This window comes from Biomphalaria glabrata, chromosome 3 (assembly GCF_947242115.1).
Source record: "Biomphalaria glabrata chromosome 3, xgBioGlab47.1, whole genome shotgun sequence".
NCBI lineage: Eukaryota > Metazoa > Mollusca > Gastropoda > Planorbidae > Biomphalaria > Biomphalaria glabrata.
This window is the reverse complement of record NC_074713.1, coordinates 22919575-23153613: the sequence shown is the minus strand read 5'-3', so window position 1 is coordinate 23153613 and position 234039 is coordinate 22919575. Positions and strand designations below refer to the sequence as shown.

General features: G+C 36.0%; 9 protein-coding genes across 26 annotated transcripts in view; 5 read left to right on the top strand and 4 right to left on the bottom strand.

Annotated features, from left to right (window-relative positions):
* Nucleotides 1-5317: 5317 nt before the first annotated feature.
* Nucleotides 5318-23017, top strand: LOC106062557 (aftiphilin-like). Of its 7 annotated transcripts, none has more exons than XM_056024059.1 (9): nucleotides 5318-5463; nucleotides 8110-9912; nucleotides 11185-11423; nucleotides 12277-12409; nucleotides 13038-13205; nucleotides 13959-14016; nucleotides 15827-15889; nucleotides 16773-16787; nucleotides 19745-23017. In XM_056024059.1, the coding sequence occupies exons 2-9, from the start codon at nucleotides 8143-8145 to the stop codon at nucleotides 19936-19938; spliced, it is 2640 nt and encodes an 879-aa protein (XP_055880034.1). In that variant the 5' UTR covers nucleotides 5318-5463; nucleotides 8110-8142; the 3' UTR covers nucleotides 19939-23017. The 7 variants fall into 7 exon arrangements, with proteins under 7 accessions (XP_055880034.1, XP_055880040.1, XP_055880037.1 ...); XM_056024065.1 differs by lacking the exon at nucleotides 15827-15889 and adding an exon at nucleotides 14347-14363 and having other exon boundaries at nucleotides 19745-19944; XM_056024060.1 differs by having other exon boundaries at nucleotides 5347-5493.
* A 6825-nt stretch (nucleotides 23018-29842) lies between these two features.
* On the bottom strand, nucleotides 29843-37981 carry LOC106062562 (insulin-like growth factor-binding protein complex acid labile subunit). The gene is made up of 3 exons (XM_056022788.1): nucleotides 37719-37981; nucleotides 35061-35287; nucleotides 29843-33227 (listed from the first exon to the last, which is right to left on the bottom strand). The coding sequence occupies exons 2-3, from the start codon at nucleotides 35264-35266 to the stop codon at nucleotides 30890-30892; spliced, it is 2544 nt and encodes an 847-aa protein (XP_055878763.1). The 5' UTR covers nucleotides 35267-35287; nucleotides 37719-37981; the 3' UTR covers nucleotides 29843-30889.
* Nucleotides 37982-53650: 15669 nt separating this feature from the next.
* LOC106070916 (protein dispatched homolog 3-like) lies at nucleotides 53651-124420 on the top strand. 2 transcript variants are annotated; one of them, XM_056024278.1, is made up of 22 exons: nucleotides 53651-53952; nucleotides 75152-75525; nucleotides 83653-83978; nucleotides 84982-85073; nucleotides 86194-86264; nucleotides 92817-93044; nucleotides 93452-93597; nucleotides 96013-96125; nucleotides 96894-96974; nucleotides 98381-98568; nucleotides 102033-102164; nucleotides 103277-103466; nucleotides 104568-104810; nucleotides 104954-105046; nucleotides 108813-108944; nucleotides 109145-109264; nucleotides 110992-111135; nucleotides 113298-113424; nucleotides 118396-118523; nucleotides 119263-119352; nucleotides 121668-121838; nucleotides 122808-124420. In XM_056024278.1, the coding sequence occupies exons 2-22, from the start codon at nucleotides 75473-75475 to the stop codon at nucleotides 123237-123239; spliced, it is 3300 nt and encodes a 1099-aa protein (XP_055880253.1). In that variant the 5' UTR covers nucleotides 53651-53952; nucleotides 75152-75472; the 3' UTR covers nucleotides 123240-124420. The 2 variants fall into 2 exon arrangements, with proteins under 2 accessions (XP_055880253.1, XP_055880254.1); XM_056024279.1 differs by lacking the exons at nucleotides 53651-53952; nucleotides 75152-75525 and adding an exon at nucleotides 77963-78262.
* A 6363-nt stretch (nucleotides 124421-130783) lies between these two features.
* Nucleotides 130784-150465, bottom strand: LOC106070084 (angiopoietin-related protein 6-like). Of its 3 annotated transcripts, none has more exons than XM_056024052.1 (7): nucleotides 150441-150465; nucleotides 143731-143858; nucleotides 140677-140753; nucleotides 139019-139184; nucleotides 135011-135133; nucleotides 133181-133252; nucleotides 130784-132318 (listed from the first exon to the last, which is right to left on the bottom strand). In XM_056024052.1, exons 2-7 carry the CDS (start codon nucleotides 143849-143851, stop codon nucleotides 132134-132136), a joined length of 744 nt encoding a protein of 247 aa, XP_055880027.1. In that variant the 5' UTR covers nucleotides 143852-143858; nucleotides 150441-150465; the 3' UTR covers nucleotides 130784-132133. The 3 variants fall into 3 exon arrangements, with proteins under 3 accessions (XP_055880027.1, XP_055880024.1, XP_055880026.1); XM_056024049.1 differs by lacking the exon at nucleotides 150441-150465 and adding an exon at nucleotides 144752-144911; XM_056024051.1 differs by lacking the exon at nucleotides 150441-150465 and adding an exon at nucleotides 143998-144137.
* LOC106056877 (acid phosphatase type 7-like) lies at nucleotides 150103-166273 on the top strand. Of its 3 annotated transcripts, none has more exons than XM_013213790.2 (13): nucleotides 150103-150298; nucleotides 153839-153958; nucleotides 154156-154353; nucleotides 154782-154964; nucleotides 155471-155496; nucleotides 155671-155768; nucleotides 156662-156724; nucleotides 159123-159237; nucleotides 162102-162215; nucleotides 164277-164405; nucleotides 164770-164841; nucleotides 164949-165086; nucleotides 165207-166273. In XM_013213790.2, exons 2-13 carry the CDS (start codon nucleotides 153844-153846, stop codon nucleotides 165348-165350), a joined length of 1395 nt encoding a protein of 464 aa, XP_013069244.2. In that variant the 5' UTR covers nucleotides 150103-150298; nucleotides 153839-153843; the 3' UTR covers nucleotides 165351-166273. The 3 variants fall into 3 exon arrangements, with proteins under 3 accessions (XP_013069244.2, XP_013069241.2, XP_013069242.2); XM_013213787.2 differs by lacking the exon at nucleotides 162102-162215 and adding an exon at nucleotides 161909-162022 and having other exon boundaries at nucleotides 150107-150298; XM_013213788.2 differs by lacking the exons at nucleotides 150103-150298; nucleotides 162102-162215 and adding exons at nucleotides 150511-150593; nucleotides 161909-162022.
* A 721-nt stretch (nucleotides 166274-166994) lies between these two features.
* On the bottom strand, nucleotides 166995-173267 carry LOC106056878 (acid phosphatase type 7-like). Its single transcript, XM_013213791.2, has 12 exons — nucleotides 173070-173267; nucleotides 171898-172095; nucleotides 170989-171171; nucleotides 170727-170752; nucleotides 170503-170600; nucleotides 170296-170358; nucleotides 169375-169489; nucleotides 169091-169204; nucleotides 168428-168556; nucleotides 168242-168313; nucleotides 167989-168126; nucleotides 166995-167334 (listed from the first exon to the last, which is right to left on the bottom strand). Exons 1-12 carry the CDS (start codon nucleotides 173170-173172, stop codon nucleotides 167260-167262), a joined length of 1314 nt encoding a protein of 437 aa, XP_013069245.2. The 5' UTR covers nucleotides 173173-173267; the 3' UTR covers nucleotides 166995-167259.
* A 491-nt stretch (nucleotides 173268-173758) lies between these two features.
* Nucleotides 173759-197290, top strand: LOC106056828 (PHD finger protein 7-like). Of its 5 annotated transcripts, none has more exons than XM_056024047.1 (12): nucleotides 173759-173896; nucleotides 184191-184331; nucleotides 185120-185192; nucleotides 185486-185577; nucleotides 187629-187736; nucleotides 189921-190045; nucleotides 191117-191291; nucleotides 191711-191817; nucleotides 192632-192748; nucleotides 193884-194005; nucleotides 195334-195497; nucleotides 195970-197290. In XM_056024047.1, exons 2-12 carry the CDS (start codon nucleotides 184311-184313, stop codon nucleotides 196330-196332), a joined length of 1467 nt encoding a protein of 488 aa, XP_055880022.1. In that variant the 5' UTR covers nucleotides 173759-173896; nucleotides 184191-184310; the 3' UTR covers nucleotides 196333-197290. The 5 variants fall into 5 exon arrangements, with proteins under 5 accessions (XP_055880022.1, XP_055880020.1, XP_055880021.1 ...); XM_056024045.1 differs by lacking the exon at nucleotides 173759-173896 and adding an exon at nucleotides 180627-180667; XM_056024046.1 differs by lacking the exon at nucleotides 173759-173896 and adding an exon at nucleotides 180651-180693.
* An 8683-nt stretch (nucleotides 197291-205973) lies between these two features.
* Nucleotides 205974-212061, bottom strand: LOC106056875 (malate dehydrogenase, cytoplasmic). Its single transcript, XM_013213786.2, has 8 exons — nucleotides 211904-212061; nucleotides 208678-208776; nucleotides 207949-208045; nucleotides 207665-207840; nucleotides 207438-207560; nucleotides 207035-207211; nucleotides 206636-206749; nucleotides 205974-206505 (listed from the first exon to the last, which is right to left on the bottom strand). The coding sequence occupies exons 1-8, from the start codon at nucleotides 211904-211906 to the stop codon at nucleotides 206296-206298; spliced, it is 999 nt and encodes a 332-aa protein (XP_013069240.1). The 5' UTR covers nucleotides 211907-212061; the 3' UTR covers nucleotides 205974-206295.
* Nucleotides 212062-212295: 234 nt separating this feature from the next.
* The window catches only part of LOC106056887 (dynein regulatory complex protein 8-like), a 27660-nt gene continuing 5916 nt past the window's right edge, over nucleotides 212296-234039 (top strand). The window contains exons 1-6 of one of the 3 annotated variants that reach the window (XM_056024053.1): nucleotides 212296-212523; nucleotides 215580-215888; nucleotides 218104-218191; nucleotides 226260-226332; nucleotides 230500-230579; nucleotides 231695-231804. In XM_056024053.1, coding sequence (XP_055880028.1) covers nucleotides 215705-215888; nucleotides 218104-218191; nucleotides 226260-226332; nucleotides 230500-230579; nucleotides 231695-231804 — 535 coding nt within the window. In that variant the 5' untranslated portion in view covers nucleotides 212296-212523; nucleotides 215580-215704. Of the gene's footprint in view, nucleotides 212524-214054; nucleotides 214340-214387; nucleotides 214729-215579; nucleotides 215889-218103; nucleotides 218192-226259; nucleotides 226333-230499; nucleotides 230580-231694; nucleotides 231805-234039 lie in introns of those variants that run through there. The other 2 variants (XM_013213799.2, XM_056024054.1) reach the window with 2 other exon arrangements.

Below are 234039 nucleotides of genomic sequence, written 5' to 3'. Positions count from 1 at the left end.
TTTAATGGTATGAATGAAAGCCTAGGTCAGGGCTGGCGAACCTATGGCACGCGTGCCCAAGGTGGCACGCGAAACGATTTTGTGTGGCACGCGACGACGATGATATTAAGAAATGTGTTTTTTTGGAAAAATCACGGATATCTCAAATTACCATAATTAATAACGTTCAATTATCTCCGAGAACTGTAAATATGGAAGAAGCGCTAGTGGATCATATTCCATATAATTTTTTCATATGACTGTGGTTCATTTGGGGAGCATAGGGCATAATATTTTTTTTTTTCAAGACAGTTCTTGTATTTGAACGAGATCTCCTTAGCTTCCGCCATTTTGTTGATACTGAAAACGTGTCGGTCTTACATCGATTGCTAGCGTTGCCATCAATAAATTTTTATCAGAATAATTACCATAACATGTCGTTCTCAAAAAAAAAGAAAAAAAAAAAAAGAAAACTAAATGAAGAAGAAGGAAGTGGCAGACCTTTTCAAGAGTGGTGGACTGATTCACAGAGAAAACAAGGCCTTATGTGCCATGTGTTTGGAAAGTGTTGTTTGTCGGACATCATCAGTAAAACGTCATTATGAATCCAATCGCAGCTGGCTTTTAGGCAAAAGCGAGGATGAGCAGAAAGAACATATATCGCGTGAGTTTAAAAAAGCGATTTCACAATCCAGTTCTTTTGTAAACTTTGTTAAAAGTTCTTCTAGCTTAGTGGCTGCAAGTTTTGAAGTTTCAAAAATTAGAGCTAAGCATGGAAAACCTTTCAGTGACGGTGATTATATCAAGGAAGCAATGTTAGAATGTGCGTCTTATTTGTTTGAAGACTTTCATAACAAGGATAAAGTCATTCAGAGAATAAAGGATTTGCCAATAAGCCGAAACACGGTTAAAGCGAGAGTTATGAAATTGCACGTTAATATTCAAGAACAAGTAAAGAAGGATATTAATGCATGTCAAGCCTATTTTATTTGCCTTGATGAAAGTACTGATGTGACATCGTCCGCTAGACTGGCCATCATTGCCAAATATAGCAAAGGAAACGAAATACACGATGAATTAATAAAATTAGCAACTTTACCAACGACAACAACAGGTGCAGATATATGTCAAACTGTTGTGACTGAACTCAGAAATGCAGGTGTAGATCTAAAAAAATAAAGTTTCTGTTACAACTGATGGTGCTCCAAGTATGACTGGAAAAGATGCAGGTTTTGTTACTTTGTTTACAGGAAATGTTGGACACCCACTAATAAATTTTCACTGCATTGTGCACCAACAAGCCCTATGTTCAAAAAACGGCTTAAAGGAACTTGAAGACATTATGAAATGTGTAACAAAAACCGTAAACTTCATTTATGCCAGTGTTTTCAATAAGAGAAAATTTGAACAGCTGCTAAATGAAGTTCAGTCCAGTTACTCTGGCTTATTAATGTACAACAACGTACGTTGACTAAGTCTAGGTCACGTTCTGGAACGGTTTGTGGAATGCCTTGGTGAAATTCGAATCTTTATGGATGATAACAAACAAAATTGCTCAGAATTGACAAATGTTGACTGGCTTATCAGACTAATGTTTTTTACCGATTTTTCATCTCATTTCAATGAACTAAATAAGAAGTTGCAAGGTTTCGGAAACTCTGTCGATCAGGCATTTGACATCTTGACAGCATTTGAGAAAAAGTTGAAGATTTACAAACGTAACATAGAGAAGGAAGAATTAAAATAGTTTAACAAACTGAAGAAATTTTATGATGAAAGTTCATGATACTACCGGCAAAGATTATCAGAAAAGATTGCTTTTAAGAGATCATTGACACAACTGCTGAACAATTTCCACTGCGTTTTGAACTATTTCGAAAATTCGAGTACACCTCCAAATTTATAAAATATCCAGATACAGTAGATTTTGAAACTCTGGATTTGACCATGTTTTCTCGGATGGGATTACACGACTTTGAAATGCAACTTGTTGAGTTTTAGTCCAGCGCAATTTGGAGACAGAAATTTATTGACTTACGAATACGACTTGAATTAATTGAACGTGAACGGTTAAATGGATAATTAGAACCTCAGATATTAGCAGAAAATGAGATTCTTCAAGTTTGGAATGACCTGCCTAAAACTTTCAATTCTCTGATAAAAGTAGCAACATCCATTCTGTCAATTTTCTCGTCTACTTACTCATGCGAATCTTTATTTTCTTCAATGAATTATATTAAATCAGATGCCAGAAGTTGCTTGACCGATGAACTAAGTGCGGCGTGTGTAACTTTGAAGAATACACGGTATACACCAGATATTAAACTGTTATCGTCTACCACACAACAGCAGAAGTCGCACTGATTGACCTGCCCTAAGACTTCAAATCTGTAGGTCAGGATAATAAAATTGAATAAACAAGTAATATTGTTACTAAGCTGTTTTTATACATGCAGTTGACTTACTGGCTGTAGCACTTCTTTTATATAGAAGACCTACTGGGCACGCAACAATCTTCATTGTTTTTAAATTGAAATTAATTGGCACTCGGACTGAAAAAGGTTCGCCAGCCCTGGCCTAGGTGAAAGATTATAAGTAACTCTAAAAATATAAGTTTTATGAATGGTATGAATCAAAGTCCAGGTGAAAGATAAACTATAAAAATATAACTTGAAAGTACCTATGTACTTTAATATTGCTGCTTTGTATCTGAAAATGCAATGTGGTACTTGCAAACCATGGGACAGATGATGTTTAAAGCTATCTGGATGATGGTTTAAAAAGCATGTCGTGTGGCCTGCACTACTATCAACTTTACTTAACTAATGGAAGGTACAGGTACCTATTAGAATTTGCTGGACTCAAGGAAGTCCTAAAAAAAATCTCAGCAGGATTATGACTTGACAACTCAACCACCATGCCTGTGAGTAGGACTACTAAACAAATATACAGTGCCTTAAGACAATCTGCCTCTTTTTTTTTTTTTTTTTTTTTCGAGCTGCTATAGCCCACCAATGACGTGTAAGCTCCAAAAGTTTTATTAGTAAGGTTTCTACCTAATGTACAGATGCTTCTTCAACAAACATGACATCTCCCAATGTAATAGTAATGGACAGATACTATTAGAAACTGATTAACTCCTTAAAAGTTCTTATATTAGCTTCCATATCAGAGCACAGGGATGGTCGCATTAGTAAACAAAAAAAGACTTTTTAACCTTGCCCCCTTTCCATGACAAAGAATCCTGTTTGAGTGAATGTATAGATATAGATCTAGTACTAAATTCTTTTTTGTCACAAAAGTCTAGCATACAGAACTAGCAGATCTCTAGACCATAAGTGTCAAATTGAAATCATCATTGTCAGTCAGACAAAAGAGAATTCCCCTAGGGATATGTGTACAAACTGATGAACTGAAATTCTCTTAAGTAAAGCTTTTATATAGCGCTACTTTCATGCTTATAGCATGCTCAGAGCGCTATGGTCCAATCTCATTTGTGGGGAGGAGGGGTATCTGGGAGAACGTTTTCTGTGCTGCATTTAGGCGCTCAGTAAACACAGCTCTGCTCGAGTCGGGTGTCAAACCTCGAGGCCCCTTCACAGGTAGCAAAGACGAGCCAAATCCTAGCGTACTTAGCCTTTCGACCACGCTTCCCACAAATGTAGTAAATTTGATACAACCAGCTTACATTCAATTTAAGAAAAAACATAGCAGGAGATGAACAAAGAAGCAAAATAATATATTTTTTTAACATTTCAAATACAGTAGTTTGTGTTTTTTCATTTAGTAGTTTATTTATTTCGGACATTACATGAATTCGGACATTCGCTGTTTTTTGTGGTCATTAAATAATTATTTTAATATGTATTATAAAACTAGCGCGCTGTATAATGTGCTTGTCCATTTTCCAATGATTCTAACCCAATTTCCTTCCATTTAGCTGTCTTTTTATGTAAGAAAAACGAATTTCAAATTTGTTAGTCAGGTTGTTGTTTTTTCCTATGTTACCCGGATGACTTTACCTCTTCCTAGAGTTAAGACTATATTTTTTGATTGGCTAAGTCTATACTAATGAGCCTGGCAATATTTATTCTGTTTTTGGAGCTAATTTATTTGATTTATAAGCCAAGTTTTCTAATTCCATACCAAAAAAAAATTAATACGGTGTCCGAATTAAATTACGATTTTCTTACCAAAATTTATTTCGGACAGCTAGTTTTGGACATCAATAAAAATGATCTTATATTATATTTGTTCGTTTGTTGTTTTTTTTTTAAATAAAGAATAAATGGGCAAATGTTTGGAGTGAGCTTGGTACATTGAATGAAGTTAAATGCTTAGATCTAGACCTACTAGATAGATCTAGATTTATATAGAGAGAATATAGAGGATTCAGTTAGGCAAGAATGGCTATCGTAACCTGTAGGGGCCTACTAACTACAAAAGATCATCTGTATTAGAAATTTATTAAATTAATAAACAAAAAAAACACAAACATTCAATACACATCTAATCATGCAAACCCCAAACATTCAACACACATAAAATCAACAAACATAAAATAAGTCTAAAAGTCAGTGCAGAAATCACTATTCCAGTGACCTAATTTTGGTAGAATAAGTGTGTTCATATTTTAATTTTTTGTGTTCGTATTTATGCATGGTTTGAAAACATCGTAATGATTTCATGTGAGGGGCTATGCCTGGGGATCTTAAAATTTAGTTAATGTTAATATAGAATTAAAATCTGAGTTTATTGATGCCTAAATATAGAGACTGTCCGAAATAAATTATGGTGTCCGGAATCAAATAATGTGGGTCAAATGTGTCCGATTTAAATGAAAACACACAGCCTCTTTGACCTTAAATATAATAACAAATATAGGTTTGGGGAACAAATATAAGTAGTCATCCTTATTCTCCTTTAACTAAAGAAGATTTTGATACGTCATTTTCTTTTCTATGTCAAACCATTGTAAAATAATGCGCTGTCAAAGTCAAACTTTCAAATTTGGGCCTATAGGTGTCCGAATAGCATAAACTACTCTATGTATAATGTGTTGTTTTAACTGAGAAAGTTTATCCTTAGTTTGATGCCCCGCACCACTTGATGCCCAGTGCCGCGAGTGCGGCCAGCACCACCCGCACATTGCTAGCTACGCCACTTTAGCGTTCCTCCTGATATATAGATCTAACATCTTTCTTCTCCAATGAGGTCTATATCATCTGCAAACCTGAGATTGGTAAAAGCCCCCAATTTATGGTCAAGCCTTTTCTAAATTTCGTTTTTCACCAATCTAATTTTTATTCCAACACTACTGTTTACCATTGAGGGCGTCACCGTATAAAACAGGAAATGGTCACCACTGACATCAAAACATGAAGATCTACACTCTCCTCTACATGTCGAGTTAAATCTAGTCACTTCTAAGTACTAGATCTAGATCTCAAATGTAGATCTTATCTACATTAGCACTTGTTTAGTGTAAGTTGAAACTAAATTCTAAATTTATTGGTAATATAATATATAGATCTACTAGATTTTGATTTAGATTAGAATATATTTAGAATTATGATTATCTAAATTATTCTAAATAAATAAAAAAAAAAAAAGAATTGATTAGATTATTTAGATTTAGTCAATTTAATGAATTTAGATAATTTATTAATTATAATATAATAGATTTGATTAGATTATATTATTTTTTATATAGACACAATCAGTAACAATCATTATAAATTATTATTATATTTAATTTATCATTTATTAAATATAAATTTATATAAAAATATATCTAATTCTAGATCTAAATATCAAATAGAAATTCTGAAATTAGTGAAATAATCTAGATTCTAGATCTATAGAAGAGTATAGACTAGATCTAGTCTAGTTATCATAGATTAGATTAAGTATACTATAAAGTATAATAAAGTAATGTTTCAATGTATCATAATCATATATTGATATATGTCAGACAATGTGATTAAAATTAATGTCACAGTATGTGAATGTCACCTGTGGAAATAGTGGAATTATAATTATAATGAATGGTTTAATCTTATGAAATGGTGGAAATAAATCAAGTCAGTCTGTAGATATAAATTTAATTTATATAGTTCATATAGTCTAGATTCTATCTATGAATATGTACTGTAATGTAACATTAGACACAAGCCAAGGCAGGCTAAAAGTGTTAAAAGCTAAACTCCTATTACTATTGACAAGTATTGAATGATAATTGAATATATTCATATAGACTATAGTCTCTAAGTCTATACTCTCTATAGTATAGTGACTGAAATTTGTGATACACCTTTTCTTTAAAATATGCCATAAAGTAGAAAAAGCCTTTGGTCTAATTTTTACACTTACACCAAGATATGTTGGATTTTCTTCTGAATTTTATTTATTGGCTGTGAGTCTATTTTTAAGTTGTAGAGTCCCTGGATCATTTGATTTGATATTTATTCAGGTCCAGGAAATTTTCTTGCCGTAAGATTTTTCAGGGCAGTATTGAGTTCATATTGAGTGAAGGGGGTGTCAAAGATCTGACAGATGGAGCTAAAGGCCTGGTCAAGTTGTTTTCTTGGTTGTGACTTAGTGATGCTAGCAAAGTATTTATTGAAGACTTCAGACTTTTAAAGTTTTTTTGTTATTAGGTCTTCAGTGCCCATTAAAGGTTGGGGGTTTGTTATTTGTTTCTTTCCTGCTAGCAGAACGATCCAGGCCTGTCGACCATCCTGGTTTAGATCTAATTCCTCACATGTTATGATCCACTTTTTGTTTTTTTTTTAGTTTTAATTTAGTATTTAATAAGCCCAGTCAATTTATTGTAGTTTGTCTTGCTCTCTCTAGTAGGGTTTTTTCTTTAGTCTTCCTGGCCGCATTTCTTTCTTTTACTAATTTATCTAATTCTGGTGTCCGAAAGGGTTTGTATTTCTTAACTTGACCTCGAAGAATGTGTTTTTTCACTGCTTCTAAGATGTTAGAGACTTTGTCTGCATCATGCTTGATAATCTTGTGTCTGTTTCTTGTGCAAAGTCTGCCCAGTTAGCTTTTTTATAATTCCATCTAGTTGTTTTGCTGGGTAGGTATCTACCTGGTGTTCCTATATTAAGGAGTATAGGCCTGTGGTCACTACCTATGTCTTCAAGAACTGTGATTTTAGGAAAGTCGATAACGTCTGTTGATATAAAAGTTTGGTCAGATCTGCTGGTTGTTTTGTGTGCTCTTTGGAGGAATGTTGGAGGTGAGGCTTTGTTTTGCAGAAGTTGTAAGCTAGAGGCATTAGCTACATCCTCTATTTCTTTGCCATGCATATTATATATATTTAATGTTCATACAACCTGTTGCCCTGAAATTTCAATTCAGTTTCAATTTTCACATAATGTTAACTTTTAATGGCAAACATGAAGTATGTTTTTGACTCTTCATAAGAAATATTAGAAACTGAAGTCATGTCAATGTCCTTCATTTCAAGTAACATAACAATTTCTTCCTTGAGAACCCACACTTTTCTATATATACCTTGCCTGATGCTAATCCAGTGCATACAGCTGTAGTATAGAACTGTTCAGCTTGCCAATCTTCAAGCAGTCCTTAACTGCTTAATATATGGTTAAGACCCCTAGTTCTGATATAAGTTCAATAACATGCTTGATGTTCACTACAGCTTTGCTCAAACTGTCCTTATAGATGACACATTGGAGAGGCAAGATTGTGTGTTTAGGATATTGGTCTGTAACAATTCATTTATTTTCATTGATTTCTACAAGCATATGTTTTTCCCAGTCAAATTTCTGAAAACACCTATATCAGTGTCTGCAGACCGCATTTAAAGCTTTCTGAGATGGCTATGACATTTGGCCTGTTGGCCATAATTCACCCACACATAGCCTAATCTATAGTTATAGTCCAGGCATTAAATTAACAAAATTTATTGGCATCTTAGATGTCATTTACTATTAGTATTAGATCTTTAGCCTGGTTCTAGATGAGACTAGTAGTGTCTAAACTTTTTTAACCAGAGGGACATATCTATAAATTTTGTTCATGTTTTTATTATTAAACTCTGTATATTTTGAAATCTTCTATGCACATTAATAATTTAATAATGAATTTTTTTCCCAGTTCATTGGATGACTGCACTCTGTTCAAAAAAGAATGTCGCATGTGATCCCAATTGTCTCATCTTCACCTCCACCATTAGATGATGATGATGCAGGACTTGAGTGGAATGATGAAGATGATGATTTTGGCCATTTCACAAGCGCTGGACATATTGAGACTGATCCTGCATTCCACATAGATGTTGACTCTTCAAGATCTGATGTATCATTACCGGGTGATAACTTAACAATCATCAAAGTGGAAACTATAAGTAGTCTCAATGTGAACACTAATTCTAGTGACTCAGTTTCTAGTGTTGAAGATGGCTCTGGGAATAGTACAAATATAACTAAAAGCTGTTTAGAGACAAATACTTTTATTGTCGAGAATATTGCTCAATGTCCAGAAAAAAAAGTAGATACTTTGACATCTGAAAATTTAGCACCTGTCAATGAGAATTTTCAATATTGTGATGGCCCTAGTACAGAAAATGATAGTCAGGGTTCCATTGCAAGTGAGTTTGCAGAGAAACCAACAATAGAATATGACTCATCATCAGTGATGACCAACAATGAGTCAGTGTACAGTAATACATCTACCATAGACTCTGGTGTGTTCAGTACTGATCTTTCTCCTTCCACCCATCCCGTGTCCACACTTTGCCACAGCTCTGAGTATTTGGACAAGCCAGGTGCTCTGGTGCAGTCTTTGGAAGAATTCAATACTGCAGACCCTAGCTCAGATCAGATAAATGGTTCATTGCAAGGTGGCTGTTCAGTGAATGCTGACAGTGAGGACTGGAGTGATTTCAATGCAGCTTTTGATAATGATTCTCTTATCGCTGACAGTTTCAATGAGGATACACAAAGTACAGTTACAGGTGAGCAGAACTTGGAGACTGGTAAAGTTTATTATGAAATGATTCAAAGTATGCAATCTGTGCCTTTGGTTAATGGTGTGGAGCCTCAAGAAATTAAACCCATTAGCATAGAAGTATTAAAAGAAGCTTCTTCTACTGTTGCGGGAGTACAAGAAAGTGGTCCGAATTCACCAGAAAGTGAGTTACACACTAAAAGTGATCCACAAAAGGATGATAGTGAATGGGGAGATTTTGACTGCAAGGTTAGTGACACATTTAATGAAATCGACCCAAAGAGGAACAAGGACTCACCGAACAACCACTTCTTACAGAACTCAATGAGTGTTGAAGACAATGAGGGGATATCTCAGGATAATTTAGATCTGCATAATGTTTTAAAAACTGAAGATAGTTTGTTGAGTGCTAACATTCTCCAAACAACTGTTGGCATGGCAGAAACAAATGGTGAAAATTCTATAGAGTATAAAGTGTCAGACTCCGTTAAAGAAGCACATTTAGTGGAAAATGCAGACGAAGATGAGTTTGGTACATTTAGAACAGCTTTTGATAAAAAAGACAGCGATTCACAAGAAGTTGATCCTGTTACATTCCGCACCAGTGTATTTGAGACAGAGGAAGAGAATACATCCAACTACATTGTAGTTCCTAGGCAAACTGAAATCAAAGACTCCACTTTTCAAGATCAGGCAGAGGAAGAGGATTTTGGAAATTTCAATGTAGCTGGTCATGTGGAGGAGCCAGAGCCTGTAGAATTTGCTGATTTTGGCACTGCTGATAAATCCTCAGATAGAAATGTTCTTAAAGACAATGAGAGTGATGACATGAAAAAAATAGAGGATGATAATGACTGGGCTGATTTTGATGAAGCCAGTCCTGTGCAGCCAACAGAACCATCTTATCTTTCTACAGAAAACAACTTCTCAAGACCACTTGAAGCTGATGAGGTAAATAACATTTACATTAAAATGATAAGTCAGAGCATGTCAAGTGAAACTTTTACAACTGTTTCTCTTATAAAATTAAAAAAAATATATTATTTTAATTTGTCTGAAAAAAAATCAAATAAAATTTTTTTTACCTGTTTATCATTTTTTGAATACATGAAAAAAATGTTGCATTCTAAAAATAACCAACCAGTCATTATTAAATCATGTACATGTTTAAACATTGCAAATATCTGCTGCTCCATCTATCAACAATATAAACTATATATATTCATTTTGACATTCTGCCTCTATCAGCACATGCTGTCTCATTCTGCACTCTACTGATCACTCACCCACTTCTGAACACTGGTACACACTTTTTTAGCATTTCAATCATCTAAATAATAACAATAGTTTGTCCATACACAGTCACACACACTAGCACTACTAGTCACTCCAAACCAACACACTTACTATTACACCTTCCTTGACCCATTACAATTAGGTTTCTCCAAAATATTTTAAAATCTTAAGCAAAATTTTAGCATAGCATGTATAAGTACAGAGCTAGACCCCAAATATGGTAAAGTTTTCTCATTACACAGATTTACTTTTCAGAAACAATTACGCATAAAAAAATATAATTCAATGCCTGCCCATATCAAAAAATTTCATCTTTCTATTTTAACATGGAATTGGTTTTCTATTTTAATTGTGTTTTTTCTGGCCTTTTGGGTAGCAAGTCAGAAACAATTGCATCTTTGTGTAAAACTTAGCTGCTTTTCACTTAATGGAGAGAACTATGATTTAAGTACACTTTGGGATGCCTAACAAAAGAGTGTTAAAAAGTTATTGGATTTAAACTCCTATTGTCAAAATATTTTTTTTTTCGACTTATTTTTCTTTTCAAGGGTACCTGTAGGCCCCTATTGGTCATGGGCCCAGGCACAATGAGCCCCTTCATGCCGTGGATGTTAAGCTACTGATCATAAATATGTTGTTCTTTTTCTAAAGAGTACTTGGTTGCCATTTTTTAAAATTATAAATTTATTAAGACCTAGATAATTGTGATGGCTGTATCCTAAAACATTTTCCTATATTTTATCCAGCTAGACTTTCTTTCATGATTATATATATTTTTAAAATGGAAATACTTTATTTATTTGATTAAGTAAACTACAGTAAAATTAAAAATCAATTAAATATTTTTTTTAAATGTCCATATAAGTTCTTCTATTACTGCGCCCATAATGCAAAGATTATAATTTAAGCAATATAATTTGTTTCCAGAGTAAAGTTCACAAATTAGAGAAGGCTATCGTCAGCTGTTTTCCTGTACCTTCAGACCCTGGAGATAGTGCCTCACTTGACAACCTAAGAGACAGTTCTGAGGGTCTTGAACACAAGACCTCACCAAGTTCTGCTGAAGAGATGACCCTTACAACCCTGGACACTGTTGTAGAGCTTGGACTGTCCAACCCCTTAGAAGCTAAGCAACAATCTTGGACTGTTGTACAACACCCTTCCAAGTGAGTAGAAACATTTGGGGATTTCCAATCACTGGGTAGATGCGGTAGAATGAAAGGAATGATAAAAACATGTTACATGTTGACAATATTGTAATGTTTGCATGTAAGCATTTGGAAGAATTTTGATTAGAAATAAGTGGCTAGATTGACCAGAGAAGTAGAAATAGGTGTAGATTGAACATAGAAGTAGAAATGGGTGTAGATAGAACAGAGAAGTAGAAATGGGTGTAGATAGAACATAGAAGTAGAAATGGGTGTAGATAGAACAGAGAAGTAGAAATCGGTGTAGATTGAACAGAGAAGTAGAAATAGGTGTAGATTGAACAGAGAAGTAGAAATGGGTGTAGATAGAACAGAGAAGTAGAAATAGGTGTAGATTGAACAGAGAAGTAGAAATAGGTGTAGATTGAACATAGAAGTAGAAATAGGTGTAGATAGAACAGAGAAGTAGAAATAGGTGTAGATTGAACAGAGAAGTAGAAATAGGTGTAGATTGAACAGAGAAGTAGAAATAGGTGTAGATTGAACAGAGAAGTAGAAATAGGTGTGGTGTCTCTGAATAGTAGAGCATTAATAAAACATTTAGTTCATTTTTTTTTAGAAACCAAAATTTTGATTCTTGAGAATGTTGAAGGTTTCAGCAAGCTTTTATATTGCTATGGTTACTTCCCATGACATGCTAAAAATATACTTTTGTATTTTTGTACAAGCCTTTTATTTCTGAAGCAGTAGCTGGCCAAAGAAATAGTCTGGTGGTGTAGGATTGCATGAAAAGTTATTTTTTTTTAAGCCATAGTGCTACAAAACAGGGTTTGAGATCAAAGTTTAACCTCAAACTCATGTATGTTAACAGAAGAGATCCAAAAGTCAGACTGTGGAGCCACCTGAAAGATGTGGATTCTAGTCATGCCCTCCAATATGGCTGGTCTACCTCTCACTGCAGCCAAGAAGTCTTTATCACTCTACACATTGACACACAGAATGTGGTGAGTTGTCTTCTCTTGTCCACTAGCTTCTTCTGGTGTACTTAGATATTGAGTTTAACCTTTAGGCACTAGTATTAATAAGCTTCAATGGTATAGGAAATTTTATGTCCATTCTGGTGCAGAGTGTACATTGAGCAGTTCAGTAGAGGGGTGGTAGGTGACCAATTTTGTTGCTGAGACCTATGTTTCAACTTAACAGGTTGATGCCAATGACTTGCTTAGATTGGTAGTAAATATGTTAGTAATAAACCAAAAATGGACAAGCTGTCAACCAAGAATGTTAAGAAGGATGATATCTATTATAAGCTGTCTCAACATAACCAAAGTAGAATTGTTCATTTTGCCTCAGAACCCACCATGTCCTTCAAAGCTGCATTTTCCACATAGGCCTGAACAAAGTCACTGGCCCCCAAAACACCTGTATTATATAAAAACAACTATTTGGAGAGCTGCCTGACCTGGAAACTACAAACTACATCAAGATATGGGACTAGTGATCTGACCAACATAATAATGAGAACAAAGTAGAAGAAGACAAAAACTGGGAGTTGTAGCGATCAATCCAACAGCCAACATGTTACTGTCATATAGAATTGTCTTTATATACAAGTTTCTGTTTATTTTTCAGCTTTTCACTCAGAAGAAACAAGCTGTGCCCTATTTTGCTTCTGGTTTGAGTATATTAGAACCTATTCGTGGTGGAGCAGACAGCAAAAATAGCAGACACACAATGGCACCTGCAACACTGCTTGGCACTAGCAGACTTGACCAGTCTCAGAATATCACATCTGTTCAGGTTACTGAAGATATTATTTCTATTTCTAGATCTAGTATTTGAAAATGAAATTAGTGGTATTGTTTCCAATTCCTAATTATTATTTATGAGTACAATTTGCAAATAAATGAAACAATTTTGATCCAAATAGAACTTTCTCTGTTTATTTGATATATTTTTAAGAAATAAATATTCTTTCTTGTTTGAGATTTTTTTTTTTTTTTATTTTAATTTTTTGTCTTCTTTTTTTTTTTTTTTTTTGTCTTTTTTTTTTTGTGTGTGTTTTCACTTTAAAATAGTAAAAGTCTGTACTCTATGAATTGGACCAAAAGACATTAAAGAAAGAGCAGTTACATATACACAAAAAGAAAGAGATGAGAAATACTAAGATACCAGTTATTTTTTATTCTTTGAAGTATAATAAATATTTGTGGAATTTTGAACAATTAAAAAATTTAACTTTTTTTTAAGCATGTTTGTTTCCCTATGTGTCTAGGCACAGTAAATCAAAGGAAATCATATATGTGTTGTATACAAAACAACTCATATAAAACCAATCACTGTAAATAAAAGACTAAAAATTAGTATTTTGAACCTTTTTTTTTTTTTTTTTTTTTAAATTGGTTCAATAGAAAAATTGACACTAAAATTTAAAAAAAAAAAATGTTACCACTATTTTTGGTAAAAATGATTGAACGGGTGTTGAATGTGATTATTTTGTTGGTTATATTTATTTATTCATTCAATCTTTGGCACTTGCTTTTTTTTTTTTAGGACATTCCTCCGGTTGACTTTGATTGGAGCAGCAGTGGGTTGACCAACCCATTAACAGGTAAATATGAGCTTGATGTTTCTGACATGTACAACTGCAAAACTGAATTGTTTTCTTATTGCCTCTGTTATGGCTTGGTTTATATCAGACAGGGCTCAGGACTTCATGAAAAGTTGTCAGAAACACAAAATGTAATTATTCATGAATGTATTGGTTAGCTTGACAAGAAATGTTTAGATATGTTTAGAATTATCAACAATATATAAAAGATTGTTTATTGATATATTTTTTTTTTAATTTTTTTTTTTTTTTGGTACCATTTTGATAATTCTGTTGATGAGAAAAACAGATTTAAAACACAATTTGGGTCATACGTTTTTCATTTAAAAGCACTAGCAGATGTCACTGTAGGTTCATTTACTTGTCATTTATCTCCAACTACACATCCATTTAGATGTTTTACTTTTCAGTCAGTGTGTCCTTTTTTTTCTGCTTTGACTTGTTAAATATATACACCATTCATATTTTTAAAAAATGAGCGATTATAAAAAAAATGGCTTTATTTTTATATATATATATATTTATTTTATTTTTATTTAGTTTCTAGCACTAGCTTTGAGCTTACTATTCTCTGCTTAATACAATATAAATGTATTTTTATTTTCATTGAACATCCCTCCAAAACAAACACCATATTTATTTCTCAATACTGCTTTGTTTGTTGTCACTTTCATGCAAATATAGTCATGAAATATATTTGATAAATTTAAAAAAAAAATTTTTTTTGTGTGGCATCAGAAAATAATGAAAATAAAAAGGAAATATTTAATTTTTATGAACTTACAGCTTACAGAACTACTTCCTATCTGCTCCTGTGGCTTTTAATCTCTTTTATTGCTGGTGTCAGGGATGGTTTTTTATTTTTTACAAAGCTTATATGAATTCACTCTGTCTGTATGGTAAAAAGTTTGTACATGTTGTTTCTCCCACACCTAATCTTGGATTAAGCTGAAAATTTTGCACAATTATTTCTTTTACCTGACAACACAAGGATCAATACAAAAAATTAATCAATTAGTTAATTTACTATTGGTAATTAATTATTCTGTTTGGTATTTTGAGCAAGGGAAATAAATCGTACTTGACAGATGTGGTGGTATAAATTGCATTAGTCCCCTTAAGGACTCTTGAGCCTTGAGTGAACTTTCTTTTATGCATTTAAAAAACAATCACGTAAACATTCATCAAGAAATCCCCTTCTTCCTTCACCCTTTCCCAACTGGTCAATACAAGTGATAGGATGCTAGCACATTAGGAAAGCTTAACAAAAGCAATTGGTAATAATATTTCTAATTGCACAGATTTATTATGTCTAGGTCAGTAGTTCGTATAATTACATGACTGATCCAAACTAATTGATACAATTACACTTAATATAAGCTCTGTTTTTTTTAAGTATTTTTTTTTTTTATGTTTTTTTTTTTATTTTATGTGATGTCAGTGATCACATGTACCTTTCCTACTAAATTTAACATAAAGCAGAAATATTCCTTTGATAAGTTTTTATGCAGGGGAAGCTTGTATGATGTAAACATTATAGGCTGCTTATTTAAGGTGTTTTTATTTTGTTTTGTTTTGGTATTTAAAAAGGTCAGCATTTTCAAAAGTCACAAATTTTTTTGTGCCATTTCAGTTGTTGTTTTTTTGTTGGTACTTTAAAAAAAAAACTAAATGACATGACAAATTTTGCACTTCCTAAATGGATACTAATGATGCTGCCTCACCAACAATAATCACTCATCAGCTTCATTGGGTTCTTGTGTTCCACAACTTAGACTTAGTCTGTTTTCTTCTCCAATTATGTCACCAGCCAACACACTAGACTTAGATTTTCTTGTCGTTCAGGGAGGTGACTCTTATGAGAAGACGTCAGGTGAGTTGTTCCCCATGGCTATTGTATTTTTTAAAGAATGTTATTTAAAACAAAACAAAAAAATTTGATAATGTGTTTGTTCTGCCCCCCAGCTATGCGATTGATACAATCAATGTGTTTATTATTATGTGTGTGAATTTATTTTTTTTATGTATCAAGTCGCTTGTAATGAGAACACGTTTTTTGTCTTAGCCGTTAGTGATCACAAACTGAAGTGTACAGGAATACAACCTGTATAAGTATGAGCATTAAACTCCGCAGTCCTCATGTCTTATGTTGCCACTTCACTTGATGTTCATTCTTTAACACTGGCATAGCAGTCTTAATGCTTTCATTTGAAACTTTTTTAGAATCAAGATAATTATTATACAGCCTTTAATAATAAAATTATTAATGATATTTTCTGAATTTTGAAATTAAAAAAAAAAGTATCTTTTGATTAGTTTTATTGAATTATTCTGTTTGGTGAAAGTAACTCTTTTCTTACATCTTGCAGCAGTTATCTTTCTTCATCTTTTCTATTTGTGCATCAATCACTACCTTGGTATTTTAAATAAAAATTGTTACTTATTTGTAATTCAGTAAATATAAACTTTTTATAAACTTTAAAACAATCCTTTGAGACATTATAAATAGTTCCATTAGTTGTTTTTTTTAAATAGCTACCAAATAAAGTTTTATAAGATATATGTTGTTATGTTTGTTTTACTTGAGAAAAATGTTTTTGCTTCTCCCAAACTAGCAGTGCTTTCTTTTTTTTCTGCATACTTAGCTTGATTTCTGTATTAATTTTAAGTTTACACCCTTAGATCTGTAGACTCTAACACACTAACATGATTAACCAATCATTTTCTTTCTTTAAAAACATGGCCACCATCTCTAGACGAGTGGGACTGGGGTAAGACATTCCTAATGACTTGGTTGTTTCTTTGGTTGGCATTTTGGCAAATTGTTTTTTGTATTGACATTTTAAATTACATTTTAAGAGTTCAATTTTCTTTTGATTTTATAGTATCTTTTTAGGTTTTGGATTACTTATCCTTTTTTTTTAAACTAGCTATTTATCTAAAATGTAGGTTCTGTTTCAATTAGTAGTTATGCTAATGACCAATGACAGTAAAACAAACTTGAAACCTTTGGGAAAAAAATTGCAGCAATTAGTCTGTTTAGTTAATTGGTGGTGTCAGAATAGTTTCTAATCTCTAGTCAATTTTCATTTGATTGTTACCAACCCATTCAAAGTCAAGAGAATTTGTTTTATTACAATGGTCACATAAGTACAATGTATGTAATGATGATATTGAAACTTGATCAGATTTATCATTACATTTGAAACAAAAGAACTGATTCAAGTTTTCTGGTTTTAAAAATCTTTTTCTTTAGCTGTACCTTTTTTCTTATACTTTGTTTTGGAATGTTGGCGTTTTTTTTTTAAATTATTATTATTATTTTAATCTTTTGTTTTATATTTAGTTTCTGCATGGATTTTGTTTAGAATTTTTTTTTTTTTTAATTTGTTTTGTTTTATATGCTACAATTAAGATGGAAACATTATTTATCATAATTGTTTTTATTTGAAATAGTTTTCTAAATTTATTCTGTTGATATTAGTGCCAATAATGATATTGACATCAAGATATATATATATATATATATATATATATATATATATATATATATATATATATACTATAAAGTAGAATGTGAGGTGTATGTATGTATGTTACTTATAGACATCAAAACCGCTTGACCAATCTTGATAAAACTTGGCAGGAATGTTTCTTGGGTACCAACTTAGACCTTAGTGTATGTATCGTATCCCTAAAACAAACTTAAGACCCTAAAAAAATAAAGTTGTCAGACTCTATTACAGCTATAGTATTTTATGGATCTAGGCCATGTCTACAATGTTGACATGAGAAAAGATTGAAAGGATTTAGACCTAGATATAATTTTAAGAAATACACTTTGCGCAGATAGTTTTTTACTTTGACACATGAAAATACAAAAGAAGATCCATTGATTTCATTATATAATAAAATTAACCTTCAATTTTGTGTTTCAAAAGCATTTTTTGCATTAATTAGTTCCTTATATCTGTGACTACAGATTTCCTGGCGAACATTCTTTCATTAGACAATACCGTAATGAATCGCGTACTAAAAATTAATTCGTTTAATTGTTTACTTTATAATCCCATCCCTAGATCTAAAACTCTAATTCAACTCTAAGAGGATAAAACTTCTCTTCTCACAGATAGTTTTACACTTTAACACATGAACATACTAATTATAGTCCATTCATTTCATATTTTGATCAAATAAACATTCAAATTTGGTTTTCTACAGCATTTTTAAGAGACTACATTCGTTTACAAAAGCTGCGAAGCCGAGTTGAGATAGGCCTAGATCTATATTCATTCATGAATCGCGTACTAAAAATTATTTCGTTTAATTGTTCACTTTATAATCCCATTCATTTAGCAAAGCTATCGCTCTTTTCGTTTTTAATAGATATGAATGTATCGGCTTCGGGTAAACCCATTTTCGGAAACCTAATTTTATTTTCGTAGCGAAAGAGAAAAAACTTGAAAGGATCATTAGCTAAGTTTAACATACATCTAAATCCAATCCACTAGATTAGTAAACACAAACTTAGATCCGCAGGCCGCGGGTAATGTCAGGCTAGTATATATATATATATATTGTCTTATAGTTTAGTTTAGTGGGACAGTGTCAGTATAATAGAGGAGCTGCTTTCTGAAATTCATTCAGCTTCACTTCAATACACAATAACGCTTGTGTTTCACAGACACATAGATTATTTTGTTTAATATAAAGCAATAATATGTTTATCAGTACGTCATGATGAATTAGAATAGAAATGAATTTATTTGAATGGTTCAATCAACATCTGAATTAAAGACTTGTCAGCTGAAACTTGGGCTCAATTGAGACCAATTGGTATTATAGTAGGCCTAAACACTGACCTGTGATGTTGCAACCTGTGGGCAATTTAGACCAATAGTTTATCGCCACGTAACATGACATCTGTTCAATATGAGTGTAATCACAGCACAATCTATTATCCAGAAATTATAGCTCAAACAACTTTTTGTCAAATTCAATTATAAACTGATTAATCAAATCACTTAAACTGTTTGGTTGTGTGGTTTGCACACTGAACTGTTGTTCAGATGGTCTCAAAGGTCCCAGGCCTTCCCTCGTTGTCCTGTGGGAGGTTTGGAATGGGATGAATATATCTTCCAATCTGAAGGAACATCCCAAACATGTAAAAAATTTTATTAGCATCTTGATTATCAGACTTGCCACTCATGTGGCCTACATTCCTCTTCTGGTTACATGTACATGGTTGACCAAATAATTCACTAATTTTTTAAAATGAAAAATATGTATCTAAAATATAAAGAAATTGTTTACATTGTGATACTATGACAATAAGTAATTAAACTATTTTTTTAAAAGCTCCATCTGTTTGTGCTCTAAATGAATGTGATGCTAAGGCATCATGCTAACCCTACATTTCTCTTATTTCTAAAACTTCTTGATCATACATTTGGCATGGGAAACTTATCCTTTTTTTTTTTCAGACTATCTTGATTTTGTTGTTTACAAACAAAGTTATTCGCTTATGTTGGAGGACTCATTTCATTTATTTTTAGTATCAAATCAATGCTATAGTCAGAATCTTGCTAGATATTAAGAGAAGGGAGGACACTGGTGTTATATCTTTCTTCAGTGCCGTGCAATTCTTTAGTTGGAAATACCTCCTCCTCTTCTTGTTGCTGGATTAATTAAAAAAAAAATCAACCCAGCATTTTTTTTTGTTTTACAGTTTTCAAGACAGACTGCCAGGAGTCAACACGTCCATCACTACAACCATTGGAGGACATTTTGAAGAAAAGCACTCCTACTGCCAAACTGGCCACTTATGAGGCCCTTTCACCAGAGGCTCTACGCATTTTGGACAGGATGCCAGATTTAAGTTTTATGCATTCCAGAGTTTTAATGTTTCCAGTCAAACAGTGATTCAAGCATTTGTGAGCCATTTGATTGCAACTCTTGCTACTGCCATCAGGTCTTGTGATTAATTTAAATTAATATTTTTTTGTATTTCTGACCTAGCCACTACCATCACTACACTCATGATAAAAGTGATATAAAAATGAAGAAGGTTGGTTGCTGATGTGACCACTGCCATCTTGTATTGGACTTTTTCAGCATTGTGAACGCAGGTCACAAACTTAAAATGGCAGCCAACATACTACATATTCATGTAAAAGTCATCGTTTATCTTCAGATTTCATATAGTGTAATGCTTGTTTCTATTGGGTTTTTTATTTAGCCAATGGTTTTCAACTGGTCAATGAAATGTTCTCATGAACTTTGTCCTTGTTATTTTTTTTTTTATGTGTGTGTTATTGTTCTTTTTAAATAAAGACAAATGTTCTTTGTTGTCACTATTGATGTGAATATTTTCTCAAATAAGTTTTTGCTGATGATTTTTTTCTTCCCCATTTGTCTTTCTCAAATGGTTGGGTTTATCTGGGTTTTAGTGGATTAGATATTTGGTGCATTGTTTTTTCTAGCTCAGTATAGTTCATTTATAGCATTTAAAAATGATTTTTGCAATATTTCTTTTCTATGTTTAAATAATTGGTTGTCTACATCTCAGAGGAAGATGAATAGGAAGTTAAGGATTTTTTGTTTTCAACTTTTTACACTTTTTTTTTAAATCAGCCGATTTTTATTTTACAACAGTATAAACAGTATTTTGAAAACAAAGAAAATGTTTGCTTTAAACAAATATCTTTTATTATGTCCTTACATTCCTTTTACAATATCATATAGCAAATTATTTGTTCTAGTGATGTGACAGAGGATTCCAATCACCAGAAAATTATAATTTCAACTTCACTAGACTAAAGTATATTTAACTTCCAGTATTGACTGTCTGTATTCAAACTTGATTCTATCCCTAAACTTTGCAAAAGTATGTATACTTTAATATGTATATATATAATGCACATTAGAAAAAATGTGTTTCAAGGGGAAAAAATGCATGACTACCATTTATATTTACCGGGAAAGATATGCATAAAATGTGAAGTGGTTGATTCAAACTAAGATCATAGAAGATTTAGGGAGAGGTTGATTAACCTGTTGATGCTCTATATATCTGTCAAGTGCAATATTAAATAGGATTCCTTCTGCTGTAATATAAATATATATAAAAATATATATAACAAATGGCTATTGTGTTGTTTTGAAAATGGTTTGGTATATATTGTTATATATTTAAACACAAGTAATTTTCACTTGGAATTAAAATTTTTGCATCAAATATTATTTATATCTTTGTGATGCTTGATGAGGAATGGTCAGGAGCAGGGTAACTGGTGGTTAAAGATGTCATTTGTAGTGTCAGGTGAGATCTTGACGTCAAATCTTGGGGGACTGACATTTTTATCCTGAACTAAAGCTCCCAGTTCACTGATCTCAAATTGTTGGCATTAGCCATGAATGGTTGTGCTTGCCATATATCACCATTGTCAACAAGTGAACTTTATTTTACCTTCGCTATGACCTTTATTGGCTTGAACTAAAATGCTTCCCTTTGGGAGTAGCTTGCCCTGAGGAACTGTTTCTTTATATTTAGCCTCTATTCAGTATGAATGTCATTCAAACTGCATTCTGGTCACTTGGTACAGTCACTAGTTCTTCAAACCCACCTTTTCCCATTTTTTCCACTCATCAGCTAATTTAATCCTTTTTGTTTCTTTTGTATCATGCCAGCATCATCTTCATTTATAATGCTGTTAATGACTCTTTGTATGTAGTGTACTTTAAACTTTGGGCTTAGCTGGGAAATATGGATTTCATTTTTTATTGAAATTTGTTTTACCATTTATTGCTTCCCAATTGTTATCTCACTAAACAATAAAAGGCATGCTCATTTAACTACAGTATATGATTTAGTGTTATTTTCACAAAGCTTCAAGCTATTTATCTTATTGGTGTTTTTTTTTATAGTCCTAATTTGGTGAACCTTGCTGTTGTAATATTTACTCTGTTAAACTTAAAGCTCCAAGCCCTGGATTTGTGAACATAATACATAAAAAAAAAGAAGTTTATGCAGCAATCATACTTTTTTTTTTGTAGGCAGCACTAGCCTAAGGATTTAAATCTAGAGATGGCAAACCTTTTAAGGTCAGGATGCCATATACATGTCTGATCCAGTACATTTTTGTCCCTTTCAATAATATGCAAATATACTGCAGTCTGGAATGAAGATATGTGTGTCGGGATACCATAGCGATAATAAATGAACTTTGGTTAGAAATTGACATCTTCTGCTTAGCCACTAATGCTTGTCCATCATTAACATTGAAACTATCACATAGCTAATTCTTATTGAAATTATAAATTACCATTCTCTTACCCATTGAACTTGTATCTGTGTTTGCCTTCAAACTAATCATGTATATTCTTGTAAACTTTATCTCAATTGTAACGGGCCCATTCCATTAGCCATGTACATTTCTGATGTTATTTCTCATTGTGGGCTAGCCAAGTAGTAAGTACTTGTGAATTAAATGGTCATAGAGAACAAGAAACAATTCTTTTTAGTCTGTGCATTATGTTTGAACTCTTAGACACATAGATGGCTGACTGGTCGTGCGGTTTGCGTGCTGGACTGTCGTTTGGATTTATCGATAGTTCTGGGTTCAAACCCTGCCCGCACCCATCCCCCGTCATCCTGCGGGAGGTTTGGACTAGAAAGTAAACTTTCTTCAGCTCTGAAGGAACATCTAAAACATGTGAAACATTTAACAAACAAACATACAACACAATGCTTCAAAGTATGTACTAGACTGTAATACTGCTTCAGTACTTTTATGTTTTGGTTGTGTAGTGGAGATATGCTTCATTCCTGTGTTTTCATTTCATGTGTACACTGGACTTAGTCATACCATTTTGTTTCATTGTTTTACCTGTAGTGTTGAACAGTCATGTAAGAAGTTATGTTTTACCTGTAGTGTTGAACAGTCATGTATGTTAGAAGTTATGAAATATAGAAGTTAAGAAATAAAAATGAACAATGTTTTGCTTTTACTGTTTTTCAAAAAGTGAATTGAAATAATATTGAGCATCAATATAATTAAAGTTCATCTTGAACAGACTAAACCTTTAAAAGTACATTTTGAATAGACTTGACATTTTATTGTACAATTAATAGACTTTGTATTTAATACAAATTGAATACAATTTAAATGGAATACACTTGGCATCTAAAAGCAGAACTTCAAAGGGGAACATTTGCAATGCCATACAAAGAATGTTGCAGACAGGAGCCCCTTACAGAAAATTATTTCCAGGAAACTATAGACTGGAATGTATAACATTGATAACATATTGTAACATACCAGCTACTTGAACAAATAATATGTAGCAACATAACCACTTATTTAAACAAATAGTCCTTACCCCATACCAACATGGCTGTAGGAAATATAGGTCATGTGAAAATTAATAGGCCTAATTAGTGATTTTTCAAAGATCTTAGATAATAATGAGCAAATAAGTGTTATTTTAGTAGACTTTTCTTAGGTATTTGACAAAGTTCACCACCATAGCTTGCTTAAAAAATTAAACTATTTTGACATTACTGGTACATTACATCTATGGACATTATTTTCTGATAGGGAAAGAACAAACTTTAATAATTTAAAAAAAAATGGCTCTAGATCAACAGCAAGAAACAGTCATTGCTGCTCTTCTAAGTTACCGTAGTTCAATGAACTACCAAAGTGCACTAGTTCAGGAAGTGAACGTTAGATTATTTGCAGACGATTGACTAATATAGAGAATTATTAAAATAAACATGATACTGAAATTGTACAGAAATGGGAATCAAAATGGAGCATGTCTATAGTCTTTTCACCCAGAATAAAAAAGCCAAAAGAAAAACTAAAGCCAAATAAAAACTACTTATTTTATTCATGGTAAACCAGTTACACAGACTAAAAATTCAAAATATCTAGGTGAAATGAAAAGTTATTATAGAATTATGAAAGTAACAAAATTATTTCGACAATCAAAACATAAGGGTTTATTAAAAGAAGTTTTTACAAATCAAACAAGAACATTAAACTAAAATGCTATTAACCTTGGTTAGGCCAATAATAGATTATGAATTCTCTGTTTGGGACCCCTGAACTCAAGTAAACATAAATAAACTAAATGGACGCTAATAAGAGCCGTGAGATTCAAAACAAATGAATATTCACATAGAGTAACACCAAAAGTAAAATTTGGAGAAGTTTCAAGGACAGATAACTAAAGAGCACAATAGCAATAATACTGACAAAACCTAATAAAATACTCAGACACAAAAATTAAGGCTTATTTCATATTTCGTATGCTAGGATAAATTCGTAAAAAAAAAATACTTTCCCTTCCCAAGTGCCATTAGAGAATGGAATGGGTTGCCTGAATCAGCCAGGAAAACCAACGACTTAGCAAAGTTTAAGTCACTATTAATATATATGACTAGATTGAAAATTATCGAAAGCACCATCGCTCTTGAAGTAACGACTGTAATTTATAAGATAAGATTCTTGTATGCAGCTCAACTTAACCAACCAATCCATTAATTTGTGCGTAATTGGGCTGTCCATTCATATTTGTATTATGTGTTAGTACATCTCATTGGGCAATATGTTATGGAGTGTGTGTGTTTCTATGGTGAGGGTGGGAGAGGTTAGCTTGGCAGTGGGAATGATGCAAGATAAGCGGCATTAGCGGTCTTAGGTGGGACAGACGACTCCAGAACGCCACACTGAAAAGATGTATTTTTGTAGAGAGTTATCTTATCTTATATAATACAGACGTTAGTTCAAAAAAAAAAAGATTACGTCCTACGCGTCATGCATTTAGTTATGCACAGTGCCGGTACTCAGTGATGAATTGTCTAACTTTTAACTACTAATAAATTAATAATAAAAGTTAAAATACAAGAAAAGTAATATTTTCCCCCACATTGAAAAAGGTACCGCTACGCTGTACCGGTGCGTACCGTCACCAAAAAAAAAAAAAAAGCCATGGTTATGCATATTAAATATTAACCAATGACCTAAATTCTGCTAAGTCACTGGTTTTCCTGGCTAGCTCAGGCAACCCAATCCATGCTCTAATGGCACTAGGGAAGCGTTTGTACAAATTTGTCCTAGCATATGGGACGAGGAATGTGCCTTTATCTTTGTGTCTTTCTGAGTATTTTATTAGATTTTGTTTTTGTATTTGAAGATTATGGTTCAGTGTTTTATGTATTATTGCTACTTTACTTTTGAGTCTTCTATCCTGAAGGCTTTCTAAATTTAGTGATTTTACTTAAGGTGTTACTGTAGTCAAATGTGAATATTCGTTTGTTATGAATCTTACTGTTCTATTTTGTGTCTGTTCCACTTAATGTTTTCTTGAGTTGAGGTGTCCCATTTCCATTATTGGCCTAACCAAGGTTAAATAACATTTTAGTTTTATGTTCTTATTTGATTTATAGAAATTTGTTATAATAAACCCTAATGCTTTGTTGTTGTTTTTTTATACTTTCATCAATATGGGGATTCCATGACAGTTTTTCATTTATTATAGCACCTAAGTATTTTGCTTTTTTTAGCGGCCCCCGAAAGGGGAAAAGACGCTATTAGTTTTGTGCGAAATGTCTGTCCGTCTGTCCGTCTGACCATCTGTCCGTCTGTCCGTCTGTCCGTCCGTCCCGTTTAGATCTCGTAATCTAGAAAAGATATTGAAAATCCGACATCACAATATTTTAGACCATTCAAAGTTCTGATGCAACGGCTACTTTTTTTTTTCTGAAAGCGAAAAATCTAATTTTTAAAATCAGTTATGCAAGCAGTTTTTTAAAGAGAAAAAGCTAATTAGTATGCATTATAAGTTAGACCTAATTTAAAATGAATAGTAATCTTATAAACTTCATTTTTCTGAACATTTGTTTAGTGCGGAAATTTATTTATTTTTTTTTTTTTGAGGATTCGAATAAGAGATTGAGCCTTTTTAAAACAATTAGATCAATTATAAGACATCAGTTAGGCCAGGGGAAGCGCGGTGGCTGAGCGGTAAAGCGCTTGGCTTCCGAACCGGGGGTCCCGGGTTCGAATCCTGGTGAAGACTGGAATTTTCAACTTTGGAATCTTTGGGCGCCTCTGAGTCCACTCAGGTCTGATGGGTACCTGACATTAGTTGGGGAAAAGGCGGTTGGTCGTTGTGCTGGCTACATGACACCCTCGCTAACCGTAGGTAGGCCACAAAAAACAGATGAACTTTACATCATCTGCCCTTTAGACCGCAAGGTCTAAAAGGGGAACTAGTTAGGCCAGGTTCACATCTAGCTTTACATTCACTTACACCTATCCCTTGATCTGCGGGACCGTTGGGGCACTACACAAGATCTGTTAACCTTCTTTCTCCATTCTTATCTCTCATTTGTCTTTGATATAATTTCATTTGGATGTTCTTTCTGAAAATATTGAAGCCTGCCTGGATGGACCTCTTCGGGGGCCGATTTTGAGTTTGTGTTTCCACACAAACTGTCTTTTGTAACCTTGTTAGTCTGTGTTACTGGTTTACCATGAATAAGATAAGTGGAATTAATTTGTTTTAGTTTTGTTTTTTGGTTCAGAATACCATATTATATTATTACTAAAGTCTGCTACATTGATTTCATTTGATCTCAAGTTGAATGAGTCTGTATTGTAATAACAGTTATATATATAGTATTGTTCACAAAGCGGTTATTTCAAGGTTTGGCCTTGATACGCCTACAGCGGTTTACTTGTCTACCAGCAGTTTACTTGTCTACCAGCAGTTTACTTGTCTACCAGCAGTTTACTTGTCTACCAGCAGTTTACTTGTCTACCAGCAGTTTACTTGTCTACCAGAAGTTTACTTGTCTACCAGCAGTTTACTTGTCTACCAGCAGTTTACTTGTCTACCAGCAGTTTACTTGTCTACCAGCAGTTTACTTGTCTACCAGCAGTTTGGTGCTTCACGTAAACGACTTCATTGCATGGCCCGCCGTGGAGGGCTGACTCCAGCTACCGTAAAGTTTTCAAGCTCTAGCAAAACATGACAGAACGGAAAGCGGGGCTTGACAAGTTCCTAAGGGCCCACGGAGGCAGGAGGCAGATAGATGTATATGTATTCTTATGGAGATTTACATACATGGTGGACAAAATAGAATTGGTCAACATTTTGTGTACAAAATACAAGAATGTTACATCGCTACAGAAGACGCTACATAGGATGGTATATATTTACTGAACTGCTGAATTTAGTGTATTCAAGTAAGCTCTTCTTCAAGCTCTTCTTCAAGCTCAAGCTCTTCTCTTTGTAACTTTTATTTAGTTGGCAATTTTGAAGTTTAATTTAGCGTCCTTGACATTATCTAGTTTCTATGAAATCTTCTGGTCAGTTCTATCAAATGTTCTGGTCAGTTCTATCAAATGGTCAGTTCTATCAAATGTTCTGGTCAGTTCTATCAAATGTTCTGGTCAGTACTATCAAATGTTCTGGCCAGTTCTATCAAATGTTCTTATCAGTTAGGCCTATGTCAAATGTTCTGATCAGTTAGGCCTATGTCAAATGTTCTGATCAGTTATTTCAAATGTTCTGGTCAGTTATGTCAAAGGATAAGTCTAGTTGAAAGACTATTATGTTGAAATTAAAATGTTATAATCTAGAATTTTAATCTTTAAACTAAAAAAAAAACTTTCTTGTATCCTGAATGTTCTTTGACTTAAGACACAATGACACAAAAAGTAAATTGCATTTCCTGTTTTCTGAGTGTTCTTTGACTTAAGACTTAATGACACAAACAGAAAATAGCAATGAACATGTAAGACTGGCAGCCTGGTCGTGCGGTATATCGTTCGGAATTCTCGATGGTCAAGGGTTCATACCTTGCCCGCTGCCAACCCCGTAATGCTGCGGGAGGTTTCGACTAGGAAGTAAATTATCCACAACTCTGAAGGAACATCCGAAACATGTAAGGCATTTTACAAAGAAGACAAAATTTCTACTTGTTTTTAAATATTTTGTTTTATTCCATACACTAGGTCAACTTTTATTTTTGTTTCAAAACCATACATCCATTTTTGTTTTTCAAATAGAAAAATACCATTAACTAGATATAATGCATTTGTTTCCGACATCGCACGAAATCTGACATTTGACAGAATGCATAGAATGCCTAACGTTTTCTTTATAATGTCTAGACAGAGTGAGAAAAAAGGTGGTATTATTGAAATGTCTTTTTCACATGTACCTGATAATTCAATTTTAAAAAAATCTAACTTTTGTTTCGTTTTTTGTTGTTTTTTTTTTTTTAGCTGAAAGGACCGACATCGTATTCTTGAACCAGGCCTGCTGGGACTTTGTTACGCCACTAAGATATCTCTTTTTTTTCCCTTTGCTTTTAGACCTACTCTCAAGCTGAAATGATTCTCTCACATAAAAAATGTTGGAAACACATTTTGAAACAATTCTGAAATATTACAACTACTTTTTAAAAAACTCGCCCGAACACTGGCCAGTTAGGGACAGTTAAGAAGTAATGCTATTCGTAGGACAACTGTGCTAGTTCGGGAAAAGGGATGGAGGATAACAGGGATACCAAGAATATTTTGTTGAATTATCAAGATGGATAAAGTCGTTTTAGTGTTCAGTTGAAATCTATTAGTGTTCAGGTAGAGAATAGTTAGAAGTATTAGGTCTTCTAAGAAGGAAGTCCACTTCAATAGGCGATGACTTAATCTGCATGTTAACACTTTTAAAAAGAATGTCTAAACATCAAAACATCTTAAACTCAAAGATACAAGTTTTAGACTAGGTTTTTTTTTAATGTATCGAATGACTGCCTGCACGTGCGCGCTGTCGTCCAGTCGTCTCCATGGTCCAGGTTTCACACCCTGCCCACTGGCCGTCGTCCTGCGGGAGGTTTGGACTAGGAAGTAGATTCTCTTCAACTATAACGAACATCCGAAACATGTGAAACATTTTACAAAAACAAACAATTTTACAAACAACGTTTGGAGCCGAGACCAATCGTAGGTCTACAGACCTGTGACGTGGCAACGAATATTGGCCCACAGGATGCGACGTAACAGGTCAGTGTGAAGGCTTTCTATAACGCATGGTCTCGGTGGATCACGTCTATATAGTAGCCCCCCCCCTTTCTAGAGTGCTGGAGATGGTGCTGCTGTGTTAGTAGGGTTGAATAAGGGTTTAGCCCAGATGTAGATCTACTAGTGCTATGAAAGAAACATTCACATTCAACATTTCTAGTAGCATTTCAGTAATAAAGAAAGTAGAGAGTAACATCTTAGCTATACTTAAGGTGGTCCGACCACATACCATTTCAGTAATAAAGAAAGTAGAGAGTAACATCTTAGCTATACTTAAGGTGGTCCGACCACATACCATTTCAGTAATAAAGAAAGTAGAGAGTAACATCTTAGCTATACTTAAGGTGGTCCGACCACATACCATTTCAGTAATAAAGAAAGTAGAGAGTAACATCTTAGCTATACTTAAGGTGGTCCGACCACATACCATTTCAGTAATAAAGAAAGTAGAGAGTAACATCTTAGCTATACTTAAGGTGGTCCGACCACATACCATTTCAGTAATAAAGAAAGTAGAGAGTAACATCTTAGCTATACTTAAGGTGGTCCGACCACATACCATTTCAGTAATAAAGAAAGTAGAGAGTAACATCTTAGCTATACTTAAGGTGGTCCGACCACATACCATTTCAGTAATAAAGAAAGTAGAGAGTAACATCTTAGCTATACTTAAGGTGGTCCGACCACATACCATTTCAGTAATAAAGAAAGTAGAGAGTAACATCTTAGCTATACTTTAGGTGGTCTGACCACATACCAGACACAGAAATCTTAAAGCTGTCCAACATGAACAGTATCAATGCGATAACATCGTCAGTTAAACGTAATAATGAAATACAAAGTAAGGCAATAGTTTTAAAAAATGTCACTCCTCGTAATGACGGCTTAATGATCATTTACTGACATCGCTCGTTCATATTTATAACAGAAAAAAAAGTAAATAGACAATTTAACAATAAGAATTTAGATTTGATTTTTTAAATCCGTCTATAAAATACACTGATGTAACTGAAGACGTAGCCGAGGGAAAGCTTTAAATTGCCAATCATTTGTTTTTAGATTCTGTCTTTCCAACGGCGTCTTTGTGTGAATGTGTGTGAATTGAGTGAATGAATGTAGCCTACGTGTGTAGGAGTAATTGCCCATGTATCAGTGTGCTGCTATAGTCAATGAACAAAGATGAAAATTGAGATTTGTTTTTCACTTGTATTTTGGGATATTTGGTTTCAGTAATACTTGTCTCCCTAAACTTCTATAGAATCGTTTCAAAGTAGAAATGTAGTCTGCTAATTAATGGTTACTTCCCTTTATTTGCAAGGCTTAGGGCCTATGTGGTGGGAAAATAGTTAATATAATAATGCTATTTTAATTTTTAAAAAAAAGATAACCATGCATAATTGGTTTATGATTGGTCATTGTTAAGTAATAGGATGATAAACACGCAGTTCATTGATAGTAGTATTAGACTACTGAAAGACGGCGGTACCATATACGAGTTTATTTATTTATTTTTATTACCGTGTAATATTGAAAGAGAGAGTGAGAGACAGACAGATAAAAAATGATATGGAAATCATTTAGCATAGTTTGCATAAATGGCAAGTTTTAACAGAGGACTCATTTCCAGTAAAATATCATTTTTTTTTTACCGATTGATGATCTGCATTATCTCGTGACTTGCCAGTAGCCGATGATTAAGAAGAGCAGATAACTTTCATTTCCTGCATCGTCACTCGGTGCAAGCCAAAAGTCAAAGTGATTTTTGAAGTCCATGTTCAAAAGTGAAAGTAGAACTCGTCATTGATTTCCGCTCTTCCAGCCAGCAGTTCATTGGAAGACGGCTTTGATACGAAGGAATTCAAGTTGGTGCATTCGTACGGACACAGGTGGAGCACGGACGGGACGGACAGGCTCCTGGAGTTGCGCCGACTGAGTTGATTGTTGGAGTAGTCTCGCATTGATGACGGAGGCAGGCGTCTGCCACTCGCAGTGCCCCTGCTGCTGATCAATGTGCTATGGGTGTGGAAGTCTCTGTGCTCGGGTGACCCTAGCTCCTCGAACAAGAACAAATGTGGGTCGTGGCTGATCGGAAGGCTGGACGTAGAGGAGCGTTGGTCCACCCACGCAGGATAGCCCGAGAAAAAAGGGTCTTTTGTAGGCTCGGGTTTGCTGAGGTTTTTCCGCACGCACAAGACGAGACAAGCGATGATGAAGGCCAGCGCCAAGCTTCCAGAGATGTAGATTAGCAGCAAGGGAACAAAAGAATTATGGACTACCGTGTACATGTGCTGTTCTTTCGACTTGCCGTCACGTATGTTGATAACCGGAGAGGACACTCCTTCGCACTTGGTCTCTAAGTGGGACAGGTCCTCGGCCAGCAACACCACGCAGAGCTCCTGCTGGACGTTGCGATCGAAAGGGTAGAATGTGTAATGCGTGGTGTCCGGCGACACTGTGACCGCTTCCACCACGGACGAATCATTGCAGCGGGTAAGCATAACCTTAAAACCTCCAATCAGCCCGTTGACCCGAGTGGCCCACTTAACATGGAGGGACGAAGGGTTTGGCTGTGTGATGTTAAAATACATTATCTTGTCCGTGGAATACGGTGGTGTAATGGAGACGTGAGCAATAGGCTTCGTGGTCGCGTTCTCCATTGCCCATGGTAAGTACTCCAACAAACAACGGGCCTCCTCTGAAGATGAATTCAAACAGTTCAGATCAGAGAACTCTAGGTCGGAAAACATTCTTCTCGGCAAACTGTTGATAGGCGAGCACTGCCAGTTGCTGGACCACGCTCTGGAACTGGACTGCGTTATTTGCCTCCATCTAAACAGCCAGGAAGAACTACAATTGCAGGCCAGTGGGTTGTTATCCAGTTTTACGTCTGTGAGCTCCTTTAGCAGAAAGAATACGCAATCTGGGATGACCTCAATATGGTTATTAGAAATGTCCAGCGCTTTCAGAGATGAGTTTACATTGGACAGCGGTCCTGTAAGAAACTCTGAGATGTTATTGTGAGAAAAGTTGGCAAACTTCAGGTGACGCCACGCAGAAATAACCTGGAAGTCAACTCGACCAATCTTGTTTAGGCTTAGATCCAGTTCGGTCAAATGGTGTAAGGTAGACAGAGAGGCGACTTGTGTGGAAGTGACCCCCGAGTAACTCGCGTGTAGATGTTTGAGCGTCTTCTTGGCGCCATTAAATGTGTCATGCCTTAGTGCGCTACCGACTAGCGTTTTGTTAAAGTTTAAACTTTCTAACCTGCTGAATTCAGCAAATACACCACCTTCAATAGTTTCCAAAGGGTTCCCGCTTAAATCCAAACTGACCAGAGAAGATGCGACCCCGATTAGGCTCCTCTTCTCTAGGAATTTTATATCATTGTCAGCAAGATTAAGTGACGTTAGATATCTTAAAGCCATAAAGTCTTCTTCCTGAATTCTTGAAATGTTATTGGAACTAAGATCAAGAACTCGTATAGACTTCATATAGCGCAAAGATTTCAGCGCGTCTTCCTTCAGAAAATTGTCTTGCAGGTTGAGCTCTTCCAGTGTAAAATCTAAATTATAAAACGCCCCTCCCGCTGCTTGCGTCATTTTATTGTTGGCCAAATTTAAATAGCGAAGTTTGGAGAGCTTAGAGAATGCCTGATTGTCCAGCATTTGAATATTGTTGTTGGAAAGATCTAACTCTGTCAGATGATGAAGAACATTCAGCTCTTGTAAATCTTCAAATCGAAGCGCGTTGCTTGAAAGAACGAGGCTCTTCAGCTTCGGAAGTGACGTAAAAGCACCTGACTTGATTGCGGTGGTTCTACAGCCAATCAAATGAAGAGTTTCGAGGTTGACCAGATTTTTGAAAAGCGCACTGTCCAATTCTAGTTGCTTGCAGCCTATGACTTGCAGACTTTTCAAGTGAGTTAATTTGGACAAAGCCTTAGTTGGCAGACCGTCATATGCGTAAAGCTGCAAGGACAAAGCTTTCAGTGAGTTTTCTAGCCCCATGAAAGCATCGTCGTTGATCGTTGTCACAGCATTATCCAGTAGATCGAGTCTCTCAATGTGAAGTCCTTGGAAACCATTGGGTGGAATAGTTCTGATATTGTTAAACCTGTTTTAAAAAAACAACTCCTGATACAATTTGTCAAGATATTTGAATAAGTAAATACAAATTTAACCAGATTGAAAAAGAACATTATTTTGTCTTTTTTTTTTTTAAAGAATTCGTAATAACCAATCATTTCTAACAGAGTATATCATATCAAAGCTTAAAACAGAAATACAATCAGATTGGTACACTCATAGTTGTCTCCCTCATTACTAATTAAAAGAAAATAAGTAAAGTACCCTTTCAGACCTTGTAACATATAGGACAGATAAGTAAGTTCCCCTTTTAGACTTTGTGGTCTACAGGACAGATAAGTAAGTTCCCCTTTTAGACTTTGTGGTCTACAGGACAGATAAGTAAGTTCCCCTTTTAGACTTTGTGGTCTACAGGACAGATAAGTAAAATCCCCTTTTAGACTTTGTGGTCTACAGGACAGATAAGTAAAATCCCCTTTTAGACTTTGTGGTCTACAGGACAGATAAGTAAGTTCCCCTTTCAGACTTTGTGGTCTACAGGACAGATAAGTAAGTTCCCCTTTGAGACCTAGTGGTCTATAGAGCAGATAAGTAAGTTCCCCTTGAAGACCTAGTGGTCTATAGAGCAGATAAGTAAGTTCCCCTTTCAGACCTAGTGGTCTATAGAGCAGATAAATAAGTTCCCCTTGAAGACCTAGTGGTCTATAGAGCAGATAAGTAAGTTCCCCTTGAAGACCTAGTGGTCTATAGAGCAGATAAGTAAGTTCCCCTTGAAGACCTAGTGGTCTATAGAGCAGATAAGTAAGTTCCCCTTGCAGACCTTGTGGTCTATAGAGCAGATAAGTAAGTTCCCCTTGCAGACCTAGTGGTCTATAGGGCAGATAAGTAAGTTCCCCTTGCAGACCTTGTGGTCTATAGAGCAGATAAGTAAGTTCCCCTTGCAGACCTAGTGGTCTATAGAGCAGATAAGTAAGTTCCCCTTTCAGACCTAGTGGTCTATAGAGCAGATAAGTAAGTTCCCCTTTCAGACCTAGTGGTCTATAGAGCAGATAAGTAAGTTCCCCTTGCAGACCTTGTGGTCTATAGAGCAGATAAGTAAGTTCCCCTTGCAGACCTAGTGGTCTATAGGACAGATAAGTAAGTTCCCCTTTCAGACCTGGTCTATAGAGCAGATAAGTAAGTTCCCCTTTCAGACCTAGTGGTCTATAGAGCAGATAAGTAAGTTCCCCTTTCAGACCTAGTGGTCTATAGAGCAGATAAGTAAGTTCCCCTTTCAGACCTAGTGGTCTATAGAGCAGATAAGTAAGTTCCCCTTGAAGACCTTGTGGTCTATAGAGCAGATAAGTAAGTTCCCCTTGCAGACCTAGTGGTCTATAGGACAGATAAGTAAGTTCCCCTTGCAGACCTTGTGGTCTATAGGGCAGATAAGTAAGTTCCCCTTGCAGACCTTGTGGTCTATAGGGCAGAGGATGTAAAGGTCATCTGTTTCTGATTCGAACCCGGGACTCCCGGTTCAGAAGCCAAGCGCTTTACCACTCAGCCATCGCGCCTCCCTATAGGACAGATGCTGTAAAGATAATCTGTTTCTATGGTCAAGAGTTAACGAGGGTGGCCAGCACAATGACCAACCGCCTTTACTTTCTTTAATTAAAGTGGACTCAGATTTCCGAATCCCGAACACGGTTCTGTCGGAAGCCAAGCTCAGTCAGAAGGTAAAAATTGAACTGAAAATAGATCTAATTACTTTCAAACTGAAATGTTTGAAACTAGAACTGATCCTGACTGAGTGAATTACCTTACTGACAACTCCTTGATACGTCCGTCAAACGACAATAGAACTGATCCTGACTGAGTGAATTACCTTAATGACAACTCCTTGATACGTCCGTCAAACGACAAAAATTTGGGCAAAGCAGAGAGGTACAGGCTCATACAGTTTATGATCAGGGCGCCGTCTCTTGACTCGCAGGAGCAGGGGTACGCTGGGCAGTAGACGAATCCTCGTTCCACTGACTTGGACAGACAAAGCTGAGCAAACAGCACAATCAAACTGTACGCTTGGGCCATTGGACGTATTTTGTTGAAATACTAAAATCAAAAGCGACAAATTATGTTTTAAGAATTACATATCTATCTATCTATCTATCTATCTATCTATCTATCTATCTATCTATCTATCTATCTATCTATCTATCTATCTATCTATCTATCTATCTATCTATCTATCTATTTATCTATTTATCTATCTAATCTATCTATCTATCTATCTATTTATCTATTTATCTATTTATCTATTTATCTATTTATCTATTTATCTATCTAATCTATCTATCTATCTATCTATATCTATCTATCTATCTATCTATATCTATCTATATCTATCTATATCTATCTATATCTATCTATTTATCTATTTATCTATCTATATATATATCTTTCTATCTATCTATCTATCTATCTATCTATCTATCTATCTATCTATCTATCTATCTATCTACCTATATCTATCTATCTATCTATATCTATCTATTTATCTATCTATCTATCTATCTATCTATCTATCTATCTATCTATCTATCTACCTATCTATCTATCTATCTATCTATCTATCTATCTATCTATCTATCTATCTATCTATCTACCTATATCTATCTATCTAACTATCTAACTATCTATATCTATCTATCTATCTATCTATCTATCTATCTATCTATCTATCTATCTATCTATCTATCTATCTACCTATATCTATCTATCTATCTATATCTATCTATCTATCTATCTATCTATCTATCTATCTATCTATCTATCTATCTATCTATATCTATATCTATCTATTTATCTATCTATCTATCTCTGTCTATCTTCCTGTTTGCCTGCCTGTCTGTCTGGATTTATCTTTCTATCAATCTCTTCTCCTTTCTCTCTCTCTCTCTCTTTTTGTTTATATATTTATATTTACACACACATACACACACCTATACTGGTAATATCTGGCTAGCTGGTATATATATAATATATATATATAGGCAAAGAGTTGATCTATATTAAAAAAAAAAACAAGTCGACTTAGCTGTTGAGTTTCCTTTCGAGAGACCCATAGCTCATCTGTCATTTGTAACAATTAACTTTCGCGTTTAAAGCCTGACACTCTCCTCCAATCAAATCTTGTTGCTCAGTTGAGCTACTCGAACTTGAAAAAGCTCCTCAAAATCATCTTACACTGTCTTATGAATGACATAAATAACTGACATATCCAAAAGAGAAGTTCATTACGCCCTACGCCTATTCATGTGTTCATCTAGTCGTGCATGTTAGAGACCAAAACTCTGGAAAGTCGTTGGATTGTCTTGTTTATTCATGCAACCAGTTCCATGCTTAATACCATTAGGGAAGAAGGAGCACTTGTACGAATTTGTCCTAACATAGATCTTTTTTTTTTTATATTTGTGTTAGACTATGTTTTTGTATTTGTTTATTATTGCTTATTTATTGATTATTGCCACTTTACTTTTTAGTCTTCTGCCCAGAAGTAATTCAAAATTGAATCACGTTACTACAGGTCAAACGTGAATATTCGTTTGTTATAAATCATAAGACTGCATTTTGAATCTGTTTTCTTGAGTTGAAGGGTTCCTCCCCCCGCCCCCTCCTCATGAGTGTTTAGAAAATAAGATTAAAGAACAAGCAAAATATTTTTAAAAACCCTTAAAACAAAAAGCTTATCTAGGGGAAAGAACTACGCACTTATAACTATATCTTTCAATGATGTAGAAGTTATTTTCCTTATTTGATATCAAACAAAAAAAGTTAATTACCAATAAGTAATTTATTAATTGGTAATTTTTTAAAATTAATTCATGTTTTTAAGATACAATAAATAATTATTTAAAGTTTCAACTTGATCCTACATATTTAACTCTATTTGTGAATACTGAAGGATTAATTGTCATTTTTTTTTTTGGTATCAAACAAAGTTATTAATTACCAGTAATTAATTGTCTACTTGGTTAATTGTTTTGAATGGATTCATGTCTTGTCTATGCAAATAAATATGTGTGCCAAGTTTTAAATTGGGTATGTGAGAAATAATAAGGTGTACACATTTTTACCAGACAGACACAGTGAGTTTATAAAAATATACTGAGCCTGTGCTAATATGTTGTGAATTTGTTGTGAGAAAGTACTTGAAAGGATGTGACGAAATAAAATGATAATCTTCTATGTCTACTTGTATAAACACAAAGTCTCTGTTATTATTATTGTTATTATTAATTAATGTTTACTGTATTTTATTTACTTATCTGTTACAACAGGACATGGTGTCAAAAGTGGTGTCAGATTAGGTGTCAGATCTAGTGTCAGATTGGTTTAAATTGCTAAAAGTATATTTTATTTGTATCAAGTGGTGTCGTTAGTTCATTTTGTTTTAGATCTAGACATACATACACACGTACATCTATAATGTCGTTATTACACAAAGATAGAATAGATTAATAGAATGTGTTATAAAATTTACCTTAACTTAAAAGTGTGACCAAATCTTGTTCAAAGGAAAACTCTGTCGCCACTAACGTCTACTGCTACTCTTCTATTTGTTGTTATTTGTTCAAAAAATAATAAGTGGTAACAATGTCCGAGCTGGTTTTCGTATTGAAATGATGTACAAATCCAAACAAAATTGAAACTTGCGAAAGTCCACAAACACTGTTTCATTCACTAGTGTTAAAACTCTTCGCCATTTTTCAACCTGCCTGGCGTACTGGTCATTCCATACTAGCAGACGATTCTGATCTGTCAAGAACTTCACGTCTTTAGTCCACTTTTTTTTTTCTTGTCGATGTTTATTCCTGTATTTGTGATTTTTATCCCCCCCCCCCCACACACACTTTTCTTTTGAATATAACATCTTTTCCACCCCCCTCCCCCATGTTCCCCCTTTTTTTCTTTCTATCTCGCAGACATCCGCTCCAGGTGATTGTATCAATATGCATGTCTTTATTTGTCACGGAAGAAACAATCGCCGTGCGCGAGAACAACGGTGAGAGTTGTCTGCCCCTCTCCTAAAACAGGGTTATGGACCTTGAATGCCTCAATATTTGGCGAATCCCGAAATTGTTTCTGCTGTATTCATTAGGGCCGCTTCAGTTTATCTTCCGGGCGCGATACGATTAGTCCGGAGTTGTCAACCCAATGCTGAGTACACTCCATTGGCTGCATTTCATACCAAATTAGGTATCTCGTCTGCTGGGACAAAGACTCCCAGAATACAACGCTGCTAGTCTAATTCTATAGACTTTGAAAATAATTCGCCTTCAATGTTTGTAATTTTCAATTGATTCAAAGTATCAAACAACGCTTTCGTTAAATCTGTCACCTTTTAAAATGATTCGTTTCATTTTTTAGTTAGCAAACAATACCACACACATACACACAAAACGAAATATTAAAGCTAAATCTTTTGTTTTTTTCCGAATTGAAATTTATGCATAAAATATATAAATTTATGTTAATGCTAGCTTTGTTAGTTTAGTTTTATTTAAATCTACACAGTTGAAACAGCAGGCGGCTTAAAGCTGGCGTCTAAGATTTGAACATCTGGAGCGATGAAACTATCAAGATATATGGAGATGTTATAGTTGTAACGTCCGAGTCAGTCTTCGTGTGGCGTTTATTTGTATTTTTTTTTTTTTACAAACCTTAGCCTATATGAACTCACTCTGTCTGTCTGGTAAAAAGTTTGTACACGTTATTTTTTCCCTGTCTCAATCTCGGATTAAGATGAAATTATTTCTTTTACCTGACAACACAAGAATAAATAAAAAAATAAACAATTAGTTAATTAACTATTGGTATTTTTTGGTATCTTGAGCAAAGGAAAGAAAATGTACCTGACTGATGCGGTGATATACGTTGAATTAGTCCCCTTTATACTTTGTAGAGAGAAAATGTTTGAAACTAACAATAGATAACAATAGATAGCTATGAAACTTCTATTTTCACAAACAATTCCCTGGCAAAGTGCTTCTTGTCTTAAGGAGGCGGATGAGGCTTTAACCCTCGAGTTCGAGTTCAGGTCGTTCACATTATTTGTTTTATAAATGGCTTTCACCAGGTTCCCCTTTCTTTTTACCCCCCCCCCTTCCCAACTGGTCCAGACGAGTGATACGATCATAGAGTAGTGAGGAAGTTAAAAGCATGAAATTGCGGTAAACAAAAACAATTGGTAAAAACATTTGTAATGGCACAGATTGATTATTGTTAGTCTAGACCCTCTAGATCTCTTATAAATAGAATGACATGACTGATCCAAACGATCTACTCTTATTCAGCAGACGACAAACTTCTGGCATGGATGTTGTCTTCATGTGAAATGGATTTCTTATCCATTCAATATTTTGTTTAAATCTGGGAAATAGTTTTTAAAGACCATTTGCACATTCTAAAAATAGTGTTAAGCATTTCAGGGTATCAGCCTCAATTTTAGTAGCCGAACTTGTTTTCAACTAATAACTAGAAAGAAGCAGGTCAACTTCTCCATTACCAACTTTCTTTGGCCATACATTTTAGTTTTGCGATAGCAGCGTTCACTTCATCTTGAACGTGAAACTTGTTTGGATTGTAACGATAAGTTGAGGCACTTTCAAAACAAACTAGATTCTACTTAGTAGGCTGGTTGACAAAGTCATTTTCTGTCTTGTTAACATTTTCTCAACCCCAATCTATCATGGAGACAACACTGATGTCTAAGTTTATAAAATCTACTACTTAGAATGTGTTCTCGAGATAGCTAACTGTGACGAACCGTTTTAGCTCACTCAAGATATCACTCAGGTCTAAGCATTTAATTAATTTATTTACTCGCTATTAATCATCAATTTTATTAATTTAGCCAATCAAGCGCTAAAAACACAGCTACCACCCCTCCAATCCAACCCCACCCCTTTGGCATCGATGTCACATTTTACTATCCCCGCTTTGACACGTGTCACACTAGACTCTTGACAAGAGTACACTCCCTCCATCTATCGTGGCAAACATCCGTTGACCCCCTCCCCCCCTTCCGGGAGCGGCTGGTCACTTCAAAGTGCCCATTCAACTCAACGCCTCGGGCAACGCTGTTCGTCTAGCACTAGCCATTATCATAATATAATCTCCCTTGATGTGCCGAGCTCTGATAATCTCCCCTTCATAATCCACCTGACCACCTGGGATGATTTCCTGGACTTTCAACTCGCGCCTTCGCGCAATGTCTATCTCCCGGAAACGCCGTCACGGTCAAGCGAGGATCTCTTTGTCAAAGACGCCAGATAGTCTAGACCACCTTTGCACTTATCTCCCGCCACTCACCCCCCCCCCCCTTTCTATCCACGTGTATATGGACAAACTTCATCGTCCGATCTCATTCACGCTGGAGAGCCCACAGGGAGCACATCTATCTCTTGCTTGAGCTCTAGACTATTTTCATTCCCTTATTTCACTTGGATTGGTGGTATGTAACTTAGTAAAGTGCTTGAGAACCATTTTACTTAGTAATGTATATATGTATATTTGTGCATTTATTACTACATTACTTGTGTATATATTTGTGCATTCTTATCATGGATGATGTAAGTAGATTACTGTATACTTATATTTTATATCATGACCTTTATGGCTAAATGTTCAAGCCATCTGGACTAGATTCTATTAACAATTCTTACCAGATGTATTTAGCTCTTTAACTATTATTAATTTAACTGGAATATATTAGCGCTCGGCACGAGCCCTCAATATATTATCATTGATTAATTCCTTGGCAGGGAGTTATCAAGACACTTATGTAAACATGTCTTATTACTGAGTATGTATCTACTTATGCTCTATGTTTACTTATGTGGGAACATGGGTGGATATCAGACGTTGATCTCCCCTTCCCCTTTCATCTCATTTATCTTAGTGATGTATGTACTTGCTATTCACCGTGATTGGTGAGCGTCACTTATATTACTTATCATATATCATTTATTGATGTGTGTTATTTCCCTTTAAGGGAGTCCCCATTATTATTGTTATCCCCCTTGATGGGACACTATATTCATTTGTTAGTTCCCTTTGATGTTTATGAAACTAGCTTATAGTTTCTCTACATAAATCTGAAGGTGTCCTTCACGGAAAGGCATCTACCTCCCAGTGTTATCATTATGGCTAAACCGACGTATACATCATATCGTTGCAGCTTTTATCTATAGGCTACATCCGCCTGAAATCTTAGCAACCTAAAGCTGATAGCAGATTTGCTGGCACCAGATCTGTAGACATCAGACCTACTCATCCTTCAAGAGTCCAAGTAACAACGCTAGCCACAGACTCGTCACTGGCTTAACTGATTGGTAGACGCAGATTAGCTCTGCAACCATACAAGTTGGACTGCACACGGAGCCTGGATCCACTTCGCCAGCCCACCAGCAGACAGCATCAGTACCAGCCACACCAGTCTCACCAGTGCAGCACAGGACCAAAAGCTAAGCAACCAGCCTAATGACACTCAGACCACTTGGTTCTAATATCTGATGATGATAGTCCTATATATGTAAATACGCTAGATTCCATACTAGCAACTGTACAGCATTTCAACTTTCATTATCTTATTTTGTATAATAAACTGTACATAAGTTTACATCTAAATATAGTATTTGTTGCCTGCATTATAACGCTGTGCTTGTAGTTTATATGTGCAAGTAAGGATTCTCAAACTATAAAATCCCCTAGACACCCAAAACGGCCAAATCTTAATCCGACTTGTCACACTAACATCGGTATGAAATAGAAGTGGGCTATTTCTTCTTACTGTTTCTTAACTTAGTTGTACAAAATGCCCTGCATTCAAAGGATGTTTTAAAAAGTAGTTACTCGATGTTTACGCTTTCATCCAGAATTTTCTATAGATAAGCGGACATCTTGCGTTTTGCCAAAGCAGCGCGTATCCCCTTCAAATTGAGCCCACACTTCCTGGGGGTAAGCGTGCTCAACGTATGAAAACAATGCAAAGGAAGGTTGTTCTGTTTATATATATATATATAATATCTATATTATAAAGTAGAATGTGAGGGGTATGTATGTATGTATGTTACTTATAGACATCAAAACCGCTTGACCAATCTTGATAAAACTAGGCAGGAATGTTCCTTGGGTACCAACTTAGACCTTAGTGAATGTATTGTAGCCCTAAAACAAATGTAAGACCCTCAAAAAAAAAATAAAGTTGTCCGACTCTATTACAGCTATAGTATTTTATGGATCTAGGCCATGTCTACAATGTTGACATGAGAAAAGATAGAAAGGATTTAGACCTAGATCTAATTTTAAGAAATACACTTTGCGCAGATAGTTTTTTACTTTGACACATGAAAAGACAAAAGAAGATCCATTGATTTCATTATATAATAAAATTAACCTTCAATTTTGTGTTTCAAAAGCATTTTTTACATTAATTAGTTCCTTATATCTGTGATTACAGATTTCCTGACGAACATTCTTTCATTAGACAATTCAGTAATGAATCGCGTACTAAATATTAATTCGTTTAATTGTTTACTTTATAATCCCATCCCTAGATCTAAAACTCTAATTCAACTCTAAGATGATAAAACTTCTCTTCGCACAGATAGTTTTATACTTTAACACATAAACATATTAATTAAAGTCCATTCATTTCATATTTTGATCAAATAAACATTCAAATTTGGTTTTCTAAAGCTACATTCGTTTACGAAAGCTGCGAAGCCGAGTTAAAGGCCTAGATCTATATTCATTCATGAATCGCGTACTAAAAATTATTTCGTTTTATTGTTACTTTATAATCCCATCCCTAGATCTAAAACTCTAATTCAACACTAAGATGATAAAACTTCTCTTCGCACAGATAGTTTTATACTTTAACACATAAACATATTAATTAAAGTCCATTCACTTCATATTTTGATCAAATAAACATTCAAATTTGGTTTTCTAAAGCTACATTCATTTACGAAAGCTGCGAAGCCGAGTTGAGATAGGCCTAGATCTATATTCATTCATGAATCGCGTACTAAAAATTATATCGTTTAATTGTTCACTTTATAATCCCATTCATTTAGCAAAGCTATCGCTCTTTTTGTTTTTTAATAGATATGAATGTATCGGCTTCGGGTAAACCCATTTTCGCAAACCTAATTTTATTTTCGTAGCGAAAGAGAAAAAACTAGGATCATTACGTTTAACATACATATAAATCCAATCCACTAGATTATTCAAAAGCATTTTTTACATAAATTAGTTCCTGATATCTGTGACTACAGATTTCCTGGCGAACATTATTTTATTAGACATTACCAATGGTTACACATTAACACATCTCTCTACTGAGTCTATTCCTAGGCCTAGGTCTAAAACTCTTATTGAACTCTAAGATGATAAAACTTCTTTTCGCAAAGATAGTTTTGTGCTTTAACACATAAATATACTAATTATTGTCCATTCATTTCATATTTTAATCAAATTAACATTCAACTTTGTTTTTCTAAAGCATTTTAATACATTCGTTCGCTGCCTAAAGCTGCGTAGCCGTGTTGAGATAGGCCTATATTCATTCATGAAAAAAGGTCACGCATGCACAGCACAGAATGAACTCTATAAAAGCCAATGTTTAACTCTAGATTAGTGTAGATTTAGATCTATGTCTACCTCAATATATACTTTATACTTTATACACATGAACATACAAAATTTAGTCTATTCATCTCAAATTTTAATCAAATATATGCAGGCCTACAATTAAATGTTTTAATTTGAAAAAAAAAAAGATTTAAGCCTATTAGCTATTCTGATTTCATAGCTTCATTCACACTATTTTTATATTGACACATTTGCTTTACTTATTACATTATTATTTCGTTTAATTGTTTACAAAACACTTTCAGTGACTATATCGACAGTAATGCGCAAATAAAGACCCGCGGGTCGCGGGTAACATATGTCTAGTATATATATATATATATATATATCAGGGGCGGACTGGGTATCAAAATCGGTCTGGGCATTAACATATAAACCGGCCCACAAATTTTTCTTCTTCTTCATCGTTCTCATTGTTATGTTGGAGTGTTCATATGACTAGACCAATACATGAGATGAACTGCGCAGTGGTTTCCAAATCAGGGAGCTCTCCATATAGTTTTCTTTCTATTGGGGTGATTTGGGGCCAATGTCTTATACGGGCGGCCCACAAATGATTTGTCATATATTTTCGGTGTGGGGGGATTTTTATATATATGTTAGTGTGTGTGAATATGTAATTAATCTTCACTACATTCTGATCTTTTCATTCTTTCCAACTTTATTTCTAGCCTAGAATACTCACTGCCTATAATTAGTGGAAAGACAGTACACACCGCCAACGGACATGCAGGGAGTGGGGGGGGGGGCGCTGTGAGCTCACCCAGTGAGCCCGGAACCAAGCATCATTTCCGTTATTTTAAGCTTTAAAAAATGCATATTCTGAGGTATATACAGTGCAATTAGTCTGCTACTCTTCGCTAAAAAAAAATTCAAAAAATAATTTGCTATTCTCTGGAGTTCAGCGACTGGTAGAAAATGGTAAAATGCTTTAGTTTTTGTTTTGTGCGAAAGCAAAAGGATTAGATGGAAATAAAAAGGGAGTTTCTATTGAATGGAGGAAAGATGAATAGAGGGGTAATAACTCGAGTGTGAAGTTTTATTCTGAAATTATAGACGCCAAACCCGAATAATGGACTATTTTAGCATTGTTAAGAATAACTTTTAGATCTGTTATACTCGATTCTGTAAATTTTGCTTCAAGGTTAATTAGTGTAGCCATAAAATACTCGCCATTTAGATCTATTATTAGTAAAGGTAACAAGATACCTGGATTTCGCTGTATATTATGCAGTTTTATTCGTGGCAACAAAGTTTAAAATGTAAGATTAACTTTATAAAAAACTTTGATCTCTGCGGGAAAAAATATTTTTTTAAATGTCAACAAAGTCAACGTACTGATAGACCTAGATCTAGGATTAGTCTTTGTGATAAATTTAATCCATAAATGTTGATCAATCAAATATATTAATTTATGTATTTACAAATTTATTTCGGACACCCATTTGCCCCCCCCCCCCTAGCTACGCTCATGAAATTTGGTGACTGTAGTTTGCTTAAGTTGGCTGCACTGGGGCAGTAAGTAAAGTTTCCCTTTCAGACAATCTGAGGCCAGTGATGGTTTGAACCCCTCCCCTCCAGACTACGCCCATGTGTTATATTATAGGTGTAAGCCTAATTCTCTACAAAATATATAAAGTTTGATAACGCATTGAAAACTGGATGGATGCATTCGTAGGATTACATAATGTATTCTATTTTTACATGTATGTAGTCTGAAAACTATAAACACTACAATAGCAGCCTCAATGAGTTTGAAGCTTTTTGGTACTACTTATAGATTACAGACGTTTCTTAAAAAATAAGGTAGTTACATCCTACGCATTTCATGTGTCAATCTAGTCATGCATATTGATCTGTGACTTAAAATATGCTAAAACTTTTGTTTCCTGGCTGACTCAGGCAACCCATTCCATTAAAAAATAAGAGAAAGCAGAACGGTTAAAGAGGTACTTACTTAATGTGAAAAGCTCTTGCTTCGTCCTAGTACATTCTCAAAAACGCAATTTGTATATATATGAAAATACCATGACCCATTATTTAAAATATAAATTAAATCTCCTTTCATTAAATATCGGTTGTGACAGCGCTATATACATTATTGTAATAATTTTCATCAATAATGACTTCATACTAAGCATAAGTTTGCCATTAATTATAATAGTATAAAAATGTATTTATATCTAGATTTATTGTTTAATTAAATAAAAAAAAATTGTAAGCCTTAAGAGTAGTATTTTTAGATCTATGTTACTAAAAATAAACAAAAAGAAACTTACTATTTCTTTTCAAATCGCAGAAAGTAGCACTTTATACCCATATTGAGCTGTGAATAAGTTGGCCGGTTTGCGATTTCGCGGCTGTGTGTATGTGTTCAAGTTAATTTCTATTAACTATTGTTTGGCTGCGTTAAATAAATGTTTTCTAACTTAACCTCTCTCGTCCCTCTTTTTCGTTAATTGACAATGGAACCATCAGAAGATGGGGGAGGGCAGGAGCACAAAAAATGGGAGCGCTATCAAAGGTCCATGCCGACAAGCAAAATGATTAGGCCAAACACAGCCTCGAAGACATCAAAGCAGTCTATGCCGCTCGTGCATAGCAGAAAATACAGTCCAACGTTTTGCAAATGATAATACGTACAGTGTATAGTGTATTTTTCTTGATATTCTTGTTGAATTTCAAACAAAATTAATTGTAATAATAATTTAAAAAAAAAAAAACAAAAAAAAAACAAGAAAACGTGTTCGGGCCTTTGTGTCTTGCTGCTTCTTTTTTTTTTTTAATTTGTTTGTATTGAAATGGGTTTTTTTCTCTTTGGTCGCGACCAGACCAGCCCATTCGGTACCGGCCCACCGGTCATTTGCCCGTTTGCCCATATAGCCAGTCCGCCCCTGATATATATATATATATATATGCCTCACATCTGATACCATACAATCAGTGGCGTAACTAAGGGGAGGGGATTGGGGGAGAATTTAAAAAAAAACCGGGCCCCCACCTAGGGGGGGGGGGGCCAAATGGGTGTCCGAAATAAATTTGTAAATACATAAATTAATATATTTGATTGACAAATAGTGTCAACGGGTGTCTTTTTTTTTAACATTTATGGATTAAATTTATCACAAAGACTAAACCTAGATCTAGGTCTATTAGTACGTTGACTTTGTTGACATTTAAAAAATATTTTTTCCCGCAGAGATCAAAGTTTTTTATAAAGTTAATCTTACATTTTAAACTTTGTTGCCACGAATAAAACTGCATAATATACAGCGAAATCCAGGTATCTTGTTACCTTTACTAATAATAGATCTAAATGGCGAGTATTTTATGGCTAAACTAATTAATCTTGAAGCAAAATTTACAGAATCGAGTATAACAGATCTAAAAGTTATTCTTAACAATGCTAAAATAGTCCATTATTCGGGTTTGGCGTCTATAATTTCAGAATAAAACTTCACACTCGAGTTATTACCCCTCTATTCATCTTTCCTCCATTCAATAGAAACTCCCTTTTTATTTCCATCTAATCCTTTTGCTTTCGCACAAAACATAAACAAAAAACAATGACGTAATATCATATAATATTATCACATCCTTCCTTTTAAAGTTCTTAAGAGTGATATCTACTAGCAGGGCCGGCCCTAGCATTTGCGGGGCCCTATGCGAAACGGATCGCGCGGGGCCTAGTCTGGGTAAGGATAAGCATAATGTCAAAATTATTTTTTTTTAATTAGAAAATAGGCCTACTTTCGTCTTTGCAATAAATTTTATCAAATGAAAGCTCGCAATGCCACTTTTTATTTATTGGCACCCCAAAATGTCAATTTGGTCTATTCTTCAGGAGATCTGAATAAATTCAAAAAAAGTTCATGACTTTATCGCATATTTTGCCTTTTCATGAGATTTCCTGGAGGCCCTAGAAAATCAAGAGGTCGCGAAAACCCTGTTAATTTATTTACGTTATAATGGTTTAATTTAATACTTAGAATTAGCTCGGGCCTATGAAAGAGCGGGGCCCACTGCGACCGCATAGGCTGCAGAGGCCCAAGGCCGGCCCTGTCTACTAGGAACTTTAACAATTCGTCCACTTCTGGTTGTCTTGACTGGCACAACAAGTTCTCTAGACATTGGTCTATAACTGTCTGTTTCGTTTGTTCCAACAGTTTGCAGTTCATTGTCTTCATCGGTATCATAGTACCCAGAGATGTCTTCATTGAAACTCTTATTCAGAAAGCGTTGATTTCTTCTGTATGTTTTTCCATCGTTTGTCTTTATGATGTAAGATCTGGGTGCTGAATGTTTTTTTTATGACAACTGCTTTCTGCCATGTTTGGCCTAGACGAACTCTCCGACAGAATAATCTTTAGGTAGTCTAGCTTTTGCATCGTATTTCACTTTGCTTTTCATCTGTCGTTCGTTGAGTAATGTCTCTGCATTTTCAGCTACCGATGGTTTCAATAGTTTGGGATCAGTTGGAATGACTCCTTGAGTCTTCTACTCGTCAGCAGTTGTGATGGTGAATACGGCAGTATTTCTATACTCGAGCATAACGAGATATGGATCTTTCCCACTTTTGTATGCTCTGAATCCTTTTGCTTTCGCTCAAAACATAAACAACCAACAATGACGTAATACCATTATAATATTAGCACAGAATCTTCTTCATGCAGTGGAAAATTAAGAATTTTTTGCCTATCTTGAATTCTGGTCAAAGCTCCTGCGCCCAATTAATATAGTTCAGAAGAAACTATAAAAGTCTGGACTGCATATACGGGAAGCTGCTAAAGAAATTAGTACCCTTTCATGCTTTCTGCAAAATGATGAGAAACTGACAAAAACCCAATCCATCGAAAAAGCAAAAGAAGGTAGTGAATACTATGGATTCCCTGTAATCAAAACAACCAGAAGAAAGAAAAGACTTGATGGGAAGTTGAGTTCTAATTTAGGACTGTCAATAGAACTGCAATTCAAACGTGTTGCGACAGAAGTGCTGGACAGATTTCATATGGAGATGAAGGGCAGATTCCAAAGGCTGGAAAGAAAATAGATACCTTTGGGTTTCTTCTTGAACCAAGACACCTGTTAGATGAAGACACGCTTGTGACAAAATATGTTACTTTTCCTGTTTGTATGATGAAATAAATGGAAAATCGCTTTTTCAATGATGTCATTGATGCACGAGCACTTTTCATCAACAAACCAGTAATACAATCACCAATAGACATATTTAGGTAAAAAGGCTTCATATGGTAATTACGTGTGCTCAAACTTTGCAACCTCCTCCGAATACCGCTAACTCAGGCCACTTCCATTACGTCATGTGAGAGATCATTCTCAAAGCTCAAGTTCATCAAAAACTATCTCAGGAGCACAATGACGCAAGAAAGGCTTATCATGGCTTTAATGAATGTCAGTGAAGTCACAAATACTAGAAAGTATCGATGTAGTTGATGTTATAGATGTCTTTGCTGCACAGAATGCACGACGTGAAGCGATATCAATTGAGAGTTGTCACTTGTGCATTATTTAACTAATAAACAACGGCATTATTCATTAAAAGAGTCTTCATGATTATTTTTTTTTTGTTAAGTTTACTGATATACTGAACCAATTTGATTTTGAGCTTATATATATTTGCGTACATTATCTCATGTCATATGTCGAATGTCAAAATGCAAGGCCCGCCATAGAGTTCAATCCCCCCGGGCCCCCAAATCCCTAGTTACGCCCCTGCATACAACTTCATTTACTTATTGAAAAAATGAAAGCGTTGAAGATTAGTCCATATATAATACTATGGGTTAATGAATTTTTGACCCAAAGACCTCAGAGGGTTAGGGTAAACAATGTTATATCAAATGCACGCATAGTTAACACAGGGGCGCACCAGAGGCTGTGACATCGCCATTGTGGTTCATTTTGTACACCAATGATTTTCAATCCAATAGTCTTTTTTGCTTCTTCACAAAATTCGCTGACGATGCGGCTCTTCTTGCCCTGCTCTCAGAGAGCTCAGACGTAAATGAGTATTTCAGAGAAATAGAACACATTGAAAAATACTGTAAAGATAATTTTTTATTATTAAATATTAAAAAAAAAAAAAAAAAAGAAATGATAATCGATTTTCGTAGGGAAAAGAAGGAAAATGATCTTTTTTCTGTAGCTGGAGAGACTATTGAAATAGTGCAAACTTTGTACTATCCTAGACAATAAACTAAATTTTACTGCAAATACTGATTATATCAGCAAAAAAGGCAGCAAAGATTACGATTACTGAGAAAACTGTCCTCGTTTAATGTTAGTGAAAAGGCCTTGGCTATGTTTTATCACGCTAACATCAGCAATATTTTTAGTTTTAATATGACTTCCTGGTATGGCAATCTGAGCATTAAAAATAAAATAAGCTCCATAGAAACCTAAATGCTGCTGGTAAAGTCATTGGCAAAAAACAAATCACATTTGGGCAGCTGTTTGAGAAAAACATCCATAAAAAAGCTAAACAGATTCAAGAAATAATAAATCACCCTTTGGGTCAGGATTTTGTGATTTTACCATCACAAAAGATATACAAGACACCGATAGCAAAGACCAACAGACACAAACACTCTTTTGTTCCCCTGGCAATCAAATCATTAAATAGAAACAATTTGGTATCAACTTTTCACATGTAAATTATGAGTGAGTCTGGTATGAATGTACATTTTTAGCGGCCCCCGAAAGGGGAAAAGACGCTATTAGTTTCGTGCGAAATGTCTGTCCGTCTGTCCGTCTGACCGTCTGTCCGTCTGTCCGTCCGTCCCGTTTAGATCTCGTAAACTAGAAAAGATATTGAAAATCCGACATCACAATATTTTTAGACCATTCAAAGTTCTGATGCAACGGCTACTTTTTTTTTCTGAAAGCAAAAAATCTAATTTTTAAAATCAGTTATGCAAGCAGTTTTTTAAAGAGAAAAAGCTAATTAGTATGCATTATAAGTTAGACCTAATTTAAAATGAATAATAATGTTATAAACTTCATTTTTTTGAACATTTTTTTTATTGCGGAAATTATTTTTTTTTTTTTAAATTTTATTTGAGGATTCGAATAATAGATTGAGCTTTTTCAAAACAATTAGATCAATTATAAGACATCAGTTAGGCCAGGGGAGGCGCGGTGGCTGAGCTGTAAAGCGCTTGGCTTCCGAACCGGGGGTCCCGGATTCGAATCCTAGTGAAGACTGGGATTTTTAACTTTGGAATCTTTGGGCGCCTCTGAGTCCACTCATCTCTAATGGGTACCTGACATTAGTTGGGGAAAAGTATAGGCGGTTGGTCGTTGTGCTGGCTACATGACACCCTCGCTAATCGTAGGCCACAAAAACAGATGAACTTTACATCATCTGCCCTATAGACCACAAGGTCTAAAAGGGGAACTAGTTAGGCCAGGTTCACATCTAACTTTACATTCACTTACACCTATCCTTTGATCTGCGGGACCGCTGGGGCACTACACAAGATCTGTTAACCTTCTTTCTCCATTCTTATCTCTCATTTGTCTTTGATATAATTTCGTTTGGATGTTCTTTCTGAAAATATTGAAGCCTGCCTGGGTGGACCTCTTCGGGGGCCGATTTTGAGTTTGTGTTTCCACACAAACTGTCTTTTGTAACCTTGTTTTTTCTAGTTACAATGTTTTGTTTGGTGTAATGCACAAATTGTAAGACTAATTTCCATACGGACAATAAAGATTATTATTATTATATGATCATCTTATTTAAACAACAACTATACATTATTCTTCATCTGAAATCAATCTATTTACATCCTAATATAAAAAATATATAAAATACTATTTCTAGATTTACTATTTTACCAACGCATTCATACAGATTTTAATATGTAGATTTAATTATGCTAATAAAGAGATGTAATTTAGATCTATACGGTGTTAGCGAATAGCGTTACACAAAAAAGTAACTTGGGTTTTTCTCAAATCTGATACTTAGTTTGTAATAGTAAAACAGCACCTACCTAAATAAATCGTAAATAGAGAGCAAATACATATATTTATTGTAGTATATATAGGTCTGTGGTTGTATATTACATAACTTTTGTAACTTCATCTATAGAGAAATGACTTTTGTAATCTCTTTAACTGAAAATTTGGGCTATTCGTGTCTGACACATATAAAATTGGTATGTGCAGCAACAAAGCCCATTTATTCAATTATGTTTGTTACAAGTTTCTAAAACAAAATCTGACATAAAATATTCATTACAAAATTAATGATATTGTTTGATTGCTTCCTTTTCTCCTATTTGATAAAATAGAAGAAAAAAGAAAAGTATACTTTTACACAGCCCTATTTCTCTGGTAAAAAAACAAAACCTATTGGGGGAGGGGGAGGTTACGGGTTCGAATCTCTGTAAAGACTGGGATTTTACATTTCGGGATATTCAGGACACTACTAAGTCCACCTAACTATAATGTTTACCAGACATTAATAAGATAGGGGAATGTAAAGGCGATTGTAGTTATTTGTACTGGCTACATGACACCCTCGCTAACCGTTGGCTATAAAAACCTGACCTTTAAGCTGTCTGCCATATAGATCGCAAAGTCTTAAAGGAGCACCTTATAGTATGGTAACTAGGAGAGATGTAACATTTTTTTTATTCTACTCTTTTATACATGGTAAAATATTGCATTGCAGACATTACTATCAATGCCACAATACTTGTAAAACTATGTCCATCAGTTCACTGTGACTATTCCACTAGGCTACTTGTTTCATAGTTTTTTTACTTGATCAAACCTGCACAAAGTTTCCCCAGTATAAGCCCAAACTCAGCAGCCTAATCCTTCTAGTCCTAAATTGGTCTGTTTGTATTTACAACCCTTTAATATTTGTCATATTTGTCCGGACGGAGCATTATTCATGATATTTTATTGGCACGGGAAGGCTGCAGACGACAATGGACGGACGATTAGAGCGGCCATCAATGCAGACGATGCATTATGGGATATTTTTCCACATTTCTATCTATCTATCTATCTATCTATCTATCTATCTATCTATCTATCTATCTATCTATCTATCTATCTATCTATCTATCTATCAATCTGTCTGTCTGTCTGTCTATCTATCTATCTATATGTCTATCTATCTGTCTATCTATCTATCTATCTATCTATCTATCTATCTATCTATCTATCTATCTATCTATCTATCTATCTATCAATCTGTCTATCTGTCTATCTATCTATCTATCTATCTATCTATCTATCTATCTATCTATCTATCTATCTATCTATCTGTCTATCTGTCTATCTATCTATCTATCTATCTATCAATCTGTCTATCTGTCTATCTATCTATCTATCTATCTATCTATCTATCTATCTATCTATCTATCTATCTATCTATCTATCTATCTGTCTGTCTGTCTATATATCTATCAATCAATCTATCTATCTATCTTTTATTCTATAATGTTTGGCATGTTCTCAGTAATTTTTATTCATTCGTACCACCCTTCTGCACCCGCCTCCTCTTTTTTTTTTCAATTATCAGTTTATTTCATTATCAGAAAGAAAGACTATTGGAGGGGTGGGGGATTAGGCAAACATGATTAGTCTTTTATAGTATGACGTCACATACAAAGATAATGATTCCCCCCCCCCTTTGCAACACACAGGACAGTGTTGAGTCACTAAAGCGTCATGATTGATTAGTGATTTTTTAAGTCTCCTTAACCTCTTTTAGTCCAACTGTCCTCAGCCTAGAGATGAATAACAAAAGGATTTTTGTAGCCAGGATTGGGTTTTATGTTATAAACTACACTTGGCACTTCTTATCCATTACAATTGCAATGCCCTCTTGTCTTGTATTGGACATAGGACTTGGTGTATAAGATAATACGATAGTTCTGGACTTTGTGTGTAACTATTCGGTATGGATGTAGGCCTATAAACCTGCACATCTGGACTTACTGTATCGCTTATTACAAATCATATTGAAGTTTCTTTAAAACCTCCATGGAACAATTCTAAACTGGATTATAAACATCATAGTAAGTTATTAGTTATAACATAACGTACTTACTTCAATAGAGTTTGGCGGGGGTTAGCAGAATATAGGAGCGAAAAGGAGGCTGTAGGGCGCACAGGAGGGGAGTGGGGGTGGGCGGGGGGTTCTTGGGAAGAATCTAATAATATTTAAATCAAGCACTTTAGACAAGTGCCGTCCAAAGACTGGCATTGACACATATACGCTATTTTGTGAGGACTAATTGGTCAGGTAAACGATAAAAAGACATAGAAATATATGCATATAACTTGTAACGGATATAGAAATATATGCATATAACTTATAACAGACATAGAAATATATGCATATAACTTATAACAGACATGTTTTCTTTTGGGTCAGGAGTGAATTCGCAGAAACCTTAAAATTCATTGTGTTTGTTTACAACGCTTATATCGACTCTCTATCTATCTGGTCAAAATTGGTGGGAACACGTTATTTCTCCCACACCTATTCACGGATCAAGTTGAAGCTTTGCATAATTATTCATTGGCGAAGACAATACATGAATCAATAATATATGTTTTTTTAAATCTAACCAATCGGTCAATTAATGACTGGTAATTAACTTTTCATTTTGGTTCATACTAACTTCATACTGACAAAGTAAATTTATCCTTTATAATTTAGAGATATGACTAAATGTGTGGGGTTTTGTCCCTTTCCGTTAACCAATTATTTATATCTAACAAAAGATGAATCAATTAAAAAATTATTGGTAATCATCTGTATGTTGATATAGAAAAAAGGAAATAAATTATACATCTGTGGCGAGGTTTTAATATTTTGAAATGATTTTGGTTCGTTACTCTAGGGGAAGTAATTTTGAGTTTCCACACTCACATAAGTAAATTTTGAACATGCACACTACTGTGACGAGATGTTAATTAGATAATATTTGGCTTGTTTATTTATGTCTAGGGGAAATTTTATTAATTTTATCCCGCTCACACATAAGATTTTGTACAGGCACACCGCAACTAACAGTAAGAACAGACCAATATTATAAGTTCATAAATAAGAATAATTTAATGAATGAAAGTTTACAAAGGAAAGTGATCAAATAAAATTATAATTAAGAAAATAAAAGAAGTAAAGATGCTAATATCTAAAATAACTGCTCATCATGGATTGCTAATTATTGAGTGATTGGAGGAGAAGAATGTTCCTATGTCTGCTACTTATTTTTCTTAGCTGCTAGCTCCTGGGTCGTCTTCTGGCGGTCGTAGGACTGGCACTCAGAAGGATGAGTCATCCGGCTCTGTCTTAGGACGTCGGCTCGGGATATCCCTATGCTGTAGGCAAACTGGCTCTATAGGTGAGGCCGCTGCCTGTTTAGCAATAGAGATGGTTGGTGCTGCAAACTAAGTTGTAGTGGGACGATCTCTCAGCTATGATCTCTAGCTCGTAGAGAGCCGCGCTAACTCAACACCAGTTTATCTTCTGCTGCGAAGGGTGCTCTAGTCTGTCGGCATTAGGCACTAACTATTGGGCAGTGGACAGTTTGGGCCGGGTACTGGGCAGATGATACTGGGCAGTATAGGGCACTGTGGACACTGGGCAATATGTTAGGGCCAAGGACAGTAGGCAATGCCTTCTTGCTAACAGGTATGTAATTGGGGGGGGGGGTATCTGGTGTGGTCTGCCTCGGTTACAGCTTTCTATGGAGATCTGGTAGTTGTAGCAATCGTATGTAGTAACCAGGGGTAGCAATCAGGGATAGCAACCAGGGGTAGCAATCAGGGATAGCAACCAGGGGTAGCAACCAGGCCGTTTGTCCCTAATGAAATCTCACAACTAAACTTCCTAACAGAGGAGACTGCATGAATCCTAGCGGGCCTAATTTGGAATGCTTTGGTCTCTCTCAATATATAGATGGGACTTTTCGTTTACCGGGTGGGGAAGAAAGCTAACTGATTTTCTCACGTGTATCGATGCACCGGAGATGTCAGGCGTCAGGTCAGATTTATGGTCAATATTCGTTGCCTACCGTGGGAGTAAAGTCTTAAGCGAATATGTATCTGTCCAGCCCGAGTGCAATACTATTCTTAGAGCGATGTGTATCCTGCGGGGGGGGGGGGGGGTAGGGGGGGGGTTAGGTGTGAAAAGTTATTAGGCCGCGGCGTGTAGCGCGGGTGCAGCGCTGTCCAGCGGTCAATAATTAAAAGTTAGCCCTCGAGAGGCTAGTTAATGTTTTACGTCTAGATTCGTCCCGTGAGAAACGTGCAAGGGGGGATAAATCCTACAAGAAATTAGTTATGGGTGGACAAGAAAATAATTGTTTTATGTTAAAAATTAAAGTTTCTCACGGTTTGCTGGGAAAAACTCAAATGAACTTTTGCATGCAAGTTTCGTATCGTCACATACCCACCCACTTAAAAAGTATTCGCAGAATACTAATACTGCTTGCATACAAGTTTCATTTGAGCTTTGTTGTTGCCTAATCTAATTGTTTAAGTTTACTGAGGGGTGGTACCCATTGAGGCCTGTGGTCTCAAGAACGCAGTGCCGACTGAGGAAATCAGGCGCTGCATTTTCATTTCCAGGAACATGTTCAACCTGGAAGGAGTATGGTTGCAATAGCAAAGACCATCTCATAAGTCTGGCATTTAGGTGCTTGCTGGAGGATAAGTAAGATAACGGCTTATGGTCAGTTTGCAGAGTGAAGTGCTTTCCATATAAGAATGCCTGGAATTTCTCTATCGCCCACACCAGTGCCAGGCATTCTAGCTCTATTGTGGCGTAGTTGGATTCTGCCTGGTTCAGCTTACGGCTTGCATAAGCTACTGGAAAAAGTGTGTCACCGGATCCTTCGGCAGTTTGCATCAGAACTGCGCCCAGGCCAGAGCCACTGGCGTCTGTCCTCAACACGAAAGTGCGGGATAGGTCAGGTAGCTTGAGCACTGGTGATGAAGTAAGGCATTCCTTGAGTCGTTGGAATGCGAGTTCACATTCCTCATCCCATGTCACCTTGTCTGGTCGATCCTTTTTTGTTAGATCTGACAGTGGGGCAGCGATAGAGTTGAAGTGTGGGATGAATTTTTGATAGTAACCACACATCCCGAGGAATGATCTCACTCCGGTTTTTGTGATCGGCCTGGGAGCCTCGAGTAATTGAGCAACCTTTTCTTCGTCTGGCATGAGCTGGTTTTCTTGAATGACATGGCCTAAGAACTTGAGTCTTGTGAAACCGATGAGACATTTGGAGGGCCGAGCAGTTAGACCCGTCTCGCGGAGCCTTAGCAAGAGGGAGGAGATGAGAGCTATGTGTTCGGACCAGGTCTCCGTGGCGATCAGAATATCATCTATGAAATTTTGGATGCCTGGACTTTCGATGGGAGCTAATAGTTTTCTCATCATACGCGTGAACACGCTAGACGAGTTATTCAGACCAAAGGGGACCGTTTGAAATTCATAGTGCCCTTGTGGGGTGCTAAAAGCTAGCAAAGGTCTGCATTCTGGCTCAACTTCTATTTGATAGTACCCTCGGCTTAAGTCAAATTTGCTAAAATACCTAGCGTGACTTAAGTTGGCAAAAATTGTGGCTGGGTCTGGAAGAGGCTCCGCTTGGAATTCAGCCACTGCATTGAGGCGTCGAAAATCAATGCACGTGCGATGGCCTCCATCTGGCTTCCGAACTAGCACCACTGGAGCGTTGTATGGAGAGACCGAAGGCGCTATAATTCCAGCTTTTAGAAGCTCTTCCACCTCTTGTTTGATTACCTCAGCTTTTGCGTGAGGTAAAGGGTAGGCCTTTACTTTTATGGGCTCAGCACTTAACAGCTTCATCGAAAACCGCTCAAGCGATGTTCTGCCAGGCTTATCCGACAAGACGTCATGGAACTCCCCCAGCATAGATTTGACCTCGGCTGTTTGCTCGGCGTCTAGCTGTGGGCTAATGGTGACGTTCTCGTGTGTCTCCACTGCATGGAGGGGGTACTCCACTAGGTCCTTGGGTTCTTTCACATCCTCTGCCACTGCTATAGCCATCAAGTCTCGGGGAGGGTCAGTTTGTGAAGGCCTCTCTAAGTAGTGTTTGAGGAGGTTTACGTGATAAGACTTCTCCTTGCGACCGACTTTAATGACGTAGTTAGTGGGCGATACCTTTCTCAGCACCTCGAATGGGCCTTGCCAACAAATCTGTAACTTGTTTGTGTTCTTGGGCAGTAACAAGAGAACCTTATCTCCGACGTTGAGTGACCGTTCTTTAGCCCTCCTGTTGTAGTATTTCTCTTGTCTCTTACGTGCCTTGATGAGGTTACTTCTAGCCAGGGACCGTATGTCTTGTAGCCTTTCTTGGAGGTCCTTCACATATTTGGACACCGTTTTGACTTCATCGTTGAGTTGATCTTTGGTCCAAGTTTGTTTTAGGATTTCTAGTGGGCCTCGGGGATGAGATCCAAAGATGATCTGGTATGGCGAATACCCTAGACTGGCGTGAGGTACCTCTCGGTAAGCGAATAAAGCAGCAGGTAGGTAAGTGTCCCACTCTTCTGGTTTATCATCGATGAGGCGTTTAAGCATCGTTACCAAAGTGTGATTGAACCGTTCTACAAGACCATTTGCTTGGGGGTGGTATACCGAAGACCGGAGATGTTTTGCATTAAAGAGAGCATACACCTCCTTCATTATCTTCCCTGTGAACTGAGAACCATTGTCTGTTAATATCTCTTCGGGAAAGCCTATCCGAGTGAACATATTGAACAGAGCTTCAGCCACATGTTTAGAGTCTATGCTTGACAAAGGAGCGGCCTCTGGCCATCTTGATGCTTGACATATGACACAAAGAATGTAGGCGTTTCTTTTCTTCGTGCGGGGTAGAGGACCAAGTATGTCCACAGATACTCGTTTAAACGGAGTTTCGATCAAAGGGGTTTTTCCCAGAGGAACGGGCGGAATGCGATTCTTTGGTGACAACTTTTGGCACTGTGGACATGAGGCGACATATCGTTTGATGTTTTCGGTCATGCCAGGCCAGAAGTAATGGAATCGGATCCTGTTGAGGGTCGAGCTCTGACCTTGATGGGCACTTAAAGAGGAGGCATGACCTGTTTGCATAACCTGCTCCCTGTATGGTTTGGGCACAACCAGCTGGTTGCAGGCATCTGGTTCTTTACCTCGTCGATATAGTAGCCCTGTTTTAAAGAAGAATTGTACCTTGCCAAGGGCGGGTTCACCTTCTTGGGCGAACCTAAGATATTTTTGAAGCGAGGGGTCTTGCTTCTGAGCTTCCCTAATCTCAGTGGGAATGGTATTGACTTTGAGGGAGTCAGATTCTTCCACTTGTACCTGTGATCTGGTGAGAACATGTGCAGAGACGCTGGGGTATGGTGGTGTTCCTAGAAACACGTATCGGCAGCCTAATATGAGATCATAGGCTGGGGATTTCATCACAATCGCTTTGATGCGACCGCGGACATATTTTGACTCTACATTTATGAGAGCCATAGGTAGAGTCTTGGGCGGACTCTCCAAATCAACTGTTTGGATTTGTGTAGTCTCCTCGATGTAGTCGCTTGGGCTTACCAATGACTCCCGAACTACAGCTTCCACCAAGCAACCTGTGTCGTTGAGACAAGTCACAGCTCTCCCGTTGACCAGCGCCTTTTCGACACTTGGGGGATGAGGAGACTCACCTGACTGAGCGCTTACTGCGGCCAAGACGAGGGCTTCAGCATCACTCGGTGCAGGATTGCGTATACTATTTAGAGTATGGGTGGGCTTACCTCTGCTCCGACAGTCTTTAGTGTCGTGCGAGTTAATTTTATGGAAATTACACCATTGTTTAGGGGGCGGGTGAGAAGATCTATAATTAGCAGTGTTCGGGGTATTGGGGCGAGGATGAACGGCCTGGTTGGTTTTGTGGTTGGGTGGGTTGTTTTTCCCTTGGTGGGAGATAGCTCTATTTGTGCTTGCTTGGGGCTTTGAGTCTTCCGTCTTTGTCTTAGTGTCACGTCTGGCAGCTAAGTATCGGTCTGCAGCAATTGCAATGTCAGAAGGGTCAATCACCTGTTGCTCATTGACATATATACGAGTTTCCTGCGTTAAGCAGTCTCGAAGCTGCTCAGCTAGAATAAGGTTTCTAAGACCTTCAAACGTTTCTGGCATTTTGCTGAGGGCTAGCCATTTTCCGAGGTATTTGTCCAGCCTGTCGCAAAGATTGACATAAGTTTCTTTGCGCTCAAGGCGGGACCCTCGAAACTTCTTATGGTATGAATCAGAGGTTAGCTCAAATTGAACCAATAGTGCCTCTTTTAGGGCTTCAAAGTCCTCCCTTTGGTATGAGGGGAGCTTCGTGTAAGCCTCGTAAGCCTTGCCTCTAAGGCATTGAGCTAGCCTGAAACACCACCTATCCTTGGGCAAGCTATAATAGCGTGCCACCTCTTCGAATCGTGTTAAATAAACTTCAACACTTTCGCTCTTCTCATCGAAGGGCTCGAAGGGGATGTTAGGTGAGCTACTTGAGGACCCTTGGCTGGAAGCTGGGCTAGCAGGCTGAGAATCAGCGACTGTGCGAGCCGTCTCATTCTCTTGAGCTATTTTAGCTCTCTCAGTTGCCTGTCTCTCCCGCTCCATGGCTAACTCATGCTCATTTTTAAGTTTCTCGTGCTCGAGTTGTAGTTTTTCTTTTTCTTTGGCTAACTCGTGCTCGTGTTTCTCTTTCTCCATTGCTAACTCGAATTCTCGTTCTCGAGCTAACTTCTCCTCTAATTCCCATTCATCCAACTTTTGTCGGATGTAATCAGAGCGGCTAGGCCCCTCTAACTCTAACAATGCCGCTGTCTCTGTCAGCTCTTGTATTTTCAGTTTTTTGTCAGAGTCGGTCTTGGACCTTGTATTGCTGGCCATTATTTATGTATGAGAGAAATAAAATGGGAGACTAATAAGACTAAAAGGAGGGATATTATTGAAGTGAGAGCGTTATATGAAGCCCGTATGAAACAACCACGTTGCCCGTAATAATAATATAATATTAAGCACAGTAATGCTACTTAAAATAACCACAAATAATAATATTATACTAAGTTAATATGTGATAACATCTAAAGTAAGATAGATATAAAATAGAGACTCTAGCAACACTCTTCACTCCGTTTGCAATCCGTTACTTTAAGATAATGAAAGTATATTAGATATAGGAAAGTTCTACTGCTGTATGCCTGTGCCTGTCTAATAAAGGATTCTAGTTACAGATCCCGGACAGGCCCCCACTAATATGTGACGAGATGTTAATTAGATAATATTTGGCTTGTTTATTTATGTCTAGGGGAAATTTTATTAATTTTATCCCGCTCACACATAAGATTTTGTACAGGCACACCGCAACTAACAGTAAGAACAGACCAATATTATAAGTTCATAAATAAGAATAATTTAATGAATGAAAGTTTACAAAGGAAAGTGATCAAATAAAATTATAATTAAGAAAATAAAAGAAGTAAAGATGCTAATATCTAAAATAACTGCTCATCATGGATTGCTAATTATTGAGTGATTGGAGGAGAAGAATGTTCCTATGTCTGCTACTTATTTTTCTTAGCTGCTAGCTCCTGGGTCGTCTTCTGGCGGTCGTAGGACTGGCACTCAGAAGGATGAGTCATCCGGCTCTGTCTTAGGACGTCGGCTCGGGATATCCCTATGCTGTAGGCAAACTGGCTCTATAGGTGAGGCCGCTGCCTGTTTAGCAATAGAGATGGTTGGTGCTGCAAACTAAGTTGTAGTGGGACGATCTCTCAGCTATGATCTCTAGCTCGTAGAGAGCCGCGCTAACTCAACACCAGTTTATCTTCTGCTGCGAAGGGTGCTCTAGTCTGTCGGCATTAGGCACTAACTATTGGGCAGTGGACAGTTTGGGCCGGGTACTGGGCAGATGATACTGGGCAGTATAGGGCACTGTGGACACTGGGCAATATGTTAGGGCCAAGGACAGTAGGCAATGCCTTCTTGCTAACAGGTATGTAATTGGGGGGGGGGGGGGTATCTGGTGTGGTCTGCCTCGGTTACAGCTTTCTATGGAGATCTGGTAGTTGTAGCAATCGTATGTAGTAACCAGGGGTAGCAATCAGGGATAGCAACCAGGGGTAGCAATCAGGGATAGCAACCAGGGGTAGCAACCAGGCCGTTTGTCCCTAATGAAATCTCACAACTAAACTTCCTAACAGAGGAGACTGCATGAATCCTAGCGGGCCTAATTTGGAATGCTTTGGTCTCTCTCAATATATAGATGGGACTTTTCGTTTACCGGGTGGGGAAGAAAGCTAACTGATTTTCTCACGTGTATCGATGCACCGGAGATGTCAGGCGTCAGGTCAGATTTATGGTCAATATTCGTTGCCTACCGTGGGAGTAAAGTCTTAAGCGAATATGTATCTGTCCAGCCCGAGTGCAATACTATTCTTAGAGCGATGTGTATCCTGCGGGGGGGGGGGGGGGTAGGGGGGGGGTTAGGTGTGAAAAGTTATTAGGCCGCGGCGTGTAGCGCGGGTGCAGCGCTGTCCAGCGGTCAATAATTAAAAGTTAGCCCTCGAGAGGCTAGTTAATGTTTTACGTCTAGATTCGTCCCGTGAGAAACGTGCAAGGGGGGATAAATCCTACAAGAAATTAGTTATGGGTGGACAAGAAAATAATTGTTTTATGTTAAAAATTAAAGTTTCTCACGGTTTGCTGGGAAAAACTCAAATGAACTTTTGCATGCAAGTTTCGTATCGTCACAACTACGAGCAACAATTAGAACAAATGAATTGACTATATGTTGAATAAAAGAAAACAATGTAATTTTACAACAATATCACTACTATCTTGGGTAGTGTGTTAAAAGTGATTCTGGTGGATTAATTTCATCATTGATTGCATATGGAGGAGTGGATAAGTGTTTCTATTTTTGGTTCTTATCATTCTTTGCTGGTCGGTTGACCGCTGGACTCGTCTGGTAGATGCAGGAGGACTCGGAATTGAATCTTCTTGTAGAGGGATGAGGCTTGAGTTGTAAAGGGGTATGTCTGTAGCGAAAGGTGGGAAGGGTATTCTCAGGACCGTAGGTAATGGGCAGTAGATATTGGGCAGAGGACAGCTGGAGCCTGGACTGGGCAGTTTAAGCTGGGCAGTAGGCGCTGAACACTGGGCAAGTATCTGGCACTGGACCGTAGGCGATTGGTAGTGGGCACTGGGCTTTAGAGCCGTTTGTAGTGGGCACTACTGAGATTCCTTCTCGCTGACAGAAAAGGGGGTGGGGGGTTCAGACGTTGTAGGCTCAGGTTTGGTGACGCTGCCGATCCAGTCGATGCTGATGATCTAACAGGTGTAGACAGTGCAGATCTAGTGGTGAAAAGACTGCGAGTCTAGTGTGCGTGATATTGCACCACCAATAACAACCAGGCATGGTTGTTTAAATTATAGGCGGCTTTATGAGAGAAACTAAGTTCCAGCCTTGCCTATTAAATAGGCTATAGAAAGCTGTCTGGCGGGTGTGAGCGTGGGTTAGAGCCCGCGTCCCCTCTTATATAGATTGGGACTCGAACTCATTAGCATGGCCAGAGGTGCCGGGCCAATGGATTTGGGGTATTTTGAATTTTAAAATAACATTCGTGCTTGATCCAATGGGATTAAAGTTACTAAATTTCTAAATTACCCGCCGTCACAAACCGCTGTGAGCCGGCGCCTTCGACATACATATAACACCACACATTAGTTTTCATGTTGTGTTATTTCTGTTGTGATGCTTGTTATCATTAGTGTGTACATTAAGTTGTAAAGCAGCTTATCAATTTTATATTCTAATAACATATGTAGGTGTAATACTGTTTATAGAAAAGTCATAACATACATGACTACACGTTAATGAGTTACAGACTATATGACTTAGCCTAAGCACTAATGCAAACATTTAGCCAGGTGTGCTACAGTTAAGTTTACAACACACACAGTCATGACTACACGTTAATGAGTTACAGACTATACCACTTAGCCTAAGCACTAATGCACACATTCAGCCAGGTGTTCTACAGTTCAGTTTACAAAACACTACAGTTTACAACACACACAAAGCAGTCTTCAATCACTTAGTGTGTATATTAAGTAAATACATAAAGTCTAGATCTAGTAATTTGTCTACTTTAATAATTCGTCTGTTTATAGTTATGAGGACAACAACTACGCGTTGGTTGTGTTACATTTTACAACACTTCGCCTAAGCGCTAATGCTAACACACAGTCAGGCTGTGGTTACGATCAGAAACAATGGTCGCTGACCTACTACGTCACGAACCAGTCTTACGGCCTGGGGTCACGGAGGTCACGTGTGAACCCACACATGTTTTTGTGTGTGTGTAGCAGAACGACTGCAGTCCACTACGGCCTGGCCGAGGAATGATGACCTACTGACCCTTAACCCGCCACCATGGTATTAGTCATTGTGGAAAGTTTTTATCTATTCCATTATCACGTGACCGGGTGACTCAGCCCATACCAAGGGCGGGGTGACCTGGGGGGGGGAATTTTCGGACTGGCCTCCCGCCTCCTACGGTTTTCACCATACTATTCTATTTTAATAAAGCGAGACACTACATGTTGTAACTATTATCTGGTGTTGAGTTTATTATGTCAATTGGATCCAACTTTCTCTCGAACGTTTAAGCACAAATGAAACTTTTATATGCAAGCGTTTACGTATCGTCACATACCCACCCACTTGCTCGCAGAGTAGCTTTAGTGATTGCATATAAGTTTCATTTGAACTTTGTCGTCGTCCACAAATAAAACTTTTATATTGTTACGAATGAACAGTGACAAGTAGAGGTCAACGTGTGACCCCAGCGAGATGACACAGCAGCCAGTGTTCTCTGGAATCTTCGCGTATAAACAAAGACAGGATGTGACGTGTCCTCACGTGTTATTCCAAAGGACGAACAGATCTAAGAAGGGGCAGTGTTACGAATTAACAGTGATAGATAAAGGTCACTACGTGTTACCCCAGCGAGATGACACTGCAGCGGGTGTTCTCTGGAATCTACATGTAAAAACAAAGACAGGATGTGATGTTTCCTGACATGTTGTTCCAGAAGATACTAACAGTGTTTGTGCAACTTTGGATGAGCAACTAGGGACTCTATATAAGCCAGAGAGTTAATGTGAAAGACTGTCGTGAGTGAGCCGTGACAGTCGATACAGACAATGTAAGACGTGTGCGGCTCTAGTGGAAGAGAAATGTGTACGACTCGATGCAAGTTAACTAGGGTAGAGTTAACTGGAGTGGACTACTGTCGTTAAAGTCTATACAGCGAACTGCAGTGGACTTGAGCCGTTACAGTCGATACAGTCGATGTAAGACGTGTTCGGCTCTGATTCGGTAGGCTTGAGTACGACTTGGTTCAGCTTTGGGAGACCTGGAGCGACACTGGGAAGTGTGTCGTTGGTCTGTTCTGTTGATTACGGCTCGATGCAAGTTGAGAAAAGATGAATTGCAACGAAGTATAGCTAACTGTAAACTGACAGATATTGTACAGTCTTCTACGCTACATGTTACAGTGACGAATTGTTAGAGTTAATAGTCATTAAAGTTATATGAAACTGAAAGTTGAGTCGTCAAGTTCTTTGCAGTGTTTTTATTTGTGTGCCTACTAATACATTTAGCCAGAAGATTCAGAAATACGTAACAATTGATCTCAGAAGTGGGATCTTTCTGGCTAGAATGTGTTCCATCAAACTTCTATTTGAACTTGACATGAAAGAACTTAGACAAGAGCTTCGAGAAAGAGGTCTACAGCTTAACGGAAATAAGGAAACGCTAACAGCACGTCTCAGACAAGCCCTGTTGAAGAAAGTTGAGAATCCGGACACTTGCCAATTTGAAATCAAACCTAATATGACGGAGCTCCTGAGAACTTTGCAATACAAAATTAACTCGGTGAAAGAGAGCAGTAAGAAGATAGGATCAGAAATGATATACTGTATGACTTTGCTAAATGCAAGGCTCGAAAAGTAATTCTGTACATAGTAAAGAATGAATAAAATGCATAGACGAATTTATTTTCTAATACAAACTCTTAAATTTCACTTATTATCCACTTCCCTACCCAAACTTGGCCCATTTCGAATAGGGCCCCACAATGCTTAAGTCCGGCCTTGCTATTTAGTGTTTGTAAAATGTTTTACATGTTTCGGATGTTCCTTCAGAGTTGACGATAGTTTACTTCCTAGTCCAAACCTCCCGCAAGACGAAGGGGGATGGGAGCGGGCAGGGTTTGACAGTCCAGCGCGCAGCCATCCGTAGCGAGGTGTGAAAACGTGTTCTCCCCCCTTCCTCTCTTGTTTTTTTTCGTTGGATGACTATCCGCAGAAATAAGAGAGTGATCTTTCCTTTACTTCTTCTTCTCGTTTAAACTGTATAACTGTATATATAGATTTTTGGTCAGCCTAGATCAGTGATGCCCAAAATAGGGCCGGCGGACCACATCCGGCCCGAGACGTAATTCCGTCCGGCCCACCGAAACGTCGGCATAAAGTGTAGAGAATCCCCTCTCCACAGAAAAAAGTTTTTAAAAATTCTTTCTTTACGTTGAGGTAAATGGACTGGTGCCGAAGATAAGCCAACATATTGGTTTTAGAAAGAAAGAGCGGCTCTTTAAAAAACAACAACAACATTCATTCAACAGCTTTATGAAACCTAACACAAAAATAAATAAGGCGTCATTCTTGGTTTGAGATGCGATTAAAAATTAAAATTAAATTATGGCTTTTATATAGCGATACTTTCATGCTTAGAGCATGCTCAGAGCGCTATGGTCCAATCTCATTTGTGGACCAGTGGGAGGAGGAGGTATATAGGAGAAGGTTTTTTTTTTCCGTGCTGCCTTTAGGCGCTCAGTAAACACAACTCTGCCCGAGTCGGGTGTCGAACCTCGAGCCCCTTTCATAGGTAGCCAAGCCAAGATTGTTAGATTTCACCTAGAGTGGAGGATTGATGAGAATATTTATTAAAAAGAGACCAGAAAATGAGTCAGCTGTGTTACTGAGTTACTCACATTGTAAATAGAGACATGAAAAAGCCATTTTCCGACGGCGAATGCATCAAAATATGGTTGCTAGCAATGCTGGAAGAAATGTGTCTTACAAAGAAAACTGCTGTTGAAGCTGCCAACTCTTCTCATGACAATTACAAGGCAGGCGAAAGATGTGAGAAAATATCTCCACACAAAACTAACAGACAAAGCAGATTTCAAAATGATCTATTGCGGCTGACGAGTCTACCAATATATCTGATACCGATCAAAATCTTGATATTTAGTCGCGGTACTAACAGCAGTTTTCAATACAGAGACGTTAGTAGCTGTCACGTGTTTATTATGTTTATTTGACTTGAAGATCTTGATGCTATAAACTTGTGACATATGTGGGTGCCTTGATTATAGTTCAAACACTTTAATAATCAATGAAGTAACAAAGTGCTGATATGTTTTCTTGAGTTTTAATTATTTAAAAATTGAACTTGAAACAATAAATGTATGTACAAAGATATATAAAACAGATACAGGATTCAGTGAAAATAATCAATACAAGATTACAAAGAGAGTTTGTGTTACACAAACTCAGAGGCGGCCCCCGTCGAAGTCGGATCCCTGTCGGATCTGCATATTCGCAAATAATATTCAAGAGGTGATTTAATTTTGATGTAAAATGTTTTACACGTTTCGGATGTTCCTTCAGAGTTGAAGATAATTACTTCCTAGTCCAAACCTCCCGCAGGACGACGGGGGATGGGAGCGGGCAGGGTTTGAACCCTGGGCCATCCATAAATCTGAACGACAGTCCAGCGCGCAAACCACACGACCAGGCAGCCATCCGATGGTCAAAAGTAATAATGTTTCAAAGATTCATTTGCCGTAAATTTAAATTTAAATTTAATAAAAAAAATAGTAGATTAGTTTTAGTATATTAAAACATTACAATATTGATCAAAACGTTTGGAAATGAAAATCTACACTTTTTTTTTACACTTTAAGTTTAGAAATTGAAATTCTACATCTTAATCTAGTCTATTTTAGTCTAAACTAGATCTAGAAATTCTAGATCTAGACTCTAAAATAATTTTAATTAGAATATAAATCCAGATCTAGATATACTGTAATAAAAATCTAGATCTAGTTTAAAAAATCTAGATTAGATCTAAATCAAGATATCATTCCTTTTTTAAACGCGAGTCACATAACGAGGCTTAATAAACATTACTATACCGAGTTCTTTTTTCATTTCATTTGAAGAATTAATTCCATATAACGTCAGAGGGAAAAAAAAAACACTACGTCACACGGCCTAGCTAGACTAAAAATCGCCTTCATCTATAAGAGCCATTTATCGAGTGTTCATAGACTTTGGTGCACCGAGTGCGTTCTTTAAGCATTTCATTTAAAGAATTAATTCCATATGACGTCAAAGGAAAAAAAACACTACGTCACACGGCCTAGCTAGAATAAAAATCGCCTTCATCATTACGAGCCTTTTATCGAGTGTTCATAGACATTGGTGCACCGAGTGCGTTCTTTTGGCATTTCATTTAAAGAATTCATTCCATGTGACGTCAAAGGAAAAAAAAAACACTACGTCACACGGCTTAGTTAGACTAAAATATGTTTTCATTAATACAAGCAATTTTTTCGAGGGTTAATAGACATTGGTGCACCGAGTGCGTTCTTTTAACATTACATTTAAAGAGTCCATTCATATGACGTCAAAGAAAAAAAATTCCAATACCTCACAATAGGCTAGTACCGGTACCATAAAAAAAAAATGTCTTTATTTACACGAGATATTTAACGAGGGTTCATAGACATTGGTGCACTGAGTTCTAATAGATATTATTTAAAAAGGATCAAAGCCACATTGTTTTTGCGTTTTGTCTGTCAGTCGGTCTGTCCGTTATATTGATATAAAAAAAACAACTAAAAGTTATTAAAAATTGATTAACCTTTATTTTACGTTTCAAAACATCGCAATAATTTTTAGGTATGAACACAATTGAAAAGTTTATATAATAGATTGCTCCGGATGTTTGTATAAATAGTAAAAGAAAAAGAGAATTTCAGATAAATGTAATACCGTTAATTAAATTTTTTGGATGGTCTCGTATAAAAATTAGATGTACTACAGCCACGTGGAGAGATTTTCATACCTTACTTTGGTGTTTGGATTCTGTTTTCCTTAAAAATCGGAACATAATATTAACGATAATTAGATTTTTTAATGTTTTAGGTAGAAAGTTAAATGTACTGTAAGAGAGTAGTGAGTTAAAATATTTTTCATAAAAATCCGTAAAAACATTATTTCGTAAATGAGAAGATTATTTGTTTATTAATTAGAAGAGGGAGTTCAAACAATTATTTGGCGTTAGTAGATTTTTAAATAAATTCGGAAATTTCTGGCGACGATTTGTAAGAAACAAAATCCGGAACTTTCTTTATCGATTACAAAACTTCTATGTTATGTTTTACAAGAAAATTAAATGTCTAAAAAGTAATTTTCAGTAATCAATTCTAGTAAATTACTTTTTTTAAAAGCCTTATGCGATTTCAAACAATCATTAGGCATAATTCATGTTTTATAAAACAATATCCGGAACATTTTTACACTTAATGAAATATAAGTCAGTATAGAGATTATGATTTAGCATTAATATGCTATTTACATAAAAAACGGAACAACATATTATTGATAATGTGTTTTTGTAACGTTTAAGCATGGAAATTGAATGTAATATAAGTTAGAAGAGCAAACAAACATTTGTTGGCGTTGATTAGTTTTGCACAAAAAAATCCGGAACAATCAATTTTAGATACTTAAAACTATTGAGATGTTATGGGAGGAACATTAAAGGGTAAATCAGATTTTCAATAGCTTTTAGAGTTCTAGTTTTTTAAATCTAATCGTGACGGACAGACCGACCAACAGACAAAACGCACAAAAATAAGCTTCTTTTATTCGGATGGGGGCACTAAACAAAAAATAAATAAAATCTGATTTTTAAAAAAGTTTAAGGAATTGGTTTAGCACCTGATCATGTTGCGACGTTACGCTACTGCACGAAAATCGATGCATAAAAAGTCCATTTAAAAAAATGTGCGTGATATTTACATACAAAATGCATTATTAGCCTTTATAAACAAACAGAAATGTTTTCTTTTAATTTTAGCAGTTAGTTGACCAGAAAAAACGTCTTTAACTATTATTTGTATTTGTTGTAAACATTTCCTGTACATTTTAAAAATATATTTGACTTAGTGATACTGAAAATACACAAAAATTGTCCATCTTTGTTAGCATATTGTAACATTGCCTCCCTTACATTTACGTAATTGTTTTAGAATTGGTGTATTTTTATGAAAAAATCGCTTGCATAATTAATTTTATAAATTAAACGGTTTGCTTTTAGAAAACCAAAAGTAGCCGTTGCACCTAAACTTTTCAAGCCGGATTTAATGATGAAATAATATTTTTCATATCTCTTCTAGTTTTCGAGATCTGAGTGTGACAGACGGACAGACGGACAGACGGACATTTTGCACAAACCTAATAGCGGCTTTTTCCCCTTACGGGGGCCGCTAAAAATGAGTAAATATTTACTTTAAAAACTAGCGACTTCTAAGTAGTTCTAAGTCTAACTTTCTAGCTCTCCCCCTCGTCTCAAGCAAACACTCCGCCTTTTATATCTTTCTTTAGGATAAAGAACAGTGACAATTCAATACCCATCCTTGACTCCTTGACCCGTTTACATTTAATTTTCCTTTTAATTGTTTTTGTAATTTAACCTAGGTTAATTATGTTTCCCTGCTATAGCCTTGAACTAAACTTTAATAGGCGTCTTTCTGGCATTAAAGCGTGAGTGCGCTGACCTGATTTGAGATAGGTACAATGTCCTCATTTTATGAACAATGATGTGTCACTAGGAACTGTTTTTGTAATTTAAGCTATGTTAATTTTGTTTCCCTGCTGTAGTCTTGAGCTAAGTTTTAATCGGCGTCTTCTTGGCATTTAAGCGTGAGTACGCTGACCTGATTTGAGATAGGTACAATGTCCTCATTTTGTAAACAATGAGGTGTCACTAGGGACGTGACAGTAGCTATTATGAGCAGGCAAGGAACCACCATTTGGCGAATTCTTGTCAAAGAAGTTTCAGCCATCACTGATGATCTTTCTCTTCTTTGGCAGAAATTAGAAGGAGAGACAACTGACAGTTCCACAAGTATAGTTGACAGCAAGAATTATTAGAAAAAGTTGTCATGTCAAAAAGGAACCAAACCTCTGTGGCTTCACTGAATTATTCACATACAAAATCTATGATGCAAGGTGTCAAGTCTGGACCATGTAGCAAGTTGTCAAGTCTGGACCATGTGCAAGTTGTCAAGTCTGGACCATGTGCAAGTTGTCAAGTCTGGACCATGTGCAAGTTGTCAAGTCTGGACCATGTGCAAGTTGTCAAGTCTGGACCATGTGCAAGTTGTCAAGTCTGGACCATGTGCAAGTTGTCAAGTCTGGACCATGTGCAAGTTGTCAAGTCTGGACCATGTGCAAGTTGTCAAGTCTGGACCATGTGCAAGTTGTCAAGTCTGGACCATGTGCAAGTTGTCAAGTCTGGACCATGTGCAAGTTGTCAAGTCTGGACCATGTGCAAGTTGTCAAGTCTGGACCATGTGCAAGTTGTCAAGTCTGGACCATGTGCAAGTTGTCAAGTCTGGACCATGTGCAAGTTGTCAAGTCTGGACCATGTGCAAGTTGTCAAGTCTGGACCATGTGCAAGTTGTCAAGTCTGGACCATGTAGCAAGTTGTCAAGTCTGGACCATGTGCAAGTTGTCAAGGCTGGACCATGTAGCAAGTTGTCAAGTCTGGACCATGTGCAAGTTGTCAAGTCTGGACCATGTGCAAGTTGTCAAGTCTGGACCATGTGCAAGTTGTCAAGTCTGGACCATGTAGCAAGTTGTCAAGTCTGGACCATGTGCAAGTTGTCAAGTCTGGACCATGTAGCAAGTTGTCAAGTCTGGACCATGTGCAAGTTGTCAAGTCTGGACCATGTGCAAGTTGTCAAGTCTGGACCATGTAGCAAGTTGTCAAGTCTGGACCATGTGCAAGTTGTCAAGTCTGGACCATGTGCAAGTTGTCAAGTCTGGACCATGTGCAAGTTGTCAAGTCTGGACCATGTGCAAGTTGTCAAATCTGGACCATGTAGCAAGTTGTCAAGTCTGGACCATGTGCAAGTTGTCAAGTCTGGACCATGTGCAAGTTGTCAAGTCTGGACCATGTGCAAGTTGTCAAGTCTGGACCATGTAGCAAGTTGTCAAGTCTGGACCATGTGCAAGTTGTCAAGTCTGGACCATGTAGCAAGTTTTCAAGTCTGGACCATGTGCAAGTTGTCAAGTCTGGACCATGTGCAAGTTGTCAAGTCTGGACCATGTAGCAAGTTGTCAAGTCTGGACCATGTAGCAAGTTGTCAAGTCTGGACCATGTGCAAGTTGTCAAGTCTGGACCATGTGCAAGTTGTCAAATCTGGACCATGTAGCAAGTTGTCAAGTCTGGACCATGTGCAAGTTGTTAAGTCTGTACCATGTGCAAGTTGTCAAGTCTGGACCATGTGCAAGTTGTCAAGTCTGGACCATGTGCAAGTCTGGATCTTGTTCAGATCGATCAATGTTCGTCATCTCAAAAATCCAGCTGTGGCCAATGTGTCAAGTGCTCAAACTGAATCTGTAGCTGGAAATAATTGACTTACAAAGCCAGACATCCCTGTTTGACTAATTATTAATGTAAGTACTAGATTTAAGGGTTTCTAATAAAAAGGGTCTATTGTCTAATTCCTTTTTTTTTAACCTTTTGTGGATGTGACCCGTGACACGAGTGTCGGAAATAAAAATGAGCCTACGGCAGAATGAGGTTGAGCATCACTGGTATAGATCAATATATTTCTATGTTATGCTCTTTTTTAATTGACTATCTTTTATTTACCCACCATCTATTATGTTCAACCTGTCACCTAATAAACAATTCAACACGTCATATGTGAGGGATAGCATCCTCCGACTTCTTTATTTTATACACTACAAGATGTAATTGTTTTCAGGCGTGCTGCCCCTGATCCATCTCGCTCCATGGTGCATGGTGTACACTAGCCGCGTCTTCCCCTACTTCGTTATCAGGCAGAGATCAAAGATGAGGTAACTCCCCGACCGTGCTAATGTTTGTGCTAACACGGAAATAAGGTCAGATATGAGTTACGTGCCTTAGAACACCTTCCTCCATATTAATTTATTTCTACAGGGTCAAAGTCCAGAACAAGAAAAATCGTCTGGCAACAAGAATTTTCGTTTATTCAAAGATCTAATTCATGACGTCATCATTGGGCGTAAACATGTACGCAAGCACTCACACATATACACAGAAATAGAAACTCTAATCAAAACTGAATTCAACCAACCCAAGGTTTAGCGTTGTAATAGATCGAGGTATATTACATTAAAAATATCCTTTATTATATACTAGTCGACCGGCGGCGTCGCATACGCAGCTATTTTGCAGGGCCGGCCTTAGGCCACTACAACCTATGCGACCGCAGTGGGCCCCGCACTTTCATAGGACTCGCACTTTCATAGGACCTGCGCTAATTCTTAAAAGAGATTTCCCGCACCCTCCTGTAGATTTACAAGGAGCTTCTGGAATCTCCCGAAATTGCAAAATAAACGAAAAAGTCCTTAAAATTTACGGAAATATATAGACAAAAAATTGTCATTTTGGGGTGTCATTCAATATGGAAAACGCCAATCCTACGCGCGATATATAAAAACGGCATTATGCATTAGCCGTAATTGTGTAATCTGATAAAAGAAGCTTCTCGCACCTTAAACTAATGAAGAATTACTTGAGTTCAACAATTCTCAAAGATAGCTTGAAACACTTGGTAATTCTTGCTATTGAGCGTGATCTATGTAGGAAACAGAATTATCATGATATACTGTATGACTTTGCTACACACAAGGCTCGTAAAGTAATTCTGTACGCAGTAAAGAGTAACTAAAATGCATAGACGAATTTATTTTCTAATACAAACTCTTAAATTTCACTTATTATCCGCTTTGCTACCCAAACTTGGCCCCGCGAAATCCGTTTCGCATAGGGACCCACAATGGTTAAGCTCGGCCCTGCTATTTAGTGACGGGTGAATATACATAGTAGATTACTTGTTCTCTTTCCACGACTTCTTGGTCACAACGGTTAAGTCCGGCGCTGCTATTTAGTTTTTGTAAAATGTTTGTCTGTAAAATGTTGTACATGTTTCGGATGTTCCTTCAGAGTTGAAGATAGTTTTCTTTCTAGTCCAAACCTCCAGCAGGACGAAGGGGGATGGGAGCGGGCAGGGTTTGATAAATCCAAACGACAGTCCAGCGCGTAGTGACGGGTGAATACTACTTGTTCTCCCCCCCCCCCCCCCGTTTTCTTGTTTTTTCGTAGGATAACTCTATCCGCAGAAATAAAAGAGTGATCTTTCCTTTACTTCTTCTTCTTCTCGTCTAAACTCGTGAGCCATGAAGAGAATTATATATAGAGATGTTCATTTTTTTCCACCCTTCAATGCAAGCACACATAAGGTGTAATAATTTAAATTGTATTTATAACTTCACATCCAATGTAATCAATAGGTCACTAATCAGGTTCTACCTACCTCGCCATTAGCTCTAATCAGAGATGGAGAAATGTCTAGTTCAAATAGATATGTTCTATTACAAATTGAAGACAAAGATGCACAAATTTTAATTGTCAATATTTTGTTTTTTAACCTGATATTACTTACCGTGTGCCTAAAAAACTAAGTACATTTCACGATTGAAACCGTAGCGGTTAATTGTGGTCAAAACGATTATAAATTCGCTGTTTCGTCCCAAAAAGTTTGTATATAGCTAACATACTATTGCTTAAAATAGCACAACAGTGTACTTCCTTTAATGAAGCATTGACACTAGAATGTAATTTTCTTTCGCTTCATTAATGTTATAAGGCGAGCATAGTGTCAACTCGTATTCTCTGCTTATTAATTTTGTTTTAATTCATATAGTCTTCATTTTAATATGGTATTACTAAATGTATGCATTGAACAAATAAGCATCTTTCACCATGGAAATATTTTAAAAATCTGATTTTGTTTTCACAGACTACACCCTAATATCACACCATCCAAGCCAGTAATGTTTTGTCTTCACAGCATTGCTTTCCAGTCAACAAACATGACTAGAGTAAATACCAAAGATTTGAAAATGAACATATGTTGAAGGAAACCGTGCTTAATCGCACCATCACATTGAAGAAAGAGGAAAGGAATTAGCTGGACATCTCCACTAACTATATGATACTGGATCAGCTGTTTGGATTGCAGTGATGTTTAGTTAAGTGAAAAAAAACAAAAGAAATCAATAAGCCAGCATTATCTGTTGAAGAACTGATGCGTGCAAATAAAATTTCAGAATTTTAATTTATGCAGAGAAGCGACAAGTATCAAGTCCAGCAAATGGGTCTTGCTTCTAACAGGTTAGTTGTACTATACGGTGTATCAAGTCCAGCAAATGGGTCTTGCTTCTAACAGGTTAGTTGTACTGTACGGTGTATCAAGTCCAGCAAATGGGTCTTGCTTCTAATAGGTTAGTTGTACTATACGGTGTATCAAGTCCAGCAAATGGGTCTTGCTTCTAACAGGTTAGTTGTACTGTACGGTGTATCAAGTCCAGCAAATGGGTCTTGCTTCTTACAGGTTAGTTGTACTGTATGGTGTATCAAGTCCAGCAAATGGGTCTTGCTTCTAACAGGTTAGTTGTACTGTATGGTGTATCTGACATCATACCAACTACCAGATACATTTAATTGAGTCATTTGGTTAACATGCGTGACTAGATGCATGACGCGGAGGACGAAGTAACGTCTTTGTATTTTATCAAATAAGATAAGAAACATCGCAGGAAGTGTTTAGTTCATTACTTTATTTTAACACTAATGTTTATTGTAAAACGTAAAACAACAAGGTGGAAACACAAATTCAAAATCGGCCCCCGAAGTGTTCCACTCAGGCAGATGTTCAATATTTTACGGAAAGAACATCAGAATTAAATTCGATCAAAGGCTAATGACAGAGAAGAATGGAGAAAGAAGGTTGACAGATCTTGTGTGGCGCCCCAGCGGTTCAGCAAACCAAAGGATAGGTGAAAGTGAATGTGAAGTTAAATGTGAACCTGGTCTAACAAATGTCTTATAAGGAATATCTAATTGATCTAATTGCTTTGTAAATGGTCAACCTCTAATTCCTCGTAAAAAAAATAATAAAAAATTATTTTTTTTTCCTTTAGTTTAGTGTTTTATGGTTATCGAGTAGCACTGCAGTTCACGCGATAATATGAAAAATTACTCATTAATTATTGTTTTAAATTATGTCCAACTTATATGCATACTAAATAGATTTTTTCTCTTTAAAAAAAAGTAAACATTTTTTTTTTCATGTAATTGTAGTAGTTAGTATGACAGAACATATTTTAACTTAGCAATACAAATGTAAAAAAAAATTTTGACAAAAAAATCAAAAACCGTTAGTATAAATGTGTGAAAAATATGGCAAATTGTCTTCTCCCCTACTAAGGCGCCTCCAGTGTTTGTTACTATTAATAGTGAATATTTGTAAGAGTGGTGTATTTTTATGATAAAACTGCTTGCATAGAACAAAAGAAAAAAGTAGCCGTTGCATCAGAACTTTGAATGAACTAAAATATTATGATGTCGGAATTTCACTATCTTTTCTAGTTTACGAGATCTAAACGGAACGGACGGACAGACGGACAGACATTTCACACAAAACTAATAGCGTCTTTTCCCCTTTCGGGGTTCGCTAAAAATTTGAATACTAATTCTTTTATGTTTTGCTAACTTCGTAACTACTTCTGTGCATTTAATAATTTTTGCAAAGCTTATATCAATTCACTCTGTATGGTAAAATGTTTGTACACGTTATTTCTCCGACACCCAATCTCGGATCAAGCTGCAATCTTGCACAATTATTTATCCAATTAGTAAATTAACTATTGGTAATTAATTATTTTGATTGGCATCTTGAACAAGGGAAAGAAATAGTACTTGACTGAACTGATGGTATAAGCTGAATTAGTCCCCTTTATAGTTCGCCGTTCTACATTGAAACAAACTATAACTATACACTATTCACTAGTCGTAAGTACCTCATTAGCAGAGTGGATAGCACGTCGGCTCGAGGAGACGTGAGCCACGAGTTCGAAGTCAGATCGTTCTCCCTTTTTTTTTTTTCTTTGTAAATGCTTTTAAAAACCAATTACGGTAAAATCCGCACAAATATCCCTTTCTCCCCGCCCCCCCCCCCCCAATGTTTTCCATTTTCCCTACTGGTCCAGTTCACAAACAATTATTAAAACTGTTTTTAATCGGACAGATTTAGTGTTGTTGATCTAGATTTATTACAAATTTAATTACATGACTGATTATGATTAATTGATATACACTTCGTATCAGCTTTGGTGTTTTTTTTTAAGTATTTTTTAGGTTTTTCTTGTTCAAAATATTCTTTCTTTCTAAAATTAGTCAAAAGAATTAACCATTGATACAATCAAGCGAAGTTAATTGATTCACAATATTTCCTTTTTATTATTTTTATAAAATAAAAGTATAGCCAATCCTATGTGATCTGGATTATCCAACCATAGAGAGGGTCACTGGGGCAATTAGTGTCGTAATATCCAACTGATAAAAATATGTGTGCACTAAAGGTGTGTACTTTTAAGTGCAGGAGACTGTGGTGTCATTTTTTAGGATCATTCAGACTTGGTTATGTAGATAAAAATAACAAAGATAAGGGAGTACAAATAAAATCTCTAAATATAGCCGATTACGTCATTTCCCTTTACCGCGCCACAATCTTTTGCTCAATACCCAATGCTAGTTTTCCTCAAACTTATCTGAAAGCTTGTCTTCCAGTGACCAAAGAACTTCAAAGAAGGAACAGCATGAATCAAAATCTATTGACGTGTTATCTGTAGCGTGTATTAGGAATGCAATAGTTGTATCGCACCTAATTGAAACAAAAAGTAGTCAATCAAATTTGTGGGATATAATGTGTTCAATTGGAAATTGACAAGAAATAGTGCACGCAAACACATTTCTAGGATTTATACAGACAGAGAAAAAGAAAATACAAACATATCTATACGATACATTTATCAGCAGATATAGATATAGGGATTATACTACAAGATAGGTATGTAGATAGATAGATAGATAGATAGATAGATAGATAGATATAAAATATAGTTACTGGGAGTTTCCTTTAAGTGCATATTGATGTCACTAATGTATAATCTGCCAACACATTTCCGGAGTCGTAAAGTCACAAGAGATAATAGCCCTTTGATTTCGGAACAGACTTGAGAAGGAGGGGGGGGGGAGTAAAACCATGCAGGTAGACATATTTTAACATTTTTAGCACTGATATCAGAATCTATAGACTGCAAGCTACCAATAGCCAAGACAATACCGCAATCCAATTCTATTCATTGGAGGCATTTTTGCTGAGATCCTGCTTCCTGTCTCCTGCATGAAAACGGGCAGTGGGAATATTGCATAATGTTGACATGTAGACAAAGAGTGAGCAATTGGTGACACTGAGTCCTGGTGATTGGGTGCTACTAGATGGAACGATGTCTTTGTGTTTTATGTTCAATCAAATTAATGGCGACATCTTGTGTATGTGTCGAGTGTATGTGTCCAGTGTATGTGTTTAGAGTCTGTGTCCAGTGTATGTGTTTAGTGTCTGTATCAAGTGTTTGTGTCCAGTGTCTGAGGTATTTTCTTGACTTCATTGTGAAACGATAGAGGAAACTTTCATAAAATATATGTCGAATGCATTGAACATTGTCAATACGACGGAAGGGTTCGCAAGCCCTTGTTCATTATGTCACGCAGTTCCACATCTCACACTGGGGGTTACATTCAGTGACTTTACATTATGGGAATACGAAGGACTTTTTTCCGGTCTAGCCACAGCCAGGGCCAACCGATATATGTCTCAAGTACTACCAAAAAAAAAAACAAGGAAAATATAAAAATTCCTTTTTTTAAAAAAGAAAGGGTAAGAACTCCATCTTTAAAACTATATCTACCATGGGCGTAGCCAGGATTTTTTCGTCCCCCCCCCCTCCGCGAAAAAAAATTATATGTGTGTGTGTGTGTGCATAATCTTTATTACATTCTGACCATTCATTCTTTCGGAAGACGTTTATTGTGCCCTAGAATAGGTTCTTCCTGGAGTTAGTGGAAAAATTGTAGATTGCCAGTAAGGGGTCTGGGGGAGCACTAGGAGCGAAGCCCCGCCGCCGTGTACTATTTCTGATGTTGAAAGCCAACAAAATGCATATTCTGAGGTATCTACAGTGCATTTTAAAACTATTAAAAAGTTTTATTTCAAAAACCTAATGTGCTATTCTTACTGACTTAGACCCTCCCACGCCGTTCGGCGCATTTGCCGTCAAGCTGTTTCACAAAAATCTGTCACTGGTAATGTCTAAAGCCTCTTCCACCTGCTCTAAGGACCTCCATGAATGTGTGGCGCCAAGTTGTACTAGGATGTCATCGTAACTCTTCTTATGCGTAATTCATTTTGTCGGAGAACATGTCCCGCAAACCTCATGCGTCGCTCTCTCACAATCTAACTAAAGGGTCGACTCCCAGTTCGGCATAGGATTTCCTAGATTTAGACTTGATCTCTATAACTGACTCCTAAAATCTGTCTTAGCCATCTTTGTTGAGCCACATTTAGTGTTTTTAAATTTCGGCAGATGACTATTCACTGCACTTTAATAATGGAGCCACGTCACTTGTAGAAATGTGTAACCTCTCTTGAATACGCTCTTGGAATTAAGGGAATGTAGTTTGCTTTAGATTTATATCGTCAAAATTATCTGTTGGGGGTTTTAAACTAAAAATTCTCTGGAGTTTTTTTTTTAATTCAAAACCCCATTTAGCTACGGTAATATAATTTAGTAACTGTAGTTTGCTTTAGAATAATATTGAAGATAGAGGATTTCCACCTCAAAATGCCCTGTAGGGGGATTTTAAACTCAAAACCATCTGGAGGGGTTTTAAACTTTAAAAAAAAGCCATCTGTAGGAGAGGGGTTTAAACTCAAAACCCCCAAATGGATTGGCTACGCTCAGATAATTTTAGTGTGTCATTGGCTTTTTTTTCTATATTGAAAAGGTATTTTTTAGCATCAAACCCCGCTGGCGGGGGGTTTAAACTCAAAACCCCTTTTACAACGCTCATAGCATTTTGAGTGAGTAATATGCGGTTTTTTTTATATTGAAGAGGTGTTTTTTAGCTTCAAACTCCACTGGAGGGGAGTTTAAACTCAAAACCCCTTTGACTACACTCATAACATTTGGAGTGTATAATTTGCTTTGTTTTTATTTTTAAAGAGGTATATTGTACCTTTAAACCCCGCTGAAGGAAAGTTTAAACTCAAAATTGAATCAAAACCCATTTAGCTATGCTCATAACATTTTGAGTCCGTAATTTGCTTTTTTTTATATTGAAGAGGTATTTTTTAGCTTCAAACCCTACTGAAAAGGGAGGGGGGGGGTAAACTCAAAACCCCTTTGGCTACGCTCATAGAATTTTGAGTGTGTAATTTGCCTTTTTTATGTTGAAGAGGGGGTTTATCGTAAATTTTGGAGGAGGTTTTAAAATCAAAATCTTCCTTTACTGTGTTCTTGGATTTTGGGGATTTTCGTTTGCATTTTTTTTGGTTTGTTTTATAGAAGAGGGGAATTTAACTGCAAAAACCCCTGGTAGGGGGTTATAAACTCGAACCCCCCTGGTATGGGGTAGGGGTTTTTAAACTGGACACCCCCCCACCTGGTAGGGGGTTTTAAACTCAAAGCCTCCTTGGGTGTGCTGGGGCAAGTAATGGTTTAGTATTAAAATCTCCCCTAAAATAAACAAAATCAAAGCAAAAAATGAGTCACTAAATTCCGATCCTCCCTGCGGGGAGGGGAGGTTGAACCCCAACCCCCGCCCCCTGGCTACGCCCATGATATCTACCAATAATGTACTAGTTATTTCCGTAATTCGATATCGAACAAAATAATTAATTATCCACAATTAATTGACTAATTGAGTATTTTTGTTTATTGATTCATGTTTTGTAAGGTACAATAAATAATTGTTTAAAGTATCAACTTGATCGGAGAATGTGTGAGAGAGAAATAGCGTTAACAATTATTTAAGGGGACTAAACCCAACAAATTTAGCCACATCTGTGAATAATGAAGCATCAGTCACACTTGTTGCTATTAAACAAAATAATTGATTGGTTACTTTTTTTTTTTATTGATTCATTTGTTGTCTATGTCAATGAATAATTGTGTGAAGTTTTAACTTGATCCCAAAACAGGTGTGGGAGAAATAATGTGTACACAATTGTTACCAGACAGACAGAGTGAGATGTTATAATGTTTGTACAAAATGGATTAAATGATCCTCCCTTTGAAAAGGAAGTTTTGCAAAGTGACCTTTTTTTGGGGGGAAAAAAATCATTATATTTGACACGACCATATTAATGTGTAGGTTGCAGAGCATCTTACCACTAATAAATACCACTAACCACTGCCAATCAAATCTTGTTATAAATTGTGCACAGATCTGTATATACGAGATGTAGGCTTACTTTTTAAAAACAAAATAAACGTTTTGTGTTAGCTGTTTGTAACTTATTTATCATGTAACTCATTAATTTGTAATGTTAAGGAAAATATTTAAACAGTTAAACCAGGTGTTAGGGTTTATTGCAAGAAATTTGTACAAATCAAATTAGAACATACAACATAAATGTTAAGTAAAAAGATTTTAAAAGATTTTTAAAATAAAAATAAAAACACCGTCAGGATTTCGAGATTTTACCATCACAAAAGAGATACAAGACATCGTTTACAAAACAGACACAATAAATCTTCTTTTTTACCTGGCAATCAAATCATTGAATCATCATCATCATCATCAAACTCCATTAGAGTGAGGGCTTGAGAGGCTTAAATCCTCTCTTGCAAAAGCACTGGACAGAAACCCTGCTGTCTTGCGTAGTGCATAAATGTCGCCATACAGGTCGAGAATTTTGGTTTTCCCATCATTGAATAGAATCTGATGTAAACATTTCTCAAGTGACTTCTGAGTGAAACTAGAGGGAAGAGCTATTATGTTTCTATAGTTCTAATGTATTGTTTTAATGCGCAAATCGTAAAACATATTTACTTATGGATAATAAAGATTATTATTACTAATACTAATTTTATTATTAATAATAATATTATTATTAACCTTGGTAAGACCAATATTACTATATTCATATTCCAAATATTCTGTTTGGGACCCCACAGCTTATTAAAACATACAGAAGTCAAAACAGACGCAAAATAGAGCCGTCAGATTTATAACAAATGAACTTTCACACTTTACTAGAATAACACCATAAGTGAAATCACTAAGTTCAGCGATACTTCAAGAGAGAATACAAAACAATAAAGTAGCAATGATACTTAAAGCACTGAACTAAAAAATTACATAATCGAAAACACATTCTAATAAATTACTCAATTTCTCAGATAAAATATTTAGACAAAAAGAAAATGGTAATTTTCTTATTCCATATGCTATGACAAATTCTTACAAGTACTTCTTCTTAACTAGTGCATTAGACTGAGATACGGTTGCCTGAATCAGCCATGAAAACCAATGACTTAGCAAAGTTAGTCTCAAATTAATATGCACGACTAGAGTTACTCATAGATTAGTGCAGGACGTAATTATCTTCTATTTTGAAGTAACCTCTGTAGTTTATAAGATAAAGAAGATTAATCCTAAACCACCCTATCTAGCTATTGATATTTCAACGTGACACACTAGCAGACAGGCTACACAAAACTGACAGCTACTTTTGCCCTTATTGCATAATAATAATGATCTTTATGATTCATAATGAAATTTGTTGACAATTTGTGCAACAAAACAAAAAATAACGAATAGAAAACAAATGATACATTGACACCATTTGAAACTGTCATGTAGAGTTGGGCAAAAGCACTTGGAAGGCCAGTAAAAGCGAACAAGAGCTCCCTCTCACCGGCCTGGATGAATAGTGTACACTTAGTAGGCTATACACCATTCTGTCTGGGAAGGGAAGGGGGGTCAGACTCCGGGTTCAACTCGTGTTTAGTTCGACACGGACACTCCGGACTCACGGACTGAAGACGTACACCGGGACCCCCCACCATTTTCTCTACCAGGCTGACCGTGCGGGACACGCCATTTACATAACGGTCCCTTGAGGAAGGGCGCCTGGGTGTTGACATAGGTTGTGGGAGCTCTTTTACAACCCCGCAGGGTGCAATGATGATGCTCTCTCACCATGTTAGGCACCCCCAAGGGAGTCCTGTCTTGCTATCCTTTTGGCCTAATCGTCTCCTCACTCGATCGTTTCCTTCTTACTCTTCCACGATGAGGAAGAGTAGCTAGCCCGGTACATTAACACTAGATTCACTCAAAGGTTACATGCAAAAACTAAGGTTTTCACTCTTACATCTGTTTCCTGTTTGACAGCTTCAGTCCAAACGAGTCTATGTCCACTGAGAAGTCCAGGGACACAGAAGACAACGGAACGTCAAAACAAATGACCCAAGTTGGCGTTGAGAATAAAAGCTTCTATGAGGATGTCCAGACAGAAACTGTCGTTAAACCGGCAAAGGAGGAGCTCCAAAATGGTGGCCCCCAAGCTGACGGGAACACGGGGATGTGTGAGACCAACGTGGATGTGGATGCAGATCCCGAACCAGGCCCAGCAGTCGACGCTCCTGTCTCGTTTGACCCTAAGAAACGACCGTTGCTGTATTGTAAATTTATTGTCAAACATTATAAGCTGGCGTTTGGTAAGTTTTTGTCCCATTTTTGTTTAGTTCACTATGTAGATATTATTTGTAAGTAGATTCGGCAACATAGGGTTCGCGTGTCTGTCACGGCAAGCTTGTCACAATCAATGACTCGCCAAGTGCCATCACAACATTATCAAGCAAGAAAAACATTTAAAAAAAACTATTTTTTAATAACAAAACTTGTATTCAGTTTAATTATATCAATTTGGATCAGTCATGTAATTTATTTTTCAGTAGATTAAACTAACAAGTATATATCTGTACGATTAGAAATATTTCTATCTGTTTTTGCTTAGCGCAGTTTCATGCTTTTAGCTTTTTCAATGCTCTAGGATCCTAACACTTGTTCTGTGTGAATGTTACCGTGATCGATCGCTTTGTAAATGCATAAAAAAAACATGTTCACTCATGGCTCAAGCCTCTTTAAGGGGACTAATTTAACTTATACCACCACATTTATCCTTTCTAATTAATTGTTTTTACTTTATTTTAATTGATTTTTGTTTTGTCAGGTACAAAATATAATTGTGTAAAAGTTAAACTTGATCTGAAATAGGGTGTGAATTAAATAACGTGTACTAACGTTTGACCAACCAGACAGAGTGGATATAAGCTTTTGTCAAAACAACAACAAAACTGAACTAGGCTAGAAATGAGAGTTTTTTTTTCTAGTTGAGATATACAACTCGTTGCAGTACCAACGAATGGTTTAGATTGTTGAATTGAGAACACAGTTAGACGTTACAACATTGACCAGAGATTGGTAGACTACAATGTACTAGGAGAGCAACTGACTGCATGACAAACATAAAGAGAATAGATATAGATGGATGGATTGATGGATGGATAGATAGATAGATAGATAGATAGATAGATACATAGATACATAGATACATAGATACATAGATAGATAAAGATATTAATGGATGTATATAGATAAAATAAATGATTAAAGTATATATTTCTACATTAAATTGATTATAATCAATTATATTCTCAGCTCTGACACTAAGTGGACACCTGATCTTCCTTGTTGCCTCGGGTATCATGATTCTGGCAGGATACAGTCTATTCCCTACAGACTTTCAAGGAGTAAGTACTGGATTTATTTTGAACCCTTACAAATGCGGAAAATTTCACACGTAATAACAATAATAAGGCCTAAGATTAAGGATAAGTACAGTATTTCACATGGCCACTCAAACTCAGTTGCGACTTGCTTACTTGGTCACATCTAATGCAGTCAAAGATGTTGTCGGCCGCTGGTCTGTTCAAGTAGTTGGTTTTGTTTTTTGTCGTGCTCCTGTGTTCGGCACGGGCTCAGCTTTGGGTCTCAAATTGTTGTACCCTAGGCAGAACTCCTTTCAGAGCTTACGATCTATAATGCAGATGATGAAAAGGTCGGTTAACGAGGGTGTCATGTGACCAGCACAACAATCAGCATTTACTTTTCCCCAGCTATTGTCAGATACCCCTTTGAGCTAGGTGGGTCCTGAAATTAAAAATCCCAGTCTTCACCAGGATTCGAACCGGTACTCCCGATTCGTAAGCCAAGCGCTTAGCCATTCAGCCACCGCTGTGTAGGGAGCATACATTATTCTATCATCTTTGATGTAAAAGGGTAACTTGACTTTTTTTAAACTTTGAAGTGATTAAAAACTATATGTAGATATTTAACTCTTTCCCTCCGTAAGTATTTTTTTCACATTCAGACGGAATTCTTCATTTTGCACATTAATATTTCACTAGCATATTATGATTAAGCTTCAGTAGCTTTCTTCGTTGTCATCAGAAAATGTTTTATTGAGTCTAGGATTAAAGGGGAATGCATGCTCCTTCTATAGAACATAAAGAAAAGTTTTTTAAATTAAATATTAATTTAATTTAATGAGGTCAAATCAACGATGGTATCGTCGATAGGATTAAAGGGGAAAGAAAGAGTTAATTTGACTAAAAAAGAATTGTGTATAATAGCTGCCTGTATGTAGAGTAAGTTGACCAGACGAAGTACTTAAAGGAAGTCAGTTTATTCCAACATATCCACTAGTTAGATTGCAAGAGAGAAATGGAGAAAGATGGTTGAGTAATCATATGTGGTGCCTCAACTATCAAACAGTCCATGAGACATGTGAGTTTCTGTTCATTGTGTGTATGTTAGAAGTCAATCTAGTACCGACAAAGTAGATGTTTTTTGGTGTTGTTTTTTTTTTAGGTCCCACTCAACATGAATAATGACGACACTTTCCTGAGAGAAGTGGCTTGGAGTTACAGAGACGAGGATGAGTAAGTAACACACGCACACATACACAGAAACAGACACAAGAAATACGCACAAACATTCGAACGCAGGCGCACACACTCCTAGAAACTAACTTTAACAAGTCGATTGCCTCTCCATTCTAAGTGATAAAGTGCCCTTTGAAGTTATACAATAGTAATTCCATTTCTGTATAAGGTCCAATCCGCGCCATTGTTCTCTTCATTAGGAGAGCACTCAAGACCAAAAGTGGATCAAATTAGAGTGGGTTTTTTTTTAGTGATCTCCGATGTGGGAATACCCAAAGAAATAACAATTAGAGAGTCATTTCTAGGTTTTCATATGTGTGAGAACTGCAAAATTGGCTGAACCAATGCTCTAAGTAATGAATAATCCCAATTTATTCTTAAATAAACTACGAGGCTAAAGCTATACTGTTGTTTCCAATATGAGTGGATTGTACAATGGCCCGGGTATTGCTCACTGTGCTAACCACAACTTAAACTTAGTCATAAATGATTCCGTCAGCTATGTTCAAGACGTTGCAGATTTCTAGGACTTGGTTCAAAATAGGTTTGTGTTTGTTGCTCACAACATCTCAAGATTGGCGCTTCTTGAACACAATAGGGAGAGCATAGGACACTCAAAAACTGTTACCCACAAGGTGGTCCTCAAAAACTGTTGCCCACTTGGTGGTCCTCAAAAACTGGTGCCCACAAGGTGGTCCTCAAGGAATGATTCTCTCTGACAGCAATGAGATTCAGATAGTTTGGTGTGCTAAAGCAGTTAACACAGATGAATGTGTGTTCCTCAAAGGCAAAAAAATGCCTGGAAACTGTAGCACTTAGAGGAAAATTTGAAACATTCGATAACATTGTTCTGCTTATTGTTGATTACAAAATTGTAAGCGCAGTCAGAGTTGTGTCAAAAACGTTTCAAAGTAAGCAGCAAGACCTACATAAAGCAGAAAGTCAACTGAAGAAGATCTAGATTGAAGTAAATCATTGGATAAATGACTTTTAGAGAGTAATAAAGGAGGCTGCTGAAGTAGCTCGATCTTGGGCTGTTGATACAGTGTTTTGTTTGCTCTACACCATTGTGGAACGTCGCAAGGAAATGAGATGAGCCTACCACTAACTACAGGGAAGAGATAATTCAAATTCAAGATTTAAGAGAAGACTTTCAAAATCAACGTATTTTACCGAACTATCATTGTTATTGTTTCACAATTACTTGACAGATTTCATGGACCTGGCAAAATTGTCATCATGATTGAGTCGTTAATGCACAGTTTCATTTCAAGTGCAAATGACAATTATGACAACAACAAAAACAACCTATGATGCCACCATTCTCCTAGTCGTATTTGACCCAGATGATATTACCATAGAAATATAAAGAAGCCTTTCATAACGACATATCAAGTCTTTCCGAGATTTGCTGTTTATTTTATCATAAACAGCTACATTTGGCTGTTTTTATCATAGACAATAACATTTTATCATAAACGTTTCCAAACATTTTCACAGCAAGCATCTTATTTCTCAATTTGTCTGTATCCATTTGTTTAGTTTAGCGGCCATTTTCGAAATTTGGTTTGCTTCACTTTGTGTTCTTTCCAATGAGCGAGAAACAATCAAAAGTTTAGAACTAGATGCACTGGTTAGTGACTTCACTATTTGAAGGCCAGATAAAATGTTCCATGTATTTACTGTTAAATGATGGAACTAGAATTAGATTATAGTTTGTATCAATATTTCAATGTTTTCAACTAGAAGTGTTTTAGTACTATGTAAATGTGTAGAATGTATTCCTAATTGAATATAGTCCTAACTGAATGTAGTCCTAACTGAATGTAGTCCTAATTGAATGTAGTCCTAATTGAATGTAGTCCTAATTGAATATAGTCCTAATTGAATGTAGTCCTAATTGAATATAGTCCTAACTGAATGTAGTCCTAATTGAATGTAGTCCTAATTGAATATAGTCATAACTGAATGTATTCCTAATTGAATATAGTCCTAATTGAATGTAGTCCTAATTGAATATAGTCCTAACTGAATGTATTCCTAATTGAATGTAGTCCTAACTGAATGTAGTCCTAATTGAATATAGTCCTAACTGAATGTAGTCCTAATTGAATGTAGTCCTAATTGAATATAGTCCTAACTGAATGTAGTCCTAACTGAATGTAGTCCTAACTGAATGTAGTCCTAACTGAATGTAGTCCTAATTGAATGTAGTCCTAATTGAATATAGTCCTAACTGAATGTAGTCCTAACTGAATGTAGTCCTAACTGAATGTAGTCCTAACTGAATGTAGTCCTAATTGAATGTAGTCCTAATTGAATATAGTCCTAACTGAATGTAGTCCTAACTGAATGTAGTCCTAATTGAATATAGTCCTAACTGAATAAAACGTAAGGACATTGTTACTAATTACTTATAGAAAGAAAGGTACACTACTTGCATTGGAATGTCTTTTGGTCAATGTACCGATACATTCAAATTTCACAATTGTTTTGTCTTACTTTACATTCATCTTATTGGGTTAGGGGGAGGGGCCCACCAACATATTATTGCACCAGGGCCCACGGGTACCTTGCTACGCCACTGACAAGAGGACGTCCAATGCTGTGTGTTGTTTGTTTTAGGCTTATGAACCAGAGCACCAGGGTTCAAATCCGAGGTTATTTTATTAGGAAATATTTTCTCGCATGGAAAGAACAATTTTGGATCTTATCGAAGCGAGTGACGTAAAATCTTTTGAAATCCACATTTGATCACAAATATATATATCGTATCAGACCCCACACACACACACACACACACACCCAAGTTCAGACACATTCCAGGCCAGTTTCGACTTTTTTTTTTTCAGCACCATAACTTGTTACATTTGTTGAACTTAAAACCACACCTAACTGCTTCCTAGGTCACGGTAAACCACTAACTTAAAGAGATCTTAGTGTATTGAAATAGTTGTGTTGGTTCGATCAACATCTGAGGCGCTTATCAGTTTCTCTCTGTGTTACTCACTGTGTCCCGCCTCTCCCCTCCCCCGCTTCAAGTTTACCTCTATGTCTCCGTGGGCAACTGAGACTCTGTGAAAAACACTTGGCCGTAATAGCTTAGACTCGATTTTTTTTAGCTATCACCGAAAGAGTAATAACCGCTAATAGTATTTGTGGAGCATGTCTGTCCGTCCGTCCATCCGTCCTGTTTAGATCTAAAAAAAATAAACTATAGGAGATATTGTGACGATACGAAACTAGCATGCAAAAGTTCATTTGAGTTTTTCCCAGCAAACCGTGAGAAACTTTAATTTTTAACTTAAAAAACAATTATTTTCTTGTCCACCCATAACTAATTTCTTTTAGGATTTATCTCCCCTCGCACCGTTTCTCACGGGACGAATCTCTACGTAAAATATTAACTAGCCTCTCTAAGGCCAACTTTTAATTTTGACCGCTGTGCAGGTGACCGCACACAATAGTCCCTACACGCCGCGGCCTAATAACTTTTCACACCTAATCCCCCCCCCCCCCCGCAGGATACACATCGCTCTAAGAATAGCATTGCACTCGGGCTGGACAGATACATATTCGCTTAAGACTTTACTCTCACGGTAGGCAACGAATATTGACCATAAATCTGACCTGACGCCTGACATCTCCGGTACATCGATACATGTGAGAAAATCAGCTAGCTTTCTTCCCCACCCGTTAAACGAAAAGTCCCATCTATATATAGAGAGAGACCAAAGCATTCCAAATTAGGCCCGCTAGGATTCATACAGTCTCCTCTGTTAGGAAGTTTAGTTGTGAGGTTTCATTAGGGACAAACGGGTAAGTGTAAATATTTTACTATACTCATTTTATCTTATAGGGATGTGTGAGTACACATTAGTACACAACCACGTTCCCCGTCATTACATTATGACTTTATTATGTATGTATCTTGTACTATTTTATGTCGATGCTATATCTTCATATAGTATTATTAATTATTAATGCCGCTTTGGTTGTCTACATTTGAAACTATAGTTATTATATTTAATTTGTTATGTTTCATCCATTCCTGTATTTTAGTGATTGATGTAAACAATACCCTTTAGTGAATCTAAGTACTGTCTAAGAACTTAGATCGCAGTGCTCTAAACTTACAGAGCCCATGTGAAATTAATTATTTCACATTTCTGTTGTATATCCCTCATACATGTTATTATGTCTCACACCCTTGTGAACTTATAGTTCCTTGGATGAATGTAATTTTGATTAACTATATCAAACCCTTATACTGTATCTCTATCCCTAGTATTTTACTTTGATCTTACCTTTAGTATATAATATGCTCATTCCCCATTGTACTATGACTGATTGCTTATCGTCATAATCAAATTTAATGAATGAATCTTGACTAGTATCATCCTACGTTGTATGATGACACATTTATTGTGGTTATCTTACTTGTATCTTTTTGTCATGGAGTTATATGCATGCTTTGAGATTTTATACTTAATTGTCTTAAATGCCTTATTGGGATTAATACCAATGCCTACATCTGATTGATTGCAAGGCATATGGGAATCCCTGCTCAATGCCTTTAGGAGGTTCCTAATCGTCTGTCTTATCCCCAGCCTGGTTGCTACCCCTGATTGCTACCCCCGATTGCTACACACGATTGCTACAACTACCAGATCTCCATAGAAAGCTGTAACCGGAGCAGACCACACCAGATACCCCCCCCCCCAATTATATACCTGTTAGCAAGAAGGCGTTGCCTACTGTCCTTGGCCTTAACATATTGCTCAGTGTCCACAGTGCCCTATACTGCCATTACCCGGCCCAAACTGTCCACTGCCCAATAGCTATTGCCTAATGTCGGCAGATTAGAGCAACCTTCGCAGCAGAAGATAAACTGGTGTTAAGTTAGCACGGCTCTCTACGAGCTAGAGATCACAGCTGAGAGATCGTCCCACTACAACTTAGTCTGCAGCATCAACCATCTCTACTGATAAACAGGCAGCGGCCTCACGCTAGAGTCAGCTTACCTACAGCATAGAGACTACTCCGAGCCGACGTCCTAAGACAGAGCCGGATGACTCATCCTTCTGAGTGCCAGTCCTACGACCGCCAGAAGACGACCCAAGGGCTAGCAGCTAAGAAAAATAAGTAGCCAGACATAGAAACATTCTTCTCCTCCAATCACTCACCAATTAGCAATCCATGATGAGCAATTATGTTAGATATCAGCACCTTCATTTCATTTCTTAATTATAATTTTATTTGATCATTTTCTTTTCTAAAACTTTCATTCATTAAATTATTTTTATTTATGAACTTATAATATTGGTCTGTTTTTACTGTTAGTTGCGGTGTGCCTGTACAAAATCTTATATGTGAGCGGGATAAAATTAATCAAATTTCCCCTAGACCTAAACAAACAAGCCAAATATTAACTAATTAACATCTCGTCACAGATATTGAAAATCCAATTTTTGATATATTGCAGCTTGTAAAGTTCAGGTGCAACAGCTACTTTTTATCTTCTGAAAACGAACCCTATTGTTTAAATGTGCTGTTTTTTTTCTTCCCAAAATACCTTATTTTAAAAACTATTTATTAAAAACAGTAAAATAAAAACAAACCAACGAGGGGTGTTAAACTAATATAATAAATAAATATTAACTCTTTCACCCCGCGCACATCTATTTTGTATATAGAGATGGAAGATTGTGGTTGTTAATAGGGTTGTACTTCATAGTTTCTGACAATGGTGTTGTAAATATTGAGACCTGCGCCATTTTACCTGCATTGCTTACCATACAGACGACCCAGAGCATGGGTCAAAAGGCTCATCTCCCCTTAGCTTAGTACACTTTCTATATAAAATCAAAATTTATTAATTAAGACTAATTGATTAACTAATTGGTTGATTTTTTTTTATTGATTCGTGTTTTGTCATTGAGCATAAGCTTGAAAGCAAAATTGGATGACGAGTGGGTGACTAGAAATGGTCGAAAAATCGATTGCCAAAAAATGGAGACATCCAAGAGAAAGATACAGAGTGAGTTAATATAAACGTTGCAATAACAAAATAGATTTTAAAAAGATTTAATTAGTCTCTCGCGTCCTTCTTGCTGATACACCAAGTGCTCTGGTTCAAATCTTTGTGGACCTGGGGGTGTGTATAGGACAACTTCGCTCGGGTCAAATCTCATTGAAAATCCCCAGAGTCGAACTCGAGCTCAAACAATTAGGTAGTCAAGAATTAATGTCACTCAACCAGACATCCCACTCAAATAATAAGTTAGTCAAGAATTTATGTCACTCAACCAGACATCCCACTCAAATAATTAGGTAGTCAAGAATTAATGTCACTCAACCAGACATCCCACTCAAATAATTAGGTAGTCAAGAATTTATGTCACTCAACCAGACATCCCACTCAAATAATCTTGAAAACTTCTTTAATATTTGAAATAATTTAATTTAATTTAATTTACATGAAATTTGTCTTATAATAACATTTTTACAGTTCAATTCTATTACCAAGCTGGTCATCTCTTTGTACAGGTCTATACTCAAAGTCAACACCAGCGCAGAAATGGTTGGGGCAAGAACGAAAAATGGGGACATTTTGCAAATTTTCTATCAAGGTGCCAACGTACTGACCAAAGAGAATCTGCAAGCTATCAAAGACCTCGAAGAGCAAATGACCAGCAAGCCTGAGTGGCTCAAGTTTTGCAAACAGGACGTCAAGAATCTACAGGCCGGCTGTTCAAAACCTTCTTCTTTAATACGGTGAGCGGGGACTGCTAGGCCCATTAAATGTTAGATACCTTTACATACGACTTACTGTGGTTGTATGTTGTGTGAATGTATGATAATTATCCTATTTGTTGAATATATAATGTAGGCTATTCATATATAATAAATCTATATAGTTACCCAACTTCAATTAATTAGTAAGCGTAACTTCAAACTTTATTTGGACGCCATAAAATCAGGTGCAAAGTTTCGATAAAGGTGGTTAGACCCTTCCCCATTTTTTTAAACTCAAAATAGTATCTCTAAACTACCAAAATAACAAGAGAATTTAATTTAGTAGGACACAAGTATAGGTTATTTAGTTTACATATGCTATGTTATGCTATATCTGGTCATACAAGATAGCAGGCGTTTTTCAAACAAGTCTCTCTGTTCCCCAGATTTTTTGACGGCAGCTTTCACCCTTCACTGAACGACCCCACGTTTTCTAACATATCTGGCATACTGTACACAGCCTTAAACATTCCATTGTTGAATCGAACACTCCAGGCTCTTGTGGGCACGGAGGCTGTGATAACTCCTACAGGTAATCAATCACGTTTGTGTGGTGTTAACTCAAAGGCGGACATGGATAAGAAAGTAAGAAGGGAATTCGAATGACATGTCTTTGGCGTGTCTTTGAGGCAAATCTGCTGACACTGTTACTCAGTGGCGTAACTGCCGGGGTGGGGCGCACCAGGTGACACCCACCAGGGGAAGACACCCAATGGGAAAATTGCATTTATGCAAAAGCAGACAGCTTTTAAAATATAATCAGTGACAGTAGCAGGATTCAAGAAAAAACAGGAAGTTGTGTCAATCGTCAAAAGAATGGTACTATACGTTTGTGCTTAACGCGGGAAATACTTTGTCCTTTGGTCATTAAATCACTCAATAGCAAGAAATTGTAATTGTTACAAAGTTTACATTAACTCACTTTGTCTGGCTGGTTTTATTTCTCCGAGACCTCATCTCGGATCAAACTGAAATTGTGCACAATTATTTCTTTTACCTGATAACACAAGAATCAATTTAAAAAAAACAGTATTTAATTAACTATTGGTAATTAATTATTTTGTTTTGTATCGAACAAGGGAAACAAATTGAACTCGACTGATTTGGTAGTATAAGCTAAATTGGTCAGTTACCTTTATAGGTCGCCGCTTTAAATTTTGAAACTAGCCATAGATAATTATAAAAACGTTTATTCTCATAAGCACTCCACTAGCTCAGCGATTTGGACGTTGGCTTGAGGACACTTTAGACCTGTGGTCAAATTTAGGTCGTTCCCTCTTTATTTTTCTAAATACATTTAAAAAGTGATTACCTAGATATCCACTTCTTCCCCCCCCCCCCAAAAACACTTTTCCCAACTGGTCCAGATATAAGTGATAGGACCGAAAGCTAAAAACATGAAATAGCGCTAAACAAAAACATTTGGTAAAAATATTTCTAAACGCACAGATCTTTTATTGTTAGTCCAGATGAACCAGATCTATTACAAATTCAATCATAACTAATCCAAACTAATTGATTCAATTACACTTAATTTAGTGACAAAAAAATGTCACATGTAACAAAATCTTAAAATATGAATAGAAATCGACACTCATTGAACAATTTTGCATTAAGTAACTAATGTAGTTACTTAGCACACTTGTATTATGGTCCAACAAAAAGAGCGATTTTTTTTTATTTTTTGGGAAATTGTGTGAGTAAAGCTGATGGAGGTGGTGGCACTCACAAACCCAGCCTTCTGACGCCATTGTTGAGACCATCTCAACCGGTCTGCGTGCATTCTTCATCTTCTGCTCTTTAGAAAACAAATTTGATTTGTTGGTATGTTTTCTTAATAAACGTATTCTTTTTGTTGAACTTGTAGCTCCAAACTGTTGGTAGACAACTAAACCACTGTAGGCGGAGTCTTGTAAAAACGTGAAATAACTTGTGTAACTTCTTAGTGAACAAGACTAAATAGAACTTTGATGACAATGTAGACAAATTTAACTTGAGATGAAACGAAATAAATGTGAAGTCTTAAGTAATTATATAAAATGGGTATTTGAACAAAATCGAACTCACTACAAAAACACGTCTTTTCACTCCGGCAATCTGGAGTCGTCTTGCCTACCCAAAGCAGCTTACGACAATGTTTCTTATCTTGCATCTTTCACACTTGACTTCATAGCCACCAACCGATCGTTAACTTCTACTCGCCATCAACATAGATACACACACCTTCTCCATAATACTTATTCATTACACCCCGTCTACAACAATTTATATGGTAGTAGTGGCCAACCTTTTACGACTATTTAAATAGCCGACACGCTGTGTCACGTGCAGTGCCGACACGCTGTGTCACGTGCAGAGCCGACACGCTGTGTCACGTGCAGCACCCGACACGCTGTGTCACGTGCAGAGCCGAAACGCTGTGTCACGTGCAGCAGCCGATACGCTGTCACGTGGTCGTGTAACATCCCCGTGCTGCCTCAGAAATGTTATTTGTGTCACTTCTTCATTTTCTTCACCTTCAGAATCTTCGTTCTAATTGTTCTTATTGTTCTTATTGTTCTAATTGTTCTAATTGTTCTAATTGTTCTTATTGTTCTTATTGTTCTAATTGTTCTAATTGTTCTTATTGTTCTAATTGTTCTAATTGTTCTAATTGTTCTAATTGTTCTTATTGTTCTAATTGTTCTTATTGTTCTTATTGTTCTTATTGTTCTAATTGTTCTAATTGTTCTAATTGTTCTAATTGTTTCTTATTGTTTCTTATTGTTCTTATTGTTCTTATTGTTCTAATTGTTCTTATTGTTCTAATTGTTCTAATTGTTCTAATTGTTCTAATTGTTTCTAATCTTGTCTGCTTTGTTAGTAATCATTTTTAAAAAAAAATTAACAAAAGAATCTAGCTACAGATGTCCTTTTTAGACCTTATTTAACGCTTTTTTTTTCACAGAGGCTTCCACCACGATAACCCGGACTTTGTTTTTTACTGGACTACCCCTGGAAGGTTATAATTTGACGACAGACTCAGTGTCTGACCAGATGACTTTAATACAGACGTTTCTGGTAGGCTTACTTAAAAGAATTAATTCTAGTATTTTGTTGAATGCATCTCAATACTATTTTATGTACAAAAAATTATATTTGGGATTTGAGCTCAATTCAATTGTTAGAGAGATTAAATTCAAACCGCAAACCTTAGAAAATATGATTCTGTAGTGCTAAAAAGTGAAAAAAATGTATATACTTTTGTGAAGAAACAAGTTCCCTTTACGTTTAAAGTGCGTTTTTAATTGTGCAACATTTCAACATACCATATATACACGGCAACGTTATATCCAGAACCTCACTCGCTGACTTCCTCTCTTCTTGTTTACACACTCGTCACTTCCCCCAAGTCCCCTAACCCTCGATACCCAACTCTTGACCGTGTGTCACGGTTGACCACACAATAACCGTGTCACAACAACTTTAAAAAAAAAAAAACAATCTTATCTCAAACTTCAATATAAAAAAAGGCAGCCATTTTCAGCAATGTATAAAAATCTGTAAGGAATTTCCACGAAATATTTGAAAGTATTGTCTGACAATTGGATAAAGAGTTCAATATTGTTGTTTATATTTCTTTAACCTATAAGATGTTGATATTGCTGTTCCCTGACAGAAATTATTGTCAGCTCCATCCTCAAACAAAACAAAAAACATGGGAAGAGGCACGAAACAAAATGTTATAGCTGAAACAAAAAAGTATGACTATTCGATTGACATTGACTTTAGATCAGGACTATGCAATGTATCGCAGTGGTTCTCAAAGTTTTACTTTGTGATCACCAGGTGGATAATTTTCGCAGCAGATTGTATGAGTTGCTAGACGACGGACTGAACGGAATGACAGTCAACTTCATAGCACGTCAGGTGCGTCCAGTTTGACTTTATATTCTTCTAGTGTCACTGTCCAGTATCACTTTATAGTCTTCTAGTGTCATTGTGTCACTGTCCAGTATCAATTTATATTCCACTTGTGTCACTGTCCAGAATCACTTTATATTCTTTTTGTGTCACTGCCCACTATCACTTTATAGTCTTCTAGTGTCACTGTCCACTATCACTTTATAGTCTTCTAGTGTCATTGTGTCACTGTCCAGTATCAATTTATATTCTACTTGTGTCACTGTGTCCAGTATCACTTTATATTCTACTTATGTCACTGTCCAGTATTACTTTATATTCTTTTTGTGTCACTGTCCAGTATCACTTTATATTCTTTTTGTGTCACTGTCCAGTATCACTTTATATTCTTTTTGTGTCACTGTCCAGTATCACTTTATATTCTTTTTGTGTCACTGTCCAGTATCACTTTATATTCTTCTTGTGTCACTGTCCAGTAACACTTTATAGTCTTCTTGTGTCACTGTCCAGTATCACTTTATATTCTTCTTGTGTCACTGTCCAGTATCACTTTATATTCTTGTGTCACTGTCCAGTATCACTATATATTCTTTTTGTGTCAATGTCCAGTAACACTTTATATTCTTCTTGTGTCTTTGTCCAGTATCACTTTATATTCTTTTTGTGTCAATGTCCAGTAACACTTTATATTCTTCTTGTGTCTTCATCCAGTATCACTTTATATTCTTTTTGTGTCAGTGTCCAGTAACAGTTTATATTCTTCTTGTGTCTTTGTCCAGTATCACTTTATATTATTTTTTGTCAATGTCCAGTATCACTTTATATTATTTTTGTGTCAATGTCCAGTAACACTTTATATTCTTCTTGTGTCTTTGTCCAGTATCACTTTATATTCTGTCTGTATCTTATATTTTATATAAATTAAAGTCTACTGGAGAAAATGTTTCATTATTATTTAACTTCTGGAAGGAACAAAGAATTACGATTTTAAAAAAATCTACTATTTTCACTCATACTGTCAAAAGCTTTTTTAACTTTCTACTTTGTTGAAGTCAATGATACATTTCTTGAGCAAACTTTATTTCTATGAAATAATAATGTTCTTTCCCACTACAATTTGATTTTCTTTATAGTTGTGGGAACTAGAAAAAGAAGAAAATGGTATTCAATGTTCTCCGGACACTCTTTTTAGTGTAACTATAAAGTAAACTATATTTCCAGGTCTTTTAACGAGCCAAGGGAGAGGATTCGGGACTGCATCTAAACTCTATTAATGGCGTTCAAAAATGTGAATTCTTTAGGAATATCTTTGTAGATTATTTCCATACACTAAAATGCCACGCCTCTTTAATAACAATGGATACTGAGAGGCTTGTATTGGGAAATGAATTCATTTTTGTCTCCTTGAACAGCTCCTTATGCACGACATCTTCGATCAGGTGATCTACGATCTTCTCCTGGCTGTTGGTTCTTTCCTCTTTATCTTCATCTTCATGTTGGTCCAGACCAATTCCCTGTTCCTCACCAGCTTCTCCATCTTCAGCATCTTGACCAGCTTCCTGGGAGCTAACATTGTCTACAGAGTCATACTGGACTACAGGTAAGGAAATGTTTTGACCAGCTTCCTGGGAGCTAACATTGTCTACAGAGTCATACTGGACTACAGGTAAGGAAATGTTTTTGTTCAAATGTCTCCGAACATTTTGCGATGCGCCAGTTTCGGAACATCGTTAGACTCTGTGAGACGGACTATTATCATGAACTAAAAACCAAAGACAAAATGGTACAGAGACTCTGTGAGACGGACTATTATCATGAACTAAAAACCAAAGACAAAATGGTACAGAGACTCTGTGAGACGGACTATTATCATGAACTAAAAACCAAAGACAAAATGGTACAGAGACTCTGTGAGACGGACTATTATCATGAACTAAAAACAAAAGACAAAATGGTACAGAGACTCTGTGAGACGGACTATTATCATGAACTAAAAACCAAAGACAAAATGGTACAGAGACTCTGTGAGACGGACTATTATCATGAACTAAAAACAAAACAAAAGACAAAATGGTACAGAGACTCTGTGAGACGGACTATTATCATGAACTAAAAACAAAAGACAAAATGGTACAGATAACTGTGAGACGGACTATTATCATGAACTAAAAACAAAAGACAAAATGGTACAGAGACTCTGTGAGACGGACTATTATCATGAACTAAAAACAAAAGACAAAATGGTACAGAGACTCTTAGTCTTTGACAGATTTTAATCCCCAGCGGGATACCTGTCAATTATGAATTATGTGTTCACTAGTTTAAAACAATTTCATTAAGACTAATAAGTAGTCAACCAGCTTATAGGAAATGCAATTGTTGATAGAAAATTGTATTCCCTGCTATCCAAAGGTAGACCACCGAATGCGTTGATGATGTGGAGGCAGATCTACAACATCTTGGGGTTGGGTGTGGAGACGAAAGGCTCTGGAGAGATCTGAATGGAGAGGCGTGTTAAAGCAGGCCAGAGCCTTCCATGGCCTGTAGCCCCGTGTGTGAACAGGATTTTTGTTGACAGTTGTTGTGTCCTCAATGCTCGCAAATACTTTCCTTCAGGGAACATTACCAGGAAAAGAAGATGAGTCAGTCAGACAGAGAAAGCGATGGGAAGACAACATAAAAGAATGGAAAGAGATTCTATCAAAGGCAAAAGATAGAGGAGTGGAGAAAGACGGTCAACAGATCATGTGTGGTGCCTCAGCGGTTCAACAGGCTAAGGCAGGGGTTCTCAACCTGTGGGTCGCGACCCCCTTGGGGGTCGATTGACGATTTACCAGGGGTCGCCTAAGACCATCGAAAATATGGATTGTTATTGTCTATTCTTCTATTGCTGTGTGTTTGTTGGGGGGGGGGGGGAGGGTCGCGGCAGAATGGGGGATTGTAAAAAGGGGTCGCCGAGCTTAAAAAGTTGAGAACCGCTGGGCTAAGGGATAGGTGAAGGTGAAAATCCATGGCTTGATGCAATTCAATGCATAAATAAAAGAGAATCCGTCCACTGTTGTTGCTATCATAACCAGAATCGAAAAGTCCGATAACTGTTGAATGACAACTCGTCTGCCTCATAAGACGCTAATCTATCAACTCGCTTTTTTATTTCAAATCAATTCCTAGTCCTTTTTTTACAACTCACTCTGTCTTTCTGACTGTCTGGTAAAAGTGTGTACACGTTATTTCTTCCACACCCATTCTCGGATCAAGTTGAAAACCTCACACAATAATCATTGGCATAGACAAGACATGAATCAATTAAAAAAAACAACAATTTATTACTTATTAATTAATTATTTTGTTTAATAGCAACAAGGGAAACTAGTACTTCAGTATTCACAAATGTGGCTAAATTTGTTGGGTTTAGTCCCCTTAAATCAGTGATGCCCAACCTTATTTGCCCAGCGGGCCATTTTCATTTCCGACACTCGTGTCGCGGGCCACATCGAAAAAATAGAGAATAAATCCATTTTAAACAGTTTTATTAGAAACCTGTAGCACTACTAGGCCTACGTACACACGTAGGGCGATTACGTAAGATCGGTCACATCCGTTTTATTTCTGAAAGGTTTGTCAATGAAGTGTTAGTAAACATTGTGATCGTCCTTAACATTTCATTTCGGAAATTTGAAAAGTTTCACCAGGCAACACGGCGAAGAAATGAACTGTCTGCATCACTCTAAATTTCTCAAACAGGGATGTCTGGCTTTGTAAGTCAATCAATTCCAGTTGCAGATCTATCGGAGTAATCCTCAGTGGCAATAGAAAACATTTCAAAATCTGCTGCTCTGTCATTTAGTTTTGCAATGGGTTAACTGCTTTTTTTTTACCCAGGACTAATTCTTTCACCACTGCTAGAAAGCACTTTTTTTTACGCATCATTGCTCATACTTTGAGCAGCTCTGTAACTTGTCCTTACCGTGGACTCATGTCACTCATTTCTTGTCTCTTTTGTTCTCGTCAGTCGCTTTACTCATTCAACTAGGCGCGTAGCTTAGCGATCTTTTTCTTGGCGGTTATAACCAACAATGCCGCCATATGTTTTTTATGTTTTGATTTGCAAATGACTTTTTCTTATGAGTTTTAAAAACGGCAACATTTCTGAATCTTGTTGGCATATGTTCCACAAAAGCAAAAATGTCTTCACTTTTTCCCGGAAGTTTCTACTTTCATATTCTAGTTTTCGTTCCAATGGTTCTCTCATTTCATTAATGCTTCAATATTAAATGGTACTACCATTCTCTTTGATATCAAAAGAACTTTCCCGAAAAATGATGCAGAATTGATGCCCCTGTGTTACACACAACATATTACACGACTAGCTCAAGATAGCAGAGGAATTATTCAAGAATCTCAAACAACTGTCAACACTTGTCACTAAAAAATAAACGTCGTGTTCATTAAAAAAAATATGACTTTAGAATGCCGTAGATTAGAATATGACTTTAGAATGCCGTAGATTAGAATATGACTTTAGAATGCCGTAGATTTGAATGAAATCCATCCAAGAAAAAGTGCAAGTCCTAACGTAGAAAAATACATTTTTCAATCTTTTAGAAAAATTTATTCACTTTGTGCCGAGGTTTAGGCGGGCCTGATGGAAACACGTCGCGGATCCTGGCCCGCGGGCCGTAGTTTGGGCATCACTGCCTTAAATAATTGTTAACGCTATTTCTCTCTCACGCTTCCTCCGATCAAGTTGATACTTTAGACAATTATTTATTGTACCTAACAAAACATGAATCAATAAACAAAAATACTCAACAAGTCAATTAATTATTGGTAATTTATTATTTTGTTTGATATAGAATAAGGAAAATACCTTGTACATTATTGATAGATAAAGTATTAAGGACGGAGTTCTTCCCCTTTAGATATTTTTTGAAGGATTTTTTTAACATTTTGTTTGTTTTAAAATTCGGTCATTGTGCAGTGATATAGTGGAGATAAAAGAGCCGATGGATAAGGACGAAGAGCCTTCTTTTGTTGACGTACTGTTCTCTAATTACTCTGCAGATATTTCGGTATCTTCCACGTGCTGTCAATATTCATCATTCTCGGTATCGGGGCGGACAATATCTTTGTCTTCAATGATACCTGGAGAGCCACCGCCCACGAGAAACACGCGAGCATGGAGGAACGACTCAGGTAAGGTGTACTTTTAATCATTCATCGACTTAAAAAACAGACGGGCTTGAGTTTGGACGGTAATCGTGCTAATTAGTAACTTGCTTATCGAATCTAAAAGAAAAGAAATATTGCGGTAGTGATGCATCTTGAATTGTCAACCAGCTGAAAGATAATCAGAACATTAATTTGAGTCTATTGCACAGCTTCCTTTAGTCTGAGGAGTTATCTTTTAGAAATATTGCAGATTTTCATTTATGGCGGGAAAATAAAAAACATCTATCATTTTGGTGCATCCGGTGTACAAAGTAAATGACATTTTGTTGAAAGCTCTAGGCATGGGTCTAGGATCATTTGTGTGCAGTTTTTAGCAGTGCGAAATCAATTTTTTTTTAATCTCTTCTGTTTGTAGCACCGAAACAATTCTTATGTAGGTAGTATGAAACTTTGACTTTATGACTTAGAAACTTATTTCAAAACAATAGGCTACTAACTATTGGTAATAATATTACACATTGGGATATTGTTAAACCTCTAGCTCAATATTTCTTTGATTTGGTTGGCAACAGTGACGTTCTATAAAGCGTCCTTGACATTGTTTAGTCTATCACAAAAATCTCCAATAAAATCTTACTCTTGAGGCTTCTGATGTTCTTGGGTGAGCGGGGTTTAGGGTATGCTAGTAAGAGGTTTCATCCCTCCCCCCCCCCACACAAACACCCAAATACAACTTTCTTATTAGCGCATAATTATAATAAAATAATATCTTCTAGTCCAAAAATGTACTTCAATCTAGCTGTCCGGTTTTAAAGAGTATGCAAAGTTTTCTTAGACCTTGGGTTGAATTAACTGTTGTTTTTTTTTCGGTTCTTTTAATTGTTAATTTCATATTTGAAATTCGAGTATAATGGTGACCGCAGCTGTGTGTCACCTGAGAAGTTGGAAAATGATAGAAGTAGATCTTTATAGACGTAATTCAAAAGAAGACACTGTGCTACACCTTTGCTGTATTGTTCTTTAGTAAATACCCGAGATCTAGAACTAGAGAGTCCGATTCTAAGGCCTACAAGTTGTTTGGGTTTTATATAGATCTAGAGATGTTATTTAATAATTCTCACTTTATCTTCTTGCAGTTCCTGTTATCGCCGGGCTTCCAAGTCGATGATGATTACTTCCCTGACCACCTTTGTGGCCTTCGTCTCCAATGCATTCTCTCCCTTACTTCTCATCAGCTCGTTCGGAGTGTTCTCCTCTGTGTTGGTGGTGGTCAACTTCTTCTCGGCCATTGTCTTCTTCCCGACCTGCGTCATTCTCCACCATAAGGTAAACACTGCTGCTGCAGGAATACGATGGATGGTTGACTTCTCTCTGTTTTAACGTTACTCTTGATATTTTGTTTGTTAAGGCTCGAGATCAACACATTAAGAAATATCAACAGAGATGACAAAAATTATATTTGGAACATAATTGGTGTAATTAGCAAAACTTATGTCATTTCCCCAAAAGATTTCCACTAAAAGCTACGTGCAATAATTAGAATCAATGTTTACATGTCAGGCGTATTGTTTCATGATTTCTCAGGAAGTCATCAGCAAAATATCATGATTGCAAGCTATTTATAGCCCATTTCATTTTGAATGTACGAATATCGGGAATAAGGAAATTGTGTTGTAGTCAAATTTTTGGACGCTGAAGATCACACGTTTTCTTTTGGGCTAAGAGCAAACTCGGAAAATTTGTAACACACATTGAAAGTGTTAATTTGGATATCTTATTTCAATGTGCAATAACAAGCGAAATATAAAAATACTTTTAAAAACAATGCTTTTCTAAGAGAATAACTCCACGCTTACAATGATATCTCTCAATAATTTAGAAACTATTTCCTTTGTTCGATCTAAAAAAAAAGTTAATAGCCATTGACTAATTTGCTAATTTGTTAACTGATTCATGATTTGTTAGGTACAATAAATAATTATGGAAAGATTCAACATAAACCGAGAATGGATGGGGGGAGAAATGACTTGTACAATTATATATGGGGAAAAAAACATATTTAGCCATATCTGTAAATACTGAAGGATTAATTTCCCTTGGTATCAAATTAAAAAATTAATTACCAGTAATAAATGTACTACTTGTTTAATATTTTATTGATTCGTGCATTGTCTTTGACAATGAATAATTGTGCACAGTTTTAACTTGATCCGAGAAAGGTTGTGAGAGAAATAGCATGTTAAAACTTTTGACTAGACAGAGTGAGTTGATAGAAGCTTTTGTAAAAACGACCTATCCGGCTGGTTTAATTTTTTCTATCGTTATGGATATGTGGGAAGAATTGCTAGTCACGTGATATTTATTTTCATTAATTTCTATAAATCAATGCATAGTATTCAATCTTTTTTGTAACGTATTTCTCTATAGAAATGGGAAAGATGGAGCTGGCCTTGTCTGCGGGCCTTCAGAAATTGCTCCATGTATCCTTGTGCCAAAAAGGATGAAAGCAAGACCGGACACAGGCCCAACATGGTGGTCAGATTTTTCCGCGGACCCTATCACGCCGCAGTGACGCACCGTGTAGGGAGATGGTTGTTTATAGGCGTGTGTTTAGCCATCATTGCAGCCTCTTTATACTTTGTCACCGAACTGAAAATGTCCGAAAAAAAGGTATTTCCTTTTTCATATTTGAAACTTTGGCTACATAAAAATTTGGTATAGACGCATGTGTTTAGAGAGACACTGTGAGAACATAGATGGCACTAGGTTTGGTGTATTTTGTTATGATGTGGTTTCTTGGGTGTCTCTTTCAGACCCAATTGTATAAAAATGGTCACAATTATTATGAATCGGAACAAATCAACAATTATGCCTTCAAGTCAAGTTTGGATGATAAAAATATCAAGGTATGGAATGATAGAGATCTCACAACTAACAATAAAATCTCTCTCTCTCTCTCTCTCTATCTATCTTTCTCTCTCTATCTCTCTCTCTCTCTGTCTGTTTCTCTCTCTTTCTCTCTCCATTGCACCAAGCTAATCTCACAACTAACAATAAAATCTCTCTCTCTCTCTCTATCTATCTTTCTCTCTCTATCTCTCTCTCTCTGTCTGTTTCTCTCTCTTTCTCTCTCCATTGCACCAAGCTAATCTCACAACTAACAATAAAATCTCTCTCTCTCTCTCTCTCTATCTATCTTTCTCTCTCTATCTCTCTCTCTCTGTCTGTTTCTCTCTCTTTCTCTCTCCATTGCACCAAGCTAATCATGTGCTGGAACACAATGTAAGAAACAAAAAACACATGTTTGTTTGTAATTGTGAGTAGGCGCCTGGCGTCTCACGTTAGAATTAATATTTAGTAATATTATTTTATATAATTTTATACATTTTAGAATTGTTTTAGTTAAGTCAAAATTCAAATATATATATACCGAATGCAATTCAAATCTGCCAAATTAGAGAAGATCGCGAATTATTTTTCCCATCAAATATTTAATTTACAACAAAACGTGATGTAGCGAAGACTTGCTAACTGATGTACGATGTAGCGAAGACTTGCTAACTGATGTACGATGTAGCGAAGACTTGCTAACTGATGTACGATGTAGCGAAGACTTGCTAACTGATGTACGATGTAGCGAAGACTTGCTAACTGATGTACGATGTAGCGAAGACTTGCTAACTGATGTACGATGTAGCGAAGACTTGCTAACTGATGTACGATGTAGCGAAGACTTGCTAACTGATGTACGATGTAGCGAAGACTTGCTAACTGATGTACGATGTAGCGAAGACTTGCTAACTGATGTACGATGTAGCGAAGACTTGCTAACTGATGTACGATGTAGCGAAGACTTGCTAACTGATGTACGATGTAGCGAAGACTTGCTAACTGATGTACGATGTAGCGAAGACTTGCTAACTGATGTACGATGTAGCGAAGACTTGCTAACTGATGTACGATGTAGCGAAGACTTGCTAACTGATGTACGATGTAGCGAAGACTTGCTAACTGATGTACGATGTAGCGAAGACTTGCTAACTGATGTACGATGTAGCGAAGACTTGCTAACTGATGTACGATGTAGCGAAGACTTGCTAACTGATGTACGATGTAGCGAAGACTTGCTAACTGATGTACGATGTAGCGAAGACTTGCTAACTGATGTACGATGTAGCGAAGACTTGCTAACTGATGTACGATGTAGCGAAGACTTCCTAGCTGATGTACGATGTGGCGAGGGATCAGTGTATTACAATCTTGACATCTTTCCGTTAGAAAACGTAGGCGGAACTACTGAAGCAGCTAATATATACATAGGAGGCCTATATATTCATATAAAGATTATATTGTCAGTGTTGTATGTAAGATCCCAGTAACACTAAGAAGCAGTGTGTGGCTGACAACTAATGAGCTGACCTGCAGGCAATGAAACAATTACTTCAATTCAACACGATGTATGAACACGAACAAGTAACTTCTCCCAGGCAGAGTGGTTCAGTGTAGTCAGTGTAAACTTTGTGTAAATTTACCAGATCAGTGTAGTCAGTGTAAACTTTGTGTAAATTTACCAGATCAGTGTAGTCAGTGTAAACTTTGTGTAAATTTACCAGATCAGTGTAGTCAGTGTAAACTTTGTGTAAATTTACCAGATCAGTGTAGTCAGTGTAAACTTTGTGTAAATTTACCAGATCAGTGTAGTCAGTGTAAACTTAGTGTAAATTTACCAGATCAGTGTAGTCAGTGTAAACTTAGTGTAAATTTACCAGATCAGTGTAGTCAGTGTAAACTTTGTGTAAATTTACCAGATCAGTGTAGTCAGTGTAAACTTAGTGTAAATTTACCAGATCAGTGTAGTCAGTGTAAACTTTGTGTAAATTTACCAGATCAGTGTAGTCAGTGTAAACTTTGTGTAAATTTACCAGATCAGAGTAGTCAGTGTAAACTTAGTGTAAATTTACCAGATCAGTGTAGTCAGTGTAAACTTTGTGTAAATTTACCAGATCAGTGTAGTCAGTGTAAACTTTGTGTAAATTTACCAGATCAGTGTAGTCAGTGTAAACTTAGTGTAAATTTACCAGATCAGTGTAGTCAGTGTAAACTTTGTGTAAATTTACCAGATCAGTGTAGTCAGTGTAAACTTTGTGTAAATTTACCAGATCAGTGTAGTCAGTGTAAACTTAGTGTAAATTTACCAGATCAGTGTAGTCAGTGTAAACTTTGTGTAAATTTACCAGATCAGTGTAGTCAGTGTAAACTTTGTGTAAATTTACCAGATCAGTGTAGTCAGTGTAAACTTTGTGTAAATTTACCAGATCAGTGTAATCAGTGTAAACTTAGTGTAAATTTACCAGATCAGTGTAGTCCGTGTAAACTTAGTGTAAATTTACCAGATCCACAAAGTCAAACTCCTAACGCACGTACGTTTCTCCCACTCTTGTATATAGAGCTACCTTATAACTCTACGCTTTTGTGAGTTATTCGAATAGATGTGTATTTTCTAGAGTGTTATATTTTAATCTTTGGATATTGACGTTTTGCACTCGCTCTGTAATCCGCTCTGTAATCCATGGGACAAGGTCTACTCAAGGAAAGTTCAAACATAGTCCAGCAATAATCCTATTTTAAACAGGGGCATTTAGATAAGAACATTTTATTTGAGGGTGGGGGGTACGCAGAGTATAAAAAGTTTAGGCCAATGTTCTTTGTTGATTAGTTCCACAGAAATATTTGATTAAAATATAAACACATCTCTAACCCCTACGAACACACACACACACACAAGACGCTGTAAGTGCGACCACCATTTTAAAACAAATGGATATAGTTATAGGGTCTTAAACTGAATCTTGATGGCTTCATTATTCTATCGGAATTTTATGATAGGAATTCAGTTGAAATGTATTTTCATATTTGTACAGAGATAACTCAGAAGTGACATACACTGTAGCGTGGCCAGGGGAGAAACAAAACAAAATCACTGGTCGTGTGAGACTGTGAAGGGTGAAAGCAAGCCTCTTATTTTAATGGACTTCAATGTCAAAGGGTGAAAGCAAGCCTCTTATTTTAATGGACTTCAATGTCAAAGGGTGAAAGCAAGCCTCTTATTTTAATGGACTTCAATGTCAAAGGGTGAAAGCAAGCCTCTTATTTTAATGGACTTCAATGTCAAAGGGTGAAAGCAAGCCTCTTATTTTAATGGACTTCAATGTCAAAGGGTGAAAGCAAGCCTCTTATTTTAATGGACTTCAATGTCAAAGGGTGAAAGCAAGCCTCTTATTTTAATGGACTTCAATGTCAAAGGGTGAAAGCAAGCCTCTTATTTTAATGGACTTCAATGTCAAAGGGTGAAAGCAAGCCTCTTATTTTAATGGACTTCAATGTCAAAGGGTGAAAGCAAGCCTCTTATTTTAATGGACTTCAATGTCAGACGAAGCGATCCACAAAGAGCTTTATAAAACTAGAAAGATAGAAACTGAACCTGAAAGAAATGGGCGGCGGGGGGAGTGTGCGAGAGTGTTGAAAGTGTTCAATAACTTTTACGATGTTTGCAAGTTTGTTTTTTTTTTTCAAAGCCTTCCATTTAAGTATCACGTGTCAGCGTTGATTTATTTTATGCTATTTTTTTCTTGTTGTTGCAATAATGGCGTATTCACCTTTGACCTTTTAAAGGTAATCATTGCATTTGGGCTCAAGAACCAAGACATGAGCGGCTGTCACAAGACCGACTACAAGTGTAAAGGGAAAACAGTTTGGGATAACTCGTTTGATCTTAACCCTAAACCTGCCCAGTTAGCTCTCTTGGTAAGATTTGGTATCTAAAATGAATGAAAAGTTTGCTTTATACAAACAGAAGATCATTTATAATATAATTACTTGTTTAATATAACAAAACTATTCAGCTTCTAAATAGATAAAGAACACCTTTATTTTGAGTACCATACCGGAACGCTTGTATAATGTTAGGGTAGATTATGTTGTTGTTTTATTTTCACTCCCAACAGAAACTGTGTGAACGCATAAGAAGCACTTCCAACAATGACCTGTTATATTTAAAACGTGACCCGGTCACCAATCTTGTAGACATGGATTGCTTTATAACACAGATGAATGAATTTATGAGGGTAAGGGAGATGACTATATATATTCTTAATCCTCAATGAAAATAATATTATCTAACCTGTAAGCTATACATTAAAAGGTAAATTTTTTACCCATGTGATTGTAACAGGGAGAATATTAACTTATGCTGTTGCGATTAGAGCATGAAATAAAGATACGCCAAATGTAATAGACCTTGTGGTCTATAGGGCAGATGATGTAAAGGTAATCTGTTTATGTGGCCTAATGTTAACGAGGGTGTCATGTGACTAGATATCATAAAAGGGAGAAAATTAATTTATGCTGTCCTATTAGAGTATGAAATGGGTTGCGTGAATCAGCCAGAAAAAACAATGACTTAGCAGAGCCCAAGACTCTAATTAAAGACTAGATTAACACGTGGACACGCGAAAGACGTAATTATCTTCTCTTTAAAACTTCCGACCAAAGGCCCCTGGTTTTTCAGGTCAATTATCTGGCAGCTGTCTATCTGCACGTATGAAGACGTACTGACGCGGGCCTTCGACGGGAAACTTTGCCTGAAGAAACGTCTGTAATTGATAAGATAAGATTTAAGAGTCAAGTGAAGCCACACCTCTCGAGCTATTGAAAATCTTTGCTTGTTTCTAAAGTCTGAGTATCAATAGGCATGTTGAGCTCTGAGCTAATTGATATAGCCATGCTGAGCTCTGAGCTAATTGATATAGGCATGCTGAGCTCTGAGCTGATTGATATAGACATAATGAGCTCTGAGGTAATTGATATAGACATGCTGAGCTCTGAGCTAATTGATATAGACATTCTAGGCTAGGTATATATGGCTCCTTCTGTCTCGGAAGACAATTTATGCGCCCAGAAGAGTCACTGGCTTTGGTTTCATCTTGAGACGGGCAGAATCTGGAAGTGACTGATCAAGCTAATTTTGGAGCGGCAGAGTTTGCCACAGTTCTTGCATGTATATGCATCTGTCCTACGGCTAGCTGACATGGCAGCTTTCTTTTTCTTTCTCTTGACTGATGCAGCTTCGTTTCTTTTGCTCTCGGCAAAGTTCGTACCAGAACGTACAGTCTGTCTCTATGCTGTGCGGTCTCCTCCCACATACTTTGTTCGATGCCCTTGGTTCTCATATCTCGCTTGCAGACATCTCTGTAGGCTAGTATTGGGCGGCCCAAGGGTCTGACTCCCTCTGCAAGCTCAATGTATAGGATGTCTTTAGAGATTCTTCCATTTGGCATGCGAGTGACATGTCCTAGCCAGCGTAGTCTTCTCTGTGTTAGAAGAGCATAGATGCTGTACATATTGGCCAGTTTCAAAATGTCGCAGGCAGCGTAAGTGGGTTAGTTAAGGTTCTGTTTTTCAGAGCATGTCTTCAGTCTTACTTTGGGTGTTTACTTTGCTAAGCTAGTTATCATTATAATTTTTACCTTGACCTTTCCCGTCAGAGGCTGTTCTTTGCAGGACATCAGGTCCAGTGTCCAGTCCATTCTTTTACGTTGTCCAACCAGCTTTTATTTGGACGAATTTTTCTGCCTGCTCCCTCTAGTGTAGGCCTACCTCGAAGGATGACTTTTGACAGTGTAGTCATGCCTTACAATATGACTGAATCACCGGCACCTTGACATTCTGAGTTATGTAACTTTTAACCATTTTTAACGGAAAGTACTTTTAACAAAAGTTTGTGGGTCCAAATGTAAAATCTTTTCATAATTAAAATGTACCTTTTTATGTTTCTCATTTTCTATGAAATCAGAATGAAAGTCCTGTGACTACTCCGTATGGGACAACAAATCTGTCACTACCCACGTCTGAGATCAAGTATGCACCGTTCTTCTCGGCCCACAGGTCTCTGTACAATGCGTCTTTCATCGACGAAAACTTTTACAGATATTTTGAGGTCAGTGCAGAATGTGTTATTTTTTTCTAAACTGGGTTTTTATTTTGTGTACATTAGCTGGGTAGAAAATATATTCTGTTTCCACTTTTTATTTCTCTCTCTCTTCTTCTTCTTCTTCACTCTCTCCTGCAATTATAGGCCTATTTGTTTGAAGAAGATTAAGGAAAAGTGCGATATTTTATATGGCCTCAATATTTTTAAATGGTCATGCAGACCCAGCTGTAACCTACCATTTTTCCATACAATGACGACAAAATGTGTGGCATGTAAGGATTGTATATAAAGTCTAGTTTTTGTTTTTATAAAGAAAAAAATATATATTTATATATTATAATTATTTATAGTAATATAGTATATTTTGATAGTTCCGGCCCTTACTATAGGCAGGGCAGGACTTAAAGTGGGTGATGACCTCCACAAAAAAGGGGTCTCCACAAAATTGCTAAAAAAAAAAAAATATCAGAATTTTGACGGGTTAGAAACGTTAACGTTTTTTTTTTCTACCATTTTTTTTTTCGCATTTTTACCGCCAACAGTTTAAATCTTAGGGCTGGCTACACTGTCGAAAAAGTGTCATGGCTTTCTTTAAAAACCCTGCCCGGGGCCTCCCCGTACTTAAACCTGGCCCTGACTTTATAGGTATCTCTAACACATGAAACAACACATTGGATTCAAGCAGTTAAACGTGAGTGTGTACAAAAAGATTGGATAGGAAAGATATATTGAAAGTATTGAATGACTGTCACACATCTCTTTCTAAGCCAGGACGATATGCAGACCTTTTAGTTTCAATCTTATCAGTCCAATGAACTAGACAGTCTGAAATAGTGGAAGTGTAAAGGGCTTTTAAAACTAATGTGTCTAAGTGTAGAGGAATATTAAATATAAGTACATTTGATGGAGGCCTCATTGATAGGTAGGCCAAATACTATCAGGTGTACAATTGACACACTGCCAATAAAATAGTTTCCTTAAATATGGTTCTAAATCATCTTTAAATCAATGTCCAACTTCTCTTTAGTAGGCCTAACTATTATCACACTCAAACTGTAATACCGAATTATATAAAAAATCTATTTCTAAACCTAATCCAAATAGATAATCATATAGATAACCCTAAATGTAACACAATTTTGTCATTAAACGTTCAAATATGACAACATCAAAGGGCATCTCTCCTTCCCTATCTGGCCAAGTAGTCAATATGAATTTTAGCGGCCCCCGAAAGGGGAAAAGACGCTATTAGTTTTGTGTGAAATGTCTGTCCGTCCGTCCCGTTTAGATCACGTAAACTAGAAAAGATAGTGAAAATCCGACATCATAATATTTTAGTCCATTTAAGGTTCTGATGCAACGGCTACTTTTTTATTTTCTAAAAGCGAAAAATCTAATTTTTTAAATCACTTATTCAAGCAGCTTTTACAACTATTCACTATTAATAGTAACAAACACTGGAGGCTCTTTAGTAGGAGTGATGTCTATTTGCCATATCTCCAATACATTCATGCAAACGGTTTTTTATTTTTTGTCAAAAAAACTTTTTTTGTACAATTGTATTGCTAAGTTAAGTAATTTCTGTCATACTAATTACTATATTTACTCTAAAAAAAATGTTTACTTTTTTTTAAAGAGAAAATTTCTATTTAGTATGCATACAATTTGGACATAATTTAAAACAACAATTAAAAAGTAATTTTTCATTTTATCGCGTGAACTGCAACTCAGAGAGAAAGCTACAAATCACTAAACTAAAGAAAAAAAAAAAATTTAAATTTTTTTTTTTACGAAATGTTTTTATTTTTTTAGGAATAAGCGATGGACCATTTACAAAGCAATTAGATCAATTAGATATTCATTATAAGACATTAGTTAGGCCAGGTTCACATTTAACTTCACATTCACTTTCACCTATCCTTTGGTTTGCTGGACCGCTGGGGCACCACACAAGATCTGTCAACCTTCTTTCTCCATTCTTCTCTGTCATTTGTCTTTAATCGAATTTAATTCTTATGTTCTTTCTGAAAATATTTATACCTGCCTTTTTACCTGCATGGGTTGACCACTTCGGGGGCCGATTTTGAGTTTGTGTTTCCACACAAACTGTCTTTGTAACCTTGTTTTTATATAAAATTGAAAATATGTGTATATTTTGTATTCCTCAGACTATTAAGTCTTACTGGATAAATAATCGATACAATGGAACACTTACACACGAGTATGGGACATATTCGATACTGTTGGGCGAGTCAAAAGATGCACGGGATACTTCAACGATACTCTCTAAACCAGGTCAGTATTCTCTTGCATACTCTCTGAACCAAGTCAGTATTCTCTTGCATACTCTCTAAACCAAGTCAGTATTCTCTTGCATACTCTCTAAACCAAGTCAGTATTCTCTTGCATACTCTCTGAACCAAGTCAGTATTCTCTTGCATACTCTCTAAACCAAGTCAGTATTCTCTTGCATACTCTCTAAACCAAGTCAGTATTCTCTTGCATACTCTCTAAACCAAGTTAGTATTCTCTTGCATACTCTCTAAACCAAGTAAGTATTCTCTTGCATACTCTCTAAACCAAGTTAGTATTCTCTTGCATACTCTCTAAACAAAGTCAGTATTCTCTTGCATACTCTCTGAGCTTCACGTAGTACAATCACTCTTGTTAGCCTGCAGACTCTTCATAGGTTAAACATTGACACTGGGTGAAACCTGGACACTGGACGGATATTTTGAAAACGGCTCTAACGATTTTTTTATAGAAATTTAACAAATTATCAATATCTTTGGGAGAAAAAAATACTCATATAGCCCCACAGTGTAAACTATGACCGTTATAAATACTCAAAATATAATTATCTTAAAATTAAATTGGCTTTCGTCTTTAATACGCTTTAAACGGAAATTCCCCCTGGATTGTAAGTCTCTCCCAAATAAATAAAACAAAATGTCAAAAAAAAAAAAATCTTACTTCAACAATTGTGTTCGAGGCACCACAGCTGATTCTATAACAATCTTCTCGACATTTTAATGTATCCTCTCCCCACCTGTGGATCGCTTCCTCGTGCTCACATCGGAGTGGGGGCGCTAAGGGTGTCATCTTTTTTTTTTCAAAGGGCAAAATAACTTTTTGTATTGGTTCATAATTAACACTAGTCTAGTCTAGTAAAAAAAAAAAAAAAGACATTATTATTAGTATCGATGCTTAATTCAGAAAAAAAAAGCAAACTCCCCCTTTCAGAACTTGTGAATTATGAGGGGGGGATGATGTAAAGATTATCTGCTTATACGGCCGCGGTTATTGACGGTGTCATGTGGCCAGCACAACGTCCAACCGCCTTAACTTTACCCCTTAACTAATGCCAGTGACCCATTAGAGTTGGGTGGACACGGCGGTGTCCTAAAAATTTCAAGATTCAAAATCCCAGTTTTCATCTAGATTCGACTCCGAGATCCCTAGGTTCGGAAGCCCAGCTGAGCCACCACGCCAATGAAAATGTTTATAACATTTCGAGACAGGCGTCTACAAGATGGCTAACAAGATCTTTTTTTAAAAAGACATCTCAGTTGCGTATCCGACTGTCTGCCTAAGCGATTTTAGTAGATTTTACCTGTCTGTCTCATATCAGTCAAATTTCTCCCATTGGTTTACCATTGTCCTGTTGTTTTTGTAACAATCATTTACCCACTACAACATCGTCCTGTTGTTTTTGTAACAATCATTTACCCACTACAACATCGTCCTGTTGTTTTTGTAACAATCATTTACCCACTACAACATCGTTCTGTTGTTTTTGTAACAATCATTTATCCACTACAACATCGTCCTGTTGTTTTTGTAACAATCATTTACCCACTACAACATCGTCCTGTTGTTTTTGTAACAATCATTTACCCACTACAACATCGCTCTGTTGTTTTTGTAACAATCATTTACCCACTACAACATCGTCCTGTTGTTTTTGTAACAATCATTTACCCACTACAACATCGTTCTGTTGTTTTTGTAACAATCATTTACCCTCCAGGACATCGTCCTGTTGTTTTTGTAACAATCATTTACCCACTACAACATCGTCCTGTTGTTTTTGTAACAATCATTTACCCACTACAACATCGTTCTGTTGTTTTTGTAACAATCATTTACCCTCCAGGACATCGTTCTGTTGTTTTTGTAACAATCATTTACCCACTACAACATCGTCCTGTTGTTTTTGTAACAATCATTTACCCTCCAGGACATCGTTCTGTTGTTTTTGTAACAATCATTTACCCACTACAACATCGTCCTGTTGTTTTTGTAACAATCATTTACCCACTACAACATCGTTCTGTTGTTTTTGTAACAATCATTTATCCACTACAACATCGTCCTGTTGTTTTTGTAACAATCATTTACCCACTACAACATCGTCCTGTTGTTTTTGTAACAATCATTTACCCACTACAACATCGTTCTGTTGTTTTTGTAACAATCATTTACCCACTACAACATCGTCCTGTTGTTTTTGTAACAATCATTTACCCACTACAACATCGTTCTGTTGTTTTTGTAACAATCATTTACCCTCCAGGACATCGTCCTGTTGTTTTTGTAACAATCATTTACCCACTACAACATCGTCCTGTTGTTTTTGTAACAATCATTTACCCACTACAACATCGTCCTGTTGTTTTTGTAACAATCATTTACCCACTACAACATCGTTCTGTTGTTTTTGTAACAATCATTTACCCACTACAACATCGTTCTGTTGTTTTTGTAACAATCATTTACCCACTACAACATCGTCCTGTTGTTTTTGTAACACTCATTTACCCACTACAACATCGTTCTGTTGTTTTTGTAACAATCATTTACCCACTACAACATCGTCCTGTTGTTTTTGTAACAATCATTTACCCACTACAACATCGTTCTGTTGTTTTTGTAACAATCATTTACCCTCCAGGACATCGTCCTGTTGTTTTTGTAACAATCATTTACCCACTACAACATCGTCCTGTTGTTTTTGTAACAATCATTTACCCACTACAACATCGTTCTGTTGTTTTTGTAACAATCATTTACCCTCCAGGACATCGTTCTGTTGTTTTTGTAACAATCATTTACCCACTACAACATCGTCCTGTTGTTTTTGTAACAATCATTTACCCTCCAGGACATCGTTCTGTTGTTTTTTGTAACAATCATTTACCCACTACAACATCGTCCTGTTGTTTTTGTAACAATCATTTACCCACTACAACATCGTTCTGTTGTTTTTGTAACAATCATTTATCCACTACAACATCGTCCTGTTGTTTTTGTAACAATCATTTACCCACTACAACATCGTCCTGTTGTTTTTGTAACAATCATTTACCCACTACAACATCGTTCTGTTGTTTTTGTAACAATCATTTACCCACTACAACATCGTCCTGTTGTTTTTGTAACAATCATTTACCCACTACAACATCGTTCTGTTGTTTTTGTAACAATCATTTACCCTCCAGGACATCGTCCTGTTGTTTTTGTAACAATCATTTACCCACTACAACATCGTCCTGTTGTTTTTGTAACAATCATTTACCCACTACAACATCGTCCTGTTGTTTTTGTAACAATCATTTACCCACTACAACATCGTTCTGTTGTTTTTGTAACAATCATTTACCCACTACAACATCGTTCTGTTGTTTTTGTAACAATCATTTACCCACTACAACATCGTCCTGTTGTTTTTGTAACACTCATTTACCCACTACAACATCGTTCTGTTGTTTTTGTAACAATCATTTACCCACTACAACATCGTCCTGTTGTTTTTGTAACAATCATTTACCCACTACAACATCGTTCTGTTGTTTTTGTAACAATCATTTACCCTCCAGGACATCGTCCTGTTGTTTTTGTAACAATCATTTACCCACTACAACATCGTCCTGTTGTTTTTGTAACAATCATTTACCCACTACAACATCGTTCTGTTGTTTTTGTAACAATCATTTACCCTCCAGGACATCGTTCTGTTGTTTTTGTAACAATCATTTACCCACTACAACATCGTCCTGTTGTTTTTGTAACAATCATTTACCCTCCAGGACATCGTTCTGTTGTTTTTGTAACAATCATTTACCCACTACAACATCGTCCTGTTGTTTTTGTAACAATCATTTACCCACTACAACATCGTTCTGTTGTTTTTGTAACAATCATTTATCCACTACAACATCGTCCTGTTGTTTTTGTAACAATCATTTACCCACTACAACATCGTCCTGTTGTTTTTGTAACAATCATTTACCCACTACAACATCGTTCTGTTGTTTTTGTAACAATCATTTACCCACTACAACATCGTCCTGTTGTTTTTGTAACAATCATTTACCCACTACAACATCGTTCTGTTGTTTTTGTAACAATCATTTACCCTCCAGGACATCGTCCTGTTGTTTTTGTAACAATCATTTACCCACTACAACATCGTCCTGTTGTTTTTGTAACAATCATTTACCCACTACAACATCGTTCTGTTGTTTTTGTAACAATCATTTACCCTCCAGGACATCGTTCTGTTGTTTTTGTAACAATCATTTACCCACTACAACATCGTCCTGTTGTTTTTGTAACAATCATTTACCCTCCAGGACATCGTTCTGTTGTTTTTGTAACAATCATTTACCCACTACAACATCGTCCTGTTGTTTTTGTAACAATCATTTACCCGCTACAACATCGTTCTGTTGTTTTTGTAACAATCATTTACCCACTACAACATCGTCCTGTTGTTTTTGTAACAATCATTTACCCACTACAACATCGTCCTGTTGTTTTTGTAACAATCATTTACCCACTACAACATCGTTCTGTTGTTTTTGTAACAATCATTTACCCACTACAACATCGTTCTGTTGTTTTTGTAACAATCATTTACCCACTACAACATCGTCCTGTTGTTTTTGTAACAATCATTTACCCACTACAACATCGTTCTGTTGTTTTTGTAACAATCATTTACCCACTACAACATCGTCCTGTTGTTTTTGTAACAATCATTTACCCGCTACAACATCATTTTGTGATGTCAAATATTACACACCAGTAAAAAGATTAGATAGCGATACCATTGAGACAGTGATACCATTGAGACAGTGATACCATTGATACAGTGATACCATTGAGACAGTGATACCATTGAGACAGTGATAGAGAAACCTTTTCCCCGTAGATAATCGTGCATGTTTTTTTATACGAGCATATGTCTCTGTGTGTCTCCAGGTGCTTACTACGGCACTCGACTGAGGTATGCTGGCATTGAAATCAGGACAACGCTCACTGCTGGCACTAAAGACTTTCAAGCCGGACTTGACATTTATAATGCCTGGGAGAAGTTTGTCTCTGATGAGGTTGGAGAAATTTTAATTGTCTAAGAATAAATGTGTCATAATAAACTTAAACTTTAAACAGTTCTATAAATTATTTGTCAAAAGAGAGGGCTCGGCTACATTCATGATTTGGGATTCTTTCTAAACGTCTAAGCTGTTAGTTAATTGTTTTTCTTGTTAAACAAAATCACTTGGATTAAACTTTACACAAATATTTCGATTCAAAAACACATGAAGATAATCTGTAAAACAAAATACCGTTTAAATGCTAAGAATTATATTACAAATTTAGTTGAGACTCATTTTAAAATGTAATTATATTTTCTACTTATTTAATTTAGAAAAATCATAATAGATAGTAATGGTGTGTGTTAGGTTTCGTTATATGATGAGACTTTTAATAATACAAGAACACAAAACGTCAACGTCATAGATTATAATTCATTTAATCTTCATGAACACTAAAACCATTATTTAGTTTCTATTCCTCCATATTGGTTCTCTTCCTTTCAACACGCATTCGCTTCGATCCACACTAACATGCGCATGTAACAGTGTGTGTGTTTCATAGGCTATAAACCTCAAAACCTTTTATTTATTTCTATCTAAAAATAAACACACCAAACCTGGGACTCGTTGAACTTCTAATTTAGACCTTTCTCACTGCCTTCGTGTTTTAACGTGCTAACACGTTTTTAGATGTTACTATTACCTGAACATTATCAGACACTTGACAGATTTGAAAAATTTTCTTGAACAGGTCAGCCAGATGCCCCCTTCACTTCAGGGAGGGATTCAGTTAACACCCGCTGCAAGTTCCAATGAATGGCATGAATTTAAAAGACAAGAGGTGAGAGTGAAAGATTAGCCTGTGTGTTCAAAGATCTTTCGATAAAGTTAAAGATATCAGGCTAAAAGACTTGAGATTAAAAGACAAAAGGTTAAAGTTAAAGCAGGACCGGCCTTAGGCATAGGCAAACTAGGCAGCAACCTAAGGCTTCCGATTGGTGGAGGCCTCGCACAGGGCTAAACACTTTGCAAAGCTTGTATCAAGTCTCAACTATAGCAGAGCACTAGGGCTCTACTTCTACTAGCCTAGTTATAAGTCTCTGCTATGACTCAAGGTTTATTGACAAATGGTTTCATCTACTGGTTACACTACTTATGTTAGAAGACCCTCGCTGTTTTGTTTTTTATGAATTGCGTCATTTTATTTGTTCGATGGTTATTTTTATTTTGCTATTTCATTGGAGACCACCAAATTCACTTTGTCTATGACGCTCAAATACCAAAGGCCGGTCCTATTTAAAGACATGAAGCTAGTTTCAAAGACCTGAAGTTAAAGTTAAATACTATACCTTGTGTTGCCTGCCTATAAGTAAATCCAGCACTGGGTATCTATCTCGCATGCTTTTTAGATATTGAAGGAGTATGAGACACCTTCGATTAGACATTAACGCAAAGACTTAAACTAGTGTAGTCAGATAGTTATTGGTGTCAGAAGAAATCAGTAATATTCAAGCATAGTGACAAATGCTGGTTTATTATCAATCTTTATCATCAATGTTAGGACTTTTTGAACTAAAGTAGCATGTCATTTTTATTGCCTTAAATCAGAGAACAAGTATAAATCAGAGAGATGAAGTATAAATCAGAGAACTGAAGTATAAATCAGAGAAGTAGACTATTCTGCTCACTAAAAAAATCTGATTATCTGCTTCTTTAATCATGTGTCTTTGTGATTGTGATTTCTGACATTTTCGATACGAGGTTTTATCTTGTGACACGGTGTGCAAGTTAGCCCCTAAGTCGCATAACGGCTTTTCTTGTGTATTCTTTTATAAGATGCAATGACGTAACAATGAATGACGTCAGATGACAGACTGCAAAATATTGTTATTGTTTTGGATTTTAGCTTTATGTAGTGCTGTCCATTTTTAGTCTGATCATGTCTACATAGCTAATTTATTTTGATTTTCGTAGACAAAATAGGAAGTAAGTCAAAATCATATTCGGGCCTAACCCAAACTCTAACCCCTAACCCTAACTCTAATCTCAAATATCATGCTAATATTGTAGTAATATATAATTGTTAGTGGGAAGCGTGGTCGAGAGGCCAAGTACGCTTGAACTTGGCTTGGCTTGGCTCGAGGTTCGACTGCCCGACTCGAGCAGAGTTGTGCAGCACAGAAAACCTTCTCCCAGATCACCCCTCCCCCCCACTGGTCCACTACTGAGATTGGACTATAGCGCTCTGAGCATGCAATAAGCTTGAAAGTAGCGCTATATAAACGCCATAATTTATTTATTTATTTAATATAAATTGACTTACAAGTCATTGTGTTGAATTAATATTTTCGAATTAATCCACTACTCTTTATTTCACTCTATAGGAAGGTGCATTAGAATTTATAGGAAGGTGTAAATATGCAAACGAATCTCCATAGTGCAGGTTTCCTTCAGGCGTCAGACCTTGAGCGGTCGTCTTTGTTTGCCGACCAAACTGGCATTTTACATTCTAATTTATCCAATAATAATAACACTTAGGATTTAACTGGTGAGCAGGGGCGGACTTGATGTCAAAATCGGCCCGGGAAATTCTATACAATCCGGCCCAAAAATATGTATATAATATGATGGGCATCCAATTCGATGTCTATCTGTCCTCAAAATCATTGTTAAGTATGATAATGTATCGATAACTATACATGCTCAATATCTTTATAAGAAATGTAGGCCATATATTGCTTTTTAATCGCTACTAGTAGCACTGTCTACGGTTGTAAGCTATTACATTATTTCGGAAAATGTCTTAGATTAAATTAGTATTACACTGTAGAGTGTGTGAAAGATTTCTTTAAACGACGTTCAAAGGGTCACTTTTAGAAAAGAATATTACAAAACCTTTAACAATTTAATACGTGTCATAGTGGCATCCATGCGGCCCTTTCGGTGGCCTACCGGCCCATTTAGGTAAATGCCCACCGGGCATTTGCCCGAATGCCCATATAGCCAGTCCGCCCCTGCTGGTGAGGCACAGAGAGTTTTCTTTTTTCCCTTCTGTTATTGTGTTATGTAAATTTAATGGATTTCATTTTTATGTTTTTTTTAGCGTTAGGTTTTAAGATTGGTTCTTGTTCCAAGTTTTTCCATTATTTTTTCTAGGCTCTAGCCAAATCAGCGCTTCAAGGTATCATTATTGGCCTCTGTCTGGCCTTCTTTGTTCTCACATTGGCCACCACCAATGTCATCATCAGCACTCTGGCCACCATTACCATCGTCCTCGTCACAGTAACCATAGCTGGATGTATACCATTGTTTGGGTGGAAGATCTCAGTAAGTAATAAGACACTCAGTGTCATGGGCTCAACAAAGTGACTAACCACATTTAATATGAATCATTACACCAAGATGCAATCACTGCCGCCATCCTGAAAACAAAATAATTCAATTGAAATAGGCTAGTTCTCGTCAAAGCCTTTGGGACGAACAGCAAAAGCATTGCCACTATATCGACTATTGAACAGTTTCTTATGTTGCATTACTTTATCTTGATCAACTTGCTCTATACAAACATGTATTGCATACATAAGACTACAACGAAGGCTTTGATACTTGATAGATATACCCTACATAACGTAAGATCTAGATTATCATACTCATTGTGATAGCCTTATAGATAAATATACATATGTATATATACAGTGAAGTAGCTAGGATGGGGTAGGGGGTCCAAATTCGAAAGTCCCCCCGGCCCTTCCCCCCCCCCCCAACCAAATGAATGATGAATATAAAGTTTATCTTTTCTACAATTTTATATACAAAGTCTAAATTTTCATATGGGTATCTTTTGTTTTAACTAGATATCTAGATAATTGACCGTTATTCATGGTGACAAATCTCAATTCATATCACTTCACGTCGTGCTTTCTGTGCAGCAAAGACATCTATAACATGATCTAGAATCTAGATCAATGCTAATATTTTTGACTCCACGTGAATAGCAAGATTGCATGGCAGTGGCGTAACATTAAATACATATTGTAAAAAAAAAATTGGACATTTATTTGGTCAATTATCTAGTTAAAAACAAAAGATACCCATATGAAAATGTAGACTTTGAACATAAAATTGTAGAAAAGATTAACTTTATATTCATCATTCATTATATTCATTATTGAATTTGATGCATAATCGATCCTTTCTTAATAATAATTTTCATAATAATAAGTTCTAGTTTCAAATTTCAACATGTATATTTTCATCCTAAATAAAACTGATTTTATTGCTAAACTATTTGCCTAGGTCATCGAGTCTATCAACTTGTCACTAGTGGTCGGCTTGGCCGTCGATTACGTTGTCCATCTCTCTGAGAGCTACCACAACTCACCCCAGAAAACCAGACAAGCCAAGGTCAGGGACATGCTGGAAAGCATGGGTGTCTCCGTGGTGTCGGGGGCCATCTCCACCCTAGGCGCCGCGGCCTTCATGATCGGCGCCCAGATCCAGTTCTTTTTACAGTTCGGCATTTTTATGTTCTGTACCATAGGGTTCTCTCTCATCTACTCCCTGTGTTTGTTCACCCCCGCCCTCGCACTGATGGGCCCAGAGGAGCACTGCGGATCCCTGGTGCCCCTTGTTCGGTGGGTGTGGTATAAAATTATAGGTCGTGGGAAAGAAGACACTCAATGCAAGGACTGTCATGGGAAGGGGTTCGTCAAACACAGCAAGGATTAGGACCATTCCTTTGAACACGAAACAGCAATGTGTACATAGTTTCAACTATTTATTTCTTGGACAAATACATTCCACTCAATGCTGTATAGCTCTGTGTCTTTGTTGTTGTTTTATTTCCATTTAATACGGCGCCTATGACTTGGGATGAAGATGTAAATAGAATGATCAACAAGAAATAAAAGATTACTTTTTAAATACAAAACTTATCTAATTTCATTTCGCTGAAAATGGCAGGGTTTAGCTCCCTTTCTGCTATTTACAACAAAATTAACTAATTAGTACTGATTGATTAACTAACTGGTAAACTTTTGGATTGATTCGTGTATGATCATCGACTATGAATAATTATGCAAAATTTCAACTTGATCCGAGAATAAGAGGTGGATAAAAAAAGGTTTCAAAACGTAAAAAGGGGATTAAATCCATCCACATCTATCATTAAGTAGCATTTATTCCCCTTATTTCGATATCAAAAGAAAATAATGGTCACGAGTAATTAATTAACTAATTGGATACTTTTTTTTCGATTGATTCATGTCTTGTCAGGTGCAATGGACAATTGTGCAAAGTTTCAACTTGATCCGAGATTGTGAGAAATGAGAGGCAAAATGTGTTCAAGCTTTTTACCAGACAGACACAGTGAATTGATATAAGTTTTGTAAAAAGTAACGCTAAGACGATCTCTAGAATAGGGTGGGATCAGGTTCAAATCTCATACACGGTTGTAAAAAATTCAAGAAAAAGAGATTTAAATATATTTGCCAGTGCCTGCGATACAACGTCCTTGGAAGCATACGAATATTTATGCATTGGCGGTTTCTCGTCATTTTAAGGCTTATTTCAAGGAAGGAATTGTGCAACTGAATATGATTTTCTGGAATCCTGTAACATTCACTATACGAACCATGTTCAGAAGGGTAAATGATGATTGTGTGTGTTTTATATAAACAAAGTACATAGAAGCCTAATTCAATAAGCCCAGGTCGTGTGTGTATGTGCGCGTGTAATGTATATTGTACGTGTTTGCAGCTATATATTGTTCTTGTTATAAGTAATAACGCTGAGGTGTACAATTGTAGTCAAACTGAATAACTATTCGTTTAGTTTACTTTCTTTATTTTATTGTATCTTATAATTTAAAAGATTCCATTCTAGAGTTATGTATGTTTTTTTAAATACAATTTAAAGTAGTTATATATATATATATATATATATATATATATATATATATATATATATATATATATATATATAAAACTAGACAAAATGTCAAAGTGAAAAAAAAATTTGAAAACTCTTTTTATTGTCTTGTGCTTTAAAATTAAATTTACAATTAAAAAAAAACTAAAGTATTGACAGAGAAAAAATCATTTTTAAAAACTCCTTCAATGTATTTCAATGTATTTGTGTTACTATTATGACACTAGAGTTGTACAAATGTATGAAAATAATTCTTGTTGGATTATGACTACAACACTTTTAGAAGGTCCACCTAGCCTTCTTGAAGTCCACCTAGCCTTCTTGAATTGTGATATTTATTTACTCATCTAAATTTAATGTGATGTTTTATTATTTTTCTTTGCTATGTACTATTATAATGTGTGTAAGCTAGAGACACACACACACACACAAAGTGTTTTACAACAATATTGTCTAAATGACAATGATCTTTTGGGTAAGTAAAGTTCTATTATGTATGTGGCTGGCACAGGGCCAGCACAACCAAAGCTACATCCTTAGTGGGTCTTGTGGAACGGGGTGGGGGACGTCATAAGTGGACACACACTCTGATAAAATCTAGAATCGAATACAAGAACTATTTAACTTAAATTTAGGGGGAGGGGTGGTGGTGGCTTAGTGTTAAAGCGCTTGGCTTCGCAAACGAGGAATTCCGGGTTTGAATCTCAGTGAAGACTGGGCTTTTTAATTTCGGGAGTCCACCCAACTCTAAAAATGTCTGACATTAGTTTGGGAAAGTAAAGTGGTTAGTCGTTGTGCTGGCCACAGAAACAGATGACCTTTGCATCATCTGCTCTATATATCGCATGATCTGAAAGGGTACTTTACTTTTTGTTTTATAGTGGAAAGTGTATTTAATAGTATTTGATGTGCACTACTGTATATATATTTTTTGATAGGGTTAATGGTATTGGTATCATTTTTTATTTTCACAAAGCATAATATATAAAAATTTAGAAACAATGTTTTTAAGTTCTGATGTATTATATAAAGCCTGTGTTTTAAAATGATCCTTATTGTTATTGTGATAATTACTGTCATCGTAATCATGACCGTCCTTGGGGTGACTGTGGTCATTGTGGTCTTTACTGTCAGTGTGGTCATTACTTTCATTGTGGTCTTTACTGTCAATGTGGTCATTACTTTCATTGTGATAATAACTGTCATAATTGTGATTATGGTCATTATTGTCATTGTGGTGCCTTTGACTGTAACAATTTTTTTGGATAAATTGTATTGTGCTGTGCGAATGTTTGTGAGTAATATTTTATACAATACTAATAGAAATGTGTTAAACCAAAACTACTTAGATTTTTTTCTCCTTTATTTCTTGGTCAAAATGTATTTAATGTGTCATGTTTTGAGTGTCTGTTACTATTTGTTCATTGAAATCATTGATATCAGACCTTCTGACTTGATATTAGACCTTCTGACTTGATATTAGACCTTCCGACTTAATATTAGACCTTCTGACTAAGTTTCTATCTTCAACCTTAAAACAGCGGAACACTCGTAGATGTTTCAGCCAAAGGATTGGACTCTCCACTAGTTGAAACTTTTTCTCTTTTCTTCTCTCGGTTTCTGTGTTTGTCTGTCTAACGAAATATTAAAGTCTCTGTAATTTATTTTCTATTATCTCATGATAATTACAATATTAAAGAGAATGTCCACTTGCTTGTAAAAGGACACTCAATTCTTTCGAAATTGTATTACTTTTCTTAAAGATTGGGGGAGTAGCCTAATAATTTATCAAATAATATGATCTCACGAAGGTCGCGGCCATCCATTTTGGGCCCTAAGACAACCTTGTAGAAGACAGGCGCAGTCATCCATTTAGGGCCCTAAGACAACCTTGTAGAAGATAGGCGCAGTCATCCATTTAGGGCTCTAAGACAACCTTGTAGAAGACAGGCGCAGTCATCCATTGAGAGCCCTAAAGCAACCTTGTAGAAGACAGGCGCAGTCATCCATTTAGAGCCCTAAAGCAACATTGTAGAAGACAGGCGCAGTCATCCATTTAGGGCCCTAAGACAACATTGTAGAAGACAGGCGCATCATCCATTTAGGGCCCTAAGACAACCTTGTAGAAGACAGGCGCAGTCATCCATTTAGGGCCCTAAGACAACCTTGTAGAAGACAGGCGCATCATCCATTTAGGGCCCTAAGACAACCTTGTAGAAGACAGGCGCAGTCATCCATTTAGGGCCCTAAGACAACCTTGTAGAAGACAGGCGCAGTCATCCATTTAGGGCCCTAAGACAACCTTGTAGAAGACAGGCGCATCATCCATTTAGGGCCCTAAGACAACCTTGTAGAAGACAGGCGCAGTCATCCATTTAGGGCCCTAAGACAACCTTGTAGAAGACAGGCGCAGAAGACGTAAAGAAGACGTAGACCCCTGGCGGACAACGACTTTGTCAGCATCAGGTGTGAAAGAAAAATATGCAGGTTGCAAATGGGTTTGTCTAGTCACGTGAAACACTGTGTTCATCCTTAAGCTTAAGAATCGAAGACATTGCCATTATAATTATTATTAGATACTCAACACTTTTGGCAAACAAGAGACATCCCCGGAAAACTTCTTGCTTTACGCTACTCTTTACATTCTGTTATGTGAAAATTCTTAGCATGTTTCATCAGAGTTGAAGAAATCCTCTTCCTAGTCCGAATCTCCCGCAGGACGACAGGGGAATGGCAGCGAGCAGGGTTTGAACCTGGGACCGTTGAGAGGACCGAACGATTGTTCAGCGCACATACCGCGCGACCACACGGGTTGGATGTGCGTCATTGTATGACAGTTCACGTGGAAATAGGTCTGTATAGTCAGACTAACTAAATAGTCTGTTGTTTTGTTTCAAACAATGACTAGGCGCGCAAAATAAGACCAATATTTTTATATACTTTCTTATTCGGTGTTGTTGTTGTTTTTTTTACATAATTGTTTGGCTTAATTTTAAATTATACATAAAATTTAGAATGTATGCTCAGCTTATCACACTAGACAAAAAATCGAAATTATTATAAAGCATTAACGTCACAGGAAACAAACACGTTTGTTGTAAAAATATATAATACTTTTAAAAATAAAACTTGCTTTATCGAGTGATTATTTTCCCGTGTTGCCGGCTCGTTGATCGGGGCACGCTTCGGGGTTAGGGCACCTTTCAATCACTGCCATAACTCTTAGTACATTTTCCAAAATTTATTAATTACGACTAATTTATTAATTACTTTCTTGTGTTTTTTTTATTAGCGGCCCCCGAAAGGGGAAAAGACTCTATTAGTTTTGTGCGAAATGTCTGTCCGTCCGTCCCGTTTAGATCTCGTAAACTAGAAAAGATATTGAAAATCCGACATCACAATGTTTTAGACCATTCAAAGTTCTGATGCAACGTCTACTTTTTTTTCTGAAAGCGAAAAATCTAGTTTTTTAAATCAGTTATGCAAGCAGTTTTTTAAAGACAAAAAGCTAATTAATATGCATCATAATTTAGACCTAATTTAAAACCAATAGTAATCTTGTAAACTTCATTTTCCTAATATATTTTATTGCACAAGCGTGATATGCACTATTAGAGTATTCGAATAATAGATTGAGCTTTTTCAAAACAATTAGATCAATTATAAGACATCAGTTAGGCCAGGGGAGGCGCGGTGGCTGAGCTGTAAAGCGCTTGGCTTCCGAACCGGGGGTCCCGGATTCGAATCCTAGTGAAGACTGGGATTTTCAACTTTGGAATCTTTGGGCGCCTCTGAGTCCACTCAGCTCTAATGGGTACCTGACATTAGTTGGGGAAAAGTAAAGGCGGTTGGTCGTTGTGCTAGCTACATGACACCCTAGTTAACCGTAGGCCACAAAAACCGATGAACTTAACATCATCTGCCCTATAGACCACAAGGTCTGAAAGGGGAACTAGTTAGGCCAGGTTCACATCTAACTTTACATTCACTTTCACCTATCCTTTGATCTGCGGGACCGTTGGGGCACTACACAAGATCTGTTAACCTTCTTTCTCCATTCTTATCTCTCATTTGTCTTTTATATAATTTCACTCGGATGTTCTTTCTGAAAATATTGAAGCCTGCCTGGGTGGACCACTTCGGGGGCCGATTTTGAGTTTGTGTTTCCACACAAACTGTCTTTTGTAATCTTGTTGGTTCATGTGTTTTTATCGACAATGAAGAATTGTGCAAAATTTCAAGTTAATCAGAGAATGGGAAGTGGGAGAAATAACGTGTCAAAAAATTTTGATAAGACAGACGAGTTAGTTGGTAGGCCTATAAACTTAGTAAAAAGTGATCACTCTGTTTGTCTAGTACATTATTTGTACACGTTAGGTCTCCCACACTCATTCTCGGATCAAGTTGAAACTACAAAATTATTTGTTGTACCTAACCAGGGGCGGACTGGGTATCAAAATTGGCCCGCGCATTACCATATAAACCGGCCCACAAATGGCATGTCATATATTTTCGGTGGGGGGTGGGATTTTCACCCCACTCCGCAATTTAAACATAAATATATATATATATATATATATATTAGTGTGTGTGTATACGTAATTAATCTTCATTACTTTCTGATCTTTCATTCTTTCAAACGTTTTTTCTACCCTACAATACTCTTTTCCTATAATTAGTGGAAAGACAGTACACACTGCCAAGGGACAGGTAGGGAGTCCGGGGGAGCGCTGTGAGCAGCCCCAATGGGGCCCGGTACCAAGAATAATTTCCGTTATTTTAAGCTTTAAAAAATGCATATTCTTAGGTATATACAGTGCAATTAGCCTGCTACTCTTCCGCTAAATTTGCTATTCACTGGAGTTCAGCAGTTCACTGGTAGAAAATGGTAAAATGCTTTAGTTTTTGTATTGGAAAGGAGAGGATAACCACAAAACCCCTTATGGCTACGCTCATGAAATTTGGTGACTGTAATTTGCTTAAGACAATGAAGTCTGAGGCAAGTGATGGTTTGAACCCCTCCCCTTCCGACTACGCCCATGTGTTAAATTATAGGTTTAAGTCTAATTCTCTACAAAATATATAAAGTTTGATAACGCATCGAAAACTGGATGGATGCATTAGTAGGATTACATAATATATTCTATTTATATATGTATGTAGTCTAGAAACTATAAACAATACAATAGCAGACTAATGAGTTTGAAGCTTTTTGGTATTACTTATAGATTGCAGACGTTTCTTAAAAAATAAGGTAGTTACACCCTACGCATTTCATGTGTCAATCTAGTCGTGCTTGTTGATCTGTGACTTAAAATATGCTAAATCATTTGTTCCTGGCTGACTCAGGCAACCCATTCCATTAAAAGATAAGAGAAAGCAGAACGGTTAAAGAGGTACTTACTTAATGTGAAAAGCTCTTGCTTCCTCCTAGTACATTCTCAAAAATGCGAATTGTATATATATGAATATACCATGACCCATTATTTACAATATGAATTAAATCTCCTTTCATTAAATATCGGATGTGACAGCGCTATATAAGTTATTGTAATTATTGTAATAATTTTCATCATTAATGAATTCATAATAAGCATAAGTTTGCCATTAATTATAATAGTATAAAAAATGTATTTAGATCTAGATTTATTTTTTAATCAATTTTTTTTAAAGCCTTAAGTGTAGTATTTTTAGATCTATGTTTTTAAAAATAAACAAAAAGAAACTTACTATTTCTTTTCAAATCGCAGAAAGTAGAACTTTATACCCATATTGAGCTGTGAAAAAGTTGCGCGGTTTGCAATTTCGCGGCTGTGTGTATGTGTTCAAATTAATTTCTATTAAGTATTGTTAAAGAGCTAATTGTAGCGCCTTTTTTTTTTTTGCTGCGTTATATCAATGTTTTCTAACGTAACCTCTATCATTCCTCTTTTTGTTCAACTTTCAATGGAGACATCAGAAGAGAGGGAGGGAAGGAGCAAAAAAAATGGGAGAACCATTAAAGGTCCACGCCGACCAGCAAAATGATTACGCGAAACACAGCCTCGAAGGCATCAAAGCAGTCTATGCCGCTCGTGCATAGCAGAAAGTACGGTCGAACGTTTTGCAAATGATAATACATACAGTGTATAGTGTATTTTTCTTGATATTCTTGGTGAATTTCAAACAAAATTAATTCGTGTTCGGGCCTTTGTGTCTTGCTGCTGTCACTTTTTGTTTAAGTTGTCTGCATTGAATTTCTTTTTTTTTTCGCGACCAGACCGGCCCATTTGGTTTTTAGTGAACCTTTATTACCTTGAGCCATAGCAAGGCTTAAAATTGAAACAAATCGAATTCATTTAAGATCAATATTTCATGTTTTAATCAACCAGATCCACACAATATAACTATATAGTACAATATTAATTACTTGTATACCATCAAAAGTAACACACACATATATTTGCTCACAAAAACAAACACAAAAGAAACACACAAAAACAGTGAAAATAGAGATCTATCATGCAGTAGGTCTATAGGCAAGCAGACAAAATAGAGATCTATCATGCAGTAGGTCTATAGGCAAGCAGACAAAATAGAGATCTATCATGCAGTAGGTCTATAGGCAAGCAGACAAAATAGAGATCTATCATGCAGTAGGTCTATAGGCAAGCAGACAAAATAGAGATCTATCATGCAGTAGGCCTATAGGCAAGCAGACAAGAAGAGCTTTTCATTAGGATGAAAACAAAACAAAAAAACAAACAAACTGGAATGGTTCAGACCATGTAAGCATTTTGTAAATTCTTGTAGTCGCAGAAGTGTAAATAGACCAACGGAGGGCAACGGCTTTGTCTGCATCAGATGCAGAAAATATACAAGCAACAACTGGATTTGCGTAGTCATGTGAAACACTGCATTCATCCTATATCATTCTTTGGCAAAGATAATCTTTTGGGGTTCTGTAATGAGAGTAGGCTACACAATGTCTTCAGAATCAAAAAGAAACTTGAAGGACTTTGATTGCCCGCACCGTTGCAAGACATAAGTTAAGAGTCATAACTAAGACTATTTTCTTTTTTAAAAATTCAAAAGGCAGTAAGGGTCAGCCTAGGATCTTCCAAATTCTTTAATCCATAAATAGCGAACCATTAGGCTATGTTGACATTGCCGGAAATAAAAATAAATACTATATCAGAGATAGTTGGGCCCTAACAGAGAAAATAGAAGCAAGCATTGTACGAGCTCCGTAACATGAGATGTGGATATAGTAGTCCAATTCAGACCTGTCTCTCATAGACTCACTGAAAGAACAGAGCAATGGATAGTGGGATTTCTGATCGGGGTGTTCAGTTTTTATAGAGACTTTCATTAAATGATGGTAAATCCATAAATAGCCAACTTTTATCCAGTGTACAGGATAGGTAAGTATTTATAAACAACATAGACATAAATATATGTCTACGACAAACAACTATTCATTTTAAAACAATGTAGAAAAAATACCTTATTTTAGTGTTGAATGAAATAAAAAATCTACATATTAACAAAGAAAAATGTAATTCGAATAACTTTTAAGTAGGAAAGTCTCCAATAATTGACTTTGTTTCTTTAAAAAAAAGAAAATTGATGTACATTCTATGTTTGCAATTCGGTATATCTTTTAGTTCAGTTCATTTCCTTGGCAGTGACTGGATCCGATCTTTGGGCTTCTTTCAGTTGGACAATGTCATCGACATGAACTTGAGGGAGTAATTGTACCCGTACCAATCTTTCCAGAACATACCATCATACATAGAACCAGAAGGCGTGTACCATCCATTGGGATAGTAGATTCCAGTAGGCAGTGTGTAGGAACAGTAGTTATACCACCAGCCTGCTTTCATGTTACTGGCACAACCTACAGTAGGATAGAGTAGCTTAAACTATAGCTATGATCTATTAACAAATGAAACATGCACTTGTAATTTCAGTAATTAGACACTGACCTATATACTCACTAGTTGAAAGATTGGTAATGATGATGAATTTATTAATTACTTTATTACTGCTTGCACATTTCTAGAAATATCTACAGAGAAAAATAATGGACAGACAGACGGACATTGTGATAAGAATTAAGATAACAGCAGAGAAATCTAGTACAAGACTTGACTAAGATAGAACTGCACATAATAATTGGCTTCAGACAGTCACACCAAAATAATGTTGTGAGCAACACGTTACACAAATGTAAAGAAATATCTGCAATTTCACCATAGACAGACAGATAGAAAGACATACTGATAAAGAGATAGATAGATTAGTTTATAATAATAATAATAATAATAATCTTTATTATCCGTAAGGAAATTTGTCTTACAATTTGTGCATTACACCAAACAAAAAACATTATAACTATAAGAAACCAAAGTTTAAATATAGATAGATAGATAGACAGACAGTAGACAGACAGACAGACAGACAGATAGATAGATAGACAGACAGACAGACAGAGACAGACAGATAGATAGATAGATAGATAGATAGATAGATAGATAGATAGATAGATAGACTCTGGAGGTTAGAAAAAAAATATTTTTTTTTGACAACCAATAGCGTTGCAACTCTTTTTTTAATCAAAAATGAATTTTTGCACACAACAAAAATCAAAACACTAGTTTTGTTTTGTGAACTCAAATGGAGGTCTATGTGTGCTTCAATCTATTCTAATCGTAGTGTTCTCTTCATACAAATATTTTCAACAGGTGGAAATAACTCACCGTATGGATCTGGGGCATCAATGGTTGAAAAGGGCATGTTGTTATTGTACGACAGCTCATCGGGGAGAGAACCTTGATTGGAAACAAAAAGACAAAGTAGATGTATACAAATGACACACACACTAAATGCCCAGAGATCGATTATCACAAGCTCTAAGCAATGGAATAATGGCTCATCCTTAAACAAAAACAGATGATTGCATTCCGTTTTTACCCCATATACCAGACTTCGATCTTTGTATTGGGAGTCTAAAGTATAAACACATAACTGGTTAGTACCATGGCTTACACAAATAAAAGCCATCTATTGAGCTAGTATTAAAGCTACACAAAATATAAAGTCACGTTGGTTTTGTCATAGATCGAAAAAAAATGTAATCAAACTGGCTGCACAATTTCACAGAAACATGTGAACTTTACATTAGCAGCTCTGTGATTTTCTAGCTCTAGAGCTTAATATTGTTATAAAATACAACTAAAGACATAACAATGACACTTATAAGTGAGATAATTTCCAGAACTGAATTAAGACTTGACAAGGCCACAAGCTATTGGAAGATTGATAAGGCCACAAGCTATTGGAAGATTGATAAGGCCACAAGCTATTGGAGAATGATAAGGTTACAAGCTATTGGAGATTGATAAGGCCACAAGCTATTGGAGATTGATTAGAAGGCCACAAGCTATTGGAGATATGGTGGCCCCCAGTAATCAACACAAGGCAATTTATTCCTTTACTTTTTCTTCAGAATAATTGTCTGGATGCCCCCATGCAAGTGGGGGCCCTAAGCTATAGCTTATGTTGCCTTTAGTTAAATCCAGCATTGATCAATTCAACATACTTACCTCTGTAAGGGCCGACGTGAAGGCAGCACTGATCAATTCAACACACTTACCTCTGTAAGGGCCGACGTGAAGGCAGCACTGATCAATTCAACACACTTACCTCTGTAAGGGTCGACGTGAAGGCAGCACTGATCAATTCAACACACTTACCTCTGTAAGGGCCGACGTGAAGGCAGCACTGATCAATTCAACACACTTACCTCTGTAAGGGCCGACGTGAAGGCAGCACTGATCAATTCAACACACTTACCTCTGTAAGGGCCGACAGCACTGATCAATTCAACACACTTACCTCTGTAAGGGCCGACGTGAAGGCAGCACTGATCAATTCAACACACTTACCTCTGTAAGGGCCGACGTGAAGGCAGCACTGATCAGTTCAACACATTTACCTCTGTAAGGGCCGACGTGAAGGCAGCACTGATCAATTCAACACACTTAACTCTGTAAGGGCCGACGTGAAGGCAGCACTGATCAGTTCAACACACTTAACTCTGTAAGGGCCGACGTGAAGGCAGCACTGATCAATTCAACACACTTACCTCTGTAAGGGCCGACGTGAAGGCAGCACTGATCAATTCAACACACTTACCTCTGTAAGGGCCGAAGTGAAGGCAGCACTGATCAATTCAACACACTTACCTCTATAAGGGCCGACAGCACTGATCAATTCAACACACTTACCTCTATAAGGGCCGACGTGAAGGCAGCACTGATCAATTCAACACACTTACCTCTGTAAGGGCCGACGTGAAGGCAGCACTGATCAATTCAACACACTTACCTCTATAAGGGCCGACGTGAAGGCAGCACTGATCAATTCAACACACTTACCTCTGTAAGGGCCGACGTGAAGACAGCACTGATCAATTCAACACACTTACCTCTATAAGGGCCGACGTGAAGGCAGCACTGATCAATTCAACACACTTACCTCTGTAAGGGCCGACGTGAAGGCAGCACTGATCAATTCAACACACTTACCTCTGTAAGGGCCGACGTGAAGGCGGTATCTTGTGTTTCTATTCTCCAAATAAAATTGAGAGTAAACTGCATTTTGATTGTTGCCAGACCAATCTTGCATGTTGATTTGTAGATTGTTATTTCCTAGTGAGTAACAACATTTTATTCCAGATATTGTGAGATTTGATCAAAACATTATAATTAATCGAATACAACCAATTTAATGCTGATAATCGAAAGACCAAATATAAACTGTAAATTCTCTAGTAGATATTTTAATCATAAAAGACTTGATCCTGGGCAACAGGGACATTGTAGATCATATGATTAGAAAATGTGTGCAATGTTTGATTCTTATTTACAATAGCAAATAAGAAAAATATCAAAAATGTTTTTTTTAATAATAAAAAAACAAAGCTTATACTAAAAATTTTTTTTTTTAATTATGGCTTTTATATAGCGCTACCTTCATATTTATAGCATGCTCAGAGCGCTATGGTATAATCCCATTTGTGGACCAGAGGGTGGAGGGGGTATCTGGGAGCAGGTTTTCCGTGCTGCCCTTAGGCGCTCAGTAAACACAACTCTGCAAGAGTCGGGTGTCGAACCTCGAGCCAAGCCAAGCGAAGTTCAAGCGTACTTAGCCTCTCGACCACGCTTTCCGCCAATTACTAATTGTAGTTATAGGCCTATCAATTAGTTTGGATAAGTTTTCTCAATATGATATGATCCCATCACTTGCCTGGACCAGTTGGTAAAAGTTGGGACAAAGAAGGGGGTATCTGGATGGTCGATTTATAAGTACTCTCAGTAAAAAAATATAAAAAGGGGATCGACCTGAATTCGGATTCGTGCTTAAACCTTTCCAATCTAAAACCCTACCACCGTGCGCAGCGAAGTGTTTATGTAATTAAAAGGTCTTATAGTTATTTATTGTTAGCTACAGACTTACAAGCGGCGACCAATACATGGTACATTCCACATTTATGACAGAAATAGCAACAATTAATTTTGGTTTTATATAGGAAAAGTCAAATAAATCTTGTATTGAGATATGTGGCAGTAAATGCATACATAAGCTTTTTTTAAGTTTTTTTTTTGCTAGTTGCACAAACATATTCTTATGAGCTGTTCATACAACTCCCTGTTTGATGATCTGCACAAACATATTCTTATGAGCTGTTCATACATCTCCCTGTTTGATGATCTGCAAACATATTCTTATGAGCTGTTCATACAACTCCCTGTTTGATGATCTGCACAAAAATATTCTTATGAGCTGTTCATACATCTCCCTGTTTGATGATATGCAAACATATTCTTATGAGCTGTTCATACATCTCCCTGTTTGATGATCTGCACAAACATATTCTTATGAGCTGTTCATACATCTCCCTGTTTGATGATCTGCACAAACATATTCTTATGAGCTGTTCATACATCTCCCTGTTTGATGATCTGCACAAACATATACTCATGAGCTGTTCATACATCTCCCTGTTTGATGATCTGCAAACATATTCTTATGAGCTGTTCATACATCTCCCTGTTTGACGATCTGCAAACATATTCTTATGAGCTTTTCATACATCTCCCTGTTTGACGATCTGCAAACATATTCTTATGAGCTTTTCATACATCTCCCTGTTTGATGATCTGCACAAACATATTCTCATGAGCTGTTCATACAACTCCCTGTTTGATGATCTGCAAACATATTCTCATGAGCTGTTCATACATCTCCCTGCTTGATGATCTGCAAATATATTCTTATGAGCTGTTCATACATCTCCCTGTTTGATGATCTGCGAAAAACATATTCTAATGAGCTGTTCATACATCTTCCTGTTTGATGATCTGCAGACATATTCTTTTGAGCTGTTCATACATCTCCCCTGTTTGACGATCCAGTTGAATAATTTTAAAAGAATAAAAAATATATAATAAAAAAATAATAGGTAACATTAAGTTTTTTCTGAGACAACGGAAAAAATTCAAGTAGCTTGATTCTCTAGCACTTTAAATCTTTGGGTTATTCCAAGTTTCTTTTAGATATTCGTCTTTTAAAAACTTTCTCGCAGTTCACAACTTTATCTACTGGATATGAAAATGTGATTCAAACAGTATTTCTCCGGTGAAGTTAATAGAGTAAAACAGGACGACTGCATTCTTCATTTTTTGTGTTGTGTATAACAATGTTTATGTAGCTTAATCAATTTTACTCAATAAAAAATGAATATTAAAAAAAGATATGTGTTATCACACAAACTCAGATGCGGCATCCACCAGATCCGCCCATGAACAACGAATATTCAAGCCATGCACTTAGTTTGATTGTCTAAAGTAATAACATGTTAAAGAATTATTTGGCGTAGTTTTTCACATTAAAAAAAAACTGAACAGCCTATTAATGATGAGATTTCTGACATATTTAATTTTTTTTTAAGAAAAAGGAGAATTTAGCTTTGCAATAGCTTTTATGTTTTTTCGATCTAAATGTGACTGACCGACAGACAACACAAAACTAATAGCGGCTCTTCATCTTACGGTGGCCGCTAAAACAAATAGGGATTATTTGAGACTTTTCGGGACCAACAAAGCCTACCGTGTACACAGAAGGCACGCCACTGCACCTTAAAAAAAAAATGCCTCCGCTTCTAGTATATTTAGTCCTACAGAGATCATTTGTATGCGTTTTATCATATTTCTTTTGTACAGCGCAACAGCGCGAGTGTTTATAGTAAGTTTTTAATTTGTGTGTGTGTGTGGACAAGTTGGGGAGGAGGGGGGGGGGGCTCTGTGAGAGTATTTCCGTGCTTGCCTTTACAATCGAGCTCATGGGCCAATAGAGAAGTAACCTATTATAAAAAAAAAACAACTTACTTCCTCCTCCTAAGTTTTTCATATAAAAAGTGGTGTATTTTTAAGAAATAAACTGCTTTCCTATTTAATTATACAAACTAAACCGATCGCTTTCAGAAAAAAGCAAAATAGCAATTGCACCAGAATTCTGCAAGATCTAAAATATCATGATATCGGATTCTCAATTTCATATCTAGTTTACTGTGACGTTGGTAACCCGGGCGACGGCCGAGCCGGTATGGATTTATTTACGGTCATGATCTCATTTGGTTTAACGTGGGCTAGAAACTTGCATGGCGGCGCCCATCCCTCTCCATGCTTGACCACAGCCGAATGCCTCCAATTAGGTGGTTCGCCTTGGTCCTGAACATGTGGCCATTGTAGTCCATCCTGGGACTCATCCGCCCTGGCCGGTGACCTTAGTCTAGACTTGACCGTTCGCCCAGTGATGCCATGTTATCACCACCCCCTCACATGGTTTAGTTCGCCAGCTGAAGCGGTTTTCCAGGGCATGGCTCTTGGAGCCACATGTGAGAGATTTAGGGGTTGGAAGGGGGAGGCCGTCCACCTAAAGGTGCAGCATGCCGGACCATCAAATGTACTACCCCTTTCCAGTACCCACTTTGACCTATTCTAGTTTATGTGATCTAAATGGGACAGACCTTTACCAAAAAGGAGAAATTAGCTATTCAGTAGCTTTTAAAGTTTTTCGATCTAAATGTGACAGACCGACAGACAACACAAAACTAATAGCGGCTTTCTCCTTTCAAGAGTTGCCAAAAATTGAAAGAGAAAAAAGTATTCCATAAACATCTGATATTTGTCAATATAAATAAAAACGTTTTTTAATTAAAAAAAAACACGAAAGTATTTCTTTTATTATTACTATTTTTGAAATGGATGGATGGATGGATGGATGGATGGATAGAAAGATAGATAGATAGATAGATAGATAGATAGATAGATAGATAGATAGATAGATAGATAGATAGATAGATAGATAGAAGAAGAAACAAAATAATGCAGCATTATTGTAGGCTAAAGTATCAAATGTAATTAATGTGATACAATTTAACTATCAAATTCAAATATTCTGTTTAACTATAAGCTTTTCAACTAGCATTTATCTTTTACTTGATCGAACCTTTAACTGCACCATTTACTGACCTTGAGTGGTCAGCACATAGATTGCAGCCAAGCCTGCCCAGTAGTTGTCCTGAGGGTGACCAAAGCCACTCTCATAAGCGCCCCAGCTCTGTATAAATGATATGGAGTTACTCCAGCGACGAAGTATCACAGTGAATGCATTTCCATCCTTGAACTCACAGGGTAACTGAATTGAAGAGTAGAGAAACACAACTGTGGGATCTGGTGACGGATCTGGTTATTTACAACATTAACTCAGTCTGTCTGTCTGTCTGTCTATGAGGATTATTTTACACGTTTGTTCTCCTACTTCCCATTCTCGAATCAAGTTGAAATTTCGAACAATTATTCACAGTCGATAACAATAGATGAATCAATAAAAACTGAACAAATAGTTCATCAATTAGTTTTAATTAATTAATTTTGTTTTATATAGAAAAGGAGCGATAAAACTTGCAATATTGAGAGATATAGAGCGATAGGACGGTGCTCATCCTTCACTGAATATAACCTTTATTTATCGCAGCATTCCTACTGATGGCATGCTTAGAGCGCTATGGTCCATCACTTTTGTAGACCAGCGGGGCTGGAGGAGGTGGGGGTATCTGGGTGAAGGTTTTAGTGCTGCCTTTTCAAAAACAGTTTTTAAAAAAAATTGCTCCAGTCTGAATTCGAACTCCACGATGGAAGACCGACTTGTTAGCCACTGAGCTATCCAAGTACTTATAATAGTAGAAAGTTTTATAATTTATTGATAGTTAAAAAAAAAAGTGAACGACCTAATTCTGTAAACAAGGTTTGTCAACCCTTAACGTATGAGACCCCGCTGTCTTTATATAAAAGAAAATTAATTAATTAAGACTAATTGGTTTTTTTTTCTTCAATGATTCCTATGTTGCCATGGACAACTAATAATTGTGCAAAGTTTCAACTTCATCCGAGAATTGGGAAGTTGGAGGAATAACGTGTACATGATTTCACCCACCCAGAGTGAGTTGATATAAGCTTTGTAAAAAATGAATGTTACTAGCAATTAAGATTGCTATTGAAATAGTATTATGTTATCAATAAAGTAGTACCTTAAGTATTACAGTCTTCAGATCCGTTTTGATGACTTATTCTAATTACTGGTAATTTTCCCCCTTTATAGGCCAGCAAGATCCTATAACTAAGATAAGGGAAATGGTGTGACACATAAAATACTGTTTGCAACAATTATGTATGCGAGTTCAGGGGGGTCCATTTAGATTGTAGGCCTGAATCAACTTCCCGTCTCTCCCAAGCACACCCTTCATGAGACAAGAATATATAACCTGCCTTCCTCTCGTTATGGTATTCATTATGGAATGTTAGAGGTCGTGTGCAGGACAATCTACCACGAACAAACCATTCAGTGAAGGGATGGCACCAGGCATTTCAACTGTCTATTGACGGTCGTCACCCCAATGTGTACAAGTTAATCTCTCACTTCCTCAATCTTTTTATTAATATTTTTATTTTTGCGTTCTTAGAAAACATTTAATATCTATAAAACGACCTAAACCTTCACAACCACTTACGTTATGCTCATGTGCGAAGGTGTTCTAAAGAAATTGAAGGTAGAATGCATGTCTATATTTATTCAAAGGCACCCAAATAAAGTTTTAGTAGCGCAGTCTTCAATGGCTAACATTACTTACATTGTAGTTGGTACCGTTCAGTGATAGTCTGTAAACTCCGGACACGTTGTAGCCAGCTTTCATTATGGACCTACAATCTGGACAAGACCAAACAAAAACGGTGTTACCGCCCTCTTAAAGCATCCAACGATCCTTCTAGAATAGTGCACAAAGGATAATAAAGATATTGAGTGAGAAGTAAACTTTTTTATTTCAAGATAGTGACCCTATTAGAACCCCCCCCCCGTTTACACAAAGTATTTTGGTTGCTTTAAAGGTGATCTTAACTCCCATCACATGACCAAGTAGATATGTTTATAGAGCACATGACCACAAACCAAGATAGAGTACATCTATTTTCGTAACTTAACTCGACAGATGAAGACTATAATAATTGTCAAATATATCTATCCATGCGTTATAAAAAAGTTGAAAACAAAAAAGGAAGAGATAGAAAGATAGGGGCACATTTCTTATCCCATACGCCAGAACAAATTCGTGCAAGTGCTCCTTCTTTCCTAGTGCTATTAGAGAATGGAATGGTTTGCCTGAATCAGACCGGAAAACTAACAACATAGCAGAGTTTAAGTCATCGATTAACATGTATGACTAGATTGACACATGAAATACGTAGGACGTAATTATCTTCTTTTTTATAAGTAACGTCAATAATATATAAGATAAGAAAAGACAACAGCATATGAACTGATTTTGGATTAAAGTTTAATAAATTAAATCTAATGACGAATCCGATTTGAGCTACAATATTGTTTCATTAGATTTTATTAAAATTAGGCATCAATATTTTTAATGTACTAATAAATCTCATCAGTCTCATTTCCGATTTATTGGCTTCCTATCGCTTGACCTTCACATCTACCTTTTTTTTTAAACAAAGATCACGTGTTCGTTAAGAAACTCATATGACCTTCTAGTCTTGTCGCTAGACTAAATCTCACTACTAGAAAATGTTTTCTCTGTTTCCACGGTCATACTAAATATGGAGAAGTTAAGCTTGGTCAAAATATATTTTCTTACACAAAGTTTATACGTTCTAGCATACTTCAGGTTTTACCAAGTTTTACCAGGAAGGTCTGTGTTTTTAATACCTGAAAGGTCTGTGTTTATTTATGACTGACTTCTCAAATGTAGGACTTCTGGAAGGCCAGCGACCCCCCCCCCACACCTCCTTTTTCCCCCATTAGTTAGTCGCTGATTGGCCTCTATATATTCATTTGTACAGGCACTTCCTCCTCCGCTTCTCTGAGACTTCAAGCCGATCCTTCGTTAAGACTTTTCCAACTTACACACTGGGCTTCTAGATATAACTGGCATTGATTACTCGACTTTTCCAACTTACACACTGCGCTTCTAGATATAACTGGCCTTGATTACTCGACTTTTCCAACTTACACACTGGGCTTCTAGATCATGGGCGTAGCCAGGGGGGGGGGGGGGTTTCTTGGGGTTCAACCCCCCCCCCCCCCCCCCGAAATGAAATCCCCCCCCCCCCCCGTGCACGGAATTAAGTGACTCATTTTTGCTTTCATTTTGTTTATTTTAGGTGAGATTTTAATACTAAATCATCACTTACCACAGCACAGCCGAGGCAGTTTTGAGTTAAAAACCCTCTACCAGGGGGTTTTGAGTTTAAATCCCCTTACCAGGGGGTTTTGAGATTTAAAAAACCCCTATCAGGGGGTTTTGAGATACAAATCCCTCTACCAGGGGGCTTTGAGTTTAAAACCCCCTATCAGAGGTTTTTGCATTTAAATCCCCCTTCTCCAGATGGCTTTTTCTTTAAAGTTTAAAACCCTTCCAGATGGTTTTGAGTTTAAAATTCCCCTACAGAGCGTTTAGAGTTGAAAACCGCTCTCTTCAATATTATTTTAAAGGAAACTAGTCACCGAATTCTATGATCGTAGCTAAATGGGGTTTTGAATTAAAAACAAAACAAAAAAACTCCAGAGATTTCTTAGTTTAAAACCCCTCAACAGATGATTTGACGAAAAAACTTTCCTTTTCGATATAAAATCTAAAGCGAAATACAGATATGTAATTCCAAGAGCGTAGTCAAGAAAGGTTACAAATTTCTACCAGTGGCTTGGGCTCCATTAATACAGTGTGAATAGTCTTCTGCCGAAATTGAAAATCATTAAATGTGTCTCAACAAAGATGGTTAAGACAGATTTTAGGAGTCAGTCATAGAGATCGAATCTAAATCAAAGAAATCATATGCCGAACTGGGAGTCAAATCCTTAGTAAGGTTGTGACAGAGCGTCGCATAAGGTTTTGCGGGACATGTTCTCCGACAAAATGAATTACGCAAAATAAGAGTTGCGGAAACAGCTTGCCGGAAAATGCGACGAACGGCGCGAAAGGGTCTAAGTTAGTAAGAATAGCACATTAGGTTTTTTTAATAGCAAGATAATGCACTGTAGATACCTCAGAATATGCATTTTCTTGGCTTTCAATACCAGAAATAGTGCTCGGCGGCGGGGCTTCGCCCCGCGCTGGGGGAGCGCTGCGAACTCCCCCAGACCCCCTTGCTAGCAAGGGCGGGGAGTCTACAATAAACAATAAACGTCTTCCGAAAGGGTCAGAATGTAATAAAGATTAATTATGTACACACACACACACATATATATATATAATATTTTTCCGCGGGGGGGGGGGGTCGGGGGGAATCCCCCCCCCCCAAAACCCTCCCCGAAAAAAAATCCTGGCTACGCCCATGTTCTAGATATAACTGGCCTTGATTACTCGACTTTTCCAACTTACACACTAGGCTTCTAGATATAACTGGCCTTGATTACTCGACTTTTCCAACTTACACACTAGGCTTCTAGATATAAGTGACTTTGATGGGTACTATGACACGAGTATACAACACTATGTATGTAGGCCTACAAATCAATTCCATAAGACAACAACCGAAATGGATACATCGCCATTAAGTCTTTTTCGGCGCTACATATTAGTTTGATCTACTTTCTCCATTCATTTTTGATAATCAGCGACAGCATCTTATTGACTTATTCTATTCTGTTTGATTTGATAACAATATAATATTACCTTTATGTTGTGTCTTGTCATTAGCATTTAATGCTTCAGTGTAGTCTGTGGAGTACGGACTTGCCTCGATGAAAACTGCACAGCAGAGCAAGAAGGCTACACACGTTTTGCCTACAGACATTTTCCTTCTGCAATTGAATTGAAAATAATAATAAATGCAGTGACAACTTGATTTTACATGACATCTAGGGAAATGTCGTATTCAAGGTAAACACTTAAAGCCTTGCGAACTATTTAAAGACAGACTAACGTTTATCTAAAGCCTACTTTTCAAGAGCTTCTCTGTGTGACTAGTTCAGTGACTGAGCAGGATGTTTAGTCCGTGTATCCCTAAACCTCACCAGTGTTATCACTTACAGTACAACATCGGATGTGACACGTGACAAAATGTGACACTGGTAGCTAGGATATTTTTATTTATTTCACAGTTTGTCTCGCTAAGACTGAAAGCTTATAATAGAGCTAGAGCTAGAGATGTTCGTAAAAAGTCTTAAGACGCTTAAAACAACTATGGACACCGCAATAAGATGCATCCTGGTACAGTGTACATCTAAGAATAAGGAGGGACAAAAGAGAAAAGTCGGAGTCTTGTAACGTGTTTGATTTCAATACTTGCACTGAGGATTTAATAACTCAATTAATTTATAGATCTTACTGTTCCTTTAGATCTGAAGCATTTTGTGTGTTTATTTATGTCACGATTAAAGTTTGATACATTAAATTAAACAATTTTCTAAATGAGTTGGGTTTGTGTGTCATTTAATACTATTAAGCTATTACACAGATTCTCGGCCTTGCTTGGATGTAGTGTCCCCAGAGTTCGATCTTATGATTCTATTCAATAAGGCTGATTATAACAGCGACACTATTGCTTTTTCATAAGAGACTATGTCAACTTTATACAGTTAATAATAGTTCTTAATTAGGTTTGTCTTCCAGTCCGAGCATTCAGATGGGAGTGCATTGGCATCTAATTAATTATGAATTTAACAATAACCAAAAGAAGAAACAAAAGAATTACCGGTTTGCATAGAGATTATGTTGACATCAAGTTAAAGCCGACTGTTGTTAAGTCCTTCGTCCGCTTTTTTATAGTCTAGTGTCTTTATGACAGAATGACAAATCTACCTAAGATCTGTCACATGGTTACGTTCTAAATTTAGCTAGCAGAAGGTAACATTGGGAAAACCCAGACTGTGCTATGACCTATTTATAATCGGTGATTGTTTTGTTTCGTCCAGTAACTTGTATTCATAGACATAGATAATATACTTGTAGTCCAATAGTCCATGTTTAACAAATGAAGACATTCTTCAGGCATAAACATTGAAATATCACATACAATTAATGTAAATTTTGTAGAATTGGAAAGTAAACAAGTGGCCATTGAGATTTCTGAAGATAATCCTGTTATTTAATTTTTCTGTAAAAGAAGCTGTAGCCAAGATGAAGGAAATGTTACAATGTGTCAGTCGAATGATATACTTGAATATTATAGAGGATTTTTATTATTCGCTAGTGCCAAGAATGATTCCGATGCATGTGCGGAGTGGGTGAAAAAAATTGGCCAGGGCATTTCTATACAATCAGGCCCATAAACTACATATCATTTGATAGACATTTAATTATAGGTATACCTGTGCTCAAAATCATTCTGTCAAGTTGGAGTATCGATTACTGTACACATGTATTCAGTGATCTCTATATTGTTATAAGAAATATAGGCCTTATGTTGCTTTTTAATCGCTCAGTTGTAGGCCCTAAAGGGGTGAAGCCTACTACTGCTAGCACTGTCCAAGCATGTAGGTTATTACATTATTTCCGACAATTTTTGTGATTAAACTACTTTAAAACCTGTAACGATTTAATATATAGTGGCATCCATGCGGTCATTTCGGTGTCCCACCGGCCCATTTGAGTACCAGCCCACTGGGCATTTTCCCGAATGCCCATATAGCCAGTCCGCCCTTGTTCCGATGCTTCCTTATGGTTACAATTTAGTCACTTAATAGCAAAAAACTAATTTTTTGTTGTTGACTATTTTTAAATAATTGTATAGAAATGAAATAGACATTTGTGACTTAATTTATTAATGTGTGGTTAAAATGAAGTCCGAAATTGGAATAATGAAAGACTTGCCTGGACCAGTTGGGAAAAGGGAGGGGGGGGGGGAGAAAGAAGGTGGCATCTGTGTGAATGTTGCTGTTATCGCTTATTAAATGCATAAAAAAAAACTTGCTTACTAAAGGCTAAGGCCTCCTGAATGGGAGTAATTCAACTTATACCCCCACATCTGTCCAGTACGATTTCTTTCCCTTATTCTATATCAAAGAAAATAATTAATTACCAATAGTTAATTAACTTCTTGTTTGGTTTTTTTTAATTGATTCTTATTTTGTAAGGTACAAGAAATAATTTTGCTAAATTTCAACATAATCCGAGATTGGGTGTGAGAGAATAGCGTGTACAAAGTTTTTACCGGACTGACAGAGAAACAGAGTGAGTTGATATAAGCTTTGTAAAAAGAGAGGTCCAACGAACCTAGGATATGTTACAGGAATATACAGCATCGCCAGCAACAGACGTGACAGTAGGCCTAGTCTATATCTCTATATGTCATCGTATTGTGGTTGTTTTTTGTCATACCCTCAAAAAACTTCGAAATTAAAGAGAAAAAAAATTCTACCTATCTATGGTTATATCAGGGAACAAGGTACCGTAGTCAGCCTTAAATAATTATCTTTATATTAACAAATTTGGTAATTTGGCTAATGAATAATATTTAGACAAATTTCTGGGTTGAGGTAAAATATATCAACGGTAGTCATTAGTAAGGCGAAATTTAAGTTATTAAACGACTTCTGAGACTGCTTTCCACATTTCCTGCGGACACTTAGAGGATTAGGAAACAATGTCGTCCTTTAAGGCGATCTAGAGGCGATCACCGAGTGAAAACGACTTCTAAAAGTGCATCTATCAGCATTCTCCCATTTAAATAAGAATATTTTTTTATTATTATGTTAGAATTACTAGGCCTACTTTATACATGCTGACAATCGCATAAGGACGACCAGAGCTTAGAGCGAGCACAACTCCCCCCCCCCCCCAACACATTCTGATATACAGAAAGTAATATGACTTACAAGAGTTAAAAGTTACACAGTAGAGATCAACTTTTATTTTTGTAATCTAGGTTTCCCAAGATTTATAATGACCAAGCATACAAAATATCTTTCTTGTCCTTGCGGGAGATTAAAAGGTTTTGCAAACGCTTGTATGTTATTGTTTTAATGAAGCCAACACTGAACAACTATAAAAAAAAAAAAAAAAAAAAATTATCGTGATTAGAAGACTATTGTTTTAGTAATAAAAAGTAGGTCGATGTTGGAAATTTCGAAGGTACACCTAGCTCGCGTGTTTAGAGATCTTTAGACTTATATAAATGTACAAGTTAAGTAAAGTATCCCTTTCAGACCTTGCGGTCTATGGGGCAGATGATGATAATGGCATCTGTTTCTATGGCCAACGGATAACTAGCCGGATGACCAGCACAATGACCAACCGCCTTTACTTTCCCCAACTAAAGGCAGGAAGTCATTAGAGTTGGGCGAACTAAGGGCGCCCTAAAACCCGAAATTCAAAATACCTGTCTTCCCCGAGAAGCCAAGACCCCACAGGTTCAGAAGCCAAGCGCTTAACTACTTAGCCACCGCGCCCACTATATAAATGTATTGGGTTTTAAAAAAGTCTTTAAAAAAGATTATTTAGTAATTCTTATATAAGTACTCAATGAAGCCTCAATTAATTAGCTAGTGAAAACAAAAATATTATACAAGTGACTATAGTTTCAAACATAGATGCATTTTGATGCTAAGAAAGGTTATATACTTGTTTCATTCAAAATATATTGATATCATTTTATTCCATCCTTAACTGTCACTTACTCGTTTGACCTGCATATCCTACAACACGGCGATTAGGTACATTGTGGATTAGTTTACGATGATTAATTTCATTACAAACAAGAAAAAAAAATACTTAATAAAAAAAAAGCTTATATTAATTTAATTAAATGTAATTGTATCAATTAGTTTGGACTAATTCAACTTATACCACCACATCTGTCAAGTATTATTTCTTTCCCTTGTTCGATACCAAACAAAATAATTAATTACCAATTATTAACTAATTGGTTAATTCTTTTTTATTGACGCCTATCTTGTCTATGCCAATGTATAATTGTGCAAAGTTTCAACTTGATCCGAGATTGGGTGTGGGAGAAATAATGTAGGCCTACACATTTTTTACCAAGAATAGGCTGACGTGTGATGATGAAGTGTACTGTTGTTTTAAGATGACCACTTCAAAACTCTAAGTCATCGTATCTTTATTAGTGAGAAAGACAATAGGCCGATTCAGAGATAGGCTACTGGGAGTAGGAGTGAGAAAATGAACACGCTGACTTTGACTAAAACAACTGGGCCTACATATAGATTACATTCTATTACAATTATGATATTGAAGAAAAACAAACCGGCCTTGAATGAAGAGCTGACCGAGCGTGAGGGGCGGATACAAGAACAAAGAGAAAAATAAGAGAATATTCCAAAAAGAAGGGAAAAAAAACGAACCAAAATCGAAAGAAAAAGAGCGAAGGGGAGAGAATATAAGATAAGATAAGATAAAATGTATTGTAAGTGGTTAATATCATCGTCATCTAGATCAGCGCTTCTCAATCTTTTTTGTTTGGCGACCCTTTTATACCATCAACTACCATGAGGCCATAAACTTATTTCCGTTCATAAGCACACTGGAATCCGTAGCTGCAACCCTGCACACATGCGGCTCAGGCCATATGGTCGTTTACCACTGACACAGAGCAGCATTGGAGTCCGGCAGCCCCCTGAGCGGCTCAGCAGCCCTATTTAGGAGTGCACTGCTCACCTCCATAGCATGAGGACAGGGCTAGAAAAGGTGCCCCAAATATTACCTGCTCTGAAAGGGTTCAGCATAGACCCAGCCACCTGGGAGACAAAGGCACATGACAGAGCATCATGGCGTCGCGCTGTGAAAACTGGCGCACATGTTGTTGAGGAAAAGAGAACAACGCTGGCAGAAGAAAAACACCAGAGAAGAAAAGCAAGGCCCACGACACTAGTTCCAGCTGGAATAACCTGCCCAGTGTGCAGCCGAACATTCCGGGCTCACATAGGTCTCACCAGCCACATGAGGAGGCATAGAACCCCAGTGCAAAGCCCTCAGCCCCCTGGATGACAAAGTGGTCATCATCGAACCACGATGAACTATAATATATATATATTGGAATTGGACAATAAAAGGCCGCACAAGATAGACGAACCGGGATATGACTGCAAAAACACTTGATCCAGAATTGTGCAACTGATATTGAAGAGAAATCATTTTTGCTGCGTCGCTATTAATAAATAAACTTTTTCTGTGATGTCTCCGGAACATCTTCAACTTCAACCGTAAATGGTAGATTTGGAAAGATGTCTTCAAGCATGTAGGCCTACTAAACCTAGGCTGAGGTTTCATCAAAGTAGCCGCTCGCGTATTATGTTCACTGAGCTAAACGTTAAGAAATAGATGCACGGGTTTCTGACTTTGTTACTTAGAAGGCCATAAAAACCTTAGTAAGTAAATGTTACATCCATTTACTGATAATGGACATAGAATTAGATAATGGTTTTATAAATGTTTAATATATAGGCCTATATTATAGTTTTACACCCCTTCAAGTATTTTCGTAATGTAGGCTATAGGCTATTTGTATAATGGGAAATATAAACATATTAAACATTTTTAAGTCCATTTGAAACACATTTTATTCGTTTAATTGTGTTGTACAAACTTTGACTTTGAAGACACTATTAAATTACTTAAATTGCATGGAGTTAAACTGAATCAAACGTAATATCTGCTTGCAATTGGAAAATGTAGGCATATACACTGCTACAGATACATTCAGATAACTCTTTGTCATTATATAGTTTTATTGAGGGAGGAGGCCCACCAAGATATTCTTGAACCCGGGCCCACGGGTACCTTGCTTTTTAAGCTACGTACGCCACTGTAGCATATTATTAATTATTATCTAATTCACCATATAAACAGCCTATTATAGGCCTGGCTGCGCAACAGGGTAACGTTGCGTTATATGCATTAATTTACAAAATAGTAATATAGTATATACTAATAATTATTTAAAATTATGGTAACACTTTGTGCATTGTCGAGATTTAGATAGATCTAATACAATCCAAATTGAAATTGGTCTCTTATACTACTTATTGTCTTAATTTTAAGCGACCCCTGAAAAACTATCATTCGACTCCCACATAGATAGATCTAGCAACTATAAGTTGAGAGCTAGACCTATAGACTAGGCCTATGCTATAGATCTATATATAGATCTAGGTCAGTCTATTGTCAAGTAAATAAATGTACTAGATAGATCTGTAATAATATTAATACGAGACTTGGACTAGGAAGAAAGAACACATCAAGACCAAGACTCTATGACTCTATGACCCTACACTAGTCGCTAGTGAGTTGTAAATCTACAGAAAAAGTTTTTTGTTTACTTCTAACGTTTTTATAATGTCACTATAGTGACTATAGATCTAGTAACATTATCATTATAATATTATATTAATAGTTAATATTGTATTGTAAGGGCTAGAACCTACTCAGGCTACTTCATGAGTATACTGACTCAGGCTCAGGAGTCAACTACTGACACAATTGTACTGAATTGAGCCTGGGCCTGAGCTACTGAGTAGGCCTACTCTGATTACTCTCAGTCTCAAATAGTTGTGACAGCTAAACTTACTGAGTTATCAGTGAGTTATGTTATAAAATAAAAATAACTGATTACTGAATGTAACTTTTTTTAAGGGCCTTCGATGGGAAGTTTTACCGAAATATTCTAGTAGTAGTTCTAGATCTAGATACTAGATCTAGTATGAAATGTCATTGAAATGAAAGTGTATATATGTCATTCTAGATTCTAGACTACTAGATCTATCAGACAGACTATAGGCCTATAACTATATATGACTAGATTGACTAGATGATACTAGATCTAGAATCTAGATCTAGTAGATCTAGACTAGTTAAATCTAGATCTAGACCTAGTATTATACTTTATAGTATCAAACAAATTTGTTTTGTTTTGTACTTCTAGATCTAGACAATCTAGACAAAGAATAGAAATGAATAGATCTAGAATTCTAGAATCTCTAGCCGCCTAGGACTAGATCTAGATTGTATTACTGTAGTAGGCCTACCAGTCTTACCAGCCGTTACCAGGTGACCTAGCCTCGTTCGGTTGAAAAATTTAAAAAATTGGGTAAAGACTACTTATGAAGAGTTTGCCTTCGTGTTCTTTGAGTTTTAAATATAATTGTATAGTGTAGAAAAACCACGACCACAGTACAACTCATGCCATGTATCGTTTTACATCTTTTGCCTAAAACTACTGGCCTATTATTAACTTGGAAGAAAGTATTTGTGGTGAAATTTCAAAAATGGTTATGTTCAGACATTTAATATTGCAATTAGTATATTCCTTAAATGGCTTCAGTATGAAACATTCTACTTTAGGTGATGCAAATCACTATAGATGTTATAGGGTAAACATGTACTTTGAAACAAACTAAAATGGCGCTTTTTTTCCTAAGAGACTTAAAAACATTGTGTTAGTATTCTGAAGAAGCATTTCCATGGGGCATCTCTGTTATGCCGACCACCTTTCAGCTCACTAAAAAAGATTGCCTTAGGCATATGTTTGTCCTCCATACAGGATACATGCCCTACCCCCAAAGTGACTGTTGGACTATAAGAAGTTCATACTGGCATTCGCAAGAATGCCCATGATGGTATGCAAACACCTGGATGAAAGGGTTCAAGAAGTCTTAGTTGCTTTCTGTAAAAAGTATAGTACCCATGTCTCAGATCCACATAAAAGGGGTTGAGAGAACAACTGCTTGGTAGACACTCATTTTTGTAGGCTGGCGGAGTGATTTATTTCGCCACACTCTCGCTTGGAGGTGTCCAAAAGCACTACTGGCCCTGATCAGATGCTTATCAATCTCCCTTAAAAGCAATGCATCATTTGATATTATGCTTCCCAGATTTGTGAAGTTGTCTACCACATTAAGGGGGTGTCTATTCACAGTGATTTTTGGGGCTGGGTAGATTTTATTGGGTGACTTCCGGAACATGACTTCCATTTTTCCGAGGTTTATAGTTAAACTAAAAGAGGTTGCAGCGTACGCAAATTCATTGACTGCTATGTTCAGTGTGAGCAAGTAAGGCATAGAGAAGCAATATTACAACCATTTCTTTTGATTTTTATAAGGGAAGTAGACTTTCAAGATTGAACATATTGTAGTTATTCTCCAGAAAAATAAAATATTACCCTGCATAATAGGACTATGTTAATTATTCTCAGCTATCTAAACTGGGAATAGTTAGTTATTTGCTTTGAAAAGAAAACTTGACCTCTCAGATTTATAGATGACATCTATTAGTTTACCAAGTCAAAATAAGTTTTAGCATTTTTTGGAAGAAAAAAATTAAATTAAATTTGCCGATGTATGATTAGTTATTGCGTTTTAAGTGCTCTATAAATTCTTTACACTTTAATCATGGAGAGCCGTGTAGGTAGCTTTTACTTTGTTGACAAGACTAATAAAATCTACAAAAAGATGGTGCACAAATGGTAGTTACTAAGTTAGACCAATTGATTCAATAAAACTTGTTCATTTTTGCAAAGAAATGTTTTAGTGTACTGCTGTAAGCCAGTGTCATAACTGGTGTCAAGTTTTTTTCCTTTCTTGCTGTTAGCCTAGTGACTTTTAAGTGGTGACAAATTTTTTTCCTTTGATGTCATATGAAAAATTTTCATCCATGAAACATTCTAGCCAATATTAATTTTTTGATAATGAAACATTTTCAAGCCAATTTATGGTCGACCTTGAGTTTTCGCGATATGGCCAATGAGTTGAGAATTTTTTCTCATTAATATATACACATCTTGAAATTTTAAAGAACATCGATAGAGTCGTTTTCAAATGAGAATTTATATATATACAACAATTGCTCTGTTAAGAGTATAGCAAAAGTATAACTATAAGCTAAATCATCAAAATTTAAAGCAATAATTATTATCAGACTAATCAGTCTTGTGATTTGTTAATTATGAAGGAACTTGAAGAACTCATAGTCATATGTATGTCATTCTGTATTATAACTAGACTCTATAATTTGATTTAAAGGCAAGTTTTAGGGCTAGGAACTTGGTTTTTTGCAGTATAGCATTATAAAGTAACCCATAACTAGGAATTGGTGCGGAGGCGTAGCTAGGGTGAGGGGAAGGAGGGGGATAATTTGAAAATCCTCCCGGGCCCCAACTTGAGGGGGGGGGGCTCCAAATGAGTGTTTTTTACATTAAATATTATTCATCTGAGCACAGTGCAATGAGGATGCTCTTGCACCCCCTTAGGCACTCCCTGGGAGTCTTGTTTTGCTACCCTTTAGCCTAATCGTTTCCTCCTAGGATCGTTTCCACCCGGGCGCCACTATGAGGCAGGGTAGCATGCCCAGGAAACATTACCTATAAATAGGCCCATCAAAATGCTAATAATTATAATAAATGCTTAACTTGATATACTATAGTAGTATACCATGAGAAAATATGTTTAAATGGTGCTGCCCATCCATATTCATCATACAATTTTAAAATAAAGTAAAAAAAAAATTAGAATTAAATGTTAAAATTTAGTGCAGCTAATGGGAAAGAGGGGGAGGATGTTTCACCTTAATAATTTAGGGTTCCAAGAGCTCAGATACATGTCTTGTAAAAGGACTTCCTCTCCTTCTGTAAACCTTTAAATGGTTCATGATTTATTTAATTTGAGAGTTTTGTAAAACTATCACTTCACTGAATATAAATTAATTGGTAGCATGATTTACTTTGTTCAGCAAAGCCCGAAAATCTTTGTATATTTTATCAATAAATATATACATATACAAATATATATTTATACTTATTATATTTATTCATATGATAAATTCTGTTTAGGAACCATGGTCACTTCAGATTTGTTAGTTATTGGCTTGGTTTTGCTGTCACTGAGCTCCATAGACTCATATCCTGATATTTTGCTTGTTCGTCCTGAACAGATTCACATCTCTTATGGAGGTAAGATAGTTTAAAGTTTAGCCTAATTCTAATCAAAACAAGTAATCTTTACATCAAACTTTATCAATGTTTTGTGCTTTTTGTACTATTAAAATACAATGTCAACATTTAATAAGTTGATCTAATGATGTTGTGCCTCAGCTACCACAAATCAAATAATGACATATTTTGATCTAATGATGTGCCTCTTTTCTCAGCAAAACCAAATCAGATGATGATAGTGTGGAGCCAACTCAACCAAACTCAGATTAATGGTGTACGTTATGGTTTAAATGGGCAGCTTGACCAGCAGAAGTTGGGCAACAGTACTAAATTTGTAGATGGAGGCACAGAGCATAGGTTTCAATTTATCAGCAAAGTTTTACTGGATGACCTTATTCCTGGAAAGGTTTACAGTAAGATCAAGATTAATTTTCCACTATCTGTACTAAGTTTAAATTTTTATCTCCTCTTGATAATATACAATAGTAAAACCTATGACTATTTACATTGGACAGTGTACAAAAACACTGCGAAGTTTTATTCAGTAATATCATTCAATTTAAAGATTTTCTACAGTGGACAAACAATATAATTCTTGCACAAAACTTTATTTCTCTTGAGTAAAAAAAAAATAACTAAATGTTTTGAATGCCATTTTTTTCTTTTTTTGTTATTTAAATAAATTGTCTTGTATTATTGACTTAATTTTTTTAGATAATTTTTATTTGGAAAAATGAAACCTTTCTTAAAAAAATTATTTTTTCTTTCTTATTTTCAACAATTGTTTGTTAAATGTCTATCTTGCTGACTGTTGCAATTTCATTTTTTTTTTAAACCACAGCTTACATTGTTGGAAATGAATATGAATTCTCAGACAAGTTTACATTCCAAGCCATGCAAGAAGGTCAAGACTGGAGCCCTCAATTTGCAATCTATGGAGATATGGGCAATGTAAATGCCAGATCTTTAGGGCGTCTTCAGCTTGAAGTTGACAGTGGCATGTATGATGCTATCCTTCATGTTGGTAAGTGCTTAAGAGTTACTTTTTAAAATCTATTATTGTGAAAACTGGAAAGCCCTACTGCACATACACTCAATTATTAAACATTTTTGTTCAATCTAAAAGTTTAAAAATAGTTTTTCTGTGAAGTCCATCTAGATATATGCTTAGCTATAAGAAGTAGAACAGATCTAAAAGTTATTTCAACTCTGGATTAAATAAGTGAGAAATTAGCAGTTGACTTTGAAAGTGACTCAAACTATAAATAAAGCCATAAGTAAAGTTCCCCTTTTAGACCTTGTGATCTATAGGGCAGATGATGTTAAGGTCATCTTTTTTTTTTGGCTAACAAGCAGGGTGTCATGTGGCCAGCACAATGCCCAACCACCTTTACTTTCCCCAACTAAAGTCAGGTACCCATTAGAGTTGGGTGGAGTCGGGGCACCCTTTTGTAGCTTGAAGACTTTGTTACATTTTATTAAAGCTCTTTTTAAAGAAATGGCTCATACTGCAAAGTACTTTTTTTTCAGGAGACTTTGCCTATGATTTTGATGATGTAAGCACTTTTTTTTTTCATTAAGTTTAGCACAATTTAGTTGAATGAAGCTTAAGTAATTTGTTTCATAGCATGTGTTTGAAAAAGTGCATGTCCATGTGATATTGTTTTGAATGTACTCTTGACATTAATGACAAGCTCATTGATTGAGTATTGTTCCAATGATGTCCACAGCTTCAAGGTCAAGTGGGTGATGAATTCATGAGACAGATACAACCACTGGCTGCCAGGGTGCCCTATATGACATGCCCAGGAAATCATGAGCAGGCCTAGTAAGTGTTTTGCATATGCCCATTGGTGTCTCAGATGAAATATGTCTAGTATTTCCAGATCTTTTTTTCTCAAGGAAAGTCTTAAGTTTGATTTTGTATTTCTTTTGAGTAGAGTTCCTCTATAACAGTCAAAATGTCGACCAGGGTTCTCAATCTTAAGTAAGGGGACCCTAATATGTACACACACACTAATTCTGTTATAGTGGATAGGGTTTCTAATTAAGAAAAAGGAATTTGTTTTGTGTGTGTGTTTGTGTGAATATTGAAGGAGTTAAAAATAATGATAAGTCTGCAGAAGGAATTCTCACAATGTATCTCATTCTTTGATTGTTGAGATAGTTGAACGGGTTTTTTTAAAATTTATTTTACTTAATTTGTAATATACATATTAATTACCATCTTTAAAAAAAAAAGCATCAATGACACAAAAACTGAGTATTTAGCTTTGATATTTTTATGCAAAATTATTTCACTAAATGACACCAATTTATCCTATGCCAATTCACAGAGGATAGATACAAATGATATGGGCTCAAGTGACAGGATTTGTATACATGAAATTGTGTAAATTTTTTGTAAAAAAAAAAATCATGATATGTTTAGTTTTCTTTTCCATCAAACTATTGTTTTCAATAACTAATTATTAATCATTTTAATGGCTAGTCTTCCAACTAAGAAATCTTGACCTTTAATGACAAATTCATGAGAGTTTCTATTTCTTTTAAACAATTTTTGTTTTGAAGTATTGAAGACCTTTATTCTTTTTTATTTTTATAAATAGAACCCAATTTTAGTCACTGCGGATTCCTGGAGGAATTCGTGTAAATCTTTAGCACATTAACACAATTTTTTTAAGCTTTTTTAAACTAACCAATTACTATCTTCTATTTCAGTAACTTTTCCCACTATAGAAACAGGTTTGCAATGCCTGGAGATGATGGACACACATATTACAGGTACTGTTTACATCAACTTTACTGATATTTAGTTCATATGCCCTAACTTTCAAGGTCAGAATTTAAAGTTATTTGTTTTAAAAGATATTCTGAAAATTTCCATTCAAAATTATAAATTGAAAAAATGGACTCACTGTCAACAAAACAACAAACAATAAAATTAACATTAGATAAGGAAGCTTTAGAAAAAAATGACAGCCCTACTTATCTTGGAGTCACCTTTGACCCGAGACTAACCTGGAAAAACCAAATAGATAAAACACAGAGTAAAGGCATCCAGAGACTATCCCTCTTGAAAAAATTAGCTGGCACAGATTGGGGAGCTAATCACAACATCCTGAAAAAGACCTATACCAGTTATGTAAGACCTGTACTAGAATATGGTGCCTCAGCATGGGGCTCAGCAGCCCAAACCAACCTAAGAAAAATAGACAAGGTTCAAAATATTGGTCTAAGGATAATGACAGGAGCAATCAAAACAACACCCATAAGAGCTATGGAGGAAACCGCTGCCCTGATCTCTCTGGATGAAAGAAGAGAAATAAAAATCCTTTCCCAATTCACTAAATTGGAAACCTTGGAGAGGCACCCACTCAGAACAAAAATCCACAAAACTGGCACAAAAAACCGTCTCAAAAGGACCAATTTCATACAGGAATCTCTAAACCTAAAAAAGAAACACCAACTTGAAAAAATTACTCTGGAATCCTCGATACACTATAATGAATCTCCACCCTGGGACGAAAGCCCTCTTCCTACTATAAGGGACCATATTGAAAACATAAAAAGAAAATCTGATTACAGACCAACAGAGCTCAAGGAAATAGTGAACTGTTTTCTACATAACAATTACCCTAGCAATCAGTGGATCAGAGTTTACACGGATGGCTCATCCCATAAAGCCACCACAAATGGAGGAGCTGGAATACTTATCGAATGGCCAGATGGAGGAAAACTAGAAAAATCCATTGCAACTGGAGAGCTCTCTGACAGTCACAGAGCAGAAAGGGAAGCACTAGCACTAGCTGCTACCATGCTAGCAAATCATCCAAGTTCCCCTCACAGTCAGATTGTCTTTCTAACAGACGCGAAAACAACCCTCCAAAGCTTGCAAAACTCTGATTCCCCTTATATCAAAAACCTCAGAACAGCACTTACAAAGCTCAACAACAATAGCAAAAAAACTTATTCAATGGATACCAACCAGCTCACATACAACTAGCAGGAAATGAGAAGGCTGACACACTCACCAAGAGTGGGAGAACAAACTCACAAGTAAACTCTGCACTCTATCCAGAAGAAATGAAGAAATTAATTGTAGATAAAATAAATGAGAAATGGACGAGCTCCCATCCAAATCACAAGCAAGATGACGCTTACTATAAGCTATCCCGACAAGACCAACGTCTAATCTTTCGACTCAGGACCGGACACAACAGAATGCGACAACACATGTTCCGGAAGCTCAAAATTGGAACCAGTGAAATCTGCCCATGTGGAGTATCACCAGAAAATGCCGACCACGTCCTCCAAAACTGCTCTCTCTACCAAGAGGCCCGTATAAGACATTGGCCCCAAATCACCCCAATAGAAAGAAAACTATATGGAGAGCTCCCTGATTTGGAAACCACTGCGCAGTTCATCTCATGTATTGGTCTAGTCATATGAACACTCCAACATAACAATGAGAACGATGAAGAAGAAGAAGAAGAAGAAAAAATGGAAAACAATGTTTGTTATCAACATTCACCTTACAAAACTGAAAATGTAAGCTTTAATTTTGTGTGTGTCTACAGACAGAGCATTGCATTTTCTGATTCACTGTTCTAAGATAATTTTAGCCCTTCTCTGATGCCTGCAAAGTTCAAGATGAGTTATTGTGGAAAGTTTCATTTGTAATAATTATTGTTATTTGTATTTAGAAGGAATTTTTTGTTTTTATACAACAATTCATCAATGCTTATAAATAAAATGAATTGTTAGATATAAGTTAGTATACATAAGATACAATGCAAATTCATTAAGTAATCAGACATAGGTTAGTATACATAAGATACAAAGCAAATTCATTAAGTAATCAGATATATTTTAGGATGCATAAGATACAATGCAAATTCATTAAGTAATCAGATATAGGTTAGTATACATAAGATACAAAGCAAATTCATTAAGTAATCAGATATAGGTTAGGATGCATAAGATACAATGCAAATTCATTAAGTAATCATACTCCAACATTTGGGATATACAGAAGTTAATTCTATATTTATTTTCAAAGGAATAAAGGATTTGTGCATGTTTGTTTTTGCAATTGGTGACTTTGTGTTGGTTGTGGCCATTACATATTGGTTGCCAGGTCTACATGTGTGTAACATAATTTTTCTTTTGTATCCAACAGTTTCAATATCGGCCCTGTCCATTTTGTCTCTGTGTCCACTGAACTGATCTTCTTCTGGCACTATGGGGCCATGCAAGTCTATTGGCAGTATGAGTGGCTCAAAAAAGATCTAGAGGTCTTTTTTTTTTCTCCTTTTTATATAAATTAATTTGAAATTAATAATTTTACTCTGCATTCTTTCAGTGCTGGTGAATGCTCTTGACTTATTATTGACATTGTTCTTTAAGTGATTTCATAAAAACTAACTTCTGAAATTAAATAGCTGCTTACACTCCTGGATGACCCAGGGTGGTAAAAAAAAGTTTCCCTTTCAGACCTTGTGGTCTATAGGGCAGATGATGTAAAGGTCATCTGTTTCTGTGGCCTATGGTTAACGAGGGTGTCATGTGGCCAGCACAACGACCAACCTCTTTTACTTTTCCCCAACTAGTGTAAGGTACCCTGAGCTGGGTGGACTCAAAGGCGCCCGAAGATTCTGAAATTAAAAATCCCAGTCTTCACCAGGATTCGTACCCCGGTTCGGAAGCCAGGCACTTTACCGCTCAGCCACCGCACATCCAGGATGGTAACTTTGATCTAATACTACACTTTTATGGTTTTGAGAACAAAGGGAAAAAATGCACAAGTGAATGTATCATTATCTTATATCAAAGTAATATGTGCTGAACTTAATATGTGCCAGAATGGTTGGCCGCTGAACAATAGTTTGTATTTTATATCCTAGAGAATGAAGAATATCCTAAGTTTTGCTGAGAATTTCAGATGATCCCCAAATCCTATTGACTTTGATAGGTACTTGATAAAAGTAAAGAAAAGTGTATAGAGATAGTTATCATATATAGATAGTTGTTATATAGAGATAGTTATTATATAGAGATAGTTGTTATATATAGATAGTTATTATGCTAAGTAAAAAAAACTGTTAACTATTGGCCATGACATGAGCTGTAGTTCAAAGGAGTTTTTCCCTAAAATAAAGAGGCCAATCTATTTATTCTCACCAATACATGTGGAATTAACCTACTTTCTTATCAAATTACATTCTACCTTGTAGTTGTGTTCATTTAGGTCAGAGATTGCAGGGATAATAGTTTTAACTTTGTTTTGGACTTTTCATTGGTTTTCATTTTATTCAATTAAAAAATGTTAAATTAAAAACAAGGGGCACAAAGAAGGCAGACTTTAATGCTTGGCACACATACATAAACACACATCTAAAGCCTTTTGTTTTTCTCTAGTTTTTGTGTGTTTTACTGGTTTTTAACCATATCATTTTAGGGTCATAATGTGTCAGTTTAAAATATTATGCTTATTTTTCAATGCAAGACTTCAGTTATGTACCAAGGTTACAAAAAAATTGGGCACATCTGTTTTCTTAAGGAGCAAAAAGAAAAAAAAAAAACAGCCAGCAATGTGAAGTTACAATTCTTTTAAGAGTTTATATAATTGACACAATATTTGTTTAAAACACCATAAAATATTATATTTTAATACATGTCAATGACAGTGACAGTGTGAGTAAACATGACATGTAACATATAATAATAGCAGCTCTATCCTTGGTACCATAGTGTCACTATTAATCTATGTTACATGTCGTGTTTATTCATATTTTGTTTCAGCTCTAAAAGCTTCAAACTCATTCAATGACAGACAGACAATTGGAATCCATGTGCTTGATGCCTAGAGTTCATTAAGTCCAGTTGGGGATATTGACAGGATATAGGGCTTAGAAATTATCTAGTGTCAGATCTGAATAGCGTACAGTTGAGCATTAGAAACATATGTAATGTACCGCAGTAGTTAATTGAAAAAAATAATTTTGAACTCTATTCACCACATAATGTTGTATCTCTGTGGTACCTTTGTTATACTGTGGACTAAAACGTCCAGTGATGTTTTCTTCTTGACTGTTTGGTCTGTATGGTCTTCAGTGTCCAACAATGTTTGGCCTGTTTAGAGTTCATATTAGGTATTTCATGGCTCGCTCTTTGGAATTATGTTTGAATTATCCTATAGTAGTTATTAGTGGGTGGCTACAAGGATGCATGTCTTAGTTAATGTTTTGTAGGTGCTAGTGTGGATTCTGTTCAGAGCCAGCTTTGGGGCCAGATTTAACCCAGTGTTGTGCTAGACACATTGTCAAATTATTGTGTTGCCTTGCAAGCATGGTACTGAAATGTGCAGAGAATTATTTAGTTCTTTAATTTTCTGTTAGACTGTTTATACATTAAAATGCATCGATAAGGTGTAAAGTTTGATTATTTATATTTCGTTGTTAGTTAAATCATTTTTACATTATATTTTATCATTTTGTATCATTAAACCATTTCTTTCTACATTGACTAAATGCTTAAGTTAAAGTGATCTATCAGGAGCCCTGAACTGAATGCTTGATTTTAAGTAATCTGTTCTGGAAACACATAAGCATGATTGATGTTAATTAAATAAATTAAAAGAAAACGTAAGCTATGTTAGCTGAAAGCCATCAAAGAGTGCTTTTTAGACTGTTACATACCTCAGTGTATGAATGTTCTCTTTATTCTTGTTCCTATTTTTTAAAGTTATCAGACAAAGTTTTCTACAGGATTCCTGAATGCATCCCACACTTCCTACAAACTATTCACCAATGCTGGGTCTACTTCACATCATACAAATCATATGCCCTAACAAGGGAAAAAAACACTTATTATACCAGATAAACTAGAGCTTTGGTAAAAGTAACTAATCATTACTTAATCTTACTAAATTCCCCAATTTTTCTCCCCTTATTTTGATAAAAACAGGAGGCAAGCAAACCAGAGAATAGACAAAAGCAGCCATGGATTGTGGTCTTTGGTCATCGGCCAATGTATTGTTCAAGTGATGACACGGATGACTGTACTCGATTTGAGAGCATAGTAAGCAGGGCATGACCAGCTTCCTTTTTTTCTCTCCCTTTTTTTTTGTTGATGTTTTCTTCTTTGTATACATAAATAGGAAGCCAACAAACCAGAAAACAGGGCTAATAGGCCTTGGATTGTAGTGTTTGGTCACCGACCTATGTATTGTTCCAGTACTGGCACGGCAGATTGCACAATGCCTGAAAGTATAGTAAGGGCTATTTCAAATCCAATTATTATTCTAAAGTACTTCAAAACAGTTTAAAGTACTAAAAATATATTTTCATATGCAGGTTTTTTTTGTTGTTTTTTTTTATAATATAATAGCTTCATTGGAAATGCTTACTTATAATGAATATTAGCTTAAATTCTTGAGTATTTGGGCTTCATCAGTGACACTTTCTATTTGATAATAGTATACGAGTTAGTATAATATCTAATTTTATTACCTCTGTTGGCAATGTTGCAGTATTTGACTATCTATCGCTTGTTTTTCCCACTAGTTTATTGTTTTGCTTATTACCTTCAGTATTTTAGCAAATATTTTTTTCCTCTCATTTTACAATCTTAGTTTACAACTTTTTAACTTGGCTGTTGGAAGCTAAAAGATATTTTTTTATTCACCTGCTTAACATTTTTCTTTAATATTTAGCGTATACTTATTTTTTTTAAAAAAAAGGTCTATCTGGAACAAACTGTAAGCTTGATTATTTCAAATTTTGCTGCTGAATTATATGTAGAAATACACATTTGTTTAGTAGCACTATTAAATTATTACTATATCATTCCCTTAGAAATGTCAGTAATCAATTTCATGTCTAGCTGTTGGCTGATATACAAAACTGGTTGTCTGAACATGATGAGAAAAGTCTATAACATAATTTTATCCAGTTAAGAACAAAGAATGGCAGCTTGGTTGTGTGGTATGCACTCTGGACTGTTGTTCGGTGGTCTCGATGGTCATGGGTTGAAACCCTGCCTACATCCCTATTCTTGCAGAATGTTTGGGCTAGGAAATAAAATATCTTTAAAAATCTAAAAGAACATTCGAAACATTTAAAATTAAAACATTTTACAAAGAGATTTGAATTTCAGCTATTTGGATCATGAATGAAAACTAAGAACCAAAACTTTTAATTTGTTAGCTCCTTTTTTCATGTGGCTTTTTTATAGCAGCTTTTTTTGTTACGGTACTCTGTATGAACGCATTCATCCTATTTTTTAAATAAATCTTTTGTCTTCCATTACATAGTTGAAAACATAATACATTAATAAATTATTTCATGGTGAAAGGCAATAAATACTATTTAGTAAATAGTATCCATAGACTAGAATCCATACAACAGTTGTTTACAAAGGTCATGGAAATAGATGGAAATCTCTGACCACAGCATTTTGTTAAGGAAAGACACTATAGAGCTCTACTATTAGGACTGGTTTGGAAAGGTTGGAGAATCACTAGAAGAACTGCATAGATCAGTGTTTCCCAAACTTTTTCTTTTAACGGAACACTTCTCACATTATGACTATTTAGAGGAGCACTTTGCTTATTTTTTTAGAGAGATTACTTCACGCGGTGGCCTACTAGTTAATTATTCCAGTAGTTTGTTAAACACCTATTCACCGAATATTAGGGTTCCGCGGAATACTGTTTGAGAAACACTGGCATTGATCTAAAAGAAATTATCTTTTAAAAAACATAAAAATTAATTTGAAAGAAAAACTACAGCCTTCCTTGTGAGGTTTGAAAAGTTTAAGACCTGTGTGTGTTTTTTTTTTAAGTTATGTTAATGGCAGTTATAATTTGACTTTCTGACTTTTTTTTTTCTTTTTACAGACATCCTCAAACTCCTTATATGTCTAACTATTCAAAATACATTACAAATAGTGGGCACAGGTTCCAAACTTCAAACTATGTGACCTAATAGGAAAACCTTCAATGGTTGAATAGGCTAGGCTTCATTTTTCTTTTCCTTAATTGGGACATAAGTGTTTCTTTAGTTAGTCTACTGTATTGGGAAGAGACTTAATATACTTAAAAGCTCAATGATAGCACACACATTTTAACCTAAGAGGGCACTTGATGTGCTTAACTGCTACCAATCTTATGTAAAACTCACTTAATAATTAAAAAAAAAATTAAATATATAAAAGCAGATAAGATTTTCACAAAATATATACCCCTAGTTCAGAGATTTAAATTTTATCATGCTTTTCCTTTCAGCTATTAGAAAAAACTGAATTCAACATTATGTAAATGTTTCCTTTTCAGACTAGAAAGGGAATCCCTGTCCTTCATCTATTTGGTTTGGAAGATGTCTTGTATGATTATGGTGTAGACTTGGCTATATGGGCACATGAGCATTCCTATGAACGTCTATGGCCACTTTATGACAGGAAGGTAAAAGAGTCTTGCCTTGAGTAGTCATTATTTTGAGTTTTTAATTTTAATGTGTTGTTGTTGTTTTGGGGAGGGGGTTGGCTCACAAAAATATACAGAAAAATGTTATATAACTCTAACTCATACTAACTGCAAAGCAAATTTATTTTTGTTTATTACAAATAATAAGCAAAAATATATTTTTATGGACAGTTATGGGGAACAATTTTAATGGTTGCAAACGTTTCAGAAGTCAGAAAGTTGATCTTTTGTTTTTAGACTTTTATTGTGTTATTAATTTAGTTTTGTAATATTTTGTGTTGTACAGAAGACAGTAGTAATTAGCATTATTCTTTCAATTCTAATCAAATTTTTACATGTCTAGGTCATGAACGGCAGCTATGATGAACCATACACTGACCCTAAGGCCCCTGTACATATCATCACAGGATCTGCGGTAAATTTATTTTCTCACTTCATTATTCCTTTGAAATCTTCTGTTGTCAACTTGATCTTTTAGTCATATTTTTTGTCATAAATTATTTTGTTTTTAATTATTTTAAGGGATGTCGTGAAAATGTTTCTGGCTTTGTCACAAACCCCCCAGAATGGTCAGCTTTTCATTGCATGGATTATGGCTATACTAGAATGCATGTGTTAAATAAAACACATATGAACATTGAACAAGTCTCAGATGAAAAGGTGATAAACATTAGAATTAGAACTAGAATTTTTTTTAAAATAGCACTTTTTAAAAGTATTTTTATAATCAAGAAAACTGTTTTTTCTTTTAAATCTGGTATTCATTTTTATTTTTTTCAGGATGGCTTAGTGATTGATAAGTTTACCATTATCAAAAACTATCATGGAGCCTATGACAAATCAGGAAAAATTAGGTCACCTGACCTACCAAAATCCCTAACCCAGGCTGGTTATCTGGCAGGATACAAAGACCGGGGACTTTGATATGGCTTCTCATCAACCAAAACATGATGATGTTACATCAGGATAGAAGTGGAAATCTCTAGTCACTCTCATTTGAAGATGACATGATCCAATTCCAAATATTTGTATTTTGTTATTTGCTTTTTTTTTGTTCATCTAGGTCAGTGATAACTTGTATCAGAAGGTCAAGGGTTAAATGTTTTATTTTTAATCCATTTTTCTTTGTATTAAATGTTTGAATATTGCTTGTAGCTATATAATATTGTTACTGCTCTATGCTTCATTTTTTTAAATCTACCTTATGATAGCTTCCATAGAGATAAAGGCTTTACTTGTTTATGTTTTGTTTGTTGACAAGATAAAATATTGCATATTTAGTGTCTGCACAAGTATTTTGTCCTCTCCTCACCATAAACATTTTATTTTTTTTTATGTACAAATATATATATTTATAATGTTTATTTGTAAATTTCATCTAAAATGTGTTTTTTTTCCTTTCTACAAGTTTTTACTTTTCCAAAGTGCCATTATTCTAAAATCTCTTAAATTTTATGACTCATATTATGTTTATCATTTTTAGCCCTTGTTATTATTTGCATTTTTTTTTTGTTAGCTTCTTCTCCACAGTACCTTCACCTGCTTATTTTTTTCTAAATTGTTTTTAACTTAATATTTGTTTGTTGTTTTTTATTCCAATTTTCAATGTGAAGAAGTTTGTCTCGATGAAATTTTGAATGTCTTTCAACAAAACACAAACTGTAAATACATAGATGTATTTGAAAAATTATTTGTATATTAATACATTTATTAACCTATATTCAATAAAATGAAGAAATTTATCTGGAATTTGTCAGAATACATCTCAAGAGAAAATGATTTTTACTTTTTTTTTTTTTTAAACTTTTCTTTTACAATCATTTCCAATAAAAAAAAATGTATTACTATTTTGTCTTGTTTTTATTAATTATAAGAATAATAAAAATTTTATTCAAACTGTTTCACATTTTTCTAAATTATTATGCTCTCATTTAATTTCTTTTGAGAATCCCTTAACTCTAGAAAACAAGCTTTTACTCATACTTAAACATCAGTAATTAATTAAACTTTGAACCACTCCAGAAGACTAAAAAACAAAGTAGTTATAATACATAAAACACTAAATCAAAACTTATAAAATAATCAGAATGCTGATTATTTTGGCATATTAGCACATTTTAGGCCATGTCGTGCCCTACTCAATGCTCTAGGACAGTAATGGGCAAACTCTAGCCTGCAGTCCTACTCTGGACTATAGAATGGTTCAATCTGGTTAGCTATAGGCTTCGAAATAATTTCAAACAATTTCAATTACAATCACATTTTGATTCACTCTTAAAGAAAAACTATCCCTAATTTGAGCCAAAATTATGATAAACTATTATCACATGAGTTATCACATCTACATTAGATGTAAAATTTATATCTCAGGATTTTTGTAAAATGTTGCAAATAATCAAGGGGAACTATTCAGTGAGACTGCTTTCACTTCCCTTCAAACATTTTGTCAATATTTTATTTATTAGCGGCCCTAGTGAGAGTCCACTACTAATTCATTACTTTTTTAATGCTTTTCTTTTAAGTTAGAAAATGGTAACTTAAGCATTAAAAAACTAAAATATAAACAAATTAAATAATTTATGACTTTTATTATTTTGGCATTGACTTGGTAGATTTAAAAAAAACAACTTTAAAAATGTCATAAAATGTATCTAAAAATATATTTACAAGTTACTGAAAGACATTGTATTCAATACTACTACTATTTAAACCTAAAGACATGAAGAAATATCAAATGCAGTTTCAATACAAAAATATAAATGCATTTCAAATTGTCACTCAATAAATGAAAAAAAATGTGTATCTAAAGATAAATAGAACATAAAAGGAATGTTTAAAGCCTGTTCATTTTGTTGTACGAGTCATGCCTGTCTCTAATCAGAGTGAAGCTGTCAATTACTCTGCCATTCTGAAGAGGAAAAAAAAAAGCATTTCCAAATTATTTTTTTAGTCCAGGTTAAGAATTACAATGCTTCTGTGGATTTCAACTTTTTGATACAGCTTAGCTCTAATGAAAAAAAAAAAATTCTCTATAAGATCTTGTGTGCTGTAGGACAAGAATTATTATTTAGGGATGTAAAATATAATTTGCTTCTTTTGTTAAATGAGTGTGTTAAGACAGCAACCACAATGCCTTTTACAAAGAAGTCAGAATGGACAGTTACATTTGTAGAGAATGGCTTGATTCAAAGTCCTAGAGTGAAATCCTAGCCTCAACTTAAAAAAAATGCCAAAACATAATTGGTTAGCCAACGAGGTGGCACCATTAGTATGGAGATAAATTCTAGGCAAATAGAGACTACTCGTTAAAAGTTTTTTTTTTAGGTTTTTTCTTTTTTTTCTTATGTATAAAAAAAAATGCAATAAGGACATAAAAAATTACAAAATACATCAACAGCCAACTTTTCTGCCTGCCTGTTCCATGGGTATATTAATTTAAAATTATTTTTAAAAATTTTCAATTTATCTTTATTATTCAAGTTCTTCATCTATGTCCATTCTTTTAAAACTAAATCATTATGATCTGCCCAAAGATTTTGAACAAACTAAAAACACTTAATACCTGGTCATCAGACACTTGTTCAAAAAGTATATGGGTTTTGTTGAAGACATTCATGCGCAAAAAGCCATAGTCACTAACACGAACAGCAGACCACTCTGGAGGGTCCTTCATGAAATATTCAAGGCGTTCACTACAGCCCTGGTGAGAGAAACAAATCAGAATAATGAAAAGTCTATTTCAACAACGCCCCAAAACAATGATTAAGATATAAAAATATTCAACAAAATCAAAAATAGTAAACTATTAAACTTACAGCTGAACCAGTAATAATGTGAGTGATGCCTCCTGGGTTAGTGTAAGGATGATCATAACTGCCATTCATCACCTGTTAATTATTGAAATTATTAATTCCGTTAACAAGAAAAAAAAATTTTTGATAGCAATCAATACACTTAGTTTCAAAGCTGAAAGAATATTTGACTAAAATAAAATTATTAACCTTCATATTGTAAAGAGGCCATAAACGCTCGTATGAATGCTCATGAGCCCAAATAGCCACATCAACACCCATGTCATGGAACAGATCTTCAAACCCTTTGACTTTTAAAGAAGGAATTCCAACACGAACCTTTTGGAACAAAACATACAACCATATCAATAAAACATACAGCCATGTCAATAAATCTAATTAAACATGTTGGTAAAACTTGTTTGAAAGAGACTTATTTTGAAAATCTTTAGATGCTCCAAGAGTATCATAGTGAAATAGTAAAGTGTGAACACATTTTAAAAGACTAAATTCAAATTGGTAAAAAAAAAAAAGATAAAGATAGCATCAATAATCCTAAATATAGACATATTAAAATGAACTGATGAAAGCTAAAAAGTTTTATACCAGGCCAAACAATAAAAAGGGGGCATTGTGGCTGAGTGGTTAAGCTTACTTACTTCTCAACATGGGATCCTGGGTTCAAATCTCAGTGAATACTGGGATTTTGAATATCTGGAATTTTAGGGGTATTTGACATTAGTTGGGAAAATGTAAGACATTGGTCAACAGAACACGTGTGGTACCCCAACAGAAAGGTGAATAAAAGTGAACAGCATCAAAAACAAAATTTGTCTTTGCTTATTCTAAGATGGGTTTTTGTCATCAACATACCAAACTTTCATGATTAGTGCAGTCATCATTGTCATTGTTGGAGCAGTACATAGGTCTGTGGCCAAAGGTGATAATCCAAGGGCGCTTCAGTCTATTCTCTGGTTTATTTGCTTCCTAATGTAAAAAAAAAAAATATATATATGTACAAAAAAAAATATATATATGTACAGTTCAGTAAAAAAATTAGACTAATTTAGATTATGTCTCCATAGGAACTAAGTAACAACCAAAATAAAGTGGTTTACCCACTGCACTAAACCTTCAGCATTGAAATTCAAACTTACTATGAGGTCTTGCTTAACCCAATCATATTGGTCATAAAGTTGTTGAACACCATAGTAAGGGAAGTAAAAAAATTCAGTAGAAATAGAAATAAAATGAACAGGTCCCATGTTAAAGCTGAAAACAAAAATAAAATGGTGTCAGTACTTTTTAAAAATACATTCTATTCTTACATCATGCGCATCTGCACAATTTGGAATTTACATTTTTTGACACATTATGTTTTGCTTACACAATGTTTTATATGTTTAATACTTCTTCAGCCCTGGAGATGTTAGCTGCTTTCTAGAATATTGTGAGACTTTCAGGTGGGACTTCTTTTGTTCCAGTTTTGGTAAGTTTATATATTTATGGTATACATAACTGTAGGTCCGCTCTTGTGGCTGTGCTGTTCAATTTGCCAATATCTACAGTAGAGCAGCAAATACAGGGTGGTTGGTCTATTATTTTAGGGAACCAGCTTTGGATCTGTTTTGGACTCAGTTCTAGTCTCCAGTTTTGGACCAAGCTGTGTTAGCTAATAATGTGGAAGCCTATCTAGAGTATCATGTGGGCAAAAGAGTTGGTTGGCCAGATGTTGGCTTGATACCCAAAGGTGAAGAGCTAACTAGTTGTCATGTTACTAGTGCAATTATTAAAGTTTATTCAATATGCGGAACTGTTTGTTTATTTGTTCCATGAAATAACCAGATAGGAACATTAACCTTCACTGTAAATACTCATTCTCAAATATTCCACTGTAAATGTCATTCGTTCTTCAATTATTTAGTAACTTCATTTCCTTGTTATTTTTTTATATTCAGTAGTGCATGTACTAGTCTGTCAGAGGCCCAAACCCAGACCCTAATGATCATTAATTTCAAGTGAAAAGCAACACTTAACACGTTATGAGATCTAAATTACAAAACAACAACAAAAATTACCTGTAATACATTTTCTTGTTGTCAGTGGGCATATTGAAGATGTATCTATAGTTGGAGAAGTTGCTGTAATAGAGTAACAAGAGAAAATAGTTTTAATAGATATAGAAGACCTGTAACACAAATACTCTGAGTTTGTAATGCAAATAACTTCTTTGTTAAATTGGTGCATAGCATTGTAGGCTATAACTGAATGATGTTTCTACTTACTAGGCATTTTCATGGTTGCCCACACATGTCATATAAGGAATGCTAGATGCAATAGGCTCAATCTGTTCCATAAATTCATCACCTGTCCTACCATTGTTCTACATTAGACAAGAAAAAAATACCAACTTTTACAATTAAAAAACTAAAATAAGCAGAAAGCTATTTATAAGATTGAGAAATATGCTAAATTAAATAAATAACTGTTTTAAAGTATAAAAACTTACACTGGCAAGATCATATGCAAAATCACCTGAAATTTAAAAAATTCATTACATGAACAGACATTAAAGGAAAATTGTATAAGGAAATTAAAATTGTTTTTAAAATATGTCTGACATATTTCTAAAAATTTATCTACACATTTACAAGAAAATAATATTTTAAAATGTGGGTTTTAAAATCCTTTATAATTTGCAATAAGGAATTCGTCTTCAAAAGACCTATAAAAGATGGCTATGATTACATTAAGTAAAGAGCAAAACTCACCAACATGTAAGATTGCATCATACATGCCCATAGCACTATCTGATTTAAGGCGTGGAAGAGATTGAGCATTTTCACTTCCCAAATCTCCAAAAACAGCTAAACTAGGGCTCCAATCTTCACCCTCAGGCATTGTTTTAAAATGGTAAGTAGCTGACCATCCAGATGGACCTCCAGCCATGTAAACTAAAAGATTTTGAAAAGGACATTTATATTATGTTCCCTAGAGAAGATGTGTATTGTTAAGACATGAAACTCTCTAGTAGTAACTAAACACACAAAACTGTGAAATTGTATTTTATAATCACTTTAATCTTGTTATAAAGAATGTTATTACAACGTTAATAATATTTGTTCATGTCAATTCATTTCTCTGCTTTCTTCTTCTAATGTGACTTCCATTCAATACAGAGCACTTAACATTTGCCCCACACTTCACTCTGACAGTAATAAGTATATTGCATGAAATGGTATAGATTACATCCCTTTTCATAAAAATATAAGAAAAAAGAAAAGGTCTCACATTGGTATGCTGGGCCTAGATTCACCATGATGGTGATTTAATAGCAAAATACATTTCAATTCAAAAGATATATGGCAATAACTTTAAGGCTTAGAATTTGCATATTTATCATAACAGTTATTAAAATGTAGGAGAGTTAGACTAGATTGTGTATTACATTGTGTATTGTGTGTTACTGTGACAAGTGTGAGTAGTCTAGATCTCTAGATATATATTTAGCACAATAATAGATAAATTATAAGGTAAATCATTCAATTATATTGACTAAAATAAATATTTTCTTGTTTTAAGAATGTTAACTATAAGAAAAAAACTAATACTTTTAAAATCATGGATAGCAATTAGTCCATTTTACTTATTAAAATCCTAAAGTAATTAATGAAACTTACAATAAGTTGTATTTGGTTTCAAATCCACCAGATCTACACGGTGAATGTACTGTGTGCGCTTTTCATTTCCTCCATCTACAAACATGGACTCGTTGCCTTTTTGAATCAAAGTCAAGCTGTCAACAGTCAACCCATATTTGACAATGCTGTCTGTGTCATTCACAGTGCTCCAGGAAATAATCATTTTTGATAAGTCATCTACACAGAAATTTTGTTTAATAATAATCAGATATCTTTCAGAAAAATCATATCCAATCAACTGTTTATTACTTCCTGCCTTTGTATTTGATGAACTATATTATACCATCATGTGTAAATAAACTGCTTGCACTTAAATTTATATGTCTTCTGACTACCTAGAATGGCGACTACCTAGCATCAGAATGGCGTTAGCATATAATCATGTTTATATACAGTCTGTTTGAAGCTTGTCTTACAGATCAATCTTTAACATCACTCAAAAATTCTTTTTAAAGTTTACAAAAATGACACTAGAACTAAGAATGACTAGATCTAGATCCAGGAGTAGGCCTAAACTTAACCTTAAGTAAGGTTTCTAGAATAGCTATATTATATATATACATCTGTGTGCTATGATTTATTTTTATACATCTATGGATAATAAGAAATATGATGTAAATTATACTACTTATACTGTAGCCAGAGCTATAAAAGTACAACATTCATAGCACTTAGCAATGGCCATAATTTTATTAATTTTAAGCAAAAATGGGCCTCTATACTCCCTACACTATGTCTAAAAATATATATGACATGATGACTGGTCTAACAATAATATCCATTAGGTATAACAAGATCTGCATTTGAATATGATCAAAATACATTTTTGTTTTTCTTTGTCAATGTAACAATATAATCGTTAAAAATATTTAATAATATAACTATAAGTTCTTAGTCTAAGAGAAAGAATAGTGACACCTTCGCATCTAATTAGATCGATTATAATACAAGGTCTAAAGCATATAAGAATTATTAATTATACTAACGTATGTATATAAGAAGTATATATAATATAATAAAAATATAGTATATTTATTAGTACTGTTGAGTGTAAGTGTAAGACATAAAGTATGATAAAGTGTGATTTTAAAAAAGGCATAATAATAATAATAGTTTAGTAGTTAGTAAGTTACTAAATAAAAACAACTTACCACCATAAGCTATGTGAAGTTGATTAGGTTGGCATGGGTTATCAGCCACAACATTAGCTGTGATCACCAAAAGTGTAAAGGCAATAAAGCCTTTACAATCCATCTTGCTTCTTGACAGCTCCTTGGTCAAACTCGTTGTGTTCAAAGTAATTTAAATGCCATGTTTATAATGAACTAGGCTTTGTCATGTGATAGCTTTAAAATGTGTCAAGGGTGAAAAGACTATTCCATCTTTCGTTAGATGGGGTGAACAGCATGGGGAAAGTCCTAATTTGAAAGGGCAATAAATAAACGTGTTGAACGGGGGTGCCGTGTTTCCCTTCCTCCACTAGATTTCACTAGAAACACAGACACAGGCTTACATGTAGTCAGATCTAAAGTTCAATTGTCGGTGGATTTAAGGGGTGAGAGGCTTCCAAATAAATGTACTATCGTGACGCCCAAGAATCAAAGGAGATTATAATATTATAATAGCGTGCACAATGGCAAACGCTTATTTCACGACCTTGTTTATGACACACTCCTTCCATCTAGATCTACATCCATGTTAAATGAAAAACTGATTCCAAAGAATAATTAAAACTTTTTTTGCCCTTCTTTATTTTACCGGTATTATACTTCCTTGAAATTATATAACTGTCTGTGTGTTATAGGCTAGTTATAGCCTATGCCTAAGGTTATTTACCAGACGTACCAGAGTCGTTTCTTCCGTGCTGTCGGCATTGGTTTAAAGTGTGAATTAAATGTTCGGCTTTCTTTAGAGTGTTTACTGCAATATTATGTAATTTTATGTATCGCGATCAAACCCAGATCTTTCGCATCTTCGGGTACGTACCCATTTGCTTCGCTTAGGGCCTCCAATTACCTAAGGGCGGTCCTAGGCTGTTTGCAGATTTTTTAAATTATTATTTTGTTTTGTTTGTTTGTTTTTGAGCGCGCTCTTTTGTTTTCTCATACATGTAATTTAGAATTACTTTAAATCACAGTATCCTATTCATAACCATAGACATAAATAAATATAGACTGGAAAAAGGAAATAACTTCATGTAACTTGAAAACATGTATATCTATTGTTGTCGGATTTCCGAATTCTGAAAAGTTGCATGATCTTCATTCTTAAAGATTAAACAAAGCTACAGTGCCTCCTTATTTACAACATATATAGGTGTGTATCAAAGTTAAAAAAGCACTTTTATACTGCTCATAAATGCTTTATGATAAAGTACACAAAATTGCAAGTCACAAATTTTCGTTTCATAAAACTCTTTAATTGGCCAGTCTATATTTATTTATGTCTATGTTCATAACCATAGACATAAATAAATATAGACTGGAAGTAGGAAGTTATTTTTATTTGGGGGGAATCAATATGTTTTATGTACTATATCTATGTGAAAAAAAAATGGCGGCGATTGAGCTATAGGCCTAAATTCTAGGACTAACATTTCAGCCAATATATACCTTTGATCTTTAGTTTTGAAAAGTGCAAAACTGCCATATTCCCAATATTTTGTCTTTGTTTTACAATCATAGACATAGGCAAATATATATAGGTTTGTGATAAGGATCTACAAACTTATCTTTTCCCAAATATTTCCGATAATAATTTGTTCTTTATCGTCCAGTCTATATATAATATGTCTATGTTCATAACATACTCTTTAACAGAAGGAGGAAAAAAACAGTCACAAAACGCAAACTTACACTGTACGTATGGCCATATCACAAGTTTCCCATGACTCGCAAGTGCCTAGATTTTGTCATTAAGATTTGTGTCATTGTCATTGATAAAAAGATTTACATTAGCTCTAGATCTATATACTCTAAATATCTAGATCTATCTAAATCTAGGAACAGTCCCAAGAAGAAGAGGCAGAGAATGCGATGTGAAGACAATGACGATGGGAAGAATGGACGATCGTTGAAAGATATTCTACTCAAAGCGTAGGCTAAGTCAGAAAGGAATGGAAAAGTCGGTCGACAGATCATGTGTGGTGCCCCAATGGTCCAACCGATTAAAGTAATGATGGGCAATCTACGAATCGGAAAAAAACTTTGTTAGACTTCAGAGTTATTCAAAATGATATTTAGATATTTTTTACTATGCCTTTTTGGTGTGAATAGGGTTATCAGACACCAGCACACACAGAGGAGGGCAAAAAGGTGGACACACACACAAAAAAACAAGACAAACTCAACTATAAAAACTAGATCTAGAATCACGCTGTATTTGATGAAACATTTCAGCAAATCAAAGACTGTAGAACTGAATTCTTATCTTATCTTATACAATTCTATATTTATTTGTTTACGTATTTCTCAGACACTACATGTTTTCCCAGTAAGTAGGCCTACCTCATTATCGCAAACGTACGCCTACTTAAAGTATTAAACTCCATGTATGACTTTTTTTTTATTCCAGATTGAACATTGTGAGAAAAGTGCCTCTCACTGGAGGGTGTACGTATTTCCCTCATTTGCCCACTGCATGTTGATTACCAAAAACTCCTTTTCAACTTTATTATTAGGCATATGTCTTGGAATGCAAAATAAACACTAGAAGATCTTGGTGTATTTTGGTGTATTTTGAGTAACTGGTTACCTAGACAAAACCTAATAAAACACTCGGAAAGGCACGAAGATAGAGGCACATTTCTTTTTCCATACGCTAGAACTAATTCGTACATGTGCTCCTTCCCTAGTGCAATTAGAAAATAGAATGGTTTGTCTGAAACATCCAGGAAAACCGACGAATTAGCAGATTTTAAGTCATTGATTTAACATGCATGACTAGATTGAGACATGAAATGCGTAGGATGTAATTATCTTCTCTTTTTGAAGTAACGTCTGTAATATATAAGATAAGAAGAAAAGACATCTTTGAAAAGACAAACACATGTTCAAGAAGGAGGTTTTCTTAGATAAAAGGAGAATTTGGTGAAATAGAAAAATAAACATAGGAAAAAACAAAATTACGCAATTTATTTCAAACCTAGTGTACTTCAACAACAACATTGGGCACACGTTTTTCTATTTCTACTATTTTACAAAAAATGTTTAAGAGTCCTGTGCGAGGCTCTAGCCAGAGGCTGCCTAAGTTTGCCTATGCCCAAGGCCCAAGGCCGGCATTGCCTTGGACGTAATGACATTCTTCGTTTCTTGACACGTGAAATGTGCTTCGAGTCATTCCTTGTCTTCCGGTAGTCCACGTGACTCAACAATGATCGATTTAACCATGTGGGGCAATCACGTGCTTTCAACTATTAGACGTATAGAATCTATTTTCATTTGTCTATTGACTCAACTATTTTAGCCTATAGGCTTTATAATAGACTTCATAATACAGCCCCCCCCCCCCCACACACACACACGCTCGATTTTTTTCTCTCTCGCTTCAGACCAGCTGGGGCTGACTTTTTTTTTTTTTTTTAACAAGGCGTCCATTCTAACCAAATGTCTTTCATAGGAACATATTGTCCACTTTCGACGCAATTTGTAAGTCCACAATAAAGGAATAAAAGATCTATTTACTTTCAAGGCTAAGTTACGGACCAACATGAGGGTAGTCACAAGTGTAGTGGACAGTGACGCTTATACAGACTGACCATGTGCGGTCAACAAACTGATAACGTGTTTCGAACTAAATGAAGTCTTGTCAGGTAAACAACTTTGTCTAAAAACTGACCCAGTTTAGTTGTGACCGCATGGCCTTGTAATAGATCTAGAGACTACATAGGATGAGAGTTATACGGGAAAATAGATCTAATTTTAGGTCAGACCTTCTGAGCCCTTGTTTTGAGGCGTGGCCTCGTGTTGCAACGTTTTGATCTGACCCCCCCTTACCCTAAAGTGTTGTCTATGCTTATATTGAAACATATCATCATAATAGTCGATTGGTTTTGGTCTACGTTAAAGTTTGAGTGTTTTGTGTGTCTTCGGGCAAGGAAAACCGTGTGTCAAAAAAAAAATAGAATCTTTTTTTGCGAGTAGCTCTCTTTTATCTGTATTGGAAATCATGGATGGCTGCCTGGTCGTGCTGTATGCGCGCTGGACTTTTCGATGGTCTCTGGTTCATACCCTGCCCGCTGGCTTCGTCCTGCGTGAGGTTTGGACTATAGGGAGTAAATTATCTTAATCTCTGATGGAACATCCGAAACATGTAAAGCAAACAGACATTATGGATTATCTTATTAACTCTTTCTCTCCTAACTGACGATACCAACGTGATTTCACTAGAATGTGATAAATAATTATGGAGAGAAAGAGTTAAATACAGACGTTACTTCAAAAAAATAAATAATTCAGGCAACTCATTCCATGCTCTAATAGCACTAAGGGAAGAATTGGCATTTGCACAAATTTGTCCTAGCGTATGGGACAAGAAATTTGTTTTTATCCGTGTGTCTTTCTGATTATTTTATAAGTTTTGTTTTTGAATTAATAGAAAGAGTTATGTAATGTATAAATGTAGTGCTAAAGAAGTTGTTGTTTTTTTTTAAAGTGACGCCTACTATAAAAAGAGGAAGAGCTAATTAAATTAGTCATCTTAAGTATAAGCTACTGTACATGTTTTTGTTGCTTAGTATCTTCTAAATATTGTGACTAGAACAAAGGGTTGATTACTACTTCAGCTTGAAGTTTCCTTTAAGATTTGGTATCAGGAAATCCAAATTGCTGTAGCAGTAGGCACGATGATGGACAATAAACTCACGACAAACGGGGGAGAAGACGGAAGTATTTCTTGGTAATCGAAATGCTATTACAAAGGTAGAGGGCCTTCACCTTCCCTTGTCCCCTAGTCTGTTTAACCGTTGGGGCATCACACATGATCGACCGTCTTTATTTCTCTATCTTTTGCCATAAGTTCAATCTATTCCAGTGACAGGCCTGACCTATCTTGGATCTAGTTTTCGCTTATCGCTTTCTTTGTTTCTTATTTTTCCTGGTAGTCTACTGTTCCCTGAAGGAAGATATTTGTGAGCTCTGAGGACCTAAGTGGTATGCCCATAAAATTTTAGTTTGCTTATTTAGACACAGGTCACGAGGTCATCGTGGGGGCCCAATAGCCATTGTGATCCCGTTTCGAATCTCCTTATAAGTGATGCGGTCCGTGGTCTGCTTGTTTATTTTATATTGAAGATGATTACATCATGGTCCAAACCTTCTAGAGGACGGCGGGAAGAGTTTAAACTAAGGACCACCTGACGACAGTCCAGAGTGCATACCATACGACCAGGCAGCCATCATTCTACAATAGTTTAACGCAAAACATTTTTACTTTTGTTATGTCAGGTACTAGAAATAATTGTGCTAAATTTCAACTTGATCAGCGATCAAGTCCGTCTGACTTGCAGAAATAAAAGAGTGATCTTTCCATTACTTGGTGTCCAAGCTCTTGAGCCATGAAGAGAATTATAATATACTAATCGACCGGCGGCGTAGCATACGCCGCTATTTTGCAGGGCCGGCCTTAGGTGCCTGCAACCTATGCGACCGCAGTAGGCCCCGCACTTTCATAGGGCCCGCGCTTTCATAGGCCCGCGCTTTCATAAGACCCGCACTTTCATTGGACCCGCGCTAATTCAAGGTGCATAAATTAATTAATAAAACCATTTTATAACTTAAAACAGATTTCCCGCGCCCTCATGGCGATTTACCAGGAGCTCCTGAAAATCTCCCGAAATCGCAAAATATACGAAAAAGTCCTTAAAATATACGAAAAATATAGACAAAAGTTGTCAGTTTGCGGTGTCACTCAATATGGAAAACACCAATCCAACGCGCGATAAATAAAAACGGCATTATGCATAAGCCGTAATTGTGTAATCTGGGAACGGAATTAAGTGACTGATTTTTGCTTTCATTTTGTTTATTTTAGGTGAGATTTTAATACTAAATCATCAGTTACCACAGCACAGCCGAGGCAGTTTTGAGTTAAAACCCCCTACCAGGGGGTTTTGAGATTTAAAAAAACACCTATCAGGGGGTTTTGAGATACAAATCCCTCTACCAGGGGGGCTTTGAGTTTAAAACCCCCTACAGGGGGTTTTGAATTTTAAACCCCCTACCAGAGGTTTTTGCAGTTAAATTCCCTCTTCTATAAAACAAAACAAAAAAAAATGCAAACAACAATCCCCAAATTCCAACAGCACAGTTGAGGAAGATTTTGATTTTAAAACCCCCTCCAAAATTTACGATAAACCCCATCTTCAATATAAAAAAAGCAAATTACACACTCAAAATTCTATGAGCGTAGCCAAAGGTGTTTTGAGTTTAAACCCCCCTCCCCTCCAGTGAGGGTTTGAAGCTAAAAAGTACCTCTTCAATATAAAAAAAAGCAAATTACACACTCAAAAATCTATGAGCGTAGCCAAAGGGGTTTTGAGTTTAAATCCCCCTTCTCCAGATGGCTTTTTCTTTAAAGTTTAAAACCCCTCCAGATGGTTTTGAGTTTAAAATTCCCCTACAGAGCGTTTAGAGTTGAAAACCTCTCTCTTCCATATTATTTTAAAGCAAACTACAGTCACCAAATTCTATGATCGTAGCTAAATGGGGTTTTGAATTAAAAACAAAACAAACAAAAAACTCCAGAGATTTCTTAGTTTAAAACCCCTCAACAGATGATTTGACGAAAAAACTTTCCTTTTCGATATAAAATGTAAAGCGAAATACAGGCATGTAATTCCAAGAGCGTAGTCAAGAAAGGTTACAAATTTCTACCAGTGGCTTGGGCTCCATTAATAAAGTGTGAATAGTTTTCTGCCGAAATTGAAAATCATTAAATGTGTCTCAACAAAGATGACTAAGACAGATTTTAGGAGTCAGTCATAGAGATTGTGTCTAAATCAAAGAAATCATATGCCGAACTGTGAGTCGAATCCTTAGTAAGGTTGTGACAGAGCGTCGCATGAGGTTTTGCGGGAAAATGCGCCGAACGGCGCGAGAGGGTCTAAGTCAGTAAGAATAGCGCATTAGGTTTTTGAAATAAAACTTTTTAATAGCAAGATAATGCACTGTAGATACCTCAGAATATGCATTTTGTTGGCTTTCAATACCAGAAATAGTGCTCGGCGGCGGGGCTTCGCCCCGCGCTGGGGGAGCGCTGCGAACTCCCCCAGACCGTGACCCTCCGTGATGTCGAAGGCGCCGCCCAGACCCCCTTGCTAGCAAGGGCGGGGAGTCTACAATAAAGAATAAACGTCTTCCGAAAAGGTCAGAATGTAATAAAGATTATATATTATGTACACACACATATAATATATATATATATATATGTATATATATAGGCCTATATATATATATATATATATATATATATATATAATTTTTTTCCGCGGGGGGGGGGGGAGAGTCAGGGGGGAATCCCCCCCCAAAAAAAACCTCCCCGAAAAAAATCCTGGCTACGCCCATGATACCACCTATTCCTATGAATATTAGTTCGTTTTTCACATTTAATAAAAATTAAAATTATAATTATTACCATAAAAATAACAAGTAAATGTCAGGCGAATCAACAATATTCCCTCCCTTTATGGTCACGTGATAAAACGCACGAATAATCAACTAATTTAAAAAATGGAGACCTTTCGTGTAGATCTGTAGATCAATTTTTTTTTTTTTTTAGGTATTTAAAAAAAAAAATTAAAGCCAGATCTATAAATCTAGAAGTCTAGATAGAGTATACTAGAGTTAGAGATCTAGCTAGACTACAGAATATTAATATGCAATGCCATGGCTTATCATATGTGGCGAAACGACAACGTCGATAGCTCCGAGCGATAGCGATAGTTTAATTTTAGTTACATGATAGATCTAGATCTAGTAATGATACATCACTAGATCTAGATATATCTAGTTAACATAGACTCTACTACTACATAGACTCTAGATCTAGATTATCAGATCTAGAATAGAATAGATCTAGATCTCATCTAGTTAACATTAACATAGATTATTACTGATGTGATGATACTCCGAATCTCTCGCACTCGCAGGCTACGACTACGAGTGACGACAAGTGAAGACTGAAGTCTATACTATGTCCAATGAACATCATGAAGTTCAGAAGTCTCATGGAGTCTGACTCTTGGCCTTGTCATTAAATCAAATAGACCTCTAGATCTATATCTATATAGATCTAGAGTTAGTAGAGTACTGAGTACTGTAGTCACTATTATCAAGTATTGTAGTCTGCACTCTGTAACTAGATCTAACTCTACATCTAGATTTTAATTCTAGTCACTCTAGGCAGTCTAGGCTAGGTCAGCTAGACTAGAGTTAAGTAGCATTACCGTGAATAGCGTGAATGTTAAGCCAAAACGACCAGAAAAAAAATCATAACTCTCTAAGGACTCTAACTATTAAACATACAGTCATAATTTAAACACCATTGGAAAGTTCTTTCAAAGTATTTTAATGATGTACTAACGAAAAATTGTTTTTTCAAAGATAAATTTTTTATTTCACCTCCCTACATTACTGTGATTACGATAATTCATTAATTTATAATACTATACAGGTCTAGATTTAGATCTATATTTATAAGTTACTAAAGATTTTTTAAGCTGATTTACTTGATCTAAATAGAATCTAGTGTTCTAATTCTAGATCTAGATGATTCTAGACTCTAGATTAGATTCTTTATATCTAGATCTGAATTGTAACAAGTTCAACACCAACAAATGTCATAGAAATAATATATTAATAATACTTTAAGGCTAGTCTTCGAGTCCGAAGATTAATGAGGAATCTCCCATGGCAATGCAGCCCCCATTGTGGGCTACATATTTTGCCACATCCAGTGCAGGCGTAATCATTGTCAGCCCTTGGTCACTTTATTTTATTTTCGCCGTCTACGTCTGTTCTCTTTTGGTCTCAAATTTGTTTCCCTCAGCCTTTGTAAGTGACCTCCAGCTGTCTCGTTTTGAAGCCGCATGCAATCAAGTGCTCTCTTCTATGTCAGTTAAAGCAAGTTGGCTTCTAAGCTGGTCTTAAAAGCATTTACGTTCGGCATCTCTTATGTCGACCATCTTTTTGCTCACCTTTTTGTCTTTCTGAGTATTTTATTAAATTTTGTATTTGAAGATTATGGTTCAGTGTTTTATGTATAATTGCTACTTTACCTTTAAGTCTTCTATGCTGAAGGCTTTCTAAATTTAGTGATTTTACTAAAGGTGTTTCCCTAGTCAAATGTGAATATTCGTTTGTTATGAATCTCACTGCTCTATTTTGTGACTGTTCCAGTTTCTTTATGTTTTCTTGAGTTGAGGGTCCCAAACAGAGGATACATATTTTATTATTGGCCTAACCAAGGTTAAATAAAATTTTAGTTTTATGTTCCTATTTCATTTATGGAAATTTCTTTTAATAAACCCTAATGCTTTGTTTGATTTTTTGATAGTATAATCAATGTGGGGATTCCATGACAGTTTTTCATTTATTATAACACCTAGGTATTTTGCGTTTTTAGTCTGTGTTACTGGTTTACCTTGAATAAGATAAGTGGAATTAATTTGTTTTAGTTTTTTTGTTATTCTTAATAACTGACATTTTTCTGGGTTAAAAGACATGCTCCAATTAGATTCCCATTTCTGTAATTCATCTAATTCTCTTTGAAAATTTCTGTATCTTGTGTTGTTTTTATTGTTCTATATATTATGCAATCGTCTGCAAATAATCTGACTTTTGTTCCTGAAATAATGCAATTTGGTAAATCATTATGTAAATTAAAAATAGCAATGGACCTAAGACTGTTCCTTGAGGTACACCTGAGTTTACTGTTATTGGTGTTGATTTAGAGCCATTTATTATTACAGTTTGTTGTCTCCCTATCAGAAAATCTTTAATCCACTATGCAATGGACCATCCATGCCAAAATATTTTAATTTTTTAAGCAAACTATGGTGGTGAACTTTGTCAAAAGCCGTGGGAAAAATCTAGTTAGATAGCATCTATTTGCTCACTGTTATCTAAACCTTTTGAAAAATCCTCAATTAGTCCTATTAGTTGTAGTTGTGTTTCACATGATCTATATTTCCTAAAGCCATGTTGGTATGGAGTAAGGACATTATAAGTGGTTTATGATGTTGCTACATATGTGTTGTAGGATTTTACATGTGATGCTGGTAAGCAATACTGGTCTGTAGTTTCCTGGGTCAGCTTTTTCTCTTTTTTTAAATAGGGAAGGGGGGGGGGGTGACATTTGCTTCTTTCCAGTCCCTTGGTACTCTGCCCTGGTTAAGAGATGCCTGAAAAAGTATTTTGAACACTGGTGCTAGCTCATTGCTTAGTTCTTTGAGTAATCTAGCTGGAATACCATCAGCTCCAGACGCTTTATTCGGTTTGATGTTGGCTAATAGTTTTTGGATTCCCTTTTCTTGTACCACTATATCTCCTATGTTGTCTACTTGGTTCAAATTAAGTAACATGTCTTTGTCTCCTGGGGCTGAGAATGCTGATGCTATTTGTTTAGGATGTTACCTTTAGTTTCATTATTGGATGGCTGCCTGGTCGTGCGGTTTGCACGCTGGACTGTCGTTCAGATTTATCGATAGTCCCGGGTTCAAACCCTGCCCGCTCCCATCCCCCGTCGTCCTGCGGAAGGTTTGGACTAGGAAGTAATTATCTTCAACTCTGAAGGAACATCCGAAACATGTAAAACATTTTACAAACAAACATTTTTATCATTATGTTATCTTCTCCTGTTAATGGCGCTATGCCTGTTGTTTCCATTTTCTTAGACTGATGACAGTCTGAAGTGCCATATGACTAGATGCAGCCATCCTTTATGTGGCTATGGATTAGCCTCCAGTCAGTGTTATTGATCAGTCATTTATCAACGAACATAAATAAAAAATTTATCATTGCCTCCATCACCTATGCCACAAATCTATAAATCTAGAGAAATCTACTTATATATATATATATATATAATTTTATATACAATTCAGACATAATTTTTTTACCTAGTTCTGGCTTAAGAGATATAGCTGCTTTCAAACTACATTACTTTGAGCTGTATAGCATTGCAGAGGAAATTAAATTTATCTTGTGCTCCTGGTGTGCAGCATGTACTGCAGATTATTCTAAATGTTAATGTGTTGAATTTCTCTTCTTCTTTAGGCAAAGCTTCAAATGATTTGTTTTAACTTTGCAAGGGTTTGCAAATATTGACTTCCACAGAAAACATCAATTACAAGACTGGAGTTAATAGAATCTAAGCCAGACTTGACAACTCCCAACATGTCAGTTCATTCTAAAGGGGTAAATAATTTGATACATTAAAAGTTATTAAAAAAAAGACCTTTCAGGTATTCATATATATTGTTTAAAATGGGATTTCAAAGCAGTGGACATCAATGTTGACTAAGAATAGCCCTTCACTGCACTGTGGAGAGAAGTCACACTTTGGACAGCTTAAAAGCATTGGCCTTGGCTCTGGAAGAAAGAAAGTTTGCCAAACTAAAAATGGCTGCTTCTTGTACCACCAAAGCGAATGCCTAAACCTGGTATGTGCTGGGAATTGTTTCTCCAGAATAGGGCTCTTCTAGTCGCAAGAAAAAGGGCTCCACAAGATGAACCATAGTTATTCTACGACTGAAGGAGGTCAAACAAAATGTCTTTTCTTAAAGCATACACCAAAATAAAGCTTTCATTTTTCTACTAAAAATTGAACTTTTTTCCCACAATTGTGATTCACAAATACATCTGATCTCAAAAGATTGCATTATTCATTTGTGCTTAACATTTAATAATGTAATAGTGTAATACTAGGATGTGCATATGTCACTAAGTTCAGTAAAATGGCTGTCATTTTTTTTTTAATGTTTCTAATATTTCGTAAATGCTGGATTTTTTTAGTTGTTGTTTTTATATCAGCTTATGTGAATTTCATGCCAGTTTTGGATCAAAGCTAGATTAATTATTTATATATAACATATAAATACATTGATGTTCATTAGAAGTTCTAAAAGTGATTTATGTCTCTATATTTACATAAATCTGATGGTTAAAACAGTACTAAAACCTTCCCTTCTTTTTTTTATTAATAGATCTCCAAGAGAAGAAGGCTGGTGAAAAGAACTACTAGTATACATTGTAATAATATTGGTATTGACAAGAAAGGTAGGTACTAACTTCATAAATTATACATTTCGTCTTACTGGTTAAGACAAGAAAGTTATATTGATTCCTCTAGATTGGCAGGCTGTAAATTAAAATATTAATAAAAAGAAAGTCATGTCATTTAAATACATAATAAGTAAACCTTAATAACCTTGTTGCCATTTTTTTTTTAAATGCTTTGTGCATGTGTGTAATTTGTTTTCATTTGGAAGGACATACCTTTATAGCCTGTAGTTTTCACATATGAGCGAATCAACAGTAACTGGTAACCTATTAAATCTAATTCTTTACAGTTTGTAACTTTTGTGAAAGTGATGAGAACAATGAACTGACATTAGGAGCCTTTCATCAGAAAGGAGATGTCACTGTACATTATTTTTGTATGGTATGTAGCATATTGACCTTTTTTTTTTTTACTTAAGTGGTTAGAATATAGTTGTCTATTGAGGTTCTCACTATGCTTGAAATAGGTTTTGTCAAGAAAAGCTTTGACGTGTCCACTTTCAGGATTGGTTAAGTTGTGCTATATTCTGTAATAAATAATTATTCAGTTTGTATAAAACAGTAATAGCAAAGTAAATAAATTGAGCTTCAACTCTAATACTTTACCAGGATAAACAATGTATTTTGAATCAACAAATGGAAGGATAAATTTAATCTAATTACAGCCCTAATGACTAGAAACATGCTTTATAAATATACAATTTTAAGAGACGTGAAATATAAGAATTAAATCTATATTAGTTTAAAAAATCAATAAATGAGAAGTCACTACAATTAAGACTTAACTAGAATTATTTTCTTAGATATGTTGAGGTTAAAATATTGTTGTTTTTTTTTTTAATGATTTAACTCTTTCTCTCCAAAGCTACGATAATAGCATCAATTTTTTTTTTCATAAAAGCCGATTAAGCGATGATATTGCCGTCAGTGCAGTTATACATCTTTGTTTTGTTCCTATTCTTGGTTAATAATTTTAAATGCTTATATTCTAAATCTACGTGATTTCCGCTTGCAGAAGAGTTCACTGTTTACTTCCTTCAACATGGTTTTAATATTACAGAGCTTTTTGAAAGTCGACTTTTTTTTTTTTTCTGTTAAAATAGAAATGGAGCTTGGCCTATCTGGAGGTCGATCTACTAAAACTTGTAGATCTAAATTATATTCGGATCAACAAGTTAAAGACCTTATTGATTCAGATGACAGTGATTTTGTTTTATCTGTTCATAGTGATAGTGATAGATCTAGATTCTAGATCTGAATCTGATAGTTCATCAGCTGATGAACCTGCCATGCCCCCTCCTAAAACTAGACGTATTAGAACAAAGAATACATCTAGATCTAGGTCTGTTTCAACAAATTTGAAAAATGCAGAGATGGGTACTAAAACAGAAAACAATTTTAGATTTATTCCTTCCAGTAAGTCTGGATTGTCTAGATCTACTTCAGCCAATATGGTATATACAGGTGTCAACATGAGCTTTACTCTACTAGATTCTGCAATTGTTGATAATCTTGTTGATGCAATAAACAGTTATGCAGTCTACATAATAAAAATAAACACTCCAGCTCACTGGACATCCATTTTTACAAAATGGAAACCAGTTTCTAACTATGAAATTTATAAATTTCTGACCATGACTACAATGATGGGATTTGACTCGTCTTTATGTCCCACACATCCATATGGATTGTTTTAAATACCAAAGTTAAAACATGGAAGTTGTTTTTTATTCAGGCAAACATTATGTAAAGAGCAATGAATCACTTTTATTTGAAATATATCATGTGCAGTGTAATTATTTTCTTACAGGAACTTAATGTTGCAAATTGTTGTTGTTTTTTCTCATACATTTCCTATGGTGGTGACCTTGGATAACGTGCTCCAGTTTTGTACTCCATGAGTTTTTTTTATTGTTTTAGTGCCAGTTCTAGTTCATGGAAATATGAATAAGGATTATAAAACAATAGCATTTAACTCAGTTTGGAATAGAAATGATCTTCTTATGTGACTTGGATTAAATTTTTTGTCGTCCATTGATGAGTTTTCCAAATTTCATTTTTACTTTTCATAAAGCAAAAAAAAAAAATCACTTCAATTTATACACTTGATTTTGTATTATCTAAAAAGAACATTCATTTTCCTTTAATTAAATTTCAAAAACATTATTCTAAGATTGTAAATAAAAAAGTTATACCATTTTAATTAGAACATGTTAGTGCACTACAATCAGATTACATTATTAATTCCGACAGAACGTGGAAAATAATTACGAATAGAAAGAGTTAAAAATGTGAGTCCAATAGTTAAGTTAAATAAACTAAAGTTAAATCTGAAGATTCAGATCTATTCTGCTTTATTAATGTTGAAAAATGTTTTATTCTATTGTAAGGAACAATATTGACTAATTTTATTATGTGGTCTGTTTATTTCAGCTTTTGAGTAGTGGACTATTTCAAAAGACAAAGATATCTGACAAAAACAGCATATTAGGATTTTTACTGCCGGACATTCAAAATGAAATAAGGAGAGGGAAAAAATTGGTAAACCAAAATATTTAATTCAATGACATTCAAAACAGGATCTTCCTTTTTCATTGAATGTGTTGCTTTACTTTTCTTTGCTACTAATAGCATTCATTTTCAAGCAATGAAGTAATTGAAATTTGTTTCAAATTGAAACTTAAATTTTTTAAATAAAATAACTAACATTTTTGAATAGCAAAATCATGAGTCTAATAAATTAGAAGCAAAATGATTGTTATAACAATAGTTATATTTGTATTGGTCTGGTGTTACTTCAAAATCATTTTTTTTTTCAAAGAATCTAAAGTTCTCTTAGAGAGATGTAGTAGCTCATTGGGCAGGTGTTACAAAACTTTCCTATAGCAGTAACATAGTTTCATGACATACCCTTTGGTTTTCTGTAGAAAATATTGAGTACTTGAATATGAGTGTTTCTCCAGTGCTGGTATAAAAAAAGTGTCACATTAGGCTAAAAATTAAAGTTGTACTTAAAGAATTTATCAATAGAAAATTAATTGGAATGCATACATTTCCTCAGCAGTGCTGACAAAAGGGGGTACCCACTTCTGCATTTCAGGTGCATCATTGGGATACCATTGATGATTAAAATACAGCTAGCTGTTTATTTGTTTGATTTTTAAGCATAATTTGAATATTTCTATTGTACTAAGTAGCTAGATAGAGAAATTGAAGTTTTTGAGCACTTAAGTTATGTTTGCGCTCAGTTTAAAAAATCGGACGTCATAGCACGTGTAACACTACTTGGTAAATTTGTTTTTAAAATAAATAGAATTTATGCTATACTTGCCTTGTAGCTAAATATATAGGCTATTATTTGCTGCAATATCTCAACAATTATTCAAGCACCACAAACAGAGATAAAACAATGAGACTTACATTAACATAGATTAGAAAATAGTATTCTAGATCAAACTTGAGAATAATAAGCTTAATTCTTATTGTAATTCAAAACTTTGGTGAGAAAACTACCTATATCTAGATCTTTGAGATTTTCTGGTATGATTCAACATTTTTTCTACAGTGGTGTTTCAGGTGCTACAGTGAAAAAATGTCGGGCACCATGTCTATTAATGTCTCCTGTTAATTATGATGTAGTCTTTTCCAAAGAAAATGGCATTACTTCTGTACTAAACAGTATCAGAGATACCATTAAGTGTGTTTGAGGTGCTTCATCTGGGACACCAAGACCTATCTTACTAATTTATATAAATTTTTAGTTTTAAAGAAACATTACACTGTGTAATTAATTATTGATAAAATGCTTTTAGTAACAGAAACACACTAGGGGGCAGACTGCTTTTACTTTGTTTACAATTGATAGAGGTTTAAAATTCCAAGTTTAGTGGGCCACCACCTGATGCACCTGTGACACATTTTTTATGTAATACCAAATAAATATAAAATAAAAAGATATAGATAAGATTATATTGTTAACCTATTTTAACAAAAAAGTCTGTTCAATAATCCTTGCTTTTAGTAAAATATTACTTCAACTTAAGCCAGGTGTTCCATGTTACATCAAAAGAGGCCATTTTGTGCACTATTTTTTTAGATATAGACTTTTTAGTGAACCAATACCTATTTGTCACCAGTACTGGAGAAACACTCATATATTATATACTTTTGACTATACAATAAAAGATCATAGTAGATCTGTCTGTTCAGCACAGAATACTTTCTGAACTTAAATCTTTTTTAAAACAATTTGATTGATTGTTAAAATAAATTTAATGGGAAACTCTTGCATCAGACTTTAGGACTAAACAATGGTGACTGAGTGGTAAAGTGATTGGCTTCAGAACAGAAAGGTCCTGGGTTCAAATCTTGGGGAAGACTGGGATTTTGATACCCCTGAGTCCAACCAACTCCGAGGAATGTAAAGGTGGTTGGTCATTGTGTTGGCCATTTGGTACCCTTGTTAACCATTGGCCATAGAAATAAATGAACTTAAACATCATCTTATCTGCCCTATAGATCCCAAGATCTGAAAGGGGAACTTTACTTACTTTTGTACCATGTATATTAACAATCTTCACCTGAATTTTAGACTTGCCTGCCTCACTAATAATTATGTTTGCACATTACAGACTCATGTGTTGTTTCTAAAATTAGCTCACTACAAAATTGATCTCTTCTTTCCACAATTATTGTCTCATTCTGCAATTAATATTTACTTTACAGAATTGTTGTTTTTGTAACACAAAAGGAGCAACAATAGGATGTTGTAATGGGAAATGTAAAAAGAATTTCCATTTGATCTGTGGTATACAAAATGGTGTGCTAAGCCAATTTTTTGACAATTACAGGTTAGTTTCACTTGCTATTACAAAGTTGTAAAGAGTTTAGTATTATTTGTTGTGTAGATTTGTCCAGTTTTTTCTATCCCAAATAAATATATTATAGCTTTAATATAGCACTACTTTCATGCTTATAGCATGCTCAAAGCGCTATGGTCCAATCTAGTTTGTGGACCAGTGGGTGGAGGGGGTATCTGGGAGAAGGGTTTTTCCGTGCTGCCTTTAAGCGCTCAGTAAACACAGCTCTGCTCGTGTTGGGTGTCGAACCTCGAGCCCCTTTCATAGGTAGCCAAGTTCAAGCGTACTTAGCCTCTTGATCACATATCCCTAGGATATGCGTAGGAGAAGGAGAGATGTTGGGACACAAATAATGACTTGCACAATGTCATGCCATCTGTCTCTGTTGTTCACAAGTCTGGGAAGAATGAGCTGCATGTCATCTAATTAGATCCTTTGCTTTCTTACATCTGGAACTGTTACCTTGAACATCCCACCTGTGTAATCTTCTGTTCTTGTTTTTGTTTGATGCTAACCTACAGCACTTCAGACCTGCACACAAAATCTCCCCAAACCTTACTTACTGTGTGCACACTTGGATCAAAGGTTTCTATGCAGGTCTGCTTTTTATTTAGATGGGTAATTCATAGTTAGATTTTTGTTTACTGACAAGGTTGGAGGGTTTATTTATACACAAAACTGACCAATGGGTCAGAAAAGGCAATCAATAAAACAAGCTTATAATAGTAAGGGTTTTTATAATGAGGTTCAAGTCTTTTTTTTTTTTTTTTTTTTTTTTTTTTTTTCCACTCTTTTTGTTTCCATAATTTTGATGGTCATGGAGACAATTGGGCAGCTTATTAAGTAAACAAAAAAAAAGTAATTTTTTTTCTGATCTGAATGTTTACAGAATAAATTGTATGCAGAGTGTTAGTAGCAGCTAGACAAGTAACTTGAAAATATAAAAAAAAAAATATTCTGTTTATTTCATTTGTCAGCAATAAATTTTTGTTCTTTTAAATTGCTATTTTCCTATCTTTTGATATGCAGTATGATGATGTACAGTAACTTTATTTTTGCCAGGTCTTACTGCGCAGACCACAGAAAGACACAGTCATTGGTGAAAACCTTGAGTAAAGGCTCCTCCAAGAAAGAGTGTGCTATTTGCTTGACCAGTATTGAATTCACTGCTACATCACACTACTCACTTGTGTGCCCCAGTTGCAAGCATTGTTATTTTCATAAAACTTGCATACAGGTAAGTTTCAAAGTATAATATTTTATTACTTTCTTTTTTTATTGCATTTAATTCTGTATAAATAAAAACATCTCTTTTATAATTTTTAAACAACATTGAGAAACTTTCTTGAAATAAATTTTAATTCAGTGCAATTAAGAATTGAGAAAGAATTATAAAGATCCCATTTAAGACATAAAGGGACATGATCTGTTTCTTGTTCAACTGCTTTCTAGCTTGTTGTGTATTTAGCACAACTACTTTGCTTTCCTAACTCCAGAAAGGCATTCATTTTCTAAACTGGCCGAAAAGTAAAAAAATAAGTGCTTCACCATCAGGACTTGAATCTTAAACTTGCAGTTAAATGCTTAAAACACAATTAGTCTCTGTTCAGACAAGTTATAATTCATACATTTTTTTTTTTTTTATCTCACCAATAGAAATATGCAATATCCGCTGGCATGCATTTCTTTAAATGTCCACTCTGCAATGAAAGAGAGACATTTCAAGAAGAAATGTTAGAATTTGGTATTTACATTCCTGATCAGTAAGTACATTTTAAGTTTGTATTCATCATTTTTATAATCATCACCATTTATTTATTTTTTTACCTTTTCAAAAAATCAAATCTAATTAAACTATATTTTGAACATAAGTGACCAAGTTTCCACTAATCAATTTTTAGCATTCACTAACTTATTGTTGAAAATATAATATTTTTTTTTAAATAAAGGTGTGTGGGTTGTTTTTTTTTTAGTTTAATTCTACACTAGAAGAACCTAAGTGCTGAAAATATCTAACCTGAAAAGTAAATTTAGTAATGATTCACACTTGATAAAAAGTAAAAGTTTATTCCAGACAAGTCATTAAAATTGAATAGCATAAATACTCAAGGAGTAATACCATAATGTAATTATGAAAAGCCTTTCAACCACATCTCTGCTATTTCAATGATGTATAAAATTTCAAGACTTAAGCAATTCATATCCAAGCTTCTGATAATCAGAGGAATTCCTTTTTCAAATTATTATTTTTTTACCTGACAACTTAAGAATCAATAACAACAAATTTAATTGTGATTATTTCAACTCAAGAATCAATAACAAAAAATTTAATTGTGATTAATTATTTCGTTTGGTATCTTGAACAAGGGAAAGAAATTGTACATCACTGAAGTGGTGGTATAAACTGAATTAATCAACTTTATAGGTCGTTGTCTTAGTTTAGTGAACACAAAACATTAACAATTTCAAAAACATTATAGACTGTAAACTACATGAACTACAGTGGGATCACCTCCAAATATATTTTTTTAAACAAGTGAGGTCTTTATCAAAGTTTGTTGTTTTTTTTTATCCCAGAGATGCTTCATGGGAGAGAGAGCCTGATGCATTTCATGATTTGCTGGAAAGACATGACTCCTGTGATGCCCGTTATTGTAGATGTCCTTATGGCAGGAAGTATGATGCTGAATTTGGGTAAGACGAACAAGAATAATGGTAGAAATATTTATTGAAGAATTTTTTTTATTACAAGTTAGATTTTTTCAAATGTAAAAATTCACATTAAATGTTTATTTTGTAGCTCTTTTGCTTTGGAATGTGTGTGTATGCTAAGAAAATGATGCAATAGTTTGTAACTCATTGAAGCAGGAAAATACTTGGGGCAAATGATGAAAGAGGAAAACAAAAAAGTAGATTGAGTGAAATGAGAAAAGAAACATTTTTAAAAAGTATTAATTTGTGTTTTACAATGTGTAACATCTTATTTAAAAATGATTTTGCTTGGCTCAATTTATTATGTTCATGACTATCAGAAAGAGAGAAAATAGTGCTAAAATATTTTCCTAAAATTAAGACTTAGCTAGCAATTCAATGCTAAGCCATGGATATCTATACCACTTTTAATTTGTAATCACCAACCACTTAATCATTTAAACAAAAACATGTAAGTGGGTACTTACTGAAAGATTAATTTGTAATGATTACCCACTGAAAGATTAGTCTGTAATGATTGCCCACTTGGTGATTTATTTATTTTTGGTGACAACAGACCATTAAAAAATTTTGCTATGATGGCCCTCTAAAAGATTTGTTTTCTGATAATGGCCATTGAGGCATTGAATGATTTTTTTTTAACCAATTAAAAAAAAAATTTTCTAAAAATCAGATTGATTGTCTGTTCAGTTTCAAAATATTGTTTAAAAAATACATCTCTGTATAAATAATTCTCTACGTTGCATAACCATGCGGGACACCATGCACGCCGACTCTTTCACCCGCCTGCACCTGCCCCTTCCTTGCTCTCCAGGCATGTGCACACAGTCATTTGCCCAAACCCACCCCATTTGGACAATTGTGTCTTTTAGAAAGTGTTCACCCGTCACTAAATAGAGGCGTATGCTACGCCGCGGGTAGGCTAGTTTAAGTATACAAGGAGAAATATATTTTAATAATTTAAGTAATAAATTTGTATTTTAATTGTTTAAAGTGGACTGTTACATGATAGAATTATTAGATTTATTGGGTAGTTTATTGTATTATTTATTATTATTATATTGTAGACTAAATAAAGTGTATACAAGTCTGTATATTCTCTTATTTTCTGTTCCAGTAAATATGACCTGCTACTTTGTGGTTGCTGTGGATCAGCTGGGTCACACCGTGCATGTAATGGCCTCTTTCCAAAGGACAATCTCTTTGTTTGTAAAGACTGTTTAGAAATTTTGAACACAGGTACATGTTAGGGTAGAGATGAAACATTGCAGTGATGATCTAGTAGTGGTTTTATTCCAATATCTGGATCATGTAAATAGATTTTTAGTCTGTGAAGGTTTCCTTTTTTTAAAAACAAAAAACAACTGTTCAACTAGATATTCATTGTATCATCTACTGAAAAATAATGAAACGGAAGATATTTACATTATCAACCATTTTTATATAGGCAATGAATACAAAAAAATTAATTAAAATAAAGGTGACATATGTATCTTATTTTACAAAACTGTTCTTCAAAAGATTGCACTTTACTCTTGTGTTTCCAGCCTGTCAGTATATCACATTCTATGGTTTATCTTTTGAAAAGATTTTTTTTTAGTCTAGATAATGCAGAGACAGAAGGCTTGAGTTGAAAATTGAACTTTTAAATACATTTTTGAAAATATCATTGAGCACACACAAAAAAACAGTACCAGATAAAAAAAACAAACGACAAATTTACAAATCAGTGAGCAAAAAAATAAAAGTTAAATATTCCTGAGTCTATTACATGTCAGATTGTAAGATGAAGCTAATGGGGCATAGCTAATCATTGTCCATGCAACTTTTGTTAATGTACTACTTCAACACACTGTGTCCTGTGAGCTTGTACACAGTTGAAACCAGCTCCTACACAAGATGGTGCTCAAAATGGTCATGGACGTCTTTTTAGTCCATTCTTGACTGAATACTTTTGAGATGAGTGCAGGAATGCACAATGAATGCTTAATTAAATAGACAAGTTTAATATGATTATATTGTGAAAATTTATAACTGGCAAAACAGTTTTCACTGCGTGGTCAATTAGCTAGGGATTTTTTTTAAACCAAGGATGTACATAAACTTTCACATTTTTTAAATACCTGTCCAAGTTCCAGTTTCCGCTCGTTAGAGCTTGCAAGCTAATAAGAGGAATTGTTTGAAAAAAAAAAAGGAAAGTGTTTTTTTATGTGTTGCAGTGCAAAGGTGTTTTTTTTTTTACTTTCCCTCTAATTAGCTTGCAAACTCTACATGGGTGGACTCGAATTTCCAAAAACGTCTCTTAACAATTTTGCTGAGCTTAACCCAAAACATTTCAGATTTTCTACAGAAAATGTTGCTTTCATTTCTTCTTTAGCTGCATCTAGTTGTCTTACATTAGTTGATATATGCTTTCAAAATACTTAAGCTGTGGCTATGATTAAATAAATTATCTTTGTTTCTAATCTACATATTTTTATGAAATCTCTAGCATTTCACACAGTTTTCTATTGTACATAATGATAAACTGTTGATTGTTCACCTTGACTCTTGTTTGTATCCCCCAGTTAATTCAAATACCCAACAGTGTGATACCACAAAGGATCAAGATGCTCTCCACCTCAGCTGCAGTTCAACCCAGGAGAAGACTACTGCTGGACGGGCCACTTCTCGCAGTCGAAAGAGGGCACACCCTGCTGATGAGGTTTCAGGCAGCAGTTGTTATTCTCAGGTGCGGTTGAGATCTGGCCAACACTAAACATTTCTAAAGTGAGACACTTATCCACACCAACTTTCTGCTTGACTTGTATGGGCTTGCAATCATTTCATTGAGTCATTTCAACCTGTGTCCCTTGTTTTTTTGTTCTCCAGCATGTTTTATTTCTTCTTCTCATCATCACAGCTTGCTTTTTGTAGTATTTTTTTAAATCATTGGTTTGGCAACTGTCATGCTTATTAAGTTAAATGTTGTTTTTCATTTGGTTGCTAGTTATTAACTTTTTTTTTATTACATATATTTTATTTTTAATTTTTATCTTTGCTATAAAGGGAGGAGTGAATTATAAGAATCAAAGCTTTATTAGTTAATATAAGGAGTATTACTCATTCTAAAAGTGTTTTTTTTTTTTGGGGGGGGGGGGGGGGGGTAAACACACATACATATATATATTTATGTAAATTTGATTTTTTTTTTTTATTTGCAGCAAATTGGCATACCAGCATGTTTCAAGGGCAAGTCTTCAAGATGTAGCCCTCCTAAAAATTCTTGTGTTTTTGTTTCTGGTGAAATGCTTTATGAACTTAAAAAAATCAAGTCGTGTCCTTTCTGCTGTTTTGTGCTATTAAGGGTTGATCATCAAGAGCACTGCATATCGCATAGAGAAAAAAATATAGAAACTATTAGACCACCATCACCAAAAAAAGTCAAATTGAAGACACATTCTGTACAAGATTTAGATAGGTGTTGTTTACCCCCACCTCCTTTGATTTACATGGGGGATTTGAACCAAGCTGCAGACAACATAATAGAAGAACCACCTACATTGATGGCTCAAAACATCTCATAGAATGGTCTCTCATTTTATAAGATGGGCAAATCAGACAGATAATGGAGTTAATCTTTGGGCTTGAGTTACTTCTTCCTTGTGTCTGTGTTGCTGTTTTTTCATCTAGATATTGGTTCCCTTCATTTTGTTGAGGTATGGACATTATATGCTCAGAATGTGTCGTGTTTGAGGTACTACAGTGATGTAGGCCAAACCATTCATGCTCAGATGAATACTTCTGAAGTAACACTAATTCCTCCCCTTCCTCTGACCCATATTCTAAGCATCTAGTCCTATCCTACTGTTTAAATGTACACAATACACTTGACTTTTCCTGTTTCACATTGTTGTTTTTTTAGATTGAAAGCTAATTATAAATTATATAGGTACCGGTACAAGGCATATGCTTTAAAAGTTTTACAGGGACTGAATTATTGTTCAACTTACGTCTGTTTGCACACGTTTTTTAAAGTAATTTAACTATCTTTTTGCAAAACATTTTTTTTTTTTTCTAAATTTTTTAATTTTAAATAACATTCTTATTCCTTAAGATTTTATTCAGAGAAAAAATTGAGGTAAACTCATATTGTGTAGATTTTATGAATATTGTAATTTGAATAGGAAAAAAATGTGTATGTTGTTTATTTGTTTTGCTACCGGTATGTGTTTTTTTTTTTGTTTTTTTGGGCCTTTGTTTGCTGCCATAAATTAAACATTTTTAATGTGTATGGGCGAATGTTATACACTAACTCTTATTATATATTTATTTATATATTGGCTGATTGTACAAAGCTTTGCATAGCAAGCAAAATTGCTGATAGTTAATGGCACAAATAGTTTATCCTGACTGAATGTGGTGGTTTATTTATTATTTTTTTTTTAAGTGATAAAATTAGTAGGAAAGGAAAGAATTTATTTAGATTTCTTGTGATACAAAAAAAAAATTGTGTCCTTTGCTCTTAAAAGGTTTAATGTTTTTTTTAATAGAACTGGTGTAATTGTGAACTACCCTAACCTAGATAAAACATTTCAATTGAAGGAAACACTATTTCTTGAAAGAAATCTTTCAAATCTGATTGATAAAAAAACTAAATCTAAAATATTGTTAGAAAAATTTAATGATCTAAGTTTTATTTGTTTTTTTTTAAAGTATACATAATAAATGTTTTTGTTAATTTTTTTTAAAGATTTCTTTTCAAAGTAACTTAGCAAAGAAGATTTTGCTATAAAAATCTGTATTGGGCCAGTGTTTGTTTACTTTTCAGTATGAACAAAACTTACTAAAACAATTTATCACATCACTGTATAGAAATGCCTACATCAAAAGAGAGATTTTTCTAAAAGACAATGGCAACATTGTTTAGATCTATAGACTTATTATCATGACTTAGTTTAAATCTCTAATGTAAGCTAAATCAAGAATATCCCCCCCCCCCTTTTTTTTTTTTTTCTTTTTTTTTTAAAGATGCAATCTTTTTCTTTTTGAAGGAATGCAATTTAATAGATATTTAACCCCTCCACAAAAATGTTTCCTAGCTGTTGCTATTTTGATTCTAAGATTTACAGAAGTCCTTTTGATTTTTTTGAATTTATCTTTGTATTTGTTTACTTCACTCTATTTGTCTCAGATTTGACTAACATTGAAAGTATTATGTTATTGCATTGAGTCATTTGGGCTCACTTTAGCAATAGTTTTATCTTGAGGCTTACATAGACACTTGTTCTGCCTTTTTTTCCCTGTTGAAATGTTAGTCACATTTAGATATTATTTAATGTTTGTTGATCTACTAAAACTCTTTTTAGCTATTTACCTAAATGTGAACATATTTTTTCTAAAAGCCATTTATCCTCTACAACTTTGAATTGTTATTAAGTTTTGTCAAGTCTGCTGTGTTAGTTCAGTGTTGTCTTGTATCTGTTTACAAGCCTTCACAGTCATAACATGTTCAGATAAATAGTATTTTGTTTTGTTGTATTGAGAAAAAAAACAAAGACTAGATATATGTGTAAAAAATGTACATTTGATAAGCAAAAACTAAAAATACAAATCATTGTTATTTAGTCCATGGAAATTGTTTTGTTTTCTGTTACATTTTCCTTAGAGCTTTAGATAGTGACAGATCTAATTCTTTGTCTCATTCTCCAACTGAAGGGTTCAGATAACAGTGCTATAACAGAGATGGTTGCCATAGAAGTTGACTTTTTAAGGGTAATAGTGGGGCTAGTTTCTTGATCTGGCCTCATGTTGGTAGTGTGCTTATAGTAAGCATTAAATTTGAGTAAAAGCTGGTCTATCTTTGGTTTATGTCACTCTTCTGGATAGAATATTTTTGGCTGCTTGTAAATTCTCCCTTATAGGGTTGGGTGCATGTGTGCTCTGATCCACTGTAAAACAGTTTAGTTGCTAATATTGTGGAGATAAGTCTAAATATCAGTTAATCAGGAAGATAGATGTGGGTGGATTGTGTAATATGTGTTTCTAAAAATTCTTTTTCTGCTCTAAAGCGGAGAGATTACTGATGGCAAAGCTATGTCTTATTCCCTCGATTTGGGCCATTCTATCTAACAGGTCCTATAATTGGTTGCTGGGGTAAAGAATCAGTAATGAAAAAAAAAAAGTACTTTTAAAAAAAAAAATATATCTTTGTAAGAGCCAGAGTCCTAGGGTGCAATGTTCATTGCTTGATCATATAATCCATCTACAATGTAGCTGACACTGAGTTTGGACCTAGCCTACGGGGCCGCTATTTAGGGACGAGTACTGGAAGAGTTTGCCGCTGGAATGCAGATCTCATGACAAGCCCGTAAGCATCAAATTGGAGTCGTGTGACTCGGTTCTGTTCACTTTTCTTCAACATGGGTCATTTGTACGTGCCAGCCTGGATCTCCGTAAGGGAATAGCAGTGGAGAAACCATGGGGGTCACAGTTCATAGTGAGTATAGAGATACGCTTGCAAGCATCTCCCTTTGGGTATATGTAAATGTCGCGTTGTGCAGGAAGTTCCCCGATTTCCCTTACAAATATAGCAGCAACATCAGTTTGACAGGATGGAGCGTTGCACCTTGTCGTATCCAGAGTTGGATTTTCCATGAATACCATTCTACAGCAGCAACAGGGTTACTATGAGTGATATTGTCGTGCATTTGCATGTACGATTTAGCGAAGGGGTTAACCTGTCGTATCATTTTATCTAGTTTCAACAACAACATATCGCTGCAAGCGCTGTTACAATCGTTTTGCAAACGTTTAGTTATAGCCTCAGCAGAATCCAAGATATATAGTTGACCGTATCGAGGGGGCGTGTTAGCATTGGTATACATGGAGAGACTTGATGATCAATTTGACCGTGGATTCGGAAAGCACAAGGTCCATGGCCAGGTGGTTGAGCAATGTTGGCGCCCATTAATGCAAAAGCTAAAGCAGAGTTGTACTCCCTGATATGATCACAGAACTATAGGGACAGCAGATTCTTGGAGGTTTTGTAATAAAGGAGTTTGGGAGAGCGGTGGCAAAGGCACTTTGCCGTTATCACAACACTTAGTATAATGTCCGGATTTGCTTACCCCTGCCAAAGAAGAACATTGAAAGAAGTACATAGTGCAATAGTGATAGTAGCGGGAAGTATTTGAGACATCGCCACAATTTCAACCTCGCCACCATAAACGCCGGAAGTAGGCCTATTCATGTAAGCAGCGTATTGTCGAGCAGGGGGTATGGTATGACTGTGCTTCCGTGACTAAGAACAATTGACAGGGCGTCACCATAGTTATCACAACGTTCGCAAAGAAAGATTACGGGCATCTTGCGAAGTCCCAAAGTAACAGTATCGTCAAGACATTTTTCCAGAAATATGATTTCGACTACATTGAATGACCTGTTGACTACACGAAATATATGTGAAGCGGTGGCTAAACGAAGGGCAATACGAAGCCGCGCTCTGTCGCTGCGAAAGTTACGTAGGGTAACTCTTGTCCAACTTGCAGAAATAAGAGTTATCTTTCCATGACTTTTTCATCGAGGGTTAGAGAGTCGGCGTGCGTGCGTGGTGTCTCGCGTGGTTGGGCAACGAAGAGAATGATATATATAGATACTTTAAAAAAAGTTTGTATTGAGAAATTGCATCAATTATTTTTGATCAATCGTTTAATTAATTTTTAATAGATCAAAACTAACAATAATAAATTTGTGGGATTGGAAATATTTTTTTTATAGTTTTTGTCTAGTGCAACTTACATGCTCATATCCCATTAATTAAGTACTAGATTCACAGGCTTCTATTACAAATAGTTTCAGGTAAATTTCATTTTTGTACTTTTTCGTTCATGTGGCCCGCGGCACGAGTGTCGGAAATTAAAATTGGCCCGCAGGTCAAATTAGGTTGGGCATCACTGCTTTGAGCAATTTAAGTACTAATAAAAATAGGTTTATAGACATTCTCCCTTCATATCTCAAGAGCTAAATCTCACACAGCCAAGTCACTAAAAACAAGGTCCATTTACATTTAAGATAGTAAAAATATAAAAAATTTGTTAATTCATTAAAAATTATATATTCACATTTTTTCCGCCCAATCACAACCACTTAGACAACCCCACCTCCCGGACAAAGCCCAGTACCTTACCAGGATTGACATCATGAAACAGTGTTTATAAGTTGTGTGCTCTAACAGATTTCCCCCTAATATCATGGTATCTGGGTCAATCAATGAGGATATGTTTCGCGGTGTGTGCAAAGAATCGACTAGCATTAGGACTCAACTGTGTCCAATTATTTGTATTGTTCAACCATCACTGGCGGATCCAGGGGGGGGGGGGCGGTAGGGGCGATCGCCCCCCTCCACTCGGCCGACCCCTCCCCCCCTTTGAAGGGGGGGGGGGGGCGGACGAATTATAGTATAGAATTCGCACAATTTGTATGCGAATTTATTACTTATGTTAATAATATATACTAATTATTTATATGTCAACCTATTTTTTAGATTATTTTGCCCCCCCCCCCTTTTCTAGTATTTTGGCCGATTTGGTAGGGTCGGGTGGGGGCGATGGCATCAATCCGCCCCACCCCCCACCATAAACTTTCGAGTGGGGGGGGCGGTCCTATTTATTTGTATAAATCACAGCTTGCTAACAGAATCAATTAAATATCTATATGATTAAAACTTCTTATTGGTATTTTAACCTGTCTTTATATAATTTCGTTCACCTGTTGGCCGATTTGGTAGGGTCGGGAGGGGGCGATGGCATCAATCCGCCCCCCCCCCCCACCCCACCATAAACTTTCGAGTGGGGGGGCGGTCCTATTTATTTGTATAAATCACAGCTTGCTAACAGAATCAATTAAATATCTATATGATTAAAACTTGTTATTGGTATTTTAACCGGTCTTTATATAATTTCGTTCACCTGTTGGCCGATTGGAAGGGGAAGAGTGAATACCTCCACTGCCCTTCCCATCTAAACCCTTTGAGTGTGGGGGGGGGCGGTCCTACTTTTATGGAGAAATCATAGTATGTGAACAAAATTAGTCGAATATTTATATAATATAAACAGGTGGAAGTGCGATACATGCAATCACCTTCCCCCCATCAAACAAATCAATACTTTTTCTTTTTGTATTATAGTAAGAAATTACAAAATTTAAAAAAATCTGTCACTAATATAATTTATATATGCTATAAAGTAAATTCTTATATCGAGTCGCCCAACCCCTATTCTTTAATGCAAAATGCAATCAATAGCAGAAATTATAAAAAGGAGCGAGAATTAATCGTTTTCATTTTACCGCCCTTCCCCTTTCCAGACAGAGTTTGTGTAATTTGACATGAATTTGTCATAACTATTTTAAGAAAGACTTTTTCAAACGAAATTTTTCACTATAACAGTCACGGTTGAGATGAGTTCAAAAGCCAGATAATCTTTTCCTAGTCGACTTTTTCCAACATTTACTCTATCTCATATTTTTCTAGTTAAATAAATTTAGGACTATAACTCACAATTTATGCTAGAATTTTATTGAATATTATTAATCGAATTTTTTTTTTCGGCGGCTATCCTCAAAACCTTAATCTAAATATGTGGGGTATCTAATCTTTTCAAAGAACAAATCGGTTTTATTTGCAATGTATTAAGGGACTATAAATTCATATTAGAATATTTTTCTCATTATTCAAAAGGTCCTTTATAATAGAATGAATAATGAGCTGTAGGTCAGGAGAATGCGTTACTGCAGTGAAGAATGCCAAAAAACGCTTTTAGCGTCGAGGCTTCGCCCCGAACCTCACTGATGAATAATAAGCTGTAGATGTCAGGAGAATGCGTTTCTGCAGTGAAAAATGCAAGAAAACGCTTTTGGCGTCGGGGCTTCGCCCCGAACACCACTAATAAGTAATGAGCTGTAGATGTCAGAAGAATGCGTTTCAGCCGTGAAAAATGCAAGAAAACGCTTTTGGCGTCGGGGCTTCGCCCCGAATCCCACTGGCAAATAATGAGCTGTAGATGTCAGGAGAATGCGTTTCAGCCGTGAAAAATGCAAGAAAACGCTTTTGGCGTCGGGGCTTCGCTCCGAATCCCACTGGCAAATAATGAGCTGTAGATGTCAGGAGAATGCGTTTCAGCCGTGAAAAATGCAAGAAAACGCTTTTGGCGTCGGGGCTTCGCCCCGAATCCCACTGGTAAATAATGAGCTGTAGATGTCAGGAGAATGCGTTTCAGCCGTGAAAAGTGCAAGAAAACGCTTATGGCGTCGGGGCTTCGCCCCGAACCCCACTGATAAATAATGAGCTGTAGATGTCAGAAGAAAGCGTTTCTGCAGAGAAAAATGCAAGAAAACGCTTTTGGGCGTCGGGGCTTCGCCACGAACCCCACTGAAGAAGCTTACAGCGCTCTCCCAGACCCCCAAGCTTGCAAGAGAGCTTGTTTTTTTTCTGTTTTTTTCGCCGAAGATTGAGAAACAGTCTTATTTTATTCTCATATATCGAATATATATATATATGCTGTACGCACGTTTATGCATAGGGTTAGGGTTTACTGGGCGTTAGGGTTAGGGTTTGGAAAAAAATCGCCCCCCCCCCCCCACTCCAAAGTTCTGGATCCGCCAGTGTCAACCATTGAACTATACTAAAGGAACAACGACTTCTAGTTGTTTTTTGTTTTTTTACAAAGCCGTATAGAAAACAGGTTCTTTGCGCATCCTGTAATGCCTGCATAATAAAATGAAGGAGACAGAGAAGGATTTTAGGCCTCGAACGCGCGCGATTTACCCGTGTTGATTTGAAAATGTTTTTTTTAGCTTTTTATAAACAGGTCGATAAAAATTTTATCCATTTTCAGACAAGCTGTTATGGTAGATATAATTTATAAGAGTAAGAGATTATCACAAATGATTTTATTCTTGATCACCCTTCGCGTCAAATTCACTCAAAATAGATGCTTCTGTTTTGAAGTTGCCGTTCGTTTAGTAACGTTCATGTTAGGTATTTCCTACTAGATCTGGGTAATTTTTTATCCGCTACTTATAAATTTAGGTCTACTTATATATATATTTGAAAGAAAAAAAAAACGAAATCCATAGAGAATGTCATTCCTATCATTAGTTAAATTCATATTTGCATAAGAAAAGTCAACAGTAATTAATACAAAATATAGGCCTAATGTAAACGAAGTTAATAAACGTGCGATCGATAGAAAGGACCCTGTTAATAAAAAGTAAATTTTTATAAATCTAAAATCCTTATTTGTCTCTGTAATTTTTTAAAAAATACAGTGCAGGATGAGCAAAGACCTGTTTTGAAGTAGTTGTTCCTTTAGTATAGTTCCATGGTGCAACAGTCTGGACTTTGGCCTATGTCTTTCACTGGTAGTTTGGATTGGTGCTGTGTTTATTGTACTCATATTATATTGTTATAAACTTGGTGGTGGCACAGAGAGGGGTAGTGGTGTGTGTGTAGTCAGCCGACGCAAATCGCCCCAGGCCAGCGCTAGACGAGCGGTCAACCGTGACGAGCTACGACGGTCAGCCGAGTCGAGTGTCAACAGGACAGTTCGGGAAGAATCGCCGCCGTGAACAGAGCTCAGGAGCGTCACGAGAGTTGTAGTCATCTGACCACCTAGAAACGTCGATCGGCGTTCTGTCCGGTTCGAGAAGGCCAGTAGGGACCCTATATAAGAGCGGAGGTGACGCAGTCAAGACGGTTCAGAGCCCGGTTCACTACAGTCCGGTCGACTACAGCACAGATCAGCGGTGTGGTTCTGTACGGAGCATTACGACGGTTCAGTGCAGAGTACTGTCAAGTACAGTTGAGACGACTGGCGTCTTGATCTTGGTCTGCGATCGAGTCCGACACAACGAGCCTAGTGTGTGAAGTTAGTCCTGAACTGTTGAACCCAGTGCAAGCCCGGAACGAGACGGAGAGGCCAGTGCAAGAGTTGATACGGCGGAACGGTGTTATCGGAGAGATATTTGTACAGTGTAGGCCTACGTGTTGCCAATTGTACAGTATTGGCTGTTATTTATTCAACTATTAAAGTGTTACGTTACTTTGGAGCCCTGAGTTGTCAAGTTCTTTAAGTTGGTGGTGTAAGGTGCAGTTTGCAGAGAGCCTGGATAGTGAGATTCGTAACAATATGTAATCCACCTGCACAGAATACCCAAACATCTGCAAAGTAATGGAAGTCCTACAGTAGTTATGCATCAATACATATACACGTCTATTAGGCCTACACCCAGTTTTCATAGAGATTAGCACACTGATACATATCGTTTCGGAAGCCAAGCGCTTCACCACCACATCCCATAAGCTAATAGGTGGAATCGAGATTAAAAAAAACTTCTATCTAAAAAGTTAAATCAGATAATTGAAATTATATCCTTATGTATGTCTAGTAATAGAAATGGATATTTTTCATTTTTTTTACCCTCTATTTAAATACTTCAGTTCATTTTCCATCTACTGATAAAATAAATTTTAAGACTTTTTTTTTTTTTTAATTTATAATTTAGACAATTTTTCTTTAAGTGCATATTTTAAGAAGCAATGTATACATTCTCTCTATAACATAATAAACACAGGGTTGCTACCATTACCAATAATGGAGCATAAATGTACCCAATGAATACTAACTTAACTAACTTCGCAAGTGGGCACAGGATACATGTACTTACTTACTTTGCTGCATTGTTAAAACATGCTGCACTTGCAGAGGTTCTGTCATTGTACCACTAAGTATCCTAACTATTAGATATTCCATAAAGTACTTCATCTAGTAAGTTGTTTTTTTTTTGCTGCTGCAAGGTCTTTTGCAGTCTAAGCGAAATAAAAATGCATTACAGAGTGTTGGTTAGGCTTTGTTGTTGTGTCTACCTAAGGGCATTCAAAAAGATTGACAGTTTGGTGAGATGGGCACAGGGAATACAGAGGCTGCAGAGGGGTAGGTGTGTGGGGTCTGCTGTCTCTACACAAGTTAAGAGATGGCCTCATCAGAAAAGAACTTGGTTAGATAAAAAAAATCAATGTAATATTATTAAGAATAACTTTGAATTGTCTTACTTTTTCTTACAGATTTAGCTTTCTTGAAAGTTCAAACTCAAAAGTTGCACCAGATTACTTCAATGACATAAAAGTAACAGCAAACATTTAATTCACAAAAAGGAAAAAAATGCCAACAAAGATTGTATTAGTTTATTTCAATCTAGTTCAAAGTCCAATTAACATTTAGATAATTAGCACAAGACCTAGTACCTGTCAAATTACCATTATGACAACACAAATCTACAAGAATGTTTCACTCAGAATCATTAATCTGGTTATTAGTACAATAAATGGCTGAACTCCTAGTGAAGCTTTGACAAACAACCGACCACTACCAGTAAATATTAAACACAAAACCATTCACTATTTGAGAATATAATGAGTGAATTGAACAACTGAGCAATAGAGTCCATATCAAATGATATCATAGCTTGTTGACAAGTTTGGTACTAGTAAGTCAATCAGTGCATTCAGCAACAGCAGCTTCCAACTCTTCATCTAGTTCTGCAGCAGTGGCATCCAATTTTTCTCTGGCAAACTCATTGATGCTGAGTCCCTGGACAATGGACCATTTTTTGTCTTTAATCTGCACTGGGTAACTGTACATCAGACCTTCTTTAATGCCATAGGAGCCATCAGAGATGACACCCATTGAAACCCAGTTGCTCTATAAAAAATTAAAAAAAAAAGTGTTGAATACAAAATTTTATTTTAAGAAAAATCTAAACATAATGTATATGTTTAACAGCTGGTACTTCTTTCCTGTTGCATTAGATATTGCCTAGGCTATTACTTACTCCTTTAGTGCCGACAAACCAATCATGCATGTGGTCACAAGCAGCTTTAGCAGCTGACATAGCACTAGACAGTTTGCGTGCTTTGATAACAGCTGCTCCTCGTTGTTGCACAGTCTGGAAACAAAAAGAAATATTCATTATGAACAATTAGGGCAATGAGTTTACTCAACAATAAATCAAGTAAAGCAACAACAAGAACATTTCTAAAATAAGATGCCAGCACACTATTTCTTAAATTTTAATCTACATAAATGGCAACAGAAAAAATGAACACAAATACTTTATTGCAGATGAAACAAGTCACAATGTCTGGTGTGCCAATCATGTTCAATATTTGAGCATTATAAGAATATTATTAGCAAAAAGAAAATGAAGTGGATTGATTGAATTAAGACTTACTTTAATGAAGTCATTTTTCAGGTAGTTATCATCTTTCACAGCTTCAGGTACAGGTACAACTTGTCCATTAAGTTCAACTTTGGCATGAGCAACATCAGGAAACTGAGTTGAGGAATGGTTGCCCCAGATGATTACATTGGTCACCTTGTCAGTGGTAACACCAAGCCTTGCAGCAATCTGAATACACATTAATAGCATTATTAAATATCTGTACTTAACCATTTTTTTTTCCAAATCAAAACCTTTTCTATATACAGATAATGCTAAGTAAAATTGCAAATGCCAAGGTATTCTTTAATCCTACTGGAAACCAAAATGTAATAAACACAACATTATTTCTGTCATCAGATGGGATTAAGACAAAATGCACATGTAATTACACCAACAAACAAGTTGAACTTACCTGAGCCTGAGCCCTGTTTTGGTCAAGTCTAGTAAGACAAGTGAAGTTTTCTTTGGGAATAGATGGAGCATACCTGCTCAGAATGCAGGCATTTGTGTTTGCTGGGTTTCCAACAACAACAACCTAGAGGTAAACAGTGAAGCAAATTAAACTGACAGACTGAATGAGAGTTTGAAGTAAAGCAAACAAAAAAACAACAAACTTATAAATAAATAAAAAAGTAATACCCTAACGGTTTTCTTGGCTACTTTATCCATAGCTTGTCCCTGAGCTTTGAAAATCTTGACGTTAGCTTTAAGTAAATCTTTTCTTTCCATCCCATCTTTGCGAGGCATGGCTCCAACCATAAAAGCAGCATTCACATCTTTGAATGCGACATTGGGGTCATCTGTGGCAGTAATTTCTGAAGGGAAAAGTAATAGAAAATTATAAGTCCCTATTTTACATAACTTTTTTTTATAATCACATGAATAAGATATTTAATAGCTATCTGTCAATTAAGCTTATATACTTTTGACAAGTGGAATAGCACAGTCTTGAAGCTCCATAACAACCCCATTTAATACTTCCATCATTGGAGTTATGTCCAACAGGTTAAGCTCCAGGCTCTGGAAAAAAAAATATTCAGTAAAATAAAATGGATGCTAGCTGCCAAAGTTGTGTTTAAAACCTTATCTTGTATTAAAATTATATAGGGTTTTAGATGTTTACATAAATCCATCAGACATATCAGCTAGAAAAAGTAATGTAGAGTGGGATCCAAGCAACATACTTCACACTAAGCATCATCATTAAACTAATAGTGAAGACTTAACAGGTTTTGATCCCACTTTTTTTATGCTCTGCATAGAAACCCTACATAGTAAAAGCAAATGGCTTCTGTGACATATCAAATTAAAATTGAACTAATCTGTGACAATCACGAAGAACATGATTCCCCCCCGTGCAAACACCATGAATTAATGTTTGGCCCGAACTGTGCAAAATATGAGCCAATGGAACAATGATTAGGAATAATATGGACTGGGTAGCCACCACAGGACCCTCCTGCTGATCTGACTTTGTAGACTTTATGGGATTTGTCCCAGCACTCTTCCTCCTCCAGCTAATGAATGGTTACCCACAAATTTTTATCCGATAGATTATTTACACACACATAAAGGCCTACAGGTCTTTAAAAAAACAACAACAACACATATTTGTCAGTTTTAAATTATCAAGTGGTATCAGTATTAATTACCTGGTCATATCCAAACACATCTCCTTTAGCTACAGAATATAACAAAGAATAGGCTATCTGGCCAGCAGCACCAGTCACAACAACTTTAAGTGGTTCAGCCTGAATTTCACAAAAACAAAACATTAGTAATGGTGATTTAAAGCTTTGAGTTCAAGGCAAAGGCTATTGATAACTTACAATATCTCCCAATAGTGTAGAAGTTATTTCCCTGATTCATCAAACAAAATAATAGCCAATATATGACCTCCTTCAGTTGCAAAGCGACAATGGATCATCTCATGGAAATGAGATGAATACTTGGGATTATCTATGGTTGTAGTGATGTTGCCCAAACAGCAGTTCCCCCCTCTTCTTCGTGCAGCCGATGTTTTCAAAGGAACGGCAAGTGCAGATATAGTTTGAATTTGATCAGAGAAAGGTGTGTGGGAGAAATAGCATGACAAATACTTTTGAAAAAAAAAAAAAAACAACAAACAAACAAACAAGACTTGTATAACATGTATCAATTAATTTGGATCAATCATGATTAAAATTGTAATAGATCTAGACTAACAATAATAAAACTGTGCAATAGGAAATATTTTTAGCTTTTTGTTTAGCCCAATATCATGCTTTTAGATTTCTCAATGTGCTATGATCCTATCACTTGTCTTGACCAGCTGGGATGGGGGAGAAGGGGGTATTTGGGTCAATGTTATCGTGTTCACATAAAAAAACCTTGTTCACTCAGGGCTTTCGCCTAGTATTCAAAGGGACTAGTTTTAGCCTAGGGTCTAGATCTATTTACTATTGTTATCTGGACTAGACTATAGAGCCTTAGAGTGTCTAGATCATGATAGATGTCTAATCTAGATCTAGAGTGACTTAGATTTAGATCTAGTCTTTCTAGTCATCTAGACTAGAGTTCTAGACTCAAACAAGTTACTTCAAAAAAGAAGATAATGTTATGAAAATTGTATTCTGTATCGGTTATCGTTCTTATGTTTACATGTGCTTGTAACTCGTCCGAGAGAATCAAGTAAACAAACAATATAGAATAGCATGAAATTATGTAACATGTTGAAATAACATGTTAAATCAAATAGCTTATTAAAATATATCATGATAGATCAAATATCACATTAAAGTCAACAAAGCCGAATGAAAGTAGTAGAATAAAATAATAGTTCTAGTAAGCTGTTTTACACAATGTAGTTGGGCCTAGTTCTCCTTACTCTAAGATTGTATGTATGTGTGGTTTCATCTGCTTGAGTTTCGGACGGTCTGGCTATGTCTTCGATGGTGCTGGTGGTTCCTTCGGGCATGATAGAATCAGTCGGTTGATTCCTGGGAGGTGAGCTTTGGACGGGGCAGCCAATATCAAGCTCTGCTCTACTCTGCTTCTCATTTTCTATAACTTTTTGTTCCTCCCTAGGGGCTAACATTCGTAATGAGACAGTTTCCTCTCGGCCGTTTGGTGTTCGGATAACAGCGTACTGAGGGTTGCATGTTACCAAATCAACTTCCTCTGTTATGGGATCGTATTTAGATGATCTAACGTTCTTCTTCATCAGGACAGGACCAGGACTGGTCAACCATGGTTCCGGGACATCCTTGCCAACATGGTTGATCATTTATGTAAATTAGAAACAGTAGTGGGCTTGAGACTGTTCCTTGAGGTACATCTGATTTTACTATAAGATGTGTTGATTTGGAGTCATTTATTATTACAGTTTTTTCTCTTCCTATTACAAAATGCTGAGCCCATTGTCGCCATTGATGTAATGAACCATGATCTAGATGATGATAGAAGTACTAATCTATAAAATCATTACAGATTACATTTTCTGTTTAAAAGAGACTAAGAGCCAAGACCAGAACTAGACAAACTTGTAGATCTATAATTTAATCTAAATCATTAGATTTAGAGTAAAGTGCGAAGCTCGAACAGCCCTGATTTGTATGGAGGTTCGATCGGTTCACTTTTTATTGCTAAAACTTTTTTATTCGAATGTTTACCAAATTACTACTATATTGCTACTGCGTATGCACCTTTTTTCTTCACTTCCGACACATACTATTTCCTTTTCCTTGTAAAGGCTAAGTTCATGACGAGGTCAAACTCAAGAGGTGTGGAAATATTTTTTTTTACTACCCGGTAGTGAAGGAAATGGGTCATGGGCTTATGGCTACTTTTAAGTCTGATGGTTCATCAGCTCAAAGAGACTATTTGAAGTTGTTGAGCGTGGGAAAGGTGGCACTGGATGGTGTTCTTGCGCTGGAGTAAAAAGAAAATTACTTCATAGTGAAAATTAAAACATGTTTTAGATATACATATTTTCTCTCATCTGATCGAGCTCTCCATCATTCCTATTGAGCTTACTAACTAGGGAAGAAATCTGATCGAGGAAAAGTACTCTTGGCGCTACCCACCCTACACCTCTTTGACCTTTTAATTTTAACTAAGTCTAGTGATACATTAAATCAGATCTACTTTTATAGACAAACGGACGAGGAATACAGAGATACCATCAGTTTTTCATAGGTCAGACCGTTACAGTGCTATAAAAATCCAAACATGAAAATTGCTGCCAGCAGACTTAATCATATATAATATATATTAATGAGATTGATCTTCGCACTTTACTCTAGAATTTTGTATGAGATACTAGATCTGATCTAGACTAGAAGGTGACTATTCTACTACACTAGAATATGTATTTTAATCTAGATGATAGATTCTAATCTAGATCTAGATTATTCTAGATAATCTAAACTTAGACTTAGATCTAGATCTACTTCTAAAAGAGGCTTTATTACTAATTATTAGTCTACATACTCTACATTAAAATCTAGATTAGTAGATAATTCTAGATCTAGACTGACTAGACTGTCTTTGACCTAAGAGACTAGAGTCTAGTCACTAGACTCAAACTGTCTTAGTCACTGTGTCTAGTATAGTAGAGACTAGAGACAGTCGAGTTGAGTAGAGTAACTTAAGTAAGAGTACACTTTATAACACTATCTAGGCGTCTAGGGCTAGAGACAGAGACCTAGAGATTAGTAGAGTGGCTAGACTGCCTAGACCATCTACTCTAGTCCTCTCCTCTACTGAGTAGAGCCGGCATTTTTTTTTACAAATTTAGCTTAGATCTACATTATTAAGTTAAGGCTATTAAAATGTTGTTGTTTTTTCTGCGAATCTTTTAGTATTAGAACTAGATCTACTTACATTTATTAAACTTACCATTTTGTTTTAGATATTTGTTATATTAGCGACAAAAATGGAGAGGTCGAGACGTAGTCAAACCCTTGGTCTGGAGATAGGACAAATACAGGTCAAGGTAAGGGCAGAGGTCAGGTTCAATGCCGTTTCCAGATTTTGAAATAAACAGCAAATGCAATTTAAAAAAAAAAAAAAAAGGATTTGCGTTAGTCGTTTACATTTTTTTTCTCTCTAAACTAGGCTTATATATTCACCTATAAAATCTAAGTAAATAACAGATTTAGTAATAAACGCTGATATGTAAAGGTACATATTAATATCTAGATAAATGATATGACATGTTTACAGCCAAATTTAACGATAAGCTTGTAACCTTCATGGTTCATTGATTTTGTACTTCAACAACAGATAGTAGCAGCGATGTTCAGCTTGTTGTGCAGTTATTATAAGGCTATTATTATTATTTGTAAATACAGTTTCTCAAATATCAAATGTGGCTCTTATGATTTATGTTCGCCAACACGTTTGGTTCCTAATGGCCTTATCATGCTCTTATCTTATATATTACAGACGTCGTTAGTTCGAAAAAGAAGGAAGACAATTCAACCAGGAAAACCCACGACTTAGCAGGACTAGAACATGTATAATAGATTAATACATGAAATGCGTATGACGTAGGCCTAAATTTTTTTGAAGTAACGTCTGTAATTTATAAGATAAGATAGATACACAGTTGATTAAACTTCTCAATCTGGAAAACTGTGTAGGCTATTTAGTATCACATTTCTCAGACAATGCTTCTTTTCTAAGTAGCTCATTTTTCGCGCAAATATATTCTTGGAATATTTTCTTCATGAGAAGTAGGCCTATGCCTCCTACTGTCGAATCTACAGCAAAGAACTCTTTTTTTTCTATTTTTTTTCTTTCTGCAGCATCTGTGCCTTAACTCCAGAAATGTTGGCAAGAAGGTGACAAGACCTGAGGATGCTAAGACCGTCACCCTGTACAAGAACAAAGGTGACAGAAGCGACTGCAACAATTACAAGGGAATCACCCTCCAAAGTATTGAAGGCAAAGGGATACTTCCCTTGCTGATCGGGTCTATATATGGTCTATCCAGAATCACCTTGCGGCTTTCGCTCAGGGAGATCCACAGTTGACATGATTTTCTCCATCCGTCAACTTCAGGAATAGTGCAGAGAGCAAAGAATGCCTTTGTACATTGCATTCATCGACCTGATCTAGTCAGCAGAGATGGCCTCTTTAAAATTTTACAGATAATAGGCTGGTAAATGTATCTGTCTTCTTTCACCAAAATATGATGTGTACTGTGCATTTCAACGGCGCCTACTCCGAAAGTTTCAGTACAAACAGCGGAGTCAAACAAGGATGTGTCCTGGCCCCAACCCTCTTTGGAATACTCTTTTTAATGCTAATCCACCACGCGTTTGACAAATCCACCGAAGGCATATATCTCCATTCCAGATTTGATGGCAAACTTCTGAAAATTGCCATACTGAGGGCAAAAACTAAAATCAGAACCACCCTCGTAAGAGATATGCTATTTGCTGACGACGCAGCCGTAGTGGCACATTCACAAGAGGAAATTCAGTCAATGATGTACGGTTTCTCTCAGGCTTGTAAAGAATATGGCCTAACCACCATTAGCACAAAGAAAACTATTGTTATGGGACCACCTGCTACAGCACCACCCTCCATCCTCATTGACGATAACAAGTTGGATGCGTAAATGAATTCTGCTATTTTGGATCTACAATTCAAGATGATCTGTCTCTAAAAGAGGAGATCAAAAACGCATAGGGAAGGCCGCATCGAGGGCCAAACTTCGCTAGACTCCGACCAAGACGTAATCATCTTCTTTTTTGAAGTAACGTCTGTATTATATAAGATAATATAAGAGATTAGGAAAACCAGAAGCTCACTACAGCGACCAAAATGGAGGTCTTCAAGGCATGCGTTCTGAGCACGCTACTGTACGATTGACGAAATTGGAGCTTTTCGTACATGGCGGAAAAAACTATCGCTAACTTTGTGGTGTATCCGGTGTACAAATGAAAGGAAGTGTTCATAAGCTAGGCTTTTTTTTTTCTAAACGTATCTGGCAATATTTGTGCACTTTTGAGCCCTGCAGAATCCAATGGACCAATCTCTTTCGTTTTCACTCTTTGACTTACAACGTATTTCAAAACCAATGGGCAACTAAGTAGCGTAGTAAAGGAGATTGGATACGAAGCTCAACAGCCACGTATTGGCGAGATAGCGTTTAAACTATAGCGCAATTCTTTTTTATTTAGTTGGCAACAGTGACGTTCAGTTTAGCACCCTTGACATTGTTTAGTTTATCTTGAAAATAGACCTACAGGTCTAGGTGTTTTCACAGTAGACCTCTATGATACAAAACGATAAAGAACGTTGCCAGCACTAGACTTTTAATAGGTTTGTTTGTCTATAAAAGCTTAGTCTCAGATGAAAATATAGATTTACTATAACTAGACTTCTAGACTATTCAATAGTGTCTGTCTGACTGTCTATTCTAATGGCGTAGCTGGATACCTGTACTGCTGTAGCCGCCTGTAGCTTGTAGACACATGTTTGAAATATGATTATGGGCCCTTCTAAGGAAACTAGAATATTTAATGTGACAAAAAAATCGAGTCAATCTCTTTGTATCGCCTTTTACAAGTGGTAACATCTTTAGTAAAATCACTAAATTTAGAAAGCCTTCAGGATAGAAGAATTAAAAGTAAAGTAGCAATTATACATCAAACTTCTTCAAATACAAAGACGGAGCCATATAAAATACTCAGAAAGACACAAAGATAAAGGTAGGCCTACATTCCTAATTCCATATCAGCTAGGACAAAGTTGTACAAATACTCCTTCTTCCCTAGTGCTATTAGAGCATGGAATGCCAGGAAAAACCAGTGACTTGGCAGAAATTAAGTCATCTTTTACCTTTTGAGCCACTTTCTTTTAAGTCATTGGTTAACATGCATGCCTAGATGCATGACGCGTAGGACGTTATCATCTTCTTTTTTGAAGTAACGTCTGTATTTTATAAGTTAAGATAAGCAATGTCCTGACTTTCACTCAATTCAGTATTAGGCTTCTTGGTCGTGCGTTATGCACTCCAGACTGTCTTTCGATGGTCACGATTGTGCCGGGTTCGAACCCTGCTTGCTACCGTCCCCGTTGTCCTGCGGGAGGTTTGGACTAGGAGGTAATTATCTTAAGATTTGAAGAAACATCGACTCGTGTAAAACAATTACTTTGCTATTATAGTTCTAATCAGTGCTTTTTTTTTTTTGTACAAAAACAAAATTGGTGACGGTACTCAGTGATGGATAATCTAACTTTTAACTACTAATACATTAATAACAAACGTCAAAATACAAGAAAAGTAATTTTTTTTTTCAACATTGAAAAAGGTGCCGGTACGCCCGTGTAGTTCCGGTACGCCTTGCCGGTGCGTACGGTCACAAACAAAAAAAGCCCTGGTTCTAATACATAAAACAAACATCTGCTGCATGGAGAGGGAAAACAAACGTGACATTATACAGTTCTAAGTAGGTCATTAGAAACAGTAACGGACCTAAGACAGTTCCTTGAGTTACATCTGAGTTGGATTTGGAGCCATTCTAAAGATAACTCTTTTTTTTTTTATGTTCTCTTGCAGACTCATATGGAGCTTTAAAGTCTGCTAACAGAGAACACAGCAGATGTTACGGGAACGATCCGATAATAGGAGCATAAGAGATCAATGAAAAGATTCACATTTTAGAGGATTAATTATTGTACAGAATGGCTGGAAGTAGTCATCAGGAAATAGCTTTAACCCTACCCACACCAGACTTGAATTACTCCAACGTTCAACCACTTGATTGTAACCAAAATATGGATTTAAAAAAAGCAAAGAACAGAAAAAAATCTACCAAATTTGGCAGAAGAAACACAGACATGGCCTCTCGGATGTCACAAGATTCAAGTAAGATAGACCTTACTAGTGAATCGTTTGAAGTTGATCAAAAGCCCATATTTCATAATAATAGTAACGAATATTTGCTAATCATTGTGCTGTGATCCTTTCTTTCTACCGGGTACTGTGCGAGAGTATCTTTCACCTTTTCAGCCACTTTCTTTTGAACTTGACGAAAACACCCGCACTACGGTCAACGTCATGTGACCTACAAGTCCACATAACAGTGACATAACTTAATATTTTTGTTAGAGACATCTAGATCTAAAATTTCAAAATTTATTAATTTCACATTTGGAAATGAACAGTGACCATGATCTTCCAAGCATTAGTATACCTTCTACCTTCTAAATCAGCGAAATAGATCGTTAAGTCGTTAATAAAGACGAAACATGACGTCTTCATTCACACAAGTCTATAATTTAGATCTGAATTTCATTTTCAGGTTTTTTACATTCACCAAAAATATCCCAATGTAGGCCGGCCTAGTATATCTAATAACTTTCCTATTCCTTTGTAGCTGAGGCAATGTAGGCCTAGTATATCTAATAACTTTCCTATTCCTTTGTAGCTGAGGCAATGTAAGCCTAGTATATCTAATAACTTTCCTATTCCTTTGTAGCTGAGGCAATGTAAGCCTAGTATATCTAATAACTTTCCTATTCCTTTGTAGCTGGGGCAATGTAGGCCTAGTATATCTAATAACTTTCCTATTCCTTTGTAGCTGGGGCAATGTAGGCCTAGTATATCTAATAACTTTCCTATTCCTTTGTAGCTGAGGCAATGTAGGCCTAGTATATCTAATAACTTTCCTATTCCTTTGTAGCTGAGGCAATGTAGGCTTAGTATATCTAATAACTTTCCTATTCCTTTGTAGCTGAGGCAATGTAGGCCTAGTATATCCACTAATAACTTTCCTATTCCTTTGTAGCCGAGGCAATGTAGGCCTAGTATATCTAATAACTTTCCTATTCCTTTGTAGCCGAGGCAATGTAGGCCTAGTATATCCACTAATAACTTTCCTATTCCTTTGTAGCTGAGGCAATGTAGGCCTAGTATATCTAATAACTTTCCTATTCCTTTGTAGCTGAGGCAATGTAAGCCTAGTATATCTAATAACTTTCCTATTCCTTTGTAGCTGAGGCAATGTAGGCCTAGTATATCCACTAATAACTTTCCTATTCCTTTGTAGCTGAGGCATTGTAGGCCTAGTATATCTAATAACTTTCCTATTCCTTTGTAGCTGAGGCAATGTAGGCCTAGTATATCTAATAACTTTCCTATTCCTTTGTAGCTGAGGCAATGTAGGCCTAGTATATCTAATAACTTTCCTATTCCTTTGTAGCTGAGGCATTGTAGGCCTAGTATATCTAATAACTTTCCTATTCCTTTGTAGCTGAGGCAATGTAGGCCTAGTATATCTAATAACTTTCCTATTCCTTTGTAGCCGAGGCAATGTAGGCCTAGTATATCCACTAATAACTTTCCTATTCCTTTGTAGCTGAGGCAATGTAGGCCTAGTATATCTAATAACTTTCCTATTCCTTTGTAGCTGAGGCATTGTAGGCCTAGTATATCTAATAACTTTCCTATTCCTTTGTAGCTGAGGCAATGTAGGCCTAGTATATCTAATAACTTTCCTATTCCTTTGTAGCTGAGGCAATGTAAGCCTAGTATATCTAATAACTTTCCTATTCCTTTGTAGCTGAGGCAATGTAGGCCTAGTATATCTAATAACTTTCCTATTCCTTTGTAGCTAAGGCAATGTAGGCCTAGTATATCCACTAATAACTTTCCTATTCCTTTGTAGCTGAGGCAATGTAGGCCTAGTATATCTAATAACTTTCCTATTCCTTTGTAGCCGAGGCAATGTAGGCCTAGTATATCTAATAACTTTCCTATTCCTTTGTAGCTGAGGCAATGTAGGCCTAGTATATCCACTAATAACTTTCCTATTCCTTTGTAGCTGAGGCAATGTAAGCCTAGTATATCTAATAACTTTCCTATTCCTTTGTAGCTGAGGCAATGTAGGCCTAGTATATCCACTAATAACTTTCCTATTCCTTTGTAGCTGAGGCAATGTAGGCCTAGTATATCTAATAACTTTCCTATTCCTTTGTAGCTGAGGCAATGTAGGCCTAGTATATCTAATAACTTTCCTATTCCTTTGTAGCTGAGGCAATGTAGGCCTAGTATATCTAATAACTTTCCTATTCCTTTGTAGCTGAGGCAAAGTTTATGAAGATACAAGAGAGGATCAAATCATCGCTAGGCGTCTATGATCCTGATGGGACTGGATTGGTAGACAACAGGTATCGTAAACTGTGTTCCGAGGGGTGGCTTCGAAACTTTAAAAAATATATTTCACTACCACATTTCTAGAGAGGCTGTCACAGACAAAATAGTTTCAAACTTATTGTACCTAAATTTACTTTGGTAAATTTTGTTACAACAGAGTGTGAACATGTAAATAGTGAACAGGAGCTAGTATGAACTAGCTAGTATGAGAGTTTGAGATAGTTGAACAAGTCGAAGACAGTACTGGTAGCAGGACACTATGTGGTAGCTAGACAGTAGTGGTAGCAAGAGTATGTGGTATCAAGACAGTATGTGGTATCAAGACAGTATGTGGTATCAAGTCATTAGTGGTAGCAAGACAGTATGTGGTATCAAGACAGTAGTGGTAGCAGGACACTATGTGGTAGCTAGACAGTATGTGGTATCAAGACAGTATGTGGTATCAAGGCATTAGTGGTAGCAAGACAGTATGTGGTATCAAGACAGTAGTGGTAGCAGGACACTATGTGGTAGCTAGACAGTAGTGGTAGCAAGAGTATGTGGTAGCAAGACAGTATGTGGTATTAAGACAGTATGTGGTATCAAGGCATTAGTGGTAGCAAGACAGTATGTGGTATCAAGACAGTAGTGGTAGCAAGACAGTATGTGGAAGAAAGGCAGTATGTGGTATCAAGGCATTAGTGGTAGCAAGACAGTATGTGGTATCAAGACAGTAGTGGTAGCAAGACAGTATGTGGTATCAAGACAGTAGTGGTAGCAAGACAGTATGTGGTATCAAGACAGTATGTGGTATCAAGACATTAGTGGTATCAAGACAGTATGTGGTATCAAGACAGTAGTGGTAGCAAGACAGTATGTGGAAGCAAGGCAGTATGTGGTAGCAAGACAGTAGTGGTAGCAGGACACTATGTGGTAGCTAGACAGTAGTGGTAGCAAGAGTATGTTGTAGCAAGACAGTATGTGGTATCAAGGCATTAGTGGTAGCAAGACAGTATGTGGTATCAAGACAGTAGTGGTAGCAAGACAGTATGTGGAAGCAAGGCAGTATGTGGTATCAAGGCATTAGTGGTAGCAAGACAGTATGTGGTATCAAGACAGTAGTGGTAGCAAGACAGTATGTGGAAGCAAGGCAGTATGTGGTATCAAGGCATTAGTGGTAGCAAGAAAGTATGTGGTATCAAGACAGTATTGGTAGCAAGACAGTATGTGGTATCAAGACAGTAGTGGTAGCAAGAGTATGTGGTAGCAAGACAGTATGTGGTATCAAGACAGTATGTGGTATCAAGACATTAGTGGTAGCAAGACAGTATGTGGTATCAAGACAGTAGTGGTAGCAAGACAGTGTGTGGAAGCAAGGCAGTATGTGGTAGCAAGACAGTAGTGGTAGCAGGACACTATGTGGTAGCTAGACAGTAGTGGTAGCAAGAGTATGTGGTAGCAAGACAGTATGTGGTATCAAGACAGTATGTGATATCAAGACAGTAGTGGTAGCAAGACAGTATGTGGTATCAAGACAGTAGTGGTAGCAAGACAGTATGTGGAAGCAAGGCAGTATGTGGTAGCAAGACAGTAGTGGTAGCAAGACAGTAGTGGTAGCAAGAGTATGTGGTATCAAGACAGTATGTGGAAGCAAGGCAGTATGTGTAAGCAATATAGTAGTGGTAGCAAGACAGTAGCGGTAGCAAGACAGTATGTGGAAGCAAGGCAGTATGTGGTAGCAAGACAGTAGTCGTAGCAAGACAGTAGTGGTAGCAAGAGTATGTGGTATCAAGACAGTATGTGGAAGCAAGGCAGTATGTGTAAGCAAGACAGTAGTGGTAGCAAGACGGTAGCGGTAGCAAGAGTATGTGGTAGCAAGACAGTATGTGGTAGCAAGACAGTATGTGGTATCAAGACAGTAGTGGTAGCAAGACAGTATGTGGTATCAAGACAGTAGTGGTAGCAAGACAGTATGTGGAAGCAAGGCAGTATGTGGAAGCAAGGCAGTATGTGGTAGCAAAACAGTATGTGGTATCAAGACAGTATGTGAAAGCAAGACAATATGTGGAAGCAAGACAGTAGTGGTAGCAAGACAGTAGAGGTAGCAAGAGTATGTGGTAGCAAGACAGTATGTGATAGCAGGATGTTGTAGAAAGTTCTAATAAGTTGAAGCAAGTAGTTGTATTGATGAAACAGGTTGATGTGAAGTCAAGTAGTTGTAGTGATGAAACAGGTTGATGTGAAGTCAAGTAGTTGTAGTGATGAAACAGGTTGATGTGAAGTCAAGTAGTTGTAGTGATGAAACATGTTGATGTGAAGTCAAGTAGTTGTAGTGATGAAACAGGTTGACGTGAAGTCAAGTAGTTGTAGTAATGAAACAGGTTGACGTGAAGTCAAGTAGTTGTAGTGATGAAACAGGTAGATGTGAGGTCAAGTAGTTGTAGTAATGAAACAGGTTGATGTGAAGTCAAGTAGTTGTAGTAATGAAACAGGTTGATGTGAAGTCAAGTAGTTGTATATAATGAAACAGGTTGATGTGAAGTCAAGTAGTTGTAGTAATGAAACAGGTTGATGTGAAGTCAAGTAGTTGTAGTGATGAAACAAGTTGATGTGAAGTCAAGTAGTTGTAGTGATGAAACAGGTTGATGTGAAGTCAAGTAGTTGTAGTGATGAAACAGGTTGATGTGAAGTCAAGTAGTTGTAGTGATGAAACAGGTTGATATGAGGTCAAGTAGTTGTAGTGATGAAACAGGTTGATGTGAAGTCAAGTGGTTGTAGTGATAAAACAGGTTGATGTATAGTCAAGTAGTTGTAGTGATGAAACAGGTTGATGTGAGGTCAAGTAGTTGTAGTGATGAAACAGGTTGATGTGAGGTCAAGTAGTTGTAGTGATGAAACAGGTTGATGTGAGGTCAAGTAGTTGTAGTGATGAAACAGGTTGACGTGAAGTCAAGTAGTTGTAGTGATGAAACAGGTTGATGTGAAGTCAAGTAGTTGTAGTGATGAAACAGGTTGACGTGAAGTCAAGTAGTTGTAGTGATGAAACAGGTTGATGTGAAGTCAAGTAGTTGTAGTGATGAAACAGGTTGACGTGAAGTCAAGTAGTTGTAGTAATGAAACAGGTTGACGTGAAGTCAAGTAGTTGTAGTGATGAAACAGGTTGATGTGAGGTCAAGTAGTTGTAGTAATGAAACAGGTTGATGTGAAGTCAAGTAGTTGTAGTAATGAAACAGGTTGATGTGAAGTCAAGTAGTTGTATATAATGAAACAGGTTGATGTGAAGTCAAGTAGTTGTAGTAATGAAACAGGTTGATGTGAAGTCAAGTAGTTGTAGTGATGAAACAAGTTGATGTGAAGTCAAGTAGTTGTAGTGATGAAACAGGTTGATGTGAAGTCAAGTAGTTGTAGTGATGAAACAGGTTGATGTGAAGTCAAGTAGTTGTAGTGATGAAACAGGTTGATGTGAAGTCAAGTAGTTGTAGTGATGAAACATGTTGATGTGAAGTCAAGTAGTTGTAGTGATGAAACAGGTTGACGTGAAGTCAAGTAGTTGTAGTAATGAAACAGGTTGACGTGAAGTCAAGTAGTTGTAGTGATGAAACAGGTAGATGTGAGGTCAAGTAGTTGTAGTAATGAAACAGGTTGATGTGAAGTCAAGTAGTTGTAGTAATGAAACAGGTTGATGTGAAGTCAAGTAGTTGTATATAATGAAACAGGTTGATGTGAAGTCAAGTAGTTGTAGTGATGAAACAAGTTGATGTGAAGTCAAGTAGTTGTAGTGATGAAACAGGTTGATGTGAAGTCAAGTAGTTGTAGTGATGAAACAGGTTGATGTGAAGTCAAGTAGTTGTAGTGATGAAACAGGTTGATGTGAGGTCAAGTAGTTGTAGTGATGAAACAGGTTGATATGAAGTCAAGTGGTTGTAGTGATAAAACAGGTTGATGTATAGTCAAGTAGTTGTAGTGATGAAACAGGTTGATGTGAGGTCAAGTAGTTGTAGTGATGAAACAGGTTGATGTGAGGTCAAGTAGTTGTAGTGATGAAACAGGTTGATGTGAGGTCAAGTAGTTGTAGTGATGAAACAGGTTGACGTGAAGTCAAGTAGTTGTAGTGATGAAACAGGTTGATGTGAAGTCAAGTAGTTGTAGTGATGAAACAGGTTGACGTGAAGTCAAGTAGTTGTAGCGATGAAACAGGTTGATGTGAAGTCAAGTAGTTGTAGTGATGAAACAGGTTGACGTGAAGTCAAGTAGTTGTAGTAATGAAACAGGTTGACGTGAAGTCAAGTAGTTGTAGTGATGAAACAGGTTGATGTGAGGTCAAGTAGTTGTAGTAATGAAACAGGTTTATGTGAAGTCAAGTAGTTGTAGTAATGAAACAGGTTGATGTGAAGTCAAGTAGTTGTATATAATGAAACAGGTTGATGTGAAGTCAAATAGTTGTAGTAATGAAACAGGTTGATGTGAAGTCAAGTAGTTGTAGTGATGAAACAAGTTGATGTGAAGTCAAGTAGTTGTATATAATGAAACAGGTTGATGTGAAGTCAAGTAGTTTTAGTAATGAAACAGGTTGATGTGAAGTCAAGTAGTTGTAGTGATGAAACAGGTTGATGTGAGGTCAAGTAGTTGTAGTAATGAAACAGGTTGATGTGAAGTCAAGTAGTTGTAGTAATGAAACAGGTTGATGTGAAGTCAAGTAGTTGTATATAATGAAACAGGTTGATGTGAAGTCAAGTAGTTGTAGTAATGAAACAGGTTGATGTGAAGTCAAGTAGTTGTAGTGATGAAACAAGTTGATGTGAAGTCAAGTAGTTGTAGTGATGAAACAGGTTGATGTGAAGTCAAGTAGTTGTAGTGATGAAACAGGTTGATGTGAAGTCAAGTGGTTGTAGTGATAAAACAGGTTGATGTATAGTCAAGTAGTTGTAGTGATGAAACAGGTTGATGTGAGGTCAAGTAGTTGTAGTGATAAAACAGGTTGATGTGAAGTCAAGTGGTTGTAGTGATAAAACAGGTTGATGTGAGGTCAAGTAGTTGTAGTGATGAAACAGGTTGACGTGAAGTCAAGTAGTTGTAGTAATGAAACAGGTTGATGTGAAGTCAAGTAGTTGTAGTGATGAAACAGGTTGATGTGAAGTCAAGTAGTTGTAGTGATGAAATAAGTCAAGTAGTGGACTTGGTGATCTGAACGTATTAAAAGTGAAGCTATTTATCTAATATCATCATTGAAGTTGGATTCGTGTCAATCAACATCATATTGTATCACGTTCACAGTTCCTAATTCTTGTCATTGTTATTATTTCAGTCTCAGTACTGTAATGCTGCTTAAGAATGACATGCCTACGAGTAATATGCCTACAAGCATCCTACAAATTAATGCCATGATACTTATCATGAAGGCCTACATTTTCTCTATAAATAATAATAGATACAAAATGGAATAAAAAAAAAGAATTACTTTCATTGCAAATCGAGAAAGTCTCCTCGCTTAAGGGCATCGTATTGCGAAAGTATCTTTTGTAACACGATCAAGGAAGACGACAGTGTTTTAATGCGTCCACCTAGTCTCCCCTGCTGACCAGTCCAGCTACTCACGTCTCCGCACGTTTTCTAACGTATACCCGTGTCGTACTGTACATTCCTACTGCCAATTATCTCTTTTCTTTTTCAGTGTCCAGATGGCAGTGTCGACAACGCCAGTGAAAATTATTTTGACTCTGGCAAAGTAGGCCCCGACTGGGCCAGTGGCGTAGCTAGGAATTTGTCATCATTTGGGGGCCCGGGGGGCTTGAACTCTTTGGGAGTTCCTGTATTTTGCGTAATATTTAATGTAAAGAACACTCATTTGGGGGACCCCTTCAAGTAGGGGCACGAAAATTCACCCCTACCTCCCCCCACCCTAGATACACATATGGCCTGTCCTGAATTTCGCGACTGACATGTTTCTTCCTGACTAGATGCCACCACTCATCCGACTTGTTCGGGCGATTTAGGCTCTTCCGCACTTGTCTGCCTTTGTTGTACTATTGCCACTTTGTGTCCCTTAGATCCGTTCAACTCACAAATTAATGCAAGTACCATCTCGTCACTTTGTGGTTCTCAGGCCAAAGTTATCCTTACCTGATATATCGACTTTAAGCGCACCCTGCACACCTGTGTGGTTTTTGCCAGTGGTTTCTGGCATGTATCTGCTGGGCGGAATATGGGCCCCTAAGGTCGTGGGCCCTGGTTAATTGAACCCCTTAGCGCCACGGATGCTATGGCCGGCTACGCCACTGCATGGGCCCACGACTTCATAATCGTACTACCGCGCCATACCCGGAAGTCGTCAAGCCATTAACTTCCCTAGTATACCGTCATATAGCCCCATGGGTACTGGGCAAAGGTTTTCTTAGCAGTACTCTTAAGTAACGTTTTTTTTTTTTTTGTGATAATGTCATTTTTTGCTTGACTTATACACACCTGTTCATAGTACACCTGCATTTCCTGGAAGCTGAAAGGAAAGAGGGGGGGGGGGTCAAGGATAGTGAGTGTGAGGATCATTTAGATTACAAGTTGGAGGATGAGGTGAACAAACAAATGTTTGAATACAAGTCGCCTAGAAGGCCAAAAGTACAAAATCTATTAAATGTAGAGCTCACCTGTTCTTTCCATGGTTAATTTTAATTGAAAATATCATAAATTATCACGTGATGCCGCTTTCATCAATCTTATAAGCCCTCCTATCGCATTCCCCCCCCCAAAAAAATCTGATCACTTTTAGAAGAGAATCTTGACTCTTTTAGTTCGCATTAAGGAAAATCATCCTAGAATAGCATTGCTCAGCTAAGACTAAGTACAGAGAGACATTGCTAAGCTAGGACTAAGTACAGAGAGACATTGCTCAGCTAGGACTAAGTACAGAGAGACATTGCTAAGCTAGGACTAAGTACAGAGAGACATTGCTCAGCTAAGACTAAGTACAGAGAGACATTGCTAAGCTAGGACTAAGTACAGAGAGACATTGCTCAGCTAAGACTAAGTACAGAGAGACATTGCTCAGCTGACTAAGTACAGAGAGACATTGCTCAGCTAGGACTAAGTACAAAGAGACATTGCTCAGCTAAGACTAAGTACAGAGAGACATTGCTCAGCTAAGACTAAGTACAGAGAGACATTGCTCAGCTAAGACTAAGTACAGAGAGACATTGCTAAGCTAGGACTAAGTACAGAGAGACATTGCTCAGCTAGGACTAAGTACAGAGAGACATTGCTCAGCTAAGACTAAGTACAGAGAGACATTGCTCAGCTAAGACTAAGTACAGAGAGACATTGCTCAGCTAAGACTAAGTACAGAGAGACATTGCTCAGCTCACTAAGTACAGAGAGACATTGCTAAGCTAGGACTAAGTACAGAGAGACATTGCTCAGCTAGGACTAAGTACAGAGAGACATTGCTCAGCTAGGACTAAGTACAGAGAGACATTGCTCAGCTAAGACTAAGTACAGAGAGACATTGCTCAGCTAAGACTAAGTACAGAGAGACATTGCTCAGCTAAGACTAAGTACAGAGAGACATTGCTCAGCTAAGACTAAGTACAGAGAGACATTGCTCAGCTAAGACTAAGTACAGAGAGACATTGCTCAGCTAGGACTAAATACAGAGAGACATTGCTCAGCTAAGACTAAGTACAGAGAGACGTTGCTCAGCTAAGACTAAGTACAGAGAGACATTGCTCAGCTAAGACTAAGTACAGAGAGACATTGCTCAGCTGACTAAGTACAGAGAGACATTGCTCAGCTAAGACTAAGTACAGAGAGACATTGCTCAGCTAGGACTAAGTACAGAGAGACATTGCTCAGCTTAGACTAAGTACAGAGAGACATTGCTCAGCTAGGACTAAGTACAGAGAGACATTGCTCAGCTAGGACTAAGTACAGAGAGACATTGCTATTCAGTATGTAAGCTACGAGTTACATACTTTGATGCAGCTCTAATCTTAACAAATACGTTGGCGCTGCCTCTATTACGCCTAAGTGTTTTTCAAATGTAGCTGCACTGTCATCTGAACTCTAGCGTACGCCCTTTTTATTGACGTAAAAACATCCTTTTTTTACTTACAGATATTTCAAAACTCTAGTGTACGCCCTTCATCGTGTGCCCAACAAAAACCAAATGGATGACATGTTTGAAACGGTAAGGTGCAGACCGTCTGGTGCTTGAAGTCAACCTGGGGATAAGGAACACTTTGTGACCTTAGTGTTGATATGACAGGATTGGGGGGGGGGGAAGCTTATTATAAACATAAAAACAAATCGAATGTCTGCCCTGCAGTTGTGCCTGTTTGTTATGGGCATTCTTCTAATATATGATACATGATACAGAAGTTACTTCAAAAAAGAAGATGATTACGTCCTACGCGTCATGCATTTAGTTATACATATCAACCAGTGACCTAAATTCTGCCAAGTCACTGGTTTTCCTGTTTTTCCTGGCTAGCTGAGACAATTAACCCATTCCATGCTATAATCCAGGTCTGTTGGTATTTGACTGTGTATTTTAATGATATCATGGTCTGATAGACCAAGGATAATATCATGATCTATTACTATAATCCAGGTCTGTTGGTTAAGAAGAGATCTAATGCGTTGTTTAATCTACTTGGTTTTTTTAATGATTAGATCAAAACTTATGTTGTGTAAGTTTCTATGAATAGCTCTTTTATGTCCTTAAGGTTTTGATGTTTATCTATGGTTAGTTTTTTTCCAATTTATATCTGCTTTGTTGAAATCACCCATAATCCAAAAAACTGCATTTTAATTTTTTTCTTTAAGTGTAGTTAACTGATTACATAGTTCTTGCATGTTCTCTAAACTAGATTTTGGTGGCATGTAAATACTGCCTATTATTAGGGATGTTGAGGTGGTGTTGATTTTACAAAATATTGATTCTAAATTTTTTGAGTTAGGTAAGGTAATTTCTTCTGCTATAAGAGTGTTTTTTTATTGCTAAAAGAACTCCTCCATGATTATCTGCCCTATTTTTTCTAAAATTTCATAATCATTATTGCAAATTTCTGCATTATAAACTTCAGGATGTAGCCAAGTTTCTGTTCCTGTAATTATGTCTGGTTTCTCATGTTCTAATAAAATTTCTAAGTCTGCTGTTTTGTTACTAATGCTAATTTATTACTAAGGTTTTAATGTATTTTGGTATTACTTCTTTAGTAGGTTTATTTAATGATGGTGTTTTATTAATTTTAGCAGATTTAACAGGAGTGGATCTGGCTAGTGGTTGATGAGTTTGGTTTGGGATGGTGTTTAGGATGTTGTATGGGTTAGAAGTGTCTGCATCAAAAGAATCAAACAGTCCTGATGTAAACTGAGATAACCCACAAGGTACACAGTGCCATGATGCATCTTTGTTGCCTAATGCATAATACACAGGTGTATTCATATGGAGACATGATGCATGGTACCATTCATCACAGGTGTCACATTGAATTGCTTTCTGTTTCATGGTGCATACGTTTTTTTTAAAGATGTTGCATCTATCTTTAGATCTAGGTCCTGGGTTTGATTTTACATCTTCTGCTATTAATATTAAGTGTGATAGATATTTATTTTGTCTGTTTTTAATTGATAACTTCCATTTGTTATTGGTATAATCTTCTTTAATGTTATGGATGTGTATGTTAGATTATTTTTGAAATTGTATTGATCTATAGTGTGATGATTGGTAATGACTGTTTCCTTTTTAAGTTTAGTGTTTAATATTTAAGAAACATTGAGTTGAATGTATTATGCTTATGATAAAATGTGAGTTGTTTGCCCATTTATAGAAATAAATTCATATTAATAAGTACATAAGCGTTCAAAATACAGTTTAAAATAATAAAGGGACTAGGTGCACATTACAGCCAATGTAAAACACTAATGGACTTAAGTTGATGCATGCTGAAAAGTTAAACAGTAAATTTAGTTTTCAATGATGTTTACTTATTTTAATACATTTAAATTTCTTAGCTTAACGCATAGACTATTTTAGATCTATATATTCATGTAGAAAACACAACACCACATTAGAAACCAAGAATTTATAGGCCTACTACTGTATACGTATATTGCCTCCAATTACCCAAAGGCAGTCGTATAGTTCGACTATTCCACTAGGTCTAATAGACCTTAAACGCTGTCCGGATTTATACTTAAGGCCCTAAGCTATTTGATATATATATATATATATATATATATATATATATATATATATATATATATATATATATATATATATATATCATGGGCGTAGCCAGGGGGTTCAACCCCCCCCCCCCGAAATGAAATCCCCCCCGAAGGGGGGGGGTGGAGTTTAGTGACTGATCTTTTGCTTTAATTTTGTTTATTTTAGGTGAAATTTTGTTACTAAACCATCACTTGCCCTAGCACAGCCAATGGGGTTTTGAGTTTGAAACCCCCTACCAGGGGTGTTGAGGGGTTTTTAGTTTGAAACCCCAAACCAAGGGGTTTTGAGTTTGAAAACCCATACCAGGGGGTTTTGAGTTTAAAACCTACTACCAGGGGGTTTTAAGTTTGAAACTACCTACGCAGGGGGTTTTGAGTTTAAAAACCCCTACGAGGGGGTTTTGCATTTAAATCTCCCTCTTCTATAAAACAAAAAAAAAATGCAAACGACAATACCCAAATTCCAAGAGCACATCTAAGGAAGATTTTGATTTTAAACCCCTCTCCAAAATTTACGATAAACCCCTCTTCAATATAAAAAAGCAAATTACACACTCAAAATTGTATGAGCGTAGCCTTAGGGGTTTTGAGTTTAAACCCTCTTCAGCTTGGTTTGAAGCTAAAAATACCTCTTCAATATAAAAAAAAAGCAAATTACGCACTCAAAATACTATGAGCATAGCCTAAGGGGTTTTTTAATTTATACCCCCCGCCAGCGGGGTTTGAAGCTAAAAAATAACTCTTCAAAATAAAAAAAAAAGAAATTTCGCAATCAAAATGCTATGAGCGTAGCCAAGCATATTGGGTGTTTTGAGTTTAAATTTCCCTTCAGAGGGGTTTGATGTAAAAAAAATACCTCTTTAATATATATAAAAAAAGCAATTTAGACACTAAATTCTTTGAGCGTAGCCAAGCCAATGGGGAGTTTTGAGTTTCAACCCGACTCCTCGGACTGTCTCCTCCAGATGGCTTTTTTAAAAGTTTGAACCCCCTCAAGATAGTTTTGAGTTTAAAATCCCCCCTACAGAGCATTTTAAGGTTGAAAGCCTCTCTCTTCAGTATTATTTCTTAAGTAAACTACAGTCACCAAATTCTATGACCATAGCTAAATGTGGTTTTGAATTTAAAAAAAAAACAAACTCAGATATATTTTAGTTTAAAACCCCCCAACAGGTGATTTTGACGATAAAACTTTCCTTTTCGATATAATATCTAAAGCAAAATAGTCAGCTAATTCCAAGATCGTAGTCAAGAGAAGTTACACATGTCTACCAGTGGCTGGGCTACATTACTAAAGTGCAATGAATAGTCATCTGCCGAAATTGAAAAGCACTAGATGTGGCTCTACAAAGATGGCTAAGACGGATTTTAGGAGTCAGTTATATAGATCGGGTCTAAATCAAGGAAATCCTATGCTGAAGTGGGAGTCGACCCCTTAGTAAGGTTGTGACAGAGCGTCGCATGATGTTTGCGGGACATGTTCTCCGACAAAATGAATTACGCATAAGAAGAGTTGCGATGACATCCTAGTACAACTTGGCGCCACACTTTCATGGAGGTCATAGAGCAGGTGGGAAGAGGCTTCAGACATTGCAAGTGACAAATTTTTGTGGAAACAGCTTGCCAGCAAATGCGCCGAACGGCGCGGGAGGGTCTAAGTCAGTAAGAATAGCACATTATGTTTTTGAAATACAACTTTTAATAATAAAATGATGTACTGTAGGTACCTCAGAATATGCATTTAGTTGGCTTTCAATACCAGAAATAGTGCTTGGCGGCGGGGCGTATTGCTGGGGGAGCTCATCCCCCCCCCCGAAAAAAAAATCCTGGCTACGCACATGACATATATATATGGGGGTCCTTGCAACTTTTCTAAATGATTGAAAATATCACTGGACTCATTTTTATGGGGCCCTCGTGCAAATTTGGGCCCTAAGCTATAACATATGATGAATATAGGTACATGTATCACGTACTGCTTAGACGTAAAATTACTGAAATAAAGTTGTCTTCCCATGATGCATTTCACACTGGACTTTGATAGGGAGAGGGATTGTGGGACGTACCTTTCGCTTGAAGGCCACATTATGACCTCTAATTTTGTCTCCTTTTCAAAACCCAGATACAGGAAGATAAAAACGCCGAACAATTCTTTGTTGACAAGTTCGAGAAGATGATGGTCCGTGTCATGTCCACTGATAGGTAAGCAACCAATGACTGCCAAGTACACCACTAGTGAAACACAACTTGACACAAGGACGTTTGATAACGGGGTCCAGACGGCTCGGCTTGAGAGAAACCCGACTGGAGCAGAGAAGGGGCAGTTGGGACTGCTCACACTCATACACACATATATGCATTCAACTTTCTAAACACATTCTACATTATGTAGTGCTATCTCTGCATTTCTTTTACTGTTGACGTCCACCTTTTTTTCCCCCTATCCCCAGCTTATCTTAGACTATACCATGTTTGCATAGATCGAACCTACACGGCGATGCTATGAAAAACATGCCAAATATTTAAAAAAAATACTTTAAAAAATAAACAACAACAAAGCTACTTGTAAAAAGTTTAGGGGCACGACATGACCTAAATTGTGCCGATGTACCAAAAACCCAAAATACAAATACAAAATAAAAATCTTATATTTAGTTAATTTAGTAATTAATTACAACTAATTGATTGACTAAGTGGTTAATTTCTGTATTGGTTCCTATGACCTATGTTGTCATCGTCAAAGGATAATGGACCTCATTCACCAATCGTAAACAAGCAACATTTAGCCACGTGATAATATTGATAAAACAATGAAAATTACGATTCACGTGACAGCCTTTATGGATTGCGTAATTTGTATAGAAGATATAGAGAACCACGTGGCAAAATGTTGTTTGTTTACGATTGGTGAATGAGGTCCATTGTACGAAATTCTCTTGATCTGAGAATGGGAAATGGGAGAAATAACGTGTTTAAATGATTCCGTCCAGACAGAGAGTAACTTGATATAGCTTTGTACAAAATGAACAGGAAAAAATCTAACGAAGCTTTGTACAAAATGAACAGGACAAAATCTAACGAAGCTTTGTACAAAATGAACAGGACAAAATCTAACGAAATGTCATTATCTGTAGTTAAAACCTCGTAATTGTCTGGCTCATTGGGTTCTATGTAGATATCAAAGTGTACATTGAACACTATATTCCAACAATTGGGTTCTATGTAGATATCAAAGTGTACATTGAACACTATATTCCAACAATTGGGTTCTATGTAGATATCAAAGTGTACATTGAACACTATATTCCAACAATCAGATACAAGTCGTCGTCTGCCAAGGAACTTGAAACGGCTTTCGCTGTTTTAGATGTCGATAAGAAAGGCTATTTCACGGCTGATGAATGGATAGCTTTGCTGACTAGTTCAGGTAGGTACCCGATCCCAAGAATAACCCGAAAGTATCGATTCTAATAGCAATAAATAAACCCAAGTATCGATTCCGAATCTGTTTTGTTTTATAAAGGCCTACACTTGAGACTTGAAATATATCGGATATCATCATTGAATCCAGGATATCTTGTACATATAAAAAGAACAATTACTTCAACATTTGTTACACCTTCAAACGTTGACGATTTAAATATGTGTACCGATTTTGAAATTCAATCTCATAAAAAAGTGAGAAAATATAATTAAAACAAGCCAAAGAAAAAAGAATACTTTAAAAAAAAAAAGTTTATCTAAGGGAAAGAAACCGCTTAACATTGCTATTTATCTCAAGATGTCAAAGTTTAGCTCCCTTTATGCTACATAAAACAAAATTAATTAATTAATTACTACTGATTAAGTAAATAATTGGTTACTTTTTGGATTGATTCTAGTATTGTCATCGACTATGACAAAACGTGATAAAGGGAATAAATACGTATATACATCCACATATCTCATTCAATAGCATTTATTCCCCTTATTTCGTTATCAGACAAAATAATTAATTACCAATACTTAATTAAGTAATTGGTTATTTTTTTTTAAATTATGTCTTGTCAGGTACAATAAATAATTGTGCAAAGTTTAAACTTCATCCAAAAATGGGAAGTGGCAGAAAAACAAACATGTTCAAATTTTCCCCAGACAGCCAGAGAGATAAGCTTTGTACAAATAAGTGGAGTTTCTATTAATAAAACAAGCAAAACATAACAAAAAACTAAAAAAAAAAACAAACCTTATCTAAGGGAAAGAACTCCGCATTTACAACTATTTATCAAGTTATTTCCCGTATACGATATCAAAAACTGAAATAATTAATTACCAATAATTATAACCTATTTTTATTGATTTATGTTTTGTTAGGTACAATAAAAAATCGTGATGATAAAAATGTACGCATGTTTTCTTTGGCGCTTTTGCCCTTTCTTTTGGTCCACCTGCCGATATAAATAGGCCTATTGCCGTAGATGTCCAGATGTTGCAGGGACTTTGTATGACTAGTGAGAGGACAACTCTATTGGTCGCCAGAGACTAAACTGGTTTGTATGACTCGTAGTGAAAGGACAACTCTATTGGTCGCCTGAGACTAAACTGGTTTGTATGACTAGTGAAAGGACAACTCTATTGGTCGCCTGAGACTAAACTGGTTTGTATGACTCGTAGTGAAAGGACAACTCTATTGGTCGCCTGAGACTAAACTGGTTTGTATGACTAGTGAAAGGACAACTCTATTGGTCGCCTGAGACTAAACTGGTTTGTATGACTCGTAGTGAAAGGACAACTCTATTGGTCGCCTGAGACTAAACTGGTTTGTATGACTAGTGAAAGGACAACTCTATTGGTCGCCTGAGACTAAACTGGTTTGTATGACTAGTGAGAGGACAACGCTATTGGTCGCCTGAGACTAAACTGGTTTGTATGACTCGTAGTGAAAGGACAACTCTATTGGTCGCCTGAGACTAAACTGGTTTGTATGACTAGTGAAGGGACAACTCTATTGGTCGCCTGAGACTAAACTGGTTTGTATGACTCGTAGTGAAAGGACAACTCTATTGGTCGCCAGAGACTAAACTGGTTTGTATGACTAGTGAAAGGACAACTCTATTGGTCGCCTGAGACTAAACTGGTTTGTATGACTCGTAGTGAAAGGACAACTCTATTGGTCGCCTGAGACTAAACTGGTTTGTATGACTAGTGAAGGGACAACTCTATTGGTCGCCTGAGACTAAACTGGTTTGTATGACTAGTGAGAGGACAACGCTATTGGTCGCCTGAGACTAAACTGGTTTGTATGACTCGTAGTGAAAGGACAACTCTATTGGTCGCCTGAGACTAAACTGGTTTGTATGACTAGTGAAGGGACAACTCTATTGGTCGCCAGAGACTAAACTGGTTTGTATGACTCGTAGTGAAAGGACAACTCTATTGGTCGCCAGAGACTAAACTGGTTTGTATGACTAGTGAAAGGACAACTCTATTGGTCGCCTGAGACTAAACTGGTTTGTATGACTAGTGAAAGGACAACTCTATTGGTCGCCTGAGACTAAACTGGTTTGTATGACTCGTAGTGAAAGGACAACTCTATTGGTCGCCAGAGACTAAACTGGTTTGTATGACTCGTAGTGAAAGGACAACTCTATTGGTCGCCAGAGACTAAACTGGTTTGTATGAC

Coding starts and splice junctions, on each gene's coding strand:
- LOC106056877 (XM_013213790.2), top strand. CDS start 153,844: ATGGTCACTTCAGATTTGTTAGTTATTGGCTTGGTTTTGCTGTCACTG. Junction 155,769..156,661: donor GGAAATCATGAGCAGGCCTA/GTAAGTGTTTTG, acceptor CTTCTATTTCAG/TAACTTTTCCCACTATAGAA. Junction 164,406..164,769: donor GGCCACTTTATGACAGGAAG/GTAAAAGAGTCT, acceptor TTACATGTCTAG/GTCATGAACGGCAGCTATGA.
- LOC106070916 (XM_056024278.1), top strand. CDS start 75,473: ATGCAGAGAAGCGACAAGTATCAAGTCCAGCAAATGGGTCTTGCTTCT. Junction 75,526..83,652: donor ATGGGTCTTGCTTCTAACAG/GTTAGTTGTACT, acceptor CCTGTTTGACAG/CTTCAGTCCAAACGAGTCTA. Junction 93,598..96,012: donor GGCTGTGATAACTCCTACAG/GTAATCAATCAC, acceptor TTTTTTTCACAG/AGGCTTCCACCACGATAACC.
- LOC106056828 (XM_056024047.1), top strand. CDS start 184,311: ATGTCAGTTCATTCTAAAGGG. Junction 187,737..189,920: donor TAAGGAGAGGGAAAAAATTG/GTAAACCAAAAT, acceptor TTTACTTTACAG/AATTGTTGTTTTTGTAACAC. Junction 192,749..193,883: donor AAGTATGATGCTGAATTTGG/GTAAGACGAACA, acceptor TTTCTGTTCCAG/TAAATATGACCTGCTACTTT.
- LOC106070084 (XM_056024052.1), bottom strand. CDS start 143,851: ATGTCTGTAGGCAAAACGTGTGTAGCCTTCTTGCTCTGCTGTGCAGTT. Junction 139,185..140,676: donor TGAACGGTACCAACTACAAT/GTAAGTAATGTT, acceptor TCTTCAATTCAG/TTACCCTGTGAGTTCAAGGA. Junction 135,134..139,018: donor CTATGTGCTGACCACTCAAG/GTCAGTAAATGG, acceptor GTTACTCACTAG/GAAATAACAATCTACAAATC.
- LOC106062562 (XM_056022788.1), bottom strand. CDS start 35,266: ATGGCCCAAGCGTACAGTTTGATTGTGCTGTTTGCTCAGCTTTGTCTG. Junction 33,228..35,060: donor ATCAAGGAGTTGTCATTAAG/GTAATTCACTCA, acceptor TTTTTAAAACAG/GTTTAACAATATCAGAACTA.
- LOC106062557 (XM_056024059.1), top strand. CDS start 8,143: ATGTCGCATGTGATCCCAATTGTCTCATCTTCACCTCCACCATTAGAT. Junction 11,424..12,276: donor GTTGTACAACACCCTTCCAA/GTGAGTAGAAAC, acceptor GTATGTTAACAG/AAGAGATCCAAAAGTCAGAC. Junction 12,410..13,037: donor ACATTGACACACAGAATGTG/GTGAGTTGTCTT, acceptor TTTATTTTTCAG/CTTTTCACTCAGAAGAAACA.
- LOC106056878 (XM_013213791.2), bottom strand. CDS start 173,172: ATGGATTGTAAAGGCTTTATTGCCTTTACACTTTTGGTGATCACAGCT. Junction 172,096..173,069: donor ACTTCACATAGCTTATGGTG/GTAAGTTGTTTT, acceptor ATTTCTGTGTAG/ATGACTTATCAAAAATGATT. Junction 167,335..167,988: donor AACAAGTGTCTGATGACCAG/GTATTAAGTGTT, acceptor TTTCCTCTTCAG/AATGGCAGAGTAATTGACAG.
- LOC106056875 (XM_013213786.2), bottom strand. Junction 208,046..208,677: donor ATGTGTTTGGATATGACCAG/GTAATTAATACT, acceptor TTTTTTTTCCAG/AGCCTGGAGCTTAACCTGTT. Junction 207,212..207,437: donor AAAACAGGGCTCAGGCTCAG/GTAAGTTCAACT, acceptor ATGTGTATTCAG/ATTGCTGCAAGGCTTGGTGT.